The 251,028-nt window shown below is 52.5% G+C and overlaps 1 protein-coding gene across 2 annotated transcripts; it reads right to left on the bottom strand.

Moving 5' to 3' along the window:
• Window positions 1-6,029: 6,029 nt before the first annotated feature.
• NEGR1 (neuronal growth regulator 1) lies at window positions 6,030-186,145 on the bottom strand. 2 transcript variants are annotated; one of them, XM_005532764.3, is made up of 7 exons: window positions 185,892-186,145; window positions 98,503-98,735; window positions 83,579-83,704; window positions 76,169-76,300; window positions 55,570-55,690; window positions 49,760-49,911; window positions 6,030-8,734 (listed from the first exon to the last, which is right to left on the bottom strand). In XM_005532764.3, the coding sequence occupies exons 1-7, from the start codon at window positions 186,059-186,061 to the stop codon at window positions 8,610-8,612; spliced, it is 1,059 nt and encodes a 352-aa protein (XP_005532821.1). In that variant the 5' UTR covers window positions 186,062-186,145; the 3' UTR covers window positions 6,030-8,609. The 2 variants fall into 2 exon arrangements, with proteins under 2 accessions (XP_005532821.1, XP_087916695.1); XM_088060569.1 differs by lacking the exons at window positions 49,760-49,911; window positions 55,570-55,690.
• Window positions 186,146-251,028: the final 64,883 nt, after the last annotated feature.

Genomic DNA, 251,028 nt, shown 5'->3' on the forward strand with positions numbered 1-251,028 from the left:
AGCTATTGGAATATTAAAGCACTTGTCAGAACTCCCAGGTTTTTTCCAGAGGGGTGAGCATTAAATTCAAGTAAAGTGCCTTTGATGACAGAAGTAATGAACACAATAAATAAAGTGATTATTAAATTGGAGCAGCCCTAATTCTTGCCACTGATTGGAGATCAGTGTTTATCTGATATTCCATGATTTTGGGTGGGAGAGGATTAGAAATGGAGGAAGTTTTGGAATGGGGGAAGGCTGGACTGTTTTTTGCCTGGACTGACCCAACCAACCCTTGTGGAGGAGATCCTGGCAAAGGGGGCTGGGGTTCCAAACGGGAGGGAAGAGCCTGGCAGCAATCCTGGCACCTTCCCCCACATGGCAAAAGCATTCCTTTGCACCAGCACCAGCTGGATGAGGAAGCCAGGAAAGGAATTTAATTCAAGATCACAGTTCTCAGAGAAACGAGCGCATTTGGAACGCCCGGAGCAAAGCCCGGCATGCTCCGTGGGGATCTCAGCTGAGAGCAAAGCCCAGGCCTGAGGAGAGACCCTGTTCCCTCCATCCCCCGGGAAATCCTCCTCTCCTTTCCCCTCCTCCCTCTGGGGGTTGTGCTGGTGGCCGAGGGGAGCAGCTCCCGCTGGCAGAGCAGAGCTGCCCGGAGCCCCGTGCCTGCTGGATGCCAGCCCAGGAATATTCCAGTGAAAAGCCTCTCCTCCCTCCTGGCGCTCATTAACCTTTCCTGGAGTGCTAATTCTGGATTCAAACAGAAGGTCAAAGCCCTCAGCTGCTGTTTTCCCGGGGAATTAAGTGTCTGATCCGCAATCTCGTGGAGAGAAATGTCGCGCCAGGAGCGCTCCTCGGAGCCTCTTGACCGCGCCGCCACCGCGCTTCCCCAGCGGCCGGGAGAGGGGCACGGGCCCCGGGAATGAATTCCCTAAATGTGCTCCCACAGCCTGGCTGCCCAGGAATGTGCACTACCACAGCCTGCTGCAAAACCATGCTGGGGGAGAGCCAGAGACACTCACCGGGGCTGCCGGCACAGAATGGAACAGACTGGCAAGGCTCGGGTGCCTTTCCTGCCCCAAAGGTGTGACACCAACAACTGTGTGTGACACCAACAACTGTGTGTGACACCAGGCACTGTGTGTGACACCAACACCTGTGTGTGACACCAGGCACTGTGTGTGACACCAACTGTGTGTGACACCAACTGTGTGTGACACCAACTGTGTGTGACACCAACAACTGTGTGTGACACCAACTGTGTGTGACACCAACAACTGTGTGTGACACCAACAACTGTGTGTGACACCAACAACTGTGTGTGACACCAACTGTGTGTGACACCAACAACTGTGTGTGACACCAACAACTGTGTGTGACACCAGGCACTGTGTGTGACACCAACAACTGTGTGTGACACCAACAACTGTGTGTGACACCAACAACTGTGTGTGACACCAACTGTGTGTGACACCAACAACTGTGTGTGACACCAGGCACTGTGTGTGACACCAACAACTGTGTGTGACACCAACAACTGTGTGTGACACCAACACCTGTGTGTGACACCAACTGTGTGTGACACCAACAACTGTGTGTGACACCAACTGTGTGTGACACCAACAACTGTGTGTGACACCAACTGTGTGTGACACCAACACCTGTGTGTGACACCAACTGTGTGTGACACCAACACCTGTGTGTGACACCAACTGTGTGTGACACCAACAACTGTGTGTGACACCAACTGTGTGTGACACCAACAACTGTGTGTGACACCAACAACTGTGTGTGACACCAACAACTGTGTGTGACACCAGGCATTGTGTGTGACACCAGCCACTCCATGTGACACCAGGCACTGTGTGTGACACCAACAACTGTGTGTGACACCAGGCATTGTGTGTAACACCAGCCACTCCATGTGACACCAGGCACTCCATGTGACACCAGGCACTCCATGTGACATCAGCCACTCCATGTGACACCAGCCACTCCAAGCCCACTCCCCAGCGTGGCAGGATGGACGTGTCCAGCCTGGGGAGGGAAGCTGGGCTGACCAAAAGAACATCACGGAGCTCTTGGGTTTGTTCAGGTTGAGCTGGGAGCCAGAGGAGAAGAGCTCAGGAAGAGCTCAGCCCTCCGTGCACCAGGGGTGACTCTGTCCTTGTCATTGTCTGGTGCCTTTTTTGGGGCCCAGGGAATGGGGTGGGAGCTCAGCCTGGCTGCAGCCTCCTCCTGCTCCTGCTCCCTGCCTTCCCCTTCTCCAGGGCTGGGGAGAGAAGGGGGGGATCAAGAGATGGGGATCAAGAGATGGGGATCAAGAGATGGGGATCAAGAGAAGGGGATCAAGAGAAGGGGATCAAGAGATGGGGATCAAGAGATGGGGATCAAGAGATGGGGATCAAGAGAAGGGGATCAAGAGATGGGGATCAAGAGAAGGGAGTGGAGAGAAGAGGACCAAGACACAGGGACCAAGAGATGGGAATGACCTGACAGGGATAAAAACACAGGGACCAAGAGATGGGACCAAGACCCAGAGTGCAAGGCTTCAGGAGCAGCACACAGGAGGGTGTCCTGTCCCATCACACACTCTGTCTTCCTGCCACTCAGAGCACAAAGTACTGGGGAGGATTCGTGCACCTGTCCTGCTAAAAGTCCTTTCTAAACGTGTCACAGGGGTTTAGGATCCATAATTTTTGACAAACAGACATGAAATCCTCTTTGTACAGAAAACAGAGGCAAGTGAGAGCTGTTGCTCCCCTGTCCCAGCTTCCCAGGCTCTGTTTTTAAACGTTTTTGGGGAGGGATTTGCAGTAATTTACTGCAAAGTGAATTTTTTTCCCCCTTCCAGTAAAAAATGCAAAAAGGTCAAGGATAATGAAAAAGCAGTGAATTTGAAATCCTGTGGAAGAACAACTCAGCGCTTTTAGCAGCTCACTTAAAGGAGAAGCAGTTCCTTTAAGGTCTGAAAGCTTCCCCAGCCTAATGAGCCGTGCTGCCTCCTGCAGAGCCCAGACTCCAGCGAGGACCAGGCTCCTGAGTGGGGCTGAGCACTGTGTCCTGAAGGGACACATCACAAATGCTCAGCACCTCCCAGATGCTGCCCTCCCAGCCAGAATTACCACCCTCCCCAGAGGAAAGGCTGTTTTATAGGAAAAAAGCCATAAAACAGAGGGAGGGGAGCGTGGCCCTGCCATCCCACCCACTGGAAAACGAGGCTGCTGCTGCTGCTCTGGCTCGGCTCGCAGGGTTGTTCTCTCTCAGGGCTCACATTGAAGTCGCTGTCGTGGGGGTTAATGGGACCAGTGTGCCTCTGGCTGATGGGGCTGCACAGAATTCACAGCTGGGCCTGGCTTGGGCTGAGAAACCCCAAAGGGAGAGAACAGCTTTTCCCTCTGGATAGAGGAATAAAGATCATCACTGCAGGCAGTTCGTGAGCTGGCAGCTGGGAGAGCGTGGGGACAGCGAGTGTTCCAGCACCTGGCTGATGAGGGGAGCTCCTGTGGCTGGAGCAGCACCCCGCTGTCCCCTCCCTGTCCTTAGGTCTGGGCTGCTGCAGAGGGGACATTTGTGGTGCTGCTGTCCCCTCCCTGGTTCAGCCTGCTGCAGAGGGACATTTCGGGTGCTGCTGTCCCCTCCCTGGTTCAGCCTGCTGCAGAGGGGACATTTGTGGTGCTGCTGTCCCCTCCCTGGTTCAGCCTGCTGCAGAGGGACATTTCGGGTGCTGCTGTCCCCTCCCTGGTTCAGCCTGCTGCAGAGGGACATTTCGGGTGCTGCTGTCCCCTCCCTGGTTCAGCCTGCTGCAGAGGGGACATTTCGGGTGCTGCTGTCCCCTCCCTGGTTCAGCCTGCTGCAGAGGGGACATTTGTGGTGCTGCTGTCCCCTCCCTGGTTCAGGCTGCTGCAGAGGGGACATTTCGGGTGCTGCAGGTGTCCCTGCTGTCCCTGTGCCGGGGCTGTGGCACTGCCAGGGAGCGAGGGGTCACTTTGGGCTGGGCTGCTTTCCACTGCTGCTCCTGGGAGGGTTCAGAGCTCCCTGTGGGAGAGCCCAGGCCCTGCTGTGCCGGAGCCAAGGTGCCTGTCACACTCCTCCCATCTCCAGGATGGCTGTGGAATCAATTCCAGCAAACCCTCGGGGATAACTGTGGCAGTGGGGAGTGATGGAGCCAGCACTGGGGACTGACCTGCACCCCCTGGTCCCCAGGCAGAGACCCCAGAGCCTCTCCCAGCCCATCCCAGCCAAGGGCAGAGCAGCTGGGGCGGGTGGGAACTGCTCCTCCCTCATCCCATAATGCGGAATTTCATCCTGCCCACCGACGGGAGCGCTTCTTTACGCCCTAAAATATGAATGACTGAAAACTAAGCTTATGAGAGGTGGCAAACATGCTGATCTCTGCATTTTTTAACATGAGAATTTTCTAATAAAAAGGAACCTTGGAGCTCTTCATGAATTAGGCATCAGGAGCCGGAACAAACAGCTCTGAAGTAAAGCCCTTGCTCACACAGAACTCCGAGAGCAGGATTTGCTGAGAATCCCTTCCCCATCAGCCCGAGACCTCTGTGCCCCTGCCTTGCCCTGGCTGTTTCCAGGTAGATTATGGACTTTCCTGACTGCAGAATAAATCCCTGCCCTCAGAGCTCCGTGAGGAACACAAAGCAGGACGGAACCCCAGCACAGCACAGCACAGCCAGTGTCCCTGCCCCTCCCTGCCTGGCCAAATTCAGAGCCAGTTCCTCCCTGCCCTGCCAGCACTCACTGCTCTGCTCTCAGTGCCCAGGCTGAATGGAGAATTTGTAATTCCCATTTTCGGAATTGCCTTGTTTTGTCAACATTTCCTCGTTTCACAGGATGCTGTGTTGCCATGGCAGGAGGGGGTGGGGAGGTGGCCCCATTCCCACAGCCCTGTGGGACTGGGAGACCCCCAGAGCCCCCACTCTGTCCCAGCTCCGAGGGATTTGGGTGTGCAGGGGGACATGGAAAAGGATGTGGCAGATTTTGGTGGCACCACAGCACTGCCAGCCCCACAGCAAACCCCACCCTGCCAGTGCTGGAGTGCCAGGCTCAGCTTCATCTTCTCCCTACTCCTCCTCACACATGGCAGTCCATGCAAGGATTTTAGAATTATTGAAGATTCTTTTAAAATAAATGCTTTCCCTCCCCACCCCCCCCTTTTTTTTTTCCTCCACAGAAACAACCCCCTCCATGGCAGCTGTGAAATATGGATTATTTACCTCCAGACTGGACACGAGGCAGATCCAGCCTCAGAAGTAAATGCATATTTAGTCTTTAAGGCATATTTATCCATGTAAATACATATTTTGGTATACACATTCTTCATAACACAGTTCTGTGGACTCAGTGGAGGTTTTGGTAGCAGAACATTTGCCATTGTCTATTTCGAACACTTGCTCAGAAAATGTGCAAAAAAAGCAGCTGTCACTGGGATGGGTTTAACACTCCTGGATCTTAAAAACAGCATCGGCTCTAAAAAAAACCCTATTGAAAAGTTTAAAAAAAGCTGTCTGGCTCTGAAGGATCCTGCCAAGCTACAAACCCTCGAGAAGCTGCATTTGTTCCCGAGTTGTGAGACATCCCTCTGCAGTGTCACCGCTCCCTGGGGACACAGCCCTGAGCCACTGCCCAGGGAGGCCCTCCCAGCCCGGGGGCTCCAGCCTGGAGAACGATCCCGATGGAAATACTCAGCTGAAGCCTCTGCTGTCACCTTGGGAAGGTGGCAATGACAGAGTCGGGCTGGCTCAGGGTGGCTCAGAGCTCCGAGGAAGCACAGAACCAACCTTCAAACTGCTGCCCAAAGTGCACCCCACGGAGCACAGGCACCGGGGGGTGTCCCCCATCCCCACCCACCCCCCACCCTGCAGTCCCTGTGGTCACTCTGCTCCTGGGAGCCTGTCCCAGCTCAGTGCACGGAGCGCCAGGAGCTCCCCCTGTCCCACCCAGAGCCTGCCCCTGCCCCTCACACAGCCCCAGCACGCTCCTGCCCCCAGAAACACCCCTGGCACCCACACAGCTCCCACTTCTGCTGCTGCTGTGGTTGGGCTGTTTCTCTCTGGCCTGGACAGGAAGGATGTCCCCTCCCAGTGAAAATCAGCCGTGGGACAGGACACCCCGTCCGTGTCGCCCTGGTGCGAATGCAAACATTCAACACTTCGCTGGATATTCTTGTTTTCATATTTAATAAAGCTGCTGTTCATTCTATTCTGTTGCTGGACAGATCAGGTTCCAAATATCAGGAATCACTGGAATGCAATGTATCATTGGAATGCAGGATTGATCCAGCCACAGTATAGAACCCTCTCCCAGTTTTACACATACGGGTTGGGTTATCCATATCCTTATTTTTCCCTTCATAAGACTGCACTGACACAAGACTTCCTGCAGCACCACTGTTTCTAGTGAATGGATTCTGAAATAGAGCACTTTAAAGCTGCAATACAAGAGAGATGGGGACATCAGGACTGATAAACTCATTTGAGTTGAGTTTGTACCCTTTCCTCGCAGAAAGGCTTCGCTCATGTTATTCCAGGTTTTAAAAAATGCCACTTTTCTGAAGACAGCAACTGCTTGGCACACAGCTGTAAATAATAAGAGAAATAATACAGTCTGTCACTGAACACATGCAGAGTGACCCAGGATGTTTTATTGCCGTTTCTTGGCGTGACCATCTCTGCTCCATCATCCCTTTCTCAGCAGGGACAGCAGAGGCACCGCACGTTCTGGCTGCACACTGGCCTGGGACACCTCAGGCTGAGCCCAGGAAACTCAGAGTTCTCCTTGTTGAAAAAATGGGATCTTAGGACTGCTGAGTATTCCCAGTGCTCAGCTGGGGCTGCTCACTGCCAAAACCTGCCGTGAGGAGACAAAACGGGGGGCTGGGAGAATTGTGTCACCTACTGGAGCTCAAACACGGAACCTGGGAGTGATCACAGTGAAAGTGCTGCTGTCCCACCCAAGGCCAGGCTGGACAGGGCTTGGAGCAGCCTGGGAGAGTGGAAGTGTCCCTGTCGCTGTCCCTGTCCCTGTCCCTGTCCCTGTCCCTGTCCCTGTCCCTGTCCCTGTCCCTGTCCCTGTCCCTGTCCCTGTCCCTGGCAGGGGTGGGATGGGATGGGCTTTGAGGCCCCTCCAACCCAACCCAGCCTGGGGTTTGTGAGAATTTTGCTGTTCCTGCTGCCAGCAGTTGTTGGTGAGCAAGGCAGGAGCTCTTGGGGCCACCAGGGGATCTGGTGCCCGAGGGCTGCTGGCCACGGCCACCCCGGAGAGTCCCACAGGTGGCAGCTCTCAGGTGGGGTGAGCTGTGAGCAGCACTCCACAGCAGCACCACCAGGGATTTCAGGATTCAGGTACACGCCAGGCTGAGCTGGTCCTTCAGCAGGTGACAGCAGTGTCCCCTCGAGCTGCACACGGTGCTGGGGAGGCTGGCAGGGGCAGCCCTGCCCGGGCACGAGGGGACTCTCCCGAGGACGTGGCCTCGCTGCCACAGGGATATGTGGAGATAGAAAATCCTGCTTGATACTCCAGGGATTTGCAGGTGTCTCATGGTTCAAAGCATCCTTTATCATTGCTAAATCAGCCAAACCAGTACAAAATTGAGTGCAAGAAAAATACCAATTCACATTGGCTTTGCCAGTAATACAAAAGGGACGATCCTGACCTTTACAGCCAGGTGGGAATTTGGCATTAGGGGAACATTCTGACATTCCAAAGGTGCCACAGAGGAATTGGAGCTCTGTTTTCTAACGGGAAATGTCGTTTTTACAGTGGTCAGAGGTGCTGGAGGGAGGAAGGGGTTGGTGCCAGCCTTGAGCTACGCCCTGCCCCTGTGGGAGAGGAGCTTTCCTCAGAGCCCACAGCACCTCTGTCCTCACCCAGGGATTTCCTATGCTCAAAAGGATGCTTCAGCATTTCCCAAAACACATTCCAGACTGCTTGGAGAGGAAGAGGAAAGTGGTGTTTCATGAAGGCACAACCATGCTGACTTGGCAGGAAAGAGGGAAGAGAACAGAAGCAGTACTGCGCAATGCAGTTATAGTACAAGGCTCATTCTTGAAACCTGAATATCATGCTAGAAGAAAATCTAGATATGTGTAATATTTTGAGGAAATATTTTGAAGGCAATGTTATTTGATTTTTTTTTTTTTTTTTACTCAAAAAAGAACAAATGTTTTTGTGTAAGTTTGGATAGAATGCTAGTTGAGAAGGGAACTGAATGTTTGTATTGCAGCCTTAAAGAAGCACATTTTTACTGCAATATCCTTTTTTTTTTTTCTGTAAACTACAGTCTGCGACTCAGCAGACCATGACTGAATGCTTCTGAAAACTTGTCGATTACAAACATGAAATCACAATTAATATCCTCTAAAAGTAATTTCAGAGTTCTCACGTCTTAAAAAAGGACAATGTGTACTGCTCCACAAGGTAATGCAGCTAATCAATAAAAAGGAGTCGAATTAAAGTATTTACATAATGAGCAATTCTACAGAAGGCGATCATCCCCATGTAAGCACTGATTATATCCCACGCTGCTTTTAACAAACTCTACCAGATTGGATCCAGTCATCAGCACTTTCAGAGAATCCTTAAAAGCCTTTTATGGGTCTTTACATTTAGTGCAGAAGGATGTTCTTCAGGTAGAATATGCTGCTGAGGGAGGACAGCGTCAACACCAGGGACCAGCAGGAGAACAGCACCTCGGCGTGCCCGGTGATCCCGTACTGGGCTGTGCTGGGAGCTGCAAGACAAGGACACGGGGTCAGTGACAGTTCCCACTCTCAGCCCCTCACATCCATATTTTCCATGGATTATTCTCAGCTGCCTCTCCGGGCAGCAGAAGAATTCCTGTGGACAGCAGAGAAAAGGCTGTGAGCGCAGCCCGGCCCTGCTGCCTCCCCGCCCAGGGAAGAGCCCCGCTTGCTCCAGGAGGAGGAATCGGTTTTAAGGCAAGCACTTGAAAATGGGAGTGCTTCATTTTAAACCAGCTGAGTAATTGATCCATTTTGAAGTTGCTGAGCATTAAGATCTGCAGTGCAATCAATGAGAGGGGACTGGATTAAGCTCTGGTGGAAAACAGCTCATTTTCTGCCCGGCTCCAGACGCCGGAGTTTGACAATTGCGCTCAGCTAAAGACACTAATACTTATTTTGAAGAAATTGTATTTATTTGTTTACCACAAAGCCTCTCTCAGATTCCTGGGTAAATGCACACAAAGAGGGGAAATACAAGAATTCAGCGTTGAGGAGCAAGGGAGGAGCTCGTCCCTGGGGCAGGAATGTCCCAGCTGTGCCTCAGGGATGGACCTGGCAGGAACCTCGTCCCTGACAGGACCAGGGAACAGCCTTAAGCTGGATGAGTGTTGATTTAGATGGGATGTGGGGAGGGAATTGTTCCCTGGCAGGGTGGGCAGGCCCTGGAAGAGAATTCCCAGAGCAGCTGTGGCTGTCCCTGGATCCCTGGCAGTGCCCAAGGCCAGGCTGGATGGGTTTGGAGCAGCCTGGGACAGTGGGAGCTGTCCCTGCCATGGCTGGGGTGGCTCTGGGTGGGATTTGAGGTCCCTCCCAACCCAAAGCATTCCAGGATTCTGTGAACCCATGGGTTTGCTCCTGGAAAGCCACAGACAGGAGCACAAGGAGCTGTTCCCTCACCCTGCACCAAATCCCTCTTGCTTTCACAGGACGCATCCTCCCCACCCCAGCCTTGTCCAGCCCAAATCCCGGAACACAAAACCCTTTGGTTTCTGTACAGAACCCCAGGGCTCCATTTTTAGTGTGTGACATTTTATTTGGCACAGAGAATGTGACACAACCCGAAATCCTCTGCTTTCCCCCCGTGCAGAAAGGTTCAGGTAATAAACCCAAAACAAAACAAGATTAAACTTGGTTTTGAAGCTTAGTTTAGCGACTGATGGCTGTGACTAACTGCAGGCCAGGGCACCTGCTCTCCTCTCATTAAAAAGAGACTTTCTGTGCTAAGTCAGGATGACAAATCAACCTTTAATTTATTACAAGGGCCAGGCGAGGAAGCTGAAGCATAACACAGGTGCTATTTCATTTTATGGTACAAAAAGAGTTTCCCCAACTTAAAGATAATTTGAGCTACGGTGGCTATAAAAGCGAGCAGAAAATTATGTAAATCTGATTTCCTGCATATGAACCAGCTCTGTCTTTCCAAGGCTTATTAAATCATACCTGGATTGTTTCTGCACAAAGGCAAGAGGCGAGTTAATGGGGGGAAAATGCACTGACTTGGGGAGATAATAGAAAAGAGTTACAGTTCCCAAAGCTGCCTAAGCAGGAGAATTGGACAGGAAAGAAACCTGAAGGAGAAGCTTAATTATCAATTATGATGTCACACGAGGCCCAGTGGATGACACAGAGCTTAAAGTATTGGGCTAGACCCTTAAAAATTCTTAAAAATTAATAATCTCCTGCAGGCTTTTTCTCTTTCCTCCTCAGAATTTTAATTAACTTTTCCTGTGGCTCCTTGAATTCTTTGCTGGCCAAGCAAAATGCTGTTGCTGGATATTAATAAAATTCTGCAGATTTGTTTTGGGATATAAACTTTAAAAATAAACACACCTTTAAAATTTAAAGACTCTGAGCACGAGCTGCTCAGTCCTTGATCTACTCTGAGGAATTGTTTTGGTAAGGACCGAGCAGTCCTTGCTTTCCTGAGCATTTGCTGCCACGCAAGGGCACTTTGTTCTTGGGCTTGGTGCTTTTCAAAGCATTTTGTGATGGTTCTGTGTGTCAGACTAAGCCCTCAGTTCAGGGAAAATGAAAAGGTTTAAATGTTTGAGAGCAGCACAAACCCAGCTGCCTTTTTTCCCCCCACTGAAATATTACCATGTCATTGTTTCACACACACACACACACGAGCTCCCAGTCTTAATATTTATGCAGGGAGTTAATGGTGGAGGAATGTGTGATTAGGCTTTAAATAAAAGCTGGAATTATTGGAGTCTGTGATTACACCTGCAGCCATCCTGGGCATTTCCACAGCCCCCATCCCCAGCACTACACAGAGCTGATGTTACAGAGGGTTTGGCAGAGCTCTGGGTGCCCCGAGAGGGGAAGGAGAGCTGTGTCAAGGTTGGACACAGGAATTTCTCCATGGAAAGGGCTGCCCAGGGAGGTTTGGATTCCCCAGCCCCGGGGGGATTTCAAAGCCCTGTGGATGTGGCACTTGGGGACACGGGGCAGGGTGGCCCTGGCAGTGCTGGGGATGGCTGGGCTCCACGGTCTGGGAGGGCTTTTCCAACCTGAATGGTTCCATGATTTTATGATCTGGTGCTGCAGATTCATTTCAGAGCCCTGGGAGTTATACCTTGAAGTGCCTTAAAAGAAAGTGAATTTCCACCTAGAAAAAGGTTAAAATGAGCTCCTGAACAGCCTGATGTCTGAAACATCAAATGACCCAGCATTTAGAAGACACAGGGAGTTTAAAATGTCAGCTGCAGCCACTGAGGGGTAATAATTTACTTTCCTGCCACCGGGTAAATCAGCATTTCCTTAGAGCCAGAGGCTGCATCCCTGGGGGTAAGGGAGGGACACACACAGAGCATCACCAGGGGCTGGGAAGGGCCTGATGGACTCCCCCAGCACCTGGCCTTGGGAACTCAGGTTGGAGAGGACCTTAAACACCCCCTGAGGGAGCAGAAATCCCTGCCCAGGCCATGCCAGGCACACCTCGGGTGCCCACGTGCCTCTGTAAACTCTCCTTTCCTCCAATGCAGGGATTATTGTGCCTAATCCTAATGTTTTACACCAGCCAGCACTTGTGGAAATATTTAAGACACCCTTAGCACAGATAGGATTATATTCAGACATCTCTCCTGGTGCTGAATAGAAAGGAACAAAGTAATATTGTATCAGTATCTCTAATTAATACAAGAGATTAGGAGAAGTGCTATGCTGGAACACACAAACCAGCATTTCCTAGCACCGAGGGCTGCATTAACCAGAAATAATTATAAGCTTTAATGCTGATGCTGTGTAGACAAAAGCACAGACCCCTCTAGGTTGTCTGAATAAGCAAGACTAATTCTGTTAAATGGATTATGCAGGGAGATGTTAATAAGCATTTCATTTAACTATATTCAGGTTAATCATTTACTAAAGGAAAGCCTTAATAAATTGGATTTTTTTGGTACAACATTTAAAATATACAGAGAAGGAAGGAATAAACTAACTCAAGGTCAAAGCGGTAAGGCAAAAAAAAAAAAAGGATGAAAAAGGCTAGGCTGTCAAATAACATTCTTTTAAAAGAAAAGATGGGGAGATAATGGGCCTCAGAAGGCTCAGGCCAGGCCCAGGGATAACATCTCTACATTTTGTTCCACTGGAAGCCGGTGCAGGATTTATGGCTGTGGAGGAGAAGGTCGACAGTCTATAAAAGACTCAGGGAGCAGCAGTGGTGATGGGCAGGGAATGCCTCCAGAACCAGCTCCAGAGGGAAGAGGCAGGAGGAAAAGCAGAGGGAAGGATTGGGGAAAGCTTGACCTTGGGAGAACAAACAAAACCTCCAAGTGTTGTCTGAAAAGGAATCAGCGAGGATGGATTTGTTGAGCCGTATGCAAATGCAATCATGCTGGAAATGCAGGAAATGCAGGAGATGCAGGAAATGCAGGGAATGCAGGAGCATTAAACAGAGCAGCCCTGCTGCAGGCTGGCACTGAGCACTGAGCACGGCTCTGGCCACCTGGACAGCACCTGGGAAGTGCTGGGAATTGTGGTGCTGTGGGAAGGAGCTCGGGGCACTCGAGGGCTCTCTCCAGCCTGGGCTGCCTCTGTCCCCCCTGCCCGGGGAACCTTCAGTCCTGGGGTCAGTCCTGGGGTCAGTTCTGGGTCAGTTCTGGGTCACTCCTGGGGTCAGTTCTGGGTCAGTTCTGGGTCAGTTCTGGGTCAGTTCTGGGGTCAGTTCTGGGTCAGTTCTGGGGTCAGTTCTGGGGTCACTCCTGGGGTCAGTCCTGGGTCAGTCCTGGGTCAGTTCTGGGTCAGTCCTGGGTCAGTCCTGGGTCAGTCCTGGGTCAGTTCTGTGCTCCTCAGGACAAGAAGGACATTGAGAGGCTGGAGCATGTCCAGGGCAGGGAACGGAGCTGGGAAGGGGCTGGAGAATCCCTGAGGGAGCTGGGAAGGGGCTCAGCCTGGAGAAAAGGAGGCTCAGGGAGATCATCCAGCCCAGGGTTCAGAGGTCTGGCTCAGTCCATGCCCAGGGCTCGGAGGTTTAGCCCAGTCCATGCCCCTTCAGCCCCTCCCTGGGTCATGGGGCTGCCATCTGGGGCAGGATCTTGCTTTCCTATATTGTCTGTCAAGGAGAGCTCAGCACTCCTGAGACAAATCTCCCTGAAGATCCTTGAGGAAGGACACGGAATATTGCAGGAGCTGTCCGAGAGCTGACTCTGCCCAGTGGATAAGCCAGAGCTGAGGAGGATAAAGCTGCAAAGTGCCAGGTGCTTAACAGAGGGGCTTTATCATCCTCTGGGCTGGGAGTGTTGGCAGAAATATCCAGGAGATGAGCCCCAGAAGGGTGATGGGGTTGATAAGAAGGGGTTTTATCAGGCCTTGTCCATCAGCATTCACACAGGGCTGCAGGCAGGGCAGGAACTAGGAAATGAAATGCTGATTTGTCCTTATTTCAAATTTAAATTAATAAAAAAGCACTTTATGTGTCTTAAAATGAGAAAGCAGGGACTAAAATATGATTGCTAGAACTGCAGAAGCAAAAATCAGCTGTTTGTCATGCTAAAATCTGAAAGCTTAGTGTTTTAAACACTCGAGACACGCCACCAGCAATGTCTCAAAGTGAAATATGATCCCAGTCTGTGTTTGTGCACTCACAGAAAATGAGACAGAAGCATTGCTTGTTTCAGTCATGAAGACCCCAGTTGGGATGTGCCCCGTGTCTAATTCAGAACCAATCTTGACGCTGATTTTGGCTGAGGTAAAATATAAAATATGATATTTACAGGTTGAAAATCAGAGTCAAGCAATGAGCAGATGGTAACCATGGCCACGAGCTGTGTAATTGTGAATTGTGGGGATCTGGGAACTGGGGGTCCCTGGCCCAAGCAGGCAGAAGGAGACACTCGTCCCCTCCCTGCCCTCCACAGCAGTCGCAGTCACCTTTCCCTTTCCCCGGCAAATAACTCACGCTAAGTACTGTAAACAGCCACAGACTCATTTCAGACTGCTAAAAATACACCCAGCAATGAAGATAATTTAAAGTCAGATCATTTTTGCTTGTGAGGGCGGTGGGGCTGCCAGCCCCAGGGCTCAGTGAGGCCTGCACAGCCCCGGCTCACGGGCACCGAGGGACAGCAGGGCCGGGGCTGAGCCTCAGGGGGAAAAAGGGGCTGAAGGGTCTCAAAAAAGCCTCTGGAATAAAACATTTCCCAAGTCAGCAACTGCTCAAGAGCACTGAGTGGTTCCTCACTCAGTGGGGCCTAAAAATCCCTGCAGGTCCTGGTCCCTCTGTGGGATCTGGCTGTGGTTCCTGCTCAGTCATGGGGAGGAGAAGCTCCAGGGAGAGCTGGGGGTGCTCACCTGGAGAGGAGAAGCTCCAGGGAGAGCTGGGGGTGCTCACCTGGAGAGGAGAAGCTCCAGGGAGAGCTCAGAGCCCCTTGCAGGGCCTGAAGGGGCTCCAGGAGAGCTGGAGAGGGACTGGGGACAAGGGATGGAGGGACAGGACACAGGGAATGGCTGCCAGTGCCAGAGGGCAGGGCTGGATGGGATCTTGGGCAGGAATTGTTCCCTGGCAGGGTGGGCAGGCCCTGGGATGGAATTCCCAGAGCAGCTGGGGCTGTCCCTGGATCCCTGGCAGTGCCCAAGGCCAGGCTGGATGGGTTTGGAGCAGCCTGGGACAGGGGGAGCTGTCCCTGCCATGGCTGGGGTGGCACTGGGTGATCCCCACAGTCCCTCCCAACCCAGCCCATTCCAGGATGCTCTGGATGCCCCTGGGTATCCCGGAATCAGAGCAGTGGTGCTGCTCTGACAGTGCAGGACAAGCTTTCGTGACAGCCCCAGGGAACAGCCCCCATTTTCAACCTTCACACACTGCTCAGGTGTGTCTGCAATGGAATTTCATTTAGTCAGAGATAAAGCTGATGGTATCAAACAGAAACACCTTCCCTGAAATACTGCACAGGAAAAGAATCTCTCTAATGCCTCGATGGGATGAATGAAGCGGGCGCTGAGCACGGAGAGCTCCGAGTCTAACAGGATGAAATAGTACAGCCCCGATGGACTCGGATCCCTCTGCAAGGAATATTTCACAATCCTGAGAAGTATTTATGAGGAAAATTACTGTGAGGGAACAGAATGAAATTTGGCTTTGTATATCATCCTTTATACTCGAGTCATGTCCCATTTCTTTGTGTGGCTGAGGAGCGCAGTCGTGTTGGAAAAATGAACCATCTCTGAGGAGCTCCGGAGCGATGGATGGGAACAGCCTTGAGGAATGAGCTGACTTGGAACAGACAGGGGAGACAGGAGCCCCAGTCCTGGGATGAACCCGTGCCTAACAGGATCCCCAGCTCATCCCTACCTGGAGCCAGCAAAGGAGCTGGCAGAAATCAGCCAAGGGAGCAGGGAATCGATGGATTTGGGCAGCAGGAGCAGACCCCATCACCCACAGTCCCAAATCATGGCTCCAGCGCTGTCCAAACGCTCCTGGAGCTCCGGCAGCCTCAGGGCTGTGCCCATGCCCTGGGGATCTGGGCAGTGCCAGCACCCTCTGGGGAAAAACCTTTCCCAAAATCCACCCTGAACGGATGAGATGCCTGAGTAAGGCTCAGCCTCTCCCCCACCTCGTAAGAATCCTCCAGATTTACTGCTCTTGGCACATCAGGGCAAAGGAAACCACAAATCCAGCTTGGATTTCTGAGTCCAAACCCCGCTGTCCTGTCTGGAAGAGGTGGAATAGCAGCAGCTGCTGAGGTGTAGTGGGGAGCAGCCCGTGGGAGGGATCTCTGGAAAGGAACAGGTAAATCCTGTGTTATTCCAGGGCACTGTGCAGTGCTCTGGGCACACAGCTGGCTTGGGATGGCACATGTTCAAGGCTGGGACTCCGTCCTCTCCCTTTCTGCCCTGATTTTGGGTTCATCTGCAGCAAACAGCAAACCCAACCTTGTTTAGCCTGAAGTTAAATATAAACCAAGCCTGACACTGGGTCCTGCCTGGGAATCCAAAATCAAACAGGACAACGGCTCAGGATCTTCCACTGGACGTGGCAAACCCAGCTTTGGTTAAGAGAGCATTGAGAATAAACCATGGAATTGCCAGAGAAAACACTGGGAGAAGCAAGCCACTCGTTCCCATTCCCATTCCCATTCCCATTCCCATTCCCACTCCCACTCCCATTCCCACTCCCATTCCCACTCCCATTCCCACTCCCACTCCCATTCCCATTCCCACTCCCACTCCCATTCCCACTCCCACTCCCACTCATTCTCACTTTCACTCCCACTCATTCCCACTCCCACCCCATTCCCCCATCCCTGTGCTGCAGGGTGTGGCACAGCTCCCACCAGAGCAGGAGGTCTGGAAAGCTTCCTGAGGGAAGGAGATCCAGGGAGAGCCAAGCACGGAGGCTCTCCATGGGGGACATTCCCACACCAAGTGATGGGGAAGCCTTGGAGCCACCTGCCAGGGTTCCAGCTGGAGAAATCCCCCCTGACACGTGGGAAGAGCGGAGCGAAAACGTCGGCTGCGGGAAGCTCAGGGTCTCGTGGAAGCAGAGAGCTCTCGGCTCCCCTGCAGATCATTCTGGCAGCCTGCAATAACTGCTTCCCTGACAATGTGGCTCTCATTTGTAAGTGTCACATTGGAGACAAGGAAAAGCATTTTAATGTGACAGAAAAATTTGACTTGGGAGCTAATTACTTTAATTTGAGAGAATTTTTGGCTCATCTGCATACTTGACAATTATTTACAACTTACATTGGTAATTAGAGGTTGGGTCTTGTGCTGAAATATTGCAAATGGCTTTGGAGACATTTGCTGATCCTCCTAACTTTGAGAGGAAATGAATTTATTAGTAGTTAATATGTAAAATATTTGTACTTCTGACCTTTTGTTAAACATTCTTCCTATATTTTAAATGATTGGTTGTCAGAGCCATTTTTCTCCAAGTGACGTGTGACATTGTAAATAAGCTCTTGAATTAAGCAGCACATTAAATCTCCGTGTTCAGCGGCAACCTTTGATAGTTCTCATATATCAGGAAGACTTTGTTGGTTCTGCTGTGTTGAGGCGATGTCATACAGCAGCGTGAATGATAATTTTTTACACTGAACTTTCCAGTTTCTGCACGCTTTCCACATCATTCTTGTGCTCTTGACAAAGGGTGTGGAGTTAAGCAGATCAGAACATGATTTCTCTCCTTTTTTTGGTGTGTGAGGAGGGAAGTTTTTGGCTGGAAGTGCTGGTAGCCTTTCAGCAAATCTTCCACTGAGGTGGTTGGCAGGTGATTTCTAAGATGTGGGATTTATTCAGATTTCTGCTGATTTTCTTAAGCATTTCTGGTGGGTTCCTCTTGCTCATATTTCTGCACAGTGCATGTATTCCTCTCTTTCTATAGGAATATTAAAAACCCCATAATCCATGGAAATTTATTCCCAAAATGTGCCAACAGCCAAGGAATTAATCACCAGTAGTGTTTTGATTAGAAGAAGGTGGTGGGTGACATAAAGGACCAAATCCAACTGTTTGCTTGTCCCAGAAGTGGCACCTTGAGTCATAACAGCCCCAGGCTGGGCCAGGGGAGCTCAGGGTGGGCAGCAGCAGGAATTTCCCCATGGAAAGGGGGGTCAGACACTGGAAGTGCCCAGGGAGGGTTGGAATGCCATCCCTGGAGGTGCCCAGGGAATTCCTGGAGGTGGCACTGGGTGCTCTGGGCTGGGGACAGGGTGGGTATTGCTCAGGGACTGGACTCAGTGATCTGGGGGGCCTTTTCCAAGCTCGGTGTTTTTGGGATTTGGCTCTGTGAGCTGTGTCCTCCCCAGGCCTGCCCTGTGCATCAGCAGCACCCAGCCCTGTCCTGTGTGATGGGTACAGCTGAAACTGCAGGGCACAGCAAAAGCCCCTCCAGAAAGGGGATCCCAGCCTGTGGACATGATTTTCTGAGTCTTTTGGGAAACTTTTCTCTCTCAAGGAATGTTTTTCTGCAAATAGCTTTGGGTGTCAATACCTCACAGACGTTCTGAGTGTTTTTCTCTTGTCCCACCGGTGGGATGAGGGAGGTGTTGTTCCTTGTACCACTCAGGTTAACCTGTATTGGAACACCTGATAAAACAGGTAGAAAACCCCAAAATAAAGGCTTTTGTCTCCTTGGAAACAAAACCTCTGCTGCTGTGATATTGAACCCATCGCTTCTACCTCGTGTCCTCTAGCGACAGCGGCCCAGTGGAATCTCAGGGACAGCAGAGCAGGGTCCTGGCAGCTCTCAGGGACAGCAGAGCAGGGTCCTGCAGCTCTCAGGGAGAGCAGAGCAGGGTCCTGCAGCTCTCAGGGACAGCAGAGTGGGGTCCTGGCAGCTCTCAGGGAGAGCAGAACAGGGTCCTGGCAGCTCACAGGGAGAGCAGAACAGGGTCCTGGCAGCTCTCAGGGAGAGCAGAGCAGGGTCCTGGCAGCTCTCAGGGACAGCAGAGCAGGGTCCTGGCAGCTCTCAGGGACAGCAGAGCAGGGTCCTGGCAGCTCTCAGGGAGAGCAGAACAGGGTCCTGGCAGCTCTCAGGGAGAGCAGAGCAGGGTCCTGGCAGCTCTCAGGGAGAGCAGAGTGGGGTCCCCAGCAGGGTCCTGGCAGCTCTCAGAGAGAGCAGAACAGGGTCCTGGCAGCTCACAGGGACAGCAGAACAGGGTCCCGGCAGCTCACAAGGAGAGCAGAACAGGGTCCTGGCAGCTCACAAGGAGAGCAGAACAGGGTCCTGGCAGCTCACAGGGAGAGCAGAGCAGGGTCCTGGCAGCTCACAGGGAGAGCAGAGCAGGGTCCTGGCAGCTCACAGGGACAGCAGAGCAGGGTCCCGGCAGCTCACAGGGAGAGCAGAGCAGGGTCCTGGCAGCTCACAAGGAGAGCAGAGCAGGGTCCTGGCAGCTCACAGGGACAGCAGAACAGGGTCCCAGCCACTCTCCCCTGAAGGCAGCCAGCGAGGCAGTGCCCCCCTGCCTTCCACAGCCTCGAGTGCTGGGCCTGCTCATGAGGGATGATGGCAATTTCCACGGGGCTGTGTGTGCAAGGAACAAACATAACTCATCACAGGCTGAGCTATTTGCTCTTCAGAGCCAAGAGCGTTTGTCTGCAGCCCTTGACGTGACATTAACTATTCATGGAACTGGAGAGTGTTCAAACACTGCCCCAGTAAAATTGTTGCTACTTTTCAACTTGATTGAGATCTTCCCCAGGCAGGCTGTGCTGCAGCCTGGGCTCTCCACACATCAGGAGTGCAGGGAGCCACAGAATGGTCCCTGAGAGCTGCCCCTGGCTGGGGACTCGGAGCCTGCACGCTTTACTGAAGGGATTTGTCACTCTGAGCACACCCTTTGTCACCTGCAGCTCCCTGGGGTGGCTCGAGGAGGGGAATCCTTCTCCCATCCCTGACCCCGCTGAGGGATCCTTCTGTTAGAATGGGCAGGCCCTGGGATGGAATTCCCAGAGCAGCTGGGGCTGCCCCTGGATCCCTGGCAGTGCCCAAGGCCAGGCTGGATGTGCCCTGGGACAGTGGCAGTGTCCCTGCCATGGCAGGGGGGGCACTGGATGGGATTTATTTAACATCCCTCCCAAGCCAAGCCATTCTGTGACTCCGTGCTTCCATTTACCTTCAATCACTGCTCCCTAGGATGAGTTATTTGGGATTGCAGCAGGAGCTGATTTGCCATCGGGAGGACTCTGAGCTCTTGCAGCTGCCTGTGGGCGATAGGGAATGATCCCCCCACTTCCAGAGCCATCTGGGGTTGGATTTCTGCTGGGGGTCCCTTTCCAGAGCCCCTCACCCTTCCTGCCTGCTGCTGCTCTGCAGCTTTTCCTGCTGCTGGAGGATTTTGCATCAGGAAGCTTTTCATGCCCCAGCCTTCCCCACTCGCTTTTCAGCTTAATCCTGAGGATTTTGGAGACATTACGGCTCAGCTTTGCATATGTTATTACACAGAAGAGAGGAAAAAAGCCCCAATAGCTGGGATTTTTCAAAGCTGACTGGGAGTCTTAGGCATGCAGGTTCTGTTAAGAGTCATGCCTTTGAAAATCTCTATCAATTAGCACAGTATTTTGGTGCTTTTGGGACAGAGATGGATGCCTTGAAACTGATAGCCCTGAGACACGTGCAGAAAGACATATTCTGCCTCAAACCCAATCTTTTTTTCCTAGTTTGTACCATGTCTAAACCCTAAAATCCTTCAGGTTTCTGACTGGCAGTGACAATCTGCACTGAACAGGGTGGGATTTCCACCTCTGTAAAACACAGCTCCTTCTGCTAGGGGCTGGACTTGGCCCCCGTGGGTCCCTTCCAGCTCAGGATATCCTGTGATTCTGGGGAAACTGAGCACTAAATGGGGCTGTGCAGCATGGCAGGGAAGGGCACAGCAGGCTGTAGGTTTGGGATCCTTACACACAGCGAGTCAGGCTCATTCCTGCAGTGTCTCTAACCCCTTGTTTTGGCAGGTTCCTGAGGATTATTCAAATGACTCCCTGCTTTCTGATTCCAAAATGCACACCCCCTTTGTTCCAGGGAACACCCTCTCGAGCTCTCCAAACCCACTTGTTCTCTGGATCGCCTGGTTTGGCAGAGAGCTCATCCTGGATGGATCTGTGGGGCTGGGTGGGAGACACTCAGTGCAGGGACATCCCTGCTGGGTGGGACACTCACTGCCACCAGGGACATCACTGCTGGGTGGGAGACACTCACTGCAGGGACATCCCTGCTGGGTGGGACACTCACTGCAGGGACATCCCTGCTGGGTGGGACACTCACTGCAGGGACATCCCTGCTGGGTGGGACACTCACTGCCACCAGGGACATCACTGCTGGGTGGGAGACACTCACTGCAGGGACATCCCTGCTGGGTGGGACACTCAGTGCAGGGTGGGACACTCACTGCCACCAGGGACATCCCTGCTGGGTGGGACACTCAGTGCAGGGTGGGACACTCACTGCCACCAGGGACATCCCTGCTGGGTGGGACACTCAGTGCAGGGTGGGACACTCACTGCCACCAGGGACATCCCTGCTGGGTGGGACACTCAGTGCTGTGTGGGACACTCACTGCCACCAGGGACATCCCTGCTGGGTGGGACACTCAGTGCAGGGACATCCCTGCTGGGTGGGACACTCAGTGCAGGGTGGGACACTCACTGCCACCAGGGACATCCCTGCTGGGTGGGACACTCACTGCCACCAGGGACATCCCTGCTGGGTGGGACACTCAGTGCAGGGTGGGACACAGTGCCACCAGGGACAGAGCTGGGCTGTCCCACTGCTCCTCACTGCTCAGAGGCAGCGCTGCCTCTCTGGGACATGGCTGAGACAATCACAAGGCTGAGCTGTGCCCCTCAGAGATGAGGGGGACAGAAGGTGCCAAGGGCAGTGATTCCACCCCGGTGCTGGGAGTGACAGGCACTGCTGAGGGTGCCAGTGTCACCGTGGCTCTGTGGAGTGGGAGGCTGGCAGGGAGCAGGCTGCCACTCAGGCACTGAGTTCATCTTCTGCTGTCTCATGGCAGCAGCTTCTTCTTATGGAAATGTCTGACTCAGCAGCTGAAAACGGGAAAATATTTTGCACAACTTCCATCTTAATGGAAAGCATCTTTAAAATTTTAATCAGACGGCTCCATACTGTTCTGTGGATTCACAGGCTCAGTTAAAATCTGGGCTTCCTGAAAATCATGAACAGGAGCAGGTGCCAGTGATAAAGGAATATTTATTGAATTGTTCAGAGCTGCTGCTTGAAGCTGTTACAGCCCTGCTCTTGGAAGGGTGCGGGCCTGGCTCTGCTCTCATGTTTCTCCCTACAAATTTTGGTGCTGTTTTCTTTAACCCAGGGAGCCCCTTGGAAAAACCCACACTCAGCCTTTCAGGGTGACATGTTAAGAGCTTATCTGGAAAGTTTAGAGGAGGACAAAAGCCAGATTAAAATGCACCTCAGTAGACTGGGCCTTGCGATTGTTTGTAGCGAGGGGAAGGAAAAGATGCAGCGATGGAGCTTTTAAACATTGGGTTCAGAGAAAGGGAATGGCTGATCCTGTGTCATCCTGGGATGTTGTTTTCCATCCTGGCTGGAAATACTGTTGGCAACTCCATCAAAATGTCCATGTTGCACAGAATCTCTAAATGCAGCTGGCATGGAACTGAAATTTCCATTTGATGTGAAATTCAGACAGGGAAAAGACAAAAAAAGAAGAAGTGTTGCCTGGAATGAGATGGGGAGCCTGGAAGGAAGCCAACATAATTTTTTTTTCCCCACTCAAAACTCAACAGGCCTTTATTTGAATTTCTTTAAAACTGACATATTCATGGAGTTTTCAAACAGGCTTTTTCTGACAAGTCCCCTAATCCCCCAAGCCTTCCTCCCTCAACAACCCAAGTTTGTCAGATGCTTCCCTGCCAGCTGTAGCTGTAGGCTCCTCCATATTCCACACAGAGCTGGGCCCTCCCTGAAGTTATGGATACACAGCTCTAGATACATTTTAGATCTCTGCACATGGCCACCCATCTCATCGAGATGGATATATGCATATTTATTCCTGTACAATTCCTGTAGTCAGCCAGTTCTGGCTGATCAAACCTTCACTTAAAACATATCCTTCTGTGATAAATAAAAACACGGACTGCTCTCTTCCTGCTGGTGAATCACATTCTGGAATCTCCTGCTTGTCTTCTCTCAGTCAGAGCTGGGGCTTGGTGTAAACAGCTTGTACAAAGAGCAAGGGAACGGCTGGAGCTGGCCAGGCCAGGCTCAGGCTGGATTTTGGGAAAGGTTCTTCCCCCAGAGGTGCTGGCACTGCCCAGATCCCAGGGAATGGTCCCAGCCCCGAGGCTGCCAGAGCAGCTCCAGGAGAGCTTGGACAGCGCTGCAGGGATGCCCAGGCTGGGGTTGTTGGGGGGTCTGGCTGCCACGATCCTGTGGGTCCCTTCCAGCTCAGCACATTCCATGATTCTGGGGATATCTGTGTTTTAAACACTCTGTGGGAAGTTAGAGCTGCAGTGGGAAGAGCCCTCCTGGTGTTCCCAAGGCTCCCATGCCGGAGCTCCTGCACACAACACACCCCTGACAAACGCTGATCCCACCTGCAGAAACATGGATTGATCTGACCCTAAACCCCCAGCAGCAAGGACACTGATCCCTTGAGGCTGGGACCTTCCAGCCAGGGTGAGCATCCCTCAGAGACGGGGAGGAACCTCCGTGGCTCATCCCCAGCACTGGAAATGCGGGAGAGATTAAAGAATGGGCGGGAGAAAGCAGCAACGGGATGTTGAGCATCTCTCCACCTTCCACATCCTCCACCCTTCCCGCAGCCTCCAGAAGCCGTTTCACACCTGGCCCTGCTCTGCTTTCCTGGCATCTCTCAGAAGCACTCCTTGGTTAAAATGTGAAATCCCAGCCAACTGATCGATGTGTGATATTGTAAAATATTCAGGTTTCTCAGAGCAGCTTCTTCTCCTAACTGGGCTTCTCATATTCGTGGGAAAACTCATTAATATTGAAATCCCCACTGACAGAAGGCTTGTAGGCAATACAGCATCAGGGAAAAAACATCCTTGTATTTTACATGCCGGCTTAGAGAGTGGGAATCAATGGACTAAAAACGACCTAGTTCTAGTCCTATTTTTCAGCTGATAGAAAGCAGCTCTCTTGATATTAAATAATGCATCTCTTCAGCAAGCAGTGAATAATGTGATTTAGTGTGTTCAAACATTCTGCTGGAATGATGATGCAGGCTCTGAACGCGCCGAATGTCACTGAGCACACCCTGAGACGCTCGTTCAGCTCGAGCAGGAATGTTTACCTAATTCCACACGCTGGCTCCGAGGCTGTGCCTTCACGGGACGGTTTGCAAACACAGAGTTCACCTGTTTGTAGCAGCAGGTGACGGCGGCGCTGGAAGGCAGCTATTTCCCACGGGATATAATTCCCAGCGCTCCCCGGCGCCGCGCGGCCGCGGCTTCCCACAGAAACACAGAATTAACGGTGCAGGTGCACGGAGCTGGCTGCACACACAAAGCAGCTTTTCCTGGCACAGGGAAGCACGCTGGAATTTCACACCTGCCTGCGTTCTGAAATGCAGCAGCAATGCTCCCAACGAAACGCTTTCGGCTGATTAACCGGCAGCTTTCATATATTGATCATTTCCAGATATTCACCTGTCGGATGCCAAACTCCTCACAGCAGGACTTGATAAAAAACCCTCTGTGTGTTTTATACCTGGCACCTGGGACAGAAGAACCTCTGGTGTTCAGGGATGGGAGACTCTGCCTTCCCTCCCAGGTGGGGCATTTGGGAGGCAACCAAGTGGCCACCAAGCATCATGAGCTCTTAGAACAAACACACACCCTCCCCTAACAGGATTCAGAAGTTAAATTTGCAATCATCCAGGATCTGTTACCCAAAATCTGGATCCCCTTTTCATGCCCCGTTGGCGTTTTGGAAGGAATTGCACAAAGAGGGAGAAGCAAGAGCAGCTTCCTTGGCTGCTGAGGCACAACTGGCTCTGGCTCTTGCCCCAGGGCTCCTCCCTGCTCCTCCTGCTGACACACAAAGTCCTCCAGCTGCAGGAGCACGGCGCGTTCCTCACCAACAGACAGAACTAATGCGAGAAAAGCACTGTAAATTCCGAAATTCAGAGTCCAGCCTTGCAGATTCTCCTTACACAAAACCACTGATTGATTTAAATGGGATTTGCAACTGCATAAGAGGAGGAAAACTGGAGGGGTTGGCAGGTTTCCCATGAAACAAACAGAGCCTGCTCGAAATGAAGTATTATTTGGTATTCTGGCATATTAAATGTGTTAGATATGCAGAAAGGCAGAGCAGGGAGAAGCAAGTGAAGTTCAAGGAGTTGTCCAACCTGCCCAAGTGCTCATTTAAACACATGCTTTTGTTCCTGAGAAAATTAAATAACTTAAGGTCCTTCTCTCTCTGGCTCCAATTTTTATAAAAGTGCCTCATAAGATGTGAAATCATTAATTAAAGAAGATTCCTCAATTATTCTCTCTGACCTGTCACAGTTACTTGTTTAGTCAGCGTTAAGAATTCAGCAACATCTTCAAAGGCTTTTCAAGACACCACCTGTGAGCTAATTATGCTGAAGGAGGAAAGATTTGTAAGGAGCTCCGGCTCCTGGCGCTGCCTGAAACACAGATACCAAGCGTGGCCCCAATTTTGTAACTTTCTGCAGCTAATTCTACATGCCTGAAGCATCGTCGCTTCAAATGAGGAAAGTAAATCCCAAGGGGATGGAAAAGGGCTCCAGCAGAGAAATGCACAAATGTGTCACCAGGGCTCTCAAACACGGCGCTGCTTTGCATGAATTAAAAATGTTTTAAATGCTTTGGGAACTGGGGGGAGATCCTGAAAGTTCTCCAGGATTGCTAGAGATTCCTCACTTTCTGCAGAGAGTAACTTCCCAGCTTGGTCTCCAAGGAAGATCCTGGGAAACTGAAGCAGTGGTGATGGAACATCGAACGTCCCGTCAGTCGTTCCCTTCATTTCTGGGACAGCCCTGGCCTCCAGCTCTCCCTGAGCCAGCTGCACTCAGAGACTGACTGGGGTGTTCTCACAACCTCTGGCTCAGCACCGAAACCCTACAAAGGATCTGTGTCCTTCCAGCAGCAAAACCTGCAGAGAACACGTCCCCTGAAGCTGCACTGGAGTGCTGAGGGATGCTGGTAATTAGCTCATTAGCTGCAGAGCCTTGATTGAGCAGGAAGGAGGCTGATGCTCTGCCTTCTGGCTGATGTGAGACACGAGGGTGAAGTGAGTTCCTACACATTATCCATGGTTTGTATTCCTGCATGGGGGAAGCGGGGCAGGCAGACAGACCCAAAGCCCTCTTGGCCAAAACCTCCCAGGAGGGCTTTAAACCAAGTCACAAATGTTGTCCCTGCTCGTGGCAGGGGCTGGAGCTTGATTTGAAAGTCTCTTCCAGCTCAAACCATTCTGTGATTTATGATAAATCTAGTTTTATTGTCACAAGCAGCTATGGAGGGGTAACCCAGGTTTTCTGTCACCATCTCCCAGCCCAACCTGCTGCTCTCCCTGCTGGTGCTGCAGCACACGAGGGACTCTGTTCCACCCACTCTGGGAAGTTTTTCATTGCCTCTGCAGCTGAATAACTTGGTAACAATAGCGCTGGCATTTTCCAGCTATTTACCAGGCTAAAATTAGCCAAGTAGAGGGACTATCACGGTGTTATTTAATTATGGAAGGCAAACAGAACAGTTCAGTGCAATGCCACTGCTGGTAGCAGAGCTCATTTCCAGGAGGACAGACTCAATAATAAATTTTCAACCATTTTGAGAGCTGTCTTGAAACCCTCCTCCCCTTTTCTGTTGTCTTTCACCAGAACAGATGTTGGTTTTTAACTGCAAATTGAGCTCAGGGTACTTTCCTCGGTAATTTAAAGTTGGATTTACTCATGTAGTTTCATAACTATTGCAGCTTTAATGACTTACAAATTTTTCTTCTATTGTGTTCAGAGGTTTTTCATATTCTCAATTTCATGTTTGGAAAGAGCCCTCTCTACCTAGCACGGTGCTTTCAGAATGAGGAGAGGGATCATCGTTAAAGGACTCTATTCCTTTCCACTGCCCCATCTCCATCCTGCTCCCAAAAATACACATAATTTTGCTCATTTGGTGCAAATTTCTGCAGACAAGAATCCAAACACATCTCAGAGCTGTGTTCCTTGAACAGCAGTTTTTGAAAGTGAGGAACGACTGTGACTCTGTTGGAGCACTCCCTTACAGAGATTAAACCCAGAAATGTTACTGGAGCCTGTTCCAAGCAGCCAGCGTTATCCCTCCTTCCCTGGACAGGGCTTGGAACAGGATCAGGCTGAGGGCACTTTTTCAGGAATTACAAACCCCGCTGTTAAAGCAGACTCAGAGTGGGGTTCTCCTATCGCCACTTTGCACACCCGGCACAGCAGCGACTCCTTCCTTCTTCTCAGCTTCTCCTAACTCCAAAAATAATTCCCCAGCTTATTTCCAACCGCTCGGTAGTCCGGAGTGACTGTGGAAAATGCCAAGGATAAGGATTTTTATTGGAAGCACTATCAGCTGTTTGCAGGGCAGGCCCCCTCCCATGCCATGGGGGTGGATGGAGGCTGCTCCTGCAGCACAGAGGTTTTGCTGCGGCTCTGGCTGCAGCCACAGGACAATCTCTGCCCTGAAGGAGATGGAGACAGGGCACAGCCTCTGCCCTAGGGGAGATGGGGAGCTCTGGGGAGCTGCCCAGGGCAGGCAGGGAGGCAGCACCTCTGCCCCCGAGTGACACCGGAGCCTGCCCTCCCTAAGCTCTGTAATTAAAGCACTGGAGATTCAAACACTTGTCCTGCTGCTCCTGTAGGTCTGAGGGATCACCCGGGCCTGGTTTTCCTTCTGCAACCCTTGGTTTAATCACCTCACTTGGTTTAATCACCTCACTTGGTTTAATCACCTCACTTGGTTTAATCACCTCACTCTCTGTGGCTTTCTGGCACAGACCTTCCAACTTTTTAATCCGAGTTAGGAAGTAAAAGTACACATCTGGTGAAGGTTTTGCCAGAGGAAAATTCTGCTTGTTTTTGTCTCCCAGATGGGATCTTGGGCAGGAATTGTTCCCTGGCAGGGTGGGCAGGCCCTGGAATAGAATTCCCAGAGCAGCTGGGGCTGTCCCTGGATCCCTGGCAGTGCCCAAGGCCAGGCTGGATGGGTTTGGAGCAGCCTGGGACAGTGGGAGCTGTCCCTGCCATGGCTGGGGGGGCTCTGGGTGGGATTTGAGGTCCCCCCAATCCAAACCATTCCAAGATTCTGTGACCAGCTCCACCGAGGGTGTCCTGCTGGGGAACAACAGGAAATCCCCAAGAAAACAGGGATACACCAGAACCACTCAGGACCTGTTAACACCTGCCAGGCACAAGGAGAGGGTTCAGCTGCCACAAACGTCTCCTGGCCCCTCACAACAGCTCCTGGCTCCATCCCACAGTCAGTCAGCGATGAGGCAGCGAGAAATCTGCAAATCCTCAAACCAACATCCACATGAGCAACAACATCAGCAGGAATCAGAGGGTGAGGAGGTTCCGGAGCGGGAACTGCCCGCAGGGAGCGGTGCCCTGCACACCCCCACCGGGAGAGACCCATGGCAGGGACAGGGATGCGGGAGAGGCTGCTCAAAACAGGGAGAAAGAGGACAAGACACAAAGCCTGGAGGGAAGAGACACCAATGGGAGCACAAAGACGGAGGGACAGTCCAGCACTACCACAACACAGCTGCCCGGGTCAGCACCGATGGCAGCGGGGCCCTGCAGGCACCGACCCTCCTGCGGGGGATACTGACCTGGGCTTGAGACACGACTAGAGGTAGTAGGCTCAATAATTTCTACAAAAAGGGAAAAAGGAAAAAAAAAAAAAAAAAAAAAAAAAAAAAAAAAGAGAACATTTGGGAGTTAATCACACATGGACGACAAGTACAGAATGAGACAGCAAACAGTCATGCAAGAGACAGCAGAGTTTCATCTGGAGCGGGGCTGGGACAGAGCTCTGTGCTGCTCCCAGCACTGCTCTCAGCTGCACTTTGTGCACAGCACCAGCACCATCACACTCCCACCGGGCCAAGCTTTTTGGAGTTCTCCAGCTCCAAAGCATTGCTGCAGGGAGGCACTGGAACCTGGCTGAGGGAAGGGCTTTGTTCACTCCATTGAAGGCAATTTCCTCCCATGAATATCACTCAAGGTAACAATTTTGAACAAAGAATGTTTTAAAGCAATAGTTTTGTGCTTCAGTGAACTTTTAAGAAGGCACATCTTTTTAATTATTGAAGTCTTTCCAGAAGAAAAAACATTTCTCAGAAACATCAAACCCATTTGGAAGTTGTTTACTTCCCCCAGGGCAGCCAATACAAACAGGCAAAGTTAAGAGAAGACACAGTTCTCCTGCATCCAGCCTAATGAAACAATCACCTGTGGCTTTTCATTATAATTTGACTTTAGAATTCATTATTCTGAGCCTTTTTATTAGCTTTGAATAGTGCTATGCAAAATGAAATACCGGTCCCAATTAATCTTGCACGGAAGCAAGCTCCCATCTCAATGCAGCAATTCAATACTCCTCATAAAAAAGGTTTAACAAAATTACCAAGCTCAAAAGATCATTGACCATATCTTGACTATAACAAGAAACTAATGAAAAAAAATGGGAGGGAGTTGACAAGCAGGGATGTGCAGGGAATGGCTGAGCACACACCAGCTCCTGGCCAATTTTGAGGGGTTTTTTTTCCACCTGCAATTGCTTTCCAGGTTAATACTGTGCAAACACGAGTCCAAGAGAAATAGCAGACAGATATTTCCCCAAATAAAAAGTTATGAAGTTTCTTTACCCAACTGCTAAACTTTTGCTAATGCAGATGAATGTTTCCAGCCTTAAAACCAATTACTCAACACCTTGACAAACACACCGTGGGTGCTGGAGAACCCAAATCACGTTTTAAAAGTAAAATGGAATTTGAGCCGTGTCACACTTTTAATTGGCATTAAAATCCGTGAAGTTGGTGACACCTTCAGCATAAAAAGGGTTTGGGGTGCTGAGGTTTCCCAGTGCTGAGCAGGAGCAGGGACAGGGACAGGGACAGGGACAGGGACAGGGACAGGGACAGGGACAGGGACAGGGACAGGGACAGGAACAGGGACAGGGACAGGGACAGGGACAGGAGCAGGGACAGGAACAGGAGCAGGGACAGGGACAGGAGCAGGGACAGGGACAGGGACAGGGACAGGGACAGGGACAGGGACAGGGACAGGGACAGGGACAGGGACAGGGACAGGGACAGGAGCAGGGACAGGAGCAGGGACAGGGACAGGGACAGGGACAGGGACAGGAGCAGGGACAGGGACAGGAACAGGGACAGGAGCAGGGACAGGGACAGGGACAGGAGCAGGGACAGGGACAGGGACAGGAACAGGAGCAGGGACAGGGACAGGGACAGGAGCAGGAGCAGGGGCAGGAGCAGGGACAGGGACAGGGACAGGAGCAGGGACAGGGACAGGAACAGGGACAGGAACAGGAACAGGGCCAGGGACAGGGACAGGGACAGGAACAGGGACAGGAGCAGGGACAGGGCCAGGGACAGGGACAGGGACAGGGACAGGGACAGGGACAGGAACAGGGACAGGAGCAGGGACAGGGCCAGGGACAGGGACAGGAGCAGGGACAGGGACAGGGACAGGAACAGGAGCAGGGACAGGGCCAGGGACAGGGACAGGAGCAGGGACAGGGACAGGAGCAGGGGCAGGGACAGGAACAGGAGCAGGGACAGGGACAGGGACAGGGACAGGGACAGGGACAGGGACAGGGACAGGGACAGGGACAGGAGCAGGAGCAGAAGCAGGAGCAGGAGCAGGGGCAGAGGGAATACCCCACATCACTTCCCACCACGGCAGCTGGGAGCTGGAAGGGGAGAGGTGGAGATGAGGCTGCTCTCCATGCAGGAGCATCCCAGGGATGTGCAGCTGGCTCCAGTGAGGAAGAGGAAGGACAGGGAGGATCCTCTGGAGGCTGCATGGTGCTTCAAAGCTCTGCTCAACTGACCAAGGCACAAATAAGGCTTTTTTTTTCCAGAGTATTTAACAGATAGAAAGCAAAATTACCCAGAAATGCAGACGTGTGTGAGACACAACATTGATTCCAGTTTTAAGAACTGTGGACTTTGTAACATCAGTGTGGCTTGGGAAAGGGGGACAGAGCCAGAACGCTGCCTTTGTGGGGTTTGGGTCACTCTGCTGAAAAGCCCAAATCTGCTTTCCTGGGCCAGGGGCACAGGGAGGACACCTGGACTGGCTGGGGCTGCTCAGGGGACATCGGGGATTGTCCCAGCCAGGAGCAGCTGCTGCAGCTCAACATGAGGGCAAAGTGAAATCAGCAGAGGGAAAAGGGAAATCAGCAGAGGGAAAAGGGAAATCAGCAGAGGGAAAAGGGAAATCAGCAGAGGGAAAAGGAAAATCAACATGAAGGTAAAGGGAAATCAGGAGAGGGAAAAGGGAAATCAGCAGAGGGCAAAGGGAAATCAGCAGAGGGAAAAGGAAAATCAACATGAAGGTAAAGGAAAATCAACAGAGGGAAACGGGAAATCAACAGAGGGCAAAGGGAAATCAGCAGAGGGAAAAGGGAAATCAGCAGAGGGAAAAGGAAAATCAACATGAAGGTAAAGGGAAATCAGCAGAGGGAAAAGGGAAATCAGCAGAGGGAAAAGAGAAATCAGGAGAGGGAAAAGGGAAATCAGCAGAGGGAAAAGGGAAATCAGCAGAGGGAAAAGGGAAATCAACATGAAGGTAAAGGGAAATCAACAGAGGGAAAAGGGAAATCAACAGAGGGAAAAGGGAAACTCCAGGGAAAAGGGAAACTCAACATGAGGACAAAGGAAAATCAGCATGAAGGTAAAGGAAAATCAACAGAGGGAAAAGGGAAACTCAACACAAGGGAACAGGGAAACACCTCAGCAAATGCTCCCACCCCAGAATGTTCCCCTGGGAAAGGAGGTTGTGTCCCTGCACAGAGCAACCCTGACTTCAACAGGAGAAACAGGAACTGGGATCAAACAAGAGACCCAGAGAAAACAGGAACCTACCAGGATTTCCTTGATTTTGTATTTTAATGGCTGTCTTAAAAGTGTGACAATAATTTGATTTAGTGCTCCTTAACTTCTCCCAAACCTTCATGTTCTGAGCAATCACAGCCTGCCCCTCACGGATAATTTCAGCCTGGCTCAAATGTGTTGTGCAATGATGACAAAAGTTATTTTTCTGGCCACCTTAAGTTAACAGCATCATTTTCTTGGGAATTTAGGAGTCAATCCTCGTGCCTGTGGCTTCCTAGGAAAGGAAGAGTTCCTCTTGCTGCAGATGAACACCATTCTTCCCAACAATCAGGCAAATGAACACACTCAGTCAGTACAATATTTCATTAAAAAGCAAAATACCCTACCCAAACCAGCAGGGATTGTGCTGGGATCGTGCCTCCCTAGGAAACATTGGATCTCAACTTAATTATAGGTGCTTAAGGTAGCATAAAGATTCCTGGCAGCATTGAGGCTGGAAGCGAAGGCGGTGATTTCATGTATTATTCTTGCAAAAAATCTCATTTTTAAATACATTATTAGATCAAGGCATTGGAGAGACTGATCTATTCCTAGTTTCAAGTTCTAAAACTCTTCGCGAATCTTTATTCATGAAAATGTTCAGGTCTATAGAGAGAAAACAAAACCAGCTGGTTTTGCAGAAGCACGCTAGGCTGGTTCATTCAAATTAAAATTTATTAATGACTCCTTGGGAGCACTGGGAGGCAGGGATGCGTGGGCAAGGCTAGCACTCTCTGTACTGCACTTTCCTGGGACCCCAGCCCTACAATGCCAGGCCTGCTCAGATTTCCAAGGGTGCTCGTGGAAAAAGAATCTGCAAGTCTAATGGAAAGCCATGACTTTGTGTGCCATTCCCGTGGCTGCAGTGGGGAATTCTCCCTGAGTTCTGTTTCCCAAAGCAGAGGAGGAGGAGCAGCGAGTGCCCAGCAGCTCCTGCTGTGCCCGTGCCAGGGCTGTGTGTGCAGGACCCCGTGTGCCCTGCAGAGCCACCAGCTCCGGGCAGCCAGGACAGCCAGACCCAGGGAGTTTAAAGCAGAGCTTTAAGTCAGGCTGGCTTCAAAAATACCAGAAATGTTCTGGGCAGAGGGATACTGGCACCACATCCCTGGCTGCCAACCACACCTGGAAAATGGGGATTTCTGCCCAGCTCCAAACACACCAATGCCCCAACGCCCTGATTGACTTCCTGGCCTGAAGTTGTCAGCAAAGGAATTTTCACTCATACCCAAACCAAAGCCCTGGTGCCCCAGGGAAATGCTCTGGCTGCTGCTGGTGCAGAGCCCGGCTCTGCCGGGGCAGGGAAGGGGAAGTGTGGGTGCAGGAAAGGGGAAATGTGGGTGCAGGAATCTCTAGCACGTTGTCATGGGAGGAGTAAAGCCTGATGTTCTCCTTAAAATCAGTTTTGGATGGGGGTGGTGAGCCGGATCTAAGGATGGAAATAACCCCGACAGCCAGCGGCTGACTGGGTTTAAATGAAGTGGGAGAATAAACCCCAGGGATTTGTAGCTGCAGCTCTAATCCTCAAAAGGGAAACCTGTGCAGAATTAAGCACTAAAGACAGCTGGGCCAGGGAGGTGAGGTTAAATGTCAAGGGCGTTTAGCGCTGCCTTTTACCAAAAGCACAGAGATTGTATCTGGAAATTCCTGTCTGATCACAGGCAGAAAAGAGCTGGCACAGAAAACTTCTTATCAAAATGGGAAACCACCCCATGAAAGGCTCCCCAGCAAAAGGAGGCAAATTACAGGGAACAAAAGGAATTGGCTGCAAAAAGCCCCTGTCTGGGAAAGCCAGAAGGGCAGCTCAGAAAGGGAACCAACACAAACCTGATGGAAGGCACTCCCTGACCCCAGAGATCGCAGAATCATTAAGGCTGGAAGAGACCTCCAACATCATCAAGTCCAAGTTAAACACCACCATGTCCACTAAACCACATAGTGAAGGAACAAGGTACCTTGAGAGGAACGAGAGCCCCTCTGCTCACACAGAAATTCAGCATGGACCCAAACCTATTTTTGTCTCGGTTTTATCACAAGCTGAAACCCTGGCATTCTGCATAAAAACATGGAAATGGAAATTGCCAGACCAAAGTTAAAGCAAAATTCAATCAGCTCAGGAGGCTGAGGTCAGAGGGATTTAAATATGTTTGCACATAAAATTGTCAAAACAACAGTAAATTCCTAGGCAGGGGAGGACAGCGGGACTGAGAATTACAGATGTGTGCGAGGAGGGCAGGACCCACAGCTGCAGCTTCCTGACATCCAAGGATGGGAAAAATACGAGCTGGAAGGAGCTATTAGAGGGTACAGGCAGGTAAAAACAAGCAAGTAAATAAACCCTGACTTTTAGCTTATCAGAGGCCAATTACTTGTAATTATTTGCCCAGCAAATCTCCTTGCATGTGGTTAGGAAGGCAGCGATTGATCAGCCCCTGTTTGACCGAGCAAAAGGAACAAAGTGAGGGCAGATTCCTGCTGAAATCCAGGGATCTGCACCTCTCCAGGCTGGCTGTGTTCACACTGCTTCTCCTCAGAGCTCCTGAAATCAGCCCCAGCTCCTCCTGTGAGGAGGAAACTCGGTTGATTTGGGCAGGATTAGCCGAGGGAGCAGCCTGCAGGGGAGAGACCAGAGCAGAGACCCCGGAGCCAGGCCCAGCCTTTCATCCCCAGGAGACCACGGAGAGCTCAGCCAAGGAACACAGCAGTGATGCCAGCCTGTGCCTGCAGGGGAGAGCCTCAGCCTCCCAGAGACATCCATGGATCCATCCATCATCCATCCATCATCCATCCATCCATCCATCATCCATCCATCATCCATCATCCATCATCCATCCATCCATCATCCATCCATCCATCATCCATCCATCCATCATCCATCCATCATCCATCCATCATCCATCCATCCATCATCCATCCATCCATCATCCATCATCCATCCATCATCCATCATCCATCCATCATCCATCCATCCATCATCCATCCATCCATCATCCATCCATCATCCATCCATCCATCATCCATCCATCCATCCATCATCCATCCATCCATCCATCCATCCATCCATCCATCATCCATCCATCATCCATCCATCCATCATCCATCCATCATCCATCCATCCATCATCCATCCATCATCCATCCATCATCCATCCATCATCCATCATCCATCCATCATCCATCCATCCATCATCCATCCATCCATCCATCATCCATCCATCCATCATCCATCCATCCATCATCCATCCATCATCCATCCATCCATCATCCATCATCCATCCATCCATCATCCATCCATCATCCATCCATCCATCATCCATCCATCCATCATCCATCCATCATCATCCATCATCCATCTATCCATCCATCCATCATCATCATCCATCCATCCATCCATCCATCCATCCATCCATCATCCATCCATCCATCCATCATCCATCATCCATCCATCCATCATCCATCCATCCATCCATCCATCCATCCATCCATCCATCCATCCATCCATCATCCATCCATCATCCATCATCCATCCATCATCCATCCATCATCTATCCATCATCCATCCATCCATCCATCATCCATCCATCCATACATCCTTCCATCCACCACCCATCCACCCATCCTCCCATCAACCATCCATCCATCCAGCCATCCATCATCCATCCATCCATCCATCCATCCATCATCCATCCATCCATCCATCCATCCATCCATCCATCCATCCATCCATCCATCCATCATCCATCCATCCATCATCCATCCATCCATCCATCCATCCATCATCCATCCATCATCCATCCATCCATCATCCATCCATCCATCCATCCATCCATCCATCCATCATCCATCCATCATCCATCCATCCATCCATCATCCATCCATCCATCCATCATCCATCATTTATCATTCATCCATCCATCCATCCATCCATCATCCATTCTTCCCTCATCCATCCTTCATCCATCCACCATCCATCATCCATCATCCATCATCCATCCATCCATCATCCATCCATCCATCCATCCATCATCCATCCATCCATCATCCATCCATCCATCCATCCATCATCCATCCATCATCCATCCATCCATCCATCCATCCATCCATCCATCCATCCATCCATCATCCATCCATCCATCATCCATCCATCCATCCATCATCCATCCATCCATCCATCCATCCATCATCCATCCATCATCCATCCATCCATCCATCTATCACCCATCCATCCATCCATCATCCATCCATCCATCCATCATCCATCCATCATCCATCCATCCATCCATCATCCATCATCCATCCATCCATCATCCATCCATCCATCATCCATCCATCCATCCATCCATCCATCATCCATCCATCCATCCATCCATCCATCATCCATCCATCCATCCATCATCCATCCATCCATCCATCCATCATCCATCCATCCATCCATCTATCACCCATCCATCCATCCATCCATCATCCATCCATCCATCCACCCATCCATCCATCATCCATCATCCATCCATCCATCCATCCATCCATACATCCATCATCCGTCATCCATCCATCCATCCATCTATCACCCATCCATCCATCATCCATCCATCCATCATCCATCATCCATCCATCCATCCATCCATCCATCCATCCATCCATCATCCATCCATCCATCCATCATCCATCCATCCATCCATCCATCCATCATCCATCCCAGGAGCCTGTTCCAGCTCCCAGCAGAGCCAGCAGAAGCTTGGGCACTGCCCACAGTGTTCCCAGCTCTCTCCCAGTTAATCCAGCCCAGTTCCCAGTTCCCAGTTCCCAGTTCCCTTTTCCAGCTCTCCAGCACGAGCTCAGCACCAGCCCGCCCCTGGCACCAGAGCTTTGGCTCCTGTTTTTGGTACAATGGTACTTTACTTCATCACTCTGCAGCTGGACCAAGCCCAAACCCTCATGTTTGGTGCAATTAAAGCTGCTCCAAGGGTACAAATGTGCTTCACTCTGAGTAAAGCCACGCCCAATTTCTGCTTTGGGGAATGGAAAACAATGCTACAATGAATTCCCGGTGCTCTTCTCTGCTTCAGTGGCTGAAAATCCAACCTGGTTTCCAAGGAACAGGAACTCTGGAATGTTTCACTCAGCCCCTCACACGGGACTTTGGTCTCTGTCACTCCTCGGGGATCTGTCAGGGCAGGCTCAGGGTGGATTTTGGGAAAGGTTCTTCCCCCAGAGGTGCTGGCACTGCCCAGATCCCGGGAACGGGGACATTCCCCAAGCTGCCCGAGCTCCAGGAGCTCTCAGGACACACAGGGTGGGATGGTTGGGATTGGCCTAAGGAGAACATTTCCCAACTGGACAACACAAAAAGCTTCTTTCCTTTCCATCTGCATCAGTACAATTGTTTGACTTTGATATTTCGATTTGGAGGAATCAATAACCGGACCAAAACACAAGTGGCAGTTAAATACCAACTCATTAGTTAATTAAAAAAATGCTCATAACCGCTTCAGTTCATGACCTTTGGTAATTAACTGGGCTTATTTAAGCTAATCTCCCCCAGGCTTCATCAGCTTTGTTAAAGATTAATGATTTATTGTGTGAAATCGAGGTCTTTAAGCCTCGGGAAGCCAGAGCCTGTTTGAGTACCACGAAAAATGGAAAAACACTTCATAATAAATCTTTTGGATGGAAACCATGAGTGGATGGGGCAGAGACGTGACCTTAATTTATTCTGTGTCTTTCTCTCACCCTTAATATTTTGCAATTACAATTAGAGCTTTTCTGCAGGTTTGAGTTATTACACCTTAATTGCCTCGTAATGGTTTATTTTATTTAAATGGTTTATTCTTTTATTACAGGATGATAAATATTTAATAGCTCTACACCGGTGAGACGTTAAAAAAATAATAATTGTCAACTTGAAGTTTGAGGCCTGAAATTGCCAGGGAGTTTTCTCACTCCATCCTCCAGCAGCTCAACACCTCCAGCTGATTGTTTTGCTTGATAGCAGGGGCATCCCAATAAATATTCAATTATTTCTGAGGCTGTAGAAAACCACATTATTGACACCTTTTTGAGCCCTGCTCTAAAAGAAATCCAATGGAAGGTAATTTTTAAGAGCTTCCAGGTTTGTGGATTCCAGCCCCGAGTCCCAGACTTGTTCTCAGCTGGCAGCACAATGGGATGAATTTCAGATCTGACATAAATTCAGATGGAATTTGATTTCCTTATGGAAAAGCAGAGAAAGATACTAAACACATTGTTTAAATGCCCCAGTCTACTCAAAGCTTTTTTATGTATTTATTTTTCAATAAGTTCCAGCCTGAACCATCATGTTTTATGTAGGATGAACGATTTTATAGTGTGAAAAAATTTAATTTAATTTAATTTAATTTAATTTAGTTTAGTTTAGTTTAGTTTAATTCAGTTTAATTTAATTTAAATGTGAGGGGCGGTGTTATGTGTGTGTGTGAACCAGCAACAGACAAATTTATATTTTAATTAAAAACATTCAAAATAATATTTTAATTAAAGGTCACACATTTGAGTCTCTTGGCAGTAAAAATATGCAGTTTCCATCCTCACTCTCACAACAATTTCACATCTATAAGACACTGGTATGTGCTTAAGGCTTTACCTTTCACAGGACTGCCTGTATTTTGAATAAATGAATAAATCAGGGAACTTTGTCCTCAGCAAATGGATGTTGGCAAAAGCAGCCATTCATTTGCACTTTTTGAGGATCACAAAAACATACCCACTAATGTGAGGGCACGTCTGTGCATCAGCATTTACAGCCCTAAACCATTAAAAATGAAAAAGTGCCATACAGGAAGGAAAAATATTCCAGATTAATCATGGGGTTTATCAGATTTGAGAAATAAATGGGAGCAGTGAGATCTGTAGAGGTTTCAGAAGGACCCTCCTTCCCCAAATGCAGCAGTTTTCCTACAAGGAGAACAGCAAGGCTCTATTTGGGATGGGATTTTACAATAATTTTCCTACAAGGAGAACAGCAAGGCTCTATTTGGGATGGGATTTTACAGTATTTTCCTACAGGGAGGATCAGAAGGCCCCACTGGGGATGGGATTTTACAATAATTTTCCTACAGGGAGGATCAGCAAGGCTCCATTTGGGATGGGATTTTACAGTTTTCCTACAAGGAGGATTTGAGGTCCTTCCCAGTCCCATTCCAAGGCAAAAATAAATCATGTTTTTAATTGAAATGAGTGGAGGAGAAGGAATGTCTTTGCTCCAGGAAGAAATAAAGGAACATTTCCGTTTAGGACACCTGAGCACGACGTTCCATGAGGGCAGAGCTCCAGGGAAGCTGATCCTGAGCCTGCCCCAGCCCCGGTGTCACCGTGTGCTCTGTGCCTGGCTGACAAAGCCAGCTGAAGCACAGAGAGAAACCCACTGAATTCATACATTTGGGTATGTCTACATCACCAAAGGGACATGAAAGACAATGCTTTGACTTAGTTATTTAAGCTACGGTGTTCTAAAGGATAAACAATATTTGCACAATAGTCCTCATTCCCCATTTCAGATTTTTCCAGGGAAAACTGCTGCTTTAATGATTTTTACAGCTGTTGAGACCATAACAAAATGAAGAAAAAGCGATAAAGCTGGCTGTGTCCTTTGAGCTCGGTCTTTCATTCATATGGATGAATGGAAGCTCATGAATAATGCAGACCTGGAGATCTGTTAGCATTTTCCTGCTCAGAAACATATGATTAGCACTGCTCTGACTCCCAGGAAGGATACTGCTGTTCTCAGAGGTCACTCTTTAAATCTGCACAACTGTGCCTGTGTTTCTGGAAATAACCACAGCAATTCAGGGGCTGGGGGTGCAGCAGGGGCCACCTGTGCAGGTGCAGTCCTGGCCACGGGGACTCTTCTCTCACTAATTCGGGGAGGTGCTGCCAGCCCCGTGCCAGGGGAGAGCCAGGCTCAGGTCCCAGCTGCAGGAGGTGACCCCACAACTCACACAACCCCACACTGGCTTGGGAGGGACCTCAAATCCCACCCATCCCACCTGTGCCATGGCAAGGACAGCTGCCACTGTCCCAGGCTGCTCCAAACCCATCCAGCCTGGCCTTGGGCACTGCCAGGGATCCAGGGACAGCCCCAGCTGCTCTGGGAATTCCATCCCAGGGCCTGCCCACCCTGCCAGGGAACAATTCCTGCCCAAGATCCCATCCAGCCCTGCCCTCTGGCACTGGGAACTCATCCCTACATTCAGCAGGAAGCAGAAGAAGGATCCAGAGGAATGTGAGTGGCACGGTTTGGCCACGGGAGCTGCCTGGGGAGGGCTCCCTGAGCTGTGCCCCAGGGGGGTCCCTGTGGGATTGGGGCTCTTGTGGGGCTCCCCTGAGTGGGGAACGGGGACACTGTGATTTGTCCCCGTGATTTGTGACTGCAGCAGCTGCTGGGGCTCCCAGGGTGCCAGGCAGCTCCTGCAGTGCAGCTCAGTGCCCTGCCAGCACAGCAGTGTCCCCAGCACAGCAGTGTCCCCAGCACAGCAGTGTCCCCAACAGTGTCCCCAGCAGTGTCCCCAGCACAGCACAGTGTCCCCAGCAGTGTCCCCAGCACAGCACAGTGTCCCCAGCAGTGTCCCCAGCACAGCACAGTGTCCCCAGCACAGCAGTGTCCCCAGCACAGCACAGTGTCCCCAGCAGTGTCCCCAGTACAGCACAGTGTCCCCAGCACAGCAGTGTCCCCAGCACAGCAGTGTCCCCAGCACAGCACAGTGTCCCCAGCAGTGTCCCCAGTACAGCACAGTGTCCCCAGCACAGCAGTGTCCCCAGCACAGCAGTGTCCCCAGCAGTGTCCCCAGCAGTGTCCCCAGCAGTGTCCCCAGCCCGCTCTCCCTCAGGACCCAGGGCCCCCATCCCCTCACACGTGCCCACAAGTGGGTACTCCTCAAGTGCTCTGCTATCTGCTTGCACTGGCACAGAAATTTGTGAATAACTTATTTAGTAATTAGTGTGTAATTATAGCTCTGCTGATCCCTGACGAGCCGAAACCCACAGACAATGCCTATCAAATGAATCATTACAATCTCTAGAAATTACACAGGAGATGTGCCCATGTCATGATGAGATTCATGAAATGACTACAATTTCTGTGAAAGGAGATTAATTAAGATAGAGTTAGAGTTTAAGAAGGAGCAGATTATCCTGCCCCTGTGCCCAGCCCTGGAGGCACCTCTGGAGTGTGTGTCCAGCTCTGGATCCTCAGCACAGCAGGGACAGGAGCTCCTGAGCTGAGGAAGGGCCTGGAGCATCTCCGTGCCCAGGAGAGGCTGAGGGAGCTGGGGCTGCTCAGCCTGGAGAGGAGCCCCAGCTGAGAGGGGCCCTCAGCCCTGGCTGTCCCTGGCTGTCCCTGGATGTCCCTGGATGTCCCTGGCTGTCCCTGGCTGTCCCTGGCTGTCCCTGGCTGTCCCTGGATGTCCCTGGCTGTCCCTGGATGTCCCTGGCTGTCCCTGGCTGTCCCTGGATGTCCCTGGCTGTCCCTGGATGTCCCTGGATGTCCCTGGCTGTCCCTGGCTGTCCCTGGATGTCCCTGGGTGCAGGTAGGGCAGAGCAGGGCCCAGCAATGGCACCAGAGGAACGGGATGGATCTCAGGAATTCTCCCTGCACAGGAGGCAGAACTTCTGCCCTGGGCAGTGCCCAGCCCTGAGCAGAGCCCAGAGAGGCTGTGGAATCTCCTCTCTGGGGATATTCCAGAACCACTGGGACACAATCCTGTCCTCTGGGATGTCCCTGCTGTCCCTGTGCTCCCTCCCAGCCCGGCCCAGGCTGGGACCCGGGGCAGGGAGGAGAGGAGAGGAGAGGAGAGGAGAGGGAGAGGGAGAGGGAGAGGAGGAGAGAGGAGCACAAAGGGGATGAGCAGCACTTTTTCCAAAGTCCTTTGCAGACATCCTTTATACAACATCCAGCTCTGATGGGAGCAGGAGCCGATTTTATAAACTCAGCACTTGATTAAGATGAACAAATTGAATTACCTTGATGAAGAAGCTGAACAAATGCACAGAACTACCTCTGGCTGTAAAACTGCATTGGAAAAGTCCAAACATTTACGTCCCCTTTGACTCAGATAAGCCAGGCTTTGATCCTGACTCTGATTTCCCATTCCTGCAGGGATTTCCTCACGTACTCACAGCACCCTGCACAGCTCAGCACCAGCCTCAGGAAAAGGGCTGGCCAAAGATGGACAAAATATTGACTAAATTCAAGCTGCTACATCATGAGAGGGTGCAGCCACTCCATGAGGTTTGCTCCTTTCTTCCTTTTAAACATTTAAAATTTTTCTTCTTTCCCTGGGAATATAATTTTAACTGAATAAATTGACAGAATTTAAATGATCCGGTTCTCATGTTTGTGTTTTACTTTTGAATAAATTTAGTAAATCTAAATATTGCCAAGCCTAAAAATGGGAATATCAGGGCAATTTATGAGAGATGGTCTCTTTCCCCACAGTGAAATTCAGGTTATTGCTGTAGGTGCTTCACAGGAGGACATTTAAAAGTCAAGAAATCAGCTTTGTTACTTTAGGTATGTAGGGGAAAAAAGGAAGTTTCTGAAAAATTCATTACAGGCCTTTTTCTGTGAATAGTTCTGATATCACAAATCAAAGCCTCTGATGGCAGCGATTCCACCCAAGGCTTGGAAGAGCCCTGAGAAGAAAAAGCTTTTATGCTCAATTTATTGTTGTAAATCCAGTCCAAATCTCCACACATAAACCTGGAGGTGGAATTAAGGGGAACAGTAATTGAGCTCTTGATTTTCGAGGCTCCTTGAGGCACCTCAGCATTTTGTTACTTCTGTGGTTCAGCACAGAGGTTAATTAGTTCTTGTCATGTGGGCTCACTGAAAACCTCTTGTTTTTAAAACTCTGAAGTTATTTTTAGCTTTCTTGCAGCCATTAAAAAAAAAAAAAAAAGAAGAAAAATAGATTTATTTTTTTCCCTTTCCTCTTTTCCTTCAGCTCACCGAGTGTCCAGACACTCAGAGCTCCCAGCAGCTCCCAGGAAAATGCAGTGGAAGCTGTGGAATCACCATCTCTCTGTATTTTCTGGTGATTTCTAAATTACAAACACCTGATGGAAGCACACAAACTTTACAGGTAAATGTTGGGGTTTAAGCAAATGCTTTTGTCAATTAACCCAGAATTTATCTGGGAAATTATTTCAGGCATTTTTCAAACTGTTAGATTATTTGCTTAAATACCAAAGTCTTGGGTTTAAAATCTATTTTCTGATCTCTCTGAAAACCCAGGATATCCTTGATCAATATCTAATTCCTCTGTAAAGCCCCCTGAGCTTTGCTCAGCAACTTGATATGAAAATAAGTTCTGCACTTAATAACCTTCTAATGAAGAAGTGCTCTGCTTTGGGTTTGAAATTCGTCACTGATCAGTGTAAGTGCCTCTCTCCTGGGTCTGTGTTATGAGAAAACTTCCTAATGCACCTTTTCTGGGCTTGCCAAGATTCCAATAAGCCACTTTTCCTGCCCAGATAGACAGGAATTGTCTTTATTCCCTCTGCCTGGGGATTGTTTCATCCTCTCTTTCCTACCTGCCCTTCCTGAGCCTCCTCCCAAAGCTGTGCTCCAGACTGAGCTGCAAAATACATTTATATCATTATTTATAGTGCATTCACAGCCCTCCTTGTCCTCAGCCCATTTGTTACACAAGGTGTTCTTTGGGTTTTCTTCCTTTTTTAAATTTACTTGGAGGTTTTCTACTCTGAAACTGGAGTTAGAGCGAGCTCTGACCACGGGTGCGTCTCACCCTGAGGGGGGCACAGGCAGGGAATGAAATTCCATGGGTGGGCAGGAATGTTTTAATCATTTAATCATTTAATCATTGTCTGGCCAGCACTCCCAGGGACAGGGTGGGGCTGTGGGGTGTCTGTGCAGGGCCAGGAGCTGGGTCACTGAGAGCCCTCCCAGCTCAGGATATTCCATGGTTTTATGGGAACTCACTGATCCTTGAGGGGAGGATCTGGCCACGCTTCAGCCCCTCCGGCTGGAGCAGGTGGGTGAGGAGATGAGCCTGAACCCCACGAGCTGTGGGTAAAATTTGTGAATATAAACACAGATGGAACAAACCAGAGCATGGGGGCAACTTCAGCAGGAACCCACAGCAAAGACCCCTGGGGTTTTGTTTGATTTTTGTTTGATTTTTGTTTGATTTTTCCCTGATCCACTCTCAGGCCTTTAAATTTCTGCTAAATGTCAAGGAGAAACTTGTGTTCCTGGCCTTGCTCAACCAGGTTATTTCTGCCTCATCCCATCTCAGTCACTTATTGTCATATAATTCATAATAAAGCTCAAGCTGGAAAATGGATTTGGAGAAAATTCCTTCATAACTCTTGGTAATTGTTACCTGGAGCAGCAGTTGGCATCCATATGGAAGGAGCTCAAACCCAACATTTAACAGAATTATTACGACTTACACAAATGGGGGGTTTGGCCATTTTTCTAATTCTCTGTGAAGATATGAACAGAGGTGCTGGGGAGTGGCTCCCCAGCCGTGGGAGGGGGGCTCTGCCTCAGCTCAGCTGCTTCCCAAGGGGAGAGAGCGGAGCAGGGAGATTTTCCCTGCCTGGGCATCCTCCTGGGCAGGGCTGGCAGCTCCCAGAGCTGCTTCCCAAGGGGAACAGGAGCATGCCCTGCCTCTCCCAGCAGGGTTTCTGTGCTTTTATAACCCTGCTGCCCTGAATTTCGGGAGCTCCATGCCCAGAAGTGCCACCACCCCTTTACAAAGTGTTTGGAATTTCCCAGAATGGATTTCACATCAATTCCCTGGCCAGCAGCAGAGACATCCTCTGCAGGGCTGGGGCAGCTCAGGGCTGCACCCAGGGCAGGGAAATCGAGCTGCAGGGCACCAGTTCTCTGCTCCACACCTTGGCCTGGATCCAGCCCTTATTCACCCAGGAGCTGTCCTCTGACTGACTGCTGCAGGCTTTCAGCAGGCTCCTACCGAGAACAGGAATTTTCATTGAGGTTTATCAATATATATACACCTACACACACTTTTGATATTGTATTTTCTGATACAGACCAGCCCGCCTGGCTGAGACAGAACTATGCAAATTGAAATTTGATTTGCTTTCCAGGCCGGTATTTGAGAGATAAAATAGCAAAATCTTTCTTAGGTAATTGGGCAGCAGCAGAAGCTGTGGACACAAAGGGAATTTCCCTGGAGAGTGCATTTCTCTCCAGAAATGTCAGATTTGGTGGGCCAGGCAAAGCCGTCCAGCTAAAAGCGAGCAGAAGCTGACACATATCCAAAGGCAGCGAGATGTGGTTTCTCAGTCAACAAAATGAAAGTGCTGAGTTTCAGGCTGGCACTGATCTTTGTGAGCAGGGCAGAGCTGGCACAGTAATTAATGAAGCCCGTGTCAGTTCCTAATGAGCCTGGCCCAGCCGGGCTGGGGTCGGGAGCAGCCCCAGGGAGCTGCGGGGTCAGGGCTGGCAGAGAAACCCCACTCCCCCTCCTTCCCCAGGGCTGCAGCCTGGCCAAAACACACAGAGAAGGCCCAGAAAAGGGACCCGAGTGAGGAAGAAGCAGGATATAAGGTGCCCACCATGTGGAGGCTCTCTCTGGATCACGGGGAGCGAGTCCAACACCTGCCAGGAGTGGGGAGCAGCAGCAGGGCTGTGCCCCCAATTCCCTCAGTTCCCAAAATTTTCACGGCAGGGCCCTGTCCCCCTTTGCAGAGCCCCTCACCAGCACCCACAGCTCCTGCTGCTCCTGGGGAGCCACTGAGAGCCACCTGCACCGAGCCCATTCACACCTGGGGCAGAATATTCACTTTACCCACGTTCCCCACACACGGCCGACGGATTGGGAATATTAACACGCGAGTTTAATTAGGAATGTCTGTGTAGGAACATGGAAATTGAGGGCATGGTCTGGTGCCTCCGGAATGCTGCAGACAGGATTCCAAACGTGTGCCTCTAACCAGGAGATGCTTGCTCAGTGAAGTCCTCGTGTGATTAAATCAGCACAGAAAACACCACCACATCCCTCTCACACAGCTCCTTCTCCTTCCAAATGTCGCTGCCGACCTCTTGGGCAGCTTTTCACAATTACTTACGTTTTGTCACAGTGACTGGCAACATATCCAAGGATTCTGTATAACCCTGGACATCAGTAAAACCTCTGGATCATAGAACCAGCCATGGAAAAAACAATTTCTCTGGCATTTCTCTGTTAGGAAAGGACAAGGATTGCAAGGCTTTCTTAAGAAAGGTGTCCCTTATCAGAGATCCCCCGCTTCAAACACTTCCCCACAAAAACCAACACAGCTGGAGGATCCAGAGGACCCAGCCATGAATAATTAGCAAATTGCCATTGATTATTCATTTTTTGGAGCCACTGCTTCCCTGTGTTTTCCCCACCTGTGACTTCCTCTTTTCCAGCTGCTGGATTTATTATTAACCGCTGGATCTCAGGCACAGGGACAGGACCAACTCCCCTGTGCTCACGGGCCCTGGGATGTTCACAGCCCCCAGCCAGCGATCTGCTGCCTGTCCCCAGGGCACACGTGGCTCTGGGTGCCCTCTGGGGGTGTCCCCAGCTCATGGAGCTGTTCCCTGGCCCTGGCTGAGCAGCCACAGCCCAGAAAGTTCTCCTGGTGCTCCTCAGCCCACGCTGGGCAGCCTGAGCCTCATCCTGATGTTCCTTTCCCCTCCCCATGGCTCTCTGCCAGCTCCCTGGTGGATCACAGAGAGCCAGAGCCCTCTCCATGGTAAAGGGAATCATCCTTTTCCTTCTCTCCTGGGGTTTTGTGGATTTGGATGCAGATCCCAGTCATGGAGGCTGGACTGTCCCAGAGAAAGGTCCCCAGCTGTGCCCAGCTGTGCCATGTGGGTCTGTGGTGGACACTGTGTGCATGATGTCCATGGTGTCCATGGTGTCCATGATGTCCATGATGTCCATGGTGTCCATGATGTCCATGATGTCCATGATGTCCATGGTGTCCATGATGTCCATGGTGTCCATGGTGTCCATGATGTCCATGATGTCCATGGTGTCCATGATGTCCATGGTGTCCATGATGTCCATGATGTCCATGATGTCCATGATGTCCATGGTGTCCTGATGTCCATGGTGTCCATGGTGTCCATGATGTCCATGATGTCCATGATGTCCATGGTGTCCATGATGTCCATGGTGTCCATGATGTCCATGGTGTCCATGGTGTCCATGGTGTCCATGATGTCCATGGTGTCCATGATGTCCATGATGTCCATGGTGTCCATGATGTCCATGGTGTCCATGGTGTCCATGATGTCCATGATGTCCATGGTGTCCATGATGTCCATGATGTCCATGATGTCCATGGTGTCCATGGTGTCCATGGTGTCCATGATGTCCATGATGTCCATGATGTCCATGGTGTCCATGGTGTCCATGGTGTCCATGATGTCCATGGTGTCCATGGTGTCCATGGTGTCCATGGTGTCCATGATATCCATGGTGTCCATGATGTCCATGGTGTCCATGGTGTTTGTTACATGGGGCTGCACAAAGAAGAACCCCCGGGTTTTCCAGCTCTGCTGCAGCGTCCCTGTGGAAAGGCCCACCCTGAGAGCAGAGAGCAGCCAGTGGCCACTGAGTGCCCAGGGCTGCTGGCCAAGGAGCCCCAGCGGCCGTGTGGGGACCCTGTGCTCAGGGGTCACAGCACAGGGTCCCACCAGGGCTGAGCTGGTTCTGTTGGGGTTTGGGGTTCCTCTCCCATGTCTGTGCACACCCCAGGGGTTCCCCATGGGATGGGGGATCCCAGGATCCCCCCAGGTCACTCCCATGTGATAGGAGATCCCAGGATCCCCCCAGGTCACAGCACAGGGTCCCACCAGGGCTGAGCTGCTCCTGCTGGGGTTTGGGGTTCCTCTCCCATGTCTGTGCACACCCCAGGGGTTCCCCATGGGATGGGGGATCCCAGGATCCCCCCAGGTCACTCCCATGTGATAGGAGATCCCAGGATCCCCCCAGGTCACAGCACAGGGTCCCACCAGGGCTGAGCTGCTCCTGCTGGGGTTTGGGGTTCCTCTCCCATGTCTGTGCACACCCCAGGGGTTCCCCATGGGATGGGGGATCCCAGGATCCCCCCAGGTCACAGCACAGGGTCCCACCTGGGCTGAGCTGGTTCTGCTGGGGTTTGGGGTTCCTCTCCCATGTCTGCACACCCCAGGGGTTCCCCAGGAATTGGGGTTCCCGAGTTCCTGCTGCTCCCCGGGCACCGCCTGTGTCACAGCAGCGCAGCCACGGACTGCAGCACGCCCTGGAATAAGGCAGCAATTCAATTTTAACACCCTCAAGTGACAAATGGAGCTTCAGTGAACCCTGCATTTGGTTCCTGAGCGCTGCAGAACTCGCAGCTCCCTCGCACATACCTGAACCAGCACATATGGTCCACTCTCACTGCCAGCAAAATGAAACCCGAGTTTCACAGCAGAAAATTCTCGCTCAAGGATTAAGGAGTCCACACTTAACGAGTTGCTACCCTGAGAATTATTGTTACTTCTCTTTTTTTGTCTTTTTTTTTATTATTATTTTTAAAGGGACAATGCTTCCAGATAATATTAGATTGCAAACAAAGGAAAAATCTTCACCAAATGATCCTCATTCCCAACCAAAATCCAGATATTTCCAGATATTTAGGACAGCTCTCCTTGTTTTGACTGGATTAAATTAATCACAGTATAAAATAAGACATTTCAGCTTGGTCTTTGAGTCAAACCTCTGAGCCAACATCCCCCATTTCCCTCCCGAGGTCAGGAGCAGACCCAGATTTTTGTATTTTCTCAGACCATTCTGCCTCCCACGTCCCCTCTCTTTCATGATGGAGAACATCTATTTTTATGATTTGCACCAATGCACTTGGTACTTGTGTGACATTTTCAGCCTCTGCCTCTCAAAGAGCTTTTCAAGGGTGGCTACAAGGCACCTCACAATTTAAGATGGAAAAAATCCTGGCAGCAGCTCAGAGACAGATTCAGCTCTGCTCTGTTGCAATGAAGCCAGACCTTCATTTTACCTGCTCTGAATTGCAAATACATCAAATTCCAGCTCCTTCTGCCTTAATATTCCTTTGTTTCCACTTGCATTTCCTGTTTAAAATAAGTGTAACGTCGTTCCCACTTTGGTAATGATCCCTCAAATATTAAATAAATGGCAGCAAAGGCTCCCTGTTATTTTGTGCCTGTTACATCTCCCCTGCAGGAATTCAGAACCTCCTGACACCACTCATCACGTGGGCAGTACGTTCAGGAGGAAATTTCACGGAAGAAAGGCAATAATTGTGGGATTTAAGCAGCTGAAACCCTGCATTTCCACTCAGTGAGGAATGTCTTTATGTGAGGGATACACCCTGAGTTTTGTCTCTCTTTTATCAGCAGCAGAACAGAGCAGCTCCACCACCAACACCTTTGGAGCCACCAGCAGATGGCTGAATATCCAACAGCAGTGAAGTGCCAAAAGCCACAGCCAAAAGTACCTCCCAAACAGCACCCTGGAGACCCTTTTGGGGTATATTTGCCTTTTGGGCACCCAACGCTTCTCCTCTCACACTGCCCGCTGTCCTTTCCAAGAGATTTCACCTCTCTGCACCCAGGGACAAAGCGAGCCCAGAGCTCTGGCACATCCCAGCTCTCCAGCTCAGGGATTCCTGGCAGTGGGCTGGGAAATCTCTGCCTTGCTTTGAGTGGTGCCTTGGGGAGCTGTGCAGCACGGGCTGGGGTTCCTGGCACAGCCACAAGTGCCTGACCCCCAGAACGTGCCAGGCTCCCAGAACCTTCCCCGGCACGGAGCGGCCAGGCCAGCGCAGAACCTGCGAGTCCCGACGAGCACAGGGGCCTTCCCAGGCTGCTCCGAGCTTCCCTTGGCTCGGGAATCCACGGGCTGGGAAGAACCGACCCTGAGCGTTTGCCACGCTTTGTCCCCGTTACTTACGGTTGAGAGGCAGGCTGGCATTGGTCGTCCCTAGCTTGTTGGCAGCGACACAAGTATAGTTGCCAAAGTGCTCTTCTGTCACATTGGTAACAGTAAGAAGGGATCTTGTACTATAATTTTTAATAGTGATTCCTTGTTGACCATTGATCAGTCTAGAAAGCAAAAAGAAAATGTCTATAACTCATATACCACAACCAAGATTTCTTTCTTTTCATAGCTCTCTTTTCTTCCCTGGTTTTGCAGACAGCCCTGGGAGCTCCACGAGCTCTTTGCAAGCTGCCAGTGCCTGTGCCAAGCACAATTCCTGGCACTTTGGAGAGGTCAGGGCCAGCCCTGGGGGTGCTTTTTAAAGAAATAAAAATTTATTTATTTAAAAATATTTTTTAAAATTTTTTTAAAAATAAAAAAATGTGTCCTGCAGCTGAGGGACAAGAAACAGCCACGGCCCTTCCTGCCTGGAGGAGCAGGGCACAGAAACTCCCGGATGCAGAGCTGGGATTTTAAACTGGGCAAAGCCAACTGGGAGCCAAAACACCCTCCCTGGGGCAGAAAGGGGTGGTGGGAAGGCTTTGTAAGAGGGTTTTTTCAGCCCCTGGAGTTTGCTGTGTGCTTGCACAGCTCTGGCTGGTGGCAGGTGAGGATGAGGAGCCAGGATTGTGACCATGGTTTGGTTTATGGGGCTCTACAGCTGCAAATGAGCCTTGCAATTCGGGACAAAATGCTCCAGCAGCACTGCTGAGGCAGAGCCTGGGCAGGATCAGGAGAAAGCCAAAACAGGACTCTTTTCACCCAGCTTTGAGCTTCCTACCCCAAATCCATAGGAAAAATGCAGGAGTTTGGATAATGCTCCCAAAGCCATGCCAGGGGCAGTGCTGGGCACCAGGACAAAGCAGGAGAACCAACTCTAATGATGCTGTTGTGGGCAAACCACGTCTGATCAAACCAGGAGACGAGAAGGGGAACAGTGTTATTAAAAACTCGCTACAGTTATTACTCATAATTCCTTCTGTTTCCCATAAGGACCAGAGTTTTGGATTAAGAATACAATTTTTGTCTGCTATATTGGAGGATATAATCATATATCCTGGGAATTAATGCCATCTTCTACCGTTCTGTCTGAAAACCTTGGCAAATCTATCATTAACTGCACGTGTGCAGGTTGTGGACTGAGCACTGCTCATTGTTTTGGGAGTGCCTCTCTTCCCATCAGACCCCTGCAGGCTCTGCTCACACAGGGCTTCTCCTCCCCAGCAGTTCCTGTTGCTGTAAAGGACCCTGCTCTTCCATGCCACATCCCATGGGCACGAAAACCTGGAAAAATGGGATTGCAGTGCCTGGTTTGGGGTGAACTCTGCTCTTTTTTGTCCAGAAAGAGAAAACTTCTGTGCCAGGCAGAAACTTGTGCCTTCAGCCTTTGCACATGGATGTTCTCCTCTAAACCCACCAGTGGCTGTCCCTCTGTTTCCTGCCTCTCCTGCAGGAAATTCCAAAAGAGTTCCTCACTGCCAGGCCCCTCTGCTGTGCTGCTGCCATGCACAGGTGCCCAGAGCAGCTGGGGCTGCCCCTGGATCCCTGGCAGTGCCCAAGGCCAGGCTGGATGGGTTTGGAGCAGCCTGGGACAGTGGGAGGTGACCCTGCCATGGCAGAGGGGTTGGGGTGGGATCTGAGGTCTCTCCAACCCAAAGCAGTTTGGGATCCTGTGCTTTGCAGCAGCTGTTCCCAACAGCTCCACGCTTTTGGCCCACAGGCAGAGTTTGAGCCACACCATCTCCATTTTCACCTGCTTCACCTCCTTTTTTCCCCAGGGAAAACGGAGCCTTGGGATTTTTGCTGTCACCATGCCCTGTCTCAGGTGACACCTGCCCCAAAACAGCCGAGAGTGTCTGCTGTGACCTGCTGCCCTCCCTGGCTGCCCAGGGCTGCCAGCTCCTGCCCCTCCAGTGCTCCCAGTCCCCACTCTGCAGCCCTGCTGGGAAGGGGCTGGCACTGCTGGCTCCGGGCTGGATGCTCTGGAGCAAACCTCTGGCCAGATGTGCAGATCCATGAGCATTCCCTGAGCAGCAGCTGGCCAGAGCTGCCCTGAGGCTGTGGCTGTGCAGCTGCTTTTCCTGGGGAATTCCTTGCTCAGGACTGAGCACACGTTTAGCATGTTCTCTGTGCCTCAGCTGTGCCCCCCAGGCTGCAGCAGCACTTTGGGGTGTGTGCAGCCACCCTGCAGCCTCCTTCCCCCCTGCTTTGTGCCTCTCCCAAGGGGAGAGCGAGCTCCTTCTCATTCCAGAGGTGTTTCCCACGCGTGGCCATCGCTGCCAGCCCCGGGGCCTGCCCCTGCTGCCACCGCACCGTGATGGAGCCACCATCATCACTTTTGTTGTTTCAAATGTAAGTCGTGTTTGCTTTGAGAAGGAAAAGGGAATTAATATTTTATTGTTTTATTTAGGTGACTTTTGGGCTCCTTCCCTGTGGCTGTTTAATGTCTGAGATGTAATTTCTGTAACCCCAGAACACAGCCTGAGAGCAGATGTGGGTTCAGGGCTGGCACAGTGAAGATGTTCTGCTCTCCACAGGGAACCCTCAGCAGTCTCCAAAGCCACACACATTTCCACCAGCCCATCCCTGGCAGTGCCCCTGGACCCCTGGCAGTGCCCCTGGACCCCTGGCAGTGCCCCTGGACCCCTGGCAGTGCCCCAGGCCAGGCTGGACACTGGGGCTGGGAGCAGCCTGGGACAGGGGCAGGTGAGAATGGGATGGGATTTAAGATCCCTTCCAACCCAACCGTGTGATGTTTCGATGACAATTTTAAGATGCTTTTATTAACTTGTCCCCCAAATTTTCTCCATCTCTCCCCACCCTGGGGGAAGTTATTGAGCAGAACTCCTGGGAGCTCAGTGATTAGGCAGAATTAGCCCTCTCTGCCTCAAAGAGCAATAACTTTAACTCAGTGCAGTCTGTTACTGCCTCTGTGTTTAGCTTTAATGGTTATTTTATGATGAGGTGATCCCTGGAGCCTGGGAATGGTGGGTTTGGATTTACATTAATCTCAGTAACAACAAAGCAGTTTCCACCCCCAAAAGCCTTGTTTCAGACACTGCACACACACTTATGATTTCAGGGCTGACTCCCACTGCTAATTTATTGAAATAAAATATCCATCCAGATTTCTAAGAAAGAGGAGTCCCAGTCCAAGAGTCTCTGATAAAAATGGGTCCCTCTCAGTTGTGTTAGCAGAGAACCCAGAGGCTGTGCACTCCCAGGGTGTAAGCTCAGCCCTGAGCACGGCTGCAAGTTATCTGCAGGGTACTGGAGGTGCTCCTGCGAGCTCCCCTGGGAGCTGAACCTTCTCAGCTCTGCATCAAAGCAGTACCTGAGCTGCCCAAAACTCACCCTGAGCTGCCCAAAACTCACCCTGAGCTGCCCAAAACTCACCCTGAGCTGCCCAAAACTCACCCTGAGCTGCCCAAGGTCACCAAAACTCACCCTGAGCTGCCCAAGGTCACCAAAACTCACCCTGAGCTGCCCAAGGTCACCCTGAGCTGCCCAAGGCTCACCCTGAGCTGGCCAAAACTCACCCTGAGCTGCCCAAAACTCACCCTGAGCTGCCCAAGGTCACCAAGGCTCACCCTGAGCTGGCCAAAACTCACCCTGAGCTGCCCAAGGTCACCAAGGCTCACCCTGAGCTGCCCAAGGTCACCCTGAGCTGCCCAAGGCTCACCCTGAGCTGCCCAAGGCTCACCCTGAGCTGGCCCAGGTCACCCTGAGCTGCCCAAAACTCACCCTGAGCTGGCCCAGGTCACCCTGAGCTGCCCAAGGCTCACCCTGAGCTGCCCAAGGTCACCCTGAGCTGCCTGCCCATCATCCAGAGGCAGAGGGGAGACACTGGGTCCAAACCAGCCCAAACCAACACCTATGGGTGTTTTTCCTGCAAGGGATGGGGCTCAGAGATCCCCAGCACCTTTGCTCACAGCATCCCCTGAGCTGCAAGGGACCCCCAAGGGTCATCAAAGCCCAGCTCCTGGAAGGATGGAGCATTAGATTTAACCCAGTATTTGAGCAGCAAGACCCAACAGGACAGAGCTTTTCCTGCTGAGGTGAAACACCAACCAAAACAGGAGCAGAAGCACAGCTTGGGTGTCCTGAAATATTCTGCTTCTCCTTTCCTGCTGCTGCCGTGGCACTGAAGGTGCTCAGCAGAGAGGAGCTGGGTCAGTTGTTATGAACAGAAAGGTGATCAGCGAGCTGGGAGCTGCTAACTGAACCCAGAGTGCCAAAAGCTGCTCTGAAACATCCCCACAGAAAGGCTGTTTGTGCTGCAGCTGCCCCTGCCTGGGCACGAGCAGCCGTGGAAATGAGCTGCAGATGGATTCCACCAACAGAGAAACATTCCCGGAGCACAGAGGAAGGAGCAGTTCAAGGGAAGCTTTAGGACACGGTGGGATGCGATGGCCCAGCAAAGAGGGAGGAGGACAGCAGCTCGTGCTGCAGGAGGGGAGCAGCTGAGGAAGGAGCTGGCAGATGGCTTTCTGTGAAAAAGGGTCATTAATATTCTCCTGCCAGCTCCCAGGTTTAAGGGGATGTTCGAGCTGAAAATTCCCAAAGCTTCCCAGTTACAAGGGACAATATCCACCTGCTTTGCACCAGCGTGTGAACCCAACAGAAACGAGCTCCTGCAGAAGCCAAGAGCTGTAAACCAAAATGTCCAGGAGAAATACACCTCCCTGCTGGATGAGCTGCCCGTGGGATGAAGGTGCCTCTGCAGAGATGCTGCTGCTGTGCCACAGCCCCCAGCAGGCAGAAGGGCAGGGGCTGCACACAAAGCCAGCACACACGGACAGCTTTCAGGGTTCAGCTGCCCTGCCAGAGCCCTGCTGGCCCCAGGGAACACAGCCAGGGCACACCACAGCTCCCCTCCAAAGGGAGGGACGCAAATTCAACAAAAACCCTCTCTGCAGATTTCCCCAGCGCTTTTCTGGCTCTCACCCTTCAAAGGCTGCAATTCCTGCAGCACCTTTGGATGCCAGGCTCTTGCAGTTTCCTCTCTCACAGAACAGGAGCCGTGGCCACGGGGCAGCTCCCGGAGCCGGCAGCTCCAAGCACCCACTGGGGCTCGGGAATCTGCTGGGGCTCGGGAATCTGCTGGGGCTCGGGAATCTGCTGGGGCTCGGGAATCTGCTGGGGCTCGGGAATCTGCTGGGGCTCGGGAATCTGCTGGGGCTCGGGAATCTGCTGGAGCTCGGGAATCTGCTGGAGCTCGGGGAGCTGCTGGGGCTCGGGGAGCTGCTGGGGCTCGGGAATCTGCTGGAGCTCAGGAATCTGCTGGAGCTCGGGAATCTGCTGGAGCTCAGGAATCTGCTGGGGCTCGGGGAGCTGCTGGAGCTCGGGAATCTGCTGGGGCTCGGGAATCTGCTGGAGCTCGGGAATCTGCTGGAGCTCGGGGAGCTGCTGGAGCTTCAGGAGCTGCTGGAGCTCGGGAATCTGCTGGAGCTCGGGAATCTGCTGGGGCTCGGGAATCTGCTGGAGCTCGGGGAGCTGCTGGGGCTCGGGAATCTGCTGGGGCTCGGGAATCTACTGGGGCTCGGGAATCTGCTGGAGCTCGGGGAGCTGCTGGAGCTCGGGGAGCTGCTGGGGCTCGGGGAGTTGATGGGGCTCGGGGAGCTGCTGGAGCTTCGAGAGCTGCTGGGGCTCAGGGAGTTGATGGGGCTCAGGGAGCTGATGAGGCTCAGGGAGCTGCTGGAGCTCGGAATGGTCACCCCGGGGCAGCCCCAGCCTGGCAGCAGCCCTGGCACACGAGGGGTGGGCGAGCAGTGGCTACTTACTTCCTCTCTCCTTTGTACCACTCAAAGAGTGGGGCAGGCACTCCTGCACCTTCACACCGGATCAGGCCGTTCCCTCCAAGCATCACACCGCTGGATTTAAGTTCCTGAATTGTGGGGGCAACTGAAAAATAAGAATTGTGAAACGGACATTGGCATCTGGATAGGCAGGTCACCCGAGGCCGCTGCTGCTCTCGGCCCCTTTCTCCAGCCTGAGCCACACTGCAGCACGTTGTGGGGAAAATGATCCCACCCTGCAGGTCCTGCTCCGTGTGCCTGCTGTCAAATCCCAGCTGGGACGTGAAGAGAGCCCAGCCCAGCTGTGGACAGAGAGAGAGCCCAGTCCAGCTGTGGACAGAGCCCAGTCCAGCTGTGGACAGAGCCCAGTCCAGCTGTGGACAGAGAGAGAGCCCAGTCCAGCTGTGGACAGAGAGAGAGCCCAGTCCAGCTGTGGACAGAGCCCAGTCCAGCTGTGGACAGAGCCCAGTCCAGCTGTGGACAGAGAGAGAGCCCAGTCCAGCTGTGGACAGAGAGAGAGCCCAGTCCAGCTGTGGACAGAGCCCAGTCCAGCTGTGGACAGAGCCCAGTCCAGCTGTGGACAGAGAGAGAGCCCAGTCCAGCTGTGGACAGAGCCCAGTCCAGCTGTGGACAGAGAGCCCAGTCCAGCTGTGGACAGAGAGAGAGCCCAGTCCAGCTGTGGACAGAGCCCAGTCCAGCTGTGGACAGAGCCCAGTCCAGCTGTGGACAGAGAGAGAGCCCAGTCCAGCTGTGGACAGAGCCCAGTCCAGCTGTGGACAGAGCCCAGTCCAGCTGTGGACAGAGCTGCTTTCCCAACAGTGGCCCAAGGGCAGCACAGCTGCCAGCAGTGTTTAATCCCGTCAGGATTTCAGTCCCGAGCTCGGGGAGAGGCTCAGGAGCCCCTGGCACTGGCAGATCCCCAGGGCCAGCAGCTCTCATCTCCTGCACTGGCTGCAAACAGCCCCAGCCCCACAGCTCAGGTGGCCTTTGAGATCTCAGACTAAAGGAATAAACCTCCAAGATGATGAGTATCCACAAATATCAGAGAAGAGAGACTTTCCCATCGTTCCACTGCACATGGAGTTGTTTCAGTGAGTGCATTTTGTCTTTTTAAATAGGAAACATTGTAAATAGTAATAAACTTTTTGAGCTTAGAACTACAGACACAAATAAAGATGAAAAGCACTTGTCAGGTTTTCCAGTTGCCAGCCAAAGGAACCACCAGCTGAAAATAAAACACAGCAAATTCCTCAGGAAAGAGATTATCAAAGGCAACAACTGCCTCCTCCTGGAACTTTTTACGTTCTCTGATTTTAAACAATAATTTATGTGCATCATCAAAACGCTGTAAAACCCAAACCACATAACTTATAAATAAAAACCTGTTTCTTTTTTCCCGAGCACTTCTCCAGATGTTGCTTTAAGGTGTTTATGGGCTCTGCCTGCCTCGCTCTGCCTCCCTCACCTGGGGCTGCTGCTCCCCACCCCAGCTCGGACCCGATCCAGGAGCTCCTCACGAGCTGAGGCTGAACCTCCTGAGAGCTGAAGGGTCCCTGGGCCACCCCAGCTGAGCCTGAGCCCGCCAGGAGCTCCCAGAAAAGCTGGGAATAAAGCCCAGGAGCTGCTGGCTTGGGCTGTGGCCAGGATGGAGAGCTGGAGGTGGCCACAGGAAACATCTGCCAGCCCCAGATCAGCAGTGCTGAGTGAGCCCCAGCCACCCCCAGCTCCTCCAGCTGCAAACCCCTCCCCGTGGGGAAGGCAAAGGCATCCCACTGGGAATATCCCACTGAGCCACGGGGAATTCTGGCTGTTTGCACACCTGGAGGCAGGGGCACAGCTGGGTGTGGGATGGGCACGGCTGTCTCAGCTCTGTAGCCAGGGATTGCTGTAATAATTCTGTATTTCCAGAATAATACAGAATAATGCTGTAATTCCAGAAAACCCGATCCAATGGCTCTGTAAATCTGAAATACTCAATGAACACTGCTAAACCCCCGTGCAGCGTTATCTCTGCCTGCCTGTCCCCTGCAGTGCCACTGCCACTCCCCTGGGAGCCATCCCAAAGCTGGGCTGGCCTGGCTGTGCCTGGAGCTCCACAAACCTGGGCAAACACAGCTCCTGGTGCTCCTCAGGAGGTGTCTGAGGGACCAAACCCCGCCTGTGGCACAGGGTGAAGTGTTCTCTGTGCTACAGCCTCACCCCCAGCTGCTCCCACCCTGCAGGAAGGGAATGTCCTGGGAATGCAGCTGCCAGGCCAGGGGCAGCAAACACAGTGCTCAGCACAAGTCCTGATTTGAACCAAACTGGGTGAGGGAGCTTCCCCTGGGGCTGGACCAGAGCCCTTCTCCCTCTTCCATCGCTCCCCCAAATCCGACTCACACACCGGCAAACTCACCCTTTGCCTCCAGCTGCCTCACCCAGCAATTACAGCAAACCAGCCCATAAATTCATTAGCTTTCACCCAGTAACATCAACGTTGGAAGGGGATAAGAAACGTACAAGCAATTTGCATGACTACTTCTCCATAATCTGCATAAGGCAAACCACAGATTGTTTTTGTTACTCCATAAAAACCACAGAGACATGAGAAACATCCCCACTCCTTCCCTCGGGTTATTGCTGCTTCCCCCTGGGCCTGCTCACCTTTCCCTGGGTGTTCTGGGGACATTTTGGGGATGTTTTGGTTTTGGTTGGCTGGCTGAGCAGCAGAACATCCCTGCCAGTGTGTTTCAGGATGGGATGGTGCAGAAAAACTTGCATTTTACTGCTGGTGGAAGGGGACGCCAGCTGCATCCCAGCCCTAAAGAACAACTCCAGGCTCTGCTGCTGCTTTGGAAACTGCTGGAAAACTTGTGAGGAGGAGATTTTCTCAGATCTCCCTTTGAGGAGGATTTCAGCTTCTGTTTGTTCAGAATAAGAACTGAAATCAATGTTCCCTGCTCCAGGAAATCCCTGGTTAATACAGGCATGGAAACACAGAGCGGAGACTGTTGGAGCCTCCATCTCTTGCATTTATCCCTGCCAGGTTATTTTATGGCTTTCAGTCTAAAGACAAACTGTGGGATGCAGTCGTGTTCCTGGAGCACTGGTTAGGGAGCCAAAAATCCATCAGACCTGGAAGCCTGAGCAGCTCCAGGTGAAATCCCACAGCCCAACCCTGCTGCTCTGGAATGGGGAGAGACAGCTGGGAGGAGAAATCTGGTTAAAAAGAAGCTGAGGCTGAAGGGAGGTGAAGGGACAAGTGAGATTGCAGCTTCCCCTCAGCCCCGTGTGTGGGAAGGGATTCCGTGGGTCAGGGGGTGTGGGGCACCCCCTCATAAATAACAATAAACAAGGAAACGAGCCCTTGGCCCAAAGCTGTGGGGCAGCAGGAGGGAGGGAAGGCTGGCAGGGAAAGCTGGCAGAGGCTGCAGGAGGAGGGAAGGGGTGTCTGGATAATCCTGCCCCCCTCAGCTCCCAGGGCAGGATTATCCAGACAAATCAACGGCTGGAGGAGCCACTGCAATGAAATCTAACGGGGATGTTAACAAGGAAACCTGCTGTAAAACCAATCATTTAAAATGTATTTGTCATTTTTAGGTCTCCTAAATAACGGTTAAATGAAATGATAGAGGGAAGATGTGATTATCTGTGTCTGTCAGCAGCACTGGCTCCTGTGACTCACATCCAGAGGTTTTTCTCCCCACAGTGGCTCCTGCTCAATCCCCTCCCATGGCTCATCCCTGCAGAGCCGGGCATCGCAAATAAATGTTTCATTCCCGGCTTGGAAATGAGTTACAGGAACTGGCCTGGTGGCAATGTCCCCAGTTCCTCTGAGTGCCTTGCTGGGAAAGGCTCTTTGGGGCTGCAGCTCCACAGGAGCGTTCCCAATGTCCTCCCCTCGATGTGCTCCCCTCAATGTCCTCCCCTCAATGTCCTCCCCTCGTGAGGGACAGCTGGCCCTGAGCCCAAACACACATTTATTGTCCCCAAAGCCAGCGACTTCTGTGTCCCACAGGAGGGCTCTGGGCACAGGGGTGGGAGGGAGGGGAGCTGGGTCCATCCTGCCCCGAGGTGGTGCCAGGTGTCCCTGGGGGCTCGGGGCCCCCTGCACAGAGCGGTGCCCAAGGCCAGGCTGGGCACTGGGGCTGTGGACGGGGTCCCTGCATGGCAGGGCTGGAATGGGGTGGGATTTGAGTCTCTCCCAAGCCAAACCTGTCCCTGTCCCTGACTCTGCACCCCTGAGCTCCCCAACACCTGCACACAGAAACCCAAACCTGTCCCTGACTCTGAGCTCCCCAACACCTGCACACAGAAACCCAAACCTGTCCCTGGCCCTGACTCTGCACCCCTGAGCTCCCCAACACCTGCACACAGAAACCCAAACCTGTCCCTGGCCCTGAGCTCCCCAACACCTGCACACAGAAACCCAAACCTGTCCCTGACTCTGAGCTCCCCAACACCTGCACACAGGAACCCAAACTCTGTCCCCAAAGTTCTGCTCCAAACCAAACCAAACCCGTCCCCATCCCAAACATTTCCAGGCTGCTCCCAAGGGTCTAAAGGAGGAGTTAAACCCATGGCATCCCCAGGCACAGGGAATGCACCAACTCCAGCAGGTTTCCTCTTTTAACATTTTAATGAGCTTCGGGACTTTTATGCACATTAGTTATGTTGCCCTAATTACTCATTATAATTCTAATGTGCATTTTATATTTAATTACAATGCTTATAAAGATTTGGTATGGACAGTAAATTATTATAACTAGCATGTGCATAATGATTATGAGCTGAATTTATTAACTTTTACACAAGCATTCAGGGTTGGAAACTTTCAATTTCACCTTTGTGAGCCCCCATATTGTCTGACTAAACCAATATTTCTGTGGCATTAATTGTAAATGTCAAGAAAAAAAAAAGATCTTTTATTTTCCGTGTTTTCATCAGCTTTTAATTTGGCATCCTAATGTCATCTTTTGTTAGTGAAATTGCTTTCCAAGGTGTTAAGATAAAAAATTCCAGGTAAGAGAACAAGGTTTTCTGAGATGCGTTTTGTGCTCAGAAAAACAGATATCAGCAATATTCAAATATATTCTTTTCTGTATATGCACCCTCCCAGTGTTTTACCAACACAGTAACAAGTCAGACAGTGTTACTTGTACTTTATGTAATTAAGATGGGCTTTTGATGCTCTGGATTATTTAATTTCTCTAATTTATCCAGAGCAGCAGCCCTACCTCTGCCCAGATTAATGGAGTGGTTTAATAATGGCTCCTCATGTCAGAGCCTCCTCTGCCAGGCAGAAACATTTGAGAGACACGACTGGAACAACCACTGGGCTCAGCAAGTACCAGGCTGATTTATTCCAGCTTTTCTCGATGACTTATCAGAATCACGGATTCACTGCCATCCTGACACGCACATTTCCATAAACTTTATATGCAAACACAGGAGATGTCGGTAAGAATTCACTTCTGGATGGAACACAGCGTCTCTTTTGAGCTTCTCACAGAATCCCAGAATGGTTTGGGACCTTAAATCCCATTCCCACCCCAGCCATGGCAGGGACAGCTCCCACTGTCCCAGGCTGCTCCAAACCCATCCAGCCTGGCCTTGGGCACTGCCAGGGATCCAGGGACAGCCCCAGCTGCTCTGGGAATTCCATCCCAGCCAGGAATCCCTTCCCAACATCCCATCTAAATGCACCTTCCTTCAGCTTTCCCTCTCCCTTGTACTTTCACTGTGGATTAATTGAACAATTGTGTCGGCCCCTGAGGAGAGAGGAGCCTCAGGCATTCCCTGCGTGGATCTGGGATGTCACAGGCACATCTGCTCCCCAAAACCTGCTCCTCCCTCGGCTGCAGCCCCCAGATTGCTCCCCAAAACCCTGCCTGCTGTGCCATTTGTGGCTTTGGACACAAAACCTCCGGTGCTGAGCGCAAAGCTTAAAACCCACGGGTAATCTGTGTGTGGGTGGAAAACGTAAAAATCTGCAGCACAAAATAATACTTAATAAATAATAGGCTGCCAGACAGGAAATCTGGACAATCTGTTTTCCAGGTATTTCAGGGATAAAAAAAATAAAGGAAAAAAAAAAAAAAAAAGAAGAGGAAAGAACTTAATGAAGCCTCCCCAAAAGCAGCAAAGCAAACAAAGACCTAGAGGGAGCTGCAGCAGAAAAGGCAAGTTGGAAGAACTGCTTTGTTTCTCTGTCCATCGGGGTTTATCTCACTGCTGCATCTCTTTAATCCTTTTATTTTCCAGCAAAGCACTTTTCTCCCGCGTTCCCTTTCAGGCAGCTCTGTAAATGCAGTTTGATCCCCTATTAAAGGAGCTGCTCCAGCCTGGGAACTCGGGTCCCTTCCCTGAGCAGCACCCAAGGAGTGCAACCACCCCTGGCTCCCAGGGACACTCCCTGCCTCTGGACACTGCTCCAGCCCAGAGCAGCTGGGGATGCTCCCCACTCCCAGCTGGGCCAGGGGAGCTCAGGCTGGATTTTGGGAAAGGTTCTTCCCCCAGAGGTGCTGGCACTGCCCAGATCCCAGGGAATGGTCCCGGCCCCGAGGCTGCCAGAACTCCAGCAGCGTTTGGGCAGCGGCTGCCAGGGATGCCCAGGGATGCTCAGGGATGCCCAGGGATGCTCAGGGATGCCCAGGGATGCTCAGGGATGCTCAGGGATGCCCAGGGATGCCCAGGGATGCTCAGGGATGCTCAGGGATGCTCAGGGATGCTCAGGGATGCCCAGGGATGCTCAGGGATGCTCAGGGATGCTCAGGGATGCCCAGGGATGCTCAGAGATGCTCAGGGATGCTCAGGGATGCTCAGGGATGCCCAGGGATGCCCAGGGATGCTCAGGGATGTTCAGGGATGCCCAGGGATGCTCAGAGATGCTCAGGGATGCTCAGGGATGCCCAGGGATGCTCAGAGATGCTCAGGGATGCCCAGGGATGCCCAGGGATGCCCAGGGATGCTCAGGGATGCCCAGGGATGCTCAGGGATGCTCAGGGATGCCCAGGGATGCTCAGGGATGCTCAGAGATGCTCAGAGATGCTCAGGGATGCCCAGGGATGCTCAGGGATGCTCAGGGATGCTCAGGGATGCTCAGGGATGCCCAGGGATGCTCAGGGATGCTCAGGGATGCCCAGGGATGCTCAGGGATGCTCAGAGATGCTCAGAGATGCTCAGGGATGCCCAGGGATGCTCAGGGATGCTCAGGGATGCTCAGGGATGCCCAGGCTGAGGTTGTTGGGGGTCTGGGCAGGGCAGGAGCTGGATCCAGGATCCTGTGGGTCTCTCCCAAGGCAGGATATTCCATGGTTCTGTGGCTCAGCCCCAGCTGCCGGGACTCTCCTCCCTTTGCTGTGTCCAGTTGGACAGAACAATTCAAGGAGCAAACCCCTCTGTCCACTGCCCTCTGCCAGGACCTGGGGAACCAGGGGCACCTGGCTGGGACAAGGGGCACAGGAACAGCTCAGATCCAGCAGCTCCTCGGCCAGGGGTGCCCAGAGCCACGCTGGGCAGACACAAACCTGACCAGCATTTGCACCCCAGAGCTGGGAGTTCCCCTGAGGGAAAAACGAGTGTGAGCAGCCCAGAGTGGCACTGAGGAGTGGGGAGGAGGGATGGGCACTGCCACACGCCCGTGTCACTGCAGAGGGGACAGCTGGCAACACACACCAGCGCTTCGCTGCTTCCCTCCCTCCAAGGAAGATAAAAGCAATGGACTTCAACGAATCCCAGGAATTACTAAGTGGATCTTTTGGCAGGAGAGTTGAGAAGAAAATGAATTAAAGCAAGCTGGTGGTTTTCCAAGGAAAGTTTGGAACAAAAAAGCCAAGTGCCTCAGGGTAGGTGGGGAATGCTGAGCCCTGCTGCATCCCACAGGAGACACCAAGGACAGGGAGAAACCACCCCAGGGGACCTCCTTGGGATCAAAGTGACCCTGCTGGGGTCACCCTGGGCAGTGGCCAGGCCCCAAACACTCAGCTGGGGCCTGTCTGTGTCCCCCAAAGCCCAGCACAGTCACCAGCAAGCAGCGGAGCCCTGGCTTCACCCTGCAGCTCTGCTGGATTTATTCCCTCAGCTGAAGGAATTGTGTGCAGCCCACAATCAGCCAGGGCCTGCCAGAGGTGTCCCTTGTCACCTACAGCAAAGCACCTGACACAGGGCCAGGCACTCAGGGCTCAGCTGGAGCACCCAGAGATCAGGGGGACAGAGGGAACTTGGCCCAGCAGAGCTGCAGAAGGCAGCTGGACTTGCTGGGTTTGCTGGGTTTGCTGGGTTTGCTGGGTTTGCTGGATTTGCTGGGTTTGCTGGGTTTGTTGGGTTTGTTGGGTTTGCTGGGTTTGTTGGGTTTGTTGGGTTTGCTGGGTTTGCTGGATTTGTTGGGTTTGCTGGATTTGCTGGGTTTGCTGGGTTTGTTGGGTTTGCTGGGTTTGCTGGGTTTGCTGGGTTTGTTGGGTTTGTTGGGATTTGCTGGATTTGCTGGGTTTGCTGGACTTTGCTGGGTTTGCTGGACTTTGCTGGGTTTGCTGGACTTTGCTGGGATACTGACAGGAGGGAAGAGGAATCAGCTCCAGCCCAGCTCTGCCATGGGCCAGGCCTGCAGCAGTCAGCCAGAACTGCAGCAAAGCAGATTTAGGGGTGCTGAGGAGCTGGAAGACTTTTCTTGAGGGAGATGTCAAGGTGCTCTTCCCCTTTCTTGCTTTGAAGGCTGGCAGTGTGAACTCAGATCTGGGCAGCAGCACCCACCAGAGCCCTCAGGCCCTTCCCAGGGGGATTCTGGTGTCCTGGGAGATTGAAGCACCAGAACCAATTCCTCCACTGTTTTCTGTGGATACCAGGTTGTGTTTAAACTGAAATCCATTATTCCACACAATGGGGAAAAACAGGAATCGTACTCTCGTTAGCTCCCAACAGTAATGAAATCCCCAGACCCACGCTTAGGCACAGAAAGGAGGTAAGGACTGACACTGGGATTGAGGATGGGCACTGGAGAGGCAGGTGCAGAAGTTCTCCTGCAGCTCAGACGTGATGAGACCCACCCTGGCAGCCAGGTGAGTCCCCCCACGCCGCGGCCAGCGCTCATTACCGCCGTGTAATAAATGGAAGCATAAGTCAGAGTTAGCACTGAACAGATTGTTTGGGGTTGCAAAGACAGCAGCTGTCACAGCTTGACAGCTTTCTTGTTAGTGAATCAGCTTTCCTGACAGTCTCTTTGATTGAAAACCCCTGTTCCCTGACAGAGTGTTGGAGCTGATGTACATATGTAGCTCGCGAAGAACGAGAGGGAGCCATGAAAGGTCTCGAAGCTCTTGCTCTGTATTAAAAAGAAGTGAAGTTTACACAGAGGGGGGTTCTGCTGCCCGTCCCCAGCGAGCCTGGCAGCTGGGAGCTGCTGGGAGCTGAGCTCTGTGGGGAGCTGCCGGTGGCACACCAGGGCCACAGCCTCTGCAAAAAGCACCAAAGGCACGGAAATCCCGGCTGCTCCCACTCCTGGGAGGAGTCTGTGCAATAAAAGATAAAAGTGTAACCTAAAAATGAAGCTGAAAAACCCCAGCTCAGTGTGGCTCTGCCAGGGTCTGCCCAGGCCTCCCCTCAGCCCATGAGGGAGAGCCAGGGGTGGGCACCAGAAACACGCCGGGCTCCCAGGGATGGGGTCCCTGGCACAGCCCCTCACTCCCCAGGGATGGATGGGGTCCCTGGCACAGCCCCTCACTCCCCAGGGATGGATGGGGTCCCTGGCACAGCCCCTCACTCCCCAGGGATGGATGGGGTCCCTGGGTCAGTCCCTCACTCCCCAGGGATGGATGGGGTCCCTGGGTCAGTCCCTCACTCCCCAGGGATGGATGGGGTCCCCAGGACAGCCCCTCACTCCCCAGGGATGGATGGGGTCCCTGGCACAGCCCCTCACTCCCCAGGGATGGATGGGGTCCCCAGGACAGCCCCTCACTCCCCAGGGATGGATGGGGTCCCTGGCACAGCCCCTCACTCCCCAGGGATGGATGGGGTCCCTGGGTCAGTCCCTCACTCCCCAGGGATGGATGGGGTCCCTGGCACAGCCCCTCACTCCCCAGGGATGCCCCACGATCCTCAGGAAGGGACAACAGACCCCAGCACACTCCTGCCTGCAGACTGGGCATACTGGGAGCTCCCCACGCAGGGAAGGGCTGTCTGCAGACACAATTCCTGCTCTGTTCCCTTCTCAGCACTCTCCTGGCCACCAACCCCAGCAGGTGCAGAAGCAGCAGAACACGTGGATGCTGACACAGCTGATGGTTCACAGAATTTTGTTCCAAATCCACTGGAAATGGAGCATTTTGAAGGGAATTTTCCCAAGTGAGCTGAATTCTCCCGGTGCAGCAGGAACCAAAGCCAGGGGCTCCAGCACTGGGGTGCTGCTCCTGGCCGTGCCTGGAGACACCTTCCATCCCTGCCTCGCGTTTGCTCCGCAGCTCCCAGGAGCAGAAAAGGTCACTCCAGCCTCAAAACAGCTCGGTTTTATTGGAGAAGAGCGGAAGAGATGAACAGAAGCAGCTTTATGGATTATGATGCTGGAAGCTTTTCCCGTCTTTTGCATCCACAGCACTGCTTTGTTTTAACTCTGAAAGCAAAAGGGGACTTCTCAGAGCTCCTGGAGCTCCCATCTGCTGCCTCCACCACACCCTTGCTGCCACAGGAGGTATTTGAACCCCAGCCCTGCCACCAGGAAAAAGCAGGTTGTAATAATATCATTACAGCACATTTCTAGCACAGAACCATTTCAAACTGCAGTTACTGGGATGAGAAAATGAACAAAAAAAATAAATCAAGGGATGGAGAGTTGCACAAGGCTGACACTGCTCAGACCTGGCTTTTTGTGACCCCAGCAGCTCACTCAAACCCCTCTGACCATCCCCTCAAGGCTCTGCAAGGGACAGGCCTCAGCCTTGGCCCCACAGCAAGCAGGAATAATGCAATTACAGGGAGAACGATTGCTTTACAGTCTGTTGGCTACTAGGAAATATTTTAAGTAATTGTTTTTGCTGAAGAGCGAAAGAAACACTCCTGGAAGCTCGAGAGCTCTCCATTAATTTTGGCTCTAGCCTGGAGTCTAACACAGCTCTGCTCCAAATTGCTGCTTCAAACACAGCAGCTCTTTAGAGATGACTCATTGCTGTTAAAGCCTCAATTTTCCTGAGCTGTATTTTCACTGGTGTGCAGAGTGGGATCACCTGGAGGCTGGAAAAGGCTCTGGCTCCAGGCAGGACTGCCCAGGGAGCTGCTCCTCAGCCCCCTGGCTCTGCAGCCCAAGGAGAGCAGCACTGGCTGTCCTGGCACACCTGGAGAGCAGCACAGGCTGTCCTGGCACACCTGGAGAGCAGCACAGACTGTCCTGGCACACCTGGAGAGCAGCACAGACTGTCCTGGCACACCTGGAGAGCAGCACAGACTGTCCTGGCACACCTGGCACACCTGGAGAGCAGCACAGGCTGTCCTGGCACACCTGGAGAGCAGCACTGGCTGTCCTGGCACACCTGGAGAGCAGCACAGACTGTCCTGGCACACCTGGAGAGCAGCACAGACTGTCCTGGCACACCTGGCACCCCAAGAAGAGCAGCACAGGCTGTCCTGGCACCCCAAGAAGAGCAGCACAGGCTGTCCTGGCACCCCAAGAAGAGCAGCACAGGCTGTCCTGGCACACCTGGAGAGCAGCACAGGCTGTCCTGGCACACCTGGCACCCCAAGAAGAGCAGCACAGGCTGTCCTGGCACACCTGGCACCCCAAGAAGAGCAGCACAGGCTGTCCTGGCACCCCAAGAAGAGCAGCACAGGCTGTCCTGGCACACCTGGAGAGCAGCACAGGCTGTCCTGGCACACCTGGCACCCCAAGAAGAGCAGCACAGGCTGTCCTGGCACACCTGGCACCCCAAGAAGAGCAGCACAGACTGTCCTGGCACACCTGGCACCCCAAGAAGAGCAGCACAGGCTGTCCTGGCACACCTGCACCACCCCTGGCACCGCTGGGAGCAGAGCATTTCTCTGGGAAGATGAAGAACACCCTGGTTATCTGCTGGAGAGCGACTGGAGCGGCAGCACTGCGGCTCCTGCAGCAGCCAAAGCCCTGCTGATGTGCTGGGGTGGCACAAATGCCACCCTCCCCGAGCAGGGACACCAGCAGCAGCTCTGCCACCCTCCCACACGAGCAGGGCTTGGCAGGGAGCTGCAGGAACCACGCAGAGCTTGCAGAGCCACTCTGCACAAACCACCACACCCCCAAAAGGAATCAATAGTAATTTAAGAGCCAAATTGCACTCGAGTCCCAAATGTGAACTATATTGTTTTAATCTGACTTGTGAAATGTTAATAAAGACACCTGAAGGACATAAAGTGTGACAACCATTACTTTACAAGAGGTTTCTTTCCCCAGTGAAAGGAAATATTTTCTTTAAAGCAGCAATATTTTTCCTCACCAACCAACTGAGGTGGCTTTAATTGTCAGACCAGTTCCTATCGAATTGGTGTCAGCTCTTTCTCATTGTGTTGCTATGAGATAGGACATCATATAACTCAGCTGAGTTCTCAGCGATGAGACCAGCTTGCAAATTAGCTAAATAACAATTTAGTCCTAATGGTGACCAAAAATAACAAGATAAAACCCAAAAAGCAAAAAATCTACCGCAGATGACATCGTGCGTGAACAAAACCTCCAATTTCAAGGACTGCAGCAATTCTCCAGAGACTTTATCTTATGTAAAAAACCAACAACCCAAACCTGTTATTTACACTGGTTTCACCTGACGTGTTTTGCTGGCAGCCCTTGACAGGTGGCTCAGCCAAACCCAGCTCTGCTGTCCTTGATTTAAACCACGACCCAAATTCCCCCAAGGGCTGTGCTGGCCCCTTCAGCCCAGCTCTGTGTGCTGGCCACGGGCACAGAGCCCATCTCTGCTCTCAGCTGGGTCCCCTCCATCCCTGCTCTGGCTGCCTCCCCTGAGCCTTTCACTGCAGCAGCATCTCAAGCCCGAGATGCTCATCCTCTCTCTGTGGCCTCAGCTCTACTGGAAATTCCAGGATTTAGCAGCTGCCTTTAATATTTCTCAAGCAGGAGAGAGGTGACAGGAGCACACGGAGAGGTTCTGAGCAGCTGCAGGGCAGAGAATCCCACCTGCACGGCCAGGAGCAGAGCAGGGGGCAGGAGTTTGGGTTAGGGGAAGGATCTGCACTCCTCCTGGCCTGGGGAGCCAGCCCAGCCCCAGCAGGTGACAGAGAGAGGAGCATCATCCCCAGCCATGGAGAGGAGCACTGTCCCCAGCCATGGAGAGGAGCACTGTCCCCAGCCATGGAGAGGAGCACTGTCCCCAGCCATGGAGAGGAGCACTGTCCCCACCCATGGAGAGGAGCACTGTCCCCAGCCATGGAGAGGAGCACTGTCCCCAGCCATGGAGAGGAGCACTGTCCCCACCCATGGGAGCACTGTCCCCACCCATGGAGAGGAGCACTGTCCCCATCCGCGGCATCCCCACAGCTCCAGCCGGGCTTTGGATGAAAAGAGGTGGAGGGAGGACGCTCCATTCCCCGCGTCTGCAGCAGCTGGACCTCGGGAAAGGAATCCCAACAGAAGGGGGCGGGTCCTGACAGAAAATCAGAGCTCCTGTGGCACACGGGGCAGGCTGGAGCCAAGCCTGGGACACACGGCTGGGGCCTGGGGACTGCCCAGCACATCCCAGAGCAAGGGCAGCCCACGGAGCAGGGCAGGTCCTGCAAACCCCACTGGGCACTGAACCCCACTGCTCCATGGAAAAACCACACACGGGCCAAGAGTCAGAGTTCCAGGAGTCCCCAGTGCCACTCAGAGGCCAAAAACTCCCTTTTGGAATGCTCCTGAGAAGTGAGGGAGCAGCCAGAACCCTTCTGGAATGCTCCTGAGAACCCAGGGAGCAGCCAGAACCCTTTTGGAATGCTCCTGAGAACCCAGGGAGCAGCCAGAACCCCTTCTGGAATGCTCCTGAGAACCCAGGGAGCAGCCAGAACCCCTTTTGGAATGCTCCTGAGAAGTGAGGGAGCAGCCAGAACCCCTTTTGGAATGCTCCTGAGAACCCAGGGAGCAGCCAGAACCCTTCTGGAATGCTCCTGAGAGCCCAGGGAGCAGCCAGAACCCTTTTGGAATGCTCCTGAGAACCCAGGGAGCAGCCAGAACCCTTCTGGAATGCTCCTGAGAAGTGAGGGAGCAGCCAGAACCCCTTTTGGAATGCTCCTGAGAACCCAGGGAGCAGCCAGAACCCCTTTTGGAATGCTCCTGAGAAGTGAGGGAGCAGCCAGAACCCTTCTGGAATGCTCCTGAGAAGTGAGGGAGCAGCCAGAACCCCTTTTGGAATGCTCCTGAGAGCCCAGGGAGCAGCCAGAACCCCTGGCAGTGAAGCTTGGTGCCTAAAGCCAAAGCTGACCTTGACCCCAAATCCCAAACTTAAGTCAGGAATATAGAGATGATGCTGCAACTCAGGAGCTATTAAAACCAGAAAGAATCAGAGTTATTGATTTCTGCTTCAAGAAAAGCCCCCTCTTTCCCTCTCTTTTATTAGAGGAAAGTGGAAATTAAAATTAAATTGCTCTGAGCAGTTTTATACTTGGTGCCAAAGCAGAGGAGGACTGAGACGTCCAGAAAATATGTGGGCTTTGTCTTCATGTTTAATAATTTAACTGAGGCAATTTTTCTTCTTGAATCCAAACTCGGAACCTTGCCGAGGAAACGCTGATCCCAGGTCAGGAATGGTTCCCACGTCCAGGGATGGGCAGCCCCACCAAGCCCTCAAGTCCCTGAGTGTTCTCCCCAGGAGATTTAAGGTTACAGATACAATTTTTAAGGTTACAGATATAATTACCCGGCGTGGCTTGTACAGGATGTCTGATTTCAAAGTAAAATCGGAGTATTATCCATAATGTTATGCAAAGCACCATAGCAACAGCGAGGAGCCTTCGAAGAAATGCTAATGAGGGGAGAAATGCTAATGAGGGGAGAAATGCTAATGAGGGGAGCTGTTCTGCACAACCCGGCCTGGCCAAGGGAAAACAAACACCCCACTTAAAATTCCTAACAAGGAACTCACACATTCCTGCAGCAGAAAAACCCCACTGCGAGAAATTCCTTACAAAGCTTTTGGGAAGGGGCACAGGATCTGCCTCTGGAACAGGAGAGCCCCGCAGGGCTCCCAAAAACTCAGGGAAGGACTGGGATGTCCATGCAGGGCCATAACCCAGGGAATGGATCCAGAGCCAGCATCCAGAGGCACAGGAAACCTCGATGAAGTTGGGAATAAAGCCCCAAATTGAGATGAGCTGCTGAAGAACACAAGCCACGTGCAGGAAAAGGGAAGGGTTAAATCACAGAGTGTGAATCCATGAGGATCCTGGAATCCAACCCTGAGCCCTGCACAGGACACCCCCACGAGTCACCCTTTCCCTGAGAGCATTTCCAAGCCCTTGCACTCTGCTGGGCTGGGGACAGAACCATTCCAAACACAGGATTTTACCAACCCAGTGACCCCAACCCTTTGCTTTGTATTCCAGGTTAAGACAAGGAAAGAATAATGTGGTGAATACTTGGATAAACCACACGAAGTGAGAATCAAAACCTCATTAAAAGGCTGAATTTAGCAAATGCAGGGCTGCAGTGCAAGTGCTGAGCCTGGGTGAGGCTGGTCAGGCAAGCAGGGAATGCCACCAGCCCGTTCCTCTCCAGGGCCATGGGAATGGTGCCCAAGAGAGCAGAGCTGGGACAGCACCTGCCCCACCATGAGGAGAGGAGCCTGGGCCAGCAGCTCCTGGGGAATGGGCTGTGGCAGGTCAGCAGCTCCTGGGGAATGGGCTGTGGCAGGTCAGCAGCTCCTGGGGAATGGGCTGTGGCAGGTCAGCAGCTCCTGGGGAATGGGCTGTGGCAGGTCAGCAGCTCCAGCTGCCTTTGGGCACAGCTGCCAGGCACAGAGCAGCTGAGCTGGGCTCAGATCTGCCTTCAGGTGCCTGCAAAACTCTGCTGCTGCTCTGCTCCCATCTGCCCACCTGCACACCGGTGCTGGGCAGGCTCAGCAGCACCACAACAGGGGTGAGAACCCTGAAATCATCCAGAGAAATGGAAAAAGTAGCCTGAAAACGGGACAAAACCACCCAGGAAAGAGTTCAAAAATGTCTTTTCCCTCCCCAAAGCCATCGGATCTTGATTCAGTCAAGTCTGAAAGCTCCAGCTCTAACAGAGCTGTCCAAGGTACAATTACAGGCAAACCCACCCTTAACAGGCATTATCCTAAGAAAAGGGAATTCTGCAATGCCACTCCACTTTAAATCCACATTTGCTATTTATTTAGGCAGCTGACACTTTGAAATAAATGCAAATAAATGCCAGTTTCCCCAGGCACGCATCCCATTCCTCATCCTCTCTCTGTGGCCTCAGCTCTACTGGAAATTCTAGGATTTAGCAGCTGCCTTTAATATTTCTCAAGCATGACAGTAATAGAGCAGCAGAGAATGAGCGAGGTGGCAGGAGCACATGGAGAGTTTCAGCCCAGCTTTCAGATGACACATTAAATCCAGACACTGCTTCATTCAAAGCGGGGTTCAATATTATAATCTATAAATCAGTATTTGCTTTACAAAGTGTAATGGAAAATGCTAATAGGATTTACTTGTGAAATGGAATTGGATTATGTCTTATCTATTTTAACTTGATTTGGTGGAGCATTCCTTCAGCACCAACCAGCAGCTTCAATGGCTTCTCTCCTTTTCTGCCCCCCCATCCTTTTGGAATTCAGGCAGATTCTCAGGCCACCCTCTTTCGAAGGGAAATTAGGGAGGACAGACATGAATTAAGTAGAAAATGTAGATGATGGTGTATCAAGCAGTGTAATGAACCCCCTGTAAGTCATTAGAGCCACGGCACGTGTGCTGGGAGCTCCTTGTTTGTGCAGGGCTGGAACCTGCCCAGCCAAGAAACCTGAATTTCACAAAATTCATTGAAACCTGAATTTCACAAAGTCATTGAAACCTGAATTTCACAAAGTCATTGAAACCTGAATTTCACAAAGTCATCGAAACCTGAATTTCACAAAAGTCATTGAAACCTGAATTTCACAAAGTCATTGAAACCTGAATTTCACAAAATTCATTGAAACCTGAATTTCACAAAGTCATTGAAACCTGAATTTCACAAAGTCTTTGAAACCTGATCATTTTCTTGTCTCTGCCTGGGCGACTGAACAGCTGCTCCGTGCCACGAATATCCACGTCCCAACATGGCCCTGCACCAGGAGTGGAGTCATGGAAGGACAGCAGGAACACCATGGTGGAACGACACCAGGAATACAATCATGGGAGGACAGCAGGAATACAATCATGGGAGGACACCAGGAATACAATCATGGAAGGACACCAGGAATACAATCATGGAAGGACAGCAGGAATACAATCATGGGAGGACACCAGGAATACAATTATGGAAGGACACCAGGAATACAATCATGGAAGGACACCAGGAATACAATCATGGAAGGACAGCAGGAATACAATCATGGGAGGACACCAGGAATACAGTCATGGAAGGACAGCAGGAATACAATCATGGAAGGACACCAGGAATACAATCATGGAAGGACAGCAGGAATACAATCATGGAAGGACACCAGGAATACAATCATGGGAGGACAGCAGGAATACAATCATGGGAGGACAGCAGGAGTGTGTGGGAGCAGTAGCAGAGGAAAAGAATTCACAGAACTGTTCAGGTTGGAAAAGCTCTCCAAGACTTCAAGTCCAACTTTTCCCCAGCACTGCCAAAGCCACCACTGACCCAAGTCCACAGGCACCAAATAAAAGGATGGAATTTCTGGGGAGAAAGCCTTGTTCTTACCAGTTTGTTGTGGAAATGAACAGATGTCTTTAAAGAAGAACCAGGACTGAAGAACATTTGACAAAGGAAACTGCCCAGCCAGAGGAGCTGAGGGCTTCCTCTCTATTTCTTTCATGAAGAACTTTCCAGATTTACCCTTGGAAATCAACCCACTGTAAATTCCTCACAAGCAGTGACTGCAGGCGGATGCTGCCGAGCTCCTGCTCCGTGCTCAGCCCCTGGGGACACGTCCCAGCCCAGCGGGGCTGTGAGCAGGGAGCTGTGACAATCCAGCCGTGTGTCACGGCTGCAGCCACAGCCCAGCCCCACACTGCTGCCACCAGATTGCCACCCCCTCCTTCTGGAGCCGTGAGGAGTTATTAAAAATACTCCACATATTCCTGTAGAAGCTTTCCTGAACCTGACACAGCACCAGTGCATCCATGCTTCGGCTGAGGACACTCCCAGCGTGGCCCAGGTGGCTGCAGTGGGACACAGAGCAGCTCTGTGGCTTCAGTTTGGACTCTTTATTGTCAGTAATTACCCAGTAATTAACCAGCTCAGCCCAGGACACGTTGTTGCTGCACAGCAAGAGCCTCACAGCGAGTGCTGCAGCCGGGCCTGAGCAGCCCTTGCTCGGGGCAGGTCCCAGGCAGGAGCTCCAGAGCCTCACCACGGTTTGGCTCTGGCCACCCAAGCCAGGTCCAGGCTGGGATTTGTGCGTGTTTAGGTCTTGGGAGGCAAGAGAGAGTCCCTGGGTTTACCACATCCACTGGGATTTTTAAATGGGAAAAAGGCCACAAACACCTCTGAGCAGCCCCGGGTGACAGCAGTGGACACACCTGGGTGACAGCAGTGACCACACCTGGGTGACAGCAGTGAACACCTCCAGGTGACAGCAGTGAACACCCCCAGGTGACAGCAGTGAACACCCCCAGGTGACAGCAGTGGACACACCTGGGTGACAGCAGTGGACACCCCCAGGTGACAGCAGTGAACACCTCCAGGTGACAGCAGTGGACACACCTGGGTGACAGCAGTGGACACACCTGGGTGACAGCAGTGAACACCCCCAGGTGACAGCAGTGAACACCCCCAGGTGACAGCAGTGGACACACCTGGGTGACAGCAGTGAACACCCCCAGGTGACAGCAGTGGACACACCTGGGTGACAGCAGTGACCACACCTGGGTGACAGCAGTGAACACACCTGGGTGACAGCAGTGACCACACCTGGGTGACAGCAGTGAACACCCCCAGGTGACAGCAGTGACCACACCTGGGTGACAGCAGTGGACACACCTGGGTGACAGCAGTGGACACACCTGGGTGACAGCAGTGAACACCTCCAGGTGACAGCAGTGAACACCTCCAGGTGACAGCAGTGAACACCCCCAGGTGACAGCAGTGAACACCTCCAGGTGACAGCAGTGAACACCCCCAGGTGACAGCAGTGAACACCTCCAGGTGACAGCAGTGAACACCTCCAGGTGACAGCAGTGAACACCTCCAGGTGACAGCAGTGAACACCCCCAGGTGACAGCAGTGAACACCTCCAGGTGACAGCAGTGAACACCCCCAGGTGACAGCAGTGAACACCTCCAGGTGACAGCAGTGAACACCTCCAGGTGACAGCAGTGAACACCTCCAGGTGACAGCAGTGAACACCCCCAGGTGACAGCAGTGGACACACCTGGGTGACAGCAGTGACCACACCTGGGTGACAGCAGTGAACACCCCCAGGTGACAGCAGTGGACACACCTGGGTGACAGCAGTGAACACCCCCAGGTGACAGCAGTGACCACACCTGGGTGACAGCAGTGGACACACCTGGGTGACAGCAGTGAACACCCCTGGGTGACAGCAGTGAACACACCTGGGTGACAGCAGTGAACACCTCCAGGTGACAGCAGTGAACACACCTGGGTGACAGCAGTGACCACTCCCAGGTGACAGCAGTGAACACCTCCAGGTGACAGCAGTGACCACACCTGGGTGACAGCAGTGACCCCACAGTGATGGGGATGAGGTGTTTGCTCCCAGCCCACATCAGCTGGGACAAGTCTCTGGGGGAGACACAAGGCTGACATCTCGTATTTGTCACCAATAAAGCTGCCACAGCGACTCCAAGACCAGAAACAAATGACACGCTGGGTAATTGAAGGGAACCAAAGGAAATTGTCAAAATGAACAACAGAAATTATTCACATTGTCTTGCCTGCGTTTTCTCATGTGTTGGAGGGAAGGAGAACATTTCACATCACGCTGAGTGCTAAATCAGATTCAGAGCCAAGCTGAGAACAGCCCCTTGGTGTGGGAGTCCCAGCAGGTCAGCCCTGGGTCACCCAGCAGGCAGCAGGGTCCCCACAGCAGCAGTGTCCCCCAGACACCCTGCTGCCCCTCTGGGAGCAGCTCACACTGCCATGGAGAGCAGTCCCCCTCCAGTGAGCAAGCAGTGTTCCTCATCTCCTCATTCCGCTCACAGCACCACAAGACAAACCAGGAAGGGCTCAGCCCAGCATCCACAGCAGCCACCAGAACCCGCTGCAATCATCACCCAGAAATGAGAGTCTGCACCTCGAGCTCGCTGTGGCCTCCTCGGTCACACGCTCTGTGGTCACTCTGTGGTCACTCCACCACAGAGCTCAGCCCCCTCAGCCACCGTGACAAACCCAGCAGCTCCAGGTCGCTGCTCCACACTCTCCTCCTCCACCACAGTGAGGGAATAAATAACAAAGAGCAGCACTTACAGTTCACTGTGACTTTTACTTTTTTCACGTCTGGGACGGAGACATCGTTTTCTGCACTGCACTCGTACTCCCCAGCCTGGTCTCTCGTGATTCCATAGATGTCCAGGTACTGCCCACTCTCAAAGGGCTTGGCTGGAATGAGACAATCACAGGAAGAAATTACTGCAGGCTGAGCACAGGACACACAAATCTGCACAGAGACTTTAACACACGCCCAGGAGCCCCAGCTCCAAGGTGAGCTGAAACCCCCTCAAACTCCTGGAGCTGACCAAAGCTTCTCTCCCGAGCCATCTCCTCCGAGACACGGCAGAGTGATCTGTACCCCATGGGTGCCACAGAACAGAGCAGCTGGGGCTGTCCCTGCACCCCTGGCAGTGCCCAAGGCCGGGCTGGACGGGCTTGGAGCAGCTGGGACAGAGGCAGGTGACCATGGCAGGGAAGGACAAGATGAGCTTTGAATCCCTCCCAACCCAAACCAGCCCAGCCCTCCACCATTGCTGCCCTAAAAGCTGCAGCAGCCCTGCGTGCTGATGGTCTGCAGAGCCCTGCTCTGCCCTGCAGGACGGAGCAAAGGCAGGCCCAGGCCAGGGGACCCTGCAGGGACCAAAGCCACTCCTGGAGCAGCTGATCCCAGCCAGGTGAGCCAACAGTCAAACATCAACAGCGCTCCTTGGACCCAAAGGAGTGGGATTGTGGTGTCACACAGGGATAAGGACAGGCGGTGAGTGATTCCCAGGACAGGCAGAGACTTCCCTGCTGGGAGATGACAGAGATCCAAACAGAAACACTGGTGTCTGTGGCTGCTCCGTGCCCTGGAGCCATCGGGACCCGTTCACACCAGGAGCACCGACCCAGCTCCATTTGTCCCCACCTGACACGAGGCACAGGCAAATCCCAGCCCCTGCCAGCCTTTCCCTGCCTGCTCCCACCTGGCAGGGAGTGTTTGATATCCCTCACACGAAGCTGCTCCCTGCTCCCGAGCTGTCCTCCCACTCCTCTCCAGCGGCCTGGCCCAGGGAATGGCCAATTAACCACGTCACAAACCTCACTACATCACAAACCCCACAGATCACAAACCCCAGCACATCACAAACCCCACAGATCACAAACCCCACAGATCACAAACCCCAACACATCACAAACCCCAACACATCACAAACCCCACAGATCACAAACCCCACAGATCACAAACCCCAGCACATAACAAACCCCACAGATCACAAACCCCACAGATCACAAACCCCACAGATCACAAACCCCAACACATCACAAACCCCACCAGATCACAAACCCCACAGATCACAAACCCCAACACATCACAAACCCCAACACATCACAAACCCAAACACATCACAAACCCCACCAGATCACAAACCCCAGCACATAACAAACCCCACAGATCACAAACCCCAACACATCACAAACCCCACAGATCACAAACCCCACAGATCACAAACCCCACCCCATCACAAACCCCAACACATCACAAACCCCACAGATCACAAACCCCACACATCACAAACCCCAACAGATCACAAACCCCACAGATCACAAACCCAAACACATCACAAACCCCAACAGATCACAAACCCCACACATCACAAACCCCAACAGATCACAAACCCTACAGATCACAAACCCCACAGATCACAAACCCCAACACATCACAAACCCCAACACATCACAAACCCCACAGATCACAAACCCCATCCCATCACAAACCCCACCAGATCACAAACCCCACCAGATCACAAACCCCACAGATCACAAACCCCATCCCATCACAAACCCAAACACATCACAAACCCCACCAGATCACAAACCCCACAGATCACAAACCCCACAGATCACAAACCCCACAGATCACAAACCCCACAGATCACAAACCCCACCCCATCACAAACCCCACACATAATAAACCCCACGAAGTTCAATGTAATTATTATTTTAGCGCAGCATCTCGCAGCAGCCATGACCACAGATGCTGGAAATTACAGGTCTAAGGGTTTAAAAGACTTGCTGGAAGTGTTTTCCCAGCCTGAAAGCCTTTAATTGGCTGTTAATAACTGTGGCTTTTGGAGCTCTGGGAAGAACTGTTATGTCATGGCCATCAAGGGGTGAATTATTTGTGTATCTGCACAAGCCTGGGCTCTGGAAAGAGGGGAAAATGTTGGGATGGTTCTGAACATCAAAGCTCTGAAATATCTCCTGAGCCACACACTGCTCATTCAAAAGTGCAACGTTTCTCAAGTAAAAATGAACTGATGTCCGTGGGAATAAGCTCAGCCTGTATTAAAACTCTCATTTTCATTGCATTCTATGGGTTATTAATGAGTTCATCTACTTTTATTGAAAAGTAAGAAATGCTTCCCGTTTATCATAAAATTGTCAAAAAGAAAAAAGATCCTGCTCATTTCTGTGCAACACTTCTGGACAGTTTTAGTTTGTGTCTCACTAAGATTTTGATCTCTCTTGCTCCTCAGTTCCTTCACAAAGCCCCAATTATTTGACCACCTTAGCTGGAGTATTCTTCTCCTGACAAGTGGATTTTAACCAGAATATTTTTTTAAACAGGGTTTTAAGAAGGCCTGAGGATTTCTAGGAATACCTTTAATTGTCCCTGAAGGGATGCTCGAACTTGTGATAAAAATGGCATTTTCCTGAGGAGTGTCCCCGAGAAAGCCCCAGCTGCAGGGCAGTGCCAGCTCAGCCCAGGGCATGGCTCCTGGCACTGAAAGCCACTCCACTGCTCCCAGTTCCAAACTCCCAGGCTGGTGCCTACAACAAGTCCTGTTAAAAAAGGAAAGGCCACAATTCCCTGAGGGCTGTGCTTTGGGAACTCATTCCGGGAGTGATTTTATTGCTGATCCAAAGGCAAAGGGAGGAATCCCACCCTCATTTCCACTGGGTGCTGCTGATTGCTCTGCTCTCTTTAAACTGTTAATTAATGCCCTCGTTTGATACCGGGGACCATTGATTTAATGACAAGCTGTGCCTTTAGCAGCTGAACAATCCCTCCAGGACACCCAGCTGGGCCATTAAATTCCTATCAAATATTAATGAAAGCCCTGGGCTCCCGGAGCAGTTGCAGGCAGGACTGGGCCACCCAAGCCATCAGCAGTGCCCCATGAATGTCACTGTCCTCAGGAAGGGCTGGTGGAGGAGCCTGAGCCATCCCAGGGAATGCAGGTTTGGGCTGTTTTCAGGGAATATTGCCCAGCCATGCTTCCAGCTGACCTGAGCTTCCTCCAAAGGAATCTCCCAGAGCAGCTGGGGCTGTCCCTGGATCCCTGGCAGTGCCCAAGGCCAGGCTGGATGGGTTTGGAGCAGCCTGGGACAGTGGGAGCTGTCCCTGCCATGGCTGGGGTGGCTCTGGGTGGGCTCTGAGGTCCTTCCCAACCCAACCCATTCCAGGATTCCGTGACCCAGGAGAAAACAATCCCTGGGTTTGAGCTCTCTGAAGAAGGAGGTCAGTGCTGGCTGTGGAAGGCCCTGCTAGCTGAACTGGCATTGCAGGGCCAGGAGAGCACAGTGTGCCACTGAGCTCCTCCACACTGACCCTGGAACAGCCTCTCTGTCTGATCACACTGCACTGCTGTGGGGGCAGCTGGGGGAAAACACCCTCCCCAGCAAGAAAAAAAGAATCCAGCCAGAAACTTCCTCTCTAGAACTTCCAGCTTTAAAACCATCTGTAAGCAGGAGATGGAGCATTTTAAGAGTTGGCCCTTTCTACACACACAAGGCCCTGGAAATGTGATAATAATTCACGTCAGGTGAGGATTTGCAGCCTGGAAATGCAGGTGTGAAGCTCTGGCACTTCACCAAAGCCCTTCTGGTTTCTGTCTCGCTCCGTGGCTCCGTGGGAGAGGCTCTGGGGCAGGAGGAGCCGGGGCTGCCACAGCTGCAGATGGAGCTGGGTTTGCTCCTCGGGGTTCAGGGAGGATTTCTAAATCCCTCTGTGCTTCTCCCTCAAGGAGCAGGAGTGCTCTGCAGCGGTGGATGGAATGAACGCCCAGTGTCCTGCTGCCAAGGACCTGCCTCCCATTCCTCATGGGAAAATCTGCCTTTATTCACATTTCTGGAAGGCTGCTCCTCCAAACGCAGCCCTATCCCTACAGCCAGGTCATCCTCCTGTTGTGGGAAAACTGCTCACCTGGGATGGTGGAGATAAATCTGGCAGAAAAAGGAAAGAGAGCAGGGAAGAACTGGAAAATATGAAACTGGAAGTAGCCAGGGATCCCAGAATCCTGGAATGTTTTGTGTTGGAAGGGATCTTAAACCCCATCCCATTCCATGGCAGGGACAGCTGCCACTGTCCCAGGCTGCTCCAAACCCATCCAGCCTGGCCTTGGGCACTGCCAGGGATCCAGGGACAGCCCCAACTGCTCTGGGAATTCCATCCCAGGGCCTCACAGGGGAGAATTCCATCCTGATGTCTGATCCAAAGTGACCCTCCCTCACCTTAAATCCACTCCCCTGAGCATCCCATTCCTTCCACAGCTGGGGAGGCTCCCCTTGGGAAACTCTTGTCAAAACCAAAGTGGGAAATAATTCGGATGCACAGCTCCTGAATTTTGGCAAGAAGGGACATTTTGTCAGGAGGTGTCTGTGCTGGTGGGACACAGCAGAGCCAAAGCTGGGCTGGGGTCCCGGGCAGAACTTCATCCTTTAACATTCTGCCTTCATTCCTAAACTATCGATGCTGCACTTTGCTGGGAAATGTCAGAACAAAATAAGTAATACCTGCAATTTATTCGGGTGACATTTCAACAATACAGATCTGGAGATTCCAGCCCCAGCCCCATTACGCTGAGTGGGGAGATTTGCTGGATTTACATAATGGGGCTGTGTAATGAATATTTATAGAATGCAAGCATTTACATAATGACTGCAAGTTAAACATGCACAATAAAGATTCCAGGCCAATAATTTATGGACTAAGTTTAAAAATCACCTTGAAATGCGTTTTATTTTTATTCCTACGAAAGGTTCAATTTATCTCTTGTTCAGAAAAATTGAATCCGACCTCATGCGAGTCGAGGCTGTGTTGATGTAAATCATGATCATATCCTGGAATTAGTCTACATTGAGTCATTTGTATTCAGAGATTTCAGTTCCTTATCTTTTAGCAGCAGCTTTGACAAACAATTTGAGAATATTCTAAATATGCTTGGTTAATATAATTTAGTGCTGGGTGGGAGATGCGCTGCCTGCCCGGGAGCCTCATTAGCGCCGCTGGGAACTGCAGCCAGGCCGGGCAGAAATGAGCAAGTGCAGATGAAGCTGAGGCAGGGAGGAAGAGCTGCTGATGGAATATCAACCACGGCAGAAGCCGGCCTCTTTGGCTCTCCTGCATTTCCTGGCTGAACAAAGCGGGGCTGTGTTTTTGGGAAGGGCTTGGTGCCGTTTGTACCTGGCTGCACCTGAGCACGGAGCTGGGATGGGAACTTCCCGCTGGGTTTGGGGCACAGAACGTTCCCTGGGAATGGTGGGCCTGCTCCCAGCTCCCTGGGCAGGGTTTCTGAGCACAGAGCCATCTGGAGCCGTGTTCTCCCTCTCCAGACCCAGCTGTGTCTGTGAATCACCAGGCACAGAATCCCAGCATCACTGGGGGTGGAAGTGTCCGAGGCCTGCTTGGATGGGAGCACATCCAGGGGGGTCCCTGAAACCCTTCTGCTTCCCTGCACTGATTTCCACAGATTTGTTTGGGTTGGGAAGTCCCTCTGAGGTCCTGGAGTCCAACTGTTCCCCAGCACTGTCCCCAAGTGCCACCTCTTCATTTTCCTGAGCTCCAGATGAGGATGCTCTGCCTCCCCCTCAGCCCCTGCTCCAGCCTGAGTGCAGTCATTCTCCTTTCCTCCTTCTCCCTCTCCAGGAACATCACCCCAGCTCCTTTCTGCAGCCACTCAAAAGCTTTAAGCCATTAATCCAAAGTATCACCAGAGTTTCCAATAAAATTTTATTTGACATTTAGTTAAAATCCATTTTCTGCTACAACTGAATTTTTCCTCCAGTCCCTTGATGGACACTTCAAGCCCAATTCATTGTCATTGTTTTAAAGGTCAAAAGTGAGAGTTTTTCCCCAGATCTTGCTTTGTAAAGCAAACTGTTCCTCAGGATGATGAGAGGCTCTGGCAGCCCACGGAGCCCTTCTTGCCTGTAATTACACGGATTTTGTACAGGCTGGGGGAGCAAAGAAATGCCTCACTGCATGTTCCAGCTGCAGGGTCCAGTGAGGGAACCAGGGCAGTTCCAGTCCAGCCTGGGGCGGGACAGGGAGCAGCTCTGGGAGCACAAAATCCTCATTTCCAGAGCAGGGATCTCCCCACGGCCCCTGCTCTGCTCACAGGGAGCAGCTTCAGTGGGGAGAAGGCTCCGACATCAGCCAAAGCCTCTCCTTCCAGTGCCTTACCAGGAACCAGAGGGATAAATGGAAATAGCAAACAGCAGGGATATTTTAGTGGCTGTTTTGTTCGCAGTTTTTCATGCACATCCTTTCATTCGTTCAGCAAGGCCATTCTGATGAACTGTATCCTGGAATAATGGTTCAGTGGTGTGGAATCCTGCAGGATCCTGAGAGAGGGACCCACCAGGATCAGAATTCCAGCTCCCAACCCTGACACCCCAAAAATCCCACCCTGTAGCAGTGGAAGAAATGACAGCAAATTAACCTATTGCACGGCCTGGTCCTGAGTTCAACTCTCCCACGTGTTCCTCATTTCATCCTTGCTTGGATTTTACCTGGAATCGCTTGATCCATGACTGTGTTACACACATGTAAAGACATATATTCATATTTAGGGTCCTCATTCCTCTGTTAGAGGTAGAGATATTATTAAAATAGAGATATATTAAAATAGAGATATTTATATAAAATATTATATAAAATAGATATTATATTAGGTATAATATATATTAGATTATTAATAATATATTATATAGTATATATTAATATTATAATATATTAATATAGTATATATTAATATTATAATATATATAAATAATAATATATTAGATATTATTAAAAAGCAACCTATAGGATATAGTTTAAGCCCTGCTACTCTAGATAAACTAGCAGCTAGCTTGTAAGTTCTCATGTGAAAGAATCAGAAGAATGAAAATCAGTTTGCATAACAACCTATTGTGGCAGAGCAAAACAGATTCCACCTGTAATAACAACAGGTCTGTCCCATGAGGATCCACAAAGAAGAGATGTAAACCCCTGTGGAAAGTCACACACACACACACACACCCCTAACCAGTGCTCCTGCTAACCAAGGGACTGAGTGGCAACAAACTCACCATCCCCTGAGAGTCCAGGTCCCTGACAGCTGTATAAATGTGAGATTTAGGGATAAACGATGGGATTTTCCTGGTTCCCATGCGCTCGCTGGCTCCCCTGGCACTCACCCGAGGGGGAGATGTGTCTCCAGGAGATGGAGGGCTCTGGTTTCCCCGTGGCCAGGCACACCAGCGTCACGTTGCTGCCCTCGTTCACCACGATGTCGCTGGAGATCCGGAATATCTTGGGAGAGACTGCAAGGAGACAGGGACAGGGTGAGGGGAGCTGCTGCCTCAGCGCAGGCAGGGCTGGGGGAACTGCAGAACCTGGCCATGGGGAGCACAGCCCTCCCCATCACACCCAGGAACTCAGCCCTGGACTCCAAACACCACAAGCAAAAAGCAGCAATTTCCCCTCCTAGAGCAGAGAGCTCCCGGGACGATGGATGCTCCTGCTCGGGGCAAGGCTGAGCTTGCTCCTGACAGTTTGCAAAGAGGACAGAATTAGGTTTTTCTGGTACTTTTAAAAATTAATGATGCTGTTCCAGCCACTCTGTGTGAGAGTCCAAGCTGCTCGCAGAGAGGACTAAAACAGATTTATTTTGTTGTTTCCTCTTGTTTTGGGGCTCGTCCATTCTCCTAACCCAAGTGCCTGTCCAGCTTTTCTCTCCCAAATTCCTGCCTGGTTTTGCTGTGTCCCAGCCCAGATGCCCCCAGCCCAAGCCACGGCTGTGCCTGTACATCCCCTGAGAGCACAGAGCTCTCCCTGGCTCCTTTTCCAGGTGAACATTCCCAGCTCTCCCAGGCTGGCTCAGAGGGCTCCAGCCCAGCTCAGGCTGTCACACAGGCACAAAGCCCTGCAGGTTTTGCTGAAGCCATGAAGATCTGATTCACTCGGCTTTTGTTGCATTTTGGGGCTTCCCATCAGGAACTTTCCCGTCTTTCTGAGGGAAGATTTGAGCTGTGACACGGTAGAAGGTGGAGAATTTTCCAGACTTGCTGCAGATTAAGTGATTTCCTCTTAAGTACGAGCTTTGTTCCTTCCCTAATTGACTGGGCTCTTCTTTAATCTGGGCTTTTCAGCGAGGAAATTAAATCAAACCTCGCTGAAGATGTCTGTAAGTCTCGTTACAATGACACTGAGCAGGTCACAGCATCGATGCATTTCCAAAAAAGAATTAGAAAAGAAATGAATCTGAGAGGTCCATTAATTAAAATAAGCCCCAAATAAGCACAGAGCTGCAGCCCTGCTGCCCAGTGTAATCCTGGCAGGTGACAGAAGTGACACAATCTGATCTGGGGCTCGTGGCAAATCGGGGATGTTATTATTGTCAGTGATTTCCCAGGAAATTCATCCTTCCCAGGGTAGAAATTGGCTCCCAGAGCATTTCTGGAGCCTCACAGTTTGAGATAAATCAGGATTTCTGCTGTATCAGAAACACTGCTAATTTTTGCTCTTTACCGGCTGATAAGGATCATTACATTCAGATCACTAAAATCTGTGGAATTTAGTAATTATGACTCAGATGTATGTGCAGCATCACAATGGAACGTTAATATTTATTAGGAATTAAAAAATGTTTGTTTTGCATCCGTATTTCTTCCCACACCTCCAAAGACTCTGATCTAGGAGCAGCTTTGGCATTTAAAATCTGTTCTGCTGAGCTTGGAGTGCACATTAAACCCATCACAGAGCTACTCCCCACCTCATGCCTCCCACCCAGATCACGTGGAGCTGTGAAGGTCAGGAAAAAATTAAATAAAGCAGCAAATAAGCATTTATTCAGTAAATGGATTAATGGAAGGGCAAAGAAATGAGATAATAAACAAGGATGAGAGAGGAATGAAGCTCCCAAGTAAATTCGGTGCTGGGATCCAACATGGAAAGTGCTTTGCAGTCAATCTGGCTTTTTCTTTTTTAATGTTAAATTAAAACATTGATTTCATGTTACTGTTTTAAAGTAAACCCTTCCCTTTTTGCACAATGTTTTGAATTTAAACCTTCCCTTTCTGGACAGGGTGTGACTGAAGGCCTGGGCAGCTGCTGCAGGAGAAGGGAGAGAACTGGGGATGTTGAGCTGCGAGAAAAGAAGGCTCAGGAGAGCCCTGAGTGCAGCTCCAGGATTTACAGGCTGCCTGCAGAGCAGGTGAGAGCCCTGGCTAAATGTGCCCCAGTGTTTGGGAGGGGGGATTTTGGGGTTCCTTGTCAGGGATGTGACCCAGGAGGGCCTGGCTGGGCTGGCACCCCCACAGTTCCAAAGTTCCACAGTTCTACAATTCCACACTTCCACAGTCTTATAATTCCACAATTCCACAGTTCTACAATTCCACAGGTCCACACTTCTGCAATTCCACAATTCCACAGTCCTATAATTCCACAATTCCACAGTTCTGCAATTCCACAATTCCACACTTCCACAATTCCACAGTCCTATAATTCCACAATTCCACAGTTCTACAATTCCACAATTCCACAGCTCTACAATTCCACACTTCCACAGTCCTATAATTCCACACTTCCACACTTCCACAGTCCTATAATTCCACAGTCCTACAATTCCACAATTCCACAGTCCTACAATTCCACACTTCCACAGTTCTACACTTCCACAATTCCACAGTCCTACAATTCCACAGTTCCCCAGTTCTGCAATTCCACAGTTCCCCAGTTCTGCAATTCCACAGTCCCACAGTTCCCCAGTTCCCTGCAGCAGCACATCCCCGAATGCCCTGGAAACAACCCTGGTCCCCTAAACACCAATGCCACACCCCAAACCCTGATTTTAAACTAAACCCAACCCTAAACCTCTCAGAACCATTTAAAACCAAACAACCCCAAACATCTCCAAAAATGATTACTCCTTTGTGTAGCTGAACATCTTGCATGCCAAGTATTGATCATAAAGAAAGATAACTCTGCTTTTCAGGGTGGTAAAATAATTTATCAATACTTACTGGAAATTGCTTTGCTTTCTATACTTTTTATATTTTTTTTTCGTTTCATACTCAGATGAGCTCAATATTTACAGAGCTGTGAATATTGTCAGCCCCCACCACAAACACAATTTCCAGAGTGTCTTGAACACAGATTTTGAATCAGGAGATTTTCCAGCAGGAGCCCCCAGCCTGTGCTGGCAGCAGCCCTCCCTTCTGACAATCAGTCACCAGCCCCTTTATTTTGCATTTCCATGATTAGTTCCTCCAGGCACTGTGATTGAAGAGCGTTGCCTAAAGGTCTCCACCTCCTCCTAATTAAACACAATTTGTCTCAAACACAGCAGCTTTGGCAAAGTGGGGCTGAGGAAATAAATGATGTGTGGGCTGGGAAGAGAAATGGTTTGATCTCCAGCCTTCATTTATTTCCAATTCCTGTCAGCGTGACAAAAGGTCTCACACAAGTGGAGCTTCCCTAAGTTTGGGATGAATCTTTTGCTCTTTGATATCCGTGGCAGTGTAACCATAATCTCTGGAATTAATGGGACATCAGTGATGTTCAGAACTTTATTTTCACCTGTTTTCTGTGGTCAGTTCATCTGAGACCAATTTGGAGCCACTGTCAGGCAGGAGTGGAGAAGGAACGATCCCATTTGGGAATTCTGCACCAAAGGAGTGATGCAAACACATGATGGGATGAGATTTGTGTCTGTGGCTTGTGCCTTCCTGCCTTTCCCCCCGCCAGGGAAGCTCAGCTGTCCCAGTGGGACATTCCTGGACCACAGAGCACGCGGAGCAGGAGGTGCAGCTCAGCTTTCCCCACTCCCTGGAAAAGCTTTCAGCCACTCCACAAGCTCCTTCCAGCGAGCAACACTCTGCAATCAAAGCTCTGCCAACGGTTTAATCATGGAAATGGAGCCAAAAAGTTATAAAGGGCAAAAATAATAATGGAAAAAGCAACCTCCTGGTGGCTGGAGCCAAAGCCCTCCCAGCTGGGCACTGATTGCTGGCTGAGCAGGGCCCCATTGCTGGGGCTCAGTAACACACAGGGGTGGGCAGGGATTTCCATTCTGCACCAGGAATCAGCTGAGGTTCTCCTTTATGTCCTGGGCGCTGGCACAGGCTGCCCACAGGAGCCGTGGCTGCCCCTGGAAGTGCCCAAGGCCAGGCTGGATGGGGCTAAAGAAGAAGGATCATCAATATGAAAACAGTCAGAGGTTAAAATAATCCAAGATTTCACCTGGTTAAAACCACTGCCCCCCTGGATTCATTTTATAACCAGCAGAGTGATCACTAAGGCAAGACAAGAAGAGGAGAGTTTACCCAGGGTGAGAAAGGGACTGCTGGGGGGGACAGGATGAACATTTGCCAGTTAAAAACACAGCCTGAATAAACCTCAATAAACCAGTCTGAACATCTCTAAAACCTCCTGGTCCCAGGAAGCTCCTGAAGATCTCTGTGATTAAGGAGTTGCAGATCTCTGTGATTAAGGAGTTTCAGAGTGAAAGGGGCCAAAGAAAGAGCAGCAAAACCCCACAAATATCCCAGCAGACGGATCCCTGCCCTCAGCGAGGCACCAGCAAACCCCTCCAACCTTCCCCAGGCTGCCAAAGCCATCCCCAGCTCCTCCTTCCTCCTGTGCCATCAGCCTCGGGCCCTGCTCCTCCAGAAGGGGTCAATGAGCTGCTGTTATTACATGAGGACACAACACATTATCCCCTCAGAACCCCACTGCTCCCCCTGCCACACCACAACCCAAATCCTGCAGGCTCAGCTTCCAGCCAGCAGCGAGAGCACCATCGTTTGCTCAGCCAGAAAAGCAATAAAATGTAATAATTCAAAATAAACTCAGATTTCCCTTTCTTTATCCTGGCAGACAAAGGAAGAGCTGCACCCAGGGTGTGCAGGCTGCTGAAGGGGCTGTGCGAGTTTGGAGTCAGAGAACTGTAGAGTTATGGAATATCCTGAGCTGGATATTCATCATTCCCCTCCCTGGCCCTGCACAGCCCCCCCAGGATCCCACCCTGTGCTCCTGCAGCTCTGGGGGCAGAACCTTTCCCTAAAATCCCACCTAAACCCCCCTGGCCCAGCTCCAGCCATCCCTGTCCCAGGGGCTGGATCTCCCCGTGCCCCCTGGGGGGGTTTGTACACCCCAGCAGGGATGTGCAGCTTTTAAACACAAATTCCAGCCTAAGGGGGAAAAGGGATTTTCACTGAAGGATTTCTGCCACACACAAAGTGCCAAGAAAAGAATTCCAGACTAGAAAATTAGAGGTAAAACCTCATCACTGCTCCTTACAGGCAAAATGAGAATATTAGAGGGCTGTGACAGGTAAACAGTGATATACCTGTTGCTGCTTGTGCTGTCACAGGAACTAAATAAAAGAGCTGTAATGATTTGAGATGATCTCTTATAACTGCATTTTTCCTTTTGGAGAATTCTACAGGTTCAGTCTCTCTCCAGTGAGCCTGAATGACAGATTTACATCGTTTTCCCAAGATAGTTATTAAAATAATTTCCCTTGACAGTTCTCTGGCTGCATCACTCCCCCTCCTCTGTATCCCAACCATATGGCTCTGCTTACTTCCCATTTTGAGTGTTTTGCTCTGATGTGAAAAGCAGCTCCTGGTCCTTTCCTCTCAGCCCCGGTTCTCTCCCAGCTGTTCCAGGAGCACAGACCCACAGAATATTGGGAGCTGGAAGGGACCCCCAAGGAGCATCGACTCCAAATCCTCAGGGAATTCCATCCCAGAGCTGCTCCAGGGCTGGAGCCCCTCTGGAGCCAGGCTGGGAGAGCTGGGGGTGCTCACCTGGAGAGGAGAAGCTCCAGGGAGAGCTCAGAGCCCCTTGCAGGGCCTGAAGGGGCTCCAGGAGAGCTGGAGAGGGACTGGGGACAAGGGATGGAGGGACAGGACACAGGGAATGGCTGCCAGTGCCAGAGGGCAGGGCTGGATGGGATCTTGGGCAGGAATTGTTCCCTGGCAGGGTGGGCAGGCCCTGGGATGGAATTCCCAGAGCAGCTGGGGCTGTCCCTGGATCCCTGGCAGTGCCCAAGGCCAGGCTGGATGGGTTTGGAGCAGCCTGGGACAGTGGGAGCTGTCCCTGCCATGGCTGGGGGGGCTCTGGGTGGGGTTAAAGGTCCCTCCCAACCCAAACCAGTCCGGGATTTTATGAACCTGCAGCTCAATGACACAACCTCCCCTTGGATGTCACTGCCTTCCCCATCCCTTTCTGCTCTCCTCACTGCAGAGCCCAGGGGAGGGACCCCAGCACGGCCCCTCGGACCCTGACGTGATTTCCACTGGAAGCAGCTGCTCTTCCCCGAGAGAATTCCCTGAGAGAATCCCTGAGAGAATTCCCTGAGAGAATCCCTGAGAGAATCCCTGAGAGAATCCCTGAGAGAATTCCTGAGAGAATCCCTGAGAGAATTCCCTGAGAGAATCCCTGAGAGAATTCCTGAGAGAATCCCTGAGAGAATTCCTGAGAGAATCCCTGAGAGAATTCCTGAGAGAATTCCCTGAGAGAATCCCTGAGAGAATTCCTGAGAGAATCCCTGAGAGAATTCCTGAGAGAATTCCTGAGAGAATTCCTGAGAGAATCCCTGAGAGAATCCCTGAGAGAATCCCTGAGAGAATTCCTGAGAGAATTCCTGAGAGAATCCCTGAGAGAATCCCTGAGAGAATTCCTGAGAGAATTCCTGAGAGAATCCCTGAGAGAATTCCTGAGAGAATTCCTGCCCCCAGGGATGGAACCCCCTGTTGTGGCTGAATCAGACAGGAAGGTGAGGGAGGTACCAGCCCCATGCAAGGCCAGCAGTGCAGCTTTTCCTGCAGGATGCGTGCTGCTGTCCTGGCTGCAGTGCACAGCCATCCTCACTGCTCAGGTGCTGCTGGCCCTCATTTCTGTGCTTGCTTTCTCCCTGAGGCTTCCCCTGCTCTGTCCCCATCTCCCCTCATGGATTCCAGGGCTCTCTCAAATCCATCATTTGGAGCTGGAAGCCTCTGCCACAAGCACTTGCACTTTGATGTCAGTGGGACATTACAGAGGTGTATTCTCTGGTCCATCACCCCATTCATCCACTGAAATTCCTGCTGAACCCTTCTGGGATCACCAGAGTCCCCCCAGGCTGTCCCTACAGCCGTTCCCTTGGTACATTTTGCACAAGCTGTGCTCCCAGCTTGCAGCAGTTTGCTCTGGCTGTCTCTGGTTGTTGGCAAAGAGAGGCAGGACTGGTTGTGTTTGCATCACTCCAGCACGGAGATGTGGCTGCCCAGCCCGACCTTCCTGGGATGGGATCCCCTCGCTGTCAGGCTGGGCTTTGCAGGGCTCAGCACTAGAATTAATGTTAAAATGAAATTACTCAGCTCCTGTTGGCAGGTGATGGTGGTGAGATGATGGATCTCTGGCTGTACAGAACACAAATATATCCTGAGAACTTCCCAGCACCTCCACTCACTCCAGGGGAGCAAAGCTTGTTCCCTGGATTAAGTCACTGGACGCGAATTTATTCAGTATTTATTTTTGTTCTCACCACAGAGCCTAGAAATTAGTAATGATTATCTAACACTGAAACCTGGAATTGCTTTCCACATTATTAATTCCTCCTCCTGAGCTGCTGCAGAGCTGCCCCCATCCCACAGAAATGTGTTGGGAGTGGTGTGATTTAATCTTCCCGACATTGCAGTGACATGGGAACTGCTGGCGTTAATGGGGATTAATGGCACCATTAATATTCATATTCTGAATTCCTGTCAGGGCTGGCCTGCCCAGCAGGTCTGGATGCCTGACCAGAGGCAGCACAGGGAGAATTCCAGAGAATTCCACAGCACCCAGCAGCTTCCAGATGGCTCTGCAGGAAAACCAGCGGGATTTTGGGATTTTCGCTTCTTCCCAGCAGGGGCCCAGCCCAGCCTCAGCTGCTGAAGGGGAAAGTGACACTTTGAGCAGGGCATTGTCCCCAAAAGGGGATTTTAGCAGGGTTTTAGTGCAGGAGAACGAGCAGCAGCTCCATCCCTGCACTAACAAAGGCCGGGAGAACACATTCCCACAGTTCCAGCTTTGGAATGGCAGCGATGGCTCCAGCTCCAGCTCCTGTTGGGGTGACAGATCCAGCCCCAGGGACAGGTGACAGGGGGGTGACAGAAGGTGTCAGGGGGGTGACAGATCCAGCCCCAGTGTCAGGGGGGTGACAGATCCTGCCCCAGTGACAGTGGGGTGACAGATCCAGCCCCAGTGTCAGGGGGGTGACAGATCCTGCCCCAGTGACAGTGGGGTGACAGATCCAGCCCCAGGGACAGTGGGGTGACAGATCCAGCCCCAGTGACAGGGGGTGACAGATCCAGCCCCAGTGTCAGGGGGTGACAGATCCTGCCCCAGTGACAGGGGGTGACAGATCCTGCCCCAGTGACAGTGGGGTGACAGATCCTGCCCCAGTGTCAGGGGGTGACAGATCCAACCCCAGCCGCTCTGGGAATTCCATCCCAGGGCCTGCCCACCCTGCCAGGGAAGTGATGTCACAGTCACGTTATCCCCAATAAATCCCCCCAAATAACAGAGGCAATGAGAACGCGTCCATGGGGCAGTGAGAGCCCCACAGCACAGAAATAAAGGTTTCCACAAGATCTCACGGATGCCAGGGCGTGTCCTGGAGGTTGTTTCCCATCCTGTGAGCGAGCAGGAACAGCTTGTTTCCAGAAATCAATGGCAGCTTTAACAAGGAATGATTTCTTGTTCCTAAAGGGCTCTGGGTGTCTGTGCTGAGCAGAGTTATGAAGGAAATAATTTGCCATAGCTTTCAAACCCCAAACCTGGGCCGAGGAAAGTTCCACTCAGAGATTGCTTTTATCACATCCAGGGATTTGGGAATATTTATGGCCAAAACATTTGGGCGTGCTGACTCCATCCAATTCAGTGGGAGCACAAAACAAAGCCTCTGCTTTGAAGGGTTTCGAAGACTTTTTCTCCAAACCAACCCTTTCAGTGTGTAATGGAACTTGTGTTAATTACAATTCCTTTTGCCAGGATCTGTTTTACATAACAAAGCTAATCTGCCAACTATTAAGGAAATTTCCCCGTTTTCTCTTACAGATGATAGAAGGGGAAATAATATCATATTTTAAATGCAAAGTGGAGATGATTAAAATTGCAGTCTAAATAAAATAAGAACATTTCTGAATCCTAGAGACAACAAAACAAGTAATCCACAGGGGTCAACAGAATAACTCTCTTACAATTCTCTACTTGAGCCTTTGGTATTACAAAGCTTTTTCTAAGTAAGCAATTCTTAGCTGTTTATTCTGCTCCCTGTAACGTCTCCAGCACCGCTGGCCTTGAGGCAGGTTTGGAATCAGAGGCTTAGGAACGCTCTGGTTTTATCCAGCTCCTGAAGTGCCTCTTTATCCATTCAAATCTGCACACTCACATTCAAATTCACGTCTCTCTCCTGAGATTTTTGTTTAATCCTTTCCTTATAAACCAACATATTAACCCGAAGGGAGAAATGTTCAAAACATCAGGTAGGGGGGGATAAAAAAAAAAGAAAAGATGCCAAAATGTGCAGTGAAAGAGGAGGTTCTGTGCCTGCATCTCCTCCAGCACAGCATTCAAAATTCACCCATGGGGCTGTGCTGTGCTGCCTGCTCAAATTCCCCAGCTTTTGTCTGAGTAGCTGGGATAAAAGACCTGTGATAAGTGGGTATAATAGGAGCTGGAGTCATATTATGGGATTGTATTACGAATCAATGCTCTGTGGTTTGATTTTGCTGTAGTTTCCTCGTCTGGAGCTAAAGATCTTGTACTATTTTATTGTCCTGACGTGCAGGAGACGGAGCCCGGCAGTTTCAGTCTCTGCTTTGCACTGTGTTGGTGCTGCAAGGAGATTCCTCACAGATCTCCCTGCCAGACCTGCTCCCAGGAGCCACCATGGAATGTCACAGCGCTGGGTTTGAAGGAAACAGAGAGAGGGAATCAGGGAATCACAGAGTCCTTCGGGGTGGAAAAGCCCTCCCAGAGCCTGGAGTCCAAATCACTCCCCCAGCACTGCCCCGTGTCCACAAAGCCTCAAAGGGCTTGGAAACCTCTCCAGGGCTGGACAGCTTTTCCAGGGAAAACCCCTCCTGATCTCCAGCCCAAAGCTCCCCTTTGCCCTTGTCCCTGGAGCAGAGCCTGTCCCCAGAGCTGTCCCCTCCTGTCCCTGAGCCCTGCCAGGGACGGGAACCACGGCCTTTGCTGCCCTGGAATCTTTGGGTGGACAACTGAAAGTTTTCCTCACACCTTTAGGGAAGCTGTGCAATCAAAGATCCACTCCTTCAAATGGAGATTTTCCTGGCAGGAAACATTCAATCCCAACCCTTTAAAGCTGCCTTTCAAATTCCTCACAATCCAGTCCCACAGGATGAATCTGCCACTTCCCTTCTCGGTTGTTTTCTCAGTCGTCTCCAGAAATTTTCCTAAATTAGCTCCATCCATTCTTTTTAAAGACAGGCATTTGCTTCTGCTCTTTCCAACTGGTGGATTTGGCTGCCTGCAAATATCAGATATTGTCATCATCCTCCCTTTACCCCTTCCTAGGCTACAAACTCGGAATGGAACTGTGGGGGTTTGGAAGTGAAGGAGGAGTGTGCAGAGCACAGGAGTGTGTGCAGAACACGAGGAAATGAGGATGTCTCGCTCTTCCAGCGATGACTGGACCTGAGAAGAGGTTTTTATCCGACGGTGGTGTCTCCAGGAGGATGTTCAGCGTGCCATGAGCTGCCGTCAGGCTAAAGGGGAGCGGCTGCCCTCGGTCCTTCCCTCAGCCAGGGGGCTCAGCTGGGACACTGAGCTGTTCCAGAGTCCTCCTGCTTCATCCCCTTCCTTCCCAGGAACCCCACAGCCCCTGGAAGAATGGTTTGGGGTCCTTCTGGCAGCCTGGGGCTCCCAGGACCTCCCCAGCTGGGTGGATTTGTTTCACTGAGGGAGGTGGATCCTTATTTTGTTTAACCCAAGCGTTTTCTCCGGGGGAATGGTTTGGTTGTTTAGCTGTATCCCATGTTTTTTCCTCTTTCTGCGCCTGGCATTGCCACATAACACAAGAAGTTCCTGAAAGACCCTTTGGACTCTGCTTCAGGCACCTCCAGCGAGAGTCTCAGGGGTCACCAACCATCCCAGGGCACTTAATTCAGTGGAACAGAAGCAGCACTCTTCAGGCCCCCCAGGAAATGATCATTTTGTGCCGACTGTCCTCCGCCTGCAGATCCCACAAGATGGAAATTTCAGGTTTAAAATGGAAATTCGGTTGCAGCCGTGACTAAAGCACCTCCAACGTGGCAGAATTATGAGTTTCAGATGAGAGCAGCCCTGCTCCACTCCAGATAAAATATCCCTGATTTCCATCCCTGTAAATGAGATCACCTCCCAGCACCAACGTTTCCAGTGCCCTGAGCCCGGCAGGGCAGGGAAAAAGCTCTCAAACCTATTTCAGAGTGAGAGATCCCCCGCAGCCCCTGGGAGGGACGAGTGGGGGAGGAATTTAATGAATGGATAAAAGGCACAAATCCTGGTGAGAGCACTGGGATCAGACGCTGATGGCACAGCACTGCAGGAGCTGCAGCGAGGCCGTGGCAGGGCCAGGGGGTCTCTGTCCCTCAGCAAACCTCCCAGAGCAAACCTCCCTCTCCAGAACTGTTTTCCCATCTTTTTCTCCCTCTGCTGAGCAGGGACAGGATGGTAAGGGCGGCTGGCACCAGCAAGTTAATTTTATAAAGAAAACTGACACCCTGCTCGAGTGCTGGCAATTTAAAAGAGTAATGGATTGTCAGTTTTAGCTGGGAAGTGGTTGTTAGATGATTTTAAAGTCTTTTGCATATTTATTTTGTCCCACTTTAAATAAATTTGGGGAAGATTTATCTCGTTAGCTTCAAATGCAAGTCCCTCTTGGCCTGGCTGAGGAAACAAATTAGACTTTGCAAACATTGCAAAGACTAAATCAATACATTAATATTTAGGGGACATTAAGGGGGTTTATTAAACAGAAAAAGGGCCTAGAGTATTACTTTGGGAACATTATACATGTTTAAATAAAAACCCGAGGTTGTGGTTCCTGACTGAATCTGTAAAAGGCATTTCCATGGAAAACTGAATTATTCACAGCTCCCGTGTCGGGAGCAGATTCCCACAGGGATGAGGTGGAGGGCACAGGAGAGGGGCTGGGAGCCACAGCCAGGGCTGTCCCGAGCCTGCCCAGCCTGGATGGATGCAAATAAAGATAAGATGTCAAGTGGCTGATGGCAGCAGGGTTTTGTGTCCCTGCTCCCTGCTCCGGGCGTTTGGGAGCGCTGGAAGCAGGAGCTGGGCTGCTGTGGGCTGGGGAAGGACAAGGGGACACGGAAGGGACACCGGGGGGACCTGGGGACAGGGGTGGCCCAGGGTTGGGATCTGGTGACCTGTGCCAGCTGTGCACCCTCAGCACCCAAACCCAGCCCCAAAACCCCTGATCCAGGGTGCCAGAGGGTGCTGGGGCTGCAGCATCTCCACAGAAGGGACACAGGGACACAGGGACACAGCCCTGTCCTCGGGGACACCACGGGCTCAGGCCTGCCTGCCACTGCCACGGCCAGAATCCCATCACCCCAAACCCCCTCCTGGCTCCCTGTGTCCCTGTCACCCTGTCCTGCTGATTCCCATCATCCCAAACCCCCTCCTGGCTCCCAGTGTCCCTGTCACCCTGTCCTGCTGACTCCCATCACCCCAAACCCCCTCCTGGCTCCCAGTGTCCCTGTCACCCTGTCCTGCTGACTCCCATCATCCCAAAGCCTCTCCTGGCTCCCAGTGTCCCTGTCACCCTGTCCCAGGGTATCCCATGGGAACCACTGTCCCAAACCTCGGCCTCCCTCCCTGCTCAGCCCATCCACAGCAGGATGGGAGCTGGGACAAGGGATGGAGGGACAGGACACAGGGAATGGCTGCCAGTGCCAGAGGGCAGGGCTGGATGGGATCTTGGGCAGGAATTGTTCCCTGGCAGGGTGGGCAGGCCCTGGGATAGAATTCCCAGAGCAGCTGGGGCTGTCCCTGGATCCCTGGCAGTGCCCAAGGCCAGGCTGGATGGGTTTGGAGCAGCCTGGGACAGTGGCAGCTGTCCCTGCCAGGGTACCAGGATAACTCCCTGTGCCATCCCCTGGTATCTCCTTGTGCCATCCCAGGAACCCTCTGGAGCAGGAGTGGACGTTCCAGTCCCTCACAGCAGAGCTCAGGGCAGGCAGAACAGCCCTGGCTGTGAGCTCCTGGTCCCACTGGGAATACAGATGGATTCAAGGGAGTCCCTGTGGAAAGGCAGAGCTGAGGAGCTGCTGGAGCAGCCCTCCCACACCTGTCCCATCCCCACCTGTCCCCAGCCCAGAGCACCCAGTGCCACCTCCAGGGATGGGCACTGCAAACCTCCCTGGGCAGTTCCAGTGTCTGACCCCCCTTTCCATGGGGAAATTCCTGCTGCTGCCCACCCTGAGCTCCCCTGGCCAGCCTGGCTCCCTCTCCTCTGTCCCTGCACACCCCCAAGCTGAGCGCTGACGGGTCCTGAGGCCTCTGACAAAGGTCACAAAAACGCCTGGATGACATTTGATAAAACAGACACAGAGCTCAGGGCTCCAGCCCAGCATTCCTGCAGGATCCCAGAGGTGCCACAGGTAAGGGGAATTGGTCAGGGGGTGGCTCACCCCGTTATTTCCGGGGGATTTCCAAGTGCCACACGGATTAATAGGGATTGCCAGTTCAATTCTTCTTTTATATTCATTGCTTTATTACTCATAAAAATGCAAAAGAAAATGTTAATGATGATTGCACCAAAGACTAATAAGTTAAAGCCTTAGGTTATACTTTGCATTTCTGAAGATACAAATGCAATTGCTTAATAATTATGCATATTTTTAACTATTGAGTTATTATTTCTCTATATGCTTGTAGTTAGCCTAATTAATTTTAAGCTCCTGTTGATATATTTTACACATGCAATTAATTTCCAACTTGTTTTTTTAGCCCTTGCATGAGGGCATTAATTATTAGGAAGACAATCATAACCAAGAATTGTTCACCCTGGAACAATACAATAAATATTAAATCTATGGGGAAGGGAAGGGAAGGGAAGGGAAGGGAAGGGAAGGGAAGGGAAGGGAAGGGAAGGGAAGGGAAGGGAAGGGAAGGGAAGGGAAGGGAAGGGAAGGGAAGGGAAGGAAGGGAAGGGAAGGGAAGGAAGGGAGGGGAAGGGAAGGGAAGGGAAGGGAGGGGAAGGGAAGGAAAGGGAAGGGAAGGGAAGGGAGGGGAAGGGAAGGGAAGGGAAGGGAAGGGAAGGGAAGGGAAGGGAAGGGAAGGGAAGGGAAGGGAAGGGAAGGGAAGGGAAGGGAAGGGAAGGAAGGGAAGGGAAGGGAAGGTGCGGGAAGGGAAGGGAGGGGAAGGAGCGGGAAGGGAAGGGAAGGAAAGGTGCGGGAAGGGAAGGGAAGGGAGGGTGCGGGAAGGAAAGGGAAGGTGGGGGGAGGGAAGGGAAGGGGAGGGAAGGGAAGGGGCTGGAGAGGAAGGGAAGGGAAGGGAAGTGAAGGGAAGAGAAGGGGAGGGAAGGGAAGGGAAGGGAAGGGAAGGGAAGGGAAGGGAAGGGAAGGGAAGGGAAGGGAGGGGAAGGGAGGGGAAGGGGGGGGAAGGGAAGGAGGGGGAAGGGAAGGGAAGGGAAGGGAAGGGAAGGGAAGGGAAGGGAAGGGAAGGGAAGGGAAGGGAAGGGAAGGTGCGGGAAGGGAAGGGAAGGGAAGGGAAGGGAAGGGAAGGGAAGGGAAGGGAAGGGAAGGGAAGGGAAGGGAAGGGAAGGGAAGGGAAGGGAAGGGAAGGGAAGGGAAGGGAAGGGAAGGGAAGGGAAGGGAAGGGAAGGGAAGGGAAGGGAAGGGAAGGGAAGGGAAGGGAAGGGAAGGGAAGGGAAGGGAAGGGAAGGGAAGGGAAGGGAAGGGAAGGGAAGGGAAGGGAAGGGAAGGGAAGGGAAGGGAAGGGAAGGGAAGGGAAGGGAAGGGAAGGGAAGGGAAGGGAAGGGAAGGGAAGGGAAGGGAAGGGAAGGGAAGGGAAGGGAAGGGAAGGGAAGGGAAGGGAAGGGAAGGGAAGGGGGGCTCACCTTGCACAGTCAGGTGCACCTGCATGGTCCTGGGTGTATGCTGGGTCTGCACAGAGCAGGTGTAGGGCCCATCATCGGTCACATCCACGTCCTGGATCTGCAGGCTGTACTCCCTCCTGTTGTCCGTGGCGATGGACACGCGGGGATCCACGGACCACTTGTCACTGCCCGCGAAGATGATGCTGGAGCGGTTCAGCCAGGCCCCTTTGGAGGTTCCATCTTCCAGGTAACACCTGGGGAAAGGGAAGCTGTGAGCACGGGGAGGAGCTGCTCAGTGCCTCTGGCTGCTGCTGGGTTTGGGCTGGACACAGCTGTGATTTCCAGCGTTGAACTCAGCCTGGGAACCATTTGTTAACTCGGAATCACCCACGCCCCAGAGCCCAGCTTCCAAACAGATGTGTGTGCCTGTGCCTCCTGCCCGCTGCTGCTGCTGGGAGAGCCCGGGGGAGCAGCAGCAGCAGGAAAACCTCAGATATTGCTGGCCCAGCCCTTCCTCCTGCAGCCTCAGCCCTGAGGGTCAGCAGCAACCTGTGCTCCATGGAAAACTCCTGCCCTGTTCCTGAGGCACAGCCACTTTCTGCTGCTGACTTCAGGAGCCAGGAGACTCTTCCCAGGAAAACCATCCAGACACAGAGAGTCCAAAGCAGCTTCTCCTCAGAGGCTTCATAGAACTTCATATTCCCCCATTCCCAGAGTGCCCCAATGGTTTGGGTGGGAAGGGACCTGACAGCCCATCCCATCCCAGTCCATCCCAGTCCATCCCATCCCATGGATCCCATCCCATGGATCCCAGTCCAGCCCAGCCCAGGGTGTCCAGCAGGGACAAGGGAGCTCCTCCCTGGGGCTGGAAGTGAGGGGATGCCAGGACAGGGAGAAGAGGCAGGAGCAGCTTTATTCTGGGAGCTGCTGGAGGAGCCTGGGCCTGCCCGAGGGGTGAGGGGGGTGGAGGATGTCTAAGCCTGGCTCAACACCTCTGTGCTCCAGCTCTCCACATCCAGCACGTGGGGAAAGGCAGAGCAGCGATGGGAGAACGGGCAGAGGAAAACCTGGATGGACCCAGGGCTGTGAGCAGGACCCAGGAGCCATCAGGAAGAGATGCTGTGGCACTGGGAAATCTGCATCTCCTTCCAGAAATTAACCACTCTTCAGGAAATGTGGGGAATGAATTAGGCAAATTCAGACTCACCCCCGCGCCCACCTTGGAATTTAAGGCTTTGAAACAATTTTAAAAGCTGAAGGAAGGTAATGAGGATAATACAAAGTGCAACAGACTAAGGGGACTTTTTTATTTTATAAAGAGCTTTCTACATGAAGGAAATCCAGGAGAAGAAGGGGATGCAATAGAGCTCATCCCTTTGATGAAACATTAAAATAGCACAGCCATAGAAAGTGAAGGGAGGAAATGGTGATTTGGTGGCTTAAGCATCTGGCAGTATTGTTTAAGTGGAAAATGACATTCCATTCAGGAATAAGAAAACTGGAAACATCAGGCTGAAATTGTTCAGAAACAAAGCCTGAGAATAACCATTCATTTAATTAATGATCTCAGCGTTAAATCTGAAAGGGTTCTGAGAGAAGCTGTGGGATAAAAATTCCCCATTTACAGAGCAGAGGAATGGGATGTCACCGGGAAGTGGCACTTTGAGGTTGGGATCCCTGCAGGAGGAGTTCTGTAGGGTCTGGTGCCATCCAGGGAAGGCAAGGAGCCTCTTTCAAAGTCCTGTGAACGTTTTGAACTGGATTCTAATGAACAGCAGGGTGGGAGAGGCAGAGAAAGCTCCAATTCATGGAGGTTTTTCTACCACGTGTTTCTTTCCCACTGTATTTCTGCAGCAGCTGGATCCAGTCCATCACAGCCAGGCTGAGCAGCCGGGGCTGGGGGAGCTGTCCCTGCTCCCTGGTGTGGAATGAGATGAGATTTACGGTCCCTCCCAGCCCAAACCACTCTGGGACTCCATTGAATCAGGATTTCTGAAGAGTTAAGGTTTTAGCCAGGAGTTAGAAGCAATTTATAATGATCGAGATGAAAGTCAGATGAGCAAATGGCAGGTTAATGATTATTAGATGCTTAAGCCAGAGCTAATTGTTCTATTGTTGACAGAAGTGCAGTGAGTGGTTCCAGGAACAGAGGGAACCCAGGGAGAGCAAGGGCAGCACCTGGGCTCTGCCCCAGCCCATCCCTGAGCAGGGCCTGGATCCTGCCACAGCTCACACTCACCTGAGGAAAACATTCCTGACTTCCCTGGATCCTGCCACAGCTCACACTCACCTGAGGAAAACATTCCTGACTTCCCTGGATCCTGCCAGAGCTCACACTCACCTGAGGAAAACATTCCTGACTTCCCTGGATCCTGCCAGAGCTCACACTCACCTGAGGAAAACATTCCTGACTTCCCTGGATCCTGCCAGAGCTCACACTCACATGAGGAAAACATTCCTGACTTCCCTGGATCCTGCCAGAGCTCACACTCACATGAGGAAAACATTCCTGACTTCCCTGGATCCTGCCACAGCTCACACTCACCTGAGGAAGACATTCCTGACTTCCCTGGATCCTGCCACAGCTCACACTCACCTGAGGAAAACATTCCTGACTTCCCTGGATCCTGCCACAGCTCACACTCACCTGAGGAAAACATTCCTGACTTCCCTGGATCCTGCCAGAGCTCACACTCACCTGAGGAAAACATTCCTGACTTCCCTGGATCCTGCCACAGCTCACACTCACCTGAGGAAGACTTTCCTGGCTCCATCCCTTGAGGCCACTGACCCAAGTCCAGCCCAGCCACCCAAACCAAGAGAAGAACTGAGCAGGGTGAGGGACCCAGGGGCTCATTTTAATGCTGAGTGGGGATGGGAGGTGCTGGGGGTGGCCAGATGGGCTGGAAGGTGTGGATGGATGGGGATGGAAGGGTTTGGGGAACAAACAGAGGGAGCAGAACCTTGTTTGGGGCGGTCACACCTTTTGGGGACGATCCCCTGCTGCCCAGCGGTGAATAAACATCCCTTTGGAACTTTAATTAGTGATCATTGTCTGAGATCGCATTTACCATTTCATTAATTGCACTGTCCCACTGTTTATTCACACTCACACATCCAGAGCTTGGAGGGAAATGTTAGTGCTGTGAATTCTTCCCACAGGAGAGAAAAGCCTCCTCCTCCTCCTCCTCCTCTCCCTGCACACAAACCTGACTGCACCAACTCCTGCTCTCCCTGTGTGGCTTGCCAGGAAAAAATTCCTCAGAAAGAATTCCCAGCATCTCTGAGGTTGGAAAAGACCTCCAGGACCACAGGGTGGGATGGGCTGGGCTTTGTGGTCCTGGGACATCCCAGGCACCCACAGCTCCTGCAGCTCCTGCAGCACCCACAGCACCCACAGCTCCTGCAGCTCCTGCAGCTCCTGCAGCACCCACAGCTCCTGCAGCTCCTGCAGCACCCGCAGCTCCTGCAGCACCCACAGCTCCTGCAGCACCCACAGCACCCACAGCTCTCCCCTGTCCCCTGTCCCTGGGAACTGCTCTGGGATGCTGCACACTTTGTCTGGAACCTTCCCCAGAGCTGTTTCCAGCTCCAGCAGCAGCCAATATCCTGTATTTTCCCACCACCCACGTGGGATGTGATGGATGAAGTGCATATTTACCCCGTGGAAGCAGCAATCAAATGATTCATCTCAGAAATGTTTTCTAATCTAACAAATTTAATCCCTTTCTGTTTGCAAATCGCTTCCCAGTGCTGGAGCCCCAGTCACTGCCTGCAGCTCTCCTGCAGGACACTGAGCTCACCTTCCCCCAGTCTCTGGCCATCAGAGCCTGCACTGGATTTTAAACAGAGAAAAAACAGGAATTTTACTGTTTAAAGGAGGGCTTGGCCTCTCCCCTAAACCTTCCCAGTTTCCTGAGGAAGAGCAGCCTTTCCACCCATGGTTTGTGTGAGCCCGGGCATCTCCTGCCCCAGGGCAGCGGCTCCAGCAGAGCACCACGAGCTTCAACAGAAATGAAACCAGTAAAACCCTTCTGTGGTATATTAATGGATAATTCTGGTTTCTTTCTATGTGTACATAAGTAAATAAAAACTGGTTACATGCATTGAGCAAGCAGAGGTTGCAGCAGGGACAGCCCGAGAGGAAAAGGACAATCTGCAAAGGAACCAAGTGGCACCGGGGAAATCAGAGCCCACCCCGGCGAGATTGGAGTACAAACAACACAGTGATTCACATCTGAGATCAGACTGGTGTGAAACTTCACATCTGAGATCAGACTGGTGTGATTCCTCACATCTGAGATCAGACTGGTGTGATTATTCACATCTGATATCAGACTGGTGTGATTATTCACATCTGATATCAGACTGGTGTGATTGATTATTCACATCTGAGATCAGACTGGTGTGATTATTCACATCTGAGATCAGACTGGTGTGAAACTTCACATCTGAGATCAGACTGGTGTGATTGATTATTCACATCTGAGATCAGACTGGTGTGATTATTCACATCTGAGATCAGACTGGTGTGATTATTCACATCTGAGATCAGACTGGTGTGATTATTCACATCTGAGATCAGACTGGTGTGATTATTCACATCTGAGATCAGACTGATGTGATTCCTCACATCTGATATCAGACTGATGTGATTGATTCTTCACATCTGAGATCAGACTGATGTGATTCCTCACATCTGAGATCAGACTGGTGTGATTGATTCTTCACATCTGAGATCAGACTGATGTGATTCCTCACATCTGAGATCAGACTGATGTGATTGATTATTCACATCTGAGATCAGACTGATGTGATTGATTATTCACATCTGAGATCAGACTGGTGTGATTATTCACATCTGAGATCAGACTGATGTGATTGATTATTCACATCTGAGATCAGACTGATGTGATTGATTATTCACATCTGAGATCAGACTGATGTGATTGATTATTCACATCTGAGATCAGACTGGTGTGATTGATTATTCACATCTGATATCAGACTGATGTGATTGATTATTCACATCTGAGATCAGACTGGTGTGATTCCTCACATCTGAGATCAGACTGATGTGATTGATTATTCACATCTGAGATCAGACTGGTGTGATTCCTCACATCTGAGATCAGACTGATGTGATTGATTATTCACATCTGAGATCAGACTGGTGTGATTATTCACATCTGAGATCAGACTGGTGTGAAACTTCACATCTGATATCAGGCTGATGTGATTGATTATTCACATCTGAGATCAGACTGGTGTGATTGATTATTCACATCTGAGATCAGACTGGTGTGATTATTCACATCTGATATCAGACTGGTGTGATTGATTATTCACATCTGATATCAGACTGGTGTGATTGATTATTCACATCTGATATCAGACTGGTGTGATTGATTATTCACATCTGATATCAGACTGGTGTGATTGATTATTCACATCTGAGATCAGACTGATGTGATTGATTATTCACATCTGAGATCAGACTGATGTGATTGATTATTCACATCTGAGATCAGACTGATGTGATTCCTCACATCTGAGATCAGACTGATGTGATTGATTCTTCACATCTGAGATCAGACTGATGTGATTGATTATTCACATCTGAGATCAGACTGATGTGATTGATTATTCACATCTGATATCAGACTGATGTGATTATTCACATCTGATCTCAGGCTGATGTGATTGATTATTCACATCTGATCTCAGGCTGATGTGATTGATTATTCACATCTGATCTCAGGCTGATGTGATTGATTATTCACATCTGATCTCAGGCTGATGTGATTGATTATTCACATCTGATCTCAGGCTGATGTGATTGATTATTCACATCTGATCTCAGGCTGATGTGATTCTCCTGGCCCACACATCTCAATACTCAGTTCCAGTAATTCCCTTCTCCCTCAGAACTTCCTTCACAAACCAAACACAGGATATCTCCGGATCATGTATCTCAATACTCAGTTCCTGTAAAGCCACTCAAACCCTTTCCTCCCTTCTCGGAAATCTAATTAACAAACTTACAATAAATAAGAATATGCAACAGACTCGGAGAGGAAGAACTGTGCAGCCCCAGGCTGTAGAAACTGGATAAAAACCCATTCCTACAGAAGATTTTTGGTGGACTTGGGGGAGTCAGGAGGGTAAGAACTGATTCAGAGTTCACCCAGTGTCGATTCCTGGGCTCGACACTTTAACCTTAACTGTGATCGTGGTTGTCCCTCTTTTTTTTTGACAAATTTTTCACACATTTTTCCTAAGTTTATTATTAATAAATTTGGCTGTATTTCATTTATAACACTTCCAACAGCAGTCTCTGGGAAATCATTCATTGAAAGGATGACCAACAGTAAAACCAGCAAATATCAGTGGCCTTCCCTCTCTTTTTCCCTTCCTCTCTTCCCCTTTCCTCTCTTTCCCTGTGTTGTTTATATTAAACTCCCTGCACATCACAGCAGCTCTTCCTGCAATGGCATTTTTAAAATCTATGCACAGAACCAATTATTTTTAGCAATTAATAATAACACTGCAGCACAACTGAAGAAAGCATAACACTCATTAAATAAAAGTGAATTTTACTCCTTTTACCTTCCCATGGCTTGGGAAAGTATTGATGGAACCATGGCTCATGAACTCAGCGGAGAATTCTTCTATATTTAAATTTGGGAGATGGAAAAAAAGCACAATTTCTTTTTTAACTGATGATTGTAATCAGAAATTCCCCACACAACAAGCATAAAAAATAGATTTTAATGTTAACTGTCATACACGGCTGAGGGCACTTTATTATTTTTCCAATCATTATTAATGGGGATGATCTTCTGTAATTTGTAAGTACAGAAAATATAGTCTCACCCAGCTTCCCTCAAGTTTTTAATCCTCTTTTTTTTTAATGCCTCCTACTTTCCCAGCTCTCTAGTCTATTATTCCACCATAATTAAAACAGAGATCCATTAATCTTTGTAAAAAAACAGTTCTTCCAGTTGCTTAATTAAAACTGCAGAGGGGCTGTGCTCCAGGAGGCTCCCCGGGCTTGGATCCCAGCTGAAGGACATGGAATGCACCCCAGCCTCCCCTGCTCATAAATCCCAGGAATGTGGGACATTCCCTGTGCCCAAAGAGCCCGGGACCCCTCCCTGGGGCTGCAGCTGGAAGTGCTTGGGCACTGCCTGAAAGGTGAGAAACCTCAGGATAAATCTCAGAATTCTGGAAGGGTTTGGGTTGGGAGAGACCTCAAATCCCACCCAGAGCCCCCCCAGCCATGGCAGGGACAGCTGCCACTGTCCCAGGCTGCTCCAAACCCATCCAGCCTGGCCTTGGGCACTGCCAGGGATCCAGGGACAGCCCCAGCTGCTCTGGGAATTCCATCCCAGGGCCTGCCCACCCTGCCAGGAGGGATTTGTCCCTAATCTCCACTCTAACCCTGCCTCCCTTGGGTTTAAAGTCTTTTATATTATTGATCCTTTTGCTTTTTGTTCAGAATTTGCTTTCTCACATCTGCTGTGGCTCAAAGCCTGGAATTCTGCACAGGACCTTGCCCTGCTGCTCATTCCCCCCGGGTCTGGATTTTATTTGCAGAACTGGTTTGGTTCCATCGGTGCCTCAGGGAGCTGATGCCTCTCTGGCCAGGCTGGGCAGTGGTGCTGGACAGTCCTGGCTGTCCCCAGCCCATCCCTGCCTGTCCCTGAGCCCATCCCTGCCTGTCCCCATCCCTGGCTGTCCCTGAGCCCATCCCTGGCTGTCCCTGAGCCCAGCCCTGCCTGTCCCCATCCCTGGCTGTCCCTGTCCCCAGCCCTGCCTGTCCCCAGCCCATCCCTGTCTGTCCCCAGCCCATCCCTGCCTGTCCCCAGCCCTGCCTGTCCCCAGAGCCCAGAGCTGCTGCTGCTGCTGCCCCAATCCCCCTTTCCTTGTGGAATTCCAGCTGTTCCAGGCCTGAGAGGGAGCAGCTGGAGCCAAGGGAGGTGCTGGGGGTGGCAGGGCACGGGAATTGCTCCAGGAAGGGAGGCTGGTGACCAGAAAGGTTTAGTGGGGTTAAACATCTCAATCCTAAACAGCTTCTGCTTCCCCAGGAAGCGTTTATCAGTGAGATCCAAATGTCCCGTGTCCTGCAGAGGGAGACTGCTCCGTCCCGAGCGTGGACAGAGAAACTGCTGCTGCCACAACCGCACAGAATTCATGTCTTGTTTTTAATTATACAAAAATATCCCCCCTCTCCCCTTCACAGATGTATTTTCATACTGAAATGGACAAAACACTGCGGTGTAAAGCTCAGAATTTTTAGTCATTAATCACTTCCTTCATGGGAGTCCATGTTATTTTCTCTTTGAAGGCTCAGAAATAATATCCCACACCCCTGGTGGTGTGAGAGCCTTGGTTTCAGCTTCAGAGAGTGACTCCCAAATTCATCACATTATTTGAAATATTAAAAAGAGTCTGGCTGCTGCATTTGATATTTATTAATTCCTGGAGATTTATGACAGAGAAACACTGACTTCCAGAAATTATGACGAAGACATTACCAATGCAGAAAAGTAAGGAAACAATTCATCACAAGGCTTTGCCTTTATGGTTTTACACTTTTCTTAAGGGAAAGGGGTCTTGGAAAATTTGGGAGCCAATTGTGTTTATTTTATAGGAGTACCAAAGTCAGAGGTTTTTTCTGACTCTTCTTTTACCACACAAAACCGAAACACAAATTAAAGGAATAAAAAGCACCATAAGCTCTGAGACCACAGCAAGGCAAATGTCTGGAGAACGAGAAAACATTTCCTGTTACTTCCCAAATTTCCAATATCCCAGCGTGTCACTGAGGGGCTTTAGCATCCAGAAATATCCAGCTGGATTAGAACAGTCATTAAGTGCCTTCATGTCAGTTTTGGAACACTTCCATTGGTCCTTATTTTTAATTCCCAAAGGAAAGCCAGGTTTCCTTCCCAGCCAGCAGCCCTTTCCATGGGGAAATTCCTGCTGCTGCCCACCCTGAGCTCCCCTGGCCCAGCCTGAGGCCGTTCCCTCTCCTCCTGTCCCTGTTCCTGGGAGCAGATCCCAAATCCCCCCGGCTGTCCCCTCCTGCCAGGGACTTGTGCAGAGCCAGAAATTCCCCCTGAGCCTCCTTTGCTCCAGGCTGAGCTTTCCCAGCTCCCTCAGGGATTCTCCAGCCCTTTCCCAGCTCCCTCAGGGATTCTCCAGCCCCTTCCCAGCTCCCTCAGGGATTCTCCAGCCCCTTCCCAGCTCCCTCAGGGATTCTCCAGCCCCTTCCCAGCCCTGTTCCCTGGACTCAGCCCAGCCCCTCGGGGTCAGGTTTGTCCTGAGAGCCCCCGAGCTGGATGCAGGGTTTGAGGTGGGGTCTCAGCAGTGCCAGCACAGGGAGAACAGAGGGAGGAGAAGCTGCAGGCAGAGGTGTGGCTGCTCCAGCTGATCAGCAGAGCTGGGCTCTATTCACCTCTTCTCTCCCAGGCTCCAGGGATTTCTCAGTATTCCTGCTCTCCCTGAAAAGGCTTTCATCACTATCAAAGCTTAATGAAAGAAAAGCCTTTCCAGGTGCAAACAGGTTGGGTTTTGCAATCTCCTCTTAATGGTATCTCCAGTGTGAGAGGGGAGGACAGACAGGAGGGAGATAATTGTGTGCTGGGCCACGTCCTTTACCAGATCAGCCTTGACCTGGGACCCTTCCCTGCACAGGTGATGCCAACCCTGCCCCACAGCTCCTCCAGGCTGGTTTAAATAAAATAATAGAGTTAATGGCAGCAGCAAAACTACCTGGAGAGGTGTAATTCATCACGGCGTGTTCCATGCCATTATCTTAAAAACATCCAGTGTAGTAATCACTTGAAGGAGTGATAACACATAATTGTGTGTTCTCTGAAATTATAGGTGAATGGGAGTTGCAGCTAATGAGAGCCAAATAGCAGCTCAGGAGCTGCAGTGATTACAGCAGATGTGGTGATGAATGCATTTATTATTGGGCTATTGCAAAGCTTTTTATAGCAGAGCCAGCACGTTTATAAATAAATAACCAGCCCCACAGGTCTGCCCAAGCAGCTCTGGGTGCAGAAACGCTCCAAAGCTGGCTGAGAACAAACCAAAGGAGTCCAGATGCCACCCAAACACTCCCAGCCACGGGGCCCAGGCACTGCTTCGTCCCCGCTCCCAAAGGATGCGCTGCTGCGGCGCGGGAAGCCCAGGGGAGAGGTTCTGGAGCCCTTTGCAGCCACAGCTGCTGTCCTGCAGCTTGTCCTGCAGCACTGGGAGCTGGGGAACCTCTCCTCAGCAGTGAGAACCAGCCAGGAGGCACGGCAGGAGCAGCTCCTGGCCCCTCAGGAGCTGGGGAACCTCTCCTCAGCACTGGGAACCAGCCAGGAGGCACGGCAGGAGCAGCTCCTGGCCCCTCAGGAGCTCAGGCTCTGCTCCAGAGCCAGGATGACCCACGGCAGATCTTCGCTCTCTGGCAGGCACAGCAGATTCCCCACAAGTGTCCCCCAGCAGGTCACTGGATAACAATCCGTGTCACAGAGAGCTGCTGGCACACACGGCCATTCCTGCAATTCCAATTTTGTCAGAATATTTCAGGAGCAATCTCCAACCCCCAGAGGAATGAAAACAAAATTTCAAAATACCAGAGGCTCTCATGAAGTAGAATTGCGTGCCCAAACTCATAACTGAATGCCTTGATTTGTCTCCCTTCTACCAGGGTTGATCCATGATTTCATCTGGGCTTATCTCCCAGAGCATTTACTTTGTTGATATACCACTGGTTGGAATATTAGTGATAAATAATAAAAGAAGGCAAATTTAATTGTGCTGCAGTCTTTCACAACAATGAATCTTTCAGGAGAATCACAATGATCTCTTGATTTACAAGAGCAGGAACTGGTTGTGGATGGATGATGTAAATACAGGGACTTGGCACAGATGGCTCGGGCCGTGTTTGCCAGCAACAGTCAGATTTTTGGATGAACCTCCCAGCTGCTTGCTCCAGATTAATGCATTATTAATAACACGATTGAACAGCTCCTGGGGGCGCATCCAGGCAGGAAGGAGCCCCTCTGGACCAGCCTGGCAGGGCAGCACTGGGGAGGGGTCCCGGGGATGGATGGGGAGGGTCACAGGGATGGATGGGGAGGGGTCCCAGGGATGGATGGAGAAGGATCACAGGGATGGATGGGGAGGGTCACAGGGATGGATGGGGAAGGATCACAGGGATGGATGGGGAAGGGTCCCGGGGATGGATGGGGAAGGATCACAGGGATGGATGGGGAGGGTCACAGGGATGGATGGGGAAGGATCCCAGGGCTGGATGGGGAAGGATCACAGGGATGGATGGGGAGGGTCACAGGGATGGATGGGGAAGGATCACAGGGATGGATGGGGAAGGATCACAGGGATGGATGGGGAAGGATCACAGGGATGGATGGGGAAGGATCACAGGGATGGATGGGGAAGGGTCCCGGGGATGGATGGGGAAGGATCACAGGGATGGATGGGGACAGGTCCTGGGGCTGGCACTGTCCTTCCCCTGCCATCTCTGCTCCTCACACCACCTGGTGCAGCACGGGAAGGAGCTGTACCTTGGGACAGGAGGGCAGGAATCCCCTGGCAAGGGCAGGATTTCAGCCCTGCAAGGGAGTGCTCACAGGAGGTGAAAAGCCCAGCTGAGCTCTCCCTGCCCCAGCGGGGCTGGCAGTGCCAGCACTGCCCAGAGCCAGCAAACCGGGCTGGAAGTGCGGAAACCTCAGCACTGCCCTCCCCAGAGCCACCCCGCAGCCACCTGGCCCAGCCTCGGTGGAAAAGGGATCCAAACGGGGCATTTCTGTCTCCTCTGACACGAAGCATCCCCATTGTCGTGTGAGACAAATACAGTTCTCAGCACAGGGGCTCTGGGGGGCTCAGGGCACTCAGAGGAAGGAGGAAAAACCTCCCCAAGCAACATTCTACCGACTGCCCAAAGAAACCTGCAGCAGCTGCCTTTCTAAGGGAACAGTCCTGGCTGAGCACCCAAACCACTCTGAGCAGCCAAAAATCACTGAGCAGCCAAAAAACACTGAGCAGCCAAAAAACACTGACCACTCAAACCAACACTGACCACCCAAACCAACACTGACCAGCCAAACCAACACTGACCAGCCAAAAATCACTGACCACCCAAACCAACACTGACCAGCCAAAAAACACTGACCAGCCAAAAATCACTGACCAGCCAAAAATCACTGACCAGCCAAAAATCACTGAGCAGCCAAACCAACACTGAGCAGCCAAAAAACACTGACCAGCCAAACCAACACTGACCAGCCAAACCAACACTGACCACCCAAACCAACACTGACCAGCCAAACAACACTGACCACCCAAACCAACACTGACCAGCCAAACAACACTGACCAGCCAAACCAACACTGACCAGCCAAAAATCACTGACCACCCAAACCAACACTGACCAGCCAAACCAACACTGACCAGCCAAACCAACACTGACCACCCAAACCAACACTGACCAGCCAAAAAACACTGACCAGCCAAACCAACACTGACCACTCAAACCAACACTGACCACCCAAACCAACACTGACCAGCCAAACCAACACTGACCAGCCAAACCAACACTGACCAGCCAAACAACACTGACCAGCCAAACAACACTGACCACTCAAACCAACACTGACCACCCAAACCAACACTGACCAGCCAAACCAACACTGACCACTCAAACCAACACTGACCACCCAAACAATCGTTGACCACCCAAACATTGAGCACCTATACAAACATTGTGCACTTAAGCAATCATTGATCACCTAAACAATCACTGAGCATTTAAACACTGAGTGCCTAAACAATCACTGAACACTTAAATATTGAGCACTTAAAAAATCCTTCAGCACCTAAACAATCATTGAGTACTTAAACACTCACTGAGCACCTAAACAAACATTGAGCACCTCTACAACCACTCAGCCCCCAAACAAACATTGAACACCCAACAATCCCTCACCGATTGCCCAAAAACCCCTCAGTGACCACCCAAACTTCCTCTGCCTGTCTGTGTGTAATTAGCTTTATAATTCCTGGGAAAGGCCCTGGAATCCCTTCCCAGCTGATTGCCCTTCCTGCTCCCAGGCACTGACAACATTTGCACAGCCCTGTGCACCGAGGGGCAGCTCTGGAGCATCCCTTGGTTCCCAGAGCACTTCACCTAGAAACAGCTTTTTAATAGCAACAACCACTGGGAATTCTCTTTTCTCTTTATGGTTTCCCTCTGAAGAAAACACACCCAGTCTCCTTATTCACGTTCAAAACAAGTTGTCTGCTCATTTTACTTGTAGAAGAAAGAGGAAGATAGAACCACATCTTTTGAAATGCAACAATTTCCCATCAGAACAGACTTTTCTGAACGGTATCGCTTCTTGATTATTGATAATCTCTGTGTGAGGTGTGGTAGGATGCTGAGGGTGCTAACAGGTGGGAACAGTGCACTGAAATCACACTGGAAAACACACAACAACACAGGTGGAGATTCATATTTCCATTAAATATCTGCAAACTTTGTATTATTTCAGATTAAATCATGGAACGGTTTGGGTTGAAAAGGAGCTTAAAGCTCATCTGGTTTCCATGGCAGGGACAGCTCCCCTGTGCCAGGCTGTTCCCAATGTCCAGCCTGGCCCTGGACACTGCAGGGATCCAGGGGCTGCTCTGGGCACCTGGGACCGTAATGAGGTTAAATTATGCAGGTTTGACAAGTAAATAGGTGTTGGCCAGAGAAGAGGAGCAGACATGTCTTTCATAACCGATCCCTAAATGAACACCATTAGAAACATTTCCAACCCTGGGCATTTTCCCCAGGCAGGTGAGAGCGGAGCTGCCCCTCCAGGTGAGCACCTGCAGGCCCTGGCGTTGGGATCCAACAGTAATTACCTACAGTAATTATGGGAATGACTGCTGGCTAATTGCTCCTCCTGCTCTCCCCCTGCCCTCATCCCACACGGACAGCCCCAGCTCTCTGTCAGGGTTTATTTACATTATTGGGAAGATTTGCTCTGGTTCGGCAGGACAGCAGGGCTGGGCCGCAGCCAGCCAGGCCAGGCCGTGCTCCTGGGGAAAATGCACCTGCAAGGAATTCCCTGGATCCCTGAGGGAAGCTGAACCCAGGCCTGGGAGAGAGAAACCACACAAACCACCCCCAAACCCCACCGTGTTTTGAGCAGAAATAATTAAAACTACGAGGTGGAAGCTCGCCGTGACATTTGCAAAGAGTGACTTCACGGAAGCAGCTCCATTGCCGGGATGGCTAATCCAGCCTGCCACACCAACAGCCTAAAGCTCTCCCCAGGACCTGAGCCGTGTTCCAGCTGCTCCCTGCTGCTCTCAGCTGCCCTCAGAGCCCTGCCTGTCCTGTCTGTGCTGGTCTCGTGGAGGGGGGACGAGGCAGGGCTGCTCCGGGATGGTGTCACAAATCCAGAGGCACCAGCTCTGCTCCCACAGCCTCGGGTCAAACCAAGATTTGGCTTTTGTACTGTACAGGAACAAGGATTTTACCCTGCTGAAAGGAACTGTCACAGAATCCTGGAATGGTTTGGGTTAGGAGGGATCTGAAATCCCCCCCATTCCCACCTGTGCCATGGCAGGGACAGCTGCCACTGTCCCAGGCTGCTCCAAACCCATCCAGCCTGGCCTTGGGCACTGCCAGGGATCCAGGGACAGCCCCAGCTGCTCTGGGCACCCTGGACCAGTCCTGATATTTTACTTTTATGGAAGAACAAGTGTCAAAGACCCTCCTCTAACAACTGGAAAAGCTTCAGGGTGACCTAACTGTGGCCTTTCAGGACCTGGAGGAGCTACAGGGAAGATGGAAAGAGGCTGTTCAGAAGGGACAGGACACAGGGAATGGCTGCCAGTGCCAGAGGGCAGGGCTGGATGGGATCTTGGGCAGGAATTGTTCCCTGGCAGGGTGGGCAGGCCCTGGGATGGAATTCCCAGAGCAGCTGGGGCTGTCCCTGGATCCCTGGCAGTGCCCAAGGCCAGGCTGGATGGGTTTGGAGCAGCCTGGGACAGTGGGAGCTGTCCCTGCCATGGCTGGGGTGGCTCTCAGTGGGATTTGAGGTCTCTCCCAACACAAACCAGTCTGGGATTCTGTGAAAATGCCACAAAATCAGCTCAAGAGCTCCAAGCCTGAGAATTCCCACATGAATATTCCCCACAGTTTCTCAAGTAGCCTTGTCTTAATTGTGCTCAAATTTCCTGTCCAGGAATTTAATTTCATGTAGTTCTTCAGTCGTGTGTCAACACATCTCAAGTTCCTGTAATATTTGTTCTCCTGCTCTGGATAACCTTGTCAATCTTAATTAGAGCTGAGGGGAGGCAAGCAGAATTGGCTGTGTGGCTCCAGATGAGATTCCCATTGTTCAATATGCTGCTGGAACATATTCCAGCCTCCTAATGCTCCCAAGCATTTCAAGTGCTGCTGCCCACTGTGCAGACACTCATTTGAGCTCTCAGCCCCATTTATTTACTTCGATTGCAACCTACAAAACATAAAGAAACGCATTTCTAAGATTCTGGCTGCCCTTGACAAGTAATTAAAACTGCAATTCCCCGAATTCTCAGCGAGCACCATCACATCCCAAACTTTCCTCTGCAAAAAATCCTGACAAATGTCACAGGATAGGACTGGACAGAGAGGAGAAAATACAGAGAAACCAGAGAAGCCATTTTCAAACCTCTGCAGTATTTTAGAGTGCTTAACCATTGTTTTCACTTAAAGGACATTCAGAACTTCTAATTGAGATTCAAATTCTGTGCCACACTAAGAATCCTTATCTTAATTCCTATCAGGCTTTGCACTGGTCCTCCCCACACCCCCTGACCCCCTGTGCTGTCCCTCCCTGGCATTCCCTGATGGGCCTGGATCAGGAGAACCCAGAAGCTCCTGGGTGTAAGCAGCAGCCCCGTGTGGCCCTGGGGAGAGCAGAATTTACACAGAATTGCCATCCCAGGCGGTGGGCAGTGAGAAATGCCAGCTGAGGGAACAGGGCAGCAATCCTGCTGAGTGTTCAGCGGGCTGGGAGCTGCTCTGAGTTTGCAGCAAGTGTTTTACAGTTGATTTTGTGGAGGTTAATCAGGGGAATTAATGAAATAGCAGAGAGGCCCCTGCAGGATCCGGCCACCAGGTGATGGCAGGGCTGGAAAAGCCAAACGCTGAGGAAGTTTCTGTGGCTTTAGAGGCTTTAAAGACTTGGTTCCTGAGGGAATGGTTCTGTACAAATCATATTTGCATAATGCAGCCTCGGAAGTGTGGCTGGAGCGCTTTCATCTCATTTTTGTGAGGTAAATTGGGCGAGCAGGAAGCTCCTATCCCTGGAAAAAGATGTTTCAGAAAAATGAAGAAAAAAGCTGTCTTAGTTCAAGCTTCCCTAAGGCAGCCTCAGGTGCAGAATCTGGACTTATTTGGCCACTGATGAAGGCTGAATTTCACGTACAGATATTGTGGTACTGGGAATTATTAAGGATTTGCTTGGAGGCCGGGCTGTCCCTATCTCTTTAAACCCTAGGACATGAAGGGGGGGGGAAAAGCACATTTCCTCAGCAATTAACCTATTCCCACATGGACAAGCAATGGATGAAGTGTTGCCCCTGTAATTCCCAGCCTTCTGTTCAAATCCACTGGGAAAATCTCCATCTCTGCATTGGGTGATCCCATCTGTGGCAGCTCTGACCAGGCACTGCTGTGTCCCCAGGGAACAGAGCGTGGAATCACCAAATCCAGAGTGATTCCCCAGAGCCCAGCCAGGGCAGGGACACTGCTCCAGAGTCCCTCTCCATCCCTCCTGGAGGCCCTTCAGGCACTGGGAAGCTGCACCAAGGTCCCCCAGGAGCCTTCTCCTCTCCAGGCTGGGCAATGCCAGCGCTCCCAGCCTGTCCCTGGGTCAGTTCCAGTCCTGGTGTCTTTGTGCCAGCGCAGAGGTGGCACCGAGCTCTCGGAGCGGCCAGAACCAGGCTGGGCTCCCTCTTTTCCCGGCCTCCCAGGGCAGGAGCAGCTCCTCACACAGCAGCTGCTCTGCTCTGCTCCTGCACCATCGATTTGAACAACAAGCTCTGTAAATATCAATATTTTTGTACTCGGAGCAGATGAAGCTGCCAGCGAAACGCAGCCCGGCAGCCAAACACCGGCCAGGCTGCCCGGAGCCAAACGAGTTTAATGAGAAAGTCAAGCAGACAGGAGGAAAAAGAGCTTGGGAAGAGAAAATCAGCTGTGGAGGAGAGCAGAGCTCGGAGGGGCGGGGAAGGCAGGAAAGCAGAAGGTGCTTGCATAGCCCAGGGCTGTGCTGAGCTAGGATAGAGGAGAGGAGAGCGGCAGGGATGGCCACGGGAGGGAGCAGATTCCTGTCCCAACTCCTGTCCCAGCTCCTGTCCCAACTCCTGTCCCAATTCCTGTCCCAATTCCTGTCCCAGCTCCTGTCCCAACTCCTGTCCCAGCTCCTGTCCCAACTCCTGTCCCAATTCCTGTCCCAACTCCTGTCCCAACTCCTGTCCCAATTCCTGTCCCAACTCCTGTCCCAATTCCTGTCCCAACTCCTGTCCCAACTCCTGTCCCAAATCCTGTCCCAATTCCTGTCCCAACTCCTGTCCCAATTCCTGTCCCAACTCCTGTCCCAACTCCTGTCCCAACTCCTGTCCCAATTCCTGTCCCAACTCCTGTCCCAATTCCTGTCCCAACTCCTGTCCCAGCTCCTGTCCCAAATCCTGTCCCAATTCCTGTCCCAATTCCTGTCCCAGCTCCTGTCCCAACTCCTGTCCCAACTCCTGTCCCAACTCCTGTCCCAAATCCTGTCCCAACTCCTGTCCCAACTCCTGTCCCAAATCCTGTTCCAGAACTCCAGGGCTTCCTCCTTTGGGGTTATTCTCACTAAATCCTGAATCCACTGAATTCACAGCTCACCTGGCCCTGACAGATCCTGTCTTGGGCTCGTTTGGTGACAGTTTGTGATTCTGTGGGATTACAAAATCCTGCAGAGGGAAGAACTCAGCACTGTGTGTGATTTATTTCCTGGCTGCCCTTCATTCCACTGGCCACGGAATCCCAGAAGCTCCTGAGAGGGAAGGTTCCTCTCAGCTGCCTTTCCAATATTCCCTTTCCACAGCGGCTGTAACACAGAGCTATAGGCAAAACTACATTTTATTATTGTTTCCCATGCCAAACATCACCCAAATTAGCAAATATTGAACAGCTGAATGGAGGGAGGTTTGAGGCACAATCGCTCCCCGCCTGCTTTTCATTTGGTTTATGTTTCTAGGTAGGCTGCTCATTAAACTTTTCATGAATGGCAGTTCACGTGCAAAAAGCTGGGGAATGCCAGAATCTGAAGATTTCCGGTGATTTTTTCTTAAGCCACAGAATGAAACAGATTTTCTCTTGGGGACTGTTTCTTCTTCAGAGAAACTGAGTCCAAAACACAACCAATCCTGCCTGGTAAAGCCCCACTGCCTTTGCGAGGCTTCCACTGCTCCAGGCCCCCTCCTCCAGTATTCCTTCACCTGAAGACTGACTCTGGATCTTTCTAATTGTCTTTTAAAAATAATTTTCATGTGCCAAAAATGATGTGACTTAAGAGCTCTAAAATAAAAACCTGTCAGTCTGCCAATGTGAACTGAAAAAGCTCCTTTTTTAGAAGCAAACACACCTCAGCCAGGTGTGCCATTATTAGCTCTGCCATTAATTATGCCATTTTTAAAATTTAAACCTTTTCCCAACTACCTCACACATATCTGAGATAAAATATTCAAATGCATTCAGTGTCTCTAAAAGGGTAAATTCAGCTGTGAAACAGATTTCCATTTTCCTAATGCTTTCTGGCACTTGCTGCTGTCCACTTACATTAGTCTGTAAAAATGTTTCCAGATTTATCAGCCCTAAGTCCGTGCCAAACCAAATGTGAATTTTTAATTCTGAGTAAATAAGTCCCGCACAAAAACTCCCTCAAGAACTAATAATTTGTAAATAGAAAGTTGATACGTTTGAAACGCCTACAGTCACAACACTGCACCCAAAAATGTGATGGATCAAGGAAAAAATCTTTTCAGGTAAATTCTTGACAAGACTAATAGCTCCTATTTGTTCCCCGCTCTACACAGGATCCTGACAGAGAAGGCGAGGACATTTCAGACACATTATGCATTTTGACACTAAGTAACTGGCAATTAGCTGAAGTACATAATTGCATCTTAATGCAGCAAAGGAGAAAATAACAAAAAAGCCTGGGAAAAGGGTTATACAACTGAGGGGTTGATGACAGTTAAAACCAACAACAAACCCAAACAAAATCTGGGAGAAAATGAAAGATAAAAACACAGCCCCGAGGCTCTGGAATGACTCATTCCAGGCTGGAAAGGAAGGTGGGTGCCAGCACCTGCATCCTCCTGCAGCCAGGAGCCCTGGGAGGAGCTCCCAGGTGGGCTCAGGACGGGTCCTGCAGCTCCAGTTGTGGAACAGCAATATGATAATTAATATAATTACAAGCAGGCTGCCCAGAGCAGCTGTGGCTGGATCCCTGGCAGTGCCCAAGGCCAGGCTGGACACCAGGGCTGGAGCAGCCAAGGGAAGGTGTTCCTGGATGGAATTTAGGTCCCTCCCAAGCCACCCCAGGCTGGGGTTCTGGGATTTAAAGACATCAGATGCTGCAGCAGAGCAGTGAAAGCGTTGCCTGGGTTGATCTGTGGAAGAAAGCAGCTCGTGAAGCGCTCGTGGCTGGGAGAGAGCGAAGCTTGGGTGGCAAGAGAGGAGACCCAGGAACGCTCTCAGGGCTGTGAACGCGCCCCGAGCTCCCGCTGCCGATGGAGCCAGCGCTGCTGCTCCTGCAGGGACCTCCCAGCCGGGCTCTGCGGGACCTGCTGGCCACAGAGGGGGAGCCAAAGCCCTTCCAGAGCGTTTCCAAAGACTTTCCAAAGCCTTTCCAGAGCCGAGCCAAAGCCTTTCCAAAGCCTTTCCAGAGCCAAAGCCTTTCCAAAGCCTTTCCAGAGCCTTACAGAGCCTTTCCAGAGCCTTACAGAGCCAAAGCCTTTCCAAAGCCTTTCCAGAGCCTTACAGAGCCTTTCCAGAGCCTTACAGAGCCAAAGCCTTTCCAAAGCCCTTCCAGAGACTTTTCAAAGCCTTTCCAGAGCCTTTCCAAAGCCTTTCCAGAGCCTTTCCAAAGCCTTTCCAGAGCCCTTCCAGAGCCTTTCCAAAGCCTTTCCAGAGCCAAAGCCTTTCCAAAGCCTTTCCAGAGCCTTACAGAGCCTTTCCAAAGCCCTTCCAGAGACTTTTCAAAGCCTTTCCAAAGCCTTTCCAGAGCCTTTCCAAAGCCCTTCCAAAGCCCAAGCCCTTCCAGAGCCCTTCCAGAGCCCTTCCAGAGCCTTTCCAGAGCCTTTCCAGAGCCTTTCCAGAGCCTTTCCAGAGCCTTTCCAAAGCCTTTCCAGAGCCAAAGCCTTTCCAAAGCCTTTCCAGAGCCTTACAGAGCCTTTCCAAAGCCCTTCCAGAGACTTTTCAAAGCCTTTCCAAAGCCTTTCCAGAGCCTTTCCAAAGCCCTTCCAAAGCCCAAGCCCTTCCAGAGCCCTTCCAGAGCCTTTCCAGAGCCTTTCCAGAGCCAGCAGGCTGCTGGTTCCAGCCTCAGGAGAGCTCTGCCCCCCAGGCTCGAAGCATGATGCAAGCACACAGCAGCATCTTGTCTGTAATTCCTGGTGTAATTACCCGTGCTGGGGAAGATGCTAATTGGGATGTTCATCCAGAGTACGGATCAGATTGATGCCACTGCTGGAATTCAATTATCTCCTCGGGCTCCCAGCGACCCAGGGCCGTGTGTGTCCAGCGTGGCACCAGCGTTTGTTTGGAGACCATCAAAGCCACGACAAAGCAAATCTCTTATAAAGCACTTTTAGAAAAAGCACTTTTAGAAAAAGCCCTGTTATAAAAAGCCCTGTTATAAAAAGCCCTGTTATAAAAAGCACTGCCTCACAGCAGCTCTGTTTGCTGAGGCGCTGTCCCAGGGCCGCTGGAGAATCGCGCACTCCCCTGCCTCAGTTTCCCCTCCCCAAGATGTTCCAGTGCCTCCCCCTCCTCGGCCCTGCCCCGCCCAGGTCTGTGCCCTCACTGCAGCCAGAGCTGGGGGGTCGGGGGCTTTTGGGAGCAGGACAAGGAGATTATCCAGGTTTAATCCCCAGCTGCTGGCACAGGAGCCCAGCCCAGCCCCACAGAGCCAAGGGGACGGGAAAGGCCAAGGGACACTTCTGTCCCAGGGATGGCTCTGCCAGCAGCTCCAGCCCCAGTGAGGAGCGGGGCCCTGCTCCAATGGGATTTGGGAGGATGGGGAATGAGGAACCCAGCTCCAGTGGGATCCAGGAGGATGGGGAATGAGGAACCCAGCTCCAGTGGGATCCAGGAGGATGGGGAATGAGGAACCCAGCTCCAGTGGGACCCAGGAGGATGGGGAATGAGGAACCCAGCTCTACACAGATCCAGGAGGATGGGGAATGAGGAACCCAGCTCCAGTGGGATCCAGGAGGATGGGGAATGAGGAACCCAGCTCCAGTGGGATCCAGGAGGATGTGGAACACTGCTGGGAGAGGCTCCTGTGGGGCTGGCAGGGCCTGGAGGGTGGGGATGGGAAATCCGTGCTCCCCCTTATCCCTGCAGGACAGGGACACAGATACCCCAGCCTTGACTGTGCTTCTGAATTTCAGAATCAAACCCAGAATATTTTTATCTGGCCCCAGAGCCGTCTGTATTTAAATTTACCCAGAAATTCTGGGATTTTTTCCTAAACTCAACAAAATACTTGCACATCCTTCCTTCCTTCCTTTGCCCCTGAATTTTCCACCTCAGGAATCCTGGTTGCTGCCCAGATTTGCCTTGGTGGGAGGCTGAGTTGGCCCCTGGCAACAGCAGCAGATGCTGCAATATTCTAACTCTCATTTGAGTGGCAATTGCACTCAGCAGTCACAGCTTGCTCCTTCTAGATCATTTGTTAAAAACACATTAATAATGCAAATGAGTCCTGGCCAGGAGCTGAGCAGCTGTGGAGCCACCCCGGACAGGGCAGAGCTTCCTGAGGATGCACCCACTCCCAAATGGTCAGGGACAGAGAGGACTTGGAAAATAATCCCTCAAACGTTTGTTTGCTTGGAAAATCCATGAGCCTCCCACTGCCAGCTTGGTCAGAATTCCACAGCCCTGGGAACGGGGAGGGATGGACCCATGGAATGGGGAGAGATGGATCCATGGAATGGGGAGGGATGGACCCATGGAATGGGGAGAGATGGATCCATGGAATGGGGAGAGATGGATCCATGGAATGGGGAGGGATGGATCCATGGAATGGGGAGGGATGGATCCATGGAATGGGGAGAGATAGACCCATGGAATGGGGAGAGATGGATCCATGGAATGGGGAGAGATGGATCCATGGAATGGGGAGAGATGGATCCATGGAATGAGGAGGGATGGACCCTGAGGAGTCACTGCCACCCCTGGAAGCAGCTGGGACACAAGGAGCAAAAAGAAATGTTGGGATGAGGCTCCTCTGTGTCTTGCTTGCAGAGGCAGCTGCTGCTTGTTACTGAGACCCAAACCAGAGTAACGTTTTTAATTGTAAAAGTGATAAAGACAATGAATTATAAATGATTTAAAGGAATATATTAATGAATGTGGGGTATGATATAAAATTTAATTAGAAATTTAAGCCTGTAAGGATAAAGTGAATTAACTAAAAGGCTTTATAATGAACTAATATAATACACAAGCCAGAATTTAAACAGATTTTGAAGGTATTTTAGACAGTTCTTGTATGGAAAAGCAGCCATACATGTGCCTAACTTTTTAATTGGTTTGGAATGCTGGGAAGGAATCGTTGCTGGCTTCATTTTATTTGAACATAACTTTTATTTATGCATATTTATTCCCTTATTCTAATGCAAATAGAAATTAGGTAGTTATGCAAATAACTTGGTTGGATTAGGAAGAATCATGGAATATCCTAAAGGCACCCACAGGGATGACAGGGCCCAACCCCTGGCCCTGCACAGACCCCCAGACTGGTCCCCAAGGTGTCACCTGTGTCCCCTTGGGGGCTGCTCCCAGCTCCAGGGAGAACTTCCAGGAACACCAGGGCTCCCTGCCTGCTCTGCCCCTTCCCTCTCCAGGGAGCCCCAGCCAGCCCAGTCCCCCAAACCTCACTGCTTTTCCATGGCACATGGGGATGGTTTGGGTGGGAGGGACCTCAAACCCACCCAGAGCCCCCCCAGCCATGGCAGGGACAGCTCCCACTGTCCCAGGCTGCTCCAAACCCATCCAGCCTGGCCTTGGGCACTGCCAGGGATCCAGGGGCTGCTCTGGGGCCCAGGTCTCCCACTCAGGACTGTCCCACACTGGGTTTGTTCAATTTTGTTTTGTTCCAGGCTAAAGTCAAAGAACTTTAAATCTTCCACCTTATTATTAATATTTTTTTGTTCTGTGTAAACCTTTCTTCAGCTATTCCCTGTTTTTTCTTTCTGTGCAAGAGCACAGACAAGGATGGCAGGAGAGCACAGGTTACAGGTGTGTCTGGATGGGAATTCAGTCCCTAACAGCTTTTAAGTGCAGCTGCTGGAGGCTAAAAGCCATTTTAAAAGCTCTCTAAAGAGAAGCAATAACCAGAGTGAAACCAGAGCAGGACAACAGCCCAGGTAGGAAAGGAGATTGGAGCTGAGAGTAAAGGTTCCTTCCTGGAGAAAAATATAAATAAATGAGAGAAGTAGAGAAAATTACAGAATGCACATGGAAAGCTTTTCACTGTGACTTGGTCTGAAATCCAGAAGGGAAGAGGCTGCAACAGTTTTCTCCTCTGCAACAACAAAGCTAAATGAAGTCATTCTCAAATGCCCAGAAGAGCTTTCCTGGTTGTAAAAATACTCATCAAAGGGGAAAATGGCAATTCCATGGTCCCAGAAGAATGGCAGATGAGGAGAAAAGCCCGTTCTGTGAAAGGTGTGATGGTGCTGATCCCCAGGAGCTGTGTGGGCACGAGGCTCAGCCTGTCCTGGCACCACCTTGTGGGCACCAGTGCCTGAAAATTCCCCTTTCCATCACTCTGGGAACAGCGTTCTGACCTCCTGCCCTGGCCCAAACCACCCTGGGGACCTGGAGCCTCTGATCCCTGAGCAGATCCTGGTGCCTCTGCCCCAGCCACGCTCCTGCCCTGCTCTGCAGCTGGAACTGGGGGCTTGCAGCACCCCCAGCCCTGCACAGAGCCCAGCAGTGTCCTGGGGGGTGACTGTGACCCCACAGAGCCCAGAACTGTCCTGGGAGGTGACCCTGACCCCACAGAGCCCAGAACTGTCCTGGGAGCTGACCCTGACCCCACAGAGCCCAGAACTGTCCTGGGGGGTGACCCTGACCCCACAGAGCCCAGAACTGTCCTGGGGGGTGACTGTGACCCCACAGAGCCCAGAACTGTCCTGGGAGCTGACCCTGACCCCACAGAGCCCAGAACTGTCCTGGGAGCTGACCCTGACCCCACAGAGCCCAGAACTGTCCTGGGAGCTGACCCTGACCCCACAGAGCCCAGAACTGTCCTGGGAGCTGACCCTGACCCCACAGAGCCCAGCAGTGTCCTGGGGGGTGACCCTGACCCCACAGAGCCCAGAACTGTCCTGGGGGGTGACCCTGACCCCACAGAGCCCAGCAGTGTCCTGGGGGGTGACCCTGACCCCACAGAGCCCAGAACTGTCCTGGGGGGTGACCCTGACCCCACAGAGCCCAGCAGTGTCCTGGGGGGTGACCCTGACCCCACAGAGCCCAGAACTGTCCTGGGGGGTGACCCTGAGCCCTCCCTCGGTGAGCACTCGGTGACACTGGCTCAGAGCTGTCCCTGCAGGGACACGGAGCTGCGCTGTCCCTGGGGCTGGGCAGGGCTGGGGCTCTGCCCAGGGCTCCACTCCGGGTTCAGAGGGAAGCAGGGACAGCTCCAGGCCTCATCCCAACCAAACACAGCCATCCCTGCTGAGAGGAGGCTCCTGTGGAACGGCACGTGAAGGAAACCATGGTTACACAACTTGGCTGTTTGTACCACCACAACATCTCCAGGCTCTCATCTCATTAGCATCAAACCCCGGTGAAGGATTAAAACCCAGATGAGGAGCAGTGCAGGAGGAAACCCCATCCCTCTGCAGGGGGAGGGCAGAAAGGCCCTGCTGCTGATTAGGATCTAGAAGGGGGTTCGCTTCACTAATTGTGTTTTACTAAATGAGCGCTAACGATCCCGGGGTCCTTCTGAAAGCGTGGATTCCAGAAATGGCCAGCACCCGTCCCTGCTCTGTACCACTGTGAGGAGACAGGGGAAGAAAGGATGGGGGGACAAAGGCTGGGAAGCACCATTGCCTCATCCTGCTCCTCTTCTCTCAAAATCTGCTCCATGAGCTTATCTTGGATGAGAGGGAGCTGTGAGGAGCAGAGGCAAAGCTGGGGAAGGGCAGGCAGAGCAGTTCTGGCAGTGCTGCAAGGTCCAGGCTGAGCCCAGCATTGAGCCCGCGCTGTCCTGGGGGAACAGGGGGAGCAGCCAGGCTTTACCCGGGGCACTGAGGGCTGAGCAGGCAGCTCCCCCAGTCCCCCCAGCACCCCCAGTTCCCCCAGCTCCCCCAGCTCCCCCAGTTCCCCCAGCACCCCCAGTTCCCCCAGCACCCCCAGTTCCCCCAGCTCCCCCAGCTCCCCCAGCTCCCCCAGTTCCCCCAGTTCCCCCAGCTCTCCCAGCTCCCCCAGCTCTCCCAGCTCCCCCAGCTCCCCCAGTTCCCCCAGTTCCCCCAGCTCCCCCAGCACCCCCAGTTCCCCCAGCTCTCCCAGCTCCCCCAGTTCCCCCAGCTCTCCCAGCTCTCCCAGCTCCCCCAGCTCCCCCAGTTCCCCCAGCTCCCCCAGCTCTCCCAGCTCCCCCAGCTCCCCCAGCTCCCCCAGCTCCCCCAGTTCCCCCAGTTCCCCCAGCTCTCCCAGCTCTCCCAGCTCCCCCAGCTCCCCCAGTTCCCCCAGCTCCCCCAGCTCTCCCAGCTCCCCCAGCTCCCCCAGCTCCCCCAGTTCCCCGAGTTCCCCCAGCTCCCCCAGTTCACCCAGTTCCCCCAGCTCACCCAGCCCCCCCAGCTCCCCCAGTCCCCCCAGTACCCCCAGTCGCCCCAGCTCCCCCAGCTCCCCCAGCTCCCCCAGTCCGCCCAGCCCCCCCAGTTCCCCCAGCCCCCCCAACTCCCCCAGCTCTCCCAGCTCCCCCAGTTCCCCCAGCTCCCCCAGCTCCCCCAGTTCCCCCAGTTCCCCCAGCTCTCCCGGCCCCTGCCCTGCCAGGGGAACTTTATTACATCGGGATGCAAACCACAATTACCCTCTAAGTTAGGCTCTGACCTCTCCGAGGTGAGCCCACGTCTTGCTGCCTGCCCGGGAACATTTAATGAGATGTTTGCATTATTTACAGCCAGTTTTCATAAACGTGTTATTTACAGCGGCCTGCTTAGGAACAGGCGTGAGCCCCGTTAACCCTTTGCCCTCCAGGCTGTCACCTGTGGCTGAGGCAGGTTCCAGCCCAGGGGAGAGCTAAAATCGGGATAAAGGGAGCTGTGCACAGCCTGAGCTGCTGCAGGGCTCCAGCCTCGGGCTGCTGCTCACAGGGACAGACACTGCCAGTGCCACCCACTGCCCTCCCTGCAGCCACACTGGCCAATGTCCCCTCCCTGCAGCCACACTGGCCAGTGTCCCCTCCCTCCCTGCAGCCACACTGGCCAGTGTCCCCTCCCTCCCTGCAGCCACACTGGCCAGTGTCCCCTCCCTCCCTGCAGCCACACTGGCCAATGTCCCCTCCCTGCAGCCACACTGGCCAGTGTCCCCTCCCTCCCTGCAGCCACACTGGCCAGTGTCCCCTCCCTCCCTGCAGCCACACTGGCCAGTGTCCCCTCCCTCCCTGCAGCCACACTGGGCAATGTCCCCTCCCTCCCTGCAGCCACACTGGCCAGTGTCCCCTCCCTCCCTGCAGCCACACTGGCCAGTGTCCCCTCCCTCCCTGCAGCCACACTGGCCAGTGTCCCCTCCCTCCCTGCAGCCACACTGGCCAGTGTCCCCTCCCTGCCATCAGCTGAGATCCCAGGCAGGGTGCTGGACTGGCAGCCAGAGCTCTGTCTCTGCATCCTGTCTCAAAAAGGGTCAGAAGAGCTAAAGAAGGTACGGAAAATGCGATGGGAACGGTGGAGAGATCCCAGAATCCCACAAAGTTTGGGTTGGGAAGGACATCAAATCCCATCCCTCCATCCCTGCCACGGCAGGGACACTCCCACGTCCCCGGGCTGCTCCCAATGTCCAGCCTGGGCCACTGCAGGGATCCAGGGACTGCTCTGGGAATTCCATCCCAGGGCCTGCCCACCGCAGGGAAGGAGAGGCAGAGGTTCCGATCACAGCAATGCCGAGCTCAGGGAGGAGAGGCAGGAGGAGCAGTCGGGAAAAGCAGGACGGCAGCACAAGTGTGAAGTGGCCAGCAATTATTTGTTGTTTCTCAAAACGCGAGAACAAAGGGCTGTCAGGAAATAATTAGAGAGTGGGTGCAAAACAAAGAAAATAAAGCAATTTTTCACATAGTGCATAATTAAAGCGTGGAACTCATTACCACAGGATGCCGTGGGAGCCAGACGCATAAATGGATTTGAAAGGCAATTAGACAAATTAATGGAAGAAAAGTCCATCAAAGCCTATTAAACACAAAGCCATGGATAGGAGACTATTGACAAACCCACGGCAGCATCGCAGCACCTCTCGCCTCCCGTGGTTATCTTGGAAATTATCTTGGAAATGCCATTTCCCTGAGCCCGAGCAAAGGCAGCACCGCCCGTGCCAGCGCTGGGAGCGGCCGGGAATGGCCGGGAATGGCCGGGAATGGCTGGGAATGGCCGGGAATGGAGCTGGGAATGGCTGGGAATGGAGCTGGGAATGGCTGGGAATGGCTGGGAATGGAGCTGGGAATGGAGCTGGGAATGGCCGGGAATGGCTGGGAATGGAGCTGGGAATGGAGCTGGGAATGGCCGGGAATGGAGCTGGGAATGGCCGGGAATGGCCGGGAATGGCCGGGAATGGCTGGGAATGGCCGGGAATGGAGCTGGGAATGGCCGGGAATGGCCGGGAATGGCTGGGAATGGAGCTGGGAATGGCCGGGAATGGCCGGGAATGGCCGGGAATGGCTGGGAATGGCCGGGAATGGAGCTGGGAATGGCTGGGAATGGAGCTGGGAATGGCTGGGAATGGCTGGGAATGGAGCTGGGAATGGCCGGGAATGGCCGGGAATGGCCGGGAATGGCTGGGAATGGCTGGGAATGGTTGGGAATGGCTGGGAATGGCGCTGGGAATGGCTGGGAATGGCTGGGAATGGCTGGGAATGGCTGGGACTGGCCAGGAATGGGGGTCCCTGCCAGCCCCTGAATACAGCCAATGTCCCGGAGCCCTGGGGCGTTATCAATGAGCACTCAGAGAACTGGAAACACCAGCCTGGAAACGCCAACACACGGGGGAAAACGAGAACTTTGCCGGCTGTAAAATCCTCAGCTGGTGCCAGAATCCCAGAGTGGCTCAGGCTGGAAAAGCCCTCTGAGCCCACCGGGTCCCCAGCACTGCCCCACGTCCCCAGGTGTCACATCCCCAGGTGCCACATCCCCAGGTGTCACATCCCCAGGTGCCACGTCCCCAGGTGCCACATCCACAGGTGCCACGTCCCCAGGTGCCACATCCACAGGTGTCACGTCCCCAGGTGCCAAACCCCAAGGGATTTCCATCCCCAAGTGACACATCCCCAGGGATTTCCATGCCCAGGGATTTCCATCCCCAGGGATTTCCATGCCCAGGGATTTCCATGCCCAGGCATTTCCATCCTGCAGGAACAGGGACCCCCTGCCTGGGCAGCCCTTTCCAAGAGGGAATTTTCCCAGCAGCCTGCCCTGGCCCAGCCGGGGCTGTTCCCCTCTCCTGTTTGTTGTTCCGTGGGAGAAGGGGGAGCAGAACCTCGGCCACAGGAACATCTGTGCCACAGCTGCACGCTGCCAAGGACACCTTCCCGTCTCTCCCAGTGGGAAACACAACCTGGGGCTGCCTACTGGGATTTTTATGGGGTTACAATAAATGCTCTTTCTATTTCTTATTAAAGAAATGAGAGGAAGTGAATTTTGCGAAGTTTTAAATCGTTCCTGATGGCAGTGAGAGATTCCAACCTCCCCAAACACTGCACGCTGTTATTGTGCTGACGTGTTTTCACCTGGGGGGAAAAATTACAGCCTGGGCTGTTTTGCCATTTAAAGAATGATGCTGAATTCAAAAGCGCTCCTCTTGTAATTCAGAATTTCTAGAGGGATAAAACACCAGCGAGTATCAGTGCTGGATTCCTGAGCCTGTGCTCTGGTGAGGAGAGCTGAATGCAAACCCTTCTGCAAAACAAAACAGGGCAGGCCATGCAGCTCCACAGCCCTGCCCGAGGACATCAGCAGCTTTCATTCAGACACCTTTGGGTACTCCTATCTGAATTTGTAAATTCCAGCAGGAGGAGCTCACCCTGGGACGTGCTGAGCTGAAAAATGGAGATCTGGAATCCACAAATCTGCTCCTGGCAAACCTTCTGCTTCCACAAACATATCCCAAACCCTTCACTCCCCACCACTTCCAACCAGCCCCAGTTCCAGTTCTGCACCCCAGAAAACCATGGCAGGAAAATGCTGCAAGGCTGCACCAAAATACAAACACCAGCCCAGCAGTTGTATTCTCTGATTCGAAATAAACAAAAGGTTTTGTTTCTCATTAGTTTTTTGTTCTCACAATGGCACCTCTGATTTTCTAAGCAGATCCATTGATTTTATATTATATACAGATATAACTTAATTTTGTAAAGCTTTTCACAGATCTGCCATGTAAAAGTTGTTTTTTTTCTAACATCTCTGCAATTCTGATTAGGAATAAATATATAAGAAATGCTCCCACTAAATTCTGTGTATTTGGGTTTATACTCAGCAAGTGTGGGTGTCATTTTTGGCTTCAACAGCATAATTGCTTTTTTTTAAATTAATTTGCAGGCCTGCACAAGTTGGGTCATCTCCTGGTTTGAAGCAGAAGAACTTCAGTGCATAAAATAGAAATATTCCAGTTTTGTAGAATTTCCACTCCTGGGATGCATATGAGCAAATGATAATTACAGCCAGCATTTAAACAGGTAAAAGCCAGGTTTGTGCCCCCCTGAAGTGGCCGTGCCTGATGATGGACAGAGAGCTGCAGACATTAAGCAGAATTGAAGCCTCGTGGAGGTTTCCAATAACTTTTTAATTACAGCCTAATGCTGCTTTCTAGCCCTGGCAGAATTGAAATTTCCCTGGTAATGGCTGCGTTTCATATTCCACCTTTCCTTGTCCCCAAGGTGCTCCCACAAGAGCTGCAGCCCAGCAGGAGAGGTCTGGGGCAAAACAAGGATTCTCTGCTTCCTCTGCAAAGTGCTGAGGGATGAGCCAGAGCCCTGAGGGTCCTCAGGGTGAGCCTGGGTGAGCCAGAACCCCAAGGACAGGAGCTTGGGGACAGCCAGAACCCCAAGGACAGGACTTTGGGGACAGGCAGAGCCCCAGGGACAGGACTCTGGGGACAGGCAGAACCCCAGGGACAGGAGCTTGGGGACAGGCAGAGCCCCAGGGACAGGAGTTTGGGGACAGGCAGAGCCCCAGGGACAGGACTCTGGGGACAGGCAGAGCCCCAAGGACAGGACTCTGGGGACAGGCAGAGCCCCAGGGACAGGAGTTTGGGGACAGGCAGAACCCCAGGGACAGGACTCTGGGGACAGGCAGAACCCCAAGGACAGGAGTTTGGGGACAGGCAGAGCCCCAAGGACAGGAGTTTGGGGACAGGCAGAACCCCAAGGACAGGACTCTGGGGACAGGCAGAGCCCCAGGGACAGTCTCTGGGCACAGGTAGAGCCCTGTCCCCAGTGTCCCCAGGCACTCCTGTCACTGTCTCTGCCCTCCCCTGGGGCTGGGGGTGTTCTGGGGGCAGGTCTGGGGGGTTGGAGGGATGGGAAGAGGGGCTGAGGTCCCACCTGCTCTGGTGAGCTCTGGAAGGGCAGGATGCAGCCTGGGCTGGGGCAGCTCTGGGACTGGGGCCCTTGCAGGGGCAGGAGGAGGGGAAATGGCCCCAAACTGCAGGAGAGTTCTTTAGGGAGAAATCCCTCCCTGGCAGGGTGGGCAGGCCCTGGGATGGAATTCCCAGAGCAGCTGGGGCTGCCCCTGGATCCCTGGCAGTGCCCAAGGCCAGGCTGGATGGGTTTGGAGCAGCCTGGGACAGTGGGAGCTGTCCCTGCCATGGCTGGGGGGGCTCTGGGTGGGTTTGAGGTCGCTCCCAACCCAAACCAGTCTGGGGTTCTGGAGTTCCTCATGCTGGGTCTGCAGCTCTCTCTCCTCAGCGCTCCCCCCTGCAGCAGAGAGGCTCAGCCACGCTCCTTCTGCCACTCACAATCAATAATTTACAATCCCCATAATGCCCAGAATCTGCTCTCAGACTGAAGGAATTAATCCTGATTGTAATTACCAGGAACATCAAATGAAATATTAATTCAGCCCTTTCATATTTCCACCCTCAGTCCGGCCCGAGTGCACAAAGGGTGACATTTAGGGAAGACAATATACAATGTTCCATGGCAAAATTCTGGTGTGCAGCAACTTTGTGGCTCTGAAGGCTTGTACTGGCTGTATTACAAGCTCACAATATAGGGCTTTAAGAGATATAAAAGATGACATTTCATTCTTGTTCTCTGGAACATTTCTGTTTGAATGGAATTCTTTCCTAAAGAAAATATCAAAAAAGAGGAGATTCGAATGACATTTCTAGCACTGCAAGGCTTTGATTTCAAATGCACAGATCCCACCCCTGAGCTTCACAGCCTGGGGGGCCGACAGCTGATCCCCTGCCAGACCGCCCTGCACCATCTGGGCTGAGTTATCATCACCTTGGGCAATTATCCTGCTGCAATTTAACCTGGTCATACCATTACTGACCAGTTAGGGAGGGAGAAATTAGAAAACCATTTCAAAAGACTGGCAAAAGTCTTTCCAGATGATGAGCAGAAGTTTCAGGCAGTCAATAAAAGCTGAAACGTTCAGATGTAGGGACGTGCCACCCAAACCTGAGCCCTGGCTCTGAGAGTCCCTGAAAGGATCCACGTCAGCTCTGCTCCACGGCAGGAACCAAACAGCTTGGATTGATCCTGTGCTTCCAAACAGACTTTGTGCTTCCAGTACTGCTGCTGGAATATTCAGCATCCTGTGGCTTTGGGGGGATCAGCAAAGGTTCTTCCCCCAGAGGTGCTGGCACTGCCCAGATCCCAGGGAATGGGCACGGCCCCGAGGCTCCAGAGCAGCTCCAGGAGGGTTTGGGCAGCGCTGCCAGGGATGCCCAGGGTGGGAATGCTGGGGGGTCTGGGCAGGACCAGGGGCTGGGCTGATGATCCCTGTGGGTCCCTTCCAGCTCAGGACATTCCAGGATTTAACGGGACAGGACTGAGCAAAGGCAGCGTGATGCTGTGATCATGAGCTGAGCTGGCTCTCTGGGAGAGGCTGGCCAGAGCCTCGGGCCCAGGAGGATAACAAAGGCTCTTTCTGCTTCAGGAGCCTCTGGAATCCAAGTGCTCCAAGGCAGGACTGAGCCCCCTTTAGCCCTGGCTGTGTGAGGGGGTGAGGGACGGGGTCCATCAGGCACTCAATGGGATGGAATTGCACAGGCTGCTGGAAAGGGAAAGCCAGCCCTGAGCAGTTTCTGTCTGGCTGGGCTGAAGTAATTAGTCCATTGTCTGTGCACAATTACAATTATTAGCAAAAAACCAAAATACAATGCTAGTAACCCCAACAATGCAGCAGGGGTGTGGCTGGTGTTGAAATCCAGGAGGCTGCACTGCCAATCCCGGCCATTACCGGGCTGCTCCTCACTCCTGAGCCAAGCCAGGCTCCTTTATCCCCTCTAACTGAGATGGTTTCTGCATTTCCCTGCTGAATCCACGCTGAAGCTGCTGGTGCAGAGCCCAGGTGGGCACCCAGCACACACAGTCCTGAAAAGCAAGGATCACACCACTCCACTCCCAACCTCTTCACTCTGCACTGAAATTCCCTGTCCTGGCAGAGCAGAGCTCCTCCAGAGCCTTCCCAGCCTGTGCCTCAGGGGAGGGCACCCAGTGAATCCTCCTTTCCAGCAGGGAATCCATGGGGATCAGCAAATGCTGGGGGAGAAGGGAACATTCATTTCACATCACAGGAAACTCACAGGAGACAGCACAAAACAGCCCAAACCCATCTTCATACTCAGCAACACCATGGTGGGGGTGTGTGCACACACCTTATCAGGTAATTAAAGATGGAATTCCAGCATGGAAAATAAACATTTGTGTGGTGTGGAGCGAATAATTCCCAGTTTCCAGGCACTGAGCACACATTCCCTGGTAAATTCTGTTTATTTTCCCCTGGCACAGGGCTGGGGCCCAGTCCTCATGGCCAGGGCTCAGCCCCAGCTCCCCTGGCACAGCCCTGGGGCACATCCCAGGGATCTGGGATCACAGGATGGGGATCTGGGATCACAGGGGTGTGGGATCACAGGATGGGGATCTGGGATCACAGGATGGGGATGTGGGATCACAGGATGGGGATGTGGGATCACAGGGGTGTGGGATCACAGGGGTGTGGGATCACAGGGGTGTGGGATCACAGGACAGGGATGTGGGATCACAGGATGGGGATCTGGGATCACAGGACAGGGATGTGGGATCACAGGATGGGGATGTGGGATCACAGGATGGGGATGTGGGATCACAGGATGGGGATGTGGGATCACAGGATGGGGATCTGGGATCACAGGATGGGGATGTGGGATCACAGGGGTGTGGGATCACAGGATGGGGATCTGGGATCACAGGATGGGGATGTGGGATCACAGGGGTGTGGGATCACAGGATGGGGATCTGGGATCACAGGGGTGTGGGATCACAGGATGGGGATGTGGGATCACAGGATGGGGATGTGGGATCACAGGATGGGGATGTGGGATCACAGGGGTGTGGGATCACAGGGGTGTGGGATCACAGGATGGGGATCTGGGATCACAGGGGTGTGGGATCACAGGATGGGGATGTGGGATCACAGGATGGGGATGTGGGATCACAGGATGGGGATCTGGGATCACAGGGGTGTGGGATCACAGGATGGGGATGTGGGATCACAGGATGGGGATCTGGGATCACAGGATGGGGATCTGGGATCACAGGGGTGTGGGATCACAGGATGGGGATGTGGGATCACAGGATGGGGATCTGGGATCACAGGATGGGGATCTGGGATCACAGGATGGGGATGTGGGATCACAGGGGTGTGGGATCACAGGATGGGGATCTGGGATCACAGGGGTGTGGGATCACAGGATGGGGATGTGGGATCACAGGATGGGGATGTGGGATCACAGGGGTGTGGGATCACAGGGGTGTGGGATCACAGGGGTGTGGGATCACAGGATGGGGATCTGGGATCACAGGATGGGGATCTGGGATCACAGGATGGGGATCTGGGAGCGTTTCCCAGGATGTGCCTCAGGTCCCTTCCCTGGGCATGGCAGGAGCTGGGGCTGGCAGCTCCTTGCAGTTCTCTGTAGAGCCTCATCCACTTCCCCAGCGAGGGCAGAGCTGTTTGTCCAGAGCTTTATCTCCCTGCAATTGTGCCTGAAGTTCCTGGGGAGGTGGCACCGACTGATTCCTGCCAGAGCCCAGGATCCCAAAGGGACACAAATGATTCCTTCCACAAGGCTAATGTGCCTCGGCAGCAAAATGATGGAGAAGGAATCAAAAGGAAGCTTGAGGGAAATCTTATGGTCAATAATACATTATTTATGTTTTAAATTACTTTCTCAGGTCTGTCATTAGCATAATTGCCCCGGTCTGGGCCGGGTCTGAGCGCGTTCCCTGGCGGAAATGAGCGTGAGGATCACAGAATGTACCTGGCTGGGGGTGAACCCCGGTGTTTCCAGAGCCCAGGGCTCTGCACAGCCCCCCAGAAACCTCAGCTCCTACACATCTGCCGGGGTTCCTCCCCCTCTGCCTTCTCCTGGGTGTCCTCTCACTGCCCCGGGCTCGGTTTTATCCTTTTCTCCCTGGACAGAACAGCCCTCAGCTGATATTTAATGTTAAAAACATCTCCCCTCTGTTTTCCAGCTGGCTCGAAGCTCTTGCAGTGTCCCACACCCGCCCTGGGCCAGGATCTGTCACGTTCCCATCACTTCTCACTTCAGTCCTCACCTCTCCCCAGCCCATGGATTTCTGCCATCCACCACCAAGTGGTGTGTGCTCCCACCTTGGAGGCTGAGGGCAGGATTTGTGTGGAACCAAACCCGGTGTTTGCTTTTCCAGAGACCTGTGCACGTCTGTGCTGAGCTCATTTCTCCATCACCCTTCTCCTTTCTCTGCAGTTTGCCCCCAAAAGGACCCAGGTGCCACTGGCAGCCCCTGCAAGGTGGGGATGGCATCCCAGAGGGATCAGCACATCAAACACCAAAAGCCTTTGCAGGGAAGAGATCACCGCTGGTTTTTAAGCATCACATCTCACAAAAAGCACTTCAGAGACAAAAGGGGAGGATTTGGCCCCGCTTTGAGAGGAGGGACATAAAGATGATCTTGTTGAGTGATGTCTCCCCAGCACCAGGAACTCCCCACGTCAAAGGTCAGCAGTGCTGCAGTGCCAGGCTTTGGGACACAGGGACACTTGTCCTCCGGAACGCCAGAACCACGAATTCCAGAAGGAATGGCTTTGATGAGCCCAAAATGTGCTCCCCACTAGTCAGACTCACGCAGCTTCTTGTTGTTTCAGTGTAACACACAAAAGAGGGGCATATTTTCAATCAAGAAGAATTAATTTAGAAATCAGCACTTTGAAACACTTAATGCAGCATTTGACCCCACGAAACACTGAAGAAAAGCCATTTAGCCAATTATATTGAAAACTAGCCTGGCAAAATAAATGCCATTTCTCACATTTGGATTAAACCTTTAATTCTTCCGTGTGATTTCATCGTAAATACCAAACTTCGGTATCTCCACGGTAATCCAGCGAATTTTCCCTCCAGGGAACGCATGGCACGGCCACTGTGTGCTTGTGAGCAGTGTCAGAGATCCCCCAGGCTGCTCAGGGCTGTGCCACAGCCATCCCAAGCCCTGGGCTGCAGATGGACCTTCCATTCCTCAAGGAACGTGTCCAGGGCAGGCCTGGACGTGGCTCTCGGGGCTCTGGGCTGGGGACAAGCCGGGGAGCAGGCACAGCTCGGGCTCCAGGCTCTGGGAGAACTTCTCCAACCTCAGGGATTCTGGGATTTCACCAAATCACATCAGGATTTGTCTGGCCAGGATAGGATGGCCTAGCCCAAACACACCTCCAGAACATCTGTGGAAATCCTGTGTGATTTATGGCAGCAATTTCTGTATTTCTGTGGTACCTTTGGAACAGAAAGAGCAGGCAGCTCCTGGAGCTGGTCCTGCTCACCCAGAGCTGAGCCTGGGCTCCAGGGCAGGGCAGGACAGCCCAGCAGGGATTTTGGTGGGAATTAAACGTGCCTGCAGTGCTCCCTGTGCCCGTGTCACACACGTGTCCCCCCAGGGCTGCCAGGACCCTTCAGCATCCTCCTCCTCTGATTCTGGGGCTGCCCCCAGCCAAAGCAATCCAACCCTCCTCTCCTTCCCAGGGAGTGCTTGGCTTGCTTCCAGAACTGTCACTTGTCGTCCCAGAGGCTTCCATACAGCATGAACTGTCTTTTTATTATAAACACCGCCAAAGGTTTGAGCTGCTGCTCTGCATCCCATCATTTATCATCTCCCGACTCCGCACCGAGGGCTGAGCTGGCAGCGCTGCCCTCCTGCCCGCTCCTCCCCGACAGCTTCATCCTGCAACAACTCCTTCATGGAGCTGTGTCAGAGAAATCCCAGCCCTGCACATCCCTCACTGCTCAAACCAGCACCTTGTGAGCAGTCCTGAGCAGACACTGCACTCACGGTATAAACACAACCAGTGACCTCCCGGCACCTTCCCAGGGCTGGGCAGCACGGTGTGATCCCTCCCGGGGCCACAGCCGGTCTGGGCAGAGCCCCAGCTGCAGAAAGAGCCCTGAGGAGCAGCGACTGCAGCACCTGGGGCAGTCCAGGGGAGCTCCCCAGAGCTGCAGCAGCACAAACACCTGCGCCAGGAGGACACCTTCCCTCGGCTGGGAAACACGGCTGGGCCCTGTGTGCAGGAATGGAAATGCATCCTGATCCCTGAACATCCTGATCCCTGAACATCCTGATCCCTGAGCATCCTGATCCCTGAGCATCCTGATCCCTGAGCATCCTGATCCCTGAGCATCCTGATCCCTGAGCATCCTGATCCCTGAACATCCTGATCCCTGAACATCCTGATCCCTGAACATCCTGATCCCTGAGCATCCTGATCCCTGAACATCCTGATCCCTGAGCATCCTGATCCCTGAGCATCCTGATCCCTGAGCATCCTGATCCCTGAGCATCCTGATCCCAGCACATCCTGATCCCTGAACATCCTGATCCCTGAGCATCCTGATCCCAGCACATCCTGATCCCTGAACATCCTGATCCCTGAGCATCCTGATCCCAGCACATCCTGATCCCTGAACATCCTGATCCCAGCACATCCTGATCCCTGAACATCCTGATCCCTGAGCATCCTGATCCCTGAACATCCTGATCCCTGAACATCCTGATCCCTGAGCATCCTGATCCCTGAGCATCCTGATCCCTGAACATCCTGATCCCTGAGCATCCTGATCCCTGAACATCCTGATCCCTGAACATCCTGATCCCTGAGCATCCTGATCCCTGAGCATCCTGATCCCTGAACATCCTGATCCCTGAACATCCTGATCCCAGCACATCCTGATCCCTGAACATCCTGATCCCAGCACATCCTGATCCCAGCACATCCTGATCCCTGAACATCCTGATCCCAGCACATCCTGATCCCTGAACATCCTGATCCCAGCACATCCTGATCCCTGAGCATCCTGATCCCTGCACATCCTGATCCCTGAACATCCTGATCCCTGAGCATCCTGATCCCTGAACATCCTGATCCCTGAACATCCTGATCCCTGCACATCCTGATCCCTGAACATCCTGATCCCAGAACATCCTGATCCCAGCACATCCTGATCCCTGAGCATCCTGATCCCTGAGCATCCTGATCCCTGAACATCCTGATCCCTGAACATCCTGATCCCTGAGCATCCTGATCCCTGAGCATCCTGATCCCTGAGCATCCTGATCCCAGCACATCCTGATCCCTGAGCATCCTGATCCCTGAGCATCCTGATCCCTGAACATCCTGATCCCAGCACATCCTGATCCCTGAACATCCTGATCCCTGAGCATCCTGATCCCTGAACATCCTGATCCCTGAACATCCTGATCCCTGAGCATCCTGATCCCTGAGCATCCTGATCCCTGAGCATCCTGATCCCAGCACATCCTGATCCCTGAGCATCCTGATCCCTGAGCATCCTGATCCCTGAACATCCTGATCCCAGCACATCCTGATCCCTGAGCATCCTGATCCCTGAGCATCCTGATCCCTGAACATCCTGATCCCAGCACATCCTGATCCCTGAACATCCTGATCCCTGAACATCCTGATCCCAGCACATCCTGATCCCTGAACATCCTGATCCCTGAACATCCTGATCCCTGAACATCCTGATCCCAGCACATCCTGATCCCTGCACATCCTGATCCCAGCCCCTCCTGACCCCAACACTTTCTGATTGCAGCACTCCCAGACTGAAGCTTCACTTCCCAATGGGAAAATCTCATGGAAAAGAGGGTGAGAATGATCAGAAGGAAGAAACTGAGAATGGGAAAAAGGAGCAGAGGACACAGGATCCCACCTGGGCTGAAATGAGCCTTTCCTGGTAAATGAGTGCCAGAAAGGGGACGGGGGTGGCCTTTGGCCGCTCCCCCCATCTCAGGAAATCACCTCTCACTCGTCCCTCGTGGCCCGGAGGCAGTGATGCTGAGCACAGTGGAAGCCCAGCTCTGCACAGGAGAGATCCCCACCGAGAGGAAGGATGGCTCTCCAAGTCCCTGAGAGCACCAGCAGAATTCCCAAAAATATGTACAACTCCACGAGACCAATTTAAGGCACGAGCCAGCTCCGCTGACTCCTGCAAGGTCTGCACCTGTTTGTTGTTCCTTTAAAATGCCACGGAAATTGGCAGCAACGTGAAGTGAATGTGCTGAGATTGTTCCTTAATAGGAGTGAAGTGAGAATTAGAACAAAAATAACACAAATATTGTGTTTGCAGCCGAGAGAACAAAGTGTTCACACTTCCAAGCTGATGTCTGAATGTTCTTATTTTTCCAGTGGTAGTTTACTGCCAATTTCAAAGGAAAAGAGGCAGTGGAGGGGGCATGCTTGGCTTTAATAGGAAACAGATTAAGACAGGCGCTGGTGAAGGACTAAAATAAAATCCTCTGTGAGCAAACCCTTCAGGGTGAGGGTGACCTTGGGGGCGATTCACCTCCCAGACACAAAAATCGCGGTCCCAGGGGAGCGTAGCAATCACTGAGACACAAACAAGGCAGGGCAGGCAGAGCCTGCCATCCCCAGCACATCTGTGACCCCTGGGACAGCCCTGGGGTGGCTCCAGAGGGACCCTGAACACGCTCCTGTGTTTGTGGTGGTCCCACATTCCCACCCTCTGCTCTCCTGGAGCCAATCCAGCTTCCCTCACCACGGACAGGCAGGGCACAGACGCTGTTTGCACTGTTTCCTTCTCTGGAAACCCTAGAGCTGCTAACCAAAAGCTTAAAAGTGACTTGAGAATGTCAAAGAAAGGATGAAAATTGCTGAGGTTAATGGAGTCCAAGCACAGGAACCATGGCACAATCCGGTTTTAGATACTTGTCACGCCTTCTGAACTTTCAAGATCTCCTACAAAATGTTACCCATTTGGGCAAGATTTGCCTTTGTCCATAACCTGACCATATCACAGGAAATATCCATCTTTCCTGTAGGTTCTCTTCTGGCACTGATGCACGGGGGGGTCACCTGAGCTGGGGCTGATTTCCAGTGCCCCCCTCCCCACCCAGACTCCTTTTAATGCCAATATTCTCCTTTTTCTGCCATAAACCTTTGTGAAAACGTTCCTGGGGCAGCTCCTTCCACACCAGCCACTGCTCCTGTCCCAGGTGCTCCTGTGGCCAGCTCAGAGCAAAGCCAAGCCCGTTTCTCCGAGCAGCCAGTCCTGAGGAGAGCTAGAGAGGATTACACGAACAGCTGAGCGGGCATATGGCATTCCATCCAAACTGACAGCCATCCAAACTGTTCCTGGAACAGTCACTGGGAACTGCTTTATCTGCACTTCTGTGCGACTCAGAAAAAAAGAAAGTGTCTTAAAAAAAGGAGAATGAATAAAGCACCACCGTTGACTGCTAACAAACCCCTTCCTCAACAGTTAATTAGCCCCAAATGTTGAAATATTTTGCTGTGCCTAACAACTCCTACCAGCCATTCTGAAGGCTCACAGAGCTCCTCACAGCCCAGGCAGGAAGGTTCTTGGGATGAAATCAGCGCTCCACAGCCGTGCAGGGCAGCAGGAAATGCAGTTTGTGCATCACACACACACACACACACACAACCTCTGCAGTTTGTAATCAAGTCCTCCCAGGAAAAGCTCATCAGGGAATATGGAATTTAGATTGACTCCTGTCCTAAAGCTCCCCTTGAGCCTCCTGGCCACTGGCTCCTACACTGACCTCCATTGATTTGTCTGAAGACCTTTAGAAATTGACATTTTACCAAATATTTAATCCTTTTTTCCTTTTGTCTCCTGCAAAAATAATTGTTTTAACATTTTAGGTAAAGTCTTTTGTCGTGGACTGGGTTTTTGGTGGATGTTTTCTGAGGCTGGGAGGAGATCTGGCATTTGAGACCATTACAAGGGATGGAGGGACAGGGCACAGGGAATGGCTGCCAGTGCCAGAGGGCAGGGCTGGATGGGATCTTGGGCAGGAATTGTTCCCTGGCAGGGTGGGCAGGCCCTGGGATGGAATTCCCAGAGCAGCTGGGGCTGCCCCTGGATCCCTGGCAGTGCCCAAGGCCAGGCTGGATGGGTTTGGAGCAGCCTGGGGCAGTGGGAGCTGTCCCTGCCATGGCTGGGGTGGCTCTGGGTGGGCTCTGAGGTCTCTCCCAGCCCAGTCTGGGATTCTCTGGTTTTTCCAGCACAGAGCAGGTCTTTCCCCAGTTTATATATTCAATTAAAACTTTCCAGATCATTATCGTTCAGAGGTGTCAGTGCAATTCTCTTCACTTTCAGCTTTCATGAGGACTCAAATCATTCACTGAAACTTTTGATTTCTCTCTCCCACACTCAAACCTACACAACACCTCAAATATATCCAATTCTTCAAACACACAACCCTTCAAACACACAGCTCCCAAACACACAACCCTTCAAACACAACCAACCCCAAACACCCAACCCCAAACACACAACCCTTCAAACACAACCAACCCCAAACACACAACCCCAAACACCCAACCCCAAACACCCAAACCCCAAGAGCCATCCTGTCCAACACGACGAGCCCTGAGAGCTCTGGCTGCAGGAGCTGCTGGCCACGGCTGTGAGCAGAACACAGCTCTGCACACCCAGCCCTGCACACCCATCTCTGCACACCCAGCCCTGCACACCCAGCCAGGGCACACCCAGCCCTGCACACCCAGCCCTGCACACCCAGCTCTGCACACCCAGCTCTGCACACCCAGCCAGGGCACACCCAGCCCTGCACACCCAGCCCTGCACACCCAGCCCTGCACACCCAGCTCTGCACACCCAGCCCTGCACACCCAGCCCTGCACACCCAGCCAGGGCACACCCAGCTCTGCACACCCATCTCTGCACACCCAGCTCTGCACACCCAGCTCTGCACACCCAGCCCTGCACACCCAGCTCTGCACACCCAGCCAGGGCACACCCAGCCCTGCACACCCAGCCCTGCACACCCAGCCCTGCACACCCAGCCCTGCACACCCAGCCAGGGCACACCCAGCCCTGCACACCCAGCTCTGCACACCCAGCCAGGGCACCCCCAGGCAGGGCGCACCCAGCCCTGCACACACAGCCCTGCACACCCAGCTCTGCACACCCAGCTCTGCACACCCAGCCAGGGCACACCCAGCCAGGGCACACCCAGCCCTGCACACCCAGCTCTGCACACCCAGCCCTGCACACCCAGCCCTGCACACCCAGCCCTGCACACCCAGCCAGGGCACACCCAGCCCTGCACACCCAGCTCTGCACACCCAGCCCTGCACACCCAGCCCTGCACACCCAGCTCTGCACACCCAGCCCTGCACACCCAGCCCTGCACACCCAGCTCTGCACACCCAGCTCTGCACACCCAGCCCTGCACACCCAGCTCTGCACACCCAGCCCTGCACACCCAGCCAGGGCACACCCAGCCAGGGCACACCCAGCCCTGCACACCCAGCTCTCCACACCCAGCCCTGCACACCCAGCCCTGCACACACATCCCTGCACACCCAGCTAGGGCACACACAGCCCTGCACACACAGGTCTGCACACTCAGCGGTGCACACCCAGCCCTGCACACCCAGCTCTGCACACCCAGCTCTGCACACCCAGCCCTGCACACCCAGCCCTGCACACCCAGCTCTGCACACCCAGCCAGGGCACACCCAGCCCTGCACACCCAGCTCTGCACACCCAGCCCTGCACACCCAGCCCTGCACACCCAGCTCTGCACACCCAGCTCTGCACACCCAGCCCTGCACACCCAGCCCTGCACACCCAGCCCTGCACACCCAGCCCTGCACACCCAGCTCTGCACACCCAGCCCTGCACACCCAGCCCTGCACACCCAGCTCTGCACACCCAGCCCTGCACACCCAGCCCTGCACACCCAGCCCTGCACACCCAGCTCTGCACACCCAGCCAGGGCACACCCAGCTCTGCACACCCAGCTCTGCACACCCAGCCCTGCACACCCAGCCAGGGCACACCCAGCCCTGCACACCCAGCCCTGCACACCCAGCTCTGCACTCTCTGCTCTGCACACCCAGCCCTGCACACCCAGCCAGGGCACACCCAGCTCTGCACACCCAGCCCTGCACACCCAGCTCTGCACACCCAGCCAGGGCACACCCAGCCCTGCACACCCAGCCCTGCACACCCAGCCCTGCACACCCCGCTCTGCACACCCCGCCCTGCACACCCCGCTCTGCACCCCCCGCCCTGCACACCCAGCCCTGCCCACCCAGCCAGGGCACACCCAGCCCTGCACACCCAGCCAGGGCACACCCAGCTCTGCACACCCAGCCCTGCACACCCAGCTCTGCACACCCAGCCCTGCACACCCAGCTCTGCACACCCAGCTCTGCACACCCAGCCCTGCACACCCAGCCAGGGCACACCCAGCCCTGCACACCCAGCCAGGGCACACCCAGCCCTGCACACCCAGCCAGGGCACACCCAGCCCTGCACACCCAGCCCTGCACACCCAGCCAGGGCACACCCAGCCCTGCACACCCAGCTCTGCACACCCAGCCAGGGCACACCCAGCTCTGCACACCCAGCCAGGGCACACCCAGCTCTGCACACCCAGCCAGGGCACACCCAGCTCTGCACACCCAGCTCTGCACACCCAGCCCTGCACACCCAGCCCTGCACACCCAGCCAGGGCAGCAGAGGGCCTGGGGACACCTGGCAGCACAATTCACCTGCAGGATCTCCCTGCCTGAGCCTGGCCCTGCCCTCAGCAGCCCTGGGAGAAGAGAAGAGTCCCCAGGACGCTGCAATCGTGCCAAGGTGACGTGTAAATAAAACCTCCAGGCAAGGGGAGATGCCTTTTCATATTAAGATTGAAATAATTCTCGGATCAGGCCTGTATTTCTGTGAGCACTGTCACAGCAATTAGAGGTTTTAAGGAAACCAAAGTCACAGATAATGTATTGAAATAATAAAGTGACATTTTGATATGCAACCAGCAGACATTAAGGAAATGACAACTGACTCCAAAACGTCCAGAAAGATATTTAAATCAGTAATGCTGAATAAATTAAATGAGCAATTACTGGTATGTTTGACAAAGCATGATACAACAATATATTAGGCATATATTAGCTCAGCCTTTACTCACTGATCTTTATCTGCTTTTAATTAATGAATTTAATTGACTGTAAGGGAGATTTGAGAATGGCTTGTTGCAAGCCGAGGAGGAAAACCATTTCATATTTTGGAGAGGAGAAGCAAAGGGAAACACTGGGGTGGAGCCACTCCTGGCCCCTGACTGTGCCCAAAGCTGGGAAGGGACAGGAGAGTCCCCAATAATTGTGATTTTCTTGTGTGTCCCCTGTGCCCCCCTGTGCACTTCTCTGTTGGCACTTGTCTATGTCAGACCAAGAGGTGTTATTCCAAAAAAGCATCAATAATATTAAGTCAGAAAATAAGAGCAAACTCTCTAAAACTGAAGATTTATTGTGCTATTATGCACAGAATCCTTACACAGACTGAACATCATCACTATTATTGTCGTTATTGTTTCAGCTTTATTTTCAATTGCATTTTAAATAACACCTGTCTGTAGTTTTCTCTCTTTGCCACACCTGGGGGTTAAAATAGATGCTTAAACTATTTGAAATCAGTTGAAATTAGTTCTATTTTCCATGTCTGGGGAATAGAATATAGGCTTAAACTGTTTGAAAGGAGTTAAGCCTGGAAGTGTCGGATGGAGCTACTCCTGGAGTGAATGATATTTAACTGGCTGATGGCTTTGCCGTTTCCAGAATGGAATCCTCTTGTCTCCACCAAACACGAGGCAGCAGGGACAGAGACCTGCTCTAAATCCTGGAGGTGCCACAGGTTTAACAGCAGCGAAGGAATGATCCCTCCCAAACACCAGGCAGGAGGAAGGGAACAGGGACCAGGGGAGCTCAGGGAAATCCTCTGGGGAAGGAGTGAAAAAGCCAGGAGCGTGTAGGGGATGCGATTCCTGGATGCACAATCCCTGTCACCAAAATCCCAGCTGGAGAGCAGCTCCTCCCCAGCCAAGTGCAGCCCCTGACCCCACAGACACTGGGTAACCTGGCCAAAAACCACGGACAATCCATTCACTGAACTCTGGAGATCTGGGGAAGTGCCCTGGGTTTCCCCCAGGCAGGAAGAGCTGGCAGAGCTCCATGTGCAGCTCTGGAACACGGGAGACAGTGGGGAGAGCAAGTCCTCATCCTTCCTGCCAGGGGAATGGATCTCACTGCCCCAGGGCAGGGCTGGATGGGGTCTGGGGCAGGAATTGTTCCCTGGCAGTGCCCAAGGCCAGGCTGGATGGGTTTGGAGCAGCCTGGGGCAGTGGCAGCTGTCCCTGCCATGGCAGGGGGGGCTCTGGGTGGGCTCTGAGGTCTCTCCCAACCCAAACCAGCCTGGGATTCCCTGGTTTTCCAGACAGGAAATATCCCCCCACACCCCCCATGTTTTTCCAGGAGCACTGGAGCCTGTTTTTCCCTGACCTTTGATAAGGCAGGACGGAACAGCCCCTTTTTTGCCCCAAAGCTGTCAGGGGGAGGCTGAGGAGGGAGCTCTGGGGAGCAGGAGCAGCCCCAGCAGTGAGAGCCAAGCACAGCCCACCCAGCACTCTCACAATGCCATCAGCTGGGCAGCACAGCCAGCAGGAACAACAGCTCCACTTCTATTAAATATTAAAATATGGTTAAATATTAAAACTAAACTTCTAAAAGATAAAAGCCAAGCAGAAGTCACCACCCATTCTAATATTTTACATGGTTCTGTCTCATGGTTCTGTCTCAAAGCATTTTGTAACAGGAACGGCCTGGGCACTTGGGAAAAACCAAAGGACAAGAACAGCACTTGATTACAGCATTGAACCATCGAGTTCCTGTTGGCTGAGAGAACACAGAACCCAATAATCCAGCTTTGCTTGACAAATTCATCTTTCTTTTCTCTGTTTCTGACTGTAACATGCACAGGAGGAAGAGGAGGATTCACCAAAGGGAGCAGCTCCTTTGAAATCCTGCCCCCAGCCTGCTCCTATACAATGAATTTAATATTTTTTATCTTTCAGGAAAAAAGCTCCTTTTATTTCTCTCTGTGCAGTGCCCCTGATCAAACCCATTCTACTGAACGTGGGTGCAAGACAAGAGAAGGGGAAACTCTGTGAAGCCTTTGCCCCAAAGGAAGGCTCTGTGTTCAGTGGCAGAGTCGCCCAGGAGAGCTTTGAGGGATCACGGCACCCTCTGAGCCTCTCTCAGCACAGCCAGGAGCACCCAGAGCTGGCTCTGCAGCTTTTAATGGCACTGCAATGGGAATGGGAGAGAAACTCCAGGCTGCCACTGAGCTGGGGGTGTGAGGAGCAGGAATCTGCTCTGCCAGGAGAAGACAGCAGGATTCCCCTGGACACAGAAAGGGAGACCTGCAAACACAGCAGCTGGTGCTGGGGGCCCCAAACCTCAGAATGATTTGAGAAAGTCCAAGAACAAACACAGAATCCCAGAATCATTCAGGATGGAAAAGCCCTCTCGGAGCATCAACTCCAGCCATTCCCCAGCACTGCCAAGGCCACCCCTGCTTCCCTTGGTGTTCAGGTGTCTCATCCAAGCATTCCCCTGCCAAAAATCCCAAAGCTTCCCCCAGCTGTGACACACCCAGAGCTTTGGGAGGGAACCAACGTGTGCAGATCACTGAGAGAATGAAGATTGGGGTACAGGATTCATGGGATCCCTGGATTCATGGGACAGGCGGGATCAGAGCAGATCTCCCTGCAGGCCTGGAGCTGGGAAGCGCTGGGATTTTCCATGGCAGCCCCTCCTGGCACCCCCAGCCCAGCCCAGGGCCAGCAGCAAACTAATTACAAACACTGTGCACTCAAATTGGATAAATGCACTTAATTGGCTTTTTGGGTTGTTTGCACAAAGGAGTGGGAAAAGCACCTTTGAAGGACAGCAAAGCAAGCAGGATCTGCAGCACCTCTGGGAATAATTGTCCCTTCATTCTGCGAGGTAACCATGGCAAAGAACTGCTCAGTTCTCCTCCTCACTGCTGAGGCTCAGCGACCTCTTCACTAACAGCCACGTGGAGAACAATTAAACCCGCCCAAAAATCCGATTCTTTTTCTCCTCAGAAAGCTCAGGGATGTCCATTGAGAACATTTTAAATTTTTTTTCTGGGAATCTCTGCTTGTGCAGCAAATCCCAGTGTAACAAACTTGTGTTTGTTGACATTCCAGCCATTAACAGAAGGGGAAACACACAGACACAAGGAGGGGTGACTTTCAAACTGAGAGTGGGTTTAGGTGGGACATTGGGCAGGAATTGTCCCTGAGAGGGGGGCGAGGCCCTGGCACAGGTGCCCGGAGAGGCAGGCACTGCCCTGTCTACAGAAAAGGCCACAGCACTCCCATTTATTCCCTGCTTTGCTGGCTTCGGCCTCGGTGGCTCGGTGGGATGAGGTTCTGGACAGAGCTGTGCCTTGCTCCACCTTCCCGGGGCTCTGGAGCCCAGCACAGGCAGGAGAATCCTCCCTGCAGCCCTCTGCAGCTGCCTGCAAATGAAACAGCATTTCCAGATCTCCATTTGCAGCTGCCATGTCCGTCACTTTCTGCAGGTGGCAAAAGGCACAGAGAAATCCAATAACTGGGCTGTAGAGCACAGCAAGCACCTCAGGCTGGGGAAAGCCAGGTGAAAGGAATCCAGTTTGCAGCTGTTTCTAACTGGAAAGCTTTGGGCAGCCTCTCCTGTTCTGGGGGTTCCTTGGCACCGAGGCACTGCTGTGAGCATCCCCTCCCAGCCCTCGCTCACTGTGGCCACACAGCTGAACATTAACCTGAATATTCCAAACCTCATGGACAACAGCACCTGCAGGACCCGATTCCTGTTCATTTTCTCGTCTTTCTTTCCATGTCTCCACCATTTTAGTATCTTTCAGTGCAGACCAGTTACAGCCTCATTAATTAACTGACCACCCCACTGAGATTTGGTAAATTTGGCTACAAACTGAGCCAAAATTTTGCTGACCGTTAGAACCATTTGCTAACCGTTATAAATATGGCATTATAATGGAAATAATACAATACAATTATTATTTCTTATATATAATTAATATAATTAGAATGTAATAATGTAATATAATGTAATGTAATGTAATGTAATGTAATATAATATAATATAATGTAATATAATGTAATGTAATGTAATGTAATATAATATAATATAATGTAATATAATGTAATATAATATAATATAATGTAATATCATGTAATGTAATATAATATAATATAATATAATATAATGTAATATAATGTAATGTAATATAATATAATATAATATAATATAATATAATATAATATAATATAATATAATATAATATAATATAATATAATATAAATATCATATAGTTACTATAAACTGGCACTGCACATTTTGGTGAGAGTTTTGGGCAGCTCCTCTCCTTTCCAGCCCTCCCAGCCTGTGCTGCTGGACTGAGCCCCATTGCTGCTGTTTTGCAGAGTCCTGACCTGAATTGCAATGGGAGAGGGAAGCGCTGCCCCGCAGCACTTTGGTGTTTCCCTCAGCTCGGTGCCAGTGCAGCCTGCTGCCCTCAGCTGCGTCAGGAAATTCCTATTCAGCTCACAGACCCCACATCCGTGTTTCCCAGCCTCACTGCGTGGCTGGAAAACCAAGGATACCTTTAACTCCGTGCCACTTATTTCCTAAGCCTGGCAAGAGGAATTTTCTCGGAATTTCCTTGTGCACGTGGCGTTGCCCTCCGTGATGGCAGCTCCTTTCTGTCCCCACTGCCCACGGAGCCCCTCGTCCCCAAACTGCTCCAAAACCAGCCCCACCTCCAGTTAAACCTGCTTTGGCTCCCAGCTCCCACGGCTGTGCTGGCAGTGCTGTGCCCTGTGTGTCCCTGTGTGTCCTGTGTCCCTGTGTGTCCCTGTGTGTCCTGTGTCCTGTGTGTCCTGTGTTCTGTGTGTCCTGTGTGTCCTGTGTGTCCTGTGTGTCCTGTGTGTCCCTGTGTGTCCTGTGTGTCCTGTGTGTCCTGTGTGTCCCTGTGTGTCCCTGTGTGTCCCTGTGTGTCTTGTGTGTCCCTGTGTGTCCTGTGTGTCCCTGTGTGTCCTGTGTGTCCTGTGTGTCCTGTGTGTCCTGTGTGTCCTGTGTGTCCCTGTGTGTCCTGTGTGTCCTGTGTGTCCTGTGTGTCCCTGTGTGTCCTGTGTGTCCTGTGTGTCCTGTGTGTCCCTGTGTGTCCCTGTGTGTCCTGTGTGTCCTGTGTCCTGTGTGTCCTGTGTGTCCTGTGTGTCCTGTGTGTCCCTGTGTGTCCTGTGTGTCCCTGTGTGTCCTGTGTGTCCTGTGTGTCCTGTGTCCTGTGTGTCCTGTGTGTCCTGTGTGTCCTGTGTGTCCTGTGTCCTGTGTGTCCTGTGTGTCCCTGTGTGTCCTGTGTGTCCCTGTGTGTCCTGTGTGTCCTGTGTGTCCTGTGTCCTGTGTGTCCTGTGTGTCCCTGTGTGTCCTGTGTGTCCTGTGTGTCCCTGTGTGTCCTGTGTGTCCTGTGTGTCCTGTGTGTCCTGTGTGTCCTGTGTGTCCCTGTGTGTCCTGTGTGTCCTGTGTGTCCTGTGTGTCCTGTGTGTCCTGTGTGTCCCTGTGTGTCCTGTGTGTCCTGTGTGTCCTGTGTGTCCTGTGTGTCCCTGTGTGTCCTGTGTGTCCTGTGTGTCCTGTGTCCTGTGTGTCCTGTGTGTCCCTGTGTGTCCTGTGTGTCCTGTGTGTCCTGTGTGTCCCTGTGTGTCCTGTGTGTCCTGTGTGTCCTGTGTGTCCTGTGTGTCCCTGTGTGTCCTGTGTGTCCTGTGTGTCCTGTGTGTCCTGTGTGTCCCTGTGTGTCCTGTGTGTCCTGTGTGTCCTGTGTGTCCTGTGTGTCCTGTGTGTCCTGTGTGTCCTGTGTGTCCTGTGTGTCCTGTGTGTCCTGTGTGTCCTGTGTGTCCTGTGTGTCCTGTGTGTCCTGTGTGTCCTGTGTCCTGTGTGTCCTGTGTGTCCTGTGTGTCCTGTGTGTCCTGTGTGTCCTGTGTGTCCCTGTGTGTCCTGTGTGTCCTGTGTGTCCTGTGTGTCCTGTGTCCTGTGTGTCCCTGTGTGTCCTGTGTGTCCTGTGTGTCCCTGTGTGTCCCTGTGTGTCCTGTGTGTCCTGTGTGTCCTGTGTGTCCCTGTGTGTCCTGTGTGTCCTGTGTGTCCTGTGTGTCCTGTGTGTCCTGTGTGTCCCTGTGTGTCCTGTGTGTCCTGTGTGTCCTGTGTGTCCTGTGCCCTGTGTGTCCTGTGTGTCCCTGTGTGTCCTGTGTGCCCTGTGTGTCCTGTGTGTCCTGTGTGTCCCTGTGTGTCCTGTGTGTCCCTGTGTGTCCCTGTGTGTCCTGTGTGTCCTGTGTGTCCTGTGTGTCCTGTGTGTCCTGTGTGTCCCTGTGTGTCCCTGTGTGTCCTGTGTGTCCTGTGTGTCCTGTGTGTCCTGTGTGTCCTGTGTCCTGTGTGTCCTGTGTGTCCCTGTGTGTCCCTGTGTGTCCTGTGTGTCCTGTGTGTCCCTGTGTGTCCCTGTGTGTCCTGTGTGTCCTGTGTGTCCCTGTGTGTCCTGTGTGTCCCTGTGTGTCCCTGTGTGTCCTGTGTCCTGTGTGTCCCTGTGTGTCCCTGTGTGTCCTGTGTCCTGTGTCCTGTGTGTCCCTGTGTGTCCCTGTGTGTCCTGTGTGTCCCTGTGTGTCCTGTGTGTCCTGTGTGTCCCTGTGTGTCCCTGTGTGTCCTGTGTGTCCTGTGTGTCCCTGTGTGTCCCTGTGTCCTGTGTCCTGTGTGTCCCTGTGTCCTGTGTCCCTGTGTCCCTGTGTCCTGTCCCTGTGCCCTGTGCAAAGCCAGAGCAGCTCACCCTGGCCCTGTGCTGGCCCCTGTGCAGCAGCTCCTCTCTGCCAGCCTCGGGGAGAACACGGGAATTAAAGGATTCCCCCTCATGGAAGCCGTGTCACGTTTGCCACCCACCCGCTCTCAGACATCGCAGCAAATTCAGCACAACAAGTCCAGTTCAGCTGTTCCCAGCCATGGGGAAGCCACAGCTGCTCTCATCCCCACTGCAGAGCTCTCGTGGAGAATTCCCAGCCTGGAGAGCCCGGGATGCCTCCATCCCAAGCTGGGGATGCCCTGGGATGTCTCCATCCCAAGCTGGGGATGCCCTGGGATGTCTCCATCCCAAGCTGGGGATGCCCTGGGATGTCTCCATCCCAAGCTGGGGATGCCCTGGAATGTCTCCATCCCAAGCTGGGGATGCCCTGGGATGTCTCCATCCCAAGCTGGGGATGCCCTGGGATGTCTCCATCCCAAGCTGGGGATGCCCTGGGATGCTGTTTGCAGGGACTGGCCCGGCAGGACACACAGGACCCCGCGGTGCCAGCGCCTGGCAGAGGCTGCGGGTCCCAACCTCTGAACAAACTTTGTGCCTGTTCACAAAAACGCCTTTGTAGAGCGAGGGGAGGCTGTGCTTCCCCTGCAGGGACAATAATCCCTGCTCAATTACTCCCCATTTCCTGGGATAGCAATCCAGAGGAGTCACTGCACCAACACAAAGTGACAGCGCCGCGGCCGCCCGGCCTTTGTGCAATTAAATCCCAAGAAAGGCTCCTCTTATAAATTTAATACCCGAGTCAGTTCCAATCTGCTGCGACAAGACTGTTCCCACATATTATCTCTCTTCTCCTTTGAGACAAAGGAAGAATCCCTAACTTAGGAAATTTGGGGCAGTACCCTGAGCTGGTATTAATAACATATCACAGTAACACCATACCACCAAAGCCAGGGATTCACACCAGACTCGAGTTTGGCCCTGCTCATTTAAATTGGCTGAAGCAATAGATTGCTTTTTAATTTATTTAATGTTATTTGCGTTACTGTATTATTACTCTGTATCTGTGTACACATGTATCTCAAACAGTACTAGAGTTTCTATTGCTGAGATAAGGAGATGAACTAAGAAATCAGAGATAAGGAGAGGGACTTTGCTGCATTTTTCAGATTTACTGGAAGCCCTCACACATACCAGAGACCCTCCTGCTCCCATCCCGTCCCGACAAGCACGCACATCCCGGTTCCGAGATACAGATCCCGGCCCACGGGAACGCCTTGCCGCGCCGGCACAAGTGTAATTAAGTGTAATTAAGGCCGTGGCTAATTGCCTGCAAGCAGAGGGAGCTGTGGCTCTGCCGAGAGCAGCGAGGGCTCCTCGGGCAGGGAGGGTCTCTGCGCCCCCAAATCCACCCTGCAGTGCCTGGGAATGCTTCTCCACACTCCTTGTGGGAACCAAAGCTGGCAAGAGAAACCATCCTGGAGGAAATGCCTGACAAGAGAAACCATCCTGGAGGAAACAGCTGACAAGAGAAACCATCCTGGAGGAAATGCCTGACAAGAGAAACCATCCTGGAGGAAATGCCTGACAAGAGAAACCATCCTGGAGGAAATGCCTGACAAGAGAAACCATCCTGGAGGAAACAGCTGACAAGAGAAACCATCCTGGAGGAAATGCCTGACAAGAGAAACCATCCTGGAGGAAATGCCTGACAAGAGAAACCATCCTGGAGGAAATGCCTGACAAGAGAAACCATCCTGGAGGAAATGCCTGACAAGAGAAACCATCCTGGAGGAAATGCCTGACAAGAGAAACCATCCTGGAGGAAATGCCTGACAAGAGAAACCATCCTGGAGGAAATGCCTGACAAGAGAAACCATCCTGGAGGAAATGCCTGACAAGAGAAACCATCCTGGAGGAAATGCCTGACAAGAGAAACCATCCTGGAGGAAATGCCTGACAAGAGAAACCATCCTGGAGGAAATGCCTGACAAGAGAAACCATCCTGGAGGAAACAGCTGACAAGAGAAACCATCCTGGAGGAAACAGCTGACAAGAGAAACCATCCTGGAGGAAATGCCTGACAAGAGAAACCATCCTGGAGGAAACAGCTGACCAGAACAGGGAACTTCACCCCACAGCTGCAGGAAACCCCCTTGTTACACACAGAATGCTGTCCCTCAAAAGGGACCAAACACCTGCCCGGTGGAAAATGCAGTTTTTGGGTGCAATTTTCCAGAAATGAACCCCAAATCTGCATTTGAGCCCATTTTCCCAGACGTGAGTGAAGCCAGCAGTGCCTCACGGCCAAAGAGTGCTGGGAAGGGCTGAGGCTCAGCACAAACCCCTCCCCAGACCCCAACCCCATGGCCAGGACAGGACCCCACAGAAATGAATCCCAAAGTGGGAGCAGCCCCTGGCCAGCCACTGCTGCACAGAGACACAAAACTGGCTGGAAATCCTCTTTGCTCTTTGCCAGACTGCGTGGATGAAAATAATTAACATTACTGTTATTGAGTTTTGAAGAGAGAACTTCACCTAAATCACAGAATAAAGGCTCAGGACCTTAAGGATCACCTTGTCCCAATCCTTTCATTCTCCATGGAACCCAAACACCAAAATCCTTACACAGCTACTGCAGCCTGGGATGCTCGAGAATCTTCATTGCAAAACTGAATCTTGTCTTTTGTTGCATAAAGTCAGCCCCTGTCCTGAAAAAACCCCACCCTGGCATCAGGGACAAATGACAGAAAGCCCCTGGAGAAAACTCAATCAGCTTTTTGATCAGACATGGCAGAAACCCTGCCATGTGCCATTAGCTTGATGCCACGTTGTCACTGAAGGCACAGATCAGGCAGTTTGGCTATACGTGCACAGATGTAATCAGAATTATGAAACACTTTGAGAGGGAATAAAATCTTCCTCTGACAAAGAATTTCCTTGAATGTGTCACAGGCTGAATTAGGATGAACAAGCAACGACACATTCCAGTTTTAGGATTATCCCCAAATGAAGTCAAATGAACAAAGGCATCTCACCAGGAGGGTTTGGGGTCCCAGCCCAGCCCAGCCCAGCCTGGGATTCCCTGACCCTACAGTGCCACTGCTCACTGGTTCCTGCACACTTTAGTGTGTTGGTTTTGATCTCTGAGCTAAAATCAGAGTTTGCTCCGATGTCCCAGCTGAGCAGAGCAGGCAGCATTTGCAGTTTGCTGTGGGCTGCACACACATCCAGAACAAAGCAGAGGAGAGGAGATTACCAGCCATGATTACAGAGCCCCACGTAATCAGTGGGATTACAGAGATGAATTGCATTAGAGCTTCACCAGCACAGCTCCAACCCTCCCAAAGTGAGACACATGCTCCAGTAACAGCTGGGGAACAGGTGGAGGCTCAAGACAAAAAGTCTGGAAGCACAGCAATAAATCATGGAACCTGCCCGTGTGACACCCTGGCTCCATCAGGTAAAATGAATTGCTGAGCACAAAGTGTAATAAAGAGAGATGCCAAGGCATGGTCGTGTCTGCCAGTAATAATTTGAAGTTGAAATATAATCACACACAATATATATGATAAATAACGCCAGACAAGGTCTCCAGCGACAAAGGTAAATAATAAATTTGTGTGGAAGTAAGGATTTACACTGAAGCTGTGAAATAGATCCAGAGAGATACTGTAAATATTGTCCTTTCCAGGTGATGACTTTAATTTCTCAGACAAGCACCTTCCAAGTTTTCCCAAGGATTTCCTGGACCTGGAGCCAGCACATTTCCCATTTCTAAAGTTCCAAGACAATATCCACGCTGCCAGCCAGTGGCCAGCACTCAGGTCTGAGGGGAGGAATGTATTTGGCAATGAGAGGACAGGGAAAAGATGAATTCTGGGCCAGGTTGTTCCCATGTCAGGCCTCAGAGGAGAAGGCAGCAGGCAGAGGAAAGTCCTGTCAGGAACAGAGGAAAGTCCTGTCACAGCAGGACACACAGCAGGGACAGGGACACAGCTGGGGATGGGAGCTGCAGCTGGGGATGGGAGCTGCAGGATGGAGCACCAGGGCCCCAGGATGAGCCTGCTCCCCTCCTGCAGGGCCAGGATCACCCACACAGCCCGGGCTGAGTCCCACCACAGCTCTGGGAGCACCAGGGCTCCTGGCGAGCAGGAGGAGCTCCTGTCCTGGGCATCTCCAGCCCCTAACCCCACACCCCTGACTCCCTGAGGCCACTGGAGCCCACGGCAGACCCCAGCCCTCATCCCACGTCCTGCTCAAGGACCAGGAAAACCCTTGGGATGGCAGGAAAACCCTGGAGAACAAGGCCAGGTACAAAGTGGGGCAGTTCTGCCGAGGAGGGGACAGGGAGCAGGGAGCGCTGCCTCTGCCTCAGCCCCAAGGATGCAGCTTCAAAGGGAGCCCTCATTAAACCTCATTAAACCTCATTAAACCTGGAGCTCGCCTGATGGAGATCTGACTGATCTGCTCTCTCGTAAACAGGCAGAGACTGCAGAGGAGAATATTTAGGGTAAGCAAGTGGCCTAGAAAAACCCAGAGCTCCAGTGGAAAATGAACTGTGTGTGTTCCAGAAACAGAGGTTTTGTCACAAGTGGACAGGAGCTGGGGAGCCCAGGCAGGGAGCCAGTGTCCCACTGCTGCAGGAACACTTCTGGGGGTATTTGCACTTAAATCTCTTCATTGGGCAGCCCCACACGTGCTTTAAAGTATGTGGTAGCATTTTGCTGCAATTCAGTGGAACAGAACCCAAACTGTGTGTTCTGTTCTCCTCTGGCTGTCCCTGGATCCCTGGCAGTGCCCAAGGCCAGGCTGGATGGGTTTGGAGCAGCCTGGGACAGTGGGAGCTGTCCCTGCCATGGCTGGGCTGGGGTGGCTTGGAGGTCTCTCCCACCCAAAGCATTCCAAAGCGTTCCAGGGTTCTCTGCAATGCCCCCAGCACGGCTCAGGGAGCTCTGCTGATGCTCCCCCCTCACTAATGGGGTTCCTTGGTGGGGACACTGCAGGTCCCGGCCAGGCCCAGGATCCAGGAGCTGCAGCTCTGTGCCCAGGAGGAAATCCTCACTAATCCCAGCACTGGAAATAAAGGGCTGCTCTCCAAACCTGGGGAGGGGACGTGGTCAGAAGCAGCTTTGCAGTGAGCTGGGTGACACTGGGAGTAGGGAGGCAGATCAGATCTTTCCTCTTTCCATTTATCCAATCACTTTTTCCATCTTTTTTCTTTTTCTTTCTTTCTTTTTTTGATACTACCTAGAAGTAAAAGGGAGGATCATCCCTTTTTTTCTGGCACATAAATGGCAGACAGATTCTGTTTCTCAGAAATTCCCAAAGCAGGAACATCCCTTGCCGGTAATACAATATTCCTACATCATTCCTAAAATCCAGAACTTTGACATCATCACGCTGCTGTTTACATTTCATTCTCTTGCAGGGACTGATTACATTGAAGGGATTATCTCTGCTGCCTCCTCTGTTCAAAGCAATAAATGGCTGCCAACTTTGGTTAATGGCCAAGAGGAACCTCAGGCATTTAATCAATTTCAAAGCTTTTTATTGCAGATATTCTACCAAGAGCTGATTCCCGTTATAAACAAACTATGGAGTGAAAATAAAGAGAACTGTTCTCCCCTCCCCTGGGAAATTGCAATCCAACACAGCCCTGCAGTTCCAAGGGTTGGGAGCTTTTGCTGGTCTGGAGGCACGCAGAGATTCGTGTGTGAAAAAAGGCATTCAAATAAATAAATGTGTGGGAAACCACGAGCACTCCACACCTGGGGCCGGGTTTGCAGAATTACCCGGGCAGAACTGGGTAATTGCACATTACACTAATTACCTCATTTGCATATGTGGTGCAATCTGAGGCCGGCCCTTCCCGCAGGGATTGCGGGGTCATTCCAAGGGATTGGAGCATCCCTGCCCGAGGGATTGGAGCATCCCTGCCCAAGGGATTGGAGCATCCCTGCCCGAGGGATTGGAGCATCCCTGACTCCGAGGGATTGGAGCATCCCTGCCTCAGAGGGATTGGAGCATCCCTGACTCCGAGGGATTGGAGCATCCCTGACTCCGAGGGATTGGAGCATCCCTGACTCCGAGGGATTGGAGCATCCCTGCCCAAGGGATTGGAGCATCCCTGCCCAAGGGATTGGAGCATCCCTGCCCGAGGGATTGGAGCATCCCTGCCCGAGGGATTGGAGCATCCCTGCCCAAGGGATTGGAGCATCCCTGCCCGAGGGATTGGAGCATCCCTGCCCAAGGGATTGGAGCATCCCTGCCCGAGGGATTGGAGCATCCCTGCCCAAGGGATTGGAGCATCCCTGCCCGAGGGATTGAAGCATCCCTGCCTCCGAGGGATTGGAGCATCCCTGCCTCCGAGGGATTGGAGCATCCCTGCCTCCGAGGGATTGGAGCATCCCTGCCCGAGGGATTGGAGCATCCCTGCCCGAGGGATTGGAGCATCCCTGACTCCAGGGATTGGAGCATCCCTGCCCGAGGGATTGGAGCATCCCTGCCCGCTGCAGGACAGAATGACTGCCAGCGTTGCGGCTTCCCAAAGTTCCCCACAAGTTCGGGAAAGGCTCCAGGAGAAAGCAGGGGAGCACAAGCCTTTCCTGGCAGCCTGGGCAGGAGCCGAGCACAGCCCTGGGGTGGGCTCTCCATCCTGCTGGGATTGTGGGAACATCAGCCAGGCACTGCTGGAGGGCCCACGAAACACAGCAAGCCTCCTTTCCCACATGCAGACGCGGGGGATGGTGCAGAGGGTGAGAGGATGAGCACTGCTGCGCCAGGGGTCTCAGGGTGTGCCGTGGGGATGGTGCCACCCCAGCCAAAGCGGGGCTGCAGCATCCTGGAAGGCTTTTCCAGCCTTAATAACTCTGTGACTCTTTTGGAACCTTCCTGAGCCAAACCCCTGCTTGCCCTGTGGGTACCAAACACGTTCCAGACCACACTTCCCAACACCTGGAACTACTCCGAGTGTTTCACAAACCAGGCAGGAGAATTATCCCAGAATCCCAGAACCCTGAGGGTTGGAAAAGATCTGTGGGATCATCAAGGCCAGAGTTTGTCTGGACACCCCCACGTCCCCTGGAACACCATGAAGTGCCACTGCCACACATTTTCTGAACACCTGCAGGGACAGTGACTCCCCCACTGCCCTGGGCAGCCCCTTCCCATGGAAGCAGCAATAACTTTACTTTTATTTATTTCTAAACCCTTGGGATTAGTCGTGCACATGTTCCTGTTGAACTTCCAAGGAACCAAAGCGGTCCCCTCGGGGAGATCTGATTTTCTATTCCATTAGATTTCCCTTGATTCAATTCTGTCTCACTAAACAGATCTCTGTGACAAACACGTGCACAGACTGCATTCCCAGAGATTTTTTTTCCCCCGTTATAATTAATTCACTCTATGACATATAAAAGATAACCAGCACTGAGAAGAGAGTGTTGATGACCAGAAGCAAATCAAGAGTTACACCCTAAAAATACAACTAAAATGATATCAGGAAAGGCTGAACAGGAACCCTCAGGGAATGCTGTGTGAAACTGACTTCCTGCAAATTGACCTTTGGAGAGCAGAAGCAGAAATCCCTGCCCCAGTGTAATATTCTGTTCCCAGCCCCACTGGGCAGCTGGGCCAGGGAGCTGCTGCGTGGGAAGAGTGGGGGAACAGCCACGGACAGTCCCAGGGCCTGGCAGTGGGCAGGGACCTTCCCTGTTATCTATTATTAACTATTTATTATTTGTTGGTCTCCACACAGGAATGGAAGCTCTCCAGTGTGCTGACTCTGGACCTGTGGATTTGCCAGCTGCCCAGGGCTGTCAATTAAACAAATCCCTGCACTGCTCCAGGCTCCCATCCCACATTTCCTTGTTAACAAACGGGAAATGCTGCCCAAGGAAGAGCTGGGCTTTGATCGATACGGCCTGAGCTGTCAATAAATTCATTTTCTGCCAGCACGAGCAGCGCTGTCCCCACCACCAGGGCTGGGTGACAAAGCTCTGTCCCTGCCTGGCTCCCAGCACCGGTGATGGATGAGGGCTCCAGCCCCCAGCCCCCTCTGCGGCCGCGCTCACGGATGCATTTATTGATCCGGAAAAATTACTCAGCCTAAATTTTCCTGTGCTGCTCTCCAGTCCTGAATTTTATAGCACAAAGTACCACAGGACTCCTGCAGAAGTAAATCTTTACAACCAATACTCTGACAACTGCAGCTTCTCCCAGGGATGCTGGAGCAAGAATTAAAAATTCACAGATAAAAAAAGAAGAGGGTGAACATGACCATGAGCACGATACGAAGCTGTTTCTTCTCATCAAACAGGAGGGGCCAGGATTTGTAAAATAATTTAGCTGTGGAAAGTAGCAAGCGATAACTGAGTAATGATGACAGAAATTTGATGTCCTACGCTGAGCTACCCAAGTGGCTGGGAGCTCTCTCTTTGCTTTGTCTGCTCTGGGCCTGTCAGAGGCTCGTTCCCCCACAAACCAACACTCCAAATCCCCCAGTAATTCATATTTCAGGGCATTGAAAGTCTGCACCCGAATGTCTTGGGCTGAGAAGATTTTCAAGATTTCCTCTGTCATTCATTTGTTGTCCTTTAATATTAATTTGCGTCCCCAGTGAAGCTGACAGCTGTCAGGAGGAACAAACCTTCCCACCTGCAACGACCCTGTGAATTCAGACTGACACCCTTGGACTCAGGCAGAGAAAACTCTTCAGTTGTGGGTTTGGGGTTTGTTTTTTGAAGGGATGCATAATGAGAAAAGAATTCTGGCTGAGCTTTCTCCATTAATGCTGGAGGGGTGAGTGATTGGAATAGGAAATCTTTGCACTACCCAGACTTATGGGAATTGCAGAGAATGACACCTGGACTCAAAGGACAACATTCTCTAAGTTCATATCAGGAAAATGCTAGGTCACATTTGAGTGAGTTTCTCAGCAGGGTGAGCAGCCTTTCCATGAACAGTTTTGCTTTGGCTGTAGGGCCCTGGCTTGCTCTGATCACAGCAGCTTGCTCCTCTCAGCAGAACTGATCCATCCTGATTATGTCCCAATAAAATAGGAAGTTTTTCCACCACAGTGCAATCACAGTTAATTTCTCACACTTTGTTTCTCAAACTAACATTTAGTTTGCACCAGTGTTTTATTTTTTAATGGAGTAGGAATAAAACATCTCAATCTTCTCAGAGCAAGCCATAAAAGCTGGAGTGAAAAGCAACAGAAAAGGAACGTGGCATCATCCTAATGAGGAAAAATCTCTTTGGCTACAATTTCTTATTCCTGTTAGAGTCACAGAATCCCAGATGGTTTGGGTTGGGAGGGACCTTGAAGCCCACCCATCCCACCCTGCCATGGCAGGGACAGCTCCCACTGCCCCAGGCTGCTCCAAACCCATCCAGCCTGGCCTTGGGCACTGCCAGGGATCCAGGGACAGCCCCAGCTGCTCTGGGAATTCTATCCCAGGGCCTGCCCACCCTGCCAGGGAACAATTCCTGCCCAAGATCCCATCCAGCCCTGCCCTCTGGCACTGGGAACCATTCCCTGTGTCCTGTCCCTCCATCCCTTGTCCCCAGTCCCTCCCTGCCCAGGCTGTGGTTCCAGCCCTGGCCACCATTGCCTCACCCTGCAATGAGTCACAGCACCCAAACCTTGCACTCAAACCTTCCCAGAAAAACCAGGAGGGCTTGGCTTTGCTCCAGGGCTCACAAAGGCAGCCTGTCCCAACCTGGAATGTCACCGGGAGCTGTCCCAGGGCTGAGCAGCACGGGGGGAATGCCTGGGAATCCATCGAGGTTTCATTTCTGCTGGCAGCCCCAGCAGCTGCTCCCCTGCCATGGAGGCAGGTGCTGCTGCTGCAGGAATGATATTGCTGCTAAAGGAACGGGCCATTTGCTGATAACTCTGCTTGCTACAACACTGCATCGAAAATACTTTCAAATTTCCCAAAGTGTTCAGCTGGGAAACAAAGTAAAACAAAAAAAAAAAAAATTGTATTTTGAGAAGAAGAGAAAGAAATCTTTTTCTTGGTTGCCTTCATTCCACAATCCATAATCTTTTTAAAAAAATCACACTTCAAGTAAAGGTGAAAATAAAAGATACAGAGAAAAGACGAATTTTAACTTCTTCTAAAATATACAGGAATATTTATTAGTTGAGAAAAACAGTTGCAGAGGGTTGATCACTGAGTGCTTTGTAATCCTGAATTGCAGTGCATTAAAACTCACTGAGGCCAGCACACCCCTGCAGCCAGGGGTCTGCAGAGCTCCTCCCAGGCAGAGGCTTTGAAGAAAAAACTGATTTAAGCTTGGGAACCAAACGCAGCTGCTGGTGCAGAAACCCTGGTGGGGTGTGGAATGTCCTGCCAGGACAGCAGAGGATGCAAAGGAAACCCTGGAAGGGCCAGAGAAGGTGCTGAGCTATTTGTGAGCAGCTCTGGAAGATCAAGCACAGCGTTCTGCCCAGGAGCTCTGCCCCATCCCAGCGCTCCTGCTCCACCCCAGCTCTGGGGAGCAGCCCCAGCCCAGAGCTCCACTCACCCTGTTCCACCCTGCAGGGCTCTGCAGGATGGCTTTGTGTCCCTATAGATGGCTTTGTGTCCCTATAGATGGCTTTGTGTCCCTATAGATGGCTTTGTGTCCCTATAGATGGCTTTGTGTCCCTATAGATGGCTTTGTGCCCTTATAGGATGGGTTTGTGCCCTTATAGGATGGGTTTGTGCCTCTACAGCATGTTTGTGTGCCTTATAAGATGGTTTCATGTCTCTATAAGATCGTTTTGTGCCTCTGTAGGATGTTTGTGTGTCTCCATAGGATGTTTGTGTGCCTCTATAGGATGGTTTAGTGTCTCTATAGGATGGTTTGTGCCTCTGTAAGATGGTTTCATGTCTCTGTAAGATGGTTTTGTGTCTCTATAGGATGTTTGTGTGCCTCTGTAGGATGTTTGTGTGTGTCTATAGGATGGTTTTGTGTCTCTATAGGATGTTTGTGTGCCTCTGTAAGATGGCTTTGTGCCTCTCCAGAGCTCCCACCGCTGGCAGTGCCCCAGGGCAGGGAGGCTCCCCTGACCCCCGCAGTCTCTGGAGCTGTTCCTGGAGCTGCTGCCCCAACCCAACACCACAAACGTGTCTGAGCTCCAGCTGTGGGCACAGCAGTGCCCATCTCCCATGGAAACAGGAGCGGGCAGGAGCGAGGGGAGCTGCAGCATCTCCTGGGCTGTGCTGCTCAGCCCAGCTGTGATCAGCACATCCTGGGCCTCTCCTTCCCCTCTGCCCCATCCGAGTTCCCCCTGCAGAGAATCACAGACTCCTGGTGTTTGGAAAAGCCCGTGGAGTCCCAGCTGTGCCCCATGCCCACCTTGTCCCCAGCCCTGAGTGCCACCTCCAGGGATGGGGACCCAACAGCTGCTGAGCAAATCTGATTAACAGGAAAAAGAGTCTCCCATAAAGGAAAGATTCCCAATTACAGACTTATCTTACACTTGCTGTAATGGTTCAAAGCTAAAGAGAGCTCCTGCTGAGAGCAGGAAGATAACACACATGGATTTCTGTTGTCATCTCTTAATCATGACCAGGCAACAAGGAAAAACCTGGATCAAAGCAGGAGGTAGGGAAAATAATACCAGCAATCAGAAGAGGGAAAAACAATACCAGCCATGCTGATAATCTGAAAGGCTCTGGGAAATCTACAAAACATTCTCATGAAGAAAAGGAGAAGGAGGCAATGATGGAGTGGGAAAAGAGAGATGAGCTGGGAAAGGCAGAGAGTAAAGGTGGAGGGAAACCTGTATTCCCTAAAAGCAGAGATGCCATGCACAGCATCACAGAACAGCCTGGCTTGGAAGGGACCACAAAGATCACGGTGCTCCAGCAGGGATTCACCCCTGCTCCAGGATTCCCCTTCACATGGAGGCATGTCTGGCTGCCTTTTCCCTTTGGAGCTGCGATGCAGGACTTGGTGCAAACCCTGCAGGTTCCTGGCAGGAGCTGGGGCTGCAGGGCACAGGGCTGCACGTTCCTGTGCACAGCCAGGTTTGGTCCCTGCAGCACTCCCAGGGGATACACTGCTGGCACAGGAGGTGGGCAGCAGCTCCAGGGAACTGGGACATTTTGGAGCTTTTCAGAGCCACAGGGACAACAGGGACAGGCCCAGGGCTCCTCAGTGCTCTCTGGTAGCTGATAAACCCAGAAGAACCTAAATTATTAAACCCATAAATTCCTCTCCAGATTCAATTGAGAGGCGCATAAAGGTGATAAAAGTGTCTGGTGCTGCCTCACTGATAAATTCCACAATTAAGCACAGGAGGCCCAGCTCAGGATGAGAACAGCTCCAAGGAGCAGTTTGGGGGAGCTCAGCAGCAGGATGGGGGTGTGGGCAGCTGGGCAGGCACAGCCCCCAGCAGCATTCTGGTCATTCTGGTTCCTGTGGGCAGCCAGCAGCTCACCCTCCTCCTCCTCACCCAAGGTCTGCTCTGCCACAGCTCCTCTCAGTGACAGAGAGCTTTTCCAGCCATGGAGAGCTCTTCTCACTGCAAGTGCCAAGAGCTGGAGCAGGCACTGACGGGCATCGTGCAATTCCAAGGGGGAATTAAACTCCACTCTACTTTTTCTGCATCCCATGGATCTTGTCCACACCGTGAGAGGAGTCATTTGATTCCCAAATCTGAAAGTGAGGTGGTCTGAGATTCTCTTGAAGGCCCCCAGGGACAGCTCCCCATGGCTCCTTGCCCCACAGCGGAGCTGAAGCTGGACCAGGGCACAAACACCTCGGGATTGCACACACAGGACACAGGGAATGGCTGCCAGTGCCAGAGGGCAGGGCTGGATGGGATCTTGGGCAGGAATTGTTCCCTGGCAGGGTGGGCAGGCCCTGGGATAGAATTCCCAGAGCAGCTGGGGCTGTCCCTGGATCCCTGGCAGTGCCCAAGGCCAGGCTGGATGGGTTTGGAGCAGCCTGGGACAGTGGCAGCTGTCCCTGCCATGGCAGGGCTGGGATGGGTGGGATTCGAGGTCCCTCCCAACCCAAACCATCTGGGTTTCTGTGACACTAACAGGAATAAGAAATCTGTCTCTTTTCAGGTTCACAAACATCTCTGAGGACTCTCAGCCACAGCTCAGGCATTTCTCTGCAGATAATGCAGCTCAGAATGCAGGCAGATTCAAATGCTGGTATTAAAAACACATTATTGTGAAAATAAATGAGTGTGTGGGTGGGGAATTTGGGCTGCCAGACCCCCGAGCTTGGCACACATCCATCCATCTCTGCCTGCAGCCTGTCCCACGCTGCCTCCATTTCATATTTTACACTTCCACTCCTTCGAAACCACTGAAATTGCCCTCGCTGCATTGACAGCAGTGCAGCTTTATTGAGCTGCCTCCAAGTCTTGCTCTTCATATTTATCCTCTGCCTGTTCCTCGCACAAAGCAATCACCAGGCTGGGGGAGAGCTCTGGGGAGTGTTTATGGGCACGTCAGCTGCGCCCACCTTCAATAAAAACCCACTTGCCTCAGATTGCTGAGATTGCCTGGGAAATGAATGCAGGAAAATGGGAACTCAGATGTACAGAGCCTGCTTTTGGGCTTAGATGAAAAGAATCAGGTGAATCTATTCTCTAATTCTGATAGAAGGCAAAACTCCCACTTGTGTTACCAAACTTCACTCCCATTTGTAGGAAGGAAATGGAAAATTCAGGTGGCAGGGAAAGCACAGACACGTTCCAGGGCCAGTCTCACTGCTGTCAGTGTGTGTCTGTACAGACAACATTCATGGCCAGACTAAAAATGACACCTGAAGGGCCCAAAGAAACAAAAAAAAGGATTTAAGACGTGACTGCTCAGCAATATTGACTAATTTATCACTGAAATAGCACAAATTAGTCACCCAGACAACTCTTGGGAAGAGAAAAGGCGTCTGTGTTCCTCTGGAACCAGCTCTGGAGTAAACTCCTTGTGCAGGAGCTCGGACAGGAGGGGCAGGGGCAGCCAGGGCTGGGACAGCTGCAGCTCCAGGGCTCTAAAATCAGTCCCAGTGCACAGAAGGTCCCTCCCAGCACAGGCACCCAGCTTGCCTTGTTTCCCAACAGTGCACTGAGTGAGTGGAATCTCAGCAGGAAAGGGAGGAGGGACCTCAGCTCTGCTCTCCCATCCGAGATCAAACCACGATGAAGCACCCTGGAAAGCTGGACCAGCTCTCTGAAGCCTTCAGGACTGACCTTGCAGTCTCCTGAATCATTTCTTGCCCTGTTTTGGCCGTGGGTACAGAAGAAGTTTTCCTGCCTGCTCTTGACGTGATTCCCATTTGCACTGACAGTGACTGGGAGCAGCAGATCCTGCAGCTCTGCCCCTGCCCATGGCAAGCTCTGGCCCTTCCCAGCAAGGCTGCAGCACTTCAGGCTCGTGTTTTCCTGGAGAAAGCAGCGAGAAGTTCTGGGATCCTGCTGGGTCCTGGCCAGCTCGGGAGATTGGATGATTCCATGATTCCAGGTCTGGCATTTGGTTGCATCCTGCCCATCCATGGTGTAGATCCAGCTCCTGGGCACTCCCAGCTGACAAGGGGGAGGGAAAAATTTCCTTTGCCTTTAGAGGCTGAAAGCTCTTGGATTGCTAGTCTGAGGAAGAAAGATTTCCACTGCTTATAAATGTGATGGCAGAGTCCTGTGCCCTTGGATTGCACCACCACAGACTTCAGAAAGGGAGAATACTTTGATTGTGAAACACTGATTTTATATTGCTGTGAAATTAATTAATTCATGGACACAAACACATTGAAGCCTGTTTGATTTACAGCAAGAGAACCATTTAAGACCAGTAAAAGACGAGCCCTGCAGTGGTTCTGTGACCTGTACAAATTTAAATTACCAAATGGGAAAGCCAAGGTTCCTCACTACACAAAATACAAATGTTGTAAAAAGCAGAAGCATCGAAGTGCCTTCCTTTGGAGGGCTTTGGAAACCTTGGGAAGGCAAAGCCGCAATCCCCAGCTCTTCCAAACCCCCACTTGATTAAAGACACACGACAGCCTTGGCACTGCAGTGAGCAGAGCCTTGCAACCCCAGCCCAAATCCTGCCTGAGCCCCCTCTCAGCTTCCCCAGCCTCACCCCCTTCCCCTGGGGCTGGGAATGGATTTCTGCAGCAGAAATTTGTGTTGTTCTCTGTCCTGGGGAGCAGGGACAGCTCCAGAGAACTGAAAATTCCCTTTCCTACCGTGCTGGAAGTGCCTCAGCTCCCGACACCCTGAACACGAGCTCTGCTCACCTTTCTTTCTAACAACTTCTGGGAAAGGGATTTTTTCAAATGACAGTTGTTCTACTGCTGAGTGAATTTCTCATGCTGTGAAGAGGCCCAGGTGTCTCCCAGAACTTTTATGATCAAGGTTAGGAAATTATTTTCCAATTCACTAACCAACAAAATAATTTGGTTATTCAGAATCCTTGGAGGAGCAACCTCAAACAAGCAGGAGAAGCTTTCAAAAGAAGCAAGAGAAGACAAATTGCACAGGGATGCTTTGAAGATGTATTACATTTAGTGTGGCTTTAATTACTCACACCCATCATCTCTTTTAATCAAGGGTCAGCTGCTTTATTTGTCAAGAATAGTGCTTTAAATAATTTTCAATGCAAGATGCAATAATTACACTTTCTGCTAATGAGTCCTTGTGCAGATTATTTGTCACTGTGTCTAACGAGGAAGCTTCACTTTTCTGTTCAAATGCTGCAGCTGGAGGGTTTCCAGCAGCTCCCCTGGCACAAGGCCACCCCCAGGACACCCCAGGACACCTCCAGGACACCCCAGGATACTCCCAGGACACCACAGGACACCCCCAGGACACCCCAGGACACCCCCAGAACATCCCAGGACACCCCCAGGACACCCCAGGACACCCCCAGGACACCCCAGGACACCTCCAGGACACCCCAGGACACCTCCAGGACACCCCAGGACACCCCCAGGACACCCCAGGATACCCCAGGACACCGCAGGACACCTCCAGGACACCGCAGGACACCTCCAGGACATCCCAGGATAGCCCAGGACACCCCCAGGATACTCCAGGACATCCCAGGATAGCCCAGGACACCCCCAGGACACCCCAGGACACCCCCAGGACACCCCAGGACACCCCCAGGTCCTCCCTGCCCCAGGCTGGGGGTGGATCTGGCTCCAGGCTGTTTCCCAGAGCTGTCTGGGGTGCAGCACAGTTCCCCTCAGTGTCCCAGACCCCGTCACTCCGAGGAGCAGTGAGTGACCTCTGTGCAATTTAAAACTTGGTCCCTGAATAAACAGAAAACCCCAGCAGGGGTGAGCAGAGAACTGTCAGTTGTGAGCACCGTGCTCGTGGCAATGCTTTTCCCACAGCAATTCCTCCCCAGCCCTTCCGAGGTGAGAGCAAAGCAGCTGCTGATGTTTGAAACAAAGGCAGGAGCCTGAGCAGAGGCTGGGGATGTGGGTTCACACTTCAGACACGGCCGTTCTCTCAGGAACCACTGAGGGCACCGTTTATATTCATTCGGAACCTGATCATATTCACATAACCTACAAATCAACAAAATTCAAATCCTCAGCCTGGGAGAACAGAGAGAGAAGACACTGCCACCACGTTCACAGAGCTGGCAGCAGCACTGGCACACGGGCAGCTGCTCCCAGCGGTGTCCCCATGGACACCCCAGAGGTGCCAGCCCTGGGACCCCATGGCAGCGGGGCCAGGGTGGCACAGGGACAGCAGGATGTCCCCTGGGCCATGGCAGCAGGGCCAGGGTGGCACAGGGACAGCAGGATGTCCCCAGCCCATGGCACTGGGGCCTGCTGGCACCCCAGGGGTGGCACAGGGACAGCAGGATGTCCCCAGCCCATGGCAGCAGGGCCAGGGTGGCACAGGGACAGCAGGATGTCCCCAGCCCATGGCACTGGGGCCTGCTGGCACCCCAGGGGTGGCACAGGGACAGCAGGATGTCCCCAGCCCATGGCAGCAGGGCCAGGGTGGCACAGGGACTGCAGGATGTCCCCAGCCCATGGCAGCAGGGCCAGGGGTGTCACAGGGACAGCAGGATGTCCCCAGCCCATGGCAGCAGGGCCAGGGTGGCACAGGGACAGCAGGATGTCCCCAGCCCATGGCACTGGGGCCTGCTGGCACCCCAGGGGTGGCACAGGGACTGCAGGATGTCCCCTGGGCCATGGCAGCAGGGCCAGGGGTGGCACAGGGACAGCAGGATGTCCCCTGGGCCATGGCAATGGGGCCTGCTGGCACCCCAGGGGTGGCACAGGGACTGCAGGATGTCCCCAGCCCATGGCAGCAGGGCCAGGGTGGCACAGGGACTGCAGGATGTCCCCAGCCCATGGCACTGGGGCCTGCTGGCACCCCAGGGGTGGCACAGGGACAGCAGGATGTCCCCAGCCCATGGCACTGGGGCCAGGGTGGCACAGGGACAGCAGGATGTCCCCAGCCCACAAGTGTTCCTGCAGACTGCAGCAGCTCACAGGGGCAGGGATCTGCTGTGCCTGCCTGGAATATTTCTCCCCAGGATTCATTTGCATTATCACTTTGAACCCTTTTTATAGAGCTCCTATTGATTTGCAGAGGTTGCTTGCATTTTAAATCACAGCCACGTGTGTTTCAGCTCCATCTCCATTTCCTTTATTAGAAAGGTGCAGTGTTAATATTTCCCTATTTCCACAGGACAGCAGCTGCTCCAGAACATCTTTCCCAGGGTTTCTCACCCTCCTCACACCCGCCCAGCCCGGGCTCAGGGAGCCTCTGCTGCACACATTTCTCTGGCAGATGTTTTCTTTAATAAGATAAAGTGCTTGAAGTCAGCTGATTTTGGCTGAGTAGCGAGGTGCAATTTGCACATTGAAAATAATCATTAAAAATGTATTTTTATCCACCCCCATGTCCCCACACAGATCTCTGGATATCTCATTCCCAACCAGCAGAAAACACTTTGAAATGTGTTGCAAAATCAGAAATGTCCATGTAGTGAACCAGCCTATCAACACAAACAATACAAAGGCAGTTTTGTGTACTCTGTGAACTCCTTGTGTATATGTGTGAACATCATTCCGTTTCTACATCTCACATTACAGAAGCAAACACCAGAAATATTAATTTCTACCATCCAAGGCTGTAGCTGTGTTTTTCATTCCCTGAGGTCACTGCTTTGGTCCCCTTGACCACACTGCACACCCAGAACCTCACACAGGTAACGAGGGTTTGCTGTAACCTATAAAATATGACCTGGAACAGAGGTGTTATTTTAGCACTGCACTTATCCATGAATTGTCTGGTAAAATCCACACAAATTTACTGTCTCTACTCTTTATATGGAAGTAAAATGTGAAATATTGCCCTATTTTTCATCTCCACATGTTGGATGACCAGTAAGGACCCATCCTGGTGCCACAGGTAATTCCTGCTCCTCTCGGGATCCCTGAGGCTGGAAAATCCCTCCCAGCCCATTGAGTCCCAGCCTGTGCCCGATGCCCACCCAGAGCACCCAGTGCCACCTCCAGGAATTCCCTGGGCACCTCCAGGGATGGGCACTGCAAACCTCCCTGGGCACTTCCAGTGTCTGACCCCCCTTTCCATGGGGAAATTCCTGCTGCTGCCCACCCTGAGCTCCCCTGGCCCAGCCTGAGGCCGTTCCCTCTCCTCCTGTCCCTGTTCCTGGGAGCAGATCCCAAATCCCCCCGGCTGTCCCCTCCTGCCAGGGACTTGTGCAGAGCGATCCAGTCCTGTTCTGGAACAAGTGGGAATTCCTCACCCTCCTGTGAAAACCAACAATAAAACTTTCTGCGCCTACAAGTTCCTCTCTATTGTTGGAGGACTTGTCTCGCATCTCATTAGTGGCTTCTCTTCATCCTGCAACTCTAATTAGCAGCTGCAGTGTGGGATTTACCTAGACTGCCATGGGTGAGGAGCGCAAGCTAATGAATTATTCAAAGTAAATGAAGAGACCGAGGGAGTTTTTCCTGTCTCACATAATGCACAGTTCATTAGCAGAGATGTTCAGCGGTGACAGTCGCAGGTACCTCGCAGGGTGAGTTTCTGTGCTCACCTGCAATGGATTCTGTCTCTGTCCTGGGAATGTCAGAGCCCGAGTTTTTCTCGGAGATTAGATTAACAGTGACAGTAAATCGGATCCCCAGGATAGGGGATATCTTCATTAAACCCGGGCAGGCAGATTCCCAGCACCCTGGGGATATCCCACAGGGACCTGTCACCCACCCCAGAGCCTCGGGGCATCGTCTGACACCTCCTGAAAGCTTCCAGCAGCTGAGGAAATGTGGAGAGAGCTCATCCAGTCCCAGCCCCAGTGCCAGCCTGGCCTGGGACACTGCCAGGGATCCAGGGATCCAGGGATCCAGAGATCCAGGGAACCAGAGAACCAGGGATCCAGGGATCCAGGGATGCAGGGAACCAGAGAACCAGGGAACCAGGGAACCAGGGAACCAGGGAACCAGGGATCCAGGGAACCAGGGATCCAGGGAACCAGGGATCCAGAGATCCAGGGAACCAGAGATCCAGGGATCCAGGGAACCAGGGATCCAGAGATCCAGGGATCCAAGGAACCAGAGATCCAGGGAACCAGGGATGCAGGGAACCAGGGATCCAGGGATCCAGGGATCCAGGGAACCAGAGAACCAGGGAACCAGGGATCCAGGGAACCAGAGAACCAGAGATCCAGGGATCCAGGGATGCAGGGAACCAGGGATCCAGGGATCCAGGGCCAGCCACAGCTGCTCTGGACACCTGCACTCGAACCTTCTGTGCAGTTTCTCGTTCGAGCTGTAGCTCCTTTCCCTCTGGATGCTCCTGTTCCCAGAGCCCTCTGTATGAACCCTGGGACTCTCAGGAGTTTGGGAAGTTAAAGGAAATTAATCAGCCCTGGCGTGGGCAGCATCCCAACCCGTGTGAGCCAGCAGCCGTGCTCTGGCACGGGCTCCCAGAGGCCAGAGAGCTGCTCTCAGGGATCTCCACTGCTCCATCCTCCCCCTCCTAATTGCAATTAGCAGGGCCCGGCGAGCCCAGCCCGACCGCAGGAATGAACACACACAGACACTGCTGCTCTGCTCCCCACAGAAATCACTGCTCTCCACAGAAATCACTGCTCTCCACAGAAATCACTGCTCTGCACAGAAATCACTGCTGCTCTCCACAGAAATCACTGCTGCTCTCCACAGAAATCACTGCTGCTCTCCACAGAAATCACTGCTGCTCCACAGAAATCACTGCTCTCCACAGAAATCACTGCTCTCCACAGAAATCACTGCTGCTCCACAGAAATCACTGCTCTCCACAGAAATCACTGCTCTCCACAGAAATCACTGCTCCCCACAGAAATCACTGCTGCTCCACAGAAATCACTGCTGCTCTGCACAGAAATCACTGCTGCTCCACAGAAATCACTGCTCCCCACAGAAATCACTGCTGCTCTGCACAGAAATCACTGCTGCTCTCCACAGAAATCACTGCTCTCCACAGAAATCACTGCTCTCCACAGAAATCACTGCTCTCCACAGAAATCACTGCTCTGCACAGAAATCACTGCTGCTCCACAGAAATCACTGCTGCTCTGCACAGAAATCACTGCTGCTCTGCACAGAAATCACTGCTCTGCACAGAAATCACTGCTCCCCACAGAAATCACTGCTGCTCCCCACAGAAATCACTGCTGCTCTCCACAGAAATCACTGCTCTCCCAGCAGAAATCACTGCTGCTCTCCACAGAAATCACTGCTCTCCCAGCAGAAATCACTGCTCTCCACACTCCTGACTCCCACAATCTACAGATAAAATTGACTGTTAAACTGAGCTGTTTACTCCTAGCCCAGATTTATGGCTTTATGAGCAGAGGACAGAGGAGTAAATTGTTTCCTGAATAACTGTGGGGAAAGGCACGGCAGTGCTCGGAGCTGGCAGCTCTGGCTCCACCAGGAGCTGGAATCAGCTCAGCTGCCCCTGCAGCCCTGTGCTGCCACAGGGGTGACAATGACAAGGCAAAGGTCATCCCTTGAACAGGTTTTGCATTTTTTTCCGTGCCTGCAGCCTACATTAGAATATTCTCAATCACATTCCCACACACAACAGCATCCATTTAGGTCACTAAAGAAATCTGACTTTTGGCACTAAAATCAAATAAGAATTTAATGCATTTTAAAGAACAGAATTAATTGTGCAGACACCCATTAACACTCAGAAACAAAGCTGTGGGCCCAGGAAACCCTCAAAAGAGCCCACACTTGTTCTCTGCTGTGACACCAACGGTGCTGGTGGGGGGAGCTGGGCTTCAGCAGAGACCTGCAGCCCCTCTGGGCTGGGAAAAAAGGAATTTCTCCCTTCCCTCTGTCCAAGAAACCCCTCCTGACATCATTCAGCTCAGCAAAGGGCCTCCAGGTACCTTCTGCAGAGGCAAGCAGGCTGGAGATGAGGAGCCCTGCATTGCTTTGAGAGCAGATTTAATTGCCTCTAAACCCCTCACTTCACACTTAAGTTGGAATTGTTCAGTTTCGGCTTTTAGTCATTAGTTTGCATTATGGGGTTTTTGCCAAGATTGGATTTTTGGAGTTTTTTGACATGAAAACATTTTCCAGCACAATGAGGGTGCCTAACACCGTTCTGCCAAACTCATTATCCGCAGTTCCTGAAGCTTCTCCCTGTAAACATTTTTTATTCCCATACAATACTTTTCTCCCTCCTCTGCCCCTTTCTGCTCTGCCAGCAGCTTTGGGAAAACAGGTCCCACATGTTTCCATGGGGGCAAAGCTTTTGGAGTCTCCTCCATGCCCAGATGTGCACACCTCTGGATCCCAGCCCTGGGGCTTTGCTGTGGTGTTGAGTTAGGCCCAACACAAAGTCTGGTTTTAGAACAGACCCAGCTTAGTGGGATGGCACTTTGAGCACTTCCCTCTCCCTTATCTCCCACTGCTCTCATCCCTGAGTCACAGGAACTGCCCCATGGAGAGGGTTCAGGCCTTGGAGTCCCCATCCCTGGAGGTGTCCAAGGAAGCGTCCCCTCACTGGGACTGGCAGAAGGGAGACAGAAGGGATTTTATTTTCTTTTAATATTTTTTTAAAAAATTTAATTTAATTTTTATTATTTAATAATAAATAATGTTTAATTTTTAATATTTCATATTAAACTTTCTGTTAAGGAAAGTTCCTTGGTAGGTATCTGCAAGGACAGCTCAGCAGGAAAGTGAACATTTCAGTTTGCAAATGTGAAATAGAACAGCATCTCTGTGCCACCCTCGTGGAGACTGCAAGAGAGAGGGAACGAGGGGGTAACCAAGGGGATCCAGAAGGATCCAGAACCTGCCTGCAGGGCAAAAGTGTGGAACTATAGCAACATTCAAAAGGGAACAAAAAAAAATGAAAAAAAGAAAGGAGGAATTTTATGAGCTTTACCTAAAAATTGCATTCACAGCCATATTCATGAAACCATCCTTTGAGAACAGATGGTCGATAACCTAAATAATTTTTAGTTTAGGCTCCAGTTTTGCAAGAAATCTGAAATACCCTGTTTCTGTCTTGCCCTGGAAACTGAAGCTGATTAAATTAGTGTAGAAATAAGTTTTAGAGGATCTTGCCTGGACCCTTTTCTGCAGGACTTGGCACCAACATGTGGCAGCTCCAGCAGCACGGAAAGCCAGGAGCTATGTCCCATTTCTGAACAGATCCACTGCCAGAGGGAAGGGCCTCAGCTCTGCCAGAGCATCTGAGGCTCTGTTTTCCTAAAAATATCCCTTTCTGGGGAAAATGGAGCACCTGTGTAAGAGGCACCCTTGGCCATTGCCGTTTTGGGTCCCCAAACCCACGCGCTCAGAACAGACATCACGACACGGAGCCACGTGGGCAGCCCCAGCTCTGCTGAACCCAAAGATGATCATTAAACCACCTAAATCTTCATTTCCTTCTGCAGCACACCACCAGGCCCAACAGATCTCTATGTGCAGCAAAGGCATTGGTTATTTATAACCACTTTCAGGCCATTTTTCAGGATGGATTTGAACTCACACCAACAAAGGTGGTAAAATCACCTTCCTTCTTAAATAATCAAGCCAGTCTACAAATGAAAAATTAATGGCATGGGATGAAAATGTTGGGCAGTTTCAAAATAAATTGTGGAAGCAGGTTACGTTTAATCAAGCTGTCATGCAAATTAGCAGCCTCACTCGGTGAGGACTATTTAAAGAACTTCTTAGCTGGTGAAAATGTTTTTGGAACCACTACAGGAACAGTCTCTGTTTTGTTGAGGCACAGGAATGTTAAAAAGCTCCCCCAGAACAGGGTCAGAACATCAATCCCACCGAGCTCTGCTGAGAGGGAAGCGCCACATCGGGGCTGGGGGCAGCCCGAGCCAATATTCCCAGAAAACCAGGGAATGTGGGATGCTGCACACAGCTGCCAGAACAAAACACACAACCGAAAACAAAGCAAAAGGAAAAAGCAAACAAAGAAATGAAAAATACAAAAACAAAACGAAACCAACCCAAACAAACAGAACAATTACATAAACACACAATTCTCCCAGGGAGAAACTCCCAGACTGGTTTGGGTTGGTGAGAACTTTAAAGCTCATCTCCTTCCAAACCCCAGCCATGGCAGGGACAGCTCCCACTGCCCCAGGCTGCTCCAAACCCATCCAGCCTGGCCTGGGACACTGCAGGGATGCAGGGACAGCCCCAGCTGCTCTGGGAATCCCAGCCCAGCCCCTCCCCAGCAGGGATTTCTCTTCCACACCCAAAGCCTTTCTCAGAAGTGCTTTGGCTCCTGTCATTTATCTGCTTTTAATTCATGAAGAACGGGTTTCTCCCCCGACCTGGGAGCAGCTGGTTCCTGGGTTTGACCCGGGACAGGTCTGGGACCTGCTCCCCTCCATCCTGTCCCCAGCCCTGTCCCCATCCCCAGCCCTGTCCCCAGCCCTGTCCCTGTCCCCAGCCCTGTCCCCATCCCCAGCCCTGTCCCCAGCCCTGTCCCCATCCCCAGCCCTGTCCCCGTCCCCAGCTCTGTCCCCATCCCCAGCCCTGTCCCCAGCCCTGTCCCTGTCCCCAGCCCTGTCCCCCTCCCCCGCCCTGTCCCCCGCTCTGTCCCCATCCCCAGCCCTGTCCCCAGCCCTGTCCCCAGCCCTATCCCCATCCCCAGCCCTGTCCCCAGCCCTGTCCCCAGCCCTATCCCCATCCCCAGCCCTGTCCCCAGCCCTGTCCCCAGCCCTATCCCCATCCCCAGCCCTGTCCCCAGCTCTGTCCCCATCCCCAGCCCTGTCCCCAGCCCTGTCCCCAGCCCTGTCCCTGTCCCCAGCCCTGTCCCCATCCCCAGCCCTGTCCCCATCCCCAGCCCTGTCCCCAGCGAGCTCCTCGTGCCCCAGGAGCTCTCTCTGAGCCCTGTCCGTGCTGGGCTGTCCCTGCAGAGCTGCTGGCTCTGGCTGCTGTCCCCTGCTCTCCTCTCCCCCAGCTCGCTGAAGGCAGTGGCAGGGAAGGTGATTTCCTGGAATCAGATTTGTTTTTAATTCCAGTGTGATGGTTCTGGGCTGGCTGCCTTGAAAAGCTCAATTCCTGTGAATTCCATCTACGTTTTTGATTTTGTGACTGTTTTATACACATCCAAATCCATTTTCCTTTACAAGATTAGCCGAGTGAGGGCTCGGAAGGAATATTGTTTTGAGGTATTAATGGAAATAAAGAAGTGGAATGGAAGGTTAGGGATGACTCAGTGCATTTCTGTATCCCTGTGAGTGCAGCTGGTTGTGACTCGGCGCAGAGCCAGGCCAGCAGCCAGGAATCCAGAAGGGGCTGTGGGAAGGGGATGCTCAGAAGGTGTTTGGGAAGTGATCTGGTCAGTACAGCTCCAATAAATCACGGGGAGAATCCAGCTCAGGGTAAATATCCTGGGGGTGATGCCTGCAGAAACCAAACCCACAGCAAACAAAGCAGAGCTGGGGGAGGTCACCAACCCCGAGTTTGTGTGAAACCCAGAGACCCAGAGTGACTCTTCCTTGGCTTGAAGGGTTTATTCCTGACACCCGATCTAAACCTGCCCCCTTCAGCTCAGCACCCACGGGGGAGGTGACACAGGTCACCAGGTGTCACCTCCCCTGTTCCTGCAGGACACGGATGGCTGTCCTGGGATCCTCTCTGCCCCCACCCCACACACCCCACACTGACCTCTCCCCCCTCCCCAGACCAGCCACCTTCCCCCTGCTGCCCACCCATCTCCTCTCACCGCTGGGCTGGGAGAGGCTTTCACTCCTGCCTCAGCCCCACACGTCCCCCAGCCCCACAAGTGACCCCCGTGCTCTGTGCTCAGCACTTGCACCTTCACACTGCTGGAAATGGAACATCCAGGGGATTGACGCAGGTTAAAAAAACCACAAACTAAATATGATAATTAAATTAATTTGAAACTAATTTCTGACTGTGTGCAGGACTCTTTACAAAAAATAAAGAAATAAGAAGAGCTGTGACAAAAGCTGTATTTTGTTCTCTCTTCCTCTGCTCTTTAATAGTCTCTGAATGAAAAGTCTAGTACAATTTTCTAGTCCACTTGTTCCAGCCAGAGGGAAAACTGCTCGTTACAATTAGGCCACTTTCATAACAGATTTCCTGCTGCCCCTCCTCCCCTGGATGTGGCCAAGGCTCTGCACCGGGGAGCTGGTGCCCTCTTCCCTCAGCAGTCCCTGCCCCTCCCCTGGCCACAGCTCAGGCACAGAACAGCAAAGTCTGCAGAGAAACATCCCCCAAAGAGAGATCTGGGCTGGGGAGAGCTGTGAGCATCCAGCCCTCATCACCCTGCTGAGCCCAGGGAGGGGATTCCACTCCCCACTTCAGCTCCTCCTTTCTGGGAGCCAAGCTCAGGAGGAGAGGAGGGACACCAGCTCAGGAGCAGAGGAAGGACACCAGCTCAGGAGCAGAGGAGGGACACCAGCTCAGGAGCAGAGGAGGGACACCAGCTCAGGAGCAGAGGAGGGACACCAGCTCAGGAGCAGAGGAGGGACACCAGCTCAGGAGCAGAGGAGGGACACCAGCTCAGGAGCAGAGGAGGGACACCAGCTCAGGAGGAGAGGAAGGACACCAGCTCAGGAGGAGAGGAGGGACACCAGCTCAGGAGCAGAGGAGGGACACCAGCTCAGGAGCAGAGGAGGGACACCAGCTCAGGAGCAGAGGAGGGACACCAGCTCAGGAGCAGAGGAGGGACACCAGCTCAGGAGCAGAGGACACCAGCTCAGGAGGAGAAGAAGGACACCAGCTCAGGGACCTTGGGATGCTCTGTGGTCACCAGGTCTCCCAGAGGAGACTCCGTGGGACTCCAGGGCTGGAAAAGCAGAAACTCCGGAGGCTTTGGCCATCCCAGCCCTGTGCTGGGAAGGGCTGAGACAAGCCCTGGGGCTCCAACAGGCATTTCCAGCTCCCTGTGTCGCTGCTCAGAGCACAGCCCTGCCCCCAGCAGCCTCTGACCACCGGGATTTGGGCAGGGAGGCTCTGATCCCATGGCAGATGGCACCAGAGATAATGCTCAGCTCCTCCTCATCTCTGTCACCACCTTTATCCCCACGTGCCACTCACCAAGGATCAGCTGCCACATTCCACACTCCGATCTGGCCATCCTGCTTTTCCAGCTCCACTCTGAAAGCCAGTGACACCACAACTTACTGCAGGCCAGGGCTGTGGGGCAGCTCCTGGGCCGGGCTGAACCTTCCCAGATCTCCTGGGCCGGGCTGAACCTTCCCAGATCTCCTGGGCCGGGCTGAACCTTCCCAGATCTCCTGGGCCGGGCTGAACCTTCCCAGATCTCCTGGGCCGGGCTGAACCTTCCCAGATCTCCTGGGCCGGGCTGAACCTTCCCAGATCTCCTGGGCCGGGCTGAACCTTCCCAGTGGGCAGCAGCAGCCACGAGGGGCATCACGAGAAGAGACCCAGCTCAGTCACACATCCCCCTCTGCACATCCCTGAGGATCAGGAACCAGCTCATTCCCTCTGGGATCAGGGACAGCCAGCCCTGGCAGTGCCCCATTCCCAGCCCATTCCAGCCCCATTCCCAGCCCCATTCCAGCCCCATTCCCAGCCCATTCCCAGCCCCATTCCCAGCCCATTCCAGCCCCATTCCCAGCCCCATTCCAGCCCCATTCCCAGCCCATTCCCAGCCCCATTCCCAGCCCCATTCCTGCCCCATTCCAGCCCCATTCCAGCCCCATTCCCAGCCCCATTCCAGCCCCATTCCCAGCCCCATTCCCAGCCCCATTCCCAGCCCATTCCAGCCCCATTCCAGCCCCATTCCCAGCCCATTCCAGCCCCATTCCCAGCCCCATTCCCAGCCCATTCCAGCCCCATTCCAGCCCCATTCCAGCCCCATTCCAGCCCCATTCCCAGCCCATTCCAGCCCCATTCCCAGCCCCATTCCCAGCCCCATTCCCAGCCCCATTCCCAGCCCATTCCCAGCCCCATTCCCCGCCCATTCCAGCCCCATTCCAGCCCCATTCCAGCCCCATTCCCAGCCCATTCCAGCCCCATTCCCAGCCCCATTCCCAGCCCATTCCAGCCCCATTCCAGCCCCATAGGAGCAGTCCCCAAACCCCAGAGATCCTCTCCCTGGGACACTGGCTGCACTCAGCTCTCACACACGGTGGCAAGGAGAAAGTCATTAAGTCTCTGCTTTCTCCTCAACAAAACAGCCCTTTGGAACAAATCCCAGTTTTCATCCCTTACTGACTCCTTGTTTTGCTAGTTCCTCTGCAGAGCAGCTGAAACATTCACCATCATTTAAAATGATAAATTATTTTAATTTGCGCTGAATTTATTTATTATAGCCGCACAGACAAGAGGCAAGTGCCATAATGTGGTTCCTTAATAATTGGCAGGGATTGGAAATGGGAAATTCTTATGCAAACAACAACTTCATTTGCTGGGGGGTGTGCAGAGGAGCCTGCACGTCCCACGGTCACACTTCAGGAATGAAACTCCACACAGCCAAAGGATTTATGACCCCAAATTGCACCAGAATATCAAGAGAATGGAAGTCAAGAAATGCACCTTTTGAAATCATAAAGGAAAGAAGGGAACTTTTCTACTTCTCACACTCCCCCAGCCAGCAGTGCCTGTGCTCACAGCCGTGCCCAGCTGGGGGGACTGGAATGCTGGGATGCACAGAGTATTTCCAAATCCCAATTCCCAATAAACTCACTGTCCACCCGTTCTCCCCCTGCTGCAGAACTTCCTTCCCAAATGTTCTGTTCTCAGTAACACAAATGGCAGTGGATGGATGTCTGTCACAGCTTTCCCAGCCCACCTTAGGCAAAGGCTCTCAGCTATAAAGGATGGCTCTTCTTGGAAAAGAAGGCAAAACTGGTAAATCCCAATCTCCAAAAGTCACTGGCCCCTCAGTAATTTAAATATTAATTTGGCACCCACACCCTCCTGGGGATCTGATCTGTTTTGGATGCAAAGATTGTTTGGCAGAGGTGCCCTGGCCCCACAGGCTCCACAGCCATTCCCACCTGAGAAGCTGCCCCGGGAATCCTTGGGATTCCACAGCTCGGGAATTACCAGAGGGAGCTCCCAGAATAAATCCACGAGAGCCACACAGAGCCCTGAAGCTGCAGGGGATGGCTGGTGCTGGCATTGCCCTGGGCACGCTGGGGACACAAGGTTACTGTCCCTGCATGGGGACATGGGGCCACCATCCCTGCATGGGGACACAGGGTCACTGTCCCTGTATGGGGACACAGGGTCACTGTCCCTGTATGAGTACCCCAGCCCCAGGACACAGACACTGATGTACCCCTGGACACACTGATGTACCCCAGGACACACTGATGTACCCCAGGACACAGACACTGATGTACCCCAGGACACACTGATGTACCCCTGGACACACTGATGTACCCCAGGACACACTGATGTACCCCAGGACACAGACACTGATGTACCCCAGGACACACTGATGTACCCCAGGACACACTGATGTACCCCTGGACACACTGATGTACCCCAGGACACACTGATGTACCCCAGGACACACTGATGTACCCCTGGACACACTGATGTACCCCAGGACACAGACACTGATGTACCCCAGGACACACTGATGTACCCCAGGACACAGACACTGATGTACCCCTGGACACACTGATGTACCCCAGGACACACTGATGTACCCCAGGACACACTGATGTACCCCAGGACACAGACACTGATGTACCCCAGGACACACTGATGTACCCCAGGACACACTGATGTATCCCAGGACACACTGATGTACCCCAGGACACACTGATGTACCCCTGGACACACTGATGTACCCCAGGACACACTGACAACACAGCTGGACAAACCCAGCCCCAGGTTTAACCCTTAGTGCAAAGAACCCACGCTGTTGTACAGAGCACACGCTCCCTAAACTCCATAAGCACACACTGCTAAAAGATCTGCTGCTTTTTTAAAAGCCATGACAGCTTCTAAAGCCCGATTTGCTGCGCTGACACAACGTAAAGGTACTATAAAGGTACTATAAAGGTACTATAAAGGTACTATAAAGGTACTCTCACTTAGACTCGTTCTCATTACCTGAGAGCTTTGAGGAAAACAAAACGCAGGATAAAAACCTCTACTCGCTAAAAACCCCTTTTGATCATGTGCAGCTCCGCACACTCGGATCCCCGAGGGGCTCCGGGCTGGCTGTGCAGGCAGTGCTGACAGTCCCTGCTCCCCCAGAGCCCCCGGCACAGCGGCCGTGCCCGGAGCAGCTCCAGCGGCAGGAGACCATTCCTGATCCTCCCTTTGCTGCAGCAGGAACGCGTCTGGCTGCCGTGCTGAGCTCCCTGTCCTCCCCACACCTCCTTCCACACCATCCTGATGTGAGCTCCCCTGTCCTTCCATCCCCTTCCTGCCGTGTTGAGCTCCCCTGTCCTCCCCACATCCCCATCCCACATCCTGATGTGAGCTCCCCTGTCCTCCCCACACCTCTTTCCACACCCCCCGAGAGGGGAGCAGTCGCTCCCAGCCGGAGGCAGCCTCTGCTCCCCACGAGTGTCCAGCCCTGCTCCGGGGCAGGCAGGGAGGGGACACGGGAGGGGACAGGGGAGGGGGGACACAGGAGGGGACAGGGGAGGGGGGACACGGGCTGCCCCTGCCAGCTCCCTGCCTCGGGCTCTGCATTTGCCACCTCTCCGAGCATCCTCCTGTCCCGGAGCCGCCGCTCTGCCAGCGGCGATGGATGTGCTGGAGCACAGAGCATTCCCTCCTCACGGGGCATCCTCCTCCTCCTCCTCACGGGGCATCCTCCTCCTCCTCACGGGGCATCCTCCTCCTCCTCACGGGGCATCCTCCTCCTCCTCACGGGGCATCCTCCTCCTCCTCACGGGGCATCCTCCTCCTCCTCACAGAGCATCCTCCTCCTCCTCCTCATGGGGCATCCCCTCCTCACAGGGCATCCCCTCCTCACGGGGCATCCCCTCCTCACAGGGCATCCTCCTCCTCCTCACAGGGCACCTTGCAAAGGGTCACAAAGCTGGAAAGGAAGCCCAGCTCTGGAAGCACAGCCCGGTTCTGGAAACAAACACAGCCCGGTTCTGGAAACAAACACAGCCCGGTTCTGGAAACAAACACAGCCCGGTTCTGGAAGCACAGCCCGGCTCTGGAAACAAACACAGCCTGGTTCTGGAAGCACAGCCCGGTTCTGGAAGCACAGCCCGGTTCTGGAAGCACAGCCCCGTTCTGGAAACAAACACAGCCCGGTTCTGGAAGCACAGCCCGGTTCTGGAAACAAACACAGCCCGGTTCTGGAAACAAACACAGCCCGGTTCTGGAAGCACAGCCCTGCTCTGGAAACAAACACAGCCCGGTTCTGGAAACAAACACAGCCCGGTTCTGGAAGCACAGCCCGGTTCTGGAAGCACAGCCCGGTTCTGGAAACAAACACAGCCCGGTTCTGGAAACAAACACAGCCCGGTTCTGGAAGCACAGCCCGGTTCTGGAAACACAGCCCTGCTCTGGAAACAAACACAGCCCTGCTCTGGAAACAAACACAGCCCTGCTCTGGAAACAAACACAGCCCGGTTCTGGAAACAAACACAGCCCGGTTCTGGAAACAAACACAGCCCGGCTCTGGAAACAAACACAGCCTGGTTCTGGAAGCACAGCCCGGTTCTGGAAGCACAGCCCAGTTCCTGAACTCCTGCCAGTCCACGGTGCAGCAATTTATTCTTTTAATAAAACCGTGTTTTTAGAACTTGCTCGCTCCTTCCTCGTGTGTTCTCATAAAATCTTAACCGGCTGCCTGGGAAGAATACAGAAAGGATGCAGGATGGAATTCCACTGCTGAGAATCAGCGGCTTCCCAAAATTATTCTGCCATGCAAAACAAGTGTGTTAGTGACAGAATTCCTTACAACTTCAACAAACACAAACAGCGTTGGGACTGCGGGGATCCATCACCCATTGGAACCAAACAAAAGGGAGCAAACTTTAATTACTGAGCCTGCAGAAATAACTCATCACAGACAGGACTCCTTGGTAAGGAGGGGTTTTCTCTCAAATCCCCAGGCTGAGCAGTTTCTGTAGCAAAGCAGGTGCCCAGTGACATCCTTGGCAAACCTCCTCCATCAGTCCCTCGGGAAGGGACACGTGGGCACCGTGACTGGTGTTGGGGAGTGCTGCTCTGCACACCACAGGAGAATCCAAACACCCTAGTGCCACCCCTGGACAATCCCAGCACCCCTGGGCACCTTGGGACAATCCCAGCACCCCTGTGCCACCCTTGGGACAATCCCAGCACCCCTGGGCACCTTGGGACAATCCCAGCACCCCTGTGCCACCCTTGGGACAATCCCAGCACCCCTGTGCCACCCTTGGGACAATCCCAGCACCCCTGTGCCACCCAGGCACCAGCAAAGCCCCTCGGGGGTCAGGGTGGCTCTGGGTGAGCAGGCTGGGGGTGTGTGTCCCCGGGACAGCCACGCTCCAGGACTGGCACAGGGAGGGAATGACCCTCACGGTGCCCCTGCAGCACCGGGGACATTCTGTGTGTCTGACCCAAACACACTGATTGCTCGGATACACCAATTAACCATTTCCAGTGAGGGAGCTGAACTTGGTGTTAGCACACAGAGGCTTTTCCTGGAAACCCTCAGCAGTCCAAGGAGCCTCTGCTCCTCATCCTCAGGCAAGACAACGAAACCCTGGAGTGAGAGCTGAGGCGGGGACCCAGCTCACCCTGAGCCCGACTCAGTCCCCGGTTTGTCCCCGGTCCCAGCGGGCAGCCCGGTCCATCCCCGGTGCTGTCACCTCCGGGCACAGCCCCGGGACAGCCCCGGGACAGCAATCACCCCCAGCCCCTCCAGGCACGGAAATGCTGCCTGAAAGCACGGCCGTGCTGTGCTGCCCGTATTCCGGCACTAACTCACACCGGGACACACCGGGACACAGCGGGGACACAGCAGGGACACACCGGGACACAGCGGGGACACAGCGGGGACACACCGGGACACACCGGGACTCAGCGGGGACACAGGGGGGACACACCGGGACACACCGGGACACAGCGGGGACACAGCGGGAACACAGCGGGGACACAGCGGGGACACACCGGGACACAGCGGGGACACAGCGGGGACACACCGGGACACACCGGGACACAGCGGGGACACAGGGGGGACACAGCGGGAACACACCGGGACACACCGGGACACAGCGGGACACACCGGGACACACACCGGGAACACAGCGGGAACACAGCGGGACACACCGGGACACAGCGGGAACACAGCGGGACACAGCAGGGACACACCGGGACACACCGGGACACAGCGGGACACAGCGGGGACACACCGGGACACACCGGGAACACACCGGGACACATCGGGAACACACCGGGACACACCGGGACACACCGGGACACAGCGGGGACACACCGGGACACACACCGGGACACACCGGGACACAGCGGGGACACACCGGGACACACCGGGACACACCGGGACACACCGGGACACACCGGGAACACAGCGGGACACAGCGGGACACACACCGGGCTGTCCTGGGACACACACCGGGCTGTACTGGGGACACACACCGGGCTGTCCCGGGACACACACCGGGCTGTACTGGGGACACACACCGGGCTGTCCCGGGACACACACCGGGCTGTCCCGGGACACACACCGGGCTGTACTGGGGACACACACCGGGCTGTACTGGGGACACACACCGGGCTGTACTGGGGACACACACCGGGCTGTACTGAGGACACACACCGGGCTGTACTGGGGACACACACCGGGCTGTACTGGGGACACACACCGGGCTGTACTGGGGACACACACCGGGCTGTACTGGGGACACACACCGGGCTGTCCCGGGACACACACCGGGCTGTCCCGGGACACACACCGGGCTGTCCCGGGACACACACCGGGCTGTCCTGGGACACACACCGGGCTGTACTGGGGACACACACCGGGCTGTCCCGGGACACACACCGGGCTGTACTGGGGACACACACCGGGCTGTCCCGGGACACACACCGGGCTGTCCCGGGACACACACCGGGCTGTACTGGGGACACACACCGGGCTGTACTGGGGACACACACCGGGCTGTACTGGGGACACACACCGGGCTGTCCCGGGACACACACCGGGCTGTACTGGGGACACACACCGGGCTGTCCCGGGACACACACCGGGCTGTACTGAGGACACACACCGGGCTGTACTGGGGACACACACCGGGCTGTCCCGGGACACACACCGGGCTGTACTGGGGACACACACCGGGCTGTACTGGGGACACACACCGGGCTGTCCCGGGACACACACCGGGCTGTACTGGGGACACACACCGGGCTGTACTGGGGACACACACCGGGCTGTACTGAGGACACACACCGGGCTGTACTGAGGACACACACCGGGCTGTCCCGGGACACACACCGGGCTGTCCCGGGACACACACCGGGCTGTACTGGGGACACACACCGGGCTGTACTGAGGACACACACCGGGCTGTACTGAGGACACACACGGGGCTGTACTGAGGACACACCCCGGGCTGCCCCGGGACCCACACCGGGCTGTCCCGGGACACACACCGGGCTGTACTGGGGACACACACCGGGCTGTACTGGGGACACACACCGGGCTGTACTGAGGACACACACCGGGCTGTACTGAGGACACACACCGGGCTGTCCCGGGACACACACCGGGCTGTCCCGGGACACACACCGGGCTGCCCCGGGACCCACACCGGGCTGTCCCGGGACACACACCGGGCTGTCCCGGGACACACACCGGGCTGTACTGGGGACACACACCGGGCTGTACTGGGGACACACACCGGGCTGTACTGAGGACACACACCGGGCTGTCCCGGGACACACACCGGGCTGTACCGGGACACACACCGGGCTGTCCCGGGACACACACCGGGCTGTACTGGGGACACAAACCCGGCTGCCCTCGCACTCACGGGCCGGGTGTTTTGGAGCCCTCGCTGGCAGAGGGAGGCTGAAGCGGGAGGCTGAACCCGGAGCAGGGAGGGACAATCAACACGTGCTGGCCCCAGGGAGCCCCCGGCCATCCTGCCAGGAGAGCCCGGGAGCTACAGAGCACAGCGAGTGCAGGGGCTGAGCTCAGCTGGCTCCGGAGCTGGGAGCAACAAAGTCCATTTTCAGCACCCAAAGGGCTTTTCCCAGCTCGCTGGAGTTGGTGTTTAAACAAAGGGCGATTTCCACCCCCTCCAATAGCTACAGCAATTACTTCGATGCACACCGAGCTGTATTTACAGCAGCAGCGTGGAGCAGGGCCAGCCTCCGAGGGGCAGAGGTGATGGGCAGCGAGGCTCGGGATGCAGAGCCTGGGGCTGCTGCTCCTCTCTCCCACCGCGATCCCGCATTTCCCCTTTCACGCTGCCAGCTTAGAACGGAATAAGGCCGGGTTTAAAGCGAGCGTGCCGAGGGCACGGGAAATGAGAGGAGCGAAGCTGAGGCACGAGGGGTGAGAGGCAGCTGCAGCACACACACACACACACACACACACACAACATTCCAGCATCCCGGGGCTCAGCAGCGCTGCCAGCGTTCGCTGCCTCTCCGCACGGAGCACACTCGGGCCCTCCCTCCCTCCCCAGGAGGTGCTGCCAGCCCAGAGCTCCCATTTCATTTCCGTAACGCTCCCAGCTCCCAGCCCCGGGCCAGGCCTGGAGCGGGATGTGTTCCAGCGGAGCCCCGACCCCGGCAGCGCTCACACCGCCCTTCCACGGGGGAGCTCAAACACATCCACATCCAACAGCGGTTAACAGTGACCGGCTATGGCTTAACAGCCTGGGAAAACATCGAGTTACTGTCCCTGCAACAGTACAAATGAACCACTCTCGAATTCTTATTTCCTTTGATTCTCCATTTGTGCCACAGAAAGCACGAGGACCTGAGCACGTCTCAAAATACAGAGGATAATTGAGGTACGCATAAAAACCACTTGTCAGCTGCCCTACATAGACATCTACTGTATTTTCAGGAGCTACTACAACAGGAGCAGCCTAAAAACGCTTCCAGATCCCTACGGAAAATGCCTCATGCAGCATTTTACAGCAGACTGTTGGATCATTAAAAATGCTTATAGATAAAATGCATTGTAACCTGGAGATTTCTGTGGCAGCCCAACAAAAAAACAGAGACTTCATAGCTGAGAGGTGCTGCTAATGAAATCACAGATTTCTCACCAGCCAGGAGCTTCAACCAACTGCAGCCGAATTCCAGAGAAGGAGAAAATGGGGGTTTTGAACTATAGCAGGATCAAGGCAAAAGTACAACACTTGGATGAAAAGTTACAGTGGGGGCTGGAGGAATGATTAAATCAAGGCAGAGGATTGCAGAACACAAACCAGAACGAAAGGTTCGAGTCCGTTGTGGTGTCTGAGTGCTGGTAAACAAATTTTGCTCCAGTCAAGAGATGAGGAGCCCAGGGTCCATTAGGAGAGGCAGGAACAGAGCCACGGGAAGCACAAAACCTGCTCGTGGCGTGGAGCCAGCGTTCCAATCATGGGCAAATACAGAACTATGTATCAAAATAAATAATCCCGATGGTAACGCTCCTGGCAGGGTTTAATCGTCCTCTCCCTGCCACAGCCCCGCGCCGCTCGCTCCGCAGAGCCCCCGGACCGCTGTCAGGAGCCAGAACCGCATCATTTCACCCCAACAACCCATTTCTAAACTTCCAGCAACAGCCAGGGCTTCCGAAATAGAGTTTAAAAAGGGCAAAACTGCGGAACAAAACCACGCCGGGGCTCGGCGAGCGGCCCGGAGCCGCAGGGCTGCGGGTACCGCTGGGGACGAGCTCCCGCATCCCCCGGAGCAGCCCCGGGGCCGAGCCCCGCCGCAGCGAGCCCGCCGGGGCCGGGGCTCCTCGGGGATGCAGCGGCAGCCGCGGCGCTCGGTGCTCGCATCCCTCCCGCCCGCAGCCTCCTCCTACCTCAGCACGGCCGTGTCCCCTTTCCTGACCACCAGATTGTCCACGGCAGAGCCCGGGAAGTCTCCGCCCGGCGCGGCGAATCTCCCGGGAGGAAGGAACCAGCAAAGGCCGAGGAAAACGACGGCCAGCCACCGGTGGGAGCCCCCGGCGCCCCGCAGCAGCGGCACCATCTCCGCTCCGCGCCGGCCCCGGCGGCCGAGAGCGAGCGAGCGCGGCTGCTCCCGGGAAGGGCGGCCCCGGCTGGGCTCGGCGGAGCGCGGCTGCTCCCGGGCGGCCGCCGCAGCATCCAGCGAGGAGAGAGGGAGCGCGCCCGCTCCGCTCCGCGCGGCGCCGGGCGGTCCCCGCTGCCAGCCCCGTTGCCACGCAGCCGTCGCCTTGGCAACCGGCCCGGCGGCGGAGGGGGGCTCGGCCCTCTGTGCCCGGGCGCCCGCCCCCCCCTCCCCGGCATCCCGGCCCCCCCGGGCCCCGGCCCACCCACCCCGCACGGCGCGGAGCGAGAACCAGCGCCGAGGCTGCCGCGCTGGGAGCGGCACCGGCGGCTCCGGCCAGCGGCCCCTGGGACCCGCTGGAACCTCCAGACCTTTCTGGAACAGAGGGTTCCCACTCTGGCACTCCCATTTCCCAATATTCTACTTAGGAAAAAAAAAAACAAACCAAGAAAGACTCTAGGCTAGAGACCTTCACCAAAAAGCAAATAAACCACTGACAGGTTGTTTCCCCAAATTCTACCAGGAAAGCCAGAGACCTTTACCGAGGAGAAAGAAAAATCACCAACGGATCATTTCCTAAAATTGTCCCAAGACATTTGGAGATCTTCACCAAGGAGCTGAAACCCACTGATCTGTTATTTCCCACAATTCTACCAGGGCATCTAGAGACCTTTGCCAAGGACCTAAAATCCACTGAAAGATTCTTCTGGGATATTTAGAAGCCTTCACCAAGGAACAAAAATCCATTGACAGATTACTTCCCAAAATTCTACCAGGACAGGCAGAGACCTTCACACTAAGGAGGGGTAAACCACCAACATTTTCCCCCAAGATTCCAGCAGGGCATCCGGAGACCCTGCCTGACAGATTCCACAAGAGCATCAAAAGCCTTTCACCAAGGAACATAAATGCACTGACAGATTATTTCCTAAAATTCCACTGGGACACTCAGAGACCTTCAAAAAAGCACAAATCCCCCGGCAGCTGAACTCCCTGTAGACAGCCAGGAATGAGCAGCCTCTTTTCCCCCGGGGTCCTCTCCAGCACACACACACACACACACAAAGCCTGCCAGGCTGTGGCAAACACACGGAGCAGGGATTCTGTTTGCTGCCTCTGTTTACCCAGACTCCCCTTTCCAGGTTAAACATTCCAGGTTAAACACTTCCCAGGTCCAGCTTTCAGCAGCAGAGCCCCGGCTGCACCTCGCTGGGCTCAGCCGGGGTCCCTGCAGGAATTCCTCTCCCCTGGAGCTGCAGAGAGGCTGCACAGGAACAGGAATTGCAGGGCTGCTCCACTGGGGCTGTTCCCAGAGTGAGTCAGGCACATCTGGCCCACACAATGTCCCGATTGTCCCTCCCACAGCCCCGGCCCCTCTGTGCCACTGTCCCTGTGCCATCATCTCCCTTTCATCCCCTGCCAGGGCGTGCATGGCTCTGTGCGCCCTCCCTCCCCAGCCACAGTTTGCATCAGAAGGATTTGGGAGTGGAATATTCCAATTAAAAGAGACGATAATCAGGATGCTCCCTCCGCTCGCTCCCTCAGCAAACCCAGATCCCCGTTCCTGGAAGCTTCTCCCTTCGGTACCACATCCCCTTAGATGTTTCCAGCTGCCAGGAGGAATTCGAGTGTACACAGAAGGGAATTCTGCCCTTTCTCCTGCAGCACACGGCGCTACAGAGCTTCCTTGGGAAGGAGGGAGAGGGGGAAGAGAGGGGCTGGCAGCACTGCCCAGAGCACTGAACACAATTCCTTTAGCACTGGACACAGGCTCGGGACGGGGCAGCAGCGGCTCCTCACGAGCACAGGCTGAGCACGGAGTGTCAGAAGCGCTTCAGGAACGATTCTGTGCCATCAGGAGCTGCCTGGCCACAGGATGCTGTGCACACAGGCGGAGCTGTCCCACCCCTCAGCTCCCACCAGCACCCACTCAGAGATTCAGTCACCTCCCCCAGGGCCTCTCCAGACCAGGAGCTGCTGGAGGGAACAGCCAAACTCATCCCTCAGAGAACAGCTGGAAACGGAAGGGTCCAAGGCTCCAAGAACCCAGACAGGGCTGTGACAACACAAGGGGACCAGCAAAACCCCCACCCCTGTTCCTCAAGGCTTTCTGCTCCTCCTTCCATCCCCCTGTGGGATGTACCCAAGCTGGATAATTCCATTTACACAGCTCTAACCAAGGGGGTGTGCCCCAGGAGGGTTCCGAGGCAGCAGAGCGGACTCTCCTCTGGCAGAGCTCTGTGTGGAACACGGTTCCTCCCCTGGCAGACCGGGAAAGCGGGAACAGCTCATCAGATATTTGCCAAATGCACTCACTCCTGAGGCAGAACACTCAGCAAACGCTGGTTTGTGCTCACCAGAGCTCCCACAGCCTGTGGGGGACAGCACCGGAGCTCTGGGAGTCCCACCGAGAGCAGGAGCCACACGGGATTTGGGACCTGGATGGGACAAACTTCACACAGCTGTCACTGAGTGCTCTGCTCCATCCTGGGCTCAGCTCACCCACAGACAGCCAGGGTGGAACAGCCCAGCTCTAACTTCAGAGAGAGCTCTGGAACCTTTCGTGAGTCCAATGATGTTCCTTTGGCTTGACCTTAAACAAATAATTTGCTCCTCTTTGAATGAGCAGGACAAAAGACATCTCCCCAGCACCATTTAGTCACTTAGCAAAAGATCCTACAAATCTCAATCAGCAATAGCAAAGATGAAGCTTTTTATTTGTTCATTTTCAGATTCCCATCTTGCCTTTCCTGTTATCTGCAGATCAATGTTAAAATGAGCAGGTCAGGGGGCAAGAGCAGTTGTGCCAATCAGGGCTGGGCTGGAGACTGAATTCTTTCATCTGAATCTGCCCCACCTCCTCCCTAAGCCCAGGAAGAATTTGGGGGTGGGAAAATAAAGAATGAAAGAGGGGAAATCTCACACAAGATGTGTGCACACATAGAAGAAGTGTTTCACAGAATGCCTGAGGTGGAAAAGCCCTCCCAGCCCATGGAGTCCAGGCTGGAGGTGCCCAGCAGTGCCAGCACAGGGGGACAAGCCCAGGGCTGCTGCCCCAGCTCAGGCTCCACTGGCCTTTGGAGCAAACGCTGCCCACGAGGGCAGCAGGACCCTTCAGCTTGTTCTGACTGCATTTGGCTGTTCCAGCACCAGGTCCCTCAAACCCAGCCTGGCTAACGCCATATGATAATTCCTGGTAATTCAGCTGTGTATTTTTGTTTAGAACCATTTCAAAAAGCTAAATTTAGTTGTTGTTTGCAAGTATTCGTTCAACAGTTTGCACAAATACTCAAGACTGATTCCCAGACTTCACACTTGGCTTTTTGCTTCGTTTCCTTCTGTGTGTTTAACTCTCCTGCACCCGTTCCCTCCCGCTGGCGACACAAGATGGAAGTTGGATGACAAAAATAAATTCCAAGAGGCTCAGTGCTTTTGGTCTGTGTCCCAGAGCCAGCATTCCCCTCGGGAACAGATCGTGGGCAACACAGGCAGCATGGCCCTGGGCTGGCACCTGCCAGTGAGCAGAGCACTGGGACAGTGCCCATCCTGCCAGGACACAGCACTGGGACAGTGTCCATCCTGCCAGGACACAGCACTGGGACAGTGTCCATCCTGCCAGGACACAGTGTCCATCCCAGCAGGACACAGCACTGGGACAGTGTCCATCCTGCCAGGACACAGCACTGGGCACAGTGTCCATCCTGCCAGGACACAGTGTCCATCCTGCCAGGACACAGCACTGGGACAGTGTCCATCCTGCCAGGACACAGTGTCCATCCTGCCAGGACACAGCACTGGGACAGTGTCCATCCTGCCAGGACACAGTGTCCATCCTGCCAGGACACAGTGTCCATCCCAGCAGGACACAGTGTCCATCCTGCCAGGACACAGTGTCCATCCTGCCAGGACACAGTGTCCATCCCAGCAGGACACAGTGTCCATCCTGCCAGGACACAGTGTCCATCCTGCCAGGACACAGTGTCCATCCCAGCAGGACACAGTGTCCATCCTGCCAGGACACAGTGTCCATCCTGCCAGGACACAGTGCCCATCCTGCCAGGACACAGCACTGGGACAGTGCCCATCCCAGCAGGACACAGTGTCCATCCTGCCAGGACACAGCACTGGGACAGTGTCCATCCTGCCAGGACACAGTGTCCATCCTGCCAGGACACAGCACTGGGACAGTGTCCATCCTGCCAGGACACAGTGTCCATCCTGCCAGGACACAGCACTGGGACAGTGTCCATCCTGCCAGGACACAGTGTCCATCCTGCCAGGACACAGCACTGGGACAGTGTCCATCCTGCCAGGACACAGTGTCCATCCTGCCAGGACACAGCACTGGGACAGTGCCCATCCTGCCAGGACACAGTGCCCATCCTGCCAGGACACAGTGCCCATCCTGCCAGGACACAGTGTCCATCCTGCCAGGACACAGCACTGGGACAGTGCCCATCCCAGCAGGACACAGTGTCCATCCTGCCAGGACACAGTGCCCATCCTGCCAGGACACAGTGTCCATCCTGCCAGGACACAGCACTGGGCACAGTGTCCATCCTGCCAGGACACAGCACTGGGCACAGTGTCCATCCTGCCAGGACACAGCACTGGGCACAGTGTCCATCCTGCCAGGACTCAGCAGCTGCCCCTGGATCCCTGGAGTGTCCCAGGCCAGGCTGGACACTGGGGCTGGAGCAGCCTGGGACAGTGGCATTGTCCCTGCCATGGCTGGGGTGGCACTGGGTGACATTTAAGGTCCCTCCCAGGACAGAGAAGGTGACAGGACAAGGAGGGGACACAGCAAAAACAAAAATCCAAAAGCCCACCCACGCCACACTGAGTTTTAAGAGTTGTGGTTTATGTCCAAATTCACAGAAGCTTCAGAAGGTTTAAATATTTCCACAATGACCAAAGCACAGCAGAATCACAGAGGAAATCAGTAAAGTGCTCCTGGAGGTAAAACCCAGTTTTTAAATATTATTTTAATATCTTAGAGGGGGAAAAAAAGTAATAATTCCAATTAGCCTAGGAATTCTCAGTAATCATCTCTAATACAGCTGCAGTTTGGTTTTTCTCCTGTAGCAAAATGAGGACGATACTTTCCTCCTGTGCTGCAGCACAAGCCCTTCCAAGGAGCACCCAGCCACTGCTCAGTGCTCTTCTGAACAGTCTCAAGCTGCCTAAAATTTAAACAAACACCCAGGACACCCTGAGAATTTGTCAGCTTTAGTTCCCAAAGAGCAGTTTCTGATGGTTCTGCAGAAGAAAGAGCTCACCCAGGCCAATCCCAGCGGGGCATCAGCCTCAGCCTGAAAAGGCTCTGCAAAAGGCACTCCCTGAAAACTCCACTTGGAAAAGGGGTGGAAGGTGCAGACAAGGATAAATCACAGAAAATTCATACCCAGCACCCTGACATTTTAAATGTTTTTGTCTGTCTCCTTTTTATTATTCCTTAATATTATTGAAATCTCCTACATTTGAAAAATTAAAATTGTGATTTTGTCAAGCATTGGAATCCACAGAAATTTCCTTTCAAGTGTCTCTGTCACCAATGACTTCAGCATTCCTGGCACAAATGTGGGGGTTTTTGTTAATAGGATTGAAAGCAAATGCCAAAATCTCCATAAAACGCATTTTCCATTTTTACATGATCTATCACAACCACGTACAGGTGTGTGCAGTAAAATACAGAATTATTTCCCACACTCCCAAACCTGGGAGAATCCTGCTGAGCTCCCATCCAAGCTGGCACCTCCAGGAATTCTCTGGGCAGGGGAAGCAGGGGCTCCCTTGCACAGATCTGATGGTTTCTGCAGGTTCCAAAGTGACAGAACAAGGCTGCAGAACACGCTCAGCCCGCATCACACGGCGGAAAACACGGATAATAAGGAACTCTCAAAGGAGGAGCAAATCCAGGGGTGCCTATTTATAAAACACGGGCTCTAATTACCGCGCTGGCAGCCCTGGGAATGTCACCGAGCTGGATTCTGTCCTGCCTGACAGGATTTGACTGGTGCCACATCCCCCTGCAGCGAGACCCAGGAGGCAGAGCCGCTCCAGCCCCAGCCCTGCTGGAAAAGGCTCTGGGGCCACCGAGACCCCCCAGCTCTGTCCCCTGTGCAGGGGGGCTCTGGATCCCTGTCCTGTGTGCAGGGGGGCTCTGGATCCCTGTCCTGTGTGCAGGGGGGCTCTGGATCCCTGTCCTGTGTGCAGGGGGGCTCTGGATCCCTGTCCCTTGTGCAGGGGGGCTCTGGATCCCTGTCCTGTGTGCAGGGGGGCTCTGGATCCCTGTCCCCTGTTCAGGGGGGCTCTGGATCCCTCCCTGTGTGCAGGGGGGCTCTGGATCCCTGTCCCCTGTTCAGGGGGGCTCTGGATCCCTGTCCTGTGTGCAGGGGGGGCTCTGGATCCCTGTCCCCTGTGCAGGGGGGCTCTGGATCCCTCCCCATGTGCAGGGGGGCTCTGGATCCCTGTCCTGTGTGCAGGGGGGCTCTGGATCCCTCCCTGTGTGCAGGGGGGCTCTGGATCCCTGTCCTGTGTGCAGGGGGGCTCTGGATCCCTGTCCTGTGTGCAGGGGGGCTCTGGATCCCTGTCCTGTGTGCAGGGGGCTCTGGATCCCTGTCCTGTGTGCAGGGGGGCTCTGGATCCCTGTCCTGTGTGCAGGGGGGCTCTGGATCCCTGTCCTGTGTGCAGGGGGCTCTGGATCCCTGTCCTGTGTGCAGGGGGGCTCTGGATCCCTGTCCCCTGTGCAGGGGGGCTCTGGATCCCTGTCCTGTGTGCAGGGGGGCTCTGGATCCCTGTCCTGTGTGCAGGGGGCTCTGGATCCCTGTCCCCTGTTCAGGGGGGCTCTGGATCCCTCTCCCCTGTGCAGGGGGGCTCTGGATCCCTGTCCCCTGTGCAGGGGGGCTCTGGATCCCTCCCTGTGTGCAGGGGGGCTCTGGATCCCTGTCCCCTGTGCAGGGGGGCTCTGGATCCCTCCCTGTGTGCAGGGGGGCTCTGGATCCCTGTCCCCTGTGCAGGGGGGCTCTGGATCCCTGTCCCCTGTGCAGGGGGGCTCTGGATCCCTGTCCCCTGTGCAGGGGGGCTCTGGATCCCTGTCCCCTGTGCAGGGGGGCTCTGGATCCCTGCCCTGCACACACAGCTCCTCCTGGGTAGGAGGGCTCAGCACAAACACAAACACAGGAGCACTGGGGGTGGGAAAGAGCTCAGGGTCTGGAGCCAAGCCAGAACACTTTATGAATGTGGTGAATTACCTAAAAACCCCATTCAAACTCTAGGGAAGGGCACAAACATCTTTCCAAGGATCCCTGCAGCACACACGGCCACGTTAGAGCCCAAGGATTTGACATGCAGTGTATCCCACACAAAACAAAGCACAGCTGTTCCCCCAGGGGTTTGCAGCCTGCAGAGGCACAAAACAGTCCTCACCCAAGTGAGGGATTTTAAACCATTTCCCAGCCCAGCGGGGATCCCTCCCAGCAGCCAGTTTAGAACCCAGCCAGGGCAGGAGAGCCGTGCCAAGGCTCGGGCAGGGGAAGGAGCCGTGTTCCCCTGCTCAGCAGCCGGATCATCCCTTCCCGTGGGGTTTCACCCTCTCCTCAGGGTGTTTGTCCCCACAAACAGTCACACACGGTCCGGGTGGGGACAGGGCTGGCTGGGCCGAGCAGGGGGAGCAGCAGAGCCAGCAGCAGCTCCTGGAGCTGGGAAAAGCCCCTGCCCGAGCACAAACAGCCCTGTTGGCCCAGCACTGCCAGGAACACGAGAGCAAGGGAGGGATTTTCTGTCCAGGGGGTGACACACGCGTCCCTTTGGGACAAAGCCACCTCCCTCCCGTTGTCACAGCATCCCTTGGTGCTCTCACCCAAAGCACTCTAAAGAGAACACGAGTTTTCTGGAAAATTGAGGCTTTGCCCCAGTCAAATCCCGGAATCCCGGGATGGTGAGGCTGGAAATGCCCACAGCAGTCCCAGCTCAGCAGGGTCACCCCAGAGCACAGGAACATCCACATGGTTCTGGAATATCTGCATGATGGGAAGTCAGCTCTTAAAGGGGAGTGAGGGAATTCTGCTCTTTATTTTTGGTATGCAGCACAGTGGCTGGAGGATACAGAGATGCTGATCACAGCACATCAAACAAACCAAGCTGATAAATTGATTAATGTGCTGACTTCATATTATCCCGTTCTGTTTTCTGTTTGATTTACATGTATAATTTACTTACTCATTTAATCTCATTAATAAAATATCAGATGGGGAGGCTGTGTGGACTGCATGTTTTCTCCTAGGGTGCTGAGATTAAAAACCTGAGGAATCTCCTGGCAGCGCCTTTGTAAATCTCAGAGCGATGCTACAAAGCCGTGCCTTATAGCACTTCCATAATTGATGCTGGAATCACGGCACTGCTGGAGTTCATAGGAAACAACATTTGCATATCAGTCATTGCCTTTGACTAACGACAGGGGCTGGGGAAGCTGTGAGTGGTGGGCAGAGAGCAGCATCAGAAAGGTTCATCATTGCTCCAAAAAAATCAATCTCCGCTTCTCACAGGGCTGGGAAGTGAAAAGGCACCTGCACTTTGCCAAAACCGAGAATGGATTCAGAATCCCAGGAGCAGCGAGGCTGGAAAATCCCTCCAGGATCAGCAGCTCCAGCTGTGCCCGATGCCCACCCAGAGCTCTGAGTGTCACCTCCAGGAATTCCCTGGGCACCTCCAGGGATGGGCACTGCAAACCTCCCTGGGCACTTCCAGTGTCTGACCCCCCTTTCCATGGGGAAATTCCTGCTGCTGCCCACCCTGAGCTCCCCTGGCCCAGCCTGAGGCCGTTCCCTCTCCTCCTGTCCCTGTTCCTGGGAGCAGATCCCAAATCCCCCCGGCTGTCCCCTCCTGCCAGGGACTTGTGCAGAGCCACAAGGGCCCCCCAAGCTTGGCCATTATTAGTGAAAATGGGTGAATAAATGAAAATAAAGTCAACTTTAGCCATGCTCTTGGCTGAGAACAGAAATGGAATTTCACAGTCACATTACCAGAGACCAATTATCCTCACAAACACAGAACGGTTTGTGTGAGAGGAGGTGAAACAGCAGAAAAACACAAACTAACCACTGCAAAATGTGATTTATCTCCCCCATCTGAGAGCAGCACCACGCAGCTCAGGCTTTGAGTATTCCCACTCCAGCCTCAGAGTGGCATCTGAAAAAGAAGCCGTACCTGTCAAATAAATTGAATAACCACAAGAGATGACCCCCAGTCTGCTGGGAGATGATAGACTTCTAAAATAAGCCCAGTTGCTCCCAGAGGCTGCTGCACACCCCCGTGATTCCTGGGACATGAATTCCCTGGGCACACACACACACACTCCACACACACAGCCTGAGTGTTATAGATACATTTTATATTGGTGGCTTTTCGCAAATATTAAAATGAATGTGATGTGTATAAGAATGAGAAATTTTGTTGTATTAATAGAGTTTTCTTTATTTCTGTTATTGATGAAACTTAGAAATAGTATAATACATATATATGTTGGGCTATGGCATAGTATTAAAATAAAAACTGCTTTTGTTTGTATAACCCAAAGACTGAGGAAAAAAATAGCTGGAGAACTCCTGCATTTGTAAACTATCTTATCCAGATGAAGACAGCAGTGACCAGAGCTCTGGGGGAGGAATTTATTGCATTTCTGGTATCAGAGAATGTAAATCTCAATGGCACCAAGAGGATTGATCTATTGGGAAGGGGGCAAGAGAAAACTAAACAGAAGAACACCAAAGATCCTAAGAAGAATGTATGAATATGTGTGAGAATTTATGGATATGTAGCAGGGTTCTGTTTTTAAGGGACAATCCTTTGTCAGTAAGGTGTGCTCTCTTAGCTGAATGCAGAGACACCTGGCTGTATCTGTATACTTTATTTTTTTCTCCTAATTGTTTTTTTTTTATTAAACTTTTAAATGCTATAAAAATGATGTGAAGCTCGTTTTTCACACTGAGCCAATTTCCTTCCCGTGTAACAGCCACCACCGCTGGAGCTGGCACAGACAGAGCTGGCTCAAAGGCTACCTTGGGAAGAGAAGCTTTCCAACATCCACTCAAAATTCTGACTTTTAGGCATTCCAAAACCTGCTCAAAGATCAGCTCCAGGACCTGCCCATGAAACACTCATTTGCACATTTTTAAATACTGATCCGAATCAGAGCAAGATTAAGTGAATCACTCAGATATTATCGCCCCAAAAGCAAACATCTGGTGACTTACCTGGAATTTCTTTAATTACTGTTTTTTCAAACTGAAATATCAATGAAATGCCTGGCCTTAGCAAGAAAATAGGTATTCCATCGAGCACAAGTCTGTTTATTACACTTCAGCAGGTTTTTATCCCCTCTTTTTTAAGCTGATGGCCCCAGCCCTGTTTGTGGCTTTGTGCCCACAAAGACAAAGCTCAAAATGAGAATTTGCTGCTATCAGCATTATGAAATGAAGGAACCAGAGAAACTCCATTAGTGCCCCATCGGAGAGAAATCCTGCAAGGATTGTCCTTTATCGGCCACCAGGAGCTCAGCCCTGAAATGCTGACTCACAGGAGGGGGCAACAAAGAAATGACATCTGCATTTAAAATAACTTTAAACTGGCTGTGTCTGAGAATCTAAGGTGTCCCTAGGTGGGTCACTCGTGTGGGACACATCAAACATTTCTGGGATGTCTGCTGGCCTGCTCCTGCCACGCCTCTCCACAAGGATCCGTGATGCCCACAGAAGCCTTTCTACAGAGGTCCTGGCAGGCAATAATCAACATTTCCCCTTCCCCTTTACGCCTGCAATTGCAAAGGCAGATTTTTCAGCATTTGAACCAGCCTGTGTCATCATAATTTATATTTTTCCAGCTTTTGGTATCTGTTTCCAGCCCAAGCCCCCCTGCCATGGCCCAGCACTCAGAGCTGCTCCTTGCTCCCAGCTGCACAAAGACTGGAGGCTCCAGGTACCAAAGCAGCAGCACCTTGGGGTCTTCAACCAGAGATTTACAGGTTTCAGTGAGAAGGGATCCTGAGATTCAGCACTCACTTCACTTTCTTGGCTCTCAGAAACAACTCTTGGCTTCCATGGCCGGAGATTTCAGAAAGCATCAGGACAGAATTTCCAGCACAAAGAGTCAGCTCTGATTTGCAGGTGAGCAAAGGCCAGAATTGAGTCTAAACGAAGTCTAATCGAGGATAAAGCAATAAAAACAATCAAGCAAATAATAAAGCAATAAATAATAATAAAGCAATAAATGCAGTGATGATCCACTTTAAGCAGCAATGTGATTTCTGGGTGGAGAGGCAGAGATGTTCTACTGGTGTAATGCACAAGGCTGAAATGTTTGTGTCTGACACAGCAACAAGGGGAAAGAAATTAAACTATGCAAAAAATATTATTTTAAATAATTTGGGACATAATTTCAATGCTTAATTGAAATCCCAGAACCAATTCTGGTTTACCTGTGCACAAGAAAAGGCAGAATGAGAAAATACAACAATTGCCAGCAGCATTTGACCCCTCCAGGAAACGAAGCACAGGAGAGTGACTGGAAGTGGCTTTGCCCGGAGCAAAATCTGGGAACTGATGTTGGAATTCCCAGCATTTGCTGGTAATTAGTGCTAGCAGTTCTAGGGAGCAGTGGCGTGGCACTGGCACTGCCCAGAGGCCCTGATGCCCCTGGAGGGCAGAAACCGAGGGTGTTTATCCCTGAGGGGGCAACAGGCAGCAGCAGCACAGCCCTGGGAAAGGCAGAGAGCCTTGCAGGTGGCAGGAGAGGCACGGCAGGGCTGCTGCCATGGTGGCACTGCCATGGCCGGAGCAAAGCCAGCCCAGGATGCTCCGAGCACCGAGGCCGGGTCCCCTCCAGAGCCCTCCTGCGGGGCAGGAGCGACCCCAGGAGCTCTGGGGGCACAGCCCAGCTGGGCTCTGCCTTGGACAAGGGGCTGCTGTGCCCAGCCAAAGCCCGGCTGGCGCTCGGTGCCAGCGCCTGGTGCCAGCGCTCGGTGCTCGGTGCTCGGTGCCAGCGCTCGGTGCTCGGTGCTCAGTGCCAGCGCTCGGTGCTCGGTGCTCGGTGCTCAGTGCTCGGTGCTCGGTGCTCGGTGCCAGCGCTCGGTGCCCACACCCGGTGCCAGCGCTCGGTGCTCGGTGCTCGGTGCTCGGTGCCAGCGCCCGGTGCTCGGTGCCAGCGCTCGGTGCCCGGTGCTCGGTGCCAGCGCTTGGTTCCTGCCCCCGGTGCCCGTGCTCAGTGCCAGTGCTCGGTGCTGGCACTCGGTGCCCACGCTCGGTGCCCGGTGCCCGTGCCCAGTGCCAGCGCTCGGTGCCCAGTGCCCGGTGCCAACGCTCGGTGCCCGGTGCCAGCACTCGGTGCCAGCGCCCGGTGCCCGCGCCCAGTGCCCGTGCCCCGGCAAGGGGCCGCTCCGTGGGGATCCCCTGCGCTGCCCAAGCCCTGCTGGAGGATTCAGAAGATCCAAGGCCAGCCGGGCTATGGAAGGGCAGCACCGCTGTGCTCCGGGGCTCAGGCTGCGCTCGGTGCTCCGGGGGGCTCTGCCCACCCAAAGGCCCGTGCCTGGCAGCAGAGAGGCTTTGGGGTGGCTCCTTCCCTGCCCCTGCTCACAGACACCAAAAGCAACAAAAAATAACATTTGCCATTTGCATTCTGCTAACAACTCACTCAAAATAAGCAGATCAATCACGTATAATTAAGTTGTCAACCCTTAATATAGGGCGCTGCACTGCTTTAAAAAAAGCAAATATAAATACCAAAGCAAAGCAACGGGAAACAAGAAGAAAAGGTCTCACTGATGTTTATGGCCAGCAAAAACCCAGGCCTCTGATTTTTCCCATTATTCCGGTTAAAGGCTGAAATTTAGCTATTTAATATCAGCTGGGTAAATCTCAACCGCATTTGAGACATTTAAATCTGCCATTTGTGGACATGTAGCTGACCCTTAGCACAATATAATCCCTGCAATATATTTATGAAATATAAACCCAGCCACGCTCCCCAGCAGTCGGGGTTGCAGAGACCCAAGAAATAAAATCTCCTTTCCACGGAGCGCGAAGGGGAAATCAATGGGAACGATTTACATGAGCACAAGGCAGCTCCAACATAAAACAGAAGTAGCTTGCCCTTTTAGGGAAAATGATTTCTAACAAAAACTGACATTTTGATGAAGATTGTTCCAAATTTTAGTAGCACGTACAGGGAAAAAAGAAAGTAATAATTTGGGTAAAAAGGAGTCTGGGGCTGTTGGGAGGGTGAGGGGACACGGGCTCTGTGTCACCTCTGGGAGGTGTCCCAGGGCAGGACAGCCCTGGTGTGCTGGGTGCAGCACAATTCCCAGTGCCCAGGTCACTGTGCTGGGTTATCAGCTGCCAGCACAGGCACTGCTCGGGGATTTTATTGTGTTCAGCACCTGAATGAGGGGCTCTGGCTGCAATCTCCTTTACAGGGCTGCATTATGAACCTGTGAATAGGTTTCCTTCCACACAGCCAACATTATCTTCTGCTGGCTTTATGCTCCAGCAGGCCTTTTTCTTGTCTTGCATGAGAAGACAAGAAAAAAACCCACTTAAAAATAATAAATTACTGCTGAAATTATCCTCTCACTTTGATCAGTCTGGGGTTGACATCAAGGAGACGTTTCCCTGTTGCAGAAGAGGTGAAGCTGTTTCCTGCCTGAAGCTCAGCAATCAGCATCCATCCCCTGGGACCGCAGGATCCAGGACAGCCCCAGAGCCCAGCCTGCAAGGATCAATGCCCCAAACCCTCCAGGAGCCAGGGGAGGCTGCTCCTGCCTCTCCCAGGTGCCATTCAGGTTAATATCAAATTAAAATTTCATAAGCCTCCCAGATCCCACAAGGTAGGAGTATTTGACAGGTGAAGTTCAAAATGGATTATTTTCCCCCCTCAAATTCCAGAAAGATTTTGATCTTTGACATCGACACGTACTTCAAACATGATTAAGTGGCAAAAAATAAATCCATCTTTTATTAAACTAAATGACAAGTTATTTCTTTTCTTCTGATGGAGAACTTATACGGGGAAAAAAGTTTCACAAAAGAAAAAAGTAATAAAGAATCTGATTCAGTGCTTTTGGTTATTTCAGGAAAAGCCAGGGAAGGATGGAGTGACTCTTCAGTAAAGCTATGAACCATCTTACTCAGGGAGTATCCCAATGAGGGAAAACTAAAACCAGGGGAATTAAACCCAAATCAATATTCAGTTCAGCCCTTTGATTGACGGTATTTTCATTTCAGGAAGATCCAATAAATAAAGTGAAAGGAACTGCAATTATATCTGAAATACAGACCTGTAATTTCATCTCTGACCCCACAAAGAATCCCTGGGGATCAGGGATCCCTCCTGGCTACACTAGCACAGATCTTGGCTGCTTTGGGCAAAGCCCTCCCTGTAGTTGAGTATTTTCACCAGGAACCCCTCAGGGATCACATTCCTTTGGGGATCTTTGCAGAAACCATGCAAAGAGAGAAACTGCAGCTACACCAGGGAAAACAAGGTAGAAAAGAGATGAAGAATAGCCATTAATACCATATAGATCAATGAAATCATGTCACAGCGCTGTCACAGAACCAGCCACAGCTGATCTGGTGGCACAGCACACAGCAGCTGCTGGAAATTAATTCCATAAAGTCCAAATGTGTTTTGCTGGCTCCTGTTGATGAGCAGAGGGTCAGGAGGAGCCTTGCACAGCACTCCCCTCTCTCGGGGGGCAGCAGGGCAGCAAACAGCTCCTCCTGTGTGCCAGAGCTCTGCCCGCACGTCTCCGTCCTGCCCTGCCTTTGCTGGGACCCCGGGGACACCCTGCCCTGTCCCGTGTGGGTGCTGGGGCACACTGAGGGGTTTGGGGTGGGGGGACCCGCCCAGGGCACCGGGGGGGACACGAGGGGCTTTAAGGTCCCTCCACCCCAACCCCTCGGGCAGGTTTGGGGTTTGGGACCCCTCTGCAGGAGCAGCATTTTTCCCAAGCCCACTGTGGGGATGGCAAAATGCTTACCTTGACCAAATTCATGTGCAGAGTCTGGGTCAGCTGAAACTAAAACTCTTCCCAAACCACAGCTCTGAGTCATCAAAATCCATCGCCTTATTAAAAATATATTCAATTGACAGATTTCTTCAGCAAGCAGGTGGAGTTCTTTCTAGCAAGCTAGGTTTGATTTTTTTATTGGCAATCACACTGTAAGCTGCTTATTTTTGCTATAGACATAATTTCTTTGTCTGCATGCCTGTTAGTGAGTGGCAAGAGACTTTTCCTTGGAATGATTTTGCTGGAAGTGCGCTGTGAATAATTGATTGGTTGTAGCCAGATTGACTCGCAGCCTCGCTCCTGCTACCTGCTTAAAATATTACAAACCCCAGAAACATTTGCTAGCCAGAGGCAATGCAATATGTGCAGATCCCGTTTTGCCTGCAGCCATAACACTGTAAGCAGACAGTTAAAAGACATTTTAGGGGGAAAAGCCCCTCCTAATAAGCAGCTGCGTTTCTACCTAGGAGACACAGATGATTCTGCTTGTATCTCCAGAAATCATCTCTGTTTTGTTTTTCTTTCACGACTGACACAAAGAGTTGTGACACGGCGTCAAGAGTTGACAACAGGCTTTTCTCGGGAGCCTTTGATCATTTAAAGCCCGGAGAGTTGTTGCACCTCTCCTGTGACATTTATCTTTCAACTCCCTCTCCGCACATGAGCTCTGATCCCAAGGAGACTGAACAGATCAGGACGTGTCCTGCTCCCAGCAGCCTTCATTCATCATCCATTGCAAGCAGTTTTTTACACTTGGATTTACCCATTCCCATGTGGGTCACTTGCCCAGAGCAGCTGGGGCTGTCCCTGGATCCCTGGAGTGTCCCAGGCCAGGCTGGATGGGTTTGGAGCAGCCTGGGGCAGTGGGAGCTGTCCCTGCCATGGCTGGGCTGGCTCTGAGGCCTCTCCAAAACCATCCCACAACTCTGACTCGTGGTGGAAGAGATGGGGGAAATCCAACACTGGCTCCATTTCTCAGCCGAACACAAATCCACACCAGGAAACCACAGGAAAGGTCAGCAGAGCTCCATCAATAATCCTTTAAATACATCTTGGCTGAAGAGGTGCTCCAGGAGCAGCAGAAAGGAGCAGCACAGGTGCAGCAAATGTGGAATAACCATCCAAAAACCTGAGCCCTGCGGTCCTGGGGAGCAAACAAGCCACAGTAATTCAGTGCCAGAACTTTTTCAGGAGGAACAGCCAATCAACCAGGGAGATAAAAACCTAGAATTGTGATTTTCCTGCTTCCTGCAAAGAATTTGGACAGACTAAACGGAAAATTGTCTTTGTCTCTAACCCTGACTCCATAATTTAAGCTATTCTTAATTCCAGCAGGCTTGCTGGGAGTCCTCAGTTCCTTCTGAGCCTTCAGCAGGTGCTTCAGCCTCATCTTTTCAAAACACAACGTGAGTCCTGAGAAAAACCTGATCCTTTAACACAGGAGATTAAAAGCCATCCCTGCTTTCCCCTTTATCCACAGCTCCCACCCAAGAAGCAGCAGCAGCACATGAGGGAGATGGAGACATCCCCAAGCATGACTTGGTTCCCGGAGATGCCCCCAGCACAGAAGGAAACAGGAGGGGAGGCGTGGGGGCAGAGGTGGAACCTGTGGGAACGCTCCAGGATGCCAAAGGAACATTGCTGTGCTCCCAGGAACTCCAGCCAGGGCTCTGGGGAGCACCAGCAGCCAGGGAGAAGCTCAGCACAGCCCAGGGGACAGCAGGAGCTCCCCAGGGACTGCGGGGGATGTGCTGTGACTGAGCCCTGCTTTGGGGTACAGCTCCCACCCAGTGCCAAAGGTGAAAGCATTGGGAGCCTCACCTGGGCCATCAGCAGCAGAAAATGGCCTGGACTTGCACCCATTCCTGGAAACAAATGCGGTAATGCAAATAAACCACCTCATGAGATGGAACAAGGACTCAGATGAAGGCCTACAATTAAATACCATTTAATTATTTTAATTAGAGGGAGAAGGAAACCTAATCCCTTGGAGAAGAAGTGGCTGTGTCCCTCACTGGTGCCTGAAGCACCTGCAGAGCTGTGCCTGAGCTCTGTGTTCTGTGCTCGGTCACCCCAGGCTGCCACAGCAGCTCTGCCTCCCTGGCAGCCTCTGGGTGGCTTCACACAGGTTTTATCCCAGCCTTTAACACTTCCTAACAAAGAAACCAGGGGTCCTGGCAGACCTGACAATCCCCAAACAGGTCACTCCCAGTGCACTCCAAGAGGGGTTACTGACCCCAGCCAGCCCAGGAATAGCCCAGAGATCCAGAAGAACATAAACTGGGCCTTTGGCCACAGAAAATTAACACAGCAGATAAATGGAATCATTTGAATACACGAAAGTTTGAGCAGCACTTTCAGCTGAGGACAATCTGCATTCCTGCCCACGGAGCAGAGCAAGAGAACAACTGCAAACTCACATCATTCACTCCTTCACATGGCCTTCAAACACTGCCCTACAAAACAGCCTGAGGGAGGAGATGCTGAAATAAATAATCAGGATTTTATACAAAGCCTTTGGAAGAAGAAGGCTGAGAATGACTCATAACGACCTGCAGGAGGAAACAGGGTGAGCTTTTCACCAGTGTGCTCCTGGGGTATAAAATACAGCCCAGAGAGCAGCACAGGGCAGAGCCCTGCTCTCTTCAGAGTGTTCCTACAGCCAGTGGAGGCAGCAATTTGGCTGGCTTGTTAACAGCAGATAAGTATTGGACACAAAATATAAGCTACAAAGGCCTTCCCCTCTCCCTGTGCCCTCTAAATCTGGATTTTGAGCAGCAGACATACATTACTTTTTCTTATCAAAAGCAAGATTAAAAGCCATTTTTAATAAAACCTATTCCTAAGAGGAGTAAATGAATGTTTTACTCCCTGATTTATTGCCCTGCATTCTGGCTTGTTCTGTGCTGTCCTGTTTTTCCCCACGTGGATGAAGAACAACACATTTGTGATGACCTACATTTGTCTGGGCAGGTACAAACCTGCTTTGGTTTCCTCCTGATCCCACAGGGGTTTGCTCAATGGTCATGTCCCATCCTGCCAGGCAGGGCACAGAGGCAAGGAGGGAGGGCAGAGGGTCCCAAACCTGCTGGGGACACCTGAGCCCAGGCCAAAGAACCTGCAGTGAAATGCCCTGCCTGGGGCTACAGGGAAACTCAGCAGAGCCCAGAGCACCCCAGCTGGAATCCAGTGAGCCCAGAGCACCCCAGCTGGAATCCAGTGACCCAGAGCACCCCAGCTTTAATCCAGTGACCCAGAGCACCCCAGCTGGAATCCAGTGACCCAGAGCACCCCAGCTTTAATCCAGTGACCCAGAGCACCCCAGCTGGAATCCAGTGAGCCCTGTTAAAGCCCCCAGAGCAGGGCCAGGGACTGCCCTGGGCACAGAGCACCCACAGAACACCCAGGGGCAGCAGCAGCCCTGCAGAGCCCTGGGGAGGAGCACAGAGAGCTGCACACAATTTACCAAATGCAGAACTGGCTCAGTGCTGTGGCAGCTCTGCCACATTCACCCCTCAGCCCCAGCCAGGAGATGAGCACGGAGAGGAGAGGCACCGAGTGCCAGGCGGGTTTGAACACTCTGAGCACACCCAGCTCGGCTCCAGGCTCGTCAGGGGATGGAACCCAGCTCCCTCCTGCTGGAAGGGCAGAGCCCAGCACGGGACACCTGCAGCCCATCCTGCAGGAACCTGCCCAGGAACCTGCCCAGGAACCTGTCCAGAACATCTGCAGCCCATCCTGCAGGAACCTGTCCAGAACATCTGCAGCCCATCCTGCAGGAACCTGTCCAGAACATCTGCAGCCCATCCTGCAGGAACCTGTCCAGAACATCTGCAGCCCATCCTGCAGGAACCTGTCCAGAACATCTGCAGCCCATCCTGCAGGAACCTGCCCAGAACATCTGCAGCCCATCCTGCAGGAACCTGCATGGGACACCTGCAGCCCATCCTGCAGGAACCTGCCCTGGGAACACCCCCCAGCTCCTGCCAAAGCCCACCCAAGTCCACCACAAACTCCAGCTCCTGGTTTGGAATCAAAGCAGCTGAAAAGGAGCAATTCTTCAAACACCACAAGTTATTTCTTCTACTGTTTTTGGGAGTTACACGTCATTTCAGTAAAAGGCAAGGAACTCCCCTTTCCCATTACCCTGTTTGCAGTATTAACTTCATTTTCACTTTGTAAAACCAGAAGCTTTTAACAAGAGTTTACCATCAGGAGAATCAGCTGAGCACCCGCCAGAATTTTCAGGGAAAACACATCTAAAAGCAGCGAACCGGGATCTCTCCTTGGGAAGAAAAAACCAAGAAACACCACCTAGCAATGGATAAGTATTATTTATTTCCCAGAACTGGTTTAAAGAGAAAAAAGATTTTATCTGGATCACCAAATGTAACTTAGCCTTAGACAGCTAAAGTAGGCTTTTAGTTCACATCAGCTTTGGAGGGAAAAGCTTCAGCAACCCGAAATGGATTTGAACATTTATGTATGTGAGAGATGAAGATGTGAGGAAGGGATTGCAATTATCATCCAAGAGGTTAAACAAAGATACTCCAGAAGATACAGAACGAGGCACAATCAGGGAAATACAGTAAAATTATCCTGGCACATTTACATCAGTCGTTAGAACAAGGTGATCCAATCCCACCGCAGGTACAGGTGGGAATCCACAGGTAAATACAACAAATTCAGGGAAAATTGTAAAGCTTCTGGTTTTCCTTGCAATGAAACATGGAAGTTTATTTTAACCTGAAGGCTTATGGCAAGCACAGATGTGTTATTCCATGGGAAAACCAACTGGAATTTTATTAGCCAGAAGATGAACCAGAGACCAGAGATACAAATCCTTTCCCCTGCACAAGGCAAAGCCAGCACTGCAGTCAGTGCTGGAGCAGCAGCCTGCCCTGGGAATGCTCCTCTCCATGTGCAAGGGCTGAAACCCAGCAGGATTGTTCAGGGGTCCTGATAAACTGGAGAAACCCTTCTGGATCAGTCCTGAGCTAGTGCAGAGCCCAGGGCCGCACGCTGCCTGTGCCTGCAGCCTGCCTGGGCTGCAGAACAGGGCAGAGCAGGGGGATGAGGAGCTGCTGGCAGCCTCTGACACCTCTCAGCTCCACACCTGGAGGATTTGTGCTGTGTGCTGGGAGCACAGGCTGCTGCACAATCACAGCTGAGAATGCAAAGTGCAGGTCAAGCTCTGAGGGCACTTGGGAGAAACCAGCTCTTCCTGGGTTTCTAGCTGAATTCACCATCCCAGCTCCAGAAACTAGATGTTAAAAACTCACAGCCAAATAACAGATATCTCAGCACACCTTCATGCAAATTAAATATGGGAAGACTGCTCAGGCCATTGCTGCAGCTCTCGTCCAGCATTACTCCCAAAGCTCAGACAGCATCTCCTCACCTCAGAGCAAAGTCACCCTCTCAGACTCCAGCCCTCCTTGGGGCCTTGCTCAGTGACACCATTGCCAGTGAGCTTTGGGATTCACAGCTCTGGCAGCACTTAAAGGCCAGAAACACAAAAAGTTACTAGAGATTTTGATTTAAAAAAAGAATTATTTATCAAAGCAACATCACAGCAGCAAAGAAAAGCCATTTCAAAGCAGCCTGTGGACAGAGTTATCTGTCATGCAGGGACTTGTCGGGGTGGGGTAACCCAGGCAAGTTTCCTGGGTGTTGGCAGCTGCAGGAAAGCTTGGGCAGCTCTGCAGCAGCTCCTGGGGCCTTCCAGCCTGATTTACCCCTTCACACCAGGATCCTCCTCCAAGGCAGCACGGGGACCCTGCTAATGGGATTCTTTTGTCCCCTCCAGCCCCACAAACTCAGGAGGAGGGGGATTAGGTTCCTTAGGACCACAAGGGCCAAACTGCACCTTGCCAAGCAATCTCTGTGCCCTGCAGAGACACGGCCACTGGGCTCTCTTCTGGCTTTTCCAAACAGTTCTCTTTGAATCAAGAGTATTTTCCCATAACCAGGTCACCTCCTCTCTTGTAGGAAGGGTTTGAATAACTTTTAGTAGTGCAAAGGGGCGGTAAGTTCCATTGATATCCTTTATTCATCTGAAATTAATTATTAGCCATGTAATATTGATGATGAGCCATGCTCATCAACTACTCCACAGCAAGCCACACGGAACTCCTGGCTGAGCTGGACTGGGGTTTTTTCATGGGAACAAAGTGGTTTTGCTAGTAAAGAAATGGAGTATTTGAGGTGTCAGCCTACACAAATCTGAGAGGCTTTTCTGCCATTCATCCAGGAGCTTCCCTTTACTGGGGGGACACCAAAGCAATAACTTCATTCCTGAAGCATTTGCAGCTGTTGACTGTACATATTAAAATGTGGACCTCTATTCCAGCCAGCAGCTTCTGCTCTGGAGCCCAGAAGCCCAAACCTCCTGCCTCAAGTACTGGCAGGAAGATGGGGAGGAATTGCTGTTCAAAGCCTTCCACAAAACAAACCCGGCAGTTTTCTCCTCAAAGCCCCTGTTTGTGTCTCATCTTCACAAAACCTGCGATGCTTCAATTTGGAGGTGTCACAGGAAGAAGTCAATCACCACCAGGAAGTAAGTAGTGCTGGGTGGTTTTTATTTCAGAATATTTTCTCCCCTAAAATCAGAATATGAGTGGTATCTGTTGCCACTTTACAATAGCAGCACCATCCCTGAGCTGTTACCTCCTCCTGAGCTCCAGGGAACTGTGGCTTGTGCTGCCTGACTCATTTCAGAGCCATGAACACCTTAGAGGAGAAAGATGAAGCTTCTCTCCACTCTTTCCTGAACCATGGCCCAGACAGGGTTAAAACAACCTGTGATTTTGTTTATATAAATCTTCAGAGAAGGGTTGAGGTCCATAATGCAAATCATTTAACTGCAGAGGTCCAGCCCCCAGCCCAGATCTGGGAACAAAGAGGGTTCAGAACACACCAAGCACCCCTTGAAGCCTGAGGACATCCCCTGGGAAAGGGTCCCAAAGCAGAGGAGCAACAGCAGGACACAGAAAAGGTCACAAGGGACTAAAATACAAACGTCTGTGGTCAAAGTGTGGGGAGAGGGGACTCCAGGAAGCTGGAGCAGATCAGAGCAGCACTGACCCTGGCAGGAGGCCAGAGCTCACCAGCTGCTTCCTGATGGACACCACCAGGGATCCTCAGCCTGACCTGGCAAAGGGAGCCAGCGCTGCTGAGCTCGTCCCCAAACCCAGCCCTTCCCAAAAAACAGAGGGGCAGGAGGGATGGCTGCTCCCTGTGTTCATCTCACCAAGTTTCGTCCTGCTGGTTCAGACTAAACTCATTAAACACAGCTTGCACTTTGTTCTGGAGAAAAGAAACCTGAATCCATGAAAGAAACCCATCCCTTACACACAGGGTCCCTAAACCTGTTTAAAGAACAGGTTTAAATGTTCCCTAAATGTCAAATTAGCCAATCTAAACCACTACAAGCCGTGAGCAGCCGTGGTGGAACCACCATGCCAGGCAGGGGTCACAAGCTTGCAGGTGGGACACCTGGGGACATGGGCCAGTGGTGGCCTTGGCAGTGCTGGGGAACAGTTGGGCTCTGTCTTGGAGGGCTTTTCCAGCCTTGATGGTTCCGAGATCCCACTGGAATCTCTTACATCGGCCCCGGGGGCAGCACCATGCTCAATAAAAACAACAGCCTCGGAGCCAGGCTCACAGCTTGGATCAGCAGCCCAAACAAATTCAATTTAATTCCATGAGGTCTTAAAATCGCCACATAAAAAGCACATTTGATGCTTTCCTCTCTGCCATTCTCCATTTTTTGGGTAACAGTTACATCCAGAGCCAGCAGAGCGACACGGCCACAGAGTTCATGGGAAAAGCTGTGCCTGGCAGAGCCTTGCACCCAGACAGCGACTGGAAAGGATCAAACCAGCCACAGCATTTGGATCACAGATGCCGTGGAATATTTTTACAATTACAGCTGATTTAATGCAAGATAAATAAGGCTTTAGAGACACTTTTACATCTATTGGCTCACAGGAAAAGGAGCGAACATGAAAAGATTTATTTAATTGCCTTTGCCTTTTGAAGCGTAGGTTACGGCAATTAATCACCGGGCGCAGACGTGGGAGCGTCGCAGGGGCTGCGGCAGGGACAGCGCCCAGCAAGGTCACCCTGGAGCCTCAGGCACACGGCAGAGCTGGGGACAAGGGACAATGCCACCGACACAGCCCCGGGGACACAGGACACACGGACAGACACCCGGACGGACACGGACGGACACGCGGGACAGACACGGGCACACACCCGTGAGGGGCAGCGGCCTGAGCCTCCTCCATTCCCCGTGCCTGCTGTGGGATCGGCCCGTGCTGCACACACAGAGACCAGGCTGAGCCTGGCCCAGGCCCACCTGAGCCTGAGACCGGGTCTGGGCCTGGCCCAACTGAGCCTGAGCCCAACTGAGCCTGAGACCGGGTCTGGGCCTGGCCCAACTGAGCCTGAGCCTGAACCTGGGTCTGGGCCTGGCCCACCTGAGCCTGAGCCTGAACCTGGGTCTGGGCCTGGCCCAACTGAGCCTGAGCCTGAACCTGGGTCTGGGCCTGGCCCACCTGAGCCTGAGCCCTCACCCAGGTCTGGGCCTGGCCCACCTGAGCGTGGCCCACCTGAGCCTGAGCCCTCACCCAGGTCTGGGCCAGGCCCAGCCCAGCCCAGGCACTGCCCCAGCCCAGCCCAGCCCAGGCACTGCCCCAGCCCAGCCCAGGCACTGCCCCAGCCCAGCCCAGGCACTGCCCCAGCCCAGCCCAGCCCAGGCACTGCCCCAGCCCAGCCCAGGCACTGCCCCTGCCCAGCCATGCCCACCGCAGCAGCCCCTTGGGGTGCCCAGGCCAGGCTGGGCAGGGCTGGGTGAGCCAGGGAGCACAGGAGGTGTCCCTGCCATGCCAGGGGTGACACTGGGTGAGCTTCACCGTCCCTTCCCACCCAAACCTGGCTGGGGTTTCAAGACATCTCAGTTACACCAGAAATGAAACCACTCGATTCAGGAAAGGAAAGCGTTTGCTTTTTGATTATCCCGTTTTCCCCTGGTTTTCATCAGGATTTCCAACTGAGCAGTTTGCTCTGGCCTACAGAACAGGCTCGTTTTTCACAAGGCTCTCTCCTCTTGCCATCACTGGCGAGGAAAGGCAGCCATCCCTCCAGACTCCTTCCAAGCGCTCGGGAGAAGGAGCAGCAGCACCCTGGATGTGGCACTTGGGGTTCCTCCTCCTGCCAGGCTCAGAGGGCCCTGCTCCCCCTTTCCTCTCAGCTCATCCGACCCCAATCCCACCAGAACAACTCACTGGCTGCCCTTTGAAGCAGTTGGCAAATACCAGTAACTAATTGCAAAAGTACACTCCTTGCAGTTAATTAATAGCACCGGTAATTGCAGGGCATCTCTAAGTGTCACAACAGCCTGGATCGATGCAATTTGTTACTTCATGGTCCCATCTGAAGCCATGGCCACAATAAATATTCTCATGCCAGAGGATGAATTTCCCATTACTGAAACCACCCCAGAGCAGGGGGCTCCTGGCAGTGCCCAAGGCCAGGCTGGATGGGTTTGGAGCAGCCTGGGGCAGTGGGAGCTGTCCCTGCCAGGGCAGGGGGGGCTCTGGGTGGGCTCTGAGGTCATTCCCAGCCCAGGATTTTACCAGAACAGTTCCCTGACAAATGTGACCCTGCCAAATTCTGACAACACCTGGCTCATTCCAACCTCGACCCAAGCTGCAGTGGGGCACCAGGGAAAGGAGAACCACAAACACTTCAAGTACACGACTGAAAACATAGCCTGGATTTTTAAAAAAAAAGTGTTTAATCTTGATCTCTCTACGGCAAATATGCAAGTTATTGTGATTACTATCGAGCCATTAAATCTTAGATAAATCAACCTGCTACACAATTGAAGGATGATAAGGAGGTGGCTGAACAAGTTCATACACCCCAAATCCCACAGAGTTGCCTCACAGAGCAGTGGCTGCCTCTGAAAACACGAGGGGCCCCTTGTGAAACGCACCCACAGCTGTTCCTGTGTTTGCAGCACTGTACAGAACCCTCATCAGAATTTTGGGTCTTGTTTTGTCACACAGCTGCCACGCCTGACCTCCAGCAGCAAGCACAGACTTCTCATTGAACACAAATGAGCTCTGAAGAAAACACAGACAAGAGGGACTGGGGACTGCAGGTATTTCACACCACCTCTGCCTGTAAATTGAATTTAACCTGAGCACAGCTTTGAGCTGCTTGCTGCACTCAGAGCAGACTTCACACCATGCTCCCAACAACCAGAAAATAGCGAGATTTAAGTCAAAGTTACTGTATAAGGGTAAAAGAAAAGATGTAACAAGAAAAAATATGCTTTTGCTTATTATATAATGATTTTGGGGTGGCTCATTTTCGTACTTTGATTTCAAATGAAGTAGCTTGACCATTAAAAATACCAATCAAATTACAGCCCAAATTTTGTTCCTTTTCCCCACCTTTGGCACCAGTCTCTAGCCCAGCAGTACATCGAGTCCCTCACCTGCAGCCTCTGTCAACATCTGGAACTAATGAAGGAGGCAAATTCCTCCTGATCAATGACATTTGGATCACAAGAAACTGCTCCCCCTGTCCCCAGTTACTTTTTTAAACCCCTTTGTTTCATCTCCCCCTGCACTGAGCAAACCCCTCAGACAGGGGCAGAGGAGGGTGAGAGTAGTCGGGTTCCTTTTACACATATTTCAGAATTATGCAGAATAAAAAGCCTTCCCACGGAAATTGTACTAAAACACCGACAGGCACAGAAGTGCTTTTATCGGGTAAACGTTGTAATGACAGAGGTGCTTTGTTCCATTTGCTGTGTGTGGAGAAGGGAGATGGGCACCACTCAGAGCCCCGAGCAGCCCCTGGGGCTCTGAGCTGCAGGGCCCGAGAGCATCGGGCACAGCTCCTGCTGCCCAGGGGATGGGACTGCTCCAGAAACGAGAAAATTCTTCCCACACCCATCTCATCTGCTCCATGGCTGAAAACAGCCCAGACCCTTCTGGCACAATGCCATCCTCCTCTCAAGTGGGCTCCGAGCACAAGGAGCGACACCTGCCCCATTAACGACAGCACTGAGCACCCAGGGCCCCCATTAATGACAGCACTGAGCACCCAGGGCCCCCATTAATGACAGCACTGAGCACCCAGGGCCCCCATTAATGACAGCACTGAGCACCCAGGGCCCCCATTAATGACAGCACTGAGCACCCAGGGCCCCCCATTAATGACAGCACTGAGCACCCAGGGCCCCCCATTATTGACAGCACTGAGCACCCAGGGCCCCCATTAATGACAGCACTGAGCACCCAGGGCCCCCATTAATGACAGCACTGAGCACCCAGGGCCCCCATTAATGACAGCACTGAGCACCCAGGGCCCAGGGAGAGGCAAGCCCACTGCTGCAGGGAGGTTTCATCTAAACACTTGAGTTCAATTAAAGAGTGCTTGAAAAAGCAGTGCCAGTGGCACGGTGACAGGTAACAGCTCATCTCCTGGTCCTTCCTCTGGTTAATGTTTCTGGGCAGAGGAGTCTGTCAGCTCCTGCTGAAGCTGCCCTTACTGAGCAGGAAGACTAAAACCAGTGAGATCCCGAATTGCTGTACCCTGCACCCCAGTGCCACTGCCAGGCTGGTCCAAGGAGCTGGCTGGGGTCCCTGCTGGGTCCCTGCCCCGCAGCAGAGAGGGCCCTGCCACACTTTGGGAATTGGCATCCTGCATGGTGGGATCACATTTCTTAAGGAGTTGTCAAGTTTAATTGGAGAGTTCACACAGTCCCAGCTCTGGTGCTATGATTTATCCAGCAAGTGTTTCTCTCTCATCACTTTGCAGTAGCTCACAGAGTTAAATAAAACCATCTGTGAACAAAGGCGCAGGAATTCAGTGAACATCTCCCAGAGCATCAGCCTGCCCAAGGTTCTGTCTGTACCTCTGGCTGTTTCCTGGGTGTTTGGTTGTGTTTTAAACTTCCCTGCAGTGTCAGTGTTGGGTGATGCAGATGGAGAAGGGAAGCTGCCAGCCACCTCTCACTCCTTGGTTCGGGGCACACAAAGGGATTTCAGTTTGGAGGACCCTGCATCCCCCTGGCAGGGAATCCCACTCCCTGCAAGGCACTGCAGGAGGAAGGGATGGGGCCCATGCAGCCCCAGTTTGGAGGGGTGGGGGTTGTTTATTCATCATCCTTCTGAGATTTGTTCAAGAGCCTTTTCTGCCTGGCTGAAGGCCAAGAGGATTAAACCCAAGGAGTGCCAAAGCCCCACCTTGTGACATGAGCAATGATGATTGCTGCAATTATTCCTGGAACTCATTTGAATAAGTGTCTGTTATCACCAGATGAAAACAAAACCAAGAAGATAGAAAACATCCAGTGTTGGGAGGGACATGCAAGGATCCTCAATGCAACCCCAACAACCCCACCCTGGGCATCCCTGGCAGCGCTGCCCAAACCCTGCTGGAGCCCTGGCAGTCCCAGGGCTGTGCCCATTCCTTGGGGAATCCCTGGGGATCTGGGCAGTGCCAGCAGCCTCTGGGGGAAGAACCTTTCCCAAAATCCACCCTGAGCCTGCCCAGCTCCCTGGGCCTGTCCCTGAGGCAGAAATGGGAGCTGCCGCGCCCTGAGGTCTCCTCTCAGTGCCATTTTCCCCAGAAGAGGAACAAGCCAAGGCCCTCCCAGCCCTGCCTGAGCAGCTTCCCCTCCACTGTGAACTCCTTCAGAGCAGGGCAGCTGCCTCCCTGCTCAGGAACACCGCTCATCTCCTCCTGGCTGTGCCCATCCTGCTTCAGGGCAGCTCTTCCAGAATTCCCGAGGGTGCTTTGGGCTGTGCCCAGCACAGCTTGTTCTGCCTCCAGCACTCACTACCTGCAGCCTGGAAACTCCCAAAGTGCTCGAGGACCGAGTCATAAAAGCCTCTTGCAGCACTTTACCTTGGAACAAAGCCCAAGGCTGTCCTAAGCGATGCCCCTGGTGCTCCATGCAGTTTCAGGGTGCTGACCCTCCCTTCCTCTGCCACAGCCACGGGCTCCCAGTGCACTTACCCAGGGGGAAACTGCTCTCACAAGAGCTAAACTCAGATACTTCAGCCTTTCAAGTATTTAGAGCTCTCATCTGTACATATTTATTCTACTTCCAAGTAGAACAATACTAAAAACATACGGCTGGAAAGCCATATACCAAACCATAAACATAAAAATGGGAATTGAAGCCCTCGGCTTCCTGCGGCAGTGTGGGAATTACCCGGCAGAGATGAATAGCAGATATGGATTTACAGAGAATTCTGATAATGGCTGCAAATTGTAAGTGTTTTATACCAAAGACATATCCACAAAAACAGCCCTGAGAGTACATAAAAGTGTCCAATCACATCCCTGCCTCGGCAAAGTCCCCTTCAACAGCATGAACTCCCAGGATCAGGACTGAAGGGTTTTCTAGAGCATCTGGAGATTTTTAAAGAGATATCACAACAGCTTCATTATATTTGAGTGTGCCTTAAGGCAAGGCTGGATGACTTCAGGCTCATTGACGGTGTTTATCATGCAAAGTTTGTGTAATCCATTTCATTTGCCCATTAACATGAGCAGCAACTTAGAGGAGCTGACCCCACTCTCGGTCAAGTGCTCAGTTTGCAAGAGGAGGAATTATAAACACACACATTTCATCAAGAGAAAAAACCCACTCTACAATTTCAGACAGCTGAGGAGCTCCCATCCCTGGCAGTGCCCCAGGCCAGGCTGGACACGGGGCTGGACCCTGGGGCAGTGTGGGATGGGCTCTGAGCTCCCCTCCAGACCAAACCAGCCTGGGGCTCTGTGACCTGGCCCTGAGCAGCAGCTCCATCACCAAAGGTGCCAGTGCCAGGCCAGCAGTGGCCACCAGCCCCAGCACTCAGCCCAGCCCAGACAGGGACACCTCCCGCCCCAGCAGTGCCCAAGTACTGCAAGAAACAGCAAAAGGTCAGCTCACTCCGGAGATAAACTCCCCTGCCACTTTAAAAACGCTTTCCCTAGATTCCATTCTAACTTGTGACCCAATTGACCGGCTGAGGAGAACATCTCCATACAAAAGAATAAAAAATTCCCCATCCAGGAGCCAATCAGACTCCCCTGGCCTCAAGAATGGTGCCCAGAGAGAACCAGGAGAAAAATCCGTGCCTGCCCATGAGCCCAGCTCGTGCCATTGAACTCCTAACACAATAGTGTTCCACCTTCCTGCCTGCAGACACTCTCAAGGGGCTTTTTGCTGGCCATTCCTGCATCAGGGAATCTCTGCACGTGATGAAATCACTCATCCCATCCTGGCATCCAGATTTTTGTTATTGCCTTCAACCATAAACCTTCACCTATTTTTCCTTAAGGCAAAGCATTAAGGAATCATTTCCTTAGCCAAAATGACAACTTAGAAAATACACATTTTATATGAAATGTGTACAAGGAAGAGTTCTTTTCCTGTGACACATTCTCATTTCTCAACATAATTTCGACACTCTTATTCCTGAGTGTAACAGTCTGAAGACATAGATGTGAAGCAGAGCTATAATTAGCACATAATTTGCTCTAAACTTCCTGTTCTAAAATAATGAGATACAGAGATGAAAAAACTGCTGGACTGAGAGAGAAGGGGTAGCAAAGAGCTCCTGAATAACCTTGGCCAGGCTGCTGGCCATGGAGCAGAGTTTGGGAGGTCCCAGCAGGGCTTTGCTGGAGTGGCTCGGTCGGAAGCTGCCAGGAGCAGCCCAAGGCTGGCTCCAAGCAGAGGGATCAGCACCGCAGCTCCCCTGGAGCAGGAGGCAGCAGCAGAGATCTGGGAGCAGCACCAGCCCCGTGCCAGCCCCAGGAATCAAACACAGGAGCCTGACCTTTCCTGCCAGGCCCTGCTGATCGAGCCCAGGATCTGCTCGGGCACTGCAGAGCCCCAGTGCAGAGGAGGGGACAGCTCCAGCAGCACCTCACACCCGCTGTGTCACACACCCACGTCCCTCTCCCTGGCACAGCAGCTGTGCCAAGCCCAGTGCCCTGCACCACAGCCCCCAGCACACCGCTCTGGAGCTGCTCTCAAGCCTTCTGACAGCTCAGCCGGCTTTAAAAGCACTCTGTGCTGGGTAATGGCCTGCTGAAATCCCCAGGCTTTGACTCAGACCAGTTGTTTACATCTAAATTACTTTTCCTCATTAAGCTCAAACTTTAATTCCCAATACACTAAACTTGTGTTGTTCAAAACAATGACAAGTCCTTTTTTATTGGCTTTCTTCCTGCAATTATTAGATTGAGGATATCATTACAAACTTGTCAGGACTTTTTTGCAGCTGTAGTTTGGTAGTTATGAGCAGATTTTTCACATCAATTTAGAAAGGAAGAAAAAAATGCACTCAGCAATTGATGGCTCTGTACCAGCCTGCTTCATCTTATTAAAATTGCTGCTTTTCCTGGGTGGAGGAGGCTCAGGGGGAGAGCCTGGTGACAGACAGGGGCTTTGGGCTGTGTTCTCCCTCCCCTCAGCACAGGGGGCACAGCACCAGACAGGAAGAGCCCTGCTCCTCCTCTGCTGGGGTTTGCTCCTGCTGAGCACCTCAGGGTGGCAAAGGACCTCAAACCCACCCATCCTACCCCAGCCACGGCAGGGACAGCTCCCACTGTCCCAGGCTGCTCCAAACCCATCCAGCCTGGCCTTGGGCACTGCCAGGGATCCAGGGACAGCCCCAGCTGCTCTGGGAATTCCATCCCAGGGCCTGCCCACCCTGCCAGGGAACAATTCCTGCCCAAGATCCCATCCAGCCCTGCCCTCTGGCACTGGCAGCCATTCTCTCTTATCAATTATGTTTCTCCACAACTGTATATGCAAAGAGATGCTCAACAACTCATGAAAACAAAATAAAAGCACACGTAAGGCAGGATGCAGTAGGAACTGTCTCATGTTTTATCTCTAAGTTGAGAAAATTTTGCTAAATATTTATGTTGGAATTCCCAAGTGCCTGAAAAGCTTCGGGGCCATGATTTTAATGCACACAAACACACGAGATATACATTATATATATACACACACTTGCAGACTTATAAAAGCCGAGCTCCTGCATTGCTTCCCTGGCTGCAGAGATGTATTTACAGCAAGTTTTGAGGAGCCTGGTGAGAGCCCTCAGAGCCTCTCCCGGCTCGGCAGGGGCCGCAGGAACACAGCCACCCTAAACCCAGAAAAGCTCCCTGGCTCTGGAGCCACCTTTGGGGCGTCCCAGCGCCTCCTGCACAGCGGAGCCCACGGCTCGGCAGGATCCCCGACAGGGGAAACAGCCCGGGACGGGACAGAGCTGCCCGAGCCCGGGCAGGGACCCCGGGCAGGGACCCCGGGCAGGGAACACAGCCCCGGGCAGGGACACCCGGGCAGGGACCCCGGGCAGGGAACACAGCCCCGGGCAGGGGATACAGCCCCGGGCAGGGGACACAGCCCCGGGCAGGGGATACAGCCCCGGGCAAGGGACACAGCCCCGGGCAGGCAGCAGAGCTCCGGGCAAGGGACACAGCCCCGGGCAGGGAACACAGCCCCGGGCAGGGGACACAGCCCCGGGCAGGGGACACAGCCCCGGGCAGGGACCCCCGGGCAGGGAACACAGCCCCGGGCAGGGAACACAGCCCCGGGCAGGGGACACAGCCCTGGGCAGGGAACACAGCCCCGGGCAGGGGACACAGCCCCGGGCAGGGAACACAGCCCCGGGCAGGGGACACAGCCCCGGGCAGGGAACACAGCCCCGGGCAGGGGACACAGCCCCGGGCAGGGACCCCCGGGCAGGGAACACAGCCCCGGGCAGGCAGCAGAGCCCAGAGCCCGCAGCCCCGGGAGAAGGACGGGCTCCCCGGAGCCCCCGGGGATGCGGAGCGCATCTCCCGGCTGGAAACACAGCGCTCATCTGCTGAGACACCTCCCGAGGCACCGACCCTGCCGGGCCTTTTCCCCCCGGGACGGGTTCCTCAGGCTCTGCTCTGCCCTCCCTCCGCACCCTGCCCGCACCTCCAGCGCCCCGGGAGCGCTGGGGAAAAATCCCTGTGCAGCAGGGCTGGGAAGGGCCGGCACCGAGCCACGGGAGCACAGGGAGCCAGCGGGACCGGAGCATCCCTTCCCTTCCCCTTCCCGGACCGGAGCATCCCTTCCCTTCCCCTTCCCGGACCGGAGCATCCCTTCCCTTCCCCTTCCCGGACCGGAGCATCCCTTCCCTTCCCCTTCCCAGACCGGAGCATCCCTTCCCTTCCCCTTCCCAGACCGGAGCATCCCTTCCCTTCCCCTTCCCGGACCGGAGCATCCCTTCCCGGACCGGACCGGACCGGAGCATCCCTTCCCTTCCCCTTCCCGGACCGGAGCATCCCTTCCCTTCCCCTTCCCGGACCGGAGCATCCCTTCCCGGACCGGACCGGACCGGAGCATCCCTTCCCGGACCGGACCGGACCGCAGCGCCCCATCCCTTCCCTGCCGGGACCGCAGCGCCCCCGGGCTCGCCCACACAGGGAAATTCTCCAGCACAACTGCGGAATTTCACTCGCATCAATAAACGCTAAAAAAACCAAACTGTGATAAATGTAACCTTGGATAAAAATTCGTGAAAGAATAAATAAGTATATAACTAGATTTGTAACAATGTAAAAAGTATATAAAATATAGTGTGGCCGAAGAATTTCCCCAAACCCAGCAGTAACTACCCATTCAGGCGGTAACGACCCTAGGCGACGTTCATCAGCCTGAAAGAAAAAGCAGGTTAAGCTAAACAAAGAAAGGAGCCAGGCCGAGATGCCCATCGACTCCACACCGCACCTGGGCACCCCTCCCTGCAAACCCCAACTGAAGATGCAATCAGGCCGGACAATAAGTGGAAGCCCAGCCGAGATATCCATCGACTCCACACCGGACTCGGATACTTCACTCTGAGAGCCCAAACCGAAGATACAATCAAGAAGCACTCAGAACTTTTACATACGAGAGGACTCTGCCCAGTCGTCTATTGATTCAGTTCCACGGTTCCAGGAAATTCATTCAACCAGCCATCTAAACTCTTTGTTGAACAGTAGCTGCTCAGAGTTTTGGCCTCAGGACACAAAATCCCTATAAAAACCCCGGACAGTCTACCCTCCTTCGTGGATTTGGGAACACCTATACCTTTGGGTATAGACCCCTGTCCACCCAGCGCTGCGCTGTTTATTTTATTGTGGTTTTTCCTCGTTGTTTATTTTTATTATAAAAATTGTTTTATAATAAACTGTTCTTTTATTTAACCTAAATTTGCCCTTGCATTTATAACAAAACCATCAGCACCATTTTCATTAAAGAACAAAGGAATCGGACGCTCGAGGCAATGCGGTGTGGGCACAGAACGGGTGCGGGGCCCCTGTTCCCATCCCCACAGCGGGATGTTCTCCCCAGGCCCCGACAAGAGGCTGGCAGCTCCATTCCCCTCCGTGCCCAGTCCAGGGGCTCAGCAATCCTCAGTTATCCTTTGGGGCAGCAGCAAAGGCCAGGCTGGGACTGCAGCACGGCCTGGGCCATTCCCCAGCGCTGCCTCCCCCAGCTCAAAGCGCCCCTTCCCTGTCGGGGTTAAACCGGAGAGGAGCACGCTGCTGTTCCACAAACTCCAGCAGAGACAGCGGGGCTGCAGCCAGCACACACAGCCCCACGAGTTTATAGAACACAATCGTGCTCCGAAACAAAACCACGAGCCTGGATAACAGCTTTCACTTTGCTGCCATCTTTTATGCACAGACAGTGGCAAAGGTTTCTTTTAAGCAAGCACAAGGCAATTCAAACATCATTCAGAATCCTTCTGGGGGGGTCCATCTAGGGCTGGGGGTTCCATCTGGGGCTGGGGGCTCCACATGGGGCTGGGGGTTCCATCTGGGGCTGGGGGCTCCACCTGGGGCTGGGGGTTCCATCTGGGGCTGGGGGTTCCACATGGGGCTGGGGGTTCCATCTGGGGCTGGGGGCTCCACCTGGGGCTGGGGGCTCTGGGGTTCCACCCGGGGCTGTGGGTTTGGCCCTGGCTCAGCCGCTGGCCCTGGGCTGCCCGGAGCTCCCCAGGACACAGGGACAGGGCACAGCCCATGCCCACAGCTTGCTGCCCTGTGCAGCCCATCCTGGAAGGAATCCCTTCCCTACACTCGGGAGGAAGGGCCCGGGCAGCAGCTCGTGTAGAGCAGGGCAGGCACAGGCCCAGGAGCGAGCCTGGCCAGGACAGCCCTGCAAGGGTTCATCAGCAGTGGTGCCACTTCCCTGCCACAACAGCATCTGGCACTGCAGCTGCAGGGTGGTGACACCACGCCTGTGCTCCGGTTAGCTGCTGGGAGTGTTACACTGGGGCGTTCTGGGATCCACTGGGATCCACTGGGATCAACTGGGATCCACTGGACCCATCCCATCCCGGTGTCACTGTGCCTCAAGCTCAGGGCTGTGGCTGTGGAGGAAGAGGTGAGGCTGTGGAAGCAGAGGAAGAGGTGAGGCTGTGGAAGCAGAGGAAGAGGTGATGGTGTGGAAGCAGAGGAAGAGGTGAGGCTGTGGAAGCAGAGGAAGAGGTGAGGCTGTGGAAGCAGAGGAAGAGGTGATGGTGTGGAAGCAGAGGAAGAGGTGATGGTGTGGAAGCAGAGGAAGAGGTGATGGTGTGGAAGCAGAGGAAGAGGTGATGGTGTGGAAGCAGAGGAAGAGGTGATGGTGTGGAAGCAGAGGAAGAGGTGAGGCTGTGGAAGCAGAGGAACAGAAGCTGCTGCTCCCTGTGAAGTGTCCCAGGAGGTTTTGCAGACCTTTCAGCCATGCACAGCTTTCCCCAGCTGCTCAGTGGGACAGCCATGGGAGCCTGGCCTGTCCAGCTCCTGGCAGGCAGCTCAGGGGGGCAGTGCCCTGTGTGTCCCCTGTGTGTCCCCTGTGAGTGTCCCCTGTGTGTCCCCTGTGAGTGTCCTGTGTGTGTCCTGTGTGTCCCCTGTGTGTGTCCCCTGTGTGTGTCCTGTGTCCCCTGTGTGTGTCCCCTGTGTGTGTCCTGTGTGTGTCCTGTGAGTGTCCCCTGTGTGTGTCCCCTGTGTGTCCCCTGTGAGTGTCCCCTGTGTGTCCCCTGTGAGTGTCCTGTGTGTGTCCTGTGTGTCCCCTGTGTGTGTCCCCTGTGTGTGTCCTGTGTCCCCTGTGTGTGTCCCCTGTGTGTCCCCTGTGTGTGTCCCCTGTGTGTCCCCTGTGTGTGTCCTGTGAGTGTCCCCTGTGAGTGTCCCCTGTGTGTGTCCTGTGTCCCCTGTGAGTGTCCCCTGTGTGTCCCCTGTGAGTGTCCCCTGTGAGTGTCCCCTGTGTGTCCCCTGTGTCCCCTGTGAGTGTCCCCTGTGTCCCCTGTGTCCCCTGTCCCCGGGGCTCTGTGGCACCGTCCCCTCCCTGGCTCCCTCCTCGCCAGCGCTTCCCAGCCAAATCAAGAGATTGCTCTCCAAAGACAGGCAGCTGCGTAAATGTCAAGAGCTCCAAAAGTAAATTATAGTGCAAACAGGTTTGATATTTCTATGAAATGAAAGTTAAGCACATTTCTTTTTAAAATACAGATTTTTATTTAAAGCAAGAGGAAACCTTCCACCGTGACCTTTATGGGATCCCAAACAGTGACAAATTTGGTCATTACAAATAACCTTTCCCCAGCAAGTGCCTCACCTATGGGGACTTCTTTGCAGTAATAGATGTAAATTAATTTCCAACCCACAAAACAATAAATAGGAATCTTTTAAGATGCCAATTCCCCAGTAAAATATGGATCACGAAGAGCCGGCCGAAAGGCACCTTGATGGCAGGATTCCTTTTGAACGCAGCATCCTGGGAAGCCAAATCCTTCTCTCTTCCACTCTCCCAGCAGTGAATAAATATTCCCGGGTTTGCCTTGCTGTTTGTCTCCGTGATTAACCCGACGGTGAGGATGAGATCATTAACCTGTGATTACTCCCGTCTTCAGAACTCTCATCATGCCTGTGCTGCCTTGTTAGGCAAACTAAAAATACCCCCAATTCTCATTTTTCCTACATCTTTACTGACAAACATTATTCTATAGATGGAAATCAGAGAGAAAAATCAGCGGTCACTGGATGAAAGCTGAGATTCCCCGTGCCTGGCGCACAGAGCACCAAACCCTGATGTGACATTGGACTGGGGAGGTGCAGAGGGATGCTCTGAGGGATGGGAGCTGCCGTTCCCCGGCGTTTCCCGGAGCTCCTGGATCGTGGGGATGGAGATCCAGGATCTGAGGCTGCATCTCCCCTGCCTGGGGCACGGCAGGGAGGGCTCGTTTCCTCACCAGAGGGGCTCCCTGCACAGGGAGCTCGCCCTGAGCCGCTGCTCCCAGTGGGAAGGGCACAGGATTTACCCTGACAGCTTTATCCCATAAAGAAGGGGTGCCACAACCCTCTGCTCCCACAAAAAGGCACCACGACCTTCAGAGTGTTCCCACTCTGAAACAGCTCCTAGAAGCACAAATCTCTTTGGAAGGAGCAGCTTGGGAGGAGAACTGAGCTGAGGGGGAGCAAACTGAGCAGCAAACTGATTTTAATTCCTCAGCGTCCCCGCAGTTCGAGTACCACAATTCTCTTGGTGGGAACTTGAAACTATTTCTATTATTTAGTATTTTAAAAAATTGTCAAAATGTGACAGCGCATTTAAAAACATTGATAATAAATCCTTTCATCTTTCACTCTGTATCACAAGCATGGCCTCCACCTCACGTTCTCTAACAAGAAGTGGCATTTGCCATTTAATTACATGTGAGACAGCAAATGCAGTGTGTGCTCGGTGATGGACACAGGCAGAACAAGGAGGTCGTCAGAAAATTCCTGTGAGGATGACAGGGAAGGGCCCCTCTCCATGGCCTGTCCCCAGGAGGTGTCCCAGGCCGTGTGGCACTGAGGTGACACCGTGGGGCCGAGCGGGAGCAGCTGGGGACAGGAGCCCTGGAGCGCCTGGCACGGTTTGCTGGCCCTGCAGCTCCGTCAGGGGCTCTGTAAACAAGAGCTCCCTCAACAAACAAGATGAAAGAACTAATCAGCACATAAATCTCCTCACTCCAAGACATTAGAGGCAAAATATTTATTAAAGAGTCCTATGGTTTTGCAGCTGGAGATGATGCATGGGGCACGCAGACGTGGCTGGAATAAACACGGCACGGGGGGAGAGAACCATTCCTGTGCCTGTGCTCCCACTGATGGCACTCCCTGCCCTGCAGCCTCAGAAATAAACAGTGTGTGCAGCTCTCTGTGCTTCCATCCCAGGACATCACACAAGCCCAGGATGGTTTGGGTTGGGACAGACCTTGAAGCTCCTGTGGTTCCCGTGGAGCTGTGAAATCAGCAGACTGAGACAAACCCTCCCCACTGCAGGTGTCTGTTCCCTCTGTGCTCCAGTGAGTGCATTTTGACCCCCTCAAACAAAGCTCTGCAATAACTCATTGCCTTTCTGGGTCTGCTTCACAAAGCTGCCAAGGCAGTAGCTTATTTCAGTGTACTTTTACAACTGAACTGGAGAGAAATGCCCCAAAATCTGTGTAAGAATCCTTACTTTTCCTTTTGCAGTCTTGCCATCCGCTGACAAAAAATTCAGGACAGAGAAGCCCGAGACCAAAAGGAATTGAAGCCGTGCTCAGGGGAAAAAAATAAAAATAAAAAATTAAAAAGAAAGTGTGTTTAAGTAGCATCATTGCTGCCTGGTGGGGTGAAGAGCTGATCCCCAAGTGCCCGTGCCTGCTCTGCTCACCGCTGCGATCGCTGCAGGCCCTGGCCAGCACCTCCCGGCTCGGGCTCTGGCTGCAGCCCAGCCCTGCAGCTGATCCTGCTCAGATACAATTCCCTGGGTTTTGGGAGCCTCTGGGGTCCTTGGAGCTGCTCAGAAGCAATAAAGGAGATCTTTGCCCTGAGCTCTGCGGCTCCACCAGCGGCTGCAGAGCTGTTGGTGAACTGAGGCGAGCAGGAGGATTCGGGCTGCTCTGCTTTCCTTGAGTTGTTGTTCCTGGAGCTGCTCCAGCTTGTGTGAAGATCAGAAGAGAGCAGCCTTGAATTAAAGCATTGCTGAGGAGAAACAGCCTGGGGAGGGAGGGATTCCCCAGCTGCCTGCCTTCCTTCATTGGTCATTTCCTTGTACTTTGTCTTCATCGTTCCCCAAAAATATTTTTTTCAGTCACTTAATAACTGTGGGAGCTGCATCTCCTCCACCTTTCCTTGTTCTCCATTCCGTCTTCTGTTTTCCTCTGAACGTTTGTTCCCTTTGTTTATCATTGCCATTGTTACAAATAGAGTTTCACAGATTAAATTGCTTTTCTTGTTATAATTCCAGTACCATAAAATGTTAATTAGGGTTGCCTATGTTTCAGGAGCTATTTAAAATGTACTGTAAGATCATCCCCTATTCTTCACCTCAGCACACAACTCCCACTGTTGCTGGCAAAAAAGTAGTTCTGAGGAGTCGAAGACTGGAATTTTCTGTTTTACTTTTTTGTTCTTTTTCTGTGGGTAATACAGAAAGGAAACAAAGTTCAGCTCTCCAACTTAGGGTCTGTCAAAATGCCTCTGAAACTCTCCAGCACAAAAAACTCTCTCTTCCCACAGCTCTGCTGGAAATTTCCATCCCTGACTTCTCCAGGGGACTTGTCATCCCCAAGGCTTTGTGGATAAAGGCCATGGATGCTCTGCAGCTGCAGCTTGCCAAAACCTGGATTATTTTCTGGGAAGGAAGGGCTGCCTTTCAGAAATGCCCTCTGTGGAAATGTCCCACACCAAAATAAAACCCCTGGTGCCATGTGAAGGAAAGGGAATAGCTGGTGAGGGTTTTTTTTGGGAGAAGGAAAGAGAAAAAACCTTTCTCCAGGCTGGGGAGTCTCTGTGTGCTGGGAGAGCTCTGCCCTGGTGGGTGAGGATGTACTTGGAGGGATTCTGCTCCAGGGATGGAGGGATTCTGCTCCAGGGATGGAGGGATGCTGCTCCAGGGATGGAGGGATTCTGCTCCAGGGATGGAGGGATGCTGCTCCAGGGATGGAGGGATGCTGCTCCAGGGATGGAGGGATTCTGCTCCAGGGATGGAGGGATTCTGCTCCAGGGATGGAGGGATGCTGCTCCAGGGATGGAGGGATGCTGCTCCAGGGATGGAGGGATGCTGCTCCCAGCGATGATGCCTGTGCCCTGCCACATGGGAGATAAAAGGCTGTCCACGCCCCTGCTGTGAGGGGTTTAACGAGTCACACCAAGACAATGGGTGCTGCCAATCCAGGAAAATCCACATGAAGGATCGCAGTGCTCTTCCATGGCCCGGCCGAACGATTCCCGAGGGCAGCAGAGCGGCAGGAGCAGCGGTGATTTGTAAACAATGCAGCGGCGAGGATCAAATGGCAGGAAAGAAATGACAATTACACCTGGCTGTTCCATGAGCGGAATGCTCCGCGGGCTCCACCCGCAGCGATCCCTGAAAATCCTGAAATCCTGCCTCGGGGAAACCTCCGGGGATTGTTCCCATCCCGTGGGAGACAGGGAAGGAATACTCACCTACTTTTCGCTCTTTGTTTTCCCCTCTATTTTTGCTTTTATAAGAGAACACAGATTAAGGTTCCGCGGAAAGGATGTTACTAAGACACCGCTGAGATGTGCCCAAAAAAAGGACAGATTTGTATAAATTATTTATGATTAATGTATTGTACTTCACCAGAGCAATTTAAATAGAGAGATTTCAGTATTTCTTAATGTTACGATGGAGATGTAAAAGAGCATTAGCAGCAAATACCTGCTGCTAATAAGGCAGAGTCTGTCTGGGTGAGAAAAGGAGGAGAGTGGGAAAGCCAGGGATGCATTTGTAGCTTCCCACGTGTGGCACAGGCAGGGCTGTGGGCTCTGCCAGCCGGGGATGCTCTCAGCTGCCAAAATTCCGTCTGTGTGCAGCACACGAGCGGCAGAGAGTGCTTGGCTTCCAGCTCAGGAGAAAATGGGGAAAAAAAAGCCAAAAGGGCCTTCTGGGTTAAATTCCCTCCAGAAAACTGTGACCCACTCGGGAACGCTGCCAGCCCCAGCAGCACCTGACACCAGCCACACTCTGAACTTCCACTGTCCTGCTGGTGATGAGTTAATCACCCGCGTTTCAAACTCCATCTTTAAATTTTAATTGCTAAAATTCGTCTTTGAAGAATATTTTTCAGTATCAAGAATGTAAATAGCGATAGGGCTGACCAGGAATAATATGAATAATTCAGCCTTATGGTATGCAAGTTTTATACTTGGGAATGAGTGATTCACTCCCCCTGTACGTTCAGCCATCACAGACTGCAGACACGAAAATAGGGAAAAAATGGGAATAAGCCGTAATTATCTAATGTTGATACAACATTCGGATTTTTAGATGCTGTTTTAATGATAACAGATCAGAGAGTGCAAATGTTATGCCCTGAGTTTGTATCAGCCACGAGCCCCAGATGTGCCCACAGCCCCAGCAGTGCCCACAGCCCCAGATGTGCCCACAGCCCCAGCAGTGCCCACAGCCCCAGATGTGCCCACAGCCCCAGATGTGCCCACAGCCCCAGCAGTGCCCACAGCCCCAGATGTGCCCACAGCCCCAGCTGTGCCCACAGCCCCAGATGTGCCCACAGCCCCAGCTGTGCCCACAGCCCCAGATGTGCCCACAACCCCAGCTGTGCCCACAGCCCCAGATGTGCCCACAGCCCCAGCAGTGCCCACAACCCCAGCAGTGCCCACAGCCCCACAGCCCCTGTGTGCCCACAGCCCCTGCCCTGCTCTGAGCAAAGCCCGTGCTGGGAACCAGCCAGAGCCTGTGAGAAAGGAGCTGCTCCCCTCTGGGACAGACCCAGGGAATGATTCCTGCTGGGGCTCCTGCCAGCGAGCGGGGACAGCACGGGCAGGGGGCTGAGGGCAAGCTACGATAAATATTCATACCCAGAGTTAATTCTAACACATTTTCTTTACTACTTCCACTTTACTTATTTGTAGCTGCTGGAGAAGCAGGCATATTAGAATATTAATTTTCCGCTTTACTGGAATGATTTCAGAGTCAAGTGCCGTCGGAACACCGAATGCAAATGGGAGCAGAGAGGGTGGGACTCTCACTAATCCCCTTCAACGCCTTGGAAAAAAAGCTCTGTTTATTTGCATTTTCTTTTTGGAGTCTTCTTCAGATGTTGAAGAACTGCTTTGGAGAAGGTTTAGGCAGACTGAAGGGAGATGGGCAGCGCAGATGCCGCTCCTGCCCCATGCAGAGGCTCCCGAGGAGGGGCTCAGTGCCGGCCTGAAGGCTAAATCGGGAATTTTCTGCCCAATTTGAACATCATCCCTTGCAAATGGCCGGCTTGACACTTCTTCATTGACATCCCACGGAAGGAAGCAGCAGTTTGTGGCTTCCCAGGGAATTCCAGCTGAGTGAGGAGAGCCCAGCCCGTCCCTGTGGGACACAAACCAAGGTCAAGGTCAAGGTCAAGGTCAAGGTCAAGGTCAAAGCAGCCTCGGGCCCTGCCGGGGCTCCGCTGCCCCACGGCAGCTTCATATCCAACACGAATTGGGAGTTTCCCTTCTCCACAAAAAACGAGCTGTCCCCTGAGCTGGGAGGAGAGGAATGTCCCCAGAAGACCTTCCTGATGCAGGCAGTAATGCTGTGTGGGTAGCAATAATGTTTTATTTTAATTAGCTGTCAATATTTCGGGAGGGCAGTTGGGGTTTGTACATAGCGATATTGGTTTGCTCATTTTGTGGAATTTAATATTGGATCAATTGGTTTCGGCAGCTGGGGAGAAGGGTCTTGGTACTGTCTGAGATTAAGAATGCCATCTCTCTCTACAATAAATCCAGTCCAATCATTAGTAAATCTTTTGGTAAATATCTTGCAGAAATTAGGTCTCCTAGTGTTTGTGCTCATGGATCAAGGGGAGGACTGAGTCAGATGGTTTCCAGGTAAGCAAACAGGGAGGGTTTATTGCAGGGCATGGATGGGGGGAATAAATAAATAAACCAACATCAGCAGAGCCACGGACACGGGGCTGTTTCCAGGTGCCAGGGAAGCAGGAAGTGCTCCAGGTGCAAACACCTTGTGCACAACATGAAAACACAAACCAGGACATTTATCATCACCTCACAAGGGAGCAGGAGCAGAGCCACAGCATGGCAGGGAGGGAGCCCTCACTGGGGACAGCAGTGTCCCCTCCTCAGAGGGACACAGGGGACAGCAGTGTCCCCTCCTCAGAGGGACACAGGGGACAGCTCTGTCCCCCCTCAGTGGGGCACAGGGGACAGCTCTGTCCCCCCTCAGTGGGGCACAGGGGACAGCTCTGTCCCCCCTCAGTGGGGCACAGGGGACAGCTCTGTCCCCCCTCAGTGGGGCACAGGGGACAGCTCTGTCCCCCCTCAGTGGGGCACAGGGGACAGCTCTGTCCCCCCTCAGTGGGACAGTGCCAGCCCTGCTCCCTGTGCGATGGCAGCGGCGCTGGGCACGGTGAGCCAGGCACGGGCACAGGGTCTGGCCACAAGGCCAGGTCCTACAAGCTCTTCCCTGGAGTTCCCCGGATTCCCAAGGATCAGATTGATCAGGATGCCCGTGGATGGGGACCCCTGAGCACAGCCTCGTCCCTCCCAGCCCACACTCCACAGCTCTCCCCCTGCAGCCGCCGCGCTGTCGCTCTCCCAAGGCAGACGCAAATGCGCAGAGTTTGTAATTCCAAGTGATTCTCTGCCTGTGCCTCTAAAGGTCTGGGGGAGGCATTAATTTCCCCTCCTGCAGACGTGTTCCTCGTGTTCCTCCAGCTGTTCCTGGTGCCAGCGTTTCTGGAATGAATACAGCGCTGTCCGAGTACTCCGCGCTTCCCCGCGCCTGGCACGGGCGGCTCCGGGAGAAATCTGCTGCTGCTGTAAGATCACATTTATCACATTTAAAATTTTGATATCTGCTTTAAAAGGGCAAACACTGCCAGCTGACAAATAATAAGTGGCCCTTTTGTATTCCATTCCATTCTTATCCATTTTTCATGCCTTAGCAAGGTGAAGCTTTCCAATCAAGGAGCGGCAGCGTGGGCAAGTGCAGATAATATATTTTGATGGAGGTCTGCAATGAATATGGTATTTATGAAGACGCAAGTCATTAAAAGAAAGCTTGCATGGTTGTTGCACATTATTTTATTGATTTCTCCAAATGCACAGATCAAGGCGAGGATCATACTTTACAAGAAACGTTTCAGTTTCTAATCTTTAATTTGATAATGCATCACATTAGTACACAGCAGTGTTTGTTGATTTGTGCCGTTGAGGGTTGGTGGGTTCATTGCCTCTACACACACCGTGAATTCCAAATCCAGGCTGTGCTCTGGAAGCGGCAAGGTGGAAGTTTGGGGAGCAGATGGAGGTCGTTGCTCCTCTTCCCAAGGCTTTACTGGTGCGTGCCGGGTGAGCCGTCCCCACCGAAGGCAATTACAGCGCCGCTCGTCACCGCGGGGCTCAGGGCAGGAGCTCCTTGTAGACACAACAGATGTCAAACACAAGCCCCTGGGCACGAGGAATCATTTGATTGCCAGAATATTGCCTGGGCATCAGCGCTGAGAGCTGCCTGCGCCCTGCTGCCGCTCCCTGTGATGGTCAGCGGGTTCTGGGTGGGGCCGGTGCCCAGCCGGGGCGGCCTCCAGCTGCTGCACAGCTGGACAAACCCTCTGCTTGGAGGAGCTCCACTCCTGCACACTGGCCCCCTTTGTCAAGGAATCAGACAGTGCTGGTGCTTCTCACTGCCAATCACTGCGTGTTTGGGGGCATTTAATTAGTGTCTGGTTTTACCTGACATCTGCAGTGCAGCCCTTCCTTTTTGTCTTCCTTTAGGTCAAATATACATGTACTGATCTCATACACTAGGATATGCCAACATTTTTATTTAAAAAGACAGAAAAAATTAAACCTACCTAGGGGACCATGTGAGGTGGGGAGGTGCTCACACAGCTTTGGTGAATGTCCTTCTTTGCCACACGCGTTCAGCCTCTTGAGAGGAAACAGCAATTACCTTCAGAGGGGGATTCTGTGTCCCTGTTGCTCATTGCGCCGTGTGCCAGTGGGGAGAGCAGTGGCACTTTTCAGGTGACACAAACTGGAGCTGGAGACACAAGGTGGGAGGAAGAGGGGACACCAGCGGTGACACTGAGCCTGGGACAAAGGCCACACCAGCCAGTCCTGCTGCTTTCCCAGCCAGGCGGTCAGGGAAGGAGCCCAGTGGTCAGAAGTGGTCAGCAGTGGCCAGCAGTGGCCAGCAGTGGTCAGAAGTGGCCAGCAGTGGCCAGCAGTGGTCAGAAGTGGCCAGCAGTGTCCAGCAGTGGTCAGCAATGGTCAGAAGTGGTCAGCAATGGTCAGACGTGGTCAGAAGTGGTCAGCAGTGTCCAGCAGTGTCCAGCAGTGGTCAGCAGTGGCCAGCAGTGTCCAGCAGTGACCAGCAGTGACCAGCAGTGGTCAGCAATGGTCAGACATGGTCAGAAGTGGCCAGCAGTGGCCAGCAGTGGCCAGCAGTGACCAGCAGTGACCAGCAGTGACCAGCAGTGACCAGCAGTGACCAGCAGTGGTCAGCAGTGGTCAGACGTGGTCAGCAGTGACCAGCAGTGACCAGCAGTGACCAGCAGTGACCAGCAGTGACCAGCAGTGACCAGCAGTGACCAGCAGTGTCCAGCAGTGACCAGCAGTGTCCAGCAGTGACCAGCAGTGGTCAGCAGTGACCAGCAGTGACCAGCAGTGACCAGCAGTGTCCAGCAGTGTCCAGCAGTGACCAGCAGTGTCCAGCAGTGTCCAGCAGTGGTCAGCAGTGACCAGCAGTGGCCAGCAATGCTGCCTGGCTTGTGGTTCAGGTGCACAGCTGGTGTTTGGAATTCTTTCAACGTAGGAGAAAAGTCAGTAATTAGACAGAACCTGCAAATAGGGGCTTAGATGGATCGGTTAATAATAGATCATTGTTTCCTTTATCTGATCAGGAAAGGCAGGTATAAACAAGCCTTTTGAGAAGAAATGCAGGAAAAGAGCCCAACAAAAAGAAGAATAGGATGTTCTTGAATGCCTTATCTGAGCAGAGAGTGGCCTTCATCCCGACTGGCAGCTCAGTGTGTCTGTGGCTCCTCACCCACGGAGCCAGCAGGGCTCGGACACGGCTGGGCTGGAGCGAGGTGAGCAGGGATTGGGAAGGACACTGACCCAGAGAAAGATAAAAAGACAATTTCTGCTTCTGTAGGCCATCAGCAGTACCAAGCTGCCCCAGCAGCAGCTCCCTCAGAGCAGTGGGGCCCCAGGAACGCGGGAGCAGCAGGAATGGGCGGCTGGGAGCAGCCAGAACAGAGAGGCAGAGCCGTGTTCTGTCCCTTCCCGGCAGGAATGAACCCAGCAGCTGACAGAAGAGACATTTGGTGTTTCCCAGGTCCCTGTGATGCCCAGTGGAAGGCAGAAGTCAGCACTGCAGCAGGATTGCTGTGCTCGGCTGCGCGCAGCCCCGCTGGCGGATGGATGGCAGCTCCACGGGACACGAGGGACAGCAGGGACACGAGGGACACGAGGACATGAGGGACAGCAGGGACACAAGGGACAGCAGGGACACGAGGGACAGCAGGGACACGAGGGACAGCAGGGACACAAGGGACAGTGACAGCAGGGACACGAGGGACAGTGACAGCAGGGACACGAGGGACAGCAGGGACACGAGGGACAGCAGGGACACGAGGGACAGCAGGGACACGAGGGACACGAGGGACAGCAGGGACACGAGGGACAGCAGGGACACGAGGGACAGCAGGGACACGAGGGACACGAGGGACAGCAGGGACATGAGGGACAGCAGGGACACGAGGGACAGTGACAGCAGGGACACGAGGGACAGCAGGGACACGAGGGACAGCAGGGACATGAGGGACAGCAGGGACACAAGGGACAGTGACAGCAGGGACACGAGGGACAGCAGGGACACGAGGGACAGCAGGGACACGAGGGACACGAGGGACAGCAGGGACACGAGGGACAGCAGGGACACAAAGAAGGGCTGCCTTCCCCAGCCTCCAGAGCTCCTGAGGAGGCTCCCACCTCCCCATCTGTTTTCCTGAAAGCAAATCAAACGCTGAGGGCACTTCAGAAATGAAAAGCATTGGTGTATGAAATGAGCCGAGCACGTGCAGGCTCTTTTTCCAATACTGATTTATTGCTATTGATGATCTGCTCTTCGAGGCTTCCTCCTGTCACCCCACAGTAACAACTGAGTCCCTGGGATGTCCCAGGGATGCAAGACCCCAGCTGTCCCACTGGGCACGTCCCAGGACAGCCTGCCCGGGGTGGGTCTGTCCTGGGTGTCCCCACGGGGCTGCTCCCTGCTCACCCAGTCCCCAGAGGGCCGTGGGCTCCGGATGGGACCATCAGCAGGGCACAGACTGAGGCTGCAGCAAGTGGGATCCATATGGATGAGGCAGTGCCTCCATTCCTCTGGATGCTACTGCCTTCCCAGCAGCATTAATGTAATTTTCAATGAATTTTCATGAGACAGAAACCTTTCCCACTCCCTGTCACACTCAAGCAAAATTCCTTTGGGTCTGCAGTGTCTGCATTAAACACCAGGTGACTGCCTGATTCTCAAGAGTATTTTATGATAAATAAATTCTCCTTTTGTCTTGGGAGCCATTATCCTCTCGCTGCCTAAGAAGGGTCTATTATTTGGTTTGTGCTGCTGACATCCTGCTTTTTAAGAACAATGTAGATTATTATCCCTAAGTGGAGGAATCACAGTGCTTTATGGAAACCCAGATCTCTTACTGAACTTGAGATTTGTTGACCCAAATCCGTAGTTTCCAGATTTTCACTCCTGTATTGTGCTCTCTGTGTCGCTTTTCTGAAGCAGCTCCTGCTGGCAGCTGTGCTCCTGAGCTGGAACACCTCCACTCACCAGCTCCTGTTTCCTCACTCTGAGGAAATATTCACTTTGGGGGATTTTCCATTTTTTAAAATTGTTTTTCCTTTGTTGTGCTCACTCTACAGACTGTGGAACATTCCCAGGATGTGTGAGGTGTGCAGGGCTGGGGTGGGGTGCCCAGGGAAGGGTGCCCAGGGAAGGAGTTCCTGCTCAGTGGCAGGCCCTGCTATAATGGTTCCAGTATGCAAGAAAGCACAAGAGGGAAAAACTGTCTGAGCCCTTCAGCACAGCATGGGAAAAAAGCATAAAGGACACAGCTGGAAACAGCCCTGCCACGGTGTGCTGCCTGCCAGCCTCAGCCAGAGTGAATTAGATGGAGCTTGTGACCAAAAAGTGAGAAATTATATTGTCAAGGTAGCTAATGCCTCAGTGGGATTTTCAATTGCACCTGCTGGAATTGCAGACATTACTGGGAGAGAAGAGGTGTCCTCCCTTCCTTCCTTCCTTCCTTCCTTCCTTCCTTCCTTCCTTCCTTCCTTCCTTCCTTCCTTCCTTCCTTCCTTCCTTCCTTCCTTCCTTCCTTCCTTCCTTCCTTCCTTCCTTCCTTCCTTCCTTCCTCCCTCCCTCCCTCCCTCCCTCCCTCCCTCCCTCCCTCCCTCCCAAGTGTTTCCAGACACTTTTATGATTGGTTTGATCAGGTGACAAGTTCTGCTGGAAGTTTGAACTCTGAATCAAAGATTTTAATTCATATTTTTTTACCAAGCTGATCTGGGCCATGGCAGGGGAACACCTCCCTGCTCTGTGTCTCTGTGCCCCCTCCCATCCTGGCTCCCCAGGGCAGCTCCTGAGCCCCCCTTTCCAGCCCCCCTTTCCATCTGCCCAGGGGCTGGGGAGGGAGGGGCTGCTCACACCAAGACTTGTCTGCATCTCCTCTCCTTGGTCAGGTGCAGCGAGGAAGGTGTTATAAAGCTTGAGACAAACTGTTAAAACTAATTCCCATTATGCTGGCTGGTTTAGCATAAGCTCTGCAACTGCATTTTAAGGAGGTTGTAGAGCAGAAGTAGCCGAGAGGCAGAAAAGTAATCTAATCAAGGGACACAAGAGAAACGTTAATTAAGGTGCCCTGGACCTGGTGGGCCAGGATGGAATGAGCCCAGCAGTGGGCAGGGGAGGAGGTGCTGGAGAGCAGCCCTGGAGAAGGAGCTGGGTGTGCTGCTGGGTGAGAGAACAGCGGGGGATCCTCATGGCCCAACATTTCCAGTCCTGCTGCAGCCTGAGCTCGCCGCAGCGCTGACCCTGAATCGCCAGCACCGCGTCTCTGCTGGAACCGAGGGGCTTCCTCTGCCCCAGCTGGGGCTGCTCTCCTTCAGCTGAGCCAAAACTGGCAAAAAGACCGGTGCAGTGCTGGAAAGTGGTTTCTTATTGATCTGATTTGGACAATTTACTCGTCTGCTGCTTTTTTTTTTTTTAACAGATGCCCTTGAAAGCAGCCTCACCATAGCAACACACTTCATTAGAGCACGTTGTAAATCAACCTAATCTGGCAAAAGTGAATACACAGAGCTGGTTCTGAACCAGGGACTCCCCGGGGTTCATCTCCCCAAACCAGTGAACCCAGCAGATTTCAGACGTGCTCGTTGGGTGGCACAGGGAGGAATGCAGGTGCTGCAGGAGGGTGCAGGGCTCTCAGAGGAGGTGCAGGGATGCTGCACTGCTGGGGCTGTCCCCTGTCCCCTGTCCCCTGCCCATCCTCTCCTCCCTCATCCCCCTCTTGCCCCTCACGAGGTTTTGGGGGTTTTGGGGGTCCCACCAGAGCAGGTGGAGCCTGCTGGACTCGTGCTGCCCATCCCAGGGCAGAGCAGCTTCCACTTCCACTTCTCCCCTCAGCTTCCCACCTGTGCTCACAGCCCAGAGCTTTGATGGGAACTTCCACAGGAGCTGAGAAAGTGTGCTTGCACTGTTTCACCCTGGCCAAGCAGACGTTTGCCTGCAAGAGCCTCTTCTAAACAACAACAATCCTCCCTGCATTTGAATGGGACATTTTGGGGAATTCCTTGCAAATTGTTCAGAAAATGGAGACAGAGATGCCTAAAAGCCCCAGGTCCATGCAGGAGCAGGGAGAGATCCTGACTGTCTCAGTTCCCAGGGCAGGGGATGAGAGGAGCCCTCAGCAATCACAGGCAGGCTCTGTCACACAATTACAGCTGCAGAACACATCGGGCCAGCTTCTCCCTGCGGGTGTGTGACCCCACAGACCTGGCAGCAGGCTCTGCCCCACCACTAAGGGCTCACACAGGGTTCAGGCTCTGATGGTTTTTAAATTTCTACTTCCAAATACAGCTCCAAAATCACTCCTCACCCTCACAATAAAAGTATCACATACTGACATGCTCACAAAGATTAATTTATAGTCTTGGTACATTTTCCCTAATAGGTTCTGGAATTTCCCTGGTCATTTTACGGGCATTTTCACAATTCATTTTATGGCTTTTCTTCACAAGTCTTTCTCTGCTTTGAAGAACAAATAAAACTTTTTTATTTTTCATTTCTATGGCCCCCATCTCCTGACCTGAATGCAAAACCGAGGATCACAGGGTGCTCGACTTGTGTCCGTCCCTTCCCTGTCACAGCCTCCCCTGTGCCACACCACGCTCCTGTCCTTGGCTGTCAGCTGCTGAAACAGAGCAGGCAATAAATGAGCTGCAGCAACCCAAACACAGCAAATAACGATCATCCCACATCCCAGCTCGGGCAGCTAATGAGAGCTGATCCGTGGAAAAGGGCACGGAAAGAGGAGGAACAGGTTCCAGAGGCACAGCTGGGACCGTCCTGGCTGTGATCAGGGCAGGGCTGGGGAGCAGACTGGGATGTTGGGATATTGGGATATTGGGATGTTGGGGTGTTGGGGTGTTGGGATATTGGGATGCTGGGATATTGAGATGCTGGGATATTGGGATATTGGGATGTTGGGATGTTAGGATATTGGGATGTTGGGATGTTTGGATATTGGGATGTTGGGATGTTGGGATGCTGGGATATTGGGACATTGGGACGTTGGGATATTGGGATATTGGGACATTGGGACGTTGGGATATTGGGATGTTGGGATGCTGGTATATTGGGATATTGGGATGTTGGGATGTTGGGATATTGGGATATTGGGATATTGGGATGTTGGGATATTGGGGTGTTGGGATATTGGGATGTTGGGGTGTTGGGATGTTGGGACATTGGGATATTGGGATATTGGGGTGTTGGGATGTTGGGATGTTGGGATGCTGGGATATTGGGATATTGGGATGTTGGGATGCTGGGATATTGGGATATTGGGACATTGGGATGTTGGGATGTTGGGATGCTGGGATATTGGGATATTGGGACATTGGGACGTTGGGATGTTGGGATGTTGGGATGCTGGGATATTGGGACATTGGGATATTGGGATATTGGGGTGTTGGGATGTTGGGATATTGGGATATTGGGACATTGGGATATTGGGATATTGGGGTGTTGGGATATTGGGATGTTGGGATGTTGGGATATTGGGACATTGGGATATTGGGACATTGGGATATTGGGACATTGGGATGTTGGGATGTTGGGATATTGGGATGTTGGGATATTGGGATATTGGGATATTGGGTCTTCTCCAACTTAACAGCTCTGTGGCTCCCTGATATTTTATGGCCCCTCTTTGTGAAGCTGATGAGCTTTAGGATTTGTATTTAAAGGGCTGGAAATTACATTTTGTTGCTTTGGCCTTTTCTCCTGTCTTTCTGGGAAAAAAGAGTTGACATGATTAATCTTCAGCTGAAAATTGAACCTTTACTTCAGGGATCCTCAAAATAAAGTGTTAAAATATCTTATTGTAGATTTCCAATGGAATAGCTATCTGTGGAAGTGTTAAGAGAAAAATGGTGAGAATAGAAAATCTTAGACCTCTTTAATTTGTATGTATTTAAGAAATAAGTAATTAAACATTATTTATTACCTGGCAGTTCCCAAAACCATATTTCCACATGATATTTTGCTAAAATAATGTTTTTTTTAAACCTAATATTTATAATATTTTCTAACTGTGACTTGAAGGAATATTGGACATTTTTTATTCCAAGCTCAGAGCCATTTATAGAGGATTCTATGAAATTTATTTTTCTCCTAAGCTGTTGCCAAATTTTTTGCACACCTTAAAAACATCACCTTGAAAAGATTTCCCACCTTAAAATTAATTGAAACATTTAAGAAAAGGTTCAGTTGTCATAGGAATGAATGCTCTAAACAGGGACATCTCCAAAAGAGTTGGATCAAATTGTTCTGTTAATAGGATTTTTTAAAGTAATTAGATCACAAAGCTGCTTTTGTCTTTCCTTATTCAGAGCATGGTGTGACAGCGCCAAACAAATTATTGTGAAAATAATAACTTGTTTATTTTAATCAGATATTGCCATTGGAATACTTAATCTGGTATCGTACAATTTTCAGTCGGATTCACACTGCAGAATTGTCTCTCTCGATTCTTATCACCTCTGATTAATCTAATTTTCTGGGCATTTCACTTGAAGCTTCTTCCTTGCCTTCTGATCAGCTGAAATTGTGCGTTTGCTCTGATAGGGGAGCTCAAGAGGAAGGCCAGCTTTGAAGGGGATCCTCTCTTGGATTGGAAGGTGGATTGCTCAGAAAGGCCCATTTGAAGCCCTGCTCAGAGGAGAACCAGTTTGGTTTTGGTGGTTTCCTTTCCCTCCTCATCAGTTTGGCGTCTCCAGCGGGCGCTGGCTGCTGCCAGGATTCCCTCGGGAGGCTCCGCTCGCCGCCTCTGCCGGGACAAACATTGCGGATGTTGCTGTGGGATGGGCACCTGCAGGGACAGAAGGAGGCACCGAGCCTCGGGCTGGTGTCAGTGGGTCCTGCAGAAGCGAGCTCCCAGCTCGGTGTTTCCCTCAGCAGGGCTGAGCTGCCTGGGAGATGTGCTGGGTGCTGGAGAGATGCTCTTCAGCAAACAGGAACACGCTCCAAGCGCTCCGGAGCAAACAGCAGCGTTTGTTCAGCTCTGCAAGCAAATGAGGAACCCTGGGCTAGGCTGAAGGGAAATAGATCTGCTTCACTTCAGATAAATTCAGAAGACTTTATATTATTTACTGTTTCATTAAATAATTTTCTCTTTATTTCACAACATAACATCAGCAGAAACACCTGGGTGATGAAAAAGGGAGATTCCCTTGTAACACAAAGCCTGGTGGATGACCTGATGGCAGGCAGGTGCCCTGCTGCTGCACCCAACAGCTCCTCACACGGGAGAAGCATTTCGTAAAATCCTGGGATGGTTTGGATTGAAACAGACCTTAAATCTCATCTCATTCTGCCCCCTGCCATGGGCAGGGACACCTCCCACTGGCCCAGGCTGCTCCAAGCCCCATGCTGTTGTAATAAAGCACTTGGAACTTTTATTTTTTATGTAGGAAAAGCTAATTTTTCATTTACATAATTTATTTTTATATAGCCTTTATAGACTTTGTGTTTAATTCTAATTGGCTGGTAGTTTTTTTCCTACTTACTCTACTGGTTAGAAGGTGCTTGTGTGTGTGTGTGTATGCGTGTGTTAAGACTTAATTTTTCTGTAGGTGTTTATATATATTTTTTGGGGACTCTTATGGGACAGATTTTTTGTTATAATAGCTGTAGCCTGTTTTTTCCTTAGGAATAGATTGTTATGCAAATTGATTTTTATTTTCTCAATCTTTTTATGGGAACTTACTTAGCTGCTTAGCTTCACTTGGAAGAAGTCATAGGCTTAAATTTGACTTTAAAAGCTTTTCTAAGATTCCTACCTGTGTGCCCGGTGTCTGCAGGGCACTGAGCAGGCACAGCACCTTCCTCTGCAGTGCCACAGCCTGAGCTGACACGGGGACACAGGGGAACAGCCACCCAGTGCCACCCAGTGCCACCCAGTGTCACTCAGTGTCACCAGGGAACAGCCACCGTGTCACCCAGTGTCACCCGGTGCCATCGTGGGCTGCAGAGTGAGCAGTGCTCGCCTGTGGGACCCCAGGCAGGCAGCAAACTGCTGGGGGCTGCTGTGAAGGGACAAATCAGGGTCTGCAGGGCAGGGCTGGTGCCAAAGACACTGCTCAGCCATGGAGACACCTGCTGCCCCAGCCCTGCTGCCCCAGCCCTGCTCCCCCAGCCCAGCCCTGCTCCCCCAGCCCTGCCCCTGCTCCCCCAGCCCTGCTCCCCCAGCCCTGCCCTGCTCCCCCAGCCCTGCCCTGCTGCCCCAGCCCAGCCCTGCTCCCCCAGCCCAGCCCTGCTCCCCCAGCCCTGCTCCCCCCGCCCTGCTGCCCCCAGCCCTGCTCCCCCAGCCCTGCTCCCCCAGCCCTGCCCTGCTCCCCCAGCCCTGCCCTGCTGCCCCAGCCCTGCTGCCCCAGCCCTGCTCCCCCAGCCCTGCTGCCCCAGCCCTGCTCCCCCAGCCCTGCTCCCCCGAGCAGCAATGGAGCTGCATCACAGAGCTGTGCAGTTTGGCCTCCGAGGCTGTGGAACTCTCCCCAGAGTGCCCAGGGGCTGCAGGTGCCCCATGCAGGTGGGGTTAAACTCAGGTTTTAATTCAGCTGCACACCCAGCAGCTCCAGCACTGACACCGTGAGCGTGAACCAGAGAGGACCTGTGGAAAGCTATTGCTATTAATTACTATTACTATTGCTATTACTATTACTGTTACTATTACTGTTACTATTATTATTAATTACTATTACTAATTATTTAATAAGAGTCCTGCTATCTCAGCAATGTTGCCGTTCACGTTTGGGTGACTTGTGAGCACAAGGCACCTCCCGCAGTAACACACCAAAACCTGACGGGCAGGTAATGATGAGGGAGAGGAGGAGGAGGAGGAGGAGGACACGGCCTTTCCACGTCCCCTGTGTGCTGACAGGATTCTGCACACAAGCCCTCGGGATTCCATGTGCACAGCAATCCTGGGATAATAAAGCAGCCCGAGCAGCTCACGGGAGCACTCGGAATTGCCGCGTATGTGGTAAATCTCCCACCTCAGCTTTATTAGCCCTGGGAGATTTATGGAGAGCCTGAAAGCCCATCATGGGCTGTGGCATGCTGATGGCAGCATTAAGACAATATTGTAAAACTGCTGTACAGAATAAACTGTGCGTTGTTATCACACAATCACCATAAATCTGCTCATTTTGCAAACTGGTTTTAAGAGATGGTGATTTCCCGTTCCTCTGCAGAAAACCTGTTTTCTGCTGGAGTATCTCCATGTAAATCTGACTTGTTGCTGTCTGTTCAGCATCTCTGGAAAGCAAACAGCTCCATAAATCTGCTGGGGGAGGGAGGCGTTTGGTTTTCTTCCCGTTTGAATGCCAAGCTTTCTGGAGTGAAGAGGTGGAAATCAAGGCAGGTGTCTCCCCTGCAGGGAGCAGCCAGGACCCAGGGCACACAGGAGCCCGGGGACGAGGCAGAGCAGGAGCTGGGGGTGGCTGTGGAGCAGCAGGACAGGGCACACACAGCCCCCACCTCCAGCCTTCACTCACCTGCTCCGAGCGGCCCTGGCTCACCAAGAGCCACCAGAGAACCCTGGAACCATCCAATTGTGAATTGCAGAACTGCCCCACGGAGTGCAAACATCCCCCAGCACTGCCAGGACCAGCAGTGACCCCTGTCCCCAGGGGAGGAGAGGGAGAGGACGGGGTACCCGGGCTCTGCTTTAAATGACAAGCCCCACGCTTGCTGTGATTTCCATTTGGCTGCAGAAGAAAGGCAGATGGTCACATTGTCTGCCTTACCCAGAGCAAGGCTCCTCTTTCTGCAAACCTTTGAAGATTTGGCAACGTGCAAATCCCAGGCTGGGGCAGCCCAAAACCACATTTGTTGAAAAGGCTCTGTGAAATGAAACAAATAGTACAAGCTGTGGGCATTAACTGTCAACATGGAAACAACCCCCAGCCCCTGGCACATATGCTGGGTATTTTCGAGGATGGGGCGAGTGTGATTTGAAGGAAAAAGCTGCAGCTGCCCCAAGATCCCCCCAGCCTGTCCAATTAATATTCTTTCTCATTAAAACTGCCATTAACCTGCTTGTTAAATTAACATGTTTATTAATAAAAAACTAAAACACACACATACCCTGTAATGACAGAGCATCAAACAAGGAAAAAAATAAATGCTAATTTTAAGTGAAGGCATGAAGAGGTCAGCAGTATTTTATCCTGTTATTACTGCCTCCTCCATATGGTATATTTTCCTTTTTTTTTTTTCTGTGACAAGAGGTGAAGACCCAGGAATGCATGAACATGATTAATTATTTGCAGAAAAATAACTTCTCAAACTTTCACATTTTAAATGGAAAGGGGGAAAAAATCACTCAGTGTGAGAAGCGCTGGAGAGCGGGCAGGGAAACAAAAGATGTGAGAACACACATTGCAGAACGGCGGGGTTTGTTCTTACCTACCTGCCAGTCACTTCCCTTGGTGACAACACGGAGAAAAAGCTGAGATAAAGTTACACCGCCAGGGAATCACAGAATCGTGGAATATCTGAGCTGGAGGGAACCCACAGGCATCATCGAGTCCAGCTCCTGGACCTGCACAGACCCAGCCCCTGGAATCCCTGTGTGCCAGGACAAGAGTTCAGGGCTTTGGTCTCCAAACATGAGCGTTCTCAGACCGCCCAGTGCCTCCCACTTCCATCAGCTCTCCCGTTCCAGGCGCAGCAGATGCAGCTGGGCTCGCTCCCCACGGCTGGGCAGCACCACTCGTGCTGCTGCTCCTCACCTGGCCTGGAGCACCAGAGGAGTCACCTGGGGCACAACTGCAATCTATTATTGTTGTAATATTGTAATTGTAATATTGTAAACAACTCTTTATTGTTAAGACTTTTCCCTTTCCAGCCCAAGCCCCAGAGATGAATTTTTTATCCCACCAGCCGAACTGCAAGCTCCAGCTCAGTGGGGAAATGTCCTTTCCAGAGGGCACCTTTGGGTGCTGCCCTCCTGCAGCCCAGTGAATTCCAAGCCATGTCACAGTGTTCCTTCCCCAAGGAACTCACTTTTGTTTCTAGCAAGACTCTGTAATTATGATTGACTTCAGTAGTTCTATTGCCATAGTCAAAAATATCCATCACACCAAAGGATTTTTTAGAGCACTTGGGATTCACTTACATAATTTTCTCTGCAAAGGCCCTCGTGAGCAGTTGGATAACAACGATTTTTATCCTTTATTCTCTTTAGTATTATGCAGCATCTACAGTGCATCACGTTTCTATGTAGCAACTTGGCATTTCTTTTCTAAAAGACCAAATTTTTATCCACATCAGAATTTAAATATGCTGCATTTCCTGTAAGAATTCAATCCCACCCACCTCAGTGAAATTTGTGTCACATTGCAATCATATTTAATAATAAAGCTGAGAATAAAAGTCTGGTTACACGCACTGAATGCTGCACTAACAGAGATGTAGGAAACCTTTAGGGAACGCAAGGCAGAAAGTGGAGCCTCACTGGGAACACTGTCAGTGGAAAAAAATACCAGTGTGTTTGTGTAAAAAAGTTAATTTGCTCCATAAATGAGGCAAAATAAACACATGCAGGAAATGCCATTATTCCCTCAACAATGAGGTTAAATAAGTACTTGATGGGTAGTTCTCAAAGGCATTTGTGTACAGGAGAGATACTTATCACAGTGCATGGTGTTACGGATGGTAATAGAATTAAAATGAATTAAAACTCAGCTGTTATCTGTGCAGGGGGAAAAAGCCCAAGATATTAAAGCAAAGAGGATCAATTTATGCCTTCCTAATTGGAAATTCTTAGTATGAATGAAATTATGCAAAAATCACTGTCCTTTAATTTTCTTTGGTTTTCAGTGCTGTGAAGATCCAAAAAGCTCAAGTCAAATGCAATTTCAGCTGCCAGAGCTGGGCAGGAAAATTGTTACCGAGCAAAAAAAAAGGAGAAAAACCCCCCTAAGCCCTGAGCCTATCTCTGGGTGATCATTTGCAATCGCTGTTCCAGGCTGTGAGCAAACAGATTCTCACACTCCATGATTAATTACCAGCAAAGGTCAGGACGGAGCTCTTCCCTCCCCTCCTCTCAGGCCTTGTTTCCACAGCAGACAAGGGAGGAAGGGCACTGTGATTAATCCCCAAATCCTTTCCTCCTCGGGGAGGGCAAACAAGGACCCAAGATCTCTTTGTAGCCAAGGTGTTTCTGAGGAGCTCTGGATGGAGACTGGGGCTCAGCCCCGCTCCCTGCCCTGGACACGCTGCAGTCCCTCCATGTCCCTCTTGTCTGAGGGGCCCAGAAGTGCCTTGGGGACTGGAGGTGTCCCAGCAGTGCCAGCACAGGGGACAGCAACTGCCCTGCTCGGTGACCACAGCGACCACACTGTGGCTGCTACAGCCAAAGGCCTTCTTGCCCACCTGCGCACACCCGGCCTGATGTTCAGCTCCTGTTGACCAGCACCCCTAAGTCCCTTCCTGCTGGGCAGCCTTCCAGCCACTCTTCCCCAAACCTGGAGCACTCCAGGGGGTTGTTGTGACACAAGTGCAGGACCAGGCACCTGGCCTTGCTGGACATCACACAGTTTTCCTTGGCCCATGCATCCAGCCTGTCCAGAGCCAGCTGCAGGGATGATTCCTCATCCTGCACGAGTGTCACACTTACTACAGGCTCCCATAGTAATTATTCTTGCTCTTAAATAGCAGAATAAAACCTAGAGCCAGAGTCTATTTAAAGTGAAAATTAGATCCACCTCCTGCCTGGCAGAGTTGAATTAAGAACTTTTTATCCTGAATTTATCACACTTTTTTTTTATCATGCTTTTTTTATCGCTTTCCTCCTTTTCATCATACCTTCCCTTTTATCCAGGGTTTTACTTTTGCCCCACAAAGTGAACTTATTTATTTTGAGAGGAATGGACATGACACTTTTAGCTGGGCAGGGGACCACTGGCCATTAGGGACCATTTGGGGTAGACAAGGAGTCTGGGACTGTTGGGAAAGTGCACTCTCAAAGTGAGTAACAGCAAGTCAAGAAACACAGAGTGTCCTGGGCTAGCTTCTGGTTGAATTCAAAGGAGCAGTTGATTTTTCAGTGCTGAGCAGTCAGACAGCTCCTGCAGCTGGGTGAGTTAACACTCGGGAATGTTTGGGGGAGCGCCCAGAGCACCCCCCGAACTCTTCCAGCATGTCCCTGCAGGCAGTGCCAGCCACAGGTGGGGTGGAGGCCCTGGCAGCCACTGCCCCACAGAACGGGGGTCCCTCACCCTCCTGGGCACCTGGGCTGGGACCCCCTTTTGCTTTTGCAGGAAAGCAATCAGGGAACGGCACTGTGCGCAGATTTGTTCCCGAGCAGGCAGAATAATTTACTGTTCTGCTGGATTTTGGCACTGGAGATAAACACATACCTGTGCCCATATGTGTGGAGGGAGATCTGAGGAGATAGACTGCACCAGGGTAACGACAGTGATCTCAACCTCAGGAGAAAGGCACAGAGCGAATATATCAATTACGAGCATATTAATGTCATGGGGAGACACTCTGTGATGTTTGTGGTCATTCTTAATCCAATAAAATTGCCTGGGGTTTTATCTATGAATTTAGAATATGATAAAAAAATGACTTCAGGAAACGAAGATGAAAGGGTTCTTTTTTTAGCCTCTCTCAGAGCTGCATATCAAATTGTTCGGGGGGAAGCAGAAGATGTTTACTTCTGCCAGTCTTGCCGATTCAGGTCAAGCTGTGAAAGACCAAGTTCTCTTTTTACTGGCTGTCTGATGAAAGGTAAGATAAAAGCAGAGCAGGGATGGAGCTGAAAGCTCCCTGTGTGTGTGTGTGAGGCTGTGCCCCGTGCCCAGCCAGCGCCGTGTGCTGGCAGCGATGCCAGCCGGAGCCAGGCGTGGCCCGGGTCCCTCAGCCCTCGGAGGGGACGGTCCCTGCTGCCAGGCTGCCACCTGCTTTGGCCCACAGCTGTCTTAGCGGGACAAAGCCTTTCTGCTGCCCCAATAACCCTGGCTCCTGAGCTGCTCCTGTGTCTGCCTGGACTGGCATCCTCCCTCTGCTACAGGAAACTCTCAATGTTTTCTCATCGCAATGTGCACCACAACTTGCAATGAAACATTTTCTGTGGAATTTTAATTTACTGTCTCTCACCCTCACTGAATCTATATTTATCCCTGTACGTGAGAAGAGGGAAACAACAAGATCTCTTATGCTGCTGTTTATGTCGCTCTCACTACTCAGGATGATGTTTGGGATTGCAGAGCACAGAATATCGAAGCACAGGCTGGGAGGGCTGGCATGGCCCTTCCCGTGACCCTGGAGATGACTGGAAGCACAAGATTACCCGCTCACCTTCCATTCCACATCCAGAGCAGCCTCGCTGAGCTCAGGGCAGCTCCTCCTCCCGGGATTCAAGGCACTTCTGCCAACCCAAACCCACTGCTCAGCACCAACAGGGACCGAGCTGGGATCCCTGCCTTCCACAGCGTACACACACTTGCTTTTTCAATTTACATTTGTTCTGCACAGAGGATAAAACCAAGAACATTTCTGTTTATGTTCTATTTCTCTTTTTGACGTTTTTATTAGAAGAAAAGCAATGAGAAGCAGGCACGCTCTGAAAGGACTTGGAAGCAGGATTCGGTCTGCAGCAACAACGTGGGTACAGACTGAAAAACACAGATTGTGAAATGGTGCTGCCTGCTCAGTGGCTCCAGGAAGTAGAAATTCAATGAAACTTCGCACCTTTTTAAATTTTGAATGAAAGTAAAGCCAGAAGAGAAGGATCGATGTCGTTTATGTCTCCTCTCAATGTACAGAATCCAGCATGTGGGACAGGAGCCCCCGAGGGGATCTGTTCGGGGTCTGCAGCTCACCCCCACACTCCTGCAGCGCAGCCGGCCTGGAGAGCCGAGCCCCGTTCCTGCAGCCTGTCCTTCCCCAGCTGCAGCCCCGGCTCCCAGGAACAGCCCCCCGAGCCGCCGGGCCCCTCTGCTGCTCCCGGGCCCCGAGAGCCGGGCAGGGCTGGCCGGGCCCCTCTGCTGCTCCTGCTCCTGCCCCCTCGGGCCCCGGGCCCGCTCCTGGTCCCTCATGTCCCGGGCCCGCTCCTGCCCCCTCATGTCCCGGGCCCGCTCCTGGTCCCTCATGTCCCGGGCCCGCTCCTGGTCCCTCATGTCCCGGGCCCGCTCCTGCCCCCTCATGTCCCGGGCCCGCTCCTGGTCCCTCATGTCCCGGGCCCGCCTCTGCCCCCTCAGGCCCCGGGCCCGCTCCTGGTCCCTCAGGCCCCGGGCCCGCCTCTGCCCCCTCAGGCCCCGGGCCCGCTCCTGCCCCCTCGGGCCCATCCCGCCCGGCCCACGGCAGCGCTCTTCCTGGCACTTGTGCGCCGTGCTGCAGCCCCTCCTGCGCTGACAAGATCTCTGCACTTTGTACTGCCGTCACATGCCCCTCTTACTCCGCACAAGTCTTTAATCAGAATTTTAAAGAGGTGTCGCTAAGGAGCCCCGAGGAGGGTCCCTGGTGCCTGTCCCAGGCTGAGCCATGAGTCAATCCTGGTAGGAGACGGCCCAGGCCCATCTCACCTACACGAAGGGAGGCAAATGCTCATTTATTAAAACCAGAAACTACAATGCTTAAGTAAAATAACCCCCAGAGGCAGGACCCTAATGATATTTGACAAAATTGTGCCACCTCAAAATAAATTATTAAACTTCCTATGTTAAATCCATTTTATTGCTGTAAAGGAGCTCAAGTATTTTTAATTTTAGAAGCTCATATATCCTCCTATTTGATTCCTATGATTAAACAGGGCAGAAACTTGTGGCAATCACCTACTTGCCTTCAATTGCACGCATTATAGCAATGAAATCAAACCACACTCTGCCATGATTTGCTGGGTTATTAATAGTGCTGCCAAGCTCATTACATTATAATTTAAAGACAGATCTAGCCCAGACATGTGTGAAGGATGGTCTGAGATCAGGCCCTACAGCAAATTGCTTGGATCTTGATCTAATTACCCCAGAACAGCCACTGTTACCAGCGGCTCACGTTTGGCAGGAAACTTGTGAAAATTAGATTGGTGTAAGAAATGGGAGGGGGAGGGAGACATTGGGGTGTTTTCCCTGTGAGCAAATGGTGGATAAATGAACATCGAGTGGTCCAGGACCCCCGAGGCGCCTCCTTTGCTCATCCCCAGCACAGGATGCTGGAGTGGAGGAGGGTTTTGGGAAGGTGGAGGTTTCCCTGCGCCGGCTGGACGCAGCGGGAGCGGCTCCAAGGGATTATTCATGCCTAAAGTTCAACTACATTTTAGAGCAGCAATTGAACTGTTTGACCTCCACCAAATGCTTTGCCTGGCTGCAAACTGCAAGGCAGAGGATAAATCCCTGAGTTCTAGTAGGCATTTGAGTCATAATCACTTCAGGACCCAATACATAACCGAATATTGTTCTTAATTAATGAGACAATTAGACTTTGATTATGGCACTACAGTGCCCATTACCATTTTTATCTCTCATGACCCTCTTGTACAAAGCACGCACTTTTCCTTATATGCTGCTGTATTTCTGTCTGGCATAATATTAGACAATAATTTATATAATGGCATGAACTAGATGAGCATTCAAATCATCCATGTTACGATCCCGTGAGGAGCAGCCAAAACAGCCCAGAAGTGAGTTATGTGCTCAGTGATCCCGAGGGAAGGACACCCAGGGGTTCTGTGACCTCCTGCACCCCACAGCCCTGGGCACTGCCACTCTGTGCCACGCTCTGCACCGCCTCTGCATCGTCCTCCTTCACCAGGACCGACTGCATCCTGCCTTGGCCAGCCCCTGGGGTCGGTGTTTGAGCTGTCACCAGCCCCTGGGGTCAGTGTTTGAGCTCTGACCAGCCCCTGGGGTCAGTGTTTGAGCTGTCACCAGCCCCTGGGGTCAGTGTTTGAGCTGTCACCAGCCCCTGGGGTCGGTGTTTGAGCTCTCACCAGCCCCTGGGGTCGGTGTCTGAGCTCTCACCAGCCCCTGGGGTCGGTGTCTGAGCTGTCACCAGCCCCTGGGGTCAGTGTTTGAGCTGTCACCAGCCCCTGGGGTCAGTGTTTGAGCTGTCACCAGCCCCTGGGGTCGGTGTTTGAAATCTCAGCTCCCCAGGCAGGGGTCACACCCAGGAGACCCTCCCCAGTCTGGGGCCAGTGGTCCCCCAGACCCCCAGCACGACTTCCCCAGAGCTGGCTCTGGCACCTTGAGTCACGATCCAGACTTTGTCTACAGGCTCCGATGGCACCAGTGGAACTGGGGATAAAGAAATGGCACCGTGCCATGCCTAATGCCACATCAAGAGTCACCCAGTGACATGTAAAACACACAAAAAGCTCTGCCTGCAGCGTTGGGGAGGAAAGGAAGGTTTCCTCTAGCATGTGGATTTATTGCACCACTGTGAACTCAAACATTTGCTATTTAAATTTTTTCCTCAGCATCCAGGGAAAACAAAGCCAGCAATTCAAAGTGCCTCTATATTAATATTTCTTGGGTTTCCAAATGCTCATGGAGATCAAACCCACTACTGCTGTGCCAGCTCTCCTTTCATGTGGGGTTTCCCGTCAAAGCCAATTTTTGTTCAACAAGTCAAGCAAAGCGCAGGCACTGGCACGTCCAGCAACTCTGGAATAAATCAGTGGGAGTGGGAAGGTGAAAGCCGGGCCGGTCAGAGCATCCGTGCTCCAGGTGCCACTCCAGGCGTGCAGATGCCATCTGTAAATCTCTCTCTGATGGCTCACGGTACCCGGCGTTACAGACCCTGCCAGAGCCCCTCGCGGTGTCCCCACGCTGCTGTGACCTTGTGCACCGCTGCAGACACACACCTGACCCTGCTGGCTGCCAAGGGAGGCCCTGCAATGTCCCAGCTCGGGGGAGAGATGCTGCACTTCAGCTGCTGCTCAGCAAAGTGCAGGGAAGCAAGGAGCCCTTTGCCCAGCTGCAGCCAGCGCTGCAGGAAAACACAGCTGTCCCTGCAGTGGGGGCTGGAGCTGGTGACCACACCACGAGCTCTGCAGTCCTCACAGCTCTGACTTCAGGGAGCTGCAATCAAAGTTTTTACAGATTTTATTTAAGGCAGGCATTATTTCAGTTCTGACTTCTGGTGCCTCCAGAGAGATATTCCCACAGACACATAAAAAGTAACCTAGGAGAATAAAAATCTTTCATACCTTACGGACCCCTCTAGAGAACACGAGGATGAGCCATTCACTGCAAGAGAGAAGTTGGGGCCCTGCCTTGGAGGGTGTTGAGGGTTAGGTGTCCTTTTTTTATTGTTGTTCTGGCCTGCCCGTGGAATTTTTACCCATTAGCTGCGGAGACAGCCTGACTGTGGGTATTTAGTGGGTGATTGATAAAGGACAAAGAGTGGCCGGGCCCAGGGGGGAAGGGGGCAGGAAAGGAGGGTGGGGACAGTTTTTGGCTGGCTTTCTTCGGCTTCGGGAAAAAGACATTTTCGTTTTTGCTGGGCCGCGGAGCTGCTGCGGGAGAGAGAAGGGAATTTTCGCCATCACCCAGACGGAGCTGCTGCTTCTTCTCCTTCTTCCCTGTTTGTTGGTGGCCTCGCACCCCCTGTCCTGCCGGGACGTGTGGCAGTGCCAGGCATCGCCGTGGAGCTGCTGATACACCTCATCCACCGGCCCAGGATCTCAGCTCATCCCTGCTGTTCCACCTCAGCCACCGGCCCAGGATCTCAGCTCATCCCTGCTGTTCCACCTCATCCACCGGCCCAGGATCTCAGCTCATCCCTGCTGATACACCTCATCCCCCAGCCCAGGATCTCAGCTCATCCCTGCTGATCCACCTCAGCCACCGGCCCAGGATCTCAGCTCATCCCTGCTGATCCACCTCAGCCACCGGCCCAGGATCTCAGCTCATCCCTGCTGTTCCACCTCATCCACCGGCCCAGGATCTCAGCTCATCCCTGCTGATACACCTCATCCCCCAGCCCAGGATCTCAGCTCATCCCTGCTGATCCACCTCAGCCACCGGCCCAGGATCTCAGCTCATCCCTGCTGATCCACCTCATCCACCAGCCCAGGATCTCAGCTCATCCCTGCTGATCCACCTCATCCACCGGCCCAGGATCTCAGCTCATCCCTGCTGATACACCTCATCCCCCAGCCCAGGATCTCAGCTCATCCCTGCTGATCCACCTCAGCCACCGGCCCAGGATCTCAGCTCATCCCTGCTGATCCACCTCAGCCACCGGCCCAGGATCTCAGCTCATCCCTGCTGATCCACCTCAGCCACCGGCCCAGGATCTCAGCTCATCCCTGCTGATACACCTCAGCCACCAGCCCAGGATCTCAGCTCATCCCTGCTGTTCCAGCCGACTGTTCCTCAGAGCCCTGCAGGAGCACCGGCACTACCCGAGGGGGTTTGTGAAGCAAAGCCTCTCCTCCATCCCTCTCAGCCCAGAAAGCTGTCACGGGGCCCCTGGTTCTGTTTTCTTGTTAATGCTGTAGTTATTGTTGTTTGTTTGCCTGGTTATACTAGTAAAGAACTGTTATTCCTATCCCCAGATCTCTGCCTAAAGGCCCCTTGATTTCAAAATTATAATAATTCGGAGGGAGGGGGTCTACATTCTTTCATCCCAAGGGAGGCTCCTGCCCTCCCTAGCAGACACCTGGCTTCTAGAACCGAGACAGAGGGGCAGCTGTCAGCCAGCCCTTCTGCCAGTCCTGTGAGCACTCCCAGCAAAGGAACGGTGGTGGGAAGCCCTGGGTTGGGGTGGAAGGTGTGGGGTGGAAATAACTGACAGAAATCTAGCAGCAGGTAATTGGTGACAGTAAGGTAAAGGGAAGGAAATTCAAGGGAAAGCGAACCAGAAGTCCCGTGCAGCACGGCCAGGCAGAGGCAGCGGCTGTGCCAGAGCTGCCACATCCCCACCTGTGCTGCCAGCGAAGGAGTGACAGCGTGAGGACATCTCATGGCACCGTGTGCGCCTTGTGAGCTGCAGAGGAAGCCTGCATCCACACAA

The sequence above is a fragment of the Pseudopodoces humilis genome, chromosome 10 (assembly GCF_049639895.1).
Source record: "Pseudopodoces humilis isolate 2021_Gansu_Grassland_sample_001 chromosome 10, ASM4963989v1, whole genome shotgun sequence".
Lineage (NCBI taxonomy): Eukaryota > Metazoa > Chordata > Aves > Passeriformes > Paridae > Pseudopodoces > Pseudopodoces humilis.

Excerpts from the sequence above, each read along its gene's own strand:
- NEGR1 (XM_005532764.3), bottom strand. The coding sequence starts at position 186,061 with ATGGTGCCGCTGCTGCGGGGCGCCGGGGGCTCCCACCGGTGGCTGGCC. Across the intron at positions 98,736-185,891 it reads GGGGACACGGCCGTGCTGAG|GTGTTACCTGGAAGATGGAA; the intron begins GTAGGAGGAGGC and ends CCCTTTCCCCAG. Across the intron at positions 55,691-76,168 it reads AGTAAAAGTCACAGTGAACT|TTGCCCCCACAATTCAGGAA; the intron begins GTAAGTGCTGCT and ends CTTATTTTTCAG.